Source organism: Pseudophryne corroboree, chromosome 11, assembly GCF_028390025.1.
Source record: "Pseudophryne corroboree isolate aPseCor3 chromosome 11, aPseCor3.hap2, whole genome shotgun sequence".
Lineage (NCBI taxonomy): Eukaryota > Metazoa > Chordata > Amphibia > Anura > Myobatrachidae > Pseudophryne > Pseudophryne corroboree.
The window spans coordinates 108,101,335-108,345,127 of NC_086454.1; the positions used below are offsets into that span (position 1 = coordinate 108,101,335).

A 243,793-nucleotide genomic window follows, 5' to 3' on the forward strand; every position below is an offset into this window, starting at 1 on the left:
AGGTCCACAGCAATTCCACACAGAAGTTCCAGATAAACAAGTCCATACAGCAGAACTATCACTGAGTCCACACAGCAGTAATAGCAGATTAGTCCTTGAAGTAGTAAGTACATATAAGTCCACAAAGCACTGTTGATGCGTTCCACAAGGTACCCTGGCAGAGAATCACCCCTTAGCCAAAGTCCTGCGACTAACATGATGAGCTGACCTGCGCAACCTCTTTTAAAACCTTCCAAATGCCCATCATGCCACGCTCACCTGGGGAGGAGACGCAGGTTCCTGATTGGTGGTATCCCACCTCAGGTATTTCCCTACTCCCTCCCACAGCTGGCCTTCTCCTGCTGACCACATGCTGGGTCAGGCTCCGAGTTGTCTGTGAGAGACCAGGATGGGACAGGGGACAGTAAACAGAAGGAACAATGACAGGGAAATTGGTTTAAGTCCTGATTGTCCCCTGTGGAGGAGAAGCTTCAAAGAGACATTACCTGGTCCTCAAATGTATTTCCTGTGTGACCATATAAGGATCATAGATGGACTCAATAGGCATGGCAATAATAACCTGTAGTAACCTCATGCCAGACTGGCATTCTCCTACAAGAACATAACATGACAGCACTAGGTGCCAGGTCACAGCACACCTGTATTTACCTGGGTAAGATTATAGTACAGAATATATAGGGTAATGGATGAACACACACATGGGGTAATAGTGACACAAGCCAGAGAGACATGGGAACAGAAGAAATAAAAAGTACATTAAACGCTATACAGATTGAAACACCACAAATACAGTATTAGCCTCCCTATATCTTTACATTCCTTCCTCTACTTTTTATTTCTGTTCTTAAGTGTTGAGGAAACATTACCACCCAGGAGCGGTGGGTGCAGGGGAGAGAATATCATGTGTGTGTACCACCTGAGTCCCACAGGGTGATGTCACACCAGACCCATGTGGTAAGAGGCAGTAGTGTTAGACAACCAGCAAGGACAATATTACAATATGACACATTCATTTTCACCAGCAGGGGATTTAGCAATTCAGATGTTGGGTATCCCCACTCCGCAACATTGCAAACTTTTACACTCGGCCCACCTAGTGGGTGTACTAATACCTGTGCCTCTGGCACAACGGGGCAGGGAGTAAAAGTTTGCAATGTTGCGGAGTGGGGATACCCAACATCTGAATTGCTAAATCCCCTGCTGGTGAAAATAAATTTGTCATATTGTAATATTGTCCTTGCTGGTTGTCTAACACTACTGCCTCTTACCACATGGGTCTGGTGTGACATCACCCTGTGGGACTCAGGTGGTACACACACATGATATTCTCTCCCCTGCACCCACCGCTCCTGGGTGGTAATGTTTCCTCAACACTTAAGAACAGAAATAAAAAGTAGAGGAAGGAATGTAAAGATATAGGGGGGCTAATACTGTATTTGTGGTGTTTCAATCTGTATAGCGTTTAATGTACTTTTTATTTCTTCTGTTCCCATGTCTCTCTGGCTTGTGTCACTATTACCCCATTTGTGTGTTCATCCATTACCCTATATATTCTGTACTATAATCTTACCCAGGTAAATACAGGTGTGCTGTGACCTGGCACCTAGTGCTGTCATGTTATGTTCTTGTAGGAGAATGCCAGTCTGGCATGAGGTTACTACAGGTTATTATTGCCATGCCTATTGAGTCCATCTATGATCCTTATATGGTCACACAGGAAATACATTTGAGGACCAGGTAATGTCTCTTTGAAGCTTCTCCTCCACAGGGGACAATCAGGACTTAAACCAATTTCCCTGTCATTGTTCCTTCTGTTTACTGTCCCCTGTCCCATCCTGGTCTCTCACAGACAACTCGGAGCCTGACCCAGCATGTGGTCAGCAGGAGAAGGCCAGCTGTGGGAGGGAGTAGGGAAATACCTGAGGTGGGATACCACCAATCAGGAACCTGCGTCTCCTCCCCAGGTGAGCGTGGCATGATGGGCATTTGGAAGGTTTTAAAAGAGGTTGCGCAGGTCAGCTCATCATGTTAGTCGCAGGACTTTGGCTAAGGGGTGATTCTCTGCCAGGGTACCTTGTCGAACGCATCAACAGTGCTTTGTGGACTTATATGTACTTACTACTTCAAGGACTAATCTGCTATTACTGCTGTGTGGACTCAGTGATAGTTCTGCTGTATGGACTTGTTTATCTGGAACTTCTGTGTGGAATTGCTGTGGACCTAAATCCTCTACTGGGACTTACTATCTGGACTGCAACCTGTATACTGTTTCTGGGCTATATTTACGTCTTTTTCCTGTGAATTATCTATTCCTGTGTGCTGTGAGAAATAAACCATCACTTTGGTTTCATCGGCTCTGTGTCTGAGTGATTAGAAGAACCCCGTATCTTCACATTTCAACGGGGCAGGGAGTACCTTCCACCTCCCCCCCTTGCACAAGGAACAGCTGCCTAAAGGCAGGCCAATGTTGGGGTTCTGCCCCCAGCACTTCCGCAACTCTGTCCAGTCCTTCCTTCCTCAAACCCCAACTAGGGGGCTGGCAAATTTCCGTACAGCACGTGGTCTCAATACCTAGTGCTGAGGATGGACCCTTCATCAGAAACAATTCAGCTGGTGGCTGCAGGGGAGTCACCAGCACAGGCTGGTCCTGTGCCCGCGCTCCCCCCTCAAAAGCCAGTATCTCACCTGCAGCTCCTTCTGCGCACACCTCCTCCTGGATAACCTCCTCCCCCGCCAGTCCTGTGCGCTTGGTAGCTGGTGGGGTACCAGTCAGGGTTTTAACAACTGAAGCTTCCACAATTATCTCCACAACTTGCTCTTGCTCTGCAGATGGAAGGGGTGTGGGTGGCACTGTGCCTTCACCCTGGTAAAGGAGACGAGATAGCAAGCGGCATCTCCCAACCTCCACTTGATCTGTAGTTGCTTGGATCTGGCTTATGGCAGGCACATCCCTCGGCACATAGTTACAGTCCACACTTTCACAGGTATTACGGTGGTGCAACACATCCTTTTCTGGTTCCTGCTCTGATATTATGTTAACAGTCTCTGCTACCAATGTCACTGTTGAATCACAGGGTACGTACCAGTATTCACATCGCAGCTCCTCATTCCCCAAATCGTTAAAATGGAATAATCCTTCATAAACTTCTTGTGGAGTTAGGGTAGCAGGAGATACACAGGGCGTGTTCGCATCAGCCTTCCTCAGTGAAATGAATGGGGCTGCCATGGCCAATCCGTCGCGATGAGCCTCCCCCAGCTGAATAAGCTGGGCATCCTGGAGCAAGAGGCCATCCGTGACTGGTATGTTTGTAGTCGGGGAGTGGAACAATACTCCCCCATCCATGGTGATCTCTTGGGCACAGTCTTCATTGATTCCCTGGCAGCTGGTTACTAGGTCTACATCTTCCACCTCAGCAAAAGGGAAGGTGTAGCACAGCTCCTCCTGGGATGTCTGTATTGTGGGCATAGCCTTCACTTCAGCGCTAGCCTCTCCCAGCATAGTACACCGGGCAACTGCTTCCCTTGGGTGTGGGAGAAGCTGTTGCAGACGGTGCCTTTCTGCATCCACCCTGCAACACTGGTCTAGCCATGCTGGGGTATCCAGGAGCCCCCGATCCATTGCCTCTTCCTCTGCCACAATGAAGCACTCCTCCAGACACTCCAGCTGTTCCCACACACTCATCCCTGGGCCGAGACGAAGGATCCACGTCCGGTAATCGGTGAACGCTTTTGTTGGATCCCGCTGATCCTGGAGAATAAGCTGGAGGATTTCCCTGCGAGTAAAGAATTGGAAAGGGATGCCTCGCAGCTGGCATTCTGCTATCAGCTCCTCCATGCTCATTTCTTCCAATGTGGTTATGGGCCACGCTGACAATGACTTTGCTCCCTTGGTAACAGGCACTTGCAAGGCGGACCCCTCAGTCATCTGCCTGGGTTGCAGTGGCCCCATTTTGGATATTTCCTCTGGCTCTAGCCCAGAAGATAATTGATTCTGGACTTGCCCTTCAGCCTCAGAATATTGACTTCTCTGTATAACTTGGGTCACTGTAGCACTCACTTCCTCTGTGAATTCTACAAACGCTGGCTCTCCCAGCAGATTCCATGAGGCTGCCTCACTTTTACAGTGCAGGAATGCATCCCCCAGGTAACACAACTTGTCCTGTATGCTGGATACTCTCCAGCCACTGATCATCCGCATAGCTTCATTCCAGTACTCCCAAATGTACTGCATCTTTATAGCAATCAATAACAGATCCGGCTTACCAGACTGCCGATACACCGACACACCTCCATCCACGAGCTCCACTGCCCTGGGAGACTTGAGGCGTTCATTTTCTTTCCTCGGAAACATTTTCTTTTGCACAGGACTGACACCTGCTCACTTGTTACCACCTCACTGCAGATCCTCTTGCATTACATATGGCCTGATCCTCTGTTCTCTGCTGGGCCTTCACGCTTCCTGCGGTCGTTGTTTGGTGTCTGAATGATCCCACCGCTGCCGCCAAATGTGAAGATACGGGGTTCTTCTAATCACTCAGACACAGAGCCGATGAAACCAAAGTGATGGTTTATTTCTCACAGCACACAGGAATAGATAATTCACAGGAAAAAGACGTAAATATAGCCCAGAAACAGTATACAGGTTGCAGTCCAGATAGTAAGTCCCAGTAGAGGATTTAGGTCCACAGCAATTCCACACAGAAGTTCCAGATAAACAAGTCCATACAGCAGAACTATCACTGAGTCCACACAGCAGTAATAGCAGATTAGTCCTTGAAGTAGTAAGTACATATAAGTCCACAAAGCACTGTTGATGCGTTCCACAAGGTACCCTGGCAGAGAATCACCCCTTAGCCAAAGTCCTGCGACTAACATGATGAGCTGACCTGCGCAACCTCTTTTAAAACCTTCCAAATGCCCATCATGCCACGCTCACCTGGGGAGGAGACGCAGGTTCCTGATTGGTGGTATCCCACCTCAGGTATTTCCCTACTCCCTCCCACAGCTGGCCTTCTCCTGCTGACCACATGCTGGGTCAGGCTCCGAGTTGTCTGTGAGAGACCAGGATGGGACAGGGGACAGTAAACAGAAGGAACAATGACAGGGAAATTGGTTTAAGTCCTGATTGTCCCCTGTGGAGGAGAAGCTTCAAAGAGACATTACCTGGTCCTCAAATGTATTTCCTGTGTGACCATATAAGGATCATAGATGGACTCAATAGGCATGGCAATAATAACCTGTAGTAACCTCATGCCAGACTGGCATTCTCCTACAAGAACATAACATGACAGCACTAGGTGCCAGGTCACAGCACACCTGTATTTACCTGGGTAAGATTATAGTACAGAATATATAGGGTAATGGATGAACACACACATGGGGTAATAGTGACACAAGCCAGAGAGACATGGGAACAGAAGAAATAAAAAGTACATTAAACGCTATACAGATTGAAACACCACAAATACAGTATTAGCCCCCCTATATCTTTACAATATCCATATAAAGTTCCGGCTCCATCACATGCTGTCCTGCATGCAGAAGAGGTTTCCGGTTTAGATATTTCCCCGGGCACGGAGGGAGCAATGCTCCGGGTTTATGATGGTTTGTTCCCGGCACCTATGGGTGCTCCAAGTTTTTCCGGGCTTCCGGGAGTTATGTGAATGTTTCATATCTGTCCTGAACGCGCTAGTCGTGTTCTTTAATGTTTTGTCTTTGTCTTTATGTCCCCCCCCCCCCCTCTGTTGCCTCCCCAATGTCTTTCCCCCTCCCTATAGTGGTTCCACGTTTTCTCTCCCTGGATACCTTACAAATCAGTTTAAAATGCATGTGTATATGTAATGGCTGAAATTAAGATTGGATCTTTAAACGTGGGGGGCTTTAACTCCCCTGCGAAGCGAAGGAAAATTTTGCTGTACTGTAATAGATTGCATTTAGATAGACATGGTTTTTCTTCAGGAAGCACACTTGGTTCATGCGGAAATGTTGAAATTACAAATGTTGGGGTGGAAGTTATTAGCCAGTGCTTCTTTTAACTCAAAGTCCCGTGGGGTTGCCATTCTGATTAAACGTCACCTTCCATATGAGCTTCTCAAGACGATTCCTGACACGGAAGGCAGATTTGTCATAGCCCACATTACTCTTTACTCCAAACGATACACTCTATGCAATATATATGCCCCGACAGTATACAAAAGACACTTCTTTGTGAAATTGATTACACTACTGACCCCCTATATGGAAGATGGTCTGATGGTATGTGGTGATTTCAACCTCGTCTCTGATGTTTACCTAGACAGATCATCTGCCCCCTCACGCACTTTCTCGCTTCCCAAATACGGTATTCCCCATTTTTCCACACAATTATCCCTAGTGGACATCTGGAGAACCACAAATCCCACTGTCAAAATGTATACCTGTATGTCTGCAGCGTATCACACCCTATCTCGTATAGACTACCTATTGCTGTCCCTGGCCTTGTTCACGAGAGTCTCATCCGTGGAAATTGAGCCGATTTCTGTCTCGGACCTCTCTTTGCAATGGTTCTCTTTACATGTTTCAGACGAACCCCCTAACAAAATCATATGGCGCTTTCCATCCCACCTTTTGACGTCCCTAGAATTTAAATCCATGCTTAGGACTGGTTGGGAGGAATACCACACAAACAACCAGTCCCATGCGATTGACAACCCACCTCTATTCTGGCAAGCAGCTAAGTCGGTCTTGCGGGGACACATTCTGTCATATGTGGCCCGACTAAACAAATCTTATGCCGCCACTTACTTATTATTGCAGAGTCGGTTATCCACAGCTTACTCAGCTTATTGCCAGACCCCCCATGCAACCAATAAACAAGTTTACCTCACTGCTAAGACCCACTTTAACGAATTCCTAAACACTAGAGGGAATAAATCCTTATATGCGGTCAATTACCGCTACCATCGGTTTGGTAACAAGTCTGGTAAACTACTAACTAATATGTTAAACGGCACGAGACCCTCCTCTTTAGTTCACCCACTGCAGTCGTCTGACGGATCCATGACATCCTCTAATACCCAAATAGTCTCGGTCCTCAAAGACTTCTATGCTTCCCTTTACTCACCTGGCCCTGTTCTGTCCCCGGGGAGGGTCCCTCTCGCAGCCTCCTTACCTCCCTCTGAATCTATATCTGACTTTTCCCCTCCTAAACTAGCCGCCCCTCTAGATGCAGATTTGACAGCCCCCATAAGTCCAGCGGAGGTCTCTTATGTGGTTGGGTCCCTAAAGCAAGGGACCGCCCCGGGCCCCGATGGATTTAGTAGTAGCTTCTACAAACTAATGCTTCCGTACATTCAGGACACATTGGTGCTAGTTTTTAATCACATATTGCAGTCGGGACAGGCCCTTTATATTTTAATGCAGCTTATATCAGAGTACTACCCAAACCAGGCCGGGACCTGACCTTACCAGCCTCTTATAGGCCGATTTCCTTGTTAAACTCGGATTATAAGATTCTTACTAAAATCCTATCTGAAAGGCTTAAAAAGATACTACCTTCTATTATTCATCCGGATCAAACCGGGTTTATATCAGGTAGGCACTCGGTCCTGAATGTGCGGAAGGTCATAGCGGCAATACAACACTTACAACACACCTCAAGCTCTTCCCCACCAGGCGTCATCCTGTCACTGGACGCAGAGAAGGCCTTTGACCTGGTTCTGTGGCCACACCTTTTCAATACCATGTCTACTTTTGGGTTCTCCCCCACTTTCATCTCGTATATTAAACTTTTATACTCTAACCCCCTCTCGCAGATACTATGTAACGGCCAGATTTCGGACCGCTTCCCCCTACACAGGGGTACAAGACAGGGGTGCCCTCTTTCCCCTCTCCTCTTTGCAATTGCCATTGAGCCACTTGCCATTCTCCTACGCAACTCAGCTGGGTTTAAAGGAATAACAATCGCCAACTGCACATTAAAAGTTGCCCTTTATGCAGATGACATGCTACTCTTTATCACGGAGCCGCTTACCTCGATTCCACACATTATGACCCTGATTGAAGCCTTCGGATTATTTTCCGGCTACAAAGTTAATGTAGAAAAGTCAGAATTGATGCCGATAGGTTCATATACCTTGGACCTGGCATCTGCCCCAGCTTCCTCCCGATTTCAGATTAGTATGTCTCAAATCAAATATCTTGGGGTTCAAGTCACCAGAAAAGTAGAGGACTTATATAAGGCAAATTTCGCCCATATCATCCAAAAAGTGACTGCTTTGATGCTGTCATGGAGCCATCTTCCTTTATCTCTGTTGGGGAGGGCGACGGCGGTGAAGACGGTTATATTCCCTAAAATAAGAATTTACTTACCGATAATTCTATTTCTCGTAGTCCGTAGTGGATGCTGGGGACTCCGTCAGGACCATGGGGAATAGCGGCTCCGCAGGAGACAGGGCACAAAAATAAAGCTTTAGGATCAGGTGGTGTGCACTGGCTCCTCCCCCTATGACCCTCCTCCAAGCCTCAGTTAGGATACTGTGCCCGGACGAGCGTACACAATAAGGAAGGATCTTGAATCCCGGGTAAGACTCATACCAGCCACACCAATCACACCGTACAACTTGTGATCTGAACCCAGTTAACAGTATGACAAAACGTAGGAGCCTCTGAACAGACGGCTCACAACAATAACAACACGATTTTTTTGTAACAATAACTATGTACAAGTATTGCAGACAATCCGCACTTGGGATGGGCGCCCAGCATCCACTACGGACTACGAGAAATAGAATTATCGGTAAGTAAATTCTTATTTTCTCTAACGTCCTAAGTGGATGCTGGGGACTCCGTCAGGACCATGGGGATTATACCAAAGCTCCCAAACGGGCGGGAGAGTGCGGATGACCCTGCAGCACCGAATGAGAGACTCCATGTCCTCCTCAGCCAGGGTATCAAATTTGTAGAATTTAGCAAACGTGTTTGCCCCTGACCAAGTAAATGCTCAGCAAAGTTGTAAAGCCGAGACCCCTCAGGCAGTCGCCCAAGATGAGCCCACTTCCTTGTGGAATGGTCTTTTTCTGATTTTGTCTGTGGCAAGCCTGCCACAGAATGAGCAAGCTGAATTGTACTACAAATCCAGCGAGCAATCGTCTGTTTAGAAGCAGGAGCACCCATCTTGTTGGGTGCATACAGGCTAAACAGCGAGTCAGATTTTCTGACTCCAGTCGTCCTGGAAACATATATTTTCAGGGCCCTGACAACGTCAAGTAACTTGGAGTCCTCCAAGTCCCTAGTAGCCGCAGGTACCACAATAGGTTGGTTCATGTGAAAAACAGAAAACACCTTAAGGAGAAATTGAGGACGAGTCCTCAATTCTGCCCTGTCAGAATGAAAAATTAAGTAAGGGCTTTTATATGATAAAGCCGCCCATTCTGACACACGCCTGGCTGAAGCCAGGGCTAATAGAATCTTCACCTTCCATGTGAAATATTTTAAGTCCACAGTGGTGAGTGGATCAAACCAATGTGACTTTAGGAAACTCAAAACAACATTGAGATCCCAAGGTGCCACTGGGGGCACAAAAGGAGGCTGTATATGCAGTACCCCTTTTACAAATGTCTGAACTTCAGGCACTGAAGCCAGTTCTTTCTGGAATAAATTTGACAGGGTCGAAATTTGAACCTTAATGGACCCTAATTTTAGGCCCATAGACAGTCCTGTTTTCAGGAAATGTAGGAAACGACCCAGTTGGAATTCCTCTGTAGGGACCTTCTTGGCCTCACACCACGCAACATATTTTCGCCAATTGCAGTGAAAATGTTTTGCGGTTACATCCTTCCTGGCTTCGACCAGGGTAGGGATGACTTCATCTGGAATGCCCTTTCAGGATCCGGCGTTCAACTGCCATGCCGTCAAACGCAGCCGCGGTAAGTCTTGGAACAGACAAGGCCCCTGCTGGAGCAGGTCCTTTCTTAAAGGTAGAGGCCACGGTTCTTCCGTGAGAATCTCTTGAAATTCCGGGTACCAAGTCCTTCTTGACCCATCCGGAACCACGAGTATCGTTCTTACTCATCTCCCTGATTCTCAGTACTTTTGGTATGAGATGCATAGGAGGGAACACATACCATGACTGGTACACCCACAGTGTTACCAGAGCGTCCACCGCTATTGCCTGAGGGTCCCTTGACCTGGCGCAATATCTGTCTAGTTTTTTGTTCAGGCGGGACGCCATCATGTCCACCTTTGGTTTTTCCCAACGGTTTACAATCATGTGGAAGACTTCCCGCTGAAGTCCCCACTCTCCCGGGTGGAGGTTATGCTGAGGAAGTCTGCTTCCCAGTTTTCCACTCCCGGAATTAACACTGCTGAGAGTGTTATCACATGATTTTTCGCCCAGCGAAGAATCCTTGCAGTTTCTGCCATTTCCCTCCTGCTTCTTGTGCCGCCCTGTTTTCGTGGGCGACTGCCGTGATGTTGTCCCACTGGATCAATACCGGCTGACCTTGAAGCAGAGGTCTTGCTAAGCTTAGAGCCTTGTAAATTGGCCTTAGCTCCAGTATATTTATGTGGAGAGAAGTCTCCAGACTTGATCACACTCCCTGGAAATTTTTTCCTTGTGTGACTGCTCCCCAGCCACTCAGGCTGGCATCCGTGGTCACCAGGACCCAGTCCTGAATGCCGAATCTGCGGCCCTTTCATAGATGAGCACTCTGCAGCCACCGCAGAAGAAACACCCTTGTCCTTGGAGACAGGGTTATCCGCTGATGCATCTGAAGATGCGATCCGGACCATTTTCCCAGCAGATCCCACTGAAAGGTTCTTGCGTGAAATCTACCGAATGGGATCGCTTTGTGAGAAACCACCATTTTTCACAGGAGCCTTTGTGCAATGATGCACTGATACTTTTCCTGGTTTTAGGAGGTTCCTGACTAGCTCGGATAACTCCCTGGCTTTCTTCTCCGGGAGACAACATCCTTTTCTGGACTGTGTCCAGAATCATCCCTAGGAACATTAGACGTGTTGTCGGAAAAAGCTGCGATTTTGGAATATTTAGAATCCACTCGTGCTGTCGTAGACTACTTGAGATAGTGCTACTCCGACCGCCAACTGTTCTCTGGACCTTGCCCTTATCAGGAAAGCGTCCATATTTCTTTTAGGAAGAATCATCATTTCGGCCATTACCTTGGTAAAGACCCGGGGTGCCGTGGACAATCCAAACGGCAGCGTCTGAACTGATAGTGACAGTTCTGTACCACGAACCTGAGATACCCTTGGTGAGAAAGGCAAAATTTGGACTTGTATGTAAGCGTCCCTGATATCCAGTGATACCATATCGTCCTGGTTCGCTATCACTGCTCTGAGTGACTCCATCTTGATTTGAACCCTTGTATGTAATTGTTCAAATCTTTTAGATCTCACCGAGCCGTTTGGCTTCAGTACCACAATATAGTGTGGAATAATACCCCTTCCCTTGTTGTAGGAGGGGTACTTTGATTATCACGTGCTGGGAATACAGCCTGTGAATTTTTTTTTTTTTTCCAATACTGCCTCCCTGTCGGAGGGAGACGTTGGTAAAGCAGACTTCAGGAACTTGTGAGGGGAAGACGTCTCGAATTTCCAATGTACACCTGGGATACTACGTGTAGGATCCAGGAGTCCACTTGCGAGTGAGCCCACTGCGTGCTGAAACTCTTGAGATGACCTCCCACCGCACCTGAGTCCGCTTGTATGGCCCCAGCGTCATGCTGCGGACTTGGCAGAAGCTGTGGAGGACTTCTGTTCCTGGGAATGAGCTGCCTGCTGCAGTCTTCTTCCCTTTCCTCTAACCCTGGGCAGATATGACTGGCCTTTTGCCCGCCTGCCTTTATGGGTACGAAAGGACTGAGACTGAAAAGACTGTGTCCTTTTCTGCTGAGATGTGACTTGGGGTAACAAAAGTGGATTTTCCAGCTGTTGCCATGGCCACCAGGTCCGATGGACCGCCCCTTTATACGGCAATACTTCCATGTGCCGTCTGGAATCTGCATCACCTGACCACTGTCGTGTCTATAAACATCGTCTGGCAGATATGGACATCACATCTACTCTTGATGCCAGAATGCAAATATCCCTCTGCGCATCTCGCATATATAGAAATGCATCCTTAAAATGCTCTATAGTCAATAAAATATTGTTCCTGTCAAGGGTATCAATATTTTCAGTCAGGAAATCCGACCAAGCCCCCCCAGCGCTGCACATCCAGGCTGAGGCGATTGCTGGTCGTAGTATAACACCAGTTTGTGTGTATATACTTCTTAGGATATTTTTCAGCTTCTTATCAGCTGGCTCCTTGAGGGCGGCCGTATCTGGAGACGGTAACGCCACTTGTTTTTATAAGCGTGTGAGCGCCTTATCCACCCTAAGGTGTGTTTCCCAACTCGCCCTCACTTCTGGCGGGAAAAGCTATACCTCCAATAATTTTCCATCGGAGGAAACCCACGTATCATCACACACTTTAATTTATCTGATTCAGGAAAAACTACAAGTAGATTATTCCCACCCTACATAATACCCTTATTTGTGGTACTTGTAGTATCAGAAATATGTAACACCTCCTTCATTGCCCTTAACATGTAACGTGTGGCCCTAAAGGAAAATACGTTTGTTTCTTCACCGTCGACACTGAAGTCAGTGTCCGTGTCTGTGTCTGTGTCGACCAACTGAGGTAAATGGGCGTTTTTACAAGCCCCTGACGGTGTCTGAGACGCCTGGACAGGTACTAATTTGTTTGCCGGCCGTCTCATGTCGTCACCCGACCTTGCATCGTGTTGACATTATCACGTAATTCCTAAATAAGCCATCCATTCCGGTGTCGACTCCCTAGAGAGTGACATCCCCATACAGGCAATTTGCTCCGCCTCCTCACCAACATCGTCCTCCTACATGTCGACACACACGTACCGACACACAGCACACACACAGGGAATGCTCTGATAGAGGACAGGACCCCACTAGCCCTTTGGGGAGACAGAGGGAGAGTTTGCCAGCACACACCAAAAGCGCTATAATTATACAGGGACAACCCCTTATACAAGTGTTTTCCCTTATAGCATTTTCACATATGTAATCATATCGCCAAATAAGTGCCCCCCCTCTCTGTTTTAACCCTGTTTCTGTAGTGCAGTGCAGGGGAGAGCCTGGGAGCCTTCCTCTCAGCAGAGCTGAGCAGGAAAATGGCGCCGTGTGCTGAGGAGAATAGGCCCCGCCCCCTAAAACGGCGGGCTCTTCTCCCGGAGTTTGTGAGATCTGGCAGGGGTTAAATACATCCATATAGCCTCAAGGGCTATATGTGATGTATTTTAGCCATAAAAAAGGTATAATACATTGCTGCCCAGAGCGCCCCCCCCAGCGCCCTGCACCCTCAGTGACCGCTGGTATGAAGTGTGCTGACAACAATGGCGCACAGCTGCAGTGCTGTGCGCTACCTTATGAAGACTGAAAGTCTTCTGCCGCCTGTTTCTGGACCTCTGGACCTCTTCAACTTCGGCATCTGCAAGGGGGGTCGGCGGCGCGGCTCCGGGACGAACCCCAGGGTGAGACCTGTGTTCCGACTCCCTCTGGAGCTAATGGTGTCCAGTAGCCTAAGAATCCAATCCATCCTGCACGCAGGTGAGTTGAAATTCTCTCCCCTAAGTCCCTCGATGCAGTGAGCCTGTTGCCAGCAGGACTCACTGAAAATAAAAAACCTAAAAAACTTTTTCTAAGCAGCTCTTTAGGAGAGCCACCTAGATTGCACCCTGCTCGGACGGGCACAAAAACCTAACTGAGGCTTGGAGGAGGGTCATAGGGGGAGGAGCCAGTGCACACCACCTGATCCTAAAGCTTTATTTTTGTGCCCTGTCTCCTGCGGAGCCGCTATTCCCCATGGTCCTGACGGAGTCCCCAGCATCCACTTAGGACGTTAGAGAAAATATTTTATATGATCCAAATGCTCCCTGTGGCTCTCTCCAACAGTGATCTTCTCTCCATCAACTCTGCCATCTCCTCCTTTTTATGGAATGGAAAGCGCCCCCGAATTGCCCTGGCCAAACTTATGCTTCCCAAAAAACTGGGGGGCCTGGGGATTCCTGATTTCAAATCCTATACCACCGCTGTTTTCTTCCGATATGCTGGTGACTGGTTGCTAGGCGACTCCACCTTCACGGACGTAACACTGGATAATGCCATTTTCGCCCCCCTCTCCCCTGCAGCACTATTACACCTCAAGTCCTCAAGCATCCCTCCCTCAGTGTATTCAAATATCATGTTCCACGATACTTACATCAACTGGATAAGCCTTCACAAGAAACTAAAAAGAGATTTTCGATACTCCCCTTATCTTCCCCTATGGGGCATCCCGGACTTCTCCCCTTCCCTGAACAACCCTGCGTTCCGTGTTTGGAGACGCAAGGGTGTGGCTCTCGTGAACAAGGTCTTTGACCCAGGTGGCAATGTTATCCCCTTTGCCGATATCCAGCAACAATTCTCCCTTCCCAGCAGCATGTTTTACCTATACCTCCAGGTCAGACATTATGCTCAATCTCTTCCTCGCCAGATCACCACCTCATCCAATACACACATCATTCTCCAACTCCTACAATCTCGTTCATCCATAGGGTACAGACTTAATTACATCTATCCCCGGCTCATCTCTGCTAAACCAGAGGTCACCCAACTTTCAAATAAAATTCTCTACAGCTGGGTTTCAGACGTACCCTCTCTCAGTACATGCTCTGATCTCATGTTTACAAGATACTTAACATACTCTAAACATCTGCAATCTGCTTACTTACAAGAAACTCACTTTAGATTTATTCATAGGGCCTATATTTCTCCCGCCCAGAGGAAACACATGTCCTGTAATGAACCAGGTGTATGCATGAAATGCTCTATGTCTAATGCAAAAAATTTTCATTGCTTTTGGGGGTGTTCCAAAATCTATAGATTCTGGTGTAAGGTAATAGGATATATCAACGAAATTCTCAATGTCTCTCTCTCACCTTCTCCTGAAGCTTGTTTATTATTTTGGTTTGACGGATGGGGGTTGGGGCCTAGTCTCCATTCATGAATACCCTTCCTGGTCATTATTTTAACTTTGGCAAAAAAGTTAGTTTTACTTCATTGGATTAAGAAAACAGCTCCCACTATACTAGAGTTGACGTCCCGCCTTCTCCAATTGATGTATTTTGACATGAAATCATTGCTACTCAATGAACCATTGTCTCTCGCCACATACCACATTAAATGGGACTCATTTCTAGGTTCGCTGGATGCCCAGTCCAAACGAACTTTCTCGCTTTACTTTGGGAACCAGGACTGGTCCAGAATACAATCCCACTTTGATTGCTGAGTGACGTCAACTTTGCCAACTGGTTGAATACCACCTTAACCTGGACTTCTCCACAGTATTATGGTCTTACATTCTCAATTCATCACCCCTTACCCCTTACAGTTTAAGATTGTATCCATATGCTAATCATTTGCTTACAATACGCGGTACACTGGTATCCCAGGCTTAACCCCTCTCATACTATTCCCTCCCTTTACATTCTAATTCCCCACCTCATACTCCTGACTCAACTTCCTATGTGTTCCTGTCTTGTCGTTTGTCCTGTCTGTTACGTCGTACCAAATTTCCAGTGTTCAGATGAAAAGATATTCCCGCTCAATACGTGAATAACTAACTGTTAAACCGATTGTCTTGTACCAGTTATGAGGAATGTCTACCATGATATTGTTGAATCTGTACAACTGTAAAAATACAATAAAATGTGTTTACAAAAAAAAAAAAACTTTTTCTGCGAGGTACACTGGGCTCCACAAGGCGCCCACCCTGACGCACTTAGCTTCTTTGGGTTGATATGGCATTAGCCGCTGACACTTCTCTTGTTGTGAGAACTTCTCTTGTTGTGAGAGTGTGGTGTATGTGGCTACTAACCGTTGTCGTCTCTTTTCCTGCTACTGCATTGGGCTGGTTAAATAAACTGAGCTCCTGTGCTGGGAGGCGGGGTTATAGAGGAGGCGGCGCTGTGCATTCTGGGAACAGTCAAAGCTTTGAGCCTGTTGGTGCCTCGGATCAAGATCCTACTCTACACCCATTGTCCAGACTTGTGGAGCCCAGTGTACCTCGCAGAAAGAGTTTTAACAAGGGTAAGTTCTTACCATAAAACTCGTTTTATATATATATATATCATACTGTATCCGGAAACCCCCCTTTAGAAATCCTGTGTTTGCCCCTGGCATGTGCAGCCAAGCGGTACAAAAACAGTTTGTGCAGTTTCTAAGTAACTCAGAACTTACTCAGCCCTTGCGATCACTTCAGCCTGTCCGGTCCCTGAAGTGACGTCAGACACCCGCCCTGCAAACGCTTGGACACGCCTGCGTTTTTTCAAACACTCCCAGAAAACGGTCAGTCGACACCCACAAACGCCCTCTTCCTGTCAATCTCCTTGCGATCGGCTGTGCGAATGGATTCTTCATTAAATCCATTGCACAGCAACGATCCGCTTTGTACCCGTACGATGCGCCTGCACATTGCGGTGCATACGCATGCGCAGTAGTGACCTGATCGCTGCGCTGCGAAAAATGTCAGAGTGCGATCAGGTCGGAATGACCCCCATGGTTTTGCCCAACCGCTAACAAGTTTGCAGCTACGATCAGGTCTGAATTACCTCCTTAGTGCATACTTGCCTACTTTTGAAAACTAGTTTCAGGGAGATTGCAAGTCGTAGCAGAATGTGCGGTGTGCCGTTGAGGGGGCGTGTCATGTACCACCCAAAGTGTGTATCAAGCTCCACCAATGGACTGGTGAGGTTACTTAATTTTATTTAAAAATCACCCTTTGCTCCCTCCCGTAATGACCCTGGTAACTTATACACAGTAAATGAGAACTTGCATATACAACTGTACAAATAACATGTATTCATTTTAAGATGGGCCACTGTGAGCTTGGCTTCATTTGTACAGTAACCCAAGACCCAAATGCTGGCAGATGCAAGGGAAGTAAATGGGCGCTGAGTGTCACAGGCATTGCCTGCCCCCAGATAGAGCACTCACTGATAGCCATGGATGACTGTCAGTGAGTGCCCTTTCAGAGTGCAGCTAATGCCTGTGACACTCAGCACCCAGTCTCTTCCCATTCTCCTGCCCAACCACTACGGATCCTATTATGCAGTTCTGGTTTACTTAAGTCCCTTCAATTATAACAGGCCACTGTTGGGGGAGAAGAGGCCACAACTGCAGCTCACACTGCCACCAAGCACACTAGCCTCCGCTTATTCTACACACTAGAAGATATGAAATAATTCCAGGCACACAGCAATATATACTTATATAGCAGCTGCTTCAAAGGGTGCCAGCCCTACTAAATGGTAACAACAAAACAAAGAATTTAAGCAGCGCTGACATTTGCATAAGAACCAAGTAAACAAATTCAGCTCTATTATTATAAGTAGATGTAGCAATTTATTTACACATCAAATAACTTAAATGTATTATTATGTAAACCGCTGGTACCTGAAAAAGATTAATCTATAAAATAAATTGAAAAAGTTACAATGCAACATGTAACATATTCCCATCCATCAAAACAGTTGTATGCTCATAGTTGCCACCAATTAACACATTTGTGACCACTGCAAGTTATACAAATATAGAATGGTCATATATATACAAATAAAGAATCAGGGTCACTTGAATAAAAAAAAGTGTCTTTGAAAGTCCAACCAATAGTCCGGATAAGTAGGACTATATAAGAAAGAGTGCTGTACACAATTAGAGAAGAGAGCTGTGACCCTTATCCAATGAAGAATTCTCCTTAAAAATAGTAATTAGCCAAAAGCACTGCACATTAATTTCATTAGTCTAAAAAGCTGTGGCCGGGTTGGGTACGGGATCCCGCCAGTCATAATCCTGACACATTTTGGTACTGTAACCCTTACCCTGCCCAGCTTGACCCTAACCTCCGTCTCCTACAGCCTAACCCTCCCCATCCACAGCCTAAACCTCCTCCTAATGCCTAACCCTAACTCTTCTCTCCCGCAGCCTAACCCTCACCCTAGTGCCTAATCCTAACTCTTCCCTCCCGCAGCCTAACCCTAACCCTCCTCCTAGTGCCTAACCCTAACTCTTCCCTCCCGCAGCCTAACCCTAACCCTCCTCCTAGTGCCTAACCCTAACTCTTCCCTCCCGCAGCCTAACCCTAACCCTCCTCCTAGTGCCTAACCCTAACTCTTCCCTCCCGCAGCCTAACCCTAACCCTCCTCCTAGTGCCTAACCCTTACTCTTCCCTCCCGCAGCCTAACCCTAACCCTTCTCCTAGTGCCTAACCCTAACTCTTCCCTCCCGCAGCCTAACACTAACCCTCCCGCCCCACACCCTTCCATCCAACTATCCCCCAACTTATCCCCTAACAGCCTAACTTTAACCCCTCCTTCCCACAGCCTGACCCAATTCCACCCCCCCCCCCCCGCCCCCTTCCCTGCAGTCTCACCCTAAACCTAATGCCAACTGGCGGAATGTGTCGGGTTGCCACTGTCAGTATTGTGACCATTGGCATCCTGACTGTTGGGATGCGGACTACATCCCCTCTGGGTTGGTATCGCGTGACCATCGGTGGTTGGGAGACTGCCGATCACCATACCGACCCCGGGATCCCAGCAATCAGATGCCCGACGGGGAAGGGGGGGGAGGGGTGCGAGCGCAACGAAGTCCCTTGTGGGCTCAGTGGCGAGCTTTGCTCACCACAGTTTTATTCCCACTCTATGGGTGCCATGGACACCCACCAGTGGGAATAGTCCCTGTTAGTCAGCATGCCGACTGTTGGGATGAATGTGATAGGGGCGGAACGTAGGTGCCGGTATTGTGATCGATGGGCTGGAGACCAGCGGTCACATAACTACATCCCTCCCTCTAAGGCTAAGAGCGGAGTTAGAGCCTACAATGGCAATGATTTTGGTTTGTGCCTCTCTGAACATGCATTGCTAGGCGGCCACCACTACCCACAACCCCGCGGTGGTCGGCATTTAAGTGACATGAAATCATGTGTCATGATGTCCCCCGTACAGGTCCCGCCTCCGGCATTTCAGGCCTCATGCATGTCCAGTCCAGATTCTCACGGGTGACAGTGAAAAACCGGGAGGACAAGTAAGATTTGCAGGGCAGCGGGAGGCTATATTAAAAACTGGGACCCTCCTTCTGAATGTTGGAGGGAAGGCAAGCCTGGGATAGCAGCAGAGTGCGGAGAGTGCTGGCCCTGCCTACAGGGTCTGTAAATCAAATAAACACTTTCTGGTATGCAGGGCCGTCAACAGAAATTCTGGGGCACGGTACGCTCATATTTCTGGGGGACCCCAACTTGACCCCGCCACTATATATGTGCGTGTGTGTGTGTGTGTGTGTGTGTGTGTGTGTGTGTGTGTGTGTGTGTGTGTGTGTGTGTGTGTGTGATACCCTGTTTGCTGTTGAGGTATTATAAATGTGGTGTTAGCAAATTGATATAAAACTGTTTAAAAAACCCTTAAGTTAATAATTTATTAGTTAATGGGTGCCCCTCCCGGCGGGGTGTATTAAAGCTGTATGTTGCCCTCACAAAGGGAAGTTATAGTTAATTAATAATCTCCGTCACAGAGGTAAAATAAAAGATAAAAATAAATCGACCATTAGAGAGACTTTCTGAGAGGACAGTGAAGCTTGGAGGTGCTGCACTGCCGGTGAGATACAGTCCGGCTATCATACCCTTTAATAGTCCCTAAACTACCGGTAAGTATATTTAAGTACCGAATTCTTCATAAAACCGCCGGTGATCTCCGCTGTCCGTGCAGTGTGGGTCTGGTGACGCTGACTTCTATCTGCAGCTCCGGGAAGGAGGCGGCCTTGGCTGTTACAACGGGGCAGAGACGGACCATCATCCCTTGTGAGGCACTGTGAAACCCAGTTAGAGACGCCACTGGGAAGCAGCTCCGAGTTGAGTGGCAGGAACGGGTGGAGTCTTTAGAACACAGGCCCTCATTCCGAGTTGATCACTCGCTAGCTGCTTTTAGCAGTAATGCAAACGCTAGGCCGCCGCCCTCTGGGAGTGTATCTTAGCTTAACAGAAGTGCGACCGAAAGATTAGCAGAACTGCTCCAAAATATTTTCATGCAGTTTCTGAGTAGCTGCAGACCTACTCCTACCTTGCGATCACTTCAGACTATTTAGTTCCTGTTTTCGGCCCTGCGTTCGGCCAGCCACTCCCCCGTTTCCCCAGGCACGCCTGCGTTTTCATCTGACACGCCTGCGGTTTTTAGCATACTCCCGGAAAACGATCATTCCTGTCAATCACTCACCGATCAGCAGAGCGACTGAAAAGAGTCGCTCGACCTTGTGTGAAACTGCATAGTTTTTTGTGAAAGTACGTCGCGTGTGCGCACTGCGGCCCATACGCATGCACAGAAATGCCGATTTTTAGCCTGATCGCTGCGCTGCGAACAACGGCAGCTAGCGATCAACTCGGAATGACCCCATGTATCAGATCAGCTGACGGGGTAACTGGGGGAGGTGATGGGGTACACTGGCCGGATTGATATATTTATTTCTTTATAGCCTATTGTGCCGTGCTGGACTGGCTGCCGGCGTGGTCGGATTATCACACTGCAGCAATGTTTTGTGCATGCCCCCCTGAACCTCGGGGTCCTTCTTAACTTTGGGGCCTGGGACGGGTGTACCCTTTGTACCCCCCTGTCGCTGGACCTGCCGGTATGTGCTGTGTAAGTTACTTAGTGCCCCATTCATTGTTAGGGATGTCAGACTTCAAGCACACAATTAGGGAGCTGGGTAGATTTCAGACCTAACACATAAGGGGGTATCCAATTAGCCATGTCAATGACCGCAGGTAACTGTATCGCTGGTGGCTATCCTATTAGCCCCAATGCGGCGCGCTCCTCCCCCTGATGCTGGCACTTATCGCTGATTTTCTTCGGATGCCTCAGCCACCTGAAGCAAAATCCGCGATAAGCAGCTGAGCCGTGATAACACATGGGATCGGGTACTTATCCCCGATCCCATGTGTTTTTGCGCGATTGCTGATACTGCGATAATGACCATCCGGTAAACACAGATCACACCTAATTGGATACCTCCCATAGTGTCAATTTAAAGGAAAAATAACAAGCCCATAGTAACAAAATTATGTTGCGTTGTAGGCTTGTCATGCTAATATATTGGTTTGAAGATGGTGAGCACAGAGCGCTCTTACCTGCAGGAGCTCTGTGCTGGATCCTCATAGTTTTTGGGTGGAGGGGAGGAAATCGCGGGCCGCAGGAGGGGCGGCCGCGAGGCCTGTGAGAGGGGCGGAGCCTCGGCTTCCTGCTGCTGCTGTATCAGGAAGAAAATGTTTGCCTGTCTCTGAGGGGAAGAAAGTGATCGCAGGAGGGGGCGGGGCCCAGGTAAAATAAATATATTTCCGTATTTGATGGGGGGCAGGAAGGGGAGACCGAGTCAGGGGGATGGACACGGAAGGGCTTTGAAACTGCTGTTATCCATCACAGCAGCTCCCTGCATTGCTAACCCCCCCACCCCTTCAGGTCTCACACACTGCAGCTCCCGGTCTCTGCCCAAAGCTTCTGCTCTATCCGGCACCTCTGAGGCTGGCTGCAGTGAAGATCCTCCGCTCACACTGCCTCTTCAGGACAGTCAGCCACCGCTACCACCATTGACGTCAGTGGCGTCTCCTGTCCCGTACAGGGGGCCCCCCCCCCAGCATTTTTGGACTCGCACATGCGCAGTCCATATTTTCAGATGGACCTGTAAAATCCGTGAGGCATGGCAAGGTGCGCGGGACAGCGGGAGGGTTAATTAAAAAACGGGAGCCTCCCGCTGAATGCGGGAGGGTAGGCAAGCCTGCTTTAGTGCAAGAGGAATTGCGTACAGAAAGCTTTTTTCTGTAGTCGGATATTGAAATGTTTGACCTTGCAAAGAACAGACGACTTTAGCAAAATTGTATGTATGCCATTGATTTATGAATGAACATGATTTGTGTAAATTGCTATAATGTATGCATGAAGATGCATATCCAGGAAATCAAGAAGACTTAAATATTTCTTGCATACTAATATCTGACTTCATCATTGAAATATCCTGCAACATGTGTAATATAATGACAGTCCTTCACCTCTGAGTTTGACCCGAATCTGGTAAGATTAATGGAATTTATTACGTCTGCATTATAATTTCTCATCTTCCCAGTCTATATAATGTGTCTGTGATTTTCAGTATGTCTTCCCTTTCATTCTCCACTACAGTGGATAATGTCGACTATCTATATACACGACACAGAAAAGTGATGTTTATGTTGAAGTTGGTGAGCGCTATTGGGAGGTCATAGGGAGGCTTCATTCCCTAACCAGGCTGACCACCAAACTTAGTACAGCACCTGCACACTATCATTGTGTCACTGTGTTTGAGCACCACAGTGGTAGACCAACGTCTTTTACTTAATTCCAGGAGAGACCATGCAATTACTGCATTCTCACCGCCACAGAGGCTGCCAAATGCCTCAACAGAGCCTGGTATCAATTGCATCAGCTAACCAGATATAGTGACTTTGTGGTGACCTGTGTACACTACGCACATGTTCCGCTCCATGCTAGAAGCCACTATACGCATGAGTACAGCTGTACCATCGCATTACTACTTCAATAAAACACCCCACTGGTTAAGTAATTGGGCTATTTGCTGTCTTGTGTGCAGGCAGACTGACATTGACTATATTGGCGGGTTAGGGCTCCTAATGTTGGGCTGTGCGGCGTGCCGTGTGTACACACCTTAAAAAAGCCAGTCCAAGTGTTGCTGGCTCTGTCATATCTGGCCTGACATTGTCGCTGTGTGACTCAGTATAATGTCTTTTATGTAAGAGTACACAGGCTTGGTACCTAATATTGCTTTCTACCAATAATAATTACTGCTGCTGACCTTACTCTTTCTGGCCTATAATATGCATCCATGTAGGAATTTGTATATCTATTATTTACTTATTAGGCTACTGTGACTTCAGGATTATATAATAATAGAGAATCTCTCTTACTGAATTACAGTCATACATCTGATATTCTCAGTTCACATGGGATCGCTTTCTTCTAAATTTTTATACCTAATACACGTCTATTTGTTTATTTGTTGTTTTTTAACATTAAACTAAAATAAGTATTTTTTACATAATAAAGGTTACAGTGGCCCTCAGTAACCTGAGAGTACTTTTTTTCTCCTCCTTTTGATTTCTCAATTATACAACTAAAAATCTGTCAGAAGGATGTCAGGAGTCTCTGAGTTCAGTCTATCTATGCCCATATATGGGCAGGAAGCTGGTGCCTGATGTCTGAGGGTCCCTCACACAGCCTATGATCATATATGGTCATCTATCACAGGGGCATGTGACTATGCCCATGTATGGTAATCTATGCTCCCAACATGCCCCTCAGACCTTTAGACATGCCCATCAGTGCTTCCAACATGCCCCTCAAACCTTACGACATGCCCCATCAGAGGTCCCAACATATCCCTCAGACCTTCAGACATGCCCATCAGAGCTCCCAACATGCCCAGACATGCCCATCAGAGCTCCCAACATGCCAGTTACATGCCCTTCTGGCATGCCCATCAGTGCTCTCAACATGCCCAGATATGCCCATCAGAGCTCCCAACATGCTCAGACATGCCCTGGGACTTGCCATTCATTTCATGCCAATATATGGTCATCTATCACATGGTCCTGAGGCTATAAATATCACTCGCCCCCCCCCCCCCCCCCCCCCAGGCAGTTTACTGCCATATCTGTTCAGTGCTCTGAGTGACAGGATGCCAAGAGCAGTTATTTCAGACATAACGCACTGGCCTCAGTACAGGTATATAGCACTGCGCCTAGCTCAGCCAGAGGTATGGCGCACAAAAGAGCCAGCAGCGAGGCTGGTGGGCCTTCAACCAGCTTGGCTGTTTGAGGGCCCTAAGCAAATGGGCCCCAGCCAGGCCAAGCCGTCCGGCCCAAGCCGGCGGGCCCCAGCCCAACCCAGCTGGTGGACCTCAGCCAGGCCCAAGCAGCGGGCCCCTGCCCGGACCAGCTGGTGGACCCCAGCCCAGCCCAAGTGGCTGGCCACAGTCCGGCCCAAGTGGTGGATCCCAGCCAAAGCAAAGGGCAAATCTAAGGCTAGGTTTTGGACAAATTGGTGTTCTATTATGTAATCAAAAACACCAAAAAAATAGACAACTGCAAAAACAAAAATAAAAAACACAAAAATTAAGAAAAAATACACATCTGCAAATACAAAAAAAATACACAAAAACAAAAAAACAAAAATAAACTTCTTGAAAAAAACAACAACCATACACATAAATGTACAAAATCCCCCCAAAAATACACATCTGCATAAACAAAACAAAAAATACACAAAAATAAAAACACAAAAATACATATCTGCAAAAAGAAAAAAAAAAACATCTGCTAACAAATACCGGTGTATGTGATGTTATGCTGTCACTGTCATTGCTGCTGAAAAGAAGAGCCATGAAGAGGAGCAGGCTCTGTGCATCTCGATCACAAGATGAGAGGGGACTGAACAAACAAGTGAGGTGGGGGAGCTGCTGGAGGGACACAGGCGGTGAGCTGCTGGAGTGAAAGAGGCAGAGATGTGTATAAGGAGCACTGCTGTGGGCATTATGTGTATAAACTGCACTACTGTGGTCATTATGTGTAAGGGGCACTACTATTGTGGGCATTCTGTATACAAGTGGCACTACTACTGTGGGCATTTTGTGTATAAGAACTTCTGTGGGCAGTATGTGTATAAGCAGCACTACAAATGTAGGCATTATGTGTAAGAGGCACTACTGTGGGGATGAGTATAAGGGACAGTACTGTGGGCATTGTTTCTAAAAGGCATTACTGTGTGGCATTACATGTATAAAGGGTACCGTTGTGTAGCGCAATGTGAATAAACGGCACTAATGAGTGACGTAACCTGAATAAGGGGCATTACTATGTGGTGTAATATGAATCAAGGACACTACAGGCAGTGTAATGTGAATAAGATTCTGCTACTGTGTGGTGTAATTTAAATTGGGGGCACTATTGTGTGACCACACTGCCTTTTTGTGAGATCAATGTCCCTTTATAAATTATGGGAAGTAGGGCACTAATTTATAGTTGCAGGCGGGTGCCAAAAACACTAGCTGTTGCCCTGGCTCTGCTTAATGTGATGGTAAGGGGGGGGGAGAGGCGTAGTGTTCCATGAGTTCCACCAGGTCCACTTTAAGCCCTGCTCAGGGCATCCACTGGTGTGTACACTCAGTCTGCCATGCCGCTGCCAGTTGTACCACACATTCCAACAGTGCTATTGGTATCTGTAAGGAACTCCAAGAATCTGTCTGTGTGCTACTGGGAATCAGACAGAGATGGTTCTCAACTGAATGGCCTGTATAGTATATCTCCCAATTAAAGGAAGGACCCCAGACGCAGGTGCACCAGGTTGTGCAGATCTAATATAGAATATCTGTAATGGGCATTATTATTTTAAAACAAAGCATAGTTTAGGCTTTTGGCTAAATAAAATATCACATATGGAGGTATTCTACCATTTCACACACTTAAGGTCTGATGCAGATTTGTATGTAAGCCTATTTGCGTAGTATCTTGCATGAATTAACTAGAGATGTGCGGCTGGCACTTTTCCTGTTTTGTGTTTTGGTTTTGGTTCTAATTCCACTTTCATGTTTTGGTTTTGCCAAAACCACCCTTTCGTGTTTTGGTTTTGGATCTGGATGATTTTTGAAAAAAACATAAAAACAGCTAAAATCACAGAATTTGGGGGTAATTTTGCTCCTACGGTATTATTAACCTCAATAACAATCATTTCCACTCATTTCCAGTCTATTCTGAACACCTCATAATGGGGGGTCATTCCGAGTTGTTCGCTCGTTGCCGATTTTCGCAACGAAGCGATTAAGGCTAAAATGCGCATGCGCATGGTACGCAGTGCGCATGCGCTAAGTATTTTAGCTTAAAACTTAGTAGATTTACTCACGTCCAAACGAAGAATTGATCGGAGTGTGATTGACAGGAAGTGGGTGTTTCTGGGCGGAAACTGGCCGTTTTCTGGGAGTGTGCGGAAAAACGCAGGCGTGCCAGGATAAAACACGGGAGTGTCTGGAGAAACGGGGGAGTGGCTGGCCGAACGCAGGGCGTGTTTGTGATGTCAAACCAGGAACGAAACGGGCTGAGCTGATCGCAGTGTAGGAGTAAGTGTCGAGCTACTCAGAAACTGCTAAGAATTTTCTATTCGCAATTCTGCTAATCTTTCGTTCGCTATTCTGCTAAGCTAAGATACACTCCCAGAGGGCGGCGGCCTAGCGTGTGCAAAGCTGCTAAAATCTGCTAGTGAGCGAACAACTCGGAATGACCCCCAATATTGTTTTTAGACCTATGACTAAGCTAAGCGACACAAGTGTGCGGCACAAACACCTGGCCCATCTAGGAGTGGCACTGCAGTTGCAGACAAGATGGCACTATTCCAAAACTAGTTCCCAAACAGCACATTATGCAAAGAAGAAAAAGAGGTGCATTTAGGTAGCTGTATTTCTAAGCTAAGCAACACAAGTGTGTGGCACAAACACCTGGCCCATCTAGGAGTGGCACTGAGGTGGCAGACAGGATGGCAGATTTAAAAAAAAGGCCACAAACAGCACATGATGCAAAGAAGAAAAAGAGGTGCAATGAGATAGCTGGATGGCCAAGCTAAGCGACACAAATGTGCGGCACAAACACCTGGCCCATCTAGGAGTCGCCCTGCAGTTACAGACAGGATGGCACTCAAACAAACTAGTCCCCAAACAGCACATGATGCAAAGAAGAAAAAGAGGTGCAAGATGGAATTGTCCTTGTGCCCTCCCACCCACCCTTATGTTGTATAAACAGGACATGCACACTTTAACAAACCAATCATTTCAGCAACAGGGTCTGCCACACGACTGTGGCTGAAATGACTGATTTGTTTGGGCCCCCACCAAAACAGAAGCAATCAATCTCTCCTTGCACAAACTGGCTCTACAGAGGCAAGATGTCGACCTCATCCTCCGATTCCTCACCCCTTTCACTGTGTACATCCTCCCAGAGCCGGCACTACCATTAGGCAGCTTTAGGCATCTGCCTAGGTCGCCAGCCACTGGAGTGCGGCACTTTGCAGCACAACTAGGAGTGAGCGGCCTCCACTTTCCCCCGCAACCCACAACACTGTTTGTTTGTTTTTTATATATATTTCTGTGGGTTCCGGAGGTGTGGAGGGGATTGAGGACAAGTGTGGGCATTTAATCAAAGGCAGCAGGCGCCTGCCCCTCGACAGAAGCAGCCGCCCACCTCGCGCCATCTGCGGCGCACTATGGACTTGGAGCCGGCGGCAGCACCAGGAACAGTGCCTCCCCGTCAGCAGCAGCCGCCCGCCCCTCACCAGCTGCTGTGCACTATGGAGCCACCGGCAGCAACAGCAGTAGTATCTCCCCGCTAGCAGAAACGCTAACCCGGGCGGCACCGTGAGCCGGAAGATGGTGGCAGCAGCGGAGAACAGTACAGCATCCTGGCCAGCGGTAAGATGTCGCCCCTTTGGTGCGATGGTGGGCACCCGGAGTAGTGGCTGCCTGTGCACTGAAGGGGGGAGGAGGGTTGGATTTATGTACAGTATGTATGGTGACATTATGTATATATAGATGTATGGAGACAGTGTATATATGTGTGTATGTATGGAGGCAGTGGATGTATGTATGTATGGAGACAGTGTATGGCTGTATGTATGTATGGAGGCAGTGTATGTATGTATATATGTATGTACATATGGAGGCAGTGTATGGATGTATGTATGGAGGCTGTCTACATACGGAGGCAGTTTATGAATGTATATATGTACGTACGTATGGAGGCAGTGTACCAATGTATTGTATATATGTGTGTATGTATATATGTATGTGCGTACGTACGTACGGAGGCAGTGTATGGATGTACTGTATATATGTATGGAGGTACGTACGGAGGCAGTGTTTGGATGTACTGTATATATGTATGGAGGTAGTGTATGGCTGTATATATGTGTGTGTGTATGTATGGAGGCAGTGTATGGATGTATGTACGTACGTACGTACGGAGGCAGTGTGTGTATGAATGTATATATGTACGTACGTATGTACGTACGTACATACGGAGGCAGTGTATGAATGTATATATGTATGTACGTATGGAGGCAGTGTATCACTGTATTGTATATATGTGTGTATGTATGTATGTATGTATGGAGGTAGTGTATGGCTGTATATATGTGTGTATGTATGAATGTATATATGTATGTATGTGTATATGGAGGCAGTGTATGAATGTATTGTATATATGTATGGAGGCAGTGTATGGATGGATGTGTGTGTGTGTGTGTGCGCGTGTGTATGTATGGAGGCAGTGTATGGATGTATATATTTGTGTATGTATGGAGGCAGTGTATGGATGTATGTATGTATGGAGGCAGAGTATGGATGTACTGTATATATGTATGGAGGCAGTGTATGGATGTACTGTATATATGTATGGAGGCAGTGTATGGATGTATGTATGTATGGAGGCAGTGTATGGATGTACTGTATATATGTATGGAGGCATTGTATGGATGTACTGTATATATGTATGGAGGCAGTGTATGGACATATTGTATATATGTATGGAGGCAGTGTATGGATGTACTGTATATGTGTATGGATGCAGTGTATGGATGTATATATGTGTGTGTATGTATGTATGGAGGCAGTGTTTGGATGTATATATGTATGTATGTATGTATAGAGGCTGTGTATCGATGTATAGAGGCAGTGTATGTTTATATATGTATGGATGCAGTGTATGGATCCCCCCCCCGCCGGCCATCTGACAGACGGGATCCCGGCGTCAGTATGGTGACCGGTGGTCTCCCAACTGCCGGTCACCCGATATCAACCCTGTGTGTATGTATGGAGGCAGTGTATGTATGTATGTATGAGAGGCAGTGTATTTATTAGAGAGGCAGTGTATGTATGTATGTATGAGAGAGGCAGTGTGTGTGTGTGTGTATGTATGTATGTATGAGAGAGGCAGTGTGTGTATGTATGTATGTATGAGAGAGGCAGTGTATGTATGTATGTATGAGAGAGGCAGTGTATGTATGAGAGAGGAAGTGTATGTATGTATGAGGGGGGCAGTGTATGTATGTATGAATGAGAGAGGCAGTGTATGTATGAGAGTCAGTGAGTATGTATGTATGTATGTATGAGAGGCAGTGTATGAATATATGTATGAGGGAGGCAGTGTATGTATGTATGTGTGTATGAGAGAGTCAGTGTATGTATGAGAGAGTCAGTGTATGTATGAGAGAGGCAGTGTATGTACGTATGAGAGAGGCAGTGTATGTATGTATGTATGAATGAGAGAGGCAGTGTGTATGTATGTATGAGAGAGGCAGTGTATGTATGTATGAGAGAGGCAGTGTATGTATGTATGTATATATGTACAAGATAGAAAGAGAGGTGTGTGTGTGTGTGTGTGTGTGTGGCAGAAATACAGGGAGATAATATATATGTAAAAGAGCAAGAATGAGAAAGACAGAGAAAAAGTAGAGAGTTGGGAAGTTATGAATGTATATATGAGAGATGCAGTGTATGGATATGTATGTATGTATGAATGTATGAGAGATGAATGAAATAGAAAAAGATAGGCAGATGGGTAGGGTGCCAGGATCTGGGAAGGTGGTGCCACTGAGTGTAGCTATCAAATAATTAATGATATATTTGAGAGATAATGCAGTCGGACGGCTGGGAAATGTATAAGATGCCACCTATGAACTTTCACCTTAGTGACTGGGAAAGTGAGTAACTGATGATGTTGGGGGGCAGTAGGCAGACATTTTGCCTAGGGTGCCAAGAAACCTTGCACCGGCCCTGCATCCTCCTCCTCACAGAGTATTAATTCATCACCACTGGAATCCACCATCACAGGTCCGTGTGTACTTTCTGGAGGCAATTGCTGGTAAAGGTCTTCCCGGAGGAATTTATAATTCACTTTGATGAACATCATCTTCTCCACATTTAGTGGAAGAAACCTTCTACGCTGATCGCTGACAAGGTTACCGGCTGCACTAAACACTCTTCGGAGTACAAACTGGAGTGGGGGCAACTTAGGTAAAATAATAAGAATTTACTTACCGATAATTCTATTTCTCATAGTCCGTAGTGGATGCTGGGGACTCCGTAAGGACCATGGGGAATAGCGGCTCCGCAGGAGACTGGGCACATCTAAAGAAAGCTTTAGGACTATCTGGTGTGCACTGGCTCCTCCCCCTATGACCCTCCTCCAAACCTCAGTTAGGATACTGTGCCTGGACGAGCGTACACAATAAGGAAGGATTTTGAATCCCGGGTAAGACTCATACCAGCCACACCAATCACACCGTACAACTTGTGATCTGAACCCAGTTAACAGCATGATAACAGAGGAGCCTCTAGAAAAGATGGCTCACTACAGCAATAACCCGATTTTTTGGTAACAATAACTATGTACCAGTATTGCAGACAATCCGCACTTGGGATGGGCGCCCAGCATCCACTACGGACTATGAGAAATAGAATTATCGGTAAGTAAATTCTTATTTTCTCTAACGTCCTAAGTGGATGCTGGGGACTCCGTAAGGACCATGGGGATTATACCAAAGCTCCCAAACGGGCGGGAGAGTGCGGATGACTCTGCAGCACCAAATGAGAGAACTCCAGGTCCTCCTCAGCCAGGATATCAATTTTGTAGAATTTTACAAACGTATTTGCTCCTGACCAAGTAGCTGCTCGGCAAAGTTGTAAAGCCGAGACCCCTCGGGCAGCCGCCCAAGATGAGCCCACCTTCCTTGTGGAGTGGGCATTTACAGATTTTTGGCTGTGGCAGGCCTGCCACAGAATGTGCAAGCTGAATTTTACTACAAATCCAACGAGCAATAGTCTGCTTAGAAGCAGGAGCACCCAGCTTGTTGGGTGCATACAGGATAAACAGCGAGTCAGATTTCCTGACTCCAGCCGTCCTGGAAACATATATTTTCAGGGCCCTGACAACGTCTAGCAACTTGGAGTCCTCCAAGTCCCTAGTAGCCGCAGGCACCACAAATAGGTTGGTTCAGGTGAAACGCTGAAACCACCTTAGGGAGAAACTGAGGACGAGTCCTCAATTCCGCCCTGTCCGAATGGAAAATCAGATAAGGGCTTTTTCAGGATAAAGCCGCCAATTCTGACACGCGCCTGGCCCAGGCCAGGGCCAACAGCATGACCACTTTCCATGTGAGATATTTTAACTCCACAGATTTAAGTGGTTCAAACCAATGTGACTTTTGGAACCCAAAACTACAGTGAGATCCCAAAGTGCCACTGGAGGCACAAAAGGAGGCTGTATATGCAGTACCCCTTTTACAAACGTCTGAACTTCAGGGACTGAAGCTAGTTCTTTTTGGAAGAAAATTGACAGGGCCGAAATTTGAACCTTAATGGACCCCAATTTCAGGCCCATAGACACTCCTGTTTGCAGGAAATGTAGGAATCGACCCAGTTGAATTTCCTCCGTCGGGCCTTACTGGCCTCGCACCACGCAACATATTTTCGCCAATTGCGGTGATAATGTTTTTGCGGTTACATCCTTCCTGGCTTTGATCAGGATAGGGATGACTTCATCCGGAATGCCTTTTATCCTTCAGGATCCGGCGTTCAACCGCCATGCCGTCAAACGCAGCCTCGGTAAGTCTTGGAGCAGACAGGGTCCTTGCTGGAGCAGGTCCCTTCTTAGAGGTAGAGGCCACGGATCCTCCGTGAGCATCTCTTGAAGTTACGGTTACCAAGTCCTTCTTGGCCAATCCGGAGCCACGAATATAGTGCTTACTCCTCTCCATCTTATCAATCTCAGTACCTTGGGTATGAGAGGTAGAGGAGGGAACACATACCCTGACTGGTACACCCACGGTGTTACCAGAGCGTCTACAGCTATTGCCTGAGGGTCCCTGGACCCGGCGTAAAACCTGTCGAGTTTTTCCCAACGGTTTATAATCATGTGGAAGACTTCTGGGTGAAGTCCCCACTCTCCCGGGTGGAGGTCGTGCTGAGGAAGTCTGCTTCCCAGTTGTCCACTCCCGGAATGAATACTGCCGACAGTGCTATCACATGATTTTCCGCCCAGCGAAGAATCCTTGCAGCTTCTGCCATTGCCCTCCTGCTTCTTGTGCCACCCTGTCTGTTTACGTGGGTGACTGCCGTGATGTTGTCCGACTGGATCAACACCGGCTGACCTTGAAGCAGAGGTCTTGCTAAGCTTAGAGCATTGTAAATGTCCCTTAGCTTCAGGATATTTTTGTGAAGTGATGTCTCCAGGCTTGACCATAAACCCTGGATATTCCTTCCCTGTGTGACTGCTCCCCAGCCTCGCAGGCTGGCATCCGTGGTCACCAGGACCCAGTCCCGAATGCCGAATCTGCGGCCCTCTAGAAGATGAGCACTCTGCAACCACCACAGGAGGGACACCCTTGTCCTTAGTGACAGGGTTATCCGCTGATGCATCTGAAGATGCGACCCGGACCATTTGTCCAGCAGGTCCCACTGGAAAGTTCTTGGTGGAATCTGCCGAATGGGATTGCTTCGTAGGAAGCCACCATTTTACCCAGAACCCTTGTGCATTGATGCACTGAGACTTGGCTCGGTTTTAGGAGGTTCCTGACTAGCTCGGATAACTCCCTGGCTTTTTCCTCCGGGAGAAACACCTTTTTCTGGACTGTGTCCAGGATCATCCCTAGGAACAGAAGACAAGTCGTCGGAACCAGCTGCGATTTTGGAATATTGAGAATCCAATCGTGCTGCCGCAACACTACCTGAGATAGTGCTACACCGACCTCCAACTGTTCCCTGGATCTTACCCTTATCAGGGAATTGTCCAAGTAAGGGATAACTAAAATTCCCTTCCTTCGAAGGAATATCATCATTTCGGCCATTACCTTGGTAAAGACCTGGGGTGCCGTGGACCATCCATACGGCAGCGTCTGAACTGATAGTGACAGTTCTGTACCATAAACCTGAGGTACCCTTGGTGAGAAGGGTAAATTTTGACATGAAGGTAAGCATCCCTGATGTCCCGAGACATCATGTAGTCCCCTTCTTCCAGGTTCGCAATCACTGCTCTGAGTGACTCAATCTTGAATTTGAACCTCTGTATGTAAGTGTTCAAAGATTTTAGATTTAGAATCGGTCTCACCGAGCCGTCCGGCTTCGGTACCACAACAGTGTGGAATAATACCCCGTTCCCTGTTGCAGGAGGGGTATCTTGATTATCACCTGCTGGGAATACAGCTTGTGAATGGCTTCCAAAACTGTCTCCCTGTCAGAAGGAGACATCGGTAAAGCCGACTTTAGGAAACGGAGAGGGGGAGACGTCTCGAATTCTAATTTGTACCCCTGAGATATCACCTGAAGGATCCAGGGGTCTACTTGCGAGTGAGCCCACTGCGCGCTGAAATTCATTGAGACGGGCCCCCCACTGTGCCTGATTCTGCTTGTAAAGCCCCAGCGTATACTGAGGGCTTGGCAGAGGCGGGAGAGGGTTTCTGTTCCTGGGAACTGGCTGATTTCTGCAGCCTTTTTCCTCTCCCTCTGTCACGGGGCAGAAATGAGGAACCTTTTGCCCGCTTGTCCACGAAAAGACTGCGCCTGATAATACGGCGTCTTCTCATGTTGAGAGGCGACCTGGGGTACAAACGTGGATTTCCCAGCTGTTGCCGTGGCCACCAGGTCTGAAAGACCGACCCCAAATAACTCCTCCCCTTAATAAGGCAATACTTCCAAATGCCGTTTGGAATACGCATCACCTGACCACTGACGTGTCCATAACCCTCTACTGGTAGAAATGGACAACGCACTTAGACTTGATGCCAGTCGGCAAATATTCCGCTGTGCATCACGCATATATAGAAATGCATCTTTTAAATGCTCTATAGGCAAAAATATACTGTCCCTATCTAGGGTATCAATATTTTCAGTCAGGGAATCCGACCAAGCCACCCCAGCACTGCACATCCAGGCTGAGGCGATTGCTGGTCGCAGTATAACACCAGTATGTGTGTAAATACATTTTAGGATACCCTCCTGCTTTCTATCAGCAGGATCCTTAAGGGCGGCCATCTCAGGAGAGGGTAGAGCCCTTACAAGCGTGTGAGCGCTTTATCCACCCTAGGGGGTGTTTCCCAACGCACCCTAACCTCTGGCGGGAAAGGATATAATGCCAATAACATTTTAGAAATTATCAGTTGTTATCGGGGGAAACCCACGCATCATCACACACCTCATTTAATTTCTCATATTCAGGAAAACTACAGGTAGTTTTTCCTCACCGAACATAATACCCCTTTTTGGTGGTACTCGTATTATCAGAAATGTGTAAAACATTTTTCATTGCCTCAATCATGTAACGTGTGGCCCTACTGGAAGTCACATTTGTCTCTTCACCGTCGACACTGGAGTCAGTATCTGTGTCGGCGTCTATATCTGCCATCTGAGGTAACGGGCGCTTTAGAGCCCCTGACGGCCTATGAGACGTCTGGACAGGCACAAGCTGAGTAGCCGGCTGTCTCATGTCAACCACTGTCTTTTATACAGAGCTGACACTGTCACGTAATTTCCAACAGTTCATCCACTCAGGTGTCGACCCCCTAGGGGGTGACATCACTATTACAGGCAATCTGCTCCGTCTCCACATCATTTTTCTCCTCATACATGTCGACACAAAAGTACCGACATACAGCACACACACAGGGAATGCTCTGATAGAGGACAGGACCCCACTAGCCCTTTGGGGAGACAGAGGGAGAGTTTGCCAGCACACACCAGAGCGCTATATATATACAGGGATAACCTTATATAAGTGTTTTTCCCCTTATAGCTGCTGTATAGTTAATACTGCGCCTAATTAGTGCCCCCCTCTCTTTTTTAACCCTTTCTGTAGTGTAGTGTAGTGACTGCAGGGGAGAGCCAGGGAGCTTCCCTCCAACGGAGCTGTGAGGGAAAATGGCGCCAGTGTGCTGAGGAGATAGGCTCCGCCCCCTTATCGGCGGCCTTATCTCCCGTTTTTCTATGTATTCTGGCAGGGGTTAAATGCATCCATATAGCCCAGGAGCTATATGTGATGCATTTTTTGCCATCCAAGGTGTTTTTATTGCGTCTCAGGGCGCCCCCCCCCAGCGCCCTGCACCCTCAGTGACCGGAGTGTGAAGTGTGCTGAGAGCAATGGCGCACAGCTGCAGTGCTGTGCGCTACCTTGTTGAAGACAGGACGTCTTCTGCCGCCGATTTTCCGGACCTCTTCTGCCTTCTGGCTCTGTAAGGGGGCCGGCGGCGCGGCTCTGGGACCCATCCAAGCTGGGCCTGAGATCGTCCCTCTGGAGCTAATGTCCAGTAGCCTAAGAAGCCCAATCCACTCTGCACGCAGGTGAGTTCGCTTCTTCTCCCCTTAGTCCCTCGATGCAGTGAGCCTGTTGCCAGCAGGTCTCACTGAAAATAAAAAACCTAAACTAAAGCTTTCACTAAGAAGCTCAGGAGAGCCCCTAGTGTGCACCCTTCTCGTTCGGGCACAGAGATCTAACTGAGGCTTGGAGGAGGGTCATAGGGGGAGGAGCCAGTGCACACCAGATAGTCCTAAAGCTTTCTTTAGATGTGCCCAGTCTCCTGCGGAGCCGCTATTCCCCATTGTCCTTACGGAGTCCCCAGCATCCACTTACGACGTTAGAGAAAAAGCCAGTTTGTGCAGGGGCATCCACATTGCCTCTTTTTCCTGCCAGTATACATACGGACTGTCTGACATGCCTACTTGGATGCTGTCACTCATATAATCCTCCACCATTCTTTCAATGGTGACAGAATCATATGCAGTGACAGTAGACGTGTGGGCTAGGAAATCTTATCCTTTTCCTTGCAGCCCCAGTGGCGGGAGAAATTGAATGGCGAGCTGTTGATGGGTCACGTTCTGCTTGAGTTGACAATTTATAACCAGCAGGTCTTTGCACCTCTGCACACTTGTGTCTGCTGGAAAGAGAGATACAACGTAGGCTTTAAACCTAGGATCGAGCACGGTGGGTTTTACAGGAGTCACGGGGAGTCCCGCCAGTCAGGGAAAGGGGTTCCATGTGTAAACATGGGACCCCTTTCAGTTCGGGTTTCGGGTATTTAGTTTTTTTATTTTAACAAGTACGTGGATTACAACTAGAAAGAAGAGGACCGATCCACACAGGATTGTTTGTAAGTATATATTTTATTTACAGGTACCCCATGGATTCTGTTGGAGAAGAGGAACAGGGGGCTCCGTGTCAACATAGGTAAGTATGTATGTAAGTGTGCATGTATGTACATTAAAGTTTTACTTTCGCAGTGTCTGTGTTTTGTTTTTATTTGGGTATTTTTTTTGTAGTAGAACTACAGGTACCAGCGGGCCCGTTTCCCCCCCGCATGCTGGTACTTGTGGTTCTCCAAGTACCAGCTTGCGGGGGAGGCTTGCTGGGACTTGTAGTTCTGCTACAAAAAAACAATATTCTTAATTTACACAAAAGGTTATCAGCCTCCCATCCACTGCCCACGGATGGTGGGGGACAGCCTCGGGCTGACTAGTTGGGGATGTAATGCCAGGGCTGCAGGGACCAATATAAAAGTATCCCCCGGCTGTGGCATTATGTCCCTGGCTAGTAGAGCCCGGAGCTGGTGTTAAAAATACGGGGGACCCCTACGTATCCCCCCCCCCCCCCCGTATTTTTTGCACCAGGACCAGGCGCAGAGCCCGGTGCTGGTTGTTTAAATATGGGGGATCCCCAGTCATTTTCCCCCGTTTTTATTTCCAACCAGGACCGGTTCAAAGAGCCCGAGGCTGGTTATGCTTAGGAGGGGGGACCCCACACAAATTTGTTTTTCATTTTTTAACTCTTTCTTCACTTTTCATAATATACACAATGAAGCCATACACGGATCTCACAGATCCGGCTGGGATTCATTGTGTTTGTCATGCAGTGTTTTACTAATCACTAATCACTCCCGTAAAACACTGCCCGACATTACGAATGACATCGACATCGGAAAATACGAAAATGCACGTAAAAAAAACAAAAAGTTGCAAATTCTCATTACCGATGTCATTCGTGTTTAATCTCCCACCAAATCCCGACAATTACGAATATTAGTAAATATACCCCCTGGAGTGTTGGAGGAGCTGTGTGCCTGCTGCTGGAAGCAGAGGAAGGCGCCAAGAAGCCACTGGTCTCGCTCTGAAGTAGCTCCGCCCCCTGCAATGGCGTCGGAGCTATACACTTATTTATACTGGCAAATGTCTCCTTATGGTGTAAAACATAATATAAATAACTGTTTTCGCATGCCAGTGTACACAGGGGGCTATAGCGGGTCCCCCCTGGAAGGTCCCGTATGCTGCGCCCGTGTTCTGCCGTACCACAAACCAGAGGACCCCCTAAGCATACCAAATGCCCTAGGCATTTGTCTAGTTTGCCTATGCCTAAGGCCGGCTCTGCGCAAAGGCACAGTGCCCTGCTGTACAACAACCTCTCAGGACGGTGGTCCCGCAGCGGGGAAGTGTCTCTGACACCTCGCAAGGCCGGTGACCACCCCCCCCCCCCCCCTAACTCCCATGGTGCAGGTATGCTGTTGCCTAAACAGCATACTGAAAATAACAAAGATTTAAAAAGAAACTGAAGAAAACTCTGGAGCTTGCAGAGTGTGCATCCTCTCCTGAGGGCACTTTTTTCTAAACTGCCTGCGGGAGGGGGCATAGAGGGGAGGAGCCAGCACACCCAGTTGAAGAAATTTAAAGTGCACCGGCTCCTTTGAACCCCGTCTATACCCCATCGTACTAGATTCCCCCAATATCCTTTATGGATGCGAGAGAAACAATATGGGCCTCATTCCAAGTTGATCGCTCGGGGAAGTGTATTTTCGCTTTGCAAGTGTGCGATCGCATGTGCAGCCGAGCGGTACAAAAACATTTTGTGCAAAACAAGACCAGCCCTGTAGTTACTTCTGTTGATTCTAGCGGTCCCGCAATTAACGTCAGATACCCACCCTGCAAACGCCTGGACACGCCTGCGTTTGCCCAACCACTCCCAGAAAATGGTCAGTTGACACCCATAAACGCCCTCTTCCTGTCAATCTCATTGCGATCGGCTGTGCGAATGGATTTGTCACTAGAAGCAGTGCACAGCAACTATGCTCTGTACCCGTACGACGTGCATGTGCATTGCGGCGCATATGCATGTGCAGTTTGCCCGTTTTTTAACCTGATCGCTGCGCTGCAAAAATCGGCAGCGAGCGATCAACTCGGAATGACCCCCGCTGTGAGGTGTTCAGAATAGACTGGAAATGAGTGGAAATTAATGTTTTTGAGGTTAATAATACTGTAGGATCAAAAGCACCCCACCAATTCTGTTATTAAAAATACAGATTCAAAACCAAAACCCGCAAGGGCGGTTTTGGCAAAACTAATACAGATCCATAACACAAAACCTGAAAAATGGCCCAGCACAAACCCTAGTCATGACTAAAGAACGCCAGTATATTGGACCAGTGCAAAATATAAAGGGTGGCCGGGGACCCTGGGTAATATTGCCACATATAACCAGTTAAGATAGCGTTGGACATAATGCCGTTACATCTGTTTTACTGAGTTGTTTTAAAATCACATAAACTATCCACTGTAAAAATAGGATTTTATTTACCTACTGGTAAATCCTATTCTCGTAGTCCGTAGAGGATGCTGGGGTCCACATTAGTACCATGGGGTATAGACGGGTCCACTAGGAGCCACTGGCACTTTAAGAGTTTGAGAGTGTGGGCTGGCTCCTCCCTCTATGCCCCTCCTACCAGACTCAGTATAGGAACTGTGCCCGAGGAGACGGACAACTTCAAGAGAAGGATTTTACACAGATAGTGCGAGATTCACACCAGCTCACACATAAAAGGCAAACCAAGCTAACCAGTTTGAAAACTCAGCAACGGCTGAACAAGATTACTTAACCAAGTAACAAAACAGTACTTAACTAAGAACTAAGCAGTACTGAACCAAGTAACCACTGCAAGATAACGAAGCGCTGGGCGGGCGCCCAGCATCCTCTACGGGCTACGAGAAAAGGATTTACCGGTAGGTAATTAAAATCCTATTTTCTATTACGTCCTAGAGGATGCTGGGGTCCGCATTAGTACCATGGTTATGTACCAAAGCTCCCAGAACAGGAGGGAGAGCGCGGAGGCTCCTGCAGAACTGATTGACCAAACTTCAGGTCCTCAGAGGCCAAAGTATCGAACTTGTAAAACTTAGCAAACGTGTTCGACCCAGACCAAGTAGCCACTCAGCAAAGCTGTAAAGCCGAGACACCCATGGCAGCCGCTCAGGAAGAACCCACCTTACGAGTAGAGTGGGCCCTAACAGATGTAGGACACGGCAATCTTGCAGTAGAATACGCATGCTGGATAGTGAACCTGATCCAGCGAGAGATAGTCTGCTTAGAAGCAGGACACCCAAGTTTCTTGGAATCATACAGGACAAACAAAGAGTCCGATTTTCTGTGACGAGCAGTCCTCTTCACATAGATTTTCAGAGCCCTTACAACATCCAAGGACTTTGATGAAATTGAGGAGTCAGTAGCAACTGGCACCACAATAGGTTGGTTGATATGAAATGTCGACACAACCTTTGGAAGGAACTGCTGACGTGTCCGGAGCTCAGCTCTATCTTCATGGAAGACTAAGTAGGGGGTCATACAAGACAAAGCCCCCAACTCCAACACACGTCTAGCAGAAGCTAAGGCCAACATAGTGACAGCCTTCCACGTGAGAAACTTGACCTCAAACTCCAGTAGAGGTTCGAACCAATTCAATTGGAGGAACTGTAACACCACGTTAAGATCCCAATGCGCCGTAGGTGGCAAAAAGGGAGGCTGGATGTGCAGAACCCCTTTAAAAAAAGTCTGAACCTCGGGAAGGGAAGCCAACTGTTTCTGGAAGAAAATGGATTTTGCCGAAATCTGGACCTTTACGGATCCCAACCGCAGGCCCACATCTGCTTGCAGGAAGAGGATAAAACGTCCCAGTTGAAACTCCACCGTAGGAAACTTCTTGGAATCACACCAAGACACATACTTTTTCCAAATGCGATGGTAATGTTTAGACTTTACTCCTTTCCTAGCTTGTATCAGGGTAGGAATAACTTTGTTCGGAATGCCCTTCCGAGCTAAGATCTGGCGTTCAACCTCCATGCCGTCAAACATAGCTGTGGTAAGTCTTGACAAGCGAATGGCCCCTGCTGCAGCAGGTCCTCCCGAAGAGGAAGAGGCCTTGGCTCTTCCAGCAGTAGATCCAGAAGATCTGCGTACCAAGCCCTACTTGGCCAGTCTGGAGCAATGAGGATTGCATGAACTCTTGTTCTCCTTATGAGCTTTAGATCTCTTGGAATTAGTGGAAGTGGAGGAAACACGTACACCGACTGGAACACCCATGGAGTTACCAGAGTATCCACCACTGCCTGCAGGTCTCTTGACCTGGAGCAATACCTCCGAAGTTTTTTGTTGAGGCGGGAGGCCATCATGTCTATTTGAGCAACTCCCCAAAGATTTGTCACCTCCATGAATACCTCTGGATGGAGGCCCCACTCTCCTGGATGGAGATCGTGTCTGCTGAGGAAGTCCGCTTCCCAGTTGTCCACTCCCGGAATGAAGATTGCTAACAGCGCCACTGTGTGCTTTTCCGCCCAGAGGATGATTTTTGTTACCCCTGACATTTCAGCTCTGCTCTTCAATCCACCTTGTCGGTTTATGTAGGTCACTGTTGTTACATTGTCCGACTGAACTTGAATTGCCTGGTCTTTCAGAAGATGTGCCGCCTGCAGAAGACCATTGTATACGGCTCTTAGTTCCAGAATGCTTATTGGAAGACTAGATTCCAGGCTTGACCACCTTCCTTGGAAGGTTTACCCTTGAGTGACTGTGCCCCAGCCCTGGAGACTTGCATCCATGGTTAGAAGGATCCAGTCCTGAATCCCGAACCTGTGGCCCTCCAGAAGGTGAGGCATCTGTAGCCACCAGAGGAGTGAAATCCTTGCTTTCGGCGACAGACGTATCCTCAGGTGCATATGTAGATGAGAACCCGACCACTTGTCTAGGAGATCCAATTGGAAGGATCGAGCATGAAACCTTCCGAACTGCAGAGCCTCGTAAGAGGCAACCATCTTCCCCAGAAGACAAACGCACTGATTGTATCATCAACGCCTTCTCCACTGGTAGAAACACCCTCTGCACTTCCGTGTCGAGGATCATCCCCAGGAAAGACAATCTCCTTGTCGGCTCCAAATGTGACTTTGGAAGGTTCAGGATCCAACCATGGACCCTGAGCAGATGAGTCGTGAGAGCAATGGACTGCAACAACTTCTCCTTGGATGACGCCTTTATCAGCAGATCATCCAGGTATGGAATTATGTTCACTCCCTGTCTGCGGAGAACCATCATCTCTGCCATCACCTTGGTGAACACCCTCGGTGCCGTGGAGAGACCGTATGGCAGTGCCTGATAGTGACTGTCTAACAGTGCAAATCTGAGATAAGCCTGGGGCAGAGGCCAAATCAGAATGTAGAGATACGCATCCTTGATATATAAGGATACCAGAAGCTCCCCCTCCTCCAGACCAGAGATCACCGCTTTCAGAGACTCCATTTGAATTTGAACTCCCTTAGATAAGGGTTTAATGATTTTAAGTTCAAAATTGGTCTGACCGAACCATCCGGTTTCGGTACCACAAAAAGGTTTGAATAGTAACCCACGTTGTGCATATGAGGTGGAACTGGGACAATGACCTCTGACTTTTCATATTTCTGGATAGCTTCCAGTAGGACAGTTCTGTCTGTCAGTAAAGCTGGAAAGCCTGATTTGAAGAATTGGTGAGGTGGGGTTTCCTGAAACTCCAGTCTGTACCCCTGGGACACAATATCCTGTACCCAGGGATCCAGGCCAGACGACACCCAGACGTGGCTGAAACGTCTGAGTCTCGCCCCCACCAGCCCGTCCTCCAGGCTGCATGGTCCACCATCATGCTGAGGATTTTGAGGTACCAGAAGCAGGCTTCTGGTCCTGGGAGCCTGCGGGTGCAGGCTTTTTGGATTTTGCCCGCCCACCTCTAAAGAAAGTGGTAGGAGGCTTGGACTTTTTTGTCTTAGCGGTCCGAAAGGACTGCAATGCAGATGAAGAAAAAGGTTTCTTCATAGAAGGCGTAGCTGAGGGAAGAAAGGGTGATTTGAGCGTAGTGTCAATCTTACGATCAACCGGTTCTTTTACCGCGGTAGATCCAGGGACAGGTAAAACCACCTTTTTGGACAGTCTGGAAACAGACCTGTCAACAATGGGTGGGTTTTCCCATTTTTTCCTATCTTCCTCAGGGAAGCGAAAAGCAAGCAGAATTTTTTCTCTGTGTTTTCCCAAGATTTTTCAAATAAAGCGTTTAACTCTTTAGACGCAGGGAAGGTTAGCGAGGCTTTCTTATTGTCTGTGAAGTAAGCCTCCTCAACCTGCCTGGGGCGGCTAACAATCATCACCCTCAGGAGCTCAGTGTCCTGTCAGCGGACATAGTGGCTTGAACCCCTCAGGGCGGACACTAATCCCCCCATTAGTCCCACGAAGCAGGGAGGCTGTTGCCAGCAGCCTCCCCGTGCCTAACTACTCTTAGAAAAAAATAAAATTAAAGAAGCTCCTCCGGGCATATTTTCTAAACTGAGTCTGGTAGGAGGGGCATAGAGGGAGGAGCCAGTCCACACTCTCAAACTCTTAAAGTGCCAGTGGCTCCTAGTGGACCCGTCTATACCCCATGGTACTAATGTGAACCCCAGCATCCTCTAGGATGTAAGAGAAATAGTAAATGAACAAAGCCATAGAGACTCCTGACCACTGTTGCCGTCAAGAGCATGCTGCAGAGAACTGATCTATTGATGCATATTAGCTGATATGCAATTAGGGGGTAATTCCAAGTTGATTGCAGCAGGATTTTTGATAGCAACTGGGCAAAACCATGTGCACTGCAGGGGAGGCAGATATAACATGTGCAGAAAGAGTTAGATTTGGGTGTGGTGTGTTCAATCTGCAATCTAATTTGCAGTGTAAAAATAAAGCAGCCAGTGTTTACCCTGCACAGAAACAATATAACCCACCCAAATCTAACTCTTTCTGCACATGTTATATCTGCCTCCCCTGCAGTGCACATGGTTTTGCCCAGTTGCTATCAAAAATCCTGCTGCGATCAACTTGAAATTACCCCCTTAGCTTGCAGAAAAATGAGCTGCAGAAAAGTTGTAATTAGGCTGTTGGGAGCCGTATGTTAGTGTATAATGTTGATTCCCAGGATTCAGTGCTCATTTCGTGATGATTCAATGAAATTGATGATTATAGTATAATGTTACAGCAGATCATTAAGTAGGATGATGGGAATATCAGATAATTTAATTATATCATATGCAACTAGTGGTGTATTATAAGTATAATGTCATACACGTGCTTCATCTAGAAAGCTACTAATCACAGTGGTAGAAGATAACTGTTTCATAGTTTCAGGAGAGGTGAAAATCCATTGCCGTAATAATTAGAGATGTGCGGCGGGCACTTTCGTGTTTTGGTTTTGGATCTGGATCCTCGCTCGTGTTTTGGATCTGGATTGCTTTTGCCAAAACCACCCTTTCGGGTTTTGGTTTTGGATCTGGATGATTTTTGAAAAAAACATAAAACAGCTAACATCATAGAATTTGGGGGTAATTTTGATCCTACAGTATTATTAACCTCAATAACAATCATTTCCACTCATTTCCAGTCTATTCTGAACACCTCACACTCATAATATTGTTTTTAGTCCAAAAGGTTGCACCAAGGTCGCTGAATGGCTAAGCTAAGCGACCCAAGTGGGCGGCACAAACTCCTGGCCCATCTAGGAGTGGCACTGCAGTGGCAGACAGGATGGCACTTTTAAAAACTAGGCCCCAAAGAGCACATAATGCAAAGAAAAAAAAAAAAGAGGTGCACCGAGGTCGCTGGGTTACTAAGCTAAGCGACACTAGTGGGCGGCACAAACACCTGGCCCATCTAGGTGTGGCACTGCAATGTCAGACAGGATGGCACTTTTAAAACGAATCCCCAAACAGCACATGATGCAAAGAAAAAAATATGAGGCGCAAGATGGAATTGTCCTTGGGCCCTCCCACCCACCCTTATGTTGTATAAACAGGACATGAACACTTTTACAAACCAATCATTTCAGCGACAGGGTCTGCCACACGACTGTGGCTAAAATGATCAGTTTGTTTAGGCTCCCACCAAAAAAGAAGCAATTAATCCCCCACCAAAAAAGAAGCAATTAATCTCTCCTTGCAGAACTGGCTCTACAGAGGCAAGTTGTCGTCCTCATCCTCCGATTCCTCACCGCTTTCAGTGTGTACATTCTCCTCCTCCTCACAGATTATTAATTCGTCCCCACTGGAATCCACCATCACTGGTCCCTGTGTACTTTCTGGAGGCAATTGCTGGTAAATGTCTTCCTGGAGGAAATGGAAATTATAATTATTTTTGATGAACATCATCTTCTCCTCTATTTCTGGAAGTAACCTCCTATGCCGATTACTGACAAGCTGACCGGCTGCACGAAACACTTTTTCGGAGTACACACTGGAGGGGAAGGGGGCATCTTAGGTAATATAAAGCCAGTTTGTGCAAGGGCCTCCAAATTGCCTCTTTTTCCTGCCAGTATACATACGGACTGTCTGACATGCCTACTTGGATGCTGTCACCCATATAATCCTCCACCATTCTTTCAATGGTGACAGAATCATATGCAGTGACAGTAGACATGTCAGTAATCGTTGGCAAGTCCTTCAGTCCGGACCAGATGTCAGCACTTGCTCCTGACTGCCTTGCATCACCGCCAGCGGGTGGGCTCGGAAATGTTATCCTTTTCCTCACAGCCCCAGTTGCAGGAGAAAATTAATGAGCTGTTGACGGGTCACGTTCCACTTGAGTTGACAAGTGTCTCACCAGCAGGTCTTTGAACCTCTGCAAACTTGTGTCTGCCGGAAAGAGAGATACAAAATAGGTTTTAAACCTAGGAGCGAGCACGGTGGCCAAAATGTAGTGCTCTGATTTCAACAGATTGACCACCCTTGAATCCTGGCAAAGCAAATGAAGGGCTCCATCCACAAGTCTCACATACTTAGCAAAATCGCTCCGTCTTAGCTTCTCCTTCAATTTCTCCAGCTACTTCTGCAAAAGCCTGATGAGGAGAATGACCTGACTCAAGCTGGCAGTTTCTGAATTGACTTCACGTGTGATAAGTTTGAAGGGTTGGAGAACCTTGCACAAGACGGAAATCATTCTCCACTGCGCTGAGTCAGGTGCATTTTCCCTCCTTTGCCTATATCGTAGGTGGATGTATAGGCTTGAATGGCCTTTTGCTGCTCCTCCACCCTCTGAAGCATATAGAGGGTTGAATTCCACCTCGTTACCACCTCTTGCTTCAGATGATGGCGGGGCAGGTTCAGGAGTGTTTGCTGGTGCTCCAGTCTTCAGCACGCGGTGGCTGAATGCCGAAAGTGGCCCGCAATTCTTCGGGCCACCGACAGCATCTCTTGCACGCCCCTGTCGTTTTTAAAAAAATTCTGCACCACCAAATTCAATGTATGTGCAAAACATGGGACGTGCTGGAATTTGCCCACATGTAATGCACGCACAATATTGGTGGCGTTGTCCGATGTCACAAATCCCCAGGAGAGTCCAATTGGGGTAAGCCATTCTGCGATGATGTTCCTCAGTTTCCGTAAGAGGTTGTCAGCTGTGTGCCTCTTATGGAAACCGGTGATACACAGCGTAGCCTGCCTAAGAACGAGCTGGCATTTATGAGATGCTGTTAATGGTGTCGCTGCTATTGTTGCTGCGGGAGGCAATACATCTACCCAGTGGGCTGTCACTGTCATGTAGTCCTTAGTTTGCCCTGCTCCACTTGTCCACATGTCCGTGGTTAAGTGGACACTGGGTACAACTGCATTTTTCACACTTTTCTTAATGTGCCTGTACAGTCCGGGAATCGCTTTCCTAGTGAAGTGGAATCTAGACACTACCTCCATCATTTGTCTAAATCTCACTGCACCAATGGCGGATACCGGATGCACGTCTAACACCAACATAGCTGTCAAGGCCTCAGTTATCCGCTTTGCAACAGGATGACTGCGGTCATATTTCATCTTCCTCGCAAAGGACTGTTGGAAAGTCAATTGCTTAGTTGTAGTAGTACAAGTGGTCTTCGGACTTCCCCTCTGGGATGATGATCGACTCCCAGCAGCAACAACAGCAGTGGCAGCAGCAGCAGTAGGCATACCACTCAAGGACCCTCCGGAGGAATCCCGGTTAGGAGAGGACTCGTCAGTCATGTCAGTGATATGGCCTGCAGGACTACTGATGTTCCTGACTGAGGAGGAATTTGACATTAAGGGAGTTGGTGGTGTGGCTTGCAGGAGCTTGGGTACAAGAGGAAGAAGTGATTTAGGTGTGGATTGCTTACGCACTTACCCAAAGTTTCTGAACTTGACAATGACTTCTGATGAATGCGCTGCAGGTGACATATAAGGGAGGATGTTCCTAGGTGGCTAACATCCTTACCCCTACTTATTACAGATTGACAGAGGCAACACACGGCTTGACACCTGTTGTCTGGATTTATGGAGAAATTATTTCACACTGAAGAGGTGGCTTTTTTGGTATTTTGCCCAGGCATGACAATGGGCTTTCTCATCCAATGGACAACAACTGTCTCCCTTGGTGCCTGATTTAAACAAACCACATTACCATCAGAATCCTCCTCATCAACTTCCTCCTCAGTACCAGCAACACCCATATCCTCATCCTGGTGTACTTCAACAGTGACATCTTCAATTTGAATATCAGAAACTGGACTGTGGGTGCTCCTTCCAGCACTTGCAGAGGTCGTGCAAATGGTGGAAGGAGCCACCTCTTCCCATCCAGTGTTGGGAAGGTCAGGCATCGCAACCGCCGACACACTTGGACTCTTCTTGGGGATTTGTGATACCATCTTAGAACCCACAGTTCTTTTACTGTGCTTTTGCCAGCTTAACTCTTATCATATTTCTAGCGGGAGGATGAGGGCTTTCATCATCAGGTGAAGCTGAACCACTACTCATGAACATAGGCCAGGGCCTTAGCCGTTCCTTGCCACTCCGTGTCGTAAATGGCATATTGGCAAGTTTACGTTTCTCCTCAGATCATTTAAATTTATTTTTTTGGGTCATTTTACTGAACTTTGGCTTGACGACATTGATGGCATTTCATCATCTATGTCATGACTAGTGGCAGCAGCTTCAGCACTAGGAGGAAGTGGTTCTTGATCTTTCCCTATTTTATCCTCCAAATTTTTGTTCTCCATTATTGTTCTGGAGTTATATAACAATATGCGGCACAGGAGAGCGTACCTTTACACCACACAGGGCAAACCCTGTGAAAAAAATTTGGATTCAATATTAATAACTCCTTTATTTGCAGTAAATAATATACAGCACAGGACAGCATCACTGAACTTATACAGCAGTATCACTGGACTGGATTTGTACGGCAGTACCACTGGATTTATACGGCATTACCACTGGACATATACGCCAGTATCACTGGAATTATATGGCAGTACCACAGGAATTATACGGCAGTACCACTGGACTGGACTTATACAGCATTACTACTGGATTAATACGGCAGTACCACTGGACTGGATTTATACAGCAGTACCACTGGATTTATACGGCAGTACCACTGGACTTATACGGCAGTATCACTGGAATTATATGGCAGTACCACTGGACTTATATGGCAGTACTACTGGACTTATATGGCAGTACCACTTGTCTGGACTTATATGGCAGTACCACTGGAATTATACGGCAGTACCACTGAACTGTATTTATACAGCAGTACAACTGGACATATACGGCAGTATCACTTGAATTATATGGCAGTACCACTGAACTTATACGGCAGTACCACTGGACTGGATTTATACGGCAGTACCACTGGACATATATACGGCAGTATCACTGGAAATATATGGCAGTACCACTGGACTTATTCAGCAGTACCACTGGACTGGATTTATACAGCAGTACCACTGGATTTATACAGCAGTACCACTGGACATATATACGGCAGTATCACTGGAATTATATGGCAGTACAACTGGACTTATACGGCAGTACCACTGGGCTGGACTTATACAGCAGTACCACTGAAATTATACGACAGTACCACTGGACTGGATTTATATGGCAGTACCACTGGACATATACGGCAGTCAGGGCCGGTTCAAGGCCGCTCTGCGCCCCGGGCAGGAAACGGGGCGTGGCCTAATACAGGGGGCGTGGTCAGTTACGCCCCCTGTACATTACTAGCGCCGCTTGAATGCGTAGCGTCTAGTTCCCTTCGTGGAGAGGACCTTTGCTGTGCGGTGCGCGATGACGTCATCGCGCACCGCTCAGCAAAGGTACTCTCCACGAAGGGAAACTAGACGCGTAGCGTCTAGTTCCCTTCACAGGAGGCGGGGACACAGCGGGCCGGGCAGCGGAGGCGGACGGGGGACACAGCGGGCAGCAGTGGCGGATCTTGCCACGGTGCGGCGCCCTCCGGATGGCGCCAGCGCCCTCCGGAAGGCGGCGCCCCGGGCAAAAGTCCTGCTTGCCCGTGGCAAGATCCGCTACTGACGGTAGTATCACTGGACTGGATTCATTTTATATGGCAGTACAACTATACATATACGGCAGTATCACTGGAATTATACGGCAGTACAACTGGACTTATATGGCAGTACCACTGGACATATACGGCAGTATCAATAGAATTATATGGCAGTACCACTGGACTGAATTTATATGGCAGTACCACTTGATTTTTACGGCAGTACCACTAAACATATATACGACAGTATCACTGGAATTATATGGCAGTACCACTGGACATATACGGCAGTATCACTGGAATAATACGGCAGTACCACTGGACTTATACGGCAGTACAACTGGACTGGATTTATACGGCAGTACCACTGGACATATACGGCAGTATCACTGGAATTATATGGCAGTACCGCTGGACATATACGACAGTACCACTGTACTGGATTTATACAGAACCACTGGATTTATACGGCAGTACCACTGGACATATATGGCAGTATCACTGGAATTATATGGCAGTACCACTGGACTTATATGGCTGTACCACTGGGTTGGACTTATACGGCAGTACCACTGGATTTATACGGCAGTACCACTTGACTGGATTTATACGGCAGTACCACTGAACTTATATGGCAGTATCACTGGAATTATATGGCAGTACCACTGGATTTATACAGCAGTACCACTGGACATAAACAGCAGTATCAATGGAATTATATGGCAGTACCACTGGACATATACGGCAGTATCACTGGAATTATATGGCAGTATCACTGGATTTATACGGCAGTACCACTGGACTGGACTTATATGGCAGTACCACTGGACTTATACAGCAGCACAGGAACACCACCACTGGACTTGATTTATAGGGCAGCACTGGACATATGGCAGCAGAGTACACCACCACTGTGGCTGGACTGATGCAGCACAAGCCACCACCACTGGACTGATGCAGCACAACATTGCACCACTGGACTGGACTTATACAGCAGCACTGGACATATGGCAGCAGAGGACACCAACACTGTGAAGTGACTGATGCAGCACAAGACACTACCACTGTACTGATGTAGGACAACACAGCACCACTGCACTGGACTTATACAGCTACACTGGACATATGGCAGCAGCGGACACCACCACTGTGACTGGACTGATGCAGCGTAAGACACTACACTGGACTGAGCAGCATAAGACAGCACTGGAATCGCCACCCCACTTTCCCACACAGACACTGAGGACGGAGACAGGTCCTCTTGCTACACTCTCCAATTCCGGTGTGGAAATGGCGGCGACACGCGGCTCCTTATAAGGTTCCAAAACCTGTGAGAATCCGACAGCAGGATGATGACGTTTTGCCTCGTTCTGGTTTCTGAGTCAGGCAGGAAAACCTGAGCCGGACTAGGATCCGGGCTCGTGACGTGAGGTTGGGGGGGGGGTTCGGTTCTCTGAGAACCGAACCAGCTCATCTCTAGTAATAATCAGCTTTTCTTCACAGTATGAAGTAAAAATATTTAACCTCTTAACCACTTTCCCGAAAACCCGCTCCGAAATTGTCGGGTTTTTTAATATATATATATATATATATATATATATATATTATATATATATATGTGAACAGTGGTGCATATATCCTTTAGAATGTAAGCTCTCACGAGCAGGGCCCTCTTCCCTCATGTGCTTATCCTTTCTTACTTTAATAATCTTCAACTGCATCAACTCCAGCAGTCTTCTGCACCTGATACTTATTCCAGTGTCATCTGCTGATGTAACTATGTTTATTTACCCTGTATTTGTCCTATACTGTCATCAACTGTAAGTTGCTGTTTTCCTGTTTGATTATTCATGTACTCTGTAATTGGGCCCTGCGGAACCCTTGTGGCGCCATATAAATAAAGGATAATAATAATAATAATATAGCGCTGCTACCAGTAAAACAAGATTAATATAGGTAAGTATGATAATAAATCCCGTTCAAAGTTCAAAAACACATCCCCAGTTCTGGGCTACAGAAAAATGGCGCCGTCCCGCTCTTGCCGGGATGTCTTTCTGTACATCCATTTTTTGTGCTGCTCACACTTCCTGCTATGTACGATTGCGGGATTGCGTACTTCTGCACATGCGCATATGGGCAAGGACGTCAGTCTCCCATCCGGCTCCATTATGCGCATGTGTGAACTTTAACGTGCTGACGCACAAGCATGTTATTACCATCGCACGTGCCATCGCTGACGGCCCATAGGCTCACAGGATCGCGCATGCGCAGCAAACTTTTGCATTCAGGACACTAATTTCTTCTACACATGCGCACTAGAAATGCGGGAAAACCCCCGTTCCCGCACATGCGCAATCTGCTTCCAATCACTGCATACCTGCTGATACTTCTCTATAAATAGTCTAGAAGTGCACTGCATCACTAATACCCCTTGATGAAGTCCTAACAAATCGAAAGAGGACGAAACGCGTTGGTACGACATTCCACTCCTCTGATAGAGGATCTCAGATAAGCCTTTTATTATTCACTCATTGTACGGGTCCATTTGTTATTTGTATTTTTATTGTACTGTTTGTATTAAAAAAACTACTCTAAAAATTACTACACTATGGGCTATCTTTCCCGTATTTGGGAGAATTTACCTTTTTAACAGGAGTCCTTAACTCCATACCACGGGAGAGGAACACCACAAAGGAATATACTATGGCCCTCATTCCGAGTTGTTCGCTCGCTAGCTGCTTTTAGCAGCATTACACACGCTAAGCCGCCGCCCTCTGGGAGTGTATTTTAGCATAGCAGAATTGCGAACGAAAGATTAGCAGAATTGCGAATAGAAAATTCTTAGCAGTTTCTGAGTAGCTCCAGACTTACTCCTACATTGCGATCAGTTCAGTCAGTTTTGTTCCTGGTTTGACGTCACAAACACACCCAGCGTTCGCCCAGATACTCCCAGAAAACGGCCAGTTTCCGCCCAGAAACACCCACTTCCTGTCAATCACACTACGATCACCAGAATAATGAAAAAGCTTTGTTATGCCGTGAGTAAAATACCTAACTTTTGTGTAAAATAACTAAGCGCATGCGCTCTGCGAACCTTGCACATGCGCAGTAAGCGACTAATCGCAGTATAGCGAAAATCGGCAACGAGCGAACAACTCGGAATGACCCCCTATATGCAAGATCTACAAGTCCTGATGGTACTTATTTTTAAACTACCTTAGGTTGTGGATACACTACTGTGTTTATGAAACTGACACTGGGTGAACTACTCTTGCACTATTCATCACATTTGAAAAACGTTCTCTATATTAGCACACCTGTTTTTATGGTCTTACAATATTACACTATTGTGGTTTTTTAAATCTCCTCACGGTCCACCCACGGATTAACCGGGGAAGTAAGAAGATCGCGACCAGGAGAAGTTCCACTCATTCTACAGGCTTGAACACACATGAGATGCGGTACGCATAATATTATTTCAGTTTCACTTGGAAACCACACAACACAGAAGGCGCCGGGTTCTACCACTCTTTCACATATATATATATATATATATATAAAAATATAAATATATATATATATATATATATAATTAATTTTTATTAAACTATCGAAACATCAATCAGAACATTGCGACCATCGGAACATCGCGGCTTTCATTTTGAAAGCCAGGAAAGCCTCCAGGTACACAGGGGGGCTTGGGAGGGGGGGGGTGTCCTGCAGCCGCTGGAGGGGGGGGGGGGGGGGAGTCCTGCCGTGCTGACCAATCAGCAGTGATCGGAAGCACAGCAATCAGTAGGGGAGAGTGCAGGGAGGCAGAGTTTCCCTTCCCTGTCGCTGCTAACACTGTTTATCTGACTGCTCGCATCCTGTGCTACCAGGTCAGATAAAGCACTTGCAGGCATGGTCGCATCTGATGTGACCATGCCAGGCAAGTGGTTAAGGTGACCCGCGAGCTGGTTTTTGGGCAGAGGAGAATCTTGCCTATGGCGTACCCATGGTGGAGCAAGTAGGGAAAGTGCCCTGGGCGCCGATACAAAGGGGGCATGGGGGCACGGATTATTGGTCAGTAAGAGTGGATGGAAAGTGCATCTGCTCTCCCTTCCACTCGGGTGGCATTGTCCGTCTGCGATCAGCATTATCCCTCCATGTTTGGTGCAGGTTGCAAACATACATGGGACGAATCACCACCAGTGAAGTGAGTGGTGATCACACGTTCTGCTGCCAGGAACACAGTGCCTCAGCCAATCGTGACTCCCACAATAGCCATGCACAGCCGGTATGTACTTAGAAATGCAATTAAAATCGCAAATTACAGCTCTCTCAATAACAGCTGTTCTTTGTCGTAGAAGAACTTCCAGGTTTAAGACCCGGGAGTCTTCCTGGGCATAGTAACGCGTGCCATGGGCAGGTGCTGTGAGGGATCCAAAACTAGATTTTCTGAGTTTTGGACGCATTTTCGGCAAAGCCGTAACTATACTTTTTGGTGGCCTGTGCCAAAGAGAGAATTTGCGCCCTCCCCCCCATTTTTCCAATAGGGACATAAGGTGCATGCCTCGCGAGGAAGGGGCATGACACGATTGATTCCAGAGAAAGCCCATGTTGTGATGCCCCTTCCTACATTTTTATAATACAGACACATTTACAGACCACTGCAAGAAAATGGATTTGGACAAAAGTCCTATTTATACCACATTCATGCACTTAACTGGAGGACTCGTTGTTCTTCCGTTACAATACCCTTTATTGAATAACACATTTCAATAGGGAAGTATTTATGTGACCGGCAATCAGGAGACCGACGGTCACATAACATTCCCCCTCACAATCCCAACGGTTGGCAAGCCGATCAATAGAGACTATACCCACTCGCTACCGAGCCCCCAAGGGGCTTGTTGCGCTCATTCCCTCATCTTCCCGCCAGCATACCGCTGCCGGGATCCCAGCGGAGGTATGCTGACCGGAAGTCTCCTGACCACCGGTCACGCATACCACACTTTTTCAATATACTGCTATACCCAGGATTCAAACCTATAACCTGTTGAATTCTAATCAAACACCCAACTCATTGAACTATTTGATCCTGCATAAAAACTATGAACACTATATGAAGCTACTGGTACTTTGTAAAAAAAAAAAATCAGCATTGCTATTGGGCAGATCTATGTAGTGTGCAGCCACACATCCAATCTCTTGCAGCCACACACTACATAGATCTGCCCAGCGGCAATGCTTATCATTTTTTCACAAAGTACAAAGTAAGCTTCAAATAGTTAGAATACTCTAGCTTAGAATTATCTACCTTTCCATGCAAGGGCAGATAGCTCAATGAATAGATTGTCTGACTGCAATGCCACAGGCAATGGGTTCGAATCCTGGGTATATCAGCATCTTCAGATGTAATGAAGGACAGTGTGACTGAATAACAAAGAGATCTCAAGTTAAATTCATGAATGCTGTATATGTATTAGCGACAGAAGGGGTCAGGGTAGGAGACAGGGGCGGTCAGGAGATGCTGGGCTCAGATCAGTCGGAAGCTGCAAGTGAAAGGAATCAAGACAGATAACTTAACCCAGGGGCCCATGTGCACCGCACACATTGCACCCACTATAGATATGCCAGTGACCACTGGTTAAGTAACTGGGCTATTCATCTGCTAGTGTGTGCCTATATAACTGCAATATTAACACTTTCACACATCATTTCCAAAGTTAGGAACTTTTTTTTTTACACCATTTTATCATATATATGTATTGACGACCAACAGTGAGTGATAGCAATTCGCCCAACCATTATTACTTATTACTTGCTGCAAGTTTTTGGGTGGGTACTTTATTCATTAGAGGATGTAGACAGGTGACTGGCGGTCATCAAACCGACGTCGGGAATCGGGCCACCAGGGGGCCCAGGGCTATTCCCGCTTGTGGGTGTCCACGACACCCATAGAGTGGGAATAGAACCTGTGGTGAACGCAGCGAGCCATCGTGCCTGCAAGGGGCTTTGTTGTGCTCACCCCCCTGCCGGCATCCTGGCAGTTGGGATCCCAGCGTTGGTGTACTGACCGCCAGTCACCCGACACTAAATCTTCATTAGACCTAGTTCTTTGCTCTGCTTTCCTAACAAAGTGATATTATTGATAATCTTTTACTCATATTGCTTATCCATTTTGGCAGATTGGTAGTCATTGGACTTTGTTTGATAATATATAAATATTATATATAGATGTTAATAATTAATTATGCAGTACTGGCAAACTTTTTTTTTTTTTCTTGTGATCCTCCTGTGTTGTGGAATATGCTGCAAAAAAAAAATAGCAAAAAGGATATAATTAGAGTGCAATGCTGTGGTGGGTGGTGGAATTAAAGAGGTTATAATTACTGCAGCATGAAATTAAATACTTGATATACACTATGGTTGGAATTATTAAAAGTTTGGTGTAAGAAAAAAGAAGAAAAACAGTCTGCACATTAGACCTGTCAATCATACACAGCACAGTCCGGTACACATACAAACTCAAGCACATAAAGAGTTTGACGCTGCCTTGTTGGAAGAGCTGGATGAGGCCAAGGTACAGTAATGTGCCATTTGTGTGAAATGGTGCTATGCTGACCACAAGAAAGATGCATATTGTACTGTATGTGCTTGTTATAATGCTCAACCTTAGAGATGTGCGGCAGGCACTTTTCGTGTTTTGTGTTTTGGTTCTAATTCCATTTTTGTGTTTTGGTTTTGGCTCAGTGGCGTAACTACTGCCCCCGCAGTCCTCGCGGTGGCTTGGGGGCGAGGGGCTGCGGGGGCGCCACTGATTTAGAACAGATTGACATGCGGACGAGCGTCCGCATGTCAATCTGCGATCTCCTCTCCCTCCCTGCGGTGCCTGCTCCCCCGGCCCCCCCCCTATGTGTTGGAGGGACACGAGCGCATCGCGCGTCTCTCCTGTGTCCCTCCTGGCTCTCCCCCGGCCGGTCTAAGGAAGCAAGTGCCGTTCGTGAGCTCTGATTGGCTCACGAACGGCACTTCCTTTATTAGACCAGCCGGGGGAGAGCCAGGAGGGACACAGGAGAGACGCGCGATGCGCTCGTGTCCCTCCAACACATAGGGGGGGGCCGGGGGAGCAGGCACTGGGGCATATACCCGGCACTGGGGACATATACCTGGCACTGGGGACATATACCTGGCACTGGGGGGGCATATACCCGGCACTGAGGGCATGTACCTGGTACTGGGGGCATATACCTGGCACTGGGGGGGCATATACCCGGCACTGGGGGCATGTACCTGGCACTGGGGGCATATACCCGGCACTGGGGGGGCATATACCTGGCACTGGGGGGGCATATACCCGGCACTGGAGGCATATACCTGGCACTGGGGGGGAAGCGGGGCACTGGGGGGGAATATCTGGCACTGGGGGCATGTACCTGGCACTGGGGGCATATACCCGGCACTGGGGGGGCATATACCCGGCACTGGGGGGGCATATACCCGGCACTGGGGGCATATACCTGGCACTGGGGGGGCATATACCCGGCACTGGGGGCATATACCTGGCTCTGGGGGGGAAGCAGGCACTGGGGGCATATACCTGGCACTGGGGGCATATAACTGGCACTGGGGGGGCATGTACCTGGCACTGGGGGCATATACCTGGCACTGGGGGCATATACCTGGCACTGTGGGAGAATATCTGGCACTGGGGGGGCATATACCTGGCACTGGGGGAATATACCTGGCACTGGGGGGCATATACCCGGCACTGGGGGCATATACCCGGGACTGGGGGGGCATATACCTGGCACTGGGGGGGAAGCAGGCACTGTGGGGGAATATCTGGCACTGGGTGCATATACCTGGCACTGTGGGGGAATATCTGGCACTGGGTGCATATACCTGGCACTGTGGGGGAATATCTGGCACTGGGAGCATATGTGGCACTGGGAGCACGGCCCTAGCAACAAGCACTACCCCCTAGCAACGAGCATGACACCCAGTGCATGAAACCCCTGGCAACGAGCATGACATCCTGGCACCGTGCATGGAACCAAGAGCATGAAACCCCTGGCAACGAGCAGGTAATTTAAAAGTAATTGGAAGCCTTACTGTAGAACTTAATGTGTAATGGGCATTACGGTGTGTGGCATAATGTATCACGGACATTGCGGTGTGTGTCATAATGTAGCTGGCATTACGGTGTGTTGTATACTATGTCACGGGCATTGTGGTATGTGGTATAATGTCTCAGGATCATTGTGGTGTGTGTCATACTGTGTCACAGACATTGTATGTGCTATAATGTATCAGGGGCATTGCAGTGTGTAGCATAATGTATAACGGGCATTGCGATTCCTGTCATAATGTGTCACAGGCATTACGGTGTGTGGCATAATGTGTCGGGGGCATTACGGTGTGTGGCATAATGTGTCGGGGGCATTACGGTGTGTGGCATAATGTGTAGGGGGCATTACGGTGTGTGCATATTGTGTCATGTGCATTATTGTCAGTGATCGCAAAAACGCGATATGGCGCGTATTTTACCCAGAAACAGCCGCCCGGGACTCACATTTAGAAGATGAGCGGGTCCCACAGGACGCGCTCATCTGAATATGTGTTTGCATGTGTTAAGCCTGTCAGCGGAATGCAGGAGGTGACTGGCTGTTTCCTCGGCCAATCACCTCCTGTAGTCTCCATCCAATCACAGCCTGCAGCATCTTCCGCTTTGAATCCTGCTCCCCGCCAGCACATGAATCTGTGCTGCAGGGCTGACAGACTGGCCCCGCTCATCCGCCAGCACCCTCCTCTACGACTGGGAGTACAGCTCCGGATCTGCCCGCCGCCACCCCCCTACCCGGGACCCGTTCAACGCCCCACCGAGACCCGACAACTACCTTCCAGCAGGAGCCGGCCGGGCTGCACAGCTCCCGCTGTAGGTAAGCAGTAGACAGTGCTGCATCGCCCCGCTTCACCTGGAGTAGCTGGTGCAGATGCGGGATGTCCGGGGGCTGCAAGCTCCGTGTGTGCAATGTGAGGCCGCTCAGAGTGTCAGGGCCTCACTGACACCATTTTTCTGACAGCACAGTGCAGTGAGTGCACTGGCACAAGTAGCCAGCCGGCGCCGCAGCATGAAGGAGCTATTTGTGAAATCGCAAGCAGAGGCTGGCAAGAAGGAGCTCCTCCGATCGCTTCCCCTGACGGGCTGGCCACTGTTAAATATACCAGTAATCAGTACAACTGTGCAGTGACACTGACTTTCCCATTGCACCTGGGGCTCCACTACTTTGACACAGTTGGAACTGATTATCGGTATATTTAGCAGTGGCCAGCCCGTCAGGGGAAGCGATTGGACGAGCTCCTTCTTGCCAGAGAACAGCCTCTGCTTGCGATTTCACATAGAGCTCCTCCAGGCTGCGGCTACTACAGGCGCAGGCTGGCTACTTGTGCCAGTGCACTCACTGCACTGTGCTGTCAGAAAAAATGGTGAGTGTCAGTGAGTTGCTGCTGGGGGCGGAGCCACTTGTGTCAAACGGCCCCTTCGTGCAACTGGAGGTGATAAGTGAGTGGTTACTGCAATGTGCCTCAGTGCTCTACCAGGCGCATTGTGTATAATAACGTGCTCTACCAGGTGCATTGTGTATAATAACGTGCTCTACCAGGCGTATTGTGTATAATAACGTGTTCTACCTGGCGCAATGTGTATAATAACGTGTTCTACCTGGCGCAATGTGTATGATAACGTGCTCTACCTGGCGCAATGTGTATGATAACGTGTTCTACCTGGCGCAATGTGTATGATAACGTGTTCTACTTGGCGCAATGTGTATGATAACGTGTTCTACCTGGCGCAATGTGTATGATAACGTGCTCTACCTGGTGCAATGTGTATAATAACGTGCTCTACCAGGCGCAATGTGTATGATAACGTGCTCTACCTAGTGCAATGTGTATAATAACGTGCTCTACCAGGCGCATTGTGTATAATAACGTGTTCTACCTAGTGCAATGTGTATTATAACGTGCTCTACCAGGCGCATTGTGTATAATAACGTGTTCTACCAGGCGCATTGTGTATAATAACGTGCTCTACCAGGCGCATTGTGTATAATAACGTGTTCTACCTGACGCAATGTGTATGATAACTTGCTCTACCTAGCGGCAATGTGTATGATAACTTGCTCTACCTAGCGGCAATGTGTATGATAACATGCTCTACCTGATGCAATGTGTATGATAACGTGCTCTACCTGGTGCAAAGTGTATGACGTGCTCTACCTGGTGCAAAGTGTATGACGTGCTGTACCTGGTGCAAAGTGTATGACGTGCTGTACCTGGTGCAAAGTGTATGACGTGCTGTACCTGGTGCAAAGTGTATGACATGCTGTACCTGGAGCAAAGTGTATGACGTGATCTACCTGGATCAGTGTGCATAGGAGGTTCTACCTGGTGCAATGTGTATAAGCGCCACTACTGTGTGGTGCAATGTGAATTGACACTATTATGTGGTCACGCCCCTTCCCTACGAAGCCACGCCCCTAAAATTTTGCGGCGCGCCTACGACGCGCACTACCTGTTCTTTGTGGTCTAAGTGGTCTAACACCAATTCACTTTCTGCCTAAGGGCACCAAAATGTCTAGTTACAGCTCTGGTGCAGGGTGTCCTGCATGCTACACAGCCCAGCAGCATTGTCACCCCATCCCCCCCATCTTGCAACACTTTTGTAGTGTCCAAACAAGATTAAAATTAATAAGAACCTTCATTCCGATGGGACCCAGAAAAAGACCGGTAGGACCCCAATTTTTAAAAGTGAAGGGTCCCTGGGACCCACTTTTTTTTTGGCTCAGCGCGATCACTGATTGTGTGTGGAACAATGTCTAAGGGCCATTGCAGTATGTGGAATAATGTATACTGGGCATTACTATAAGGAGGAAAAATGACAAATAATGTAAGGGGCATGAATCGGGATTAGTTTTCTTTCCTGTGGTGGCCAACGTCTGGGCGTGCAGGTTGCAAAACTGGGGTATAAGGTAGTCTTTTCCTGCAAAGCCACGCCCTCCACGCAAAGCCACGCCCATTTCGACAAAACCACACCCCTTTTTGCCAGCGCATTTTTCTACCTTTGCTAGTGCCAATTACGGGGTGTAAATGGGGGGGGGGGGGCGCCGAAGGATTTTTTGGCTTGGGGGAGAAAAATTTCTAGTTACGCTACTGTTTTGGCTTGGTTTTGCCCAAATCACCTTTTCGTGTTTTGGTTTTGGATCTGGATGATTTTTTGGGGGGAAAACCCATAAAAACAACTAAAATCACAGAATTTGGGAGTAATTTTGCTCCTACGGTATTATTAACCTCAATGACAATCATTTCCACTCACTTCTAGTCTATTCTGAACACCTCACAATATTGTTTTTAGGCCAAAAGGTTGCACCGAAGCTGCTGGATGACTAAGCTAAGCGACACAAGTGGACAACACAAACACCTGGCCCATCTAGGAGTGGCACTGCAGTGTCAGACAGGAGGGCAGATATATAAAAAAAAAAAAAGGCCCCAAACAGCACATCATGCAAAGAAGAAAAAGAATTGCAATGAGGTAGTTGTATGACTAAGCTAAGCGACACAAACAATTGGCCCATCTAAGCGTGGCACTGCAGTGGCAGACAGGAGGGCAGATATAAAAAAAAGGCCCCAAACAGCACATCATGCAAAGAAGAAAAAAAATTGCAATGAGGTAGTTGTATGACTAAGCCAAGCGACACAAACAATTGGCCCATCTAGGCGTGGCACTGCAGTGGCAGACAGGAGGGCAGATATATAAAAAAAAAGGCCCCAAACAGCACATCATGCAAAGAAGAAAAAGAATTGCAATGATGTAGTTGTACGACTAAGCCAAGCGAAACAAACAATTAGCCCATCTAGGCGTGGCACTGCAGTGGCAGACAGGAGGGCAGATATGCAAAAAAAAGGCCCCAAACAACACACCATGCAAAGAAGAAAAAGAATTGCAATGAGGTAGTTGTATGACTAAACCAAGTGACACAAACAATTGGCCCATCTAGGCATGGCACTGCAGTGACAGACAGGAGGGCAGATATCAAAAGAGGCCCCTAACAGCACATGATGCAAAGAAGAAAAAAGGTGCACCGAGGTTGCTGTAGGCCTAAGCTAAGCGACACAACCACCTGGCCCATCTAGTAGTGTCACGCGATGGCTGAATGTCGAGAGTGGGCCGCAATTGTTCTGTTCACAGACAGCATCTCCAGCACACTCCAGTCACTTTTTAAAAAATTCTGCAATTGGTGGACTGATACGGCAGTACCTCAGGACTAATACAGCAGTACCCCTGGACTCATACGGCAGTGTCACACAGGATGGCACTTTTCAAAAACTAGGCCCCAAACAGCACCTCATGCAAAGATGTCGAAGATGTGCAATGAGGTAGCTGTATGACTAAGCCAAGCGACACAAATAATTCCAACTGGAATTATATGTCCAAATCACTGTAATTAATTGGCAAGATCACTGTAATTAATAATTATAAATCACTGAAATTAATTGGCAAAATCACTGTAATTATACGTCCAAATCACTGGAATTAAATGGCAAAATCTCGCTATCGCCTGCCTAGAGGAGTGGAATCTAGATGGGATTTGGTACCGGGGACACAATACCTCCATCAAATGTCTAAATCCCACTGCACTAATGGCGGATACCAGGCGCACGTCTAACACCAACATAAGTGTCAAGGCCTCAGTTATGAGGGCTTCCATCGTCATGTGAAGCTGAACCACTAGTCATGAACATAGGCCAGGGCCTCAGCTGTTCCTTGCCACTCCGTGTCGAAAATGGCATATTGGCAAGTTTACGTTTCTCCTCAGACCATTTAAATTTATTTTTTTGGGTCTTTTTACTGAACTTTGGCTTTTTGGATTTTACATGCCCTCTACTATCACATTGGGCATCGGCTTTGGCAGACGACGTTGATGGCATTTCATTGTCTATGTCATGGCTAGTGACAGCAGCTTCAGCACTAGGAGGAAGTGGTTCTTGATCTTTCCCTATTTTATTCTCCAAATTTTTGTTCTCCATTATTTTTTTGGATTTATATAACACAATATGCGGCACAGGAATGACTGATGGCTGATGGCCAAGACACTACCACTGGTTTGATGCAGCACAACAGGTTGTTGTTATAATTATTATACTGTAGCAGTGGACATATAGCAGCAGCGTATATCGTCACTGGAATTACTGATGAGACAGGACACTACCACTGGTCTGATGCAGCACAACAGGTTGTTGTTATAATTATTATACTGCAGCAGTGGACATGTAGCAGCAGCGTATATCGTCACTGGAATTACTGATGAGACAGGACACTACCACTGGTCTACACAACACAGCACCACCATATACAGCTACACTGGATATATGGCAGCAGAGAACACCAACACTGTGACTGGCTGGACTGATGCAGTACAATACACTGACTACACTGGACTGGTCTGCACAACACAACACCACTTTATACAGCAACACTCGATATATGGCAGCAGAGAACACCAACACTGTGACTGGCTGGACTGATGCAGCACAATACACTGGGGTAAATTTACTAAGATGGGAGTTCTATGTAAGATGGGATGTTGCCCATAGCAACCAATCAGATTATATGTATTATCTTCTAGAAGGTGCTACATAAATGAGAAGTAGAATCTGATTGGTTGCTATGGGCAACATCCCATCTTAAATAGAACTCCCATCTTAGTAAATTTAACCCACTGACTACACTGGACTGGTCTGCACAACACAGCACCACTTTATATAGCTACACTGGATATATGGCAGCAGAGAACACCAGCACAGTGACTGGCTGGACTGATGCAGCACAATACACTGAATACCCTGAACTGGACTGAGCAGCACAACACTTGCCACCCCACTTTCCCGCCCCCCACACAGACACTGAACATACTGAGGACACGTCCTCTCTATACACTCTCCGAGACTGGAGTGAAAATGGGCGCGACGCGCGGCTCCTTATATGGAATCCAAATCCCGCGAGAATCTGACAGCGGGATGATGACTTTTACCGCGTATGGGTTTCCGAGTCAGGCGGGAAAACCCGACCCTGACTCGGATCTGGGCTCGGAAGGCAAAGTTCGGTAGGGTTCGGTTCTCTGAGAACCGAACCCGCTCATCTCTAGGTAAAATGTAAATGGATGATGATTATGATGATCATTTGCAGCTTCTGATTGGCTGAATTTATCTGAATCTAATTATGCAAATACAATACCTTATTTGGCTACTGCAACCCATTCTCATTATCCCAGTGGTCCACAGCAATAAGGCACATTTACATGTCATTGTTTAACCATTTAACTGACAATTTATTTAGCCAAAAACTGCTCTGAAATTGTCGGGGGGGTTTATGAGTGAATTAGGTGAAGAACATGAATTTAACCCTATCCCAAATGATTTTAGTTAAAAAAAAATATATATACATATATTTCCCCCCCCAAACATCGATCATTTTGAAAGCCGGGACAGCCTCCAGGTATACGGTGGGGGTGGGGGTGGGGGTGGGGACTTGGAGGGTAAATTTACACTCCCCAGCGGCTGCCATTGTCTGCAGCTGCTGGAGGGGGAGGGATCCTGACGTGCTGACCGATCAGCAGTGATCGGCAGCACGGCAATCAGTGGGGGAGAGTGCAGGGAGGCAGAGGGAAGTTTTCCTTCCCTGATGCTGCTAACACTCTCTATCTGACTAGTCGCATCCTGTGCGACCAGGTCAGATAGAGCACTTGCAGGCATGGTCGCATTTGATGCGACCAGGTCAGGCAAGTGGTTAAAGGGTAAGACAATCGATATATGTATTGATTTGAAGTTAATATTTTTATTTTGCATATTGATCTAATTTTCATGATAAATGTGACTTTATTAGTTACTAATAACAGTATCCAGACATGGGCCGCATGTAATGAAGTCTGAGTTGGCCGGATTATTGGATTCCCGGACGATCTCAGATGTTTAGTTAAAGCGGCAATCATGTACAAGGCATAACCATGCCTTGTAAATTATTGCTGCTTTAAAAAAAACATCCGAGTTCAGACAGGAACCCGCACCTCCTGCCAAATCGGACTTCATTACATCCGGCCCAAGGACTTTATTTTAGCACTTGCTGCTACCACTGGGAAGAAACATTTCTGGAGTAAAGCAAAAGAACATGCTACTGTTTTCTTCTAGAGTAAACCAATCACACACAGTCAGGTCCATAAATATTGGGACATCGACACAATTCTCATGTATTGGGCTCTGTCAAAGTCAAAAATATTACATACACACCAAATACAAACTCCAAACAGATGGGTTGCTGTGCGTGCACATACATGCAGCATGCACAGTGAGATATGGTAACATACGCATTCACACAGACAAGCTACAAAGATATATTCAACGCATATTTCATACAACACATATATTAAACATGTCAAGCACCAGACATTATAATGTATTTATATAAGAGAGTTATAACATCAGATATATATGTATTATTGGAACTGAACAAGATAAACATGTCATGCTTGCAGTAGCACACGCAGGGGGGGTTTCTGGGTACCCAGAAACCCGCCCTGATGGACAGGGCCGTCTTTTCGTATGGAATCGATGGACACTTGCCCAGGGCCCCAGTAGTATAAGGGCCCTATGCTGATAGCGGAGGGTCCGCTCTTTCCAGGGGTACCAGATTTTTGAAAATCGGCCCTGGGGAACCAGAGATATCCAACTTCAAAGCACTGGTCCCCATCCGAGCCTGTTAATTGCTCTTTTCCCCCAGATATCTCGGGCTCTGTCTGACTTAGAGTAGTTCTGAGGGTATACTCCAAAAGCTGGGACTCTCCCCTTTCACTGGACACTGGCTGCTTGTCTCTACTATGCCCAGAACCAGAGATATCAGCCTTCCAGCAGCTGGTCCCTGCTCCAGCTCCACATGCCTGGTATGCAGTTTTATAATTTCGTTGGTGGATTACTCTGGCTCCTGATATCTGATCCCCAAGTCCCCAGTACTTCCTGAAAGGTGGGACTCTCTACTTTTATATCCCATTGAAAGCTAAGAAATCTATTTCCAGGAATTTGAGATATCTGCAATCGAGCAAGCTGCCCTCTCACCAGAAAATTATGAATATTAAGCCCACTCCACTATCTACCCTCCCCTGCGTATTAATCACCCCCTACCGCCCTGGAAGTCAAGCACTGGGGCCCTTTCACCACATCTCCCACCATCTGTACGGTAAAGGCGTAATTAGCAGAAATTACTGCTCCAGGTCCTACATGCTGAGTGGAAGATAGAACACCCAATACCGCCCACGGGTCATCAAAGCTGCCACTGATAGCACCCCCCACCCCTACTGCTGGAGGATGGGTAGGGGCCACAGTGCATTGCTGTGCCCAGGGGCCTACACTGCTGTTAAGACGGCCCTGCTGATGGACTGAATTCCTTATTTTAGAAATGGAGACAGCTTTGTCTCCGTTTAAAAAAAAAAGCCAACCGCTGCAGGACTCTATTGTCGGCAAATCACTCTGTCTAGTGAAGTGCAGATACTGGGAGCTGCTGCGCATGCACAGCACAGCAACTCTGTATGTCCCTACAATTCCAGTAGCTGGTAGTGTCTCTCCTCTGCAATCCCGGATACATATGTGTCACTGGCGTTTCTATAATGGGTGCAGTGTGTGCGGTGCACACGGGCCCCTCAGTCCAGAGGGGGCCCCCACCGCACACATTTTTTAAATACTCACCCCTTCGAAGTCAAGCGCCGGCATCCGCAGCGCTATTAGAACTCAGTGAAAATGGCTCAGCGGCCATTTTCACTGAGTTCTGCGCATGCGCAGTAGTGAAATCTCAGGGAAAATGGCGGCAGCGCCATTTTCCCAGAGATCTGCGCATGCGCAGTAGAGTCTGAGCCCTCTAGTGCTCAGACTCTACAGCGCAGAGAGGAGGGGACCCGAATTGATGAGGCTGAAAACGGGCCTCCTCCTCTCTTAAAACGCCCCTGGTATGTGTGCACTGTGCAGTACTATGTACAGTATATGTTTAATTAAATGTACAGTATGTGTGTGGTCAGTGGTGTGTTATGTATGTTTGTGTGCAGTCTGTGTCTGTGTATTTTGTCATACAAGCACACATATATATAAATATATATATATATATATATATATATAATATACACTGCTCAAAAAAATAAAGGGAACACTAAAGCAACACATCCTAGATCTGAATGAATGAAATATTCTTATCTTGGTATAACTTGGAAATACCTACCTCTGGTAATCCTCCTTTCTGAATGTACATACCTTATGCAAATGTTTACTGCTTCCCATGCTCGTTTTTGTTTTTCTTTTTATCTTCCTGTAAATGTGATCTCCTGGTCTTGCTTTACATGCAGTGATTTTAATACCTGAAATGCATCGTACATCAATCTCCTGCTTTGCCTCAATATTGTTAATGTTTCGTGTATGGTATACATGTTTTGTTATATACATGTACAGTTCTCTAATAAAATATTTTGGAGAGGGGGACTTCCGGTGGGCGGACCTGGTGCTGGCCGCATTTTAATAGAGCTCTCCGTCCCCCGCTATTCCCGAGCTGTTTAGTGGGGTGTGCACTGCGACCCGGACACTCAAAGTGTACCGGGGACCAGCGGAGATAGAGGTGGAAAGAGGAGACCGTCTCCCCGGCTCCCCACCGCCTCCTTCCACGGATCTCGAGCGCCAACTGTGGCGTCTGCCGCCCGCGGCCGCCATATTGAAAGTGGCCGGGCGCCCTGATCCCCTCCTCCCCCACCTTGATTATTACAACTTCAGGAGTGGGCGGAGGGTAGGCTGATAATTGGGGGTGATTTTAATTCCACACTACATCCGACCCTGGACAGATCGGACGCATCTAGTGGACGGAGTTATTCCGTACCAGTATCACTACAGTTTCTATCATCCTCACTCAATTTGGTAGACCCCTGGCGACACCAACACCCCGTTGGTCGTGAATACACATTCTATTCACATCCGCACGTCACATCCACTAGGATAGACTATTGGTTGCTCCCTGTTGCGCTGCTCTCTAGGGTGAGCGACTCTAAGGTAGAAAATATAGTCATCTCTGATCAAGCGCCCACGTGGTTTACCCTTGAGCTAAGTTCTCTTAAAACAGAGGTTCTCAAACTCGGTCCTCGGGAGCCCACACAGTGCATGTTTTGCAGGTAACCCAGCAGGTGCACAGGTGTATTAATTACTCACTGACACATTTTAAAAGGTCCACAGGTGGAGCTAATTATTTCACTTGCGATTCTGTGAGGAGACCTGCAAAACATGCACTGTGTGGGCCCCCGAGGACCGAGTTTGAGAACCGCTGTCCTAAAACAACCTCCTTTAACTGGAGGTTTCCTTCCTACTTGTACACATCCCCTGAGTTTAAGGCATACTTGGAGACTAACTTCATACACTATGCCAATGACAATGCACAACACGTGGACGATATAAATCTTTTCTGGTCTGCCTCTAAGCCGGTGTTGAGGGGGTTACATCATTGCATATGTTGCAAATAAGCGTAAAAACCTCAATCAACGGTTTTGTGACCCGGGCCTAGCACTTACTAACTCATATGCGATGTTGCTGTCCTCTCCGACAGACGATAACCGCAGAATCTATACTGAAACGAAGCAACTCTATGACACTCTTTGCACAGAAAGGGCCCAATATACCTTGGACTTTCAAAAACACAAATAATAAGATTTTACTTACCGGTAAATCTATTTCTCGTAGTCCGTAGTGGATGCTGGGGACTCCGTAAGGACCATGGGGAATAGACAGGCTCCGCAGGAGACATGGGCACTTTAAGAAAGAATTTAGATTCTGGTGTGCTCTGGCTCCTCCCTCTATGTCCCTCCTCCAGACCTCAGTTAGAGAAACTGTGCCCGTAAGAGCTGACAATACAAGGAAAGGATTTTGGAAATCCAGGGCAAGAGTCATACCAGCCACACCAATCACACCGTATAACTTGTGATAAACTTACCCAGTCAACAGTATGAACAACAACAGAGCATCAGTTCAACCCTGATGCAACAATAACATAGCCCTTATTGCGGCAATAACTATATACAAGTATTGCAGAAAAAAGTCCGCACTTGGGACGGGCGCCCAGCATCCACTGCGGACTACGAGAAATAGATTTACCGGTAAGTAAAATCTTATTTTCTCTAACGTCCTAGTGGATGCTGGGGACTCCGTAAGGACCATGGGGATTATACCAAAGCTCCCAAACGGGCGGGAGAGTGCGGATGACTCTGCAGCACCGATTGAGCAAACAATAGGTCCTCCTCAGCCAGGGTATCAAACTTGTAGAACTTTGCAAAAGTGTTTGAACCATGACCAAGTAGCAGCTCGGCATAGTTGTAATGCTGAGACCCCACGGGCAGCCGCCCAAGAAGAGCCCACCTTCCTAGTGGAATGGACTTCAACTGATTTTGGCAGCGGCAATCCAGCCGCAGAATGAGCCTGCTGAATCGTGTTACAGATCCAGCGAGCAACAGTTTGCTTTGAAGCAGGAGCACCCAGTTTGTTGGATGCATACAGGATAAACAGTGATTCCGTTTTCCTGACTCTAGCCGTTCTGGCTACATAAACCTTCAAAGCCCTGACCACATCCAGTAACTCGGAATCCTCCAAGTCACGAGTAGTCACAGGCACCACAATAGGTTGGTTCATATGAAAAGATGACACCACTTTTGACAGAACTTGTGGACTGGTCCGCAATTCTGCTCTATCCATATGGAAAACCAGGTAGGGGCTTTTATGTGACAAAGCCGCTAATTCTGACACACGCCTAGCCGAAGCCAAGGCTAATATCACGACCACTTTCCACGTGAGATATTTTAACTCCACCGCTTTAAGTGGTTCAAACCAGTGTGATTTCAGGAAACTTAACATCACGTTAAGATCCCAAGGTGCCACTGGAGGCACAAAAGGAGCCTGAATATGCAGCACTCCCCTTTACCACTGTCTGAACTTCTGGTAGAGAAGCCAACTCTTTTTGAAAGAAAATGCATAGGGCCGAAATCTGGACCTTAATGGAACCCAATTTTAGGCTCAAATTCACTCCTGACTGTAGGAAGTGAAGGAAACGGCCCAGCTGGAATTCCTCTGTAGGAGCATTCCTGGCCTCACACCAAGAAACATATTTTCGCCATATACGGTGATAATGTTTAGCTGTCACGTCCTTCCTAGCCTTTATCCGCGTAGGAATGACCTCGTCCGGAATGCCCTTTTCTCTGACGTCCTAGTGGATGCTGGGAACTCCGTAAGGACCATGGGGAATAGCGGCTCCGCAGGAGACTGGGCACAAAAAGTAAAAGCTTTAGACTAGCTGGTGTGCACTGGCTCCTCCCCCTATGACCCTCCTCCAAGCCTCAGTTAGATTTTTGTGCCCGAACGAGAAGGGTTCAAGCTAGGTGGCTCTCCTGAGCTGCTTAGAAGTAAAAGTTTAAATAGGTTTTTTATTTTCAGTGAGTCCTGCTGGCAACAGGCTCACTGCATCGTGGGACTAAGGGGAGAAGAAGCGAACTCACCTGACTGCAGAGTGGATTGGGCTTCTTGGCTACTGGACATTAGCTCCAGAGGGACGATCACAGGTTCAGCCTGGATGGGTCCCGGAGCCGCGCCGCCGGCCCCCTTACAGAGCCAGAAGAGCGAAGAGGTCCGGAAAAGCGGCGGCAGAAGACGTTCCTGTCTTCAAATAAGGTAGCGCACAGCACTGCAGCTGTGCGCCATTGCTCTCAGCACACTTCACACTCCGGTCACTGAGGGTGCAGGGCGCTGGGGGGGAGCGCCCTGAGACGCAATAAAAACGATATAAAAACCTTATATGGCTAAATAAAATGCATCACATATAGCTCCTGGGCTATATGGATGCATTTATCCCCTGCCAGTTTCCTGAAAAAAGCGGGAGAAAAGGCCGCCGTGAAGGGGGCGGAGCCTTTCTCCTCAGCACACAAGCGCCATTTTCTTTCACAGCTCCGCTGGAAGGACGGCTCCCTGACTCTCCCCTGCAGTCCTGCACTACAGAAACAGGGTAAAACAGAGAGGGGGGCACTATTGGCAGCTAATATATAAATACAGCAGCTATAACAGGGAGTAACACTTATATAAGGTTATCCCTGTATATATATAGCGCTCTGGTGTGTGCTGGCAAACTCTCCCTCTGTCTCCCCAAAGGGCTAGTTGGGTCCTGTCCTCTATCGGAGCATTCCCTGTGTGTGTGCTGGGTGTCGGTACGATTGTGTCGACATGTACGAGGAGGAAAATGATGTGGAAGCAGAGCAATTGCCTGTGTTAGTGATGTCACCCCCTAGGGAGTCGACACCTGACTGGATGGTAGTAATTAAAGAATTACGTGACAATGTCAGCACTTTGCAAAAAACTGTTGACGACATGAGACAGCCGACAAATCAATTAGTGCCTGTTCAGGCGTCTCAGACACCGTCAGGGGCGCTAAAACGCCCGTTACCTCAGATGGTCGACACAGACCCTGACACGGATACTGAATCCAGTGTCGACGGTGACGAGACAAACGTAATGTCCAGTAGGACCACACGTTACATGATCACGGCAATGAAGGAGGCATTGAACATTTCTGACACTACAAGTACCACAAAAAAGGGTATTATGTGGGGTGTGAAAAAACTACCAGTGGTTTTTCCTGAGTCAGATGAATTAAATGAGGTGTGTGATAAAGCGTGGGTTTCCCCCGATAAAAAACTGCTGATTTCTAATAAATTATTGGCACTATACCCTTTCCCGCCAGAGGTTAGGGCACGTTGGGAAACACCCCCTAGGGTAGATAAGGCGCTCACACGCTTATCAAAACAAGTGGCGTTACCGTCTCCTGATACGGCCGCTCTCAAGGAACCAGCTGATAGAAGGCTGGAAAATATCTTAAAAGGTATATACACACATACCGGTGTTATACTGCGACCAGCGATCGCCTCAGCCTGGATGTGCAGCGCTGGAGTGGCTTGGTCGGATTCCCTGACTGAAAATATTGATACCCTGGATAGGGACAGTATATTATTAACTATAGAGCATTTAAAGGATGCATTACTATATATGCGAGATGCACAGAGGGATATTTGCACCCTGGCATCTAGAGTAAGTGCGATGTCCATTTCTGCCAGTAGAACGTTATGGACGCGACAGTGGTCAGGTGATGCGGATTCCAAACGACATATGGAAGTATTGCCGTATAAAGGGGAGGAGTTATTTGGGGTCGGTCTATCGGACCTGGTGGCCACGGCAACGGCTGGAAAATCCACCTTTTTACCCCAGGTCACCTCTCAGCAGAAAAAGACACCGTCTTTCCAAACCCAGTCCTTTCGTCCCTATAAGGGCAAGAGGGAAAAAGGCCGCTCGTTCCTGCCCCGGGGCAGAGGAAGGGGAAAAAGACTGCACCATGCAGCCTCTTCCCAAGAGCAGAAGCCCTCCCCCGCTTCTGCCAAGTCCTCAGCATGACGCTGGGGCTCTGCAAGCAGACTCGGGCACGGTGGGGGGCCGTCTCAAAAATTTCAGCGCGCAGTGGGCTCACTCGCAAGTGGACCCCTGGATCCTGCAGGTAGTATCACAGGGGTACAAATTGGAATTCGAGACGTCTCCCCCTCGCCGGTTCCTGAAGTCTGCTCTACCAACGTCTCCCTCCGACAGGGAGGCAGTATTGGAAGCTATTCACAAGCTGTATTCCCAGCAGGTGATAATCAAGGTACCCCTCCTACAACAGGGAAAGGGGTATTATTCCACGCTGTTTGTGGTACCGAAGCCGGACGGCTCGGTGAGACCAATTTTAAATCTAAAATCTTTGAACACTTACATAAAAAGGTTCAAATTCAAGATGGAGTCACTCAGAGCAGTGATAGCGAACCTGGAAGAAGGGGACTATATGGTATCTCTAGACATCAAGGATGCTTATCTCCATGTCCCAATCTACCCTTCTCACCAAGGGTACCTCAGGTTTGTGATACAAAACTGTCATTATCAGTTTCAGACGCTGCCGTTTGGATTGTCCACGGCACCACGGGTCTTTACCAAGGTAATGGCCGAAATGATGATTCTTCTTCGAAGAAAAGGCGTTTTAATTATCCCTTACTTGGACGATCTCCTGATAAGGGCAAGGTCCTGGGAACAGTTAGAGGTCGGAGTAGCACTATCTCAGGTAGTGCTACGTCAGCACGGGTGGATTCTAAATATCCCAAAATCACAGCTGATTCCAACAACACGTCTACTGTTCCTAGGGATGATTCTGGACATAGTCCAGAAAAAGGTGTTTCTCCCGGAGGAGAAGGCCAGGGAGTTATCCGAGCTAGTCAGGAACCTCCTAAAACCAGGACAAGTGTCAGTGCATCAGTGCACGAGAGTCCTGGGAAAAATGGTGGCTTCTTACGAAGCGATTCCATTCGGAAGATTCCATGCAAGAACTTTTCAGTGGGATCTGCTGGACAAATGGTCCGGATCGCATCTTCAGATGCATCAGCGGATAACCCTATCTCCAAGGACAAGGGTATCTCTCCTGTGGTGGTTACAGAAGGCTCATCTTCTATAGGGCCGCAGATTCGGCATTCAGGATTGGATGCTGGTAACCACGGATGCCAGCCTGAGAGGCTGGGGAGCAGTCACACAGGGAAGAAATTTCCAGGGCTTGTGGTCAAGCATGGAAACGTCTCTTCACATAAATATCCTAGAGCTAAGGGCCATTTACAATGCCCTAAGTCAAGCAAGGCCTCTGCTTCAGGGTCAACCGGTATTGATCCAGTCGGACAACATCACGGCGGTCGCCCACGTAAACAGACAGGGCGGCACAAGAAGCAGGAGGGCAATGGCAGAAGCTGCAAGGATTCTCCGCTGGGCGGAAAATCATGTGATAGCACTGTCAGCAGTGTTCATTCCGGGAGTGGACAACTGGGAAGCAGACTTCCTCAGCAGACACGACCTCCACCCGGGGGAGTGGGGACTTTATCCAGAAGTCTTCCAAGTGATTGTAAACCGTTGGGAAAAACCAAAGGTGGACATGATGGTGTCCCGTCTCAACAAGAAACTGGACAGATATTGCGCCAGGTCAAGGGACCCTCAGGCAATAGCGGTGGACGCTCTGGTGACTCCGTGGGTGTTCCAGTCGGTATATGTGTTCCCTCCTCTGCCTCTCATACCAAAAGTACTGAGAATCATAAGAAGGAGAGGAGTAAGAACGATACTCGTGGCTCCGGATTGGCCAAGAAGAACTTGGTACCCGGAGCTGCAAGAGATGCTCACGGAGGACCCGTGGCCTCTACCTCTAAGGAAGGACCTGCTCCAGCAGGGACCTTGTCTGTTCCAAGACTTACCGCGGCTGCGTTTGACGGCATGGCGGTTGAACGCCGGATCCTGAAGGAAAAAGGCATTCCAGATGAAGTCATCCCTACCCTGATCAAGGCCAGGAATGATGTAACTGCAAAACATTATCATCGCATTTGGCGAAAATATGTTGCGTGGTGTGAGGCCAAGAAGGCCCCTACGGAGGAATTTCAACTGGGTCGTTTCCTACATTTCCTGCAAGCAGGATTGTCTATGGGCCTAAAATTAGGATCCATTAAGGTTCAAATTTCGGCCCTGTCGATCTTCTTCCAAAAAGAACTGGCTTCAGTGCCTGAAGTTCAGACGTTTGTCAAAGGGGTACTGCATATACAGCCTCCTTTTGTGCCTCCAGTGGCACCTTGGGATCTCAATGTAGTTTTAGGGTTCCTAAACTCACATTGGTTTGAACCACTTGCCACAGTGGATTTGAAATATCTCACATGGAAAGTGGTAATGCTGTTGGCCCTGGCTTCAGCCAGGCGCGTATCAGAATTGGCGGCTTTATCCTATAAAAGCCCTTACCTGATATTTCATTCAGATAGGGCGGAATTGAGGACTCGTCCTCAATTTCTCCCTAAGGTGGTTTCAGCGTTTCACATGAATCAACCTATTGTGGTACCTGTGGCTACTAGGGACTTGGAGGACTCCAAGTTGCTGGACGTAGTCAGGGCCCTGAAAATATATGTTTCCAGGACGGCTGGAGTCAGAAAATCTGACTCGCTGTTTATACTGTATGCACCCAACAAGCTGGGTGCTCCTGCTTCTAAGCAGACGATTGCTCGTTGGATTTGTAGTACAATTCAACTTGCACATTCTGTGGCAGGCCTGCCACAGCCAAAATCTGTAAAAGCCCATTCCACAAGGAAGGTGGGCTCATCTTGGGTGGCTGCCCGAGGGGTCTCGGCTTTACAACTTTGCCGAGCAGCTACTTGGTCAGGGGCAAACACGTTTGCTAAATTCTACAAATTTGATACCCTGGCTGAGGAGGACCTGGAGTTCTCTCATTCGGTGCTGCAGAGTCATCCGCACTCTCCCGCCCGTTTGGGAGCTTTGGTATAATCCCCATGGTCCTTACGGAGTTCCCAGCATCCACTAGGACGTCAGAGAAAATAAGAATTTACTTACCGATAATTCTATTTCTCATAGTCCGTAGTGGATGCTGGGCGCCCATCCCAAGTGCGGATTGTCTGCAATACTTGTATATAGTTATTGTTACAAACAAATCGGGTTGTTTATTGTTGGAAGCCATCTTTTCAGAGGCTCCTACGGTTATCATACTGTTAACTGGGTTCAGATCACGAGTTGTACGGTGTGATTGGTGTGGCTGGTATGAGTCTTACCCGGGATTCAAGATCCTTCCTAATTATGTACGCTCGTCCGGGCACAGTATCTTAACTGAGGCTTGGAGGAGGGTCATAGGGGGAGGAGCCAGTGCACACCAGCTAGTCTAAAGCTTTTACTTTTTGTGCCCAGTCTCCTGCGGAGCCGCTATTCCCCATGGTCCTTACGGAGTTCCCAGCATCCACTACGGACTATGAGAAATAGAATTATCGGTAAGTAAATTCTTATTTTCTGCTAGGATCCGGCGTTCAACCGCCATACCGTCAAACGCAGCCGCGGTAAGTCTTGGAACAGACAGGGCCCCTGTTGCAACAGGTCCTGTCTTAGAGGAAGAGGCCACGGGTCCTCTGTGAGCATTTCTTGCAGATCTGGATACCAGGTCCTTCGTGGCCAATCTGGAACAATGAGGATTGTTCTCACTCCTCTTTTTCTTATTATCCTCAGCACCTTGGGTATGAGAGCAAGAGGAGGAAATACATAGACCAACTGGAACACCCACGGTGTCACCAGTGCGTCCACAGCTATCGCCTGAGGGTCTCATGACCTGGCGCAACACCTCTGTAGCTTTTTGTTGAGGCGGGATGCCATCATGTCCACCTGTGGCAGTTCCCACCGACTTGCAATCTGCGTGAAGACTTCTTGATGAAGTCCCCATTCTCCCGGGTGGAGGTCGTGCCTGCTGAGGAAGTCTGCTTCCCAGTTGTCCACTCCCGGGATGAACACTGCTGACAGTGCGCTTACGTGATTCTCCGCCCAGCGAAGAATTCTGGTGGCTTCTGACTGAATCAGAACCGGTTGGTCGCGAAGCAGGGTCTCCGCTTGACGTAGGGCGTTGTATACGGCCCTTAGTTCCAGGATGTTGATGTGAAGGCAAGTCTCCTGACTTGCCCACAGACCTTGGAACTTTTTTCCCTGTGTGACTGCTCCCCACCCTTAGAGGCTTGCATCCGTGGTCACCAGGATCCAGTCCTGAATGCCGAATCTGCGGCCCTCGAGAAGGTGAGCACTCTGCAGCCACCACAGGAGAGACACCCTGGCCCTGGAGGATAGGGTGATTAACTGATGCATATGAAGATGTGATCCGGACCACTTGTCCAGTAAGTCTCATTGAAAGGTCCTCGCATGGAACCTGCCGAAGGGAATGGCCTCGTATGATGCCACCATACTTCCCAGGACTCGAGTGCAGTGATGCACTGACACCTGTTTTGGTTTTAACAGGTTCCTGACCAGTGTCATGAGCTCCTGAGCTCTCTCTATCGGGAGATAAACCCTTTTCTGGTCTGTGTCTAGAAACATGTCTAGGAAAGGCAGATGAGCCGTAGGAACCAACTGCGACTTTGGAATATTTAGAATCCAGCCGTGTTGCCGTTACACTTCCAGAGAAAGTGATACGCTGTTCAGCAACTGCTCTCTTGATCTCGCTTTTATGAGGAGATCGTCCCAGTACAAGATAATTGTGACACCTTGCTTCCGCAGGAGCACCATCATTTCCGCCATTACCTTGGTGAAGATTCTCGGGGCCGTGAAGAGACCAAACGGCAACGTCTGAAATTGGTAATGACAATCCTGTACCGCAAATCTGAGGTACGCCTGATGAGGTGGATAAATGGGGACATGAAGGTATGCCTCCTTTATGTCCAGAGACACCATAAAATCTCCCCCTCTCAGGCTTGCGATGACTGCTCTTAGCGATTCCATCTTGAACTTGAACCCTTTCAGGTATATGTTCAGGGATTTTAAATTCAATATGGGTCTGACCGAACCGTCCGGTTTCGGGACTACAACATGGTCGAATAATAACCCCCTCCTTGTTGAAGGAGGGTAACCTTGACCACCACCTGTTGAAGATACAATTTGTGAATTGCAGTTAACACTATTTCCCTCTCGTGGGGGGAAGCCGACAGGGCCGTCGGTGAGGGGGCATCTCCTCAAAGTCCAGCTAGTATGCCTGAGACACAATATCTATTGCCCAGGGATCCAACAGGGAGTGAACCCACTTGTGGCTGAAATTACGAAGACGTGCCCCCACCGGGCCTAGCTCCGCCTGTGGAGCCCCAGCGACATGCGGTGGATTTTGTAGAGGCTGGGGAGGACTTCTGTTCCTGGGAACTAGCTGTGTTGTGCAGCTTCTTTCCTCTGCCCCTGCCTCTGGCAAGAAAGGACGTACCTCGGACTTTCTTGTTTCTTTGTGATAGAAAGGCTGCATTTGATAATGTCATTCTTTCCTAGGCTGTGCAGGAATATAAGGCAAAAGATCAGAATTACCAGCCATAGCTGTGGAGACCAGGTCCGAGATCCCTTCTCCACAAAATCCTCAGCCTTCCATATGCCTCTTAAGTCGGCATCACCTGTCCATTGCATATCTACAGGATACGTCAAGCAGAAATCGACATAGCGTTGACTCTAGAACCCAGTAGACTAATGCCTCTTTGGGCATGTTTTATATATATATATATATATATATATATATATCTTAACACAGCATCTTTAATATATATATCTATATATATACATATATATATATATACATACTAGGGTCTCAATCTCTGCTGATAAGGTACCTGTCCACGCTCTTGCAGCGCTATAAACCCATGCCGACACAATCGCCGGTCTGAGTAGGGTACCAGAATGTGTACGCTATCCGCAGGATCCCTGAAGATAGCTGTTAAGTCAGGGCTACCTTTTGGGCAAACGTGACACCCTAGGGGAAGATTCCCATTGTATCCTGGCCCTAGTAGGGGAAGGATATTCCCTGAGAACTCTATGTGGGAAACTGCAGTCTCTTGTCTGGAGATTCCCGCTCTTTTTCATCATGAGACGAGGGAAATTTACCTCAGCTTTCTTCCCCTTAAACATGTGTACCCTTGTGTCAGGGACAGATGAGTCATCAGTGATATGCAAATCATCTTTTATTACAATAATCAGATATTGAATACTTTCCTGCCATTTTGGCTGTAACTTTGCATTATCGTAGTCGACACTGGAGTCAGACTCCGTGTCCATATCAGTGTCTATTATTTTGGATAGTGAGCATTGAGAGACTCTGAAGGTCTCTGCGACATAGGGACAGACATGGGTAGATTCCCTGTCTGTTCTCTAATCTTTTGTGCAATAAATTCACCTTAGCACTTAATTACACATATCCAAACAGGTGTCGGCGTTGTCGACGGAGAAACCCCTCACACACATATTTGTTCCATCTCCTCCTTAGGGGAGCCTTTTACCTCAGACATGTCGACACACACGTACCGACACACCACACACTCAGGGAATGCTCATCTGAAGACAATTCCCCCACAAGGCCCTTTGGAGAGACAGAGAGAGAGTATGCCAGCACACACCCCAGCGCTATTAACCCAGGAATAACACAGTAACTTAATGTTAACACAGTAGCTGCTGTTTATAATGATTTTTGCGCCTAATTATGTGCCCCCCCTCTCTTTTTACCCTCTTCTACCGTGTATCTGCAGGGGAGAGGCTGGGGAGCTTCCTCTCAGCGGTGCTATGGAGAAAAAACATGGCGCTGGTGAGTGCTGAGGAAGAAGCCCCGCCCCCTCGACGGCGGGCTTCTGTCCCGCTTAAATATACATTTTCTTGGTGGGGGCTCATACATATGCAGTGCCCAACTGTATATTATGCAAACTTTTGCCAAAGAGGTCCTAATTGCTGCCCAGGGCGCCCCCCCCCCCCCCCCCCGCGCTCTGCTCCCTTACAGTGACCGGAGTATGTGGGGGTGTGTGGGAGCAATGGCGCACAGCTGCAGTGCTGTGCGCTACCTCAGTGAAGAACGGAGTCTTCTGCCGCTGATTTCGAAGTCTTCTTGCTTCTTATGCTCACCCGGCTTCTGTCTTCCGGCTCTGCGAGGGGGACGGCGGCGCGGCTCTGGGATCGGACGACGAGGGTGAGATCCTGTGGAGCTAATGGTGTCCAGTAGCCTAAGAAGCAGGACCTATCTGCAGAGAGTAGGGCTGCTTCTCTCCCCTCAGTCCCACGATGCAGGGAGTCTGTTGCCAGCAGAGCTCCCTGAAAATAAAAAACCTAACAAAATACTTTCTTACAGCAAGCTCAGGAGAGCTCACTGAACAGCACCCAGCTCGTCCGGGCACAGATTCAAACTGAGGTCTGGAGGAGGGACATAGAGGGAGGAGCCAGAGCACACCAGAATCTAAATTCTTTCTTAAAGTGCCCATGTCTCCTGCGGAGCCCGTCTATTCCCCATGGTCCTTACGGAGTCCCCAGCATCCACTAGGACGTTAGAGAAATTTTAAATGGGGTAATAAAGCGGGTAAACTCCTAGCAAATGTGGTTCGCAGCCAACGTCCTACCCCGCACATTTTGTCCCTTCATACTGGCCCTCACCTATCTTCAGACTCGACGGTTATCGCTGATTCCTTTTTAACCTACTACAAGGAGCTGTACACAGCCCCACCAGATGACCCCGTTGGAGGCATGGCCTTCCTTCGCTCGGCCAGGTCCCCTACATTGACAGAGGATGACCGGGATTCCCTTATGGAACCAATTACTGAACTAGAACTATTGACGGTGGTAAAGCAGTTAGCTAATGGTAAATCTCCAGGCCCGGATGAATTAAGTACAGAGTACTATAAATTGTTGCTACCCCATGTCACGCCCCACCTCTTGACCTTATTTAACTCTATTTTATCTGGGAATGCTGCCCCTCCTACTTTTAATCAGGCCTGTGTGATAGTACTGTCGAAACCTTTGAAAGAGCCCACCCTAGTTCAATAGTACCGCCCGATTTCCCTCTTAAATCAGGACTTTAAAATCCTAACTGCTCTTATGGCGAATAGGCTACAAGTAGTGTTACCCACGATACTACACCCATCCCAAACTGGCTTCGTAAAGGGGAGAACATCGGTACATAACATTAGACAACTAATAGCTGCACTGACTGACCATATCGGCCCAATCACCGGGAGGGACGTGTTTGCTGGTGAGCTGCGATGCTGATAAAGCATTTGACCGTGTGTCATGGTCTCGCCTGCTGAGAGTGCTTCACTGGCAAAGATTTGGAGCTGGTTTTGTCAGATTCTTCCGCACCATGGCCCTCATTCCGAGTTGTTCGCTCGGTAAAAATCTTCGCATCGCAGCGATTTTCCGCTTAATGCGCATGCGCAATGTTCGCACTGCGACTGCGCCAAGTAAATTTGCTATGCAGTTAGGAATTTTACTCACGGCTTTTTCATCGTTCTGGCGATCGTAATGTGATTGACAGGAAATGGGTGTTACTGGGCGGAAACAGGCCGTTTTATGGGCGTGTGGGAAAAAACGCTACCGTTTCCGGAAAAAACGCAGGAGTGGCCGGAGAAACGGAGGAGTGTCTGGGCGAACGCTGGGTGTGTTTGTGACGTCAAACCAGGAACGACAAGCACTGAACTGATCGCAGATGCCGAGTAAGTCTGAAGCTACTCAGAAACTGCTACGAGGTGTGTAATCGCAATATTGCGAATACATCGTTCGCAATTTTAAGATGCTAAGATTCACTCCCAGTAGGCGGCGGCTTAGCATGAGCAAATCTGCTAAAATCCGCTTGCGAGCGAACAACTCGGAATGAGGGCCCATATATGCTTCCCCAGCTGCATTCCTCACAGTGAATGGAATGAATACCGGTACCTTCACGCTACACAGAGGCACGAGACAGGGGTGGCCACTCTCCCCACTTCTTTTTGATCTCGCTTTAGACCCGCTCATCAGACATTGTTATTTAAATTCCCCTGGTGTGGGATTAAAGCTGGTAACCATGACCTTAAGTTCACGGCTTATGCTGACGATTTATTACTGTACTTTTCAAACCCTCAGGATGTGTTTCCCAGCTTGTTCCTATTAACAACCTTTGAATCAATCTCTGGGTTCAAGGTCAACAAATCGAAAACTGAGGCTCTGGCCCTGCACCCTCGTGCGACTCACAATTGGAGTAGTCAGTTCCCCTTTCGTTGGGCAAATCAGACAATCACATATTTAGGACTCCAAATACCCATTGACCCGTCCAATTTATATAGATATAACTTCCCACGTGTCATTGCGCACACCCTAGCTGACTTCCAGGCATGGAAACATCTGCCCCTCTCTTACCTGTGAAGATGCCAATTGATCAAAATGATCACCTTCCCGAGATTATTATATCCTATTCAAATGTAACCTTTACTGCTATCTGACACAGACTTGAAGACTCTAAACAGGGCCTTTAGTGAATTCATTTGGGCACACAAAAAAAACAGAATTTCATTATTTAAGTTGTGCCAATCGCAAACATTAGGTGGTGTTAATTTACCTTGCCTTAGAAGCTACATGCTAGCCATGAATTATCGCTACGCTGTTGATTGGTTACATGAGACGGAGATCTTCGCTAATACCGGCTTAGAGCAGGCTTTCTGTCCCGAGACCCCACTTGTTAGCTTACTACATACACGTCCGTCTTCTTTTCCTTCCCAGATTAAAAGCAACATATTACTGACTTCTACTTGCATGGCATGGAGACAGGCACATTCTATGATGGGTATTTCTAGTTACAATACGACTTTCCTCCCCCTAGCCCACAACCCAGATTTCCGTGGGACCACTGTGCGAACCACGTTGGCGGCCCTATCGGTCCAGGGTATCAGATTGTTATACCAGTTGATATGTCGAGACACCTGCCAGGTGCGCACGTATACAAGTCTTTGTGAGGGATTTCCACAAATTACAATTCCATTATTTGTATATTTTAAAATCCGTAGCTGTCTCAATAAATCACCGACCACAATGACTGTAGAAGACAAGTCTAATAGCTTAGATACCATTTTACAATCAACGCCTAGAGTGCACCACTCCACAGCATTCCTTTACACATTTCTTTAAAAAAAACAAGAATTTACTCACCGGTAATTCTATTTCTCGTAGTCCGTAGTGGATGCTGGGAACTCCGTAAGGACCATGGGGAATAGCGGCTCCGCAGGAGACTGGGCACAACTAAGAAAGATTTAGGACTACCTGGTGTGCACTGGCTCCTCCCTCTATGCCCCTCCTCCAGACCTCAGTTAGGAAACTGTGCCCGGAAGAGCTGACACAATAAGGAAAGGATTTGGAATTCCGGGTAAGACTCATACCAGCCACACCAATCACACCGTACAACTCGTGATACTATACCCAGTGAACAGTATAAATAACAACTGAGCCTCTCAAACAGATGGCTCCAAACAATAACCCTTTAGTTAGGCAATAACCATATACAAGTATTGCAGACAATCCGCACTTGGGATGGGCGCCCAGCATCCACTACGGACTACGAGAAATAGAACTACCGGTGAGTAAATTCTTATTTTCTCTGACGTCCTAGTGGATGCTGGGAACTCCGTAAGGACCATGGGGATTATACCAAAGCTCCCAAACGGGCGGGAGAGTGCGGATGACTCTGCAGCACCGAATGAGCAAAAGCAAGGTCCTCCTCAGCCAGGGTATCAAACTTGTAGAACTTAGCAAACGTGTTTGAACCCGACCAAGTAGCAGCTCGGCAAAGTTGTAAAGCCGAGACCCCTCAGGCAGCCGCCCAAGAAGAGCCCACTTTCCTCGTGGAATGGGCTTTTACAGATTTAGGATGCGGCAGTCCAGCCGCAGAATGTGCAAGTTGAATCGTACTACAGATCCAGCGAGCAATAGACTGCTTTGATGCAGGAGCACCCAGCTTGTTGGGCGCATACAGGATAAATAGTGAGTCAGTTTTCCTGACTCCAGCCGTCCTGGAAACATAGATTTTCAGGGCCCTGACTACGTCCAGCAACTTGGAATCCTCCAAGTCCTTAGTAGCCGCAGGCACCACAATAGGTTGGTTCAAATGAAAAGCTGATACCACCTTAGGAAGAAATTGGGGACGAGTCCTCAATTCCGCCCTATCCATATGGAAAATCAGATAAGGGCTTTTACATGACAAAGCCGCCAATTCTGACACACGCCTGGCCGAAGCCAAGGCCAACAGCATGACCACTTTCCACGTGAGATATTTTAGTTCCACGGTTTTAAGTGGCTCAAACCAATGTGACTTAAGGAAATCCAACACCACGTTGAGATCCCAAGGTGCCACTGGAGGCACAAAAGGGGGCTGAATATGCAGCACTCCTTTAACAAACGTCTGAACTTCAGGCAGTGAAGCCAGTTCTTTTTGGAAGAAAATCGACAGAGCCGAAATCTGGACCTTAATGGAACCTAATTTGAGGCCCATAGTCACCCCTGATTGTAGGAAGTGCAGAAATCGACCCAGCTGAAATTCCTCCGTTGGGGCCCTTCTGGCCTCACACCACGCAACAAATTTTTGCCATATGCGGTGATAATGGTTTGCGGTCACCTCCTTCCTAGCTTTAATCAGCGTAGGGATGACTTCCTCCGGAATGCCCTTTTCCTTCAGGATCCGGCGTTCAACTGCCATGCCGTCAAACGCAGTCGCGGTAAGTCTTGGAACAGACAGGGTCCCTGCTGCAGCAGGTCCTGTCTGAGCGGCAGAGGCCATGGGTCCTCTGAGATCATTTCTTGAAGTTCTGGGTACCAAGCTCTTCTTGGCCAATCCGGAACCACAAGTATAGTTTTTACTCCTCTCCTTCTTATTATTCTCAGTACCTTGGGTATGAGAGGCAGAGGAGGGAACACATAAACCGACTGGTACACCCACGGTGTCACTAGAGCGTCCACAGCTATCGCCTGAGGGTCCCTTGACCTGGCGCAATATCTTTTTAGCTTTTTGTTTGGATGAAGTCCCCACTCTCCCGGGTGGAGGTCGTGCCTGCTGAGGAAGTCTGCTTCCCAGTTGTCCACTCCCGGAATGAACACTGCTGACAGTGCTAACACATGATTTTCCGCCCATCGGAGAATCCTTGTGGCTTCTGCCATCGCCATCCTGCTTCTTGTGCCGCCCTGACGGTTTACATGGGCGACCGCCGTGATGTTGTCCGACTGGATCAGCACCGGCTTGTGTTGAAGCAGGGGTCTTGCCTGACTTAGGGCATTGTAAATGGCCCTTAGTTCCAGAATATTTATGTGTAGGGAAGAAGTTTCTTCCCTGTGTGACTGCCCCCCAACCTCGAAGGCTGGCATCCGTGGTCACCAGGATCCAGTCCTGTATGCCGAATCTGCGGCCCTCTAGAAGATGAGCACTCTGCAGCCACCACAGCAGCGACACCCTGACCCTTGGAGACAGGGTTATCAGCCGATGCATCTGAAGATGCGACCCGGACCACTTGTCCAACAGATCCCACTGAAAGATCCTTGCATGGAACCTTCCGAATGGAATTGCTTCGTAAGAAGCCACCATCTTTCCCAGGACTCGCGTGCAGTGGTGCACCGACACCTGTTTTGGTTTTAGGAGGTCTCTGACTAGAGACGACAACTCCTTGGCCTTCTCCTCCGGGAGAAACACTTTTTTCTGTTCTGTGTCCAGAACCATCCCCAGGAACAGTAGAAGCGTTGTAGGAACCAGCTGCGACTTTGGAATATTCAGGATCCAGCCGTGCTGTTGTAGCACTTCCCGAGCTAGTGCTACTCCGATCAACAACTGTTCCCTGGACCTCGCCTTTTTAAGGAGATCGTCCAAGTACGGGATAATTAAAACTCCCTTTTTCCGAAGGAGTATCATCATTTCGGCCATTACCTTGGTAAATACCCTCGGTGCCGTGGACAGACCAAACGGCAACGTCTGGAATTGGTAATGACAGTCCTGTACCACAAATCTGAGGTACTCCTGGTGAGGAGGGTAAATGGGGACATGCAGGTGAGCATCCTTGATGTCCAGTGATACCATGTAATCCTCCTCGTCCAGACTTGCAATCACCGCTCTGAGCGATTCCATCTTGAACTTGAACCTTCTTATATAAGTGTTCAAAGATCTAAAATTTAAAATGGGTCTCACCGAACCGTCCGGTTTCGGTACCACAAACATTGTGGAATAGTAACCCCGTCCTTGTTGAAGGAGGGGTACCTTGATTATCACCTGCTGAGAATACAGCTTGTGAATCGCCTCCAGCACTGCCTCCCTGTCCGGGGGAGCTGTCGGCAAGCCAGATTTGAGGAAACGGCGAGGGGGAGACGTCTCGAATTCCAGCTTGTACCCCTGAGATACTACCTATAGAATCCAGGGATCCACCCGTGAATGAGCCCACTGGTTGCTGAAGTTCTTGAGACGGGCCCCCACCGTACCTGGCTCCACCTGTGGAGCCCCAGCGTCGTGTGGTGGACTTAGAGGAAGCGGGGGAGGACTTTTGTTCCTGGGAACTGGCTGTATGTTGCAGCTTTTTCCCTCTACCTCTGCCTCTGGGCAGAAAGGACGCGCCTCTAACCCGCTTGCCTTTCTGGGGCCGAAAGGACTGTACCTGATAATATGGTGCTTTCTTTGGCTGTGAGGGAACATGGGGTAAAAATGCTGACTTCCCAGCTGTTGCTGTGGAAACGAGGTCCGAGAGACCATCCCCAAACAACTCCTCACCCTTGTAAGGCAAAACTTCCATGTGCCTTTTAGAATCTGCATCTCCTGTCCACTGCCGAGTCCACAATCCTCTCCTGGCAGAAATGGACATTGCGTTTATTTTAGATGCCAGCCGGCAAATATCCCTCTGTGCATCTCTCATGTATAAGACAGCGTCTTTAATATGCTCTACGGTTAGCAATATAGTGTCCCTGTCTAGGGTATCAATGTTTTCCAACAGGGAATCTGACCACGCAGCTGCAGCACTGCACATCCATGCTGAAGCAATAGCCGGTCTCAGTATAATACCTTAGTGTGTATATACAGACTTCAGGATAGCCTCCTGCTTTCTATCTGCAGGCTCCTTTAGGGCGGCCGGAGACGGTAGTGCCACCTTTTTTGACAGACGTGTGAGCGCTTTATCCACCCTAGGGGATGTCTCCCAACGTGACCTGTCCTCTGGCGGGAAAGGGTACGCCATTAGTAACTTTTTAGAAATTACCAGTTTCTTATCGGGGGAAGCCCACGCTTCTTCACACACTTCATTTAATTCATCAGATGGGGGAAAAACCACTGGTAGCTTTTTCTCCCCAAACATAATACCCTTTTTTGTGGTACCTGGGGTAATATCAGAAATGTGCAACACATTTTTCATTGCCGTAATCATATAACGAGTGGCTCTATTGGAATGTACACTAGTCTCATCGTCGTCGACACTGGAGTCAGTATCCGTGTCGACATCTGTGTCTGCCATCTGAGGTAGTGGGCGTTTTAGAGCCCCTGATGGCTTTTGAGACACCTGGGCAGGCACGGGCTGAGAAGCCGGCTGTCCCACATCTGCTATGTCGTCAAACCTTTTATGTAAGGATTTGACACTGTCGCGTAATTCCTTCCACGTGTCCATCCATTCAGGTGTCGACCCCGCAGGGGGTGACATCACATTTATCGGCACCTGCTCCGCCTCCACATAAGCCTCCTCATCAAACATGTCGACACAGCCGTACCGACACACCACACACACACAGGGAATGCTCTGAACGAGGACAGGACCCCACAAAGTCCTTTGGGGAGACAGAGAGAGAGTATGCCAGCACACACCAGAGCGCTATATAATGCAGGGATACACACTACACAAGTGAGTTTTCCCTATAGCAGCTATATATGTATTATATGCGCCTAAATTTAGTGCCCCCCCCTCTCTTTTTTACCCTATGTAGTCTGGAAACTGCAGGGGAGAGCCTTGGGAGCGTCCTTCCAGCGGAGCTGTGAGGGAAAATGGCGCCAGTGTGCTGAGGGAGATAGCCCCGCCCCTTTTCCGGCTGACTTCTCCCGCTTTTTAAATAATATATTTGGCAGGGGTATTTTACACATATGTAGTCTTTATGACTATATTATGTGGTATTTGCCAGCAAGGTACTCTTATTGCAGCCCAGGGCGCCCCCCCCCCCCAGCGCCCTGCACCCATCAGTGACCGGAGTATGTGGTGTGCATGGGGAGCAATGGCGCACAGCTGCAGTGCTGTGCGCTACCTTGATGAAGCCCGAAGTCTTCTGCCGCCGATTTCCAGGAACGTCTTCTTGCTTCTGGCTCTGTAAGGGGGACGGCGGTGCAGCTCCGGGACCGGACGACCGAGGCTGGGCCTGTGTTCGATCCCTCTGGAGCTAATGGTGTCCAGTAGCCTAGAAGCCCAAGCTAGCTGCAAGCAGGTAGGTTCGCTTCTCTCCCCTTAGTCCCACGTAGCAGTGAGTCTGTTGCCAGCAGATCTCACTGAAAATAAAAAACCTAAAATATACTTTCTTTTCTAGGAGCTCAGGAGAGCCCCTAGTGTGCATCCAGCTCGGCCGGGCACAAAATTCTAACTGAGGTCTGGAGGAGGGGCATAGAGGGAGGAGCCAGTGCACACCAGGTAGTCCTAAATCTTTCTTAGCTGTGCCCAGTCTCCTGCGGAGCCGCTATTCCCCATGGTCCTTACGGAGTTCCCAGCATCCACTAGGACGTCAGAGAAACATAGATTGGGAGACCACTCAGACAGGATTGACTAAATGGTCGTCGGACTTCCCAGCTATCACTACCTCTGCCATGCTTGCTGCGTTTAATAGAATCAATAAAACCCTCATATCGGCGTCATACGCTGAGATGAACTATCAAATCTTACATCGTTCCTACATTACACCGAAATTACAGTTCCAAATGGGTACAGCTTCTGATTCCAAATGTTTTAAGTGCTGCGCGATTGATGCAGATATTTACCACTGCTTATGGAGCTGTCCAGAAGTCAGTAAATTCTGGGGCTTAATACAAACTTTTATCAAGGAAAAACTACACATTACCATGGTAGTCTCCCCGGAATGGGCTATCTGGGACATACATTGCACATCTCATACCCCCAAGTTGTCAATTGGCCAGCGCATGCTGTTAACTAAAACAGCGGCTGCTGGTAAAAAAAACTATCCTGTCACAATGGATAGCTACTGATTCTTTGGTTGTTGTTTTTTGCTTTAGTAGTATGACAAGTATCTTTACTAGGAGTGTGCTTATATTGCCACACAACTAGCCCTTAATGCAGCTGAGACCCGCGGTCCTCATGGATTAGCTGTACACACGTTTAATGATATTTAATATGATTATGCATCTACTATGTATTGGGCTATCTACTACATACATCTGTTTTGTCCCCCGATTTGCTGTTTATTTGATCTGTATTCTCCTGCATTGTATTTCTCTGTTTGTTTATGTCACATGATATCTCTGTCTCTAGGCAACCGCTCGAGCCTCCGGGCGCACAGGAAGTGCGAAACGCAGTTTGTTGTCGTCCGTGGACCCGGCGCCCGCAGCGATGGTGTAGATGCACATGGGGTGGTGAGTAGGTATTTAAATGTTGTTGTCTGTACCCTCTGGTTATCCTGATGACGATATTACATTATCGAAACGTCGATCAGACCAAGTTTGTGACCGCTGTGTCCTTCTTTACCTGAATGAAGTCCTGAGAGTGCCACTCTCTTCCAGTGATATATATATATATATATATATATATATATATATTTATTTTTTTCTCTGACGTCCTAAGTGGATGCTGGGACTCCGTAAGGACAATGGGGAATAGCGGCTCCGCAGGAGACTGGGCACAACTATAAAGAAAGCTTTAGGTCTAACTGGTGTGCACTGGCTCCTCCCACCATGACCCTCCTCCAGACTTCAGTTAGAATCCTGTGCCCGGCTGAGCTGGATGCACACTAGGGGCTCTCCTGAGCTCCTAGAAAGTATATTTAGGTTTTTTATTTTACAGTGAGATCTGCTGGCAACAGACTCACTGCAGCGAGGGACTAAGGGGAGAAGAAGCGAACCTACCTAACAGGTGGTAGTTTGGGCTTCTTAGGCTACTGGACACCATTAGCTCCAGAGGGATCGACCGCAGGACCCGACCTTGGTGTTCGTTCCCGGAGCCACGCCGCCGTCCCCCTTACAGAGCCAGAAGCATCCGGAAAATCGGCGGCAGAAGACTTCGGTCTTCACCAAGGTAGCGCACAGCACTGCAGCTGTGCGCCATTGCTCCTCATGTACACCTCACACTCCGGTCACTGATGGGTGCAGGGCGCTGGGGGGGGGGGGGGGGCGCCCTGAGGGCAATATATGACACCTTGGCTGGCAAATCTACATCATATATAGTCCTAGAGGCTATATAGATGTAAAATTACCCCTGCCAGTATTCCAGAAAAAGCGGGAGAAAGTCAGCCGAAAAAGGGGCGGGGCCATCTCCCTCAGCACACTGGCGCCATTTTTCCCTCACAGCTCCGCTGGAAGGAAGCTCCCTGGCTCTCCCCTGCAGTCTGAACACTACAGAAGGGTAAAAAGGAGAGGGGGGGGGCACTAAATTTAGGCGCAGTATAGATATATATATAATGATATATATAAAAAAGCAGCTATAAGGGAAAACACTTATTTATAGTGGGATCCCTGTGTTATATAGCGCTCTGATGTGTGCTGGCATACTCTCTCTCTCTCTGTCTCCCCAAAGGGCTTTGTGGGGTCCTGTCCTCTGTCAGAGCATTCCCTGTCTCTGTCAGAGCATTCCATACACTGCTCAAAAAAATAAAGAGAACACTAAAATAACACATCCTAGATCTGAATGAATTAAATATTCTTATTAAATACTTTGTTCTTTACATAGTTGAATGTGCTGACAACAAAATCACACAAAAATGATCAATGGAAATCAAATTTATTAACCCATGGAGGTCTGGATTTGGAGTCACACTCAAAATTAAAGTGGAAAAACACACTACAGGCTGATCCAACTTTGATGTAATGTCCTTAAAACAAGTCAAAATGAGGCTCAGTAGTGTGTGTGGCCTCCACGTGCCTGTATGACCTCCCTACAACACCTGGGCATGCTCCTGATGAGGTGGCGGATGGTCTCCTGAGGGATCTCCTCCCAGACCTGGACTAAAGCATCCGCCAACTCCTGGACAGTCTGTGGTGCAACGTGGCGTTGGTGGATGGAGCGAGACATGATGTCCCAGATGTGCTCAATTGGATTCAGGTCTGAGGAACGGGCGGGCCAGTCCATAGCATCAATGCCTTTCTCTTGCAGGAACTGCTGACACACTCCAGCCACATGAGGTCTAGCATTGTCTTGCATTAGGAGGAACCCAGGGCCAACCGCACAAGAATATGGTCTCACAAGGGGTCTGAGGATCTCATCTCGGTACCTAATGGCAGTCTGGCTACCTCTGGCGAGCACATGGAGGGCTGTGCGGCCCCCCAAAGAAATGCCACCCCACACCATTACTGACCCACTGCCAAACCGGTCATGCTGGAGGATGTTGCAGGCAGCAGAACGTTCTCCTTGGCATCTCCAGACTCTGTCATGTCTGTCACATGTGCTCAGTGAGAACCTGCTTTCATCTGTGAAGAGCACAGGGCGCGAGTGGCGAATTTGCCAATCTTGGTGTTCTCTGGCAAATGCCAAATGTCCTGCACGGTGTTGGGCTGTAAGCACAACCCCCACCTGTGGACGTCGGGCCCTCATACCACCCTCATGGAGTATGTTTCTGATTGTTTGAGTAGACACATGCCCATTTGTGGCTTGCTGGATGTCATTTTGCAGGGCTCTGGCAGTGCACCTCCTGTTCCTCCTTGCACAAAGGCGGAGGTAGCGGTCCTGCTGCTGGGTTGTTGCCCTCCTACGGCCTCCACCACGTCTCCTGATGTACTGGCCTGTCTCCTGGTAGCGCCTCCATGCTCTGGACACTACGCTGACAGACACAGCAAACCTTCTTGCCACAGCTCGCATTGATGTGCCATCCTGGATGAGCTGCACTACCTGTGCCACTTGTGTGGGCTGTAGACTCCGTCTCATGCTACCACTAGAGTGAAAGCACCGCCAGCTTTCAAAAGTGACCAAAACATCAGCCAGAAAGCATAGGAGCTGAGAAGTGGTCTGTAGTCACCACCTGCAGAACAACTCCTTTATTGGGGGTGTCTTGCTAATTGCCTATAATTTCCACCTGTTGTCTATTCCATTTGCACAACAGCATGTGAAATTGATTGTCAATCAGTGTTGCTTCCTAAGTGGACAGTTTGATTTCACAGAAGTGAAATGACTTGGAGTTACATTGTGTTGTTTAAGTGTTCCCTTTATTTTTTTGAGCAGTGTATATATATATATATATATATATATATATATATATATGTACACACACACACACACACACACACACACACATATGTATAATTACAGATGTGTCCACATATATCTTTGCTATATCCCGCCATGTATGGCACAGTTTTGCATGCTTTAGACTCAGAGATTTAGCCATGTCTTGTGATTTTTCTTAATTTGCTTCATTAATATGTTTCTTAATACATATTCTATTATGGCACAAAAAAAAATTCAAATCCATCCACTCGCTACTCGTGAAAAAAAGCTTACCCGTGTTTTGCATGTTGTGCCAAATTTAGCAAAATAGCAAAGATGTAAGTGGACACATCTTGTATGTATGTGTGTGTGCACTGTATGTGGGTTCATATATATATATATATATATATATATACACTACTCAAAAGAATAAAGGGAACACTTAAACAACACAATGTAACTCCAAGTCAATCACACTTCTGTGAAATCAAACTGTCCACTTAGGAAGCAATACTGATTGACAATCAATTTCACATGCTGTTGTGCAAATGGAATAGACAACAGGTGGAAATTATAGGCAATGTCAAAGTCAAAAATATTACATAGAGAGAACATACAAACCACACACACATTTAAGTCGCTATACTTGCAAATATGCGCAGCGAGCACAGCAATATATGGAAACACACGCATTTGCTCGGACATGGCACGGAGATGGATTCGGCGCTTGTTTCATACAGTACATGGTTATAATAATGTCAAGCACCAGACATCATGGAGATTTAGAATTGGCTGATGAATTGATGTCATGAATATGTATTATCTGAACAGAACCAGATGCGCCCATCATGTTTGGTATTGAAGCAAGCAGAATGATGTGTGGGTTAGTTTGATGCTGGTTGTGAAGTTGTGGGACATTGCAGCGGATAGATATGATTATATGTATAAAAGCTAAGATCACTTTGTTAGATGAACAATGGATGATCAAGCCAACCTTTTACTAAGATTTTCAGGGCTGAACCTGATTAACATATACAAAGGAGAGAGAGAGACCCCTCCCCTAGGAACAGACACACAGGAGGATAGTTCCTGTCTGGGGGGGTTGGGGGTCAGTTTTTTTGTGGTGGCCTCAGAGAACAGATGTAATGAAGCTACACTCAGAACAAAGCTCCCAGAAGCATGGCTGGATCATCACCAGGCACCAAAGGCTAAGTATTGAATTCACATGGCTAGATAAGGAAATATAGGCAGATTGCTTTCTGGTTTAAATAGGATATTGTAACTTGGTTGTGTGATTGTTGGGTGTTTGTGTGATAGATCTGGGAATCTGTGATGGTAGCTGGGACATTAGACAACCTGTAGCATAGCATTTGTGGTATTTGTTTGCCTATGGTGATTTAAAATAGATTGTACTGGTTAGTTATAATATATATCTTGTTAATCATAAATACCACCATGCAGTTGCGTTTGGGCATGTGCTTGTGGCAGTGGCGGGCTGAGATGTGTGGTTACATTGTGATCTGGTCTTGTGATGAATATGCTCTGGTTATTGAGATACTGAAGTTGTTTGGAATGTGAAAGTGAATAAGATGGTTCTAGGAAGTTGGATTGAAATTGTGAAAGGTGATTTAGATGGTTTGGAATTGTAAAATCAGAACATATGCATTGTTCTGAGGCTTGGCCATTTTGGAATAAAATGGAGTCTTGTGTCTTCTGCTATGTGATTGTGGTGTAGTAGAGAGTGCCATGTGTTTGGACCTGCAAATCTAAAATGGCTGCTGCCGGGTATTTTCCCCTCCCCCTTTCAACCATGTGGTGCAGTCTTTGGAATCATGGGAGCTTTAATAAAATGGAGTCTAGCTTCTGTCCCATGCGGTATTGTAGGGTTGTGTATATAGGGACTGCCAGTATGGGTAAGGTCAAGTATTTTCTCCACAAAGATTCTCAGCATTGAATAACTGCGCAGCGATTGTTCCTCACATGTGTAAGCTTCGCTGCAATCATATTGTCTGTATTGTTATGGTGAGCCATTTCTCTCTCTCTCTCTCTTCTCCTCTTTCTCTCTTATTTTTCCCTTAAATAGTAATTGTATTGTATTTCCTGTGTAGTTATCTGGTTAGGTAGTCTATGTTATATTGTAGTGTATGATTTGTATTTGTATTAATTCTTTTGCAAGTATATCATTCATAATATATATATTAGGCGTTGGACCCTGAGCACGGTATCTGTGTATTTCTTATAGTGTTAAGTATTCTCAGAGCGTCGGTGACGCTCGAACAGCTTTTGAGGTAATAAGGTTATACTGTGTTGCATTTACACTCTACCACTACGCAGAGGTTTACAGTATAAGTACATTCCTTAAGGTATAGTTAAGGGAGTACCCTTGCGGTACTTTTTGCGCCAATTGCGTACTGTGTTCTTTAACCTTTAACGTGTTTTTAATAAGATAAATATTTAGCTTTGTTAGATGGGGGCTCTGGTCCGCGATATCACGATCTTAATGATGCACTGTACATTACAAACGCGGCTGTAATTGACCGGCTAATGATGGACATCTCGCAAAATGCTGAAAAAACAAAACAAAAAAAAAACATCCACGTTAATGTATTGTGGTATCAGTAAGACGCTGATAGGAAATTTTAAGGGACAAGGCGTTTCTCATAATATTTAAGATGCTAAAATGTATTTTTATTGTCGCAAAACCAGGTTCAAATGGATCATATCGTGTTTGATTAAGATTAGATTGTTTATCTGTTTAAGTAGGTTTAAAAGTACATTTAAAAGTTACTTTGGGAGCTAGCATGGTGATTTTCTTTATGGCAGGAGAGGCCGCATGGTCTGTCCACCATTTTGTGTGACCCTCATGGAGGTGGAAGGGGGAGGAGCAGCGGCCATTTTGGGAAGGTCAATTTTTTTTTTGTTGAATGGCTGATTTTCAGTTGACTCAGGAAATAATCAGCCATCCACTGTCAAAAAGAAATCACCATTTATGAGTTACCAATGCATTTATTTAACCAGTGTCATAGTCAATTATAAATAGTTCAGATAGGGCTTAATGAAAGTTGTTGTTTTGTTTTTTGTTGTTTTTTTCCTTTTTCCCCTCTCACCTCCAAGATTCTAGGATTCTCTGCTAGTTGTGAGATGGGCCATTGAAATGCAAATGAACTTGTGTGACTGGTTTGTTGTTTTTTTTTCTCTCCCAGCAGTGAAGGAGATTGCCTTCACAGATAGTTTGAAAGCACATTCGTATGCAAATTGGAAGCACTGAATAAGGTATCATATATGTAATAAGTGATTGGTACTTATATGTAAAATCTATATGCGTGTGCTTACATCAATGTATGTTATTAGATTAAATTTAGAATTGCATTTTCATCTGTGTACTTTCACATATCTCACCTTCCTGTTTGCCATTTGCATTGATAACGTGCTGAGAAAATTTGCTGCTATTTAAAAAAAAAAAAAAGTAAGGAGTAATACTTAAGGGAGTAATTGTAAAAACAAGCACACAGCATAGAAGATACTGTGTGGTGTTTGGTAAGCGTTTATATAGTGAAATATCGCTTACATTTATAGTAAGGCGATACAGAAGCCACAAGACAATAGCACACATTTGTTCAGTTTCCAAAATTTAGTTTAAATACCTTACTTTACTGTAACGCCTCTGGGGAGAGCTATCAGACTACGGGAAATGATTTTTTCTGATCAGAAAACTATAAGAATGATAGTGGGTTGAAAACGGTATGAGTGTATTGAATCCCGCTTTGTGGACTTTGTGATCTATGTGATAAAACGGTATTGAATTCCGCTTTGTGGACTTTGTGATCTGTGTGATCTTTAGTGGAACGTGATGAGCACGGTCTGAGTGAAAACGTGCAACAGAGTGTGATAAAGTTTTCGTTGTATTACGCTCTGGCTGTTTTGGAGCACAGTAGGGAGACTCCAATGATCCTACCATTTATGGGCAACAAGTGTCTATAAGGGGTACGATTGGACCGCACGGTTGTAGGTGTGACCAATAACGCAACGTGATACGAGGTAAATTGCCCTCATACGTGTTGTGGGAAGCACATGTAAGCGTGATTTGTGTAAAGAAAAAAAAAAAAGGAAGAGAATTTTCACTGGTAAAATCTCTAGAGATAGGGCCTGCAACGGCTACACGTGTCTGCTAGAAGGCGGACCGGAGATACTCGGAGCAGAAGAAGTTCAGTGGAAGAGCTTTAAGGATTTCCAACGTAGATTTCTGTGTTTGGTGCATTTTAGGAAGTTTTTCTGTGTTAAAGAGGTCCACAATGGCAGCCAAGTGCACAACACAGAGACGTTCAGCAGTCAGGATTCAGACTCCAGAGGCTTGCAGACCCCGAGGGTCTGCTCGGTAAGTAATGTGGGGGAAATATGGTCCCCACACTGAGACCTTTTGTGATGAATGGACACGAATGACTGCGGGGGATAAGGCACCATTTCCCGGGATAGGTAGTTTTAACTCAGAGGTGTTGCATAATTTAAGGCGAAGGATCTGTCTCATAAAATACTGTAAACAACGGGTTAAACATGATGATTGTTTGCAGTTATGGCTACAGGAAAGTGAAATGCAAAGAAATGTAACTTACATACCTAACTTTCATCTTGAGAGGAGAGACATGGCAATGGAGAGGATTATGGTTGCAGAGAAATGGCACAATGTTGTACGATAAAAATGCACTTAGTAACTGTATTAAGAATGAAAGTGTTAAATGTAATAATGTTTATGAAAATGAAAGTGTAAAAATTACAAATGTTAACCTGTGCAAGTCGCACCCCATGTTAAACTTCCCTCAGGATTACCAACAAGAAAGTGAGCCCAGAACGATGTCGGCACCTCTTCCAGAAGCCATCCTACAAGACATCCAGGTGGACGCGACCAAATTGGTAAAGGCAATAATCAAACCCCCTAACGGAGGGTCAGGTGAGGTCGTGTCCACAGGTACGTACAATGTTTTATATCACGCACAAACAAATGTACCCCATATTGTAAGACCAAAACAAGGTGATGTAATTGAGTTTAGTCCTGTCAGGGTGATCACAGTCCCCAATGGGAAGACTGACGATCAGGGAACCATTCCCGTCAAGGACAGTGCAATGCGCCATCCCTGGTCCCGGACAGAATAGAGATCAATCATGTCTGATTACCCAGATCCTAGGAAAGATCTAACTGTATGATCAAAGATTCACAGAAGGTATATCAACTCCCTAGACAACGACATAATCATGGTATCCAAGGAATCAGGTAGGTACAGGGAAAGCGGTTGATGGTGATGAGCATCCAAGCGTTTGAGGAGGCATCAAATCAACCAAAACCCCAGGCCATTGGCACATGGAGGAACTCAAGGATTTGTGATCTTTGCAAAAGAGAAGGGCATTATGCCAGCAACTGTAATAGCCCACATAAAGTCAGACCCCCTAGACCAAGAAATGAGAAAAGTTAGGACACACCAAATTATAATCAGGGATCATATAGGAAGAATTTTGGGCCACACCCATGATATGTGGTCAGGAAAGGTGATCATTAGAACTGATGGTAAGCCTGAGGTAACGGTTAATAAATTGGGAGGTCATTCCCTGAAGACACAGGAATGACCAGGTGAAACATTGTAAATGTATCTGTGAAATGTTTTTTTTTTTCTCTCTCTCTCTATCTCCCCATCTCTGACGATTATTAGTAAGGACTCAAACATTGCATATCCGCTTGGTCTTTGCAGAAGTCTACCAAACCCCAGCATGACCTATCCGCATCAATGTATCCTGGCCAGATACAGAAAGTGGAGTATGGTGCTGGGGGGAGGGACGGCGCAAAGAAACCATTGGACATGTAGATATGACAGCCTGACGATCTGACAATGTTTTAAAATGTTTGAAAAATGTTTTTTTTCTCTTTTCCTATTGATGGCTATTGTTGATTTAAGTAATATACACATGCATATAAATTGTTCTCTCTCTTTTGTTTTTTTTGCTGTTGTTGTTTTCTCTCTCTTCTCACTCATGCTTTCATGTTTTAAAGATGGTATGTCACCCATAAGTTAGACAAATGGTAATGCAAGATTTTTGCTCCTTACAGAAAGATCGCTGGTTTGGAGGGAATATTGCATCACCAGAATGTTCGTTTGGAAGACTGAGAGACAGCACCTTTGAGAAGACAGCAGAACAAGAAGAACAACAAAGACTAGAGAACTTATTATCGTAACAAGTCTCTCTTCCCCCTCAAACTGATTTTCTGTACCCCATTACAAATTTCTTCTTTTCTCCTCCTGTAAGATGGACTTGCCCCAAGAGACTGTGATATGGATTTTCCTGTTGACCATGATGTTGACCAGAGCAGTCTGTTTCGGTGAGAGTATCAGTGAGGTCGAGAAAGGATCCAGAAAGGTCCTGATGATAAAGATGGAGGTGTAAATTTCCAATAACAACCCAATCACCAAGCAAAGGCGAGTACCGGAAACGATCCAGCAGCCATGTTATTTGTAAACATTGTTAGCTGAAAAGAAAACTGTATCTGTAGGCTCTGTAACAATGTAGTTGAGGATGGGTGCATTAAGAAATGCCAATCCAGTTTTAATATCCACATGGACCGGCATCCATTGAGTGACTATCACTCCTTAGTGGGTAGTGTGTTAAATAAGACAGATTGTTGGGTATGCTCTCAAGTACCTCAAGGTCATAGCAAATCAGGGCTAGTACCATTTCCTTTAACGGTAGGGGAGGTACTTGAGCTAAAGGGTGGGAGACCGGTGGACAGGAGGTTTAATATCTCTAGTCCTCCTAGTTTGAAGCTCCACCAATATCATGTGGATAGACCCCTAGTATGTTTTAACATTACCAATCCCCGAAAGCCGGGAAATTGGGAAGTGTCATGGAGTAACCAAACCATGACCTTTTCATATAGAGCAGATAGAATGCCAACAGATACAGAGCTCATACGCCACATAGCCGATAGTGGAAAATATTTCCGATATAGGTATACCCTAGGAAGTAGGATTACGAGAGTTGGAGAGGTATCACTAGGATACAGTGCACAGATCGTACAAACTGATAGGTGTACTAAACAGATGGGAGAATTAGGGTTAGGAGATTTCACATGGAAAATGTGTAACATGGTAATGACATACTCCGTCCCATATGTTCTCCCCGATGATGCATATTTCATATGCGGGAGAAAGGCGTATAAGTGGCTTGCCCCAAACTCTGAAGGATTGTGTTATATTGGAAAAGTACTGCCTGAAGTAATGACTGTACCACATGACAAAATGAAAGACATACACCGTGTTGTCCAAACTCCTTATACTCACACCCATTACGAGCACGTAGTTAAACGGCACCTGATAGAAAGAACAGAGCATCCGGCCTCTGACATGATCCATGAATCCACCGGGATTCAGTTTCTAATCGCGTTAGATATAGTGTTGAATTATAAATACATATCTGCGCTCGCCAATTTGTTAGATAATATCACTGAAATGTATGATGACACGTTTAGGTATACTGGAAGAGAACTTCAGGCTTATAAAACAGAACTGGTACAGCATAGAATGGTTCTTAATTACCTCACAGCAGTGACAGGTGGATATTGTGTCACACTGGCAACACAATACGGCGTGAAATGTTGCACATATATTACGAATAGCACCGAGGACCCGGTCGAGGTCATAGACCAAAAGATGGACGATATTCTCCAACTGAAGTGGGAATTTCGCAGGAGACACAATCTCACTCTTGCTGCTGTAGGTAATGAGCTGACTGGTTGGGTGTCATGGTTGAACCCGCGAAATTGGTTCTCTGGTTTAGGAGACTGGGCTTAAGGAGTCATAATGGATGTTGGGAAGTTTCTCCTATGTATCATAGGTGTTATCATAACGATTGGTTTGATATTTAGATGCGGTCAGGCTTTAATGAGGTGCAATCGTCGTACTAGGGTAATGAGTTTAAGGAGTGAGGAAACTGTAATTCCAATGGACTTGATTTATGACCCAACTGTAGAAACAATGATGTGATGAAAATGCGATTATACGGTCCGTTTCTTTCACCTGTTTTTCCGTTTTCCTCCAAGGTAAAAAGACCCACTTGGACGAGGAATTTGATGAGCCGATATACAGACAACAGATGGATTAAAGAAGAAGTTTTTACAACCTTATACACAGATTTTTGATGAACAATGCCATAGATCCCCAGTTTCCCTAGAAATTTTAAAATTACGCCAGCTCAACACTTTTGTAAATCTATGGACATTGACATAAGCTTTTGCTCGCACCTTATGGGCAAAAGCACAAAGAAGACTGCAACCAACAGACACCGAACAAGACTTCAACCGACAAATGTACATTAACCTGACATAGAATACCACAGCATTTACCATAAGTGTTCTTTATCTTCATTTCTACAACCCTCAGGTAATGACACACATAGTCGATAGGGAATCCAGGCACAGATATCAGCAACCACATACCTCCCCCATTCATGTATCATCAACTAAAATGTGCTCCCCCATTTTGTTGCAACCAAAAGCCGAAACGAGCTCGGTAAAGTTTGACAGCCCATCCACAGACCCTTAGTACGGGATAAGAAGGAATTCAAATGTATACTTCGCAATACCTCGAAGCTTGATTTAAAACACGTACGGCACGATGATACATGACCCCCCAAACATGGATTCATACATACATACTTCTGCTATCTCACTAGGTCATACCTTTTTCCCACCTTCTTCTCTCCTCCCTTACCCAATCATAGAAATGTATTTACATATGACATATATTTTTCTCTTTTTGAAATGTTTTAGGAAGTGGCAGTTATTGGTGACTGCCAAAGGGTGGACTGTCAAAGTCAAAAATATTACATAGAGAGAACATACAAACCACACACACATTTAAGTCGCTATACTTGCAAATATGCGCAGCGAGCACAGCAATATATGGAAACACACGCATTTGCTCGGACATGGCACGGAGATGGATTCGGCGCTTGTTTCATACAGTACATGGTTATAATAATGTCAAGCACCAGACATCATGGAGATTTAGAATTGGCTGATGAATTGATGTCATGAATATGTATTATCTGAACAGAACCAGATGCGCCCATCATGTTTGGTATTGAAGCAAGCAGAATGATGTGTGGGTTAGTTTGATGCTGGTTGTGAAGTTGTGGGACATTGCAGCGGATAGATATGATTATATGTATAAAAGCTAAGATCACTTTGTTAGATGAACAATGGATGATCAAGCCAACCTTTTACTAAAATTTTCAGGGCTGAACCTGATTAACATATACAAAGGAGAGAGAGAGACCCCTCCCCTAGGAGCAGACACACAGGAGGATAGTTCCTGTCTGGGGGGGTTGGGGGTCAGTTTTTTTGCTGGTGGCCTCAGAGAACAGATGTAATGAAGCTACACTCAGAACAAAGCTCCCAGAAGCATGGCTGGATCATCACCAGGCACCAAAGGCTAAGTATTGAATTCACATGGCTAGATAAGGAAATATAGACAGATTGCTTTCTGGTTTAAATAGGATATTGTAACTTGGTTGTGTGATTGTTGGGTGTTTGTGTGATAGATCTGGGAATCTGTGATGGTAGCTGGGACATTAGACAACCTGTAGCATAGCATTTGTGGTATTTGTTTGCCTATGGTGATTTAAAATAGATTGTACTGGTTAGTTATAATATATATCTTGTTAATCATAAATACCACCATGCAGTTGCATTTGGGCATGTGCTTGTAGCAGTGGCGGGCTGAGATGTGTGGTTACATTGTGATCTGGTCTTGTGATGAATATGCTCTGGTTATTGAGATACTGAAGTTGTTTGGAATGTGAAAGTGAATAAGATGGTTCTAGGAAGTTGGATTGAAATTGTGAAAGGTGATTTAGATGGTTTGGAATTGTAAAATCAGAGCATATGCATTGTTCTGAGGCTTGGACATTTTGGAATAAAATGGAGTCTTGTGTCTTCTACTATGTGATTGTGGTGTAGTAGAGAGTGCCATGTGTTTGGACCTGCAAATCTAAAATGGCTGCTGCCGGGTATTTTCCCCTCCCCCTTTCAACCATGTGGTGCAGTCTTTGGAATCATGGGAGCTTTAATAAAATGGAGTCTAGCTTCTGTCCCATGCGGTATTGTAGGGTTGTGTATATAGGGACTGCCAGTATGGGTAAGGTCAAGTATTTTCTCCACAAAGATTCTCAGCATTGAATAACTGCGCAGCGATTGTTCCTCACATGTGTAAGCTTCGCTGCAATCATATTGTCTGTATTGTTATGGTGAGCCATTTCTCTCTCTCTCTCTCTCTCTCTCTTCTCCTCTTTCTCTCTTATTTTTCCCTTAAATAGTAATTGTATTGTATTTCCTGTGTAGTTATCTGGTTAGGTAGTCTATGTTATATTGTAGTGTATGATTTGTATTTGTATTAATTCTTTTGCAAGTATATCATTCATAATATATATATTAGGCGTTGGACCCTGAGCACGGTATCTGTGTATTTCTTATAGTGTTAAGTATTCTCAGAGCGTCGGTGACGCTCGAACAGCTTTTGAGGTAATAAGGTTATACTGTGTTGCATTTACACTCTACCACTACACAGAGGTTTACAGTATAAGTACATTCCTTAAGGTATAGTTAAGGGAGTACCCTTGCGGTACTTTTTGCGCCAATTGCGTACTGTGTTCTTTAACCTTTAACGTGTTTTTAATAAGATAAATATTTAGCTTTGTTAGCAATTAGCAAGACACCCCCAATAAAGGAGTTGTTCTGCAGGTGGTGACCACAGACCACTTCTCAGCTCCTATGCTTTCTGGCTGATGTTTTGGTCACTTTTGAAAGCTGGCGGTGCTTTCACTCTAGTGGTAGCATGAGACGGAGTTTACAACCCACACAAGTGGCTCAGGTAGTGCAGCTCATCCAGGATGGCACATCAATGCGAGCTGTGGCAAGAAGGTTTGCTGTGTCTGTCAGCGTAGTGTCCAGAGCATGGAGGCGCTACCAGGAGACAGCCCAATACATCAGGAGACGTGGAGGAGGCCGTAGGAGGGCAACAACCCAGCAGCAGGACTGCTACCTCCGCCTTTGTGCCAGTAGGAACAGGAGGTGCACTGCCAGAGCCCTGCAAAATGACCTCCAGCAAGCCACAAATGGGCATGTGTCTACTCAAACGATCAGAAACAGACTCCATGAGGGTGGTATGAGGGCCCGACATCCACAGGTGGGGGTTGTGCTTACAGCCCAACACCATGCAGGACATTTGGCATTTGCCAGAGAACACCAAGATTGGCAAATTCGCCACTCGCGCCCTGTGCTCTTCACAGATGAAAGCAGGTTCTCACTGAGCACGTGACAGACGTGACAGAGTCTGGAGATGCCAAGGAGAACGTTCTGCTGCCTGCAACATCCTCCAGCATGACTGGTTTGGCAGTGGGTCAGTAATGGTGTGGGGTGGTATTTCTTTTGGGGGCCGCACAGCCCTCCATGTGCTCGCCAGAGGTAGCCTGACTGCCATTAGGTACCGAGATGAGATCCTCAGACCCCTTGTGAGTCCATATGCTTGTGTGGTTGGCCCTGGGTTCCTCCTAATGCAAGACAATGCTAAACCTCATGTGGCTGGAGTGTGTCAGCAGTTCCTGCAAGACGAAGGCATTGATGCTATGGACTGGCCCACCCGTTCCCCAGACCTAAATCCAATTGAGCACATCTGGGACATCATGTCTCACTCCTCCACCAATGCCACGTTGCTCCACAGACTGTCCAGGAGTTGGCGGATGCTTTAGTCCAGGTCTGGGAGATCCCTCAGGAGACCATCCGCCACCTCATCAGGAGCATGCCCAGGTGTTGTAGGGAGGTCATACAGGCACGTGGAGGCCACACACACTACTGAGCCTCATTTTGACTTGTTTTAAGGACATTACATCAAAGTTGGATCAGCCTGTAGTGTGCTTTTCCACTTTAATTTTGAGTGTGACTCCAAATCCAGACCTCCATGGGTTAATAAATTTGATTTCCATTGATAATTTTTGTGTGATTTTGTTGTCAGCACATTCAACTATGTAAAGAACAAAGTATTTAATAAGAATATTTCATTCATTCATTCAGATCTAGGATGTGTTATTTTAGTGTTCTCTTTATTTTTTTGAGCAGTGTGTGTATATATATATATATATATATATATGTAGAACCCCCCCTGGAAATCCTGTGTTTGCCACTGGCTTGGTGTCAAAATGATCAGGGGAATGAGTGTGTTAATTTGACAGCAATGGTTAGATTGTAGCACATTGCAACGATTAGTTATGATTAAATGTAGGAATATGAAGCCACAATTCTAAAGTGAACAAAGAACTTCTTGGAAGACAGCATGGCTAATCCCTATGATGTCATCTTCAAGGCTGGATGTTGCTTGCATATGAACTGACCAATAACACATCATCAATGAGAGATCACCCTCCCCTGGACCAACAACAGAAGACTCAGTCCCAGACATGTACTTCTCCAAAATATTTTATTAGAGAACTGTACATGTATATAACAAAACATGTATACCATACACAAAATATTAACAATATTGAGGCAAAGCAGGTGATTGATGTAAGATGCATTTCAGGTATTAAAATTCACTGCATGTAAAGCAAGACCAGGAGATCACATTTACAGGAAGATAAAAACAAAAACAAGCATGGGAAGCAGTAAACATTTGCATAAGGGATGTACATTCAGAAAGGAGGATTACCAGAGGTAGGTATTTCCAAGTTATACAAAGATGTTAATGAGACTGCTGTTCTCAATGAATCTTTGATAGGTAGGGGTAAAGAACGAATATAGGGTAACCAGATAGTAAAAAATGTTTCAGCCCGCTTCTCCTTATTGAGAGACATTTCAAGCCAATCCATTGAGAAAAGGTAAGACACCCCATGTAGGAATAGAGATAACGCCAGTGGGTCTGGCGAAATCCATTGAGACAATATAGCTTTTCTTACAGCCGCTGCCAATTTGGCTAGAAACAAACTTTGTCCCAATGTTGGTCTATTCCCAACAGAGGACGTATATATGTCCCATAATGCCCATTCAGGGGTTAGCGTAAGAGTAATACCATAAGTGTCTTTAATATATAGACCTATCGGGTGGTCTTCTGTTTGCCGGCGGTCGGGCTCCCGGCGCTCAGTATACCGGCGCCGGGAGCCCGACAGCCGGCATACCGACACTTATTTTCCCTCGTGGGGGTCCACGACCCCCATAGAGGGAGAATAAAATAGTGTGGCGCGCATAGCGCGCCACCGTGCCCGTAGCGTGGCGAGCGCAGCGAGCCCGCAAGGGGCTCATTTGCGCTCGCCAAGCTGTCGGTAAGCCGGCGGTCGGGCTCCCGGCGCCGGGATGCTGGTCGCCGGGAGCCCGACTGCCGGCCAGCCGTAGTGAACCCGACCTATCAATACCCAAAATTTATGCACCTCCGGGCAGATCCACATGCAGTGATATAAATTTGCATCTGGTGCTGCACATTTGAAGCAGTTAGAATCAGTAGAGGCGCCCATTAATAAACATCTTGTCGGTGTATAATACGCTCGGCGCAGTGATTTGTATTGCATTTCCATGTAAGCTGCAGATACTAAGGTCTTATCAAGATGTGTGAAAGCATTAAGAAGTGTCGCAATGGGAACATCAGGTAGGTCAACGGCCCATTTTTCCATTCCCGTCTGCACACCTTCCAAATTTATACATCGTTTAATATGCATATATAATAGGGAGGTTGAGCACCCTCTAGTAGTAGCATTTCTGACCATAATATCTAACTCATTTGAGGTGTCTTTGTCCGTTAATTTAGAAAGCACACTGCGGGCGAAGCTGCAAAGTTGATAATAGACAAATATTGGTATAGACAAGTCTAGGTATTTATCACGCAGTAGGGTAAGTGGTAGTAACGTCAAACTATTACCTTGTAATGTATGGAAAATTGAACAAAGGCCCTTCCTGTGCCAAGATATCGATAATGGAGAACCCTATATCAAAGGAGTGCCCATAGCATCAGTGGGGTAAAGTGAGCGAAAAATCGTGTTGCAGGTTGAGAGTTTTAAACCAGATCTAGCTAATCGCCAGGCTGTACAAGTAGTGGCAAGTAAAAGATTACCAGATACATTGGGGGGGAGGGGGGGGGGTGATCCGAAGGTCTCATATGTAACTGACTAGGTAAAGCTATATCCGGACAGAAGGCCTGCTCCAGAACAGTGTATGCATAGTTAGTTTGCTGTGTTTTTTGTTGCTGTTGGGACAGATTCAAAGATGGAGCGGACTGTACAATGAGGGACAGGATGAAGTATGCTGTCTGTAGCTGTAATTGATATTTATGTTACTACAACTGCTTCTTGTGTAATTGTAACCATATATATATACTGTACATGTGTTCTATTGTATGCATACCCTTTTAATATCAAATATATACATCTCTGAGCGTTGGACCTCAGCTTACAATGTGTGCGAGTACTTATTTTCTCTTAAGGGATGTAGTGTTTGCGACGTACAGCGCACTTTTATCGTATATGGTAATAAGATGCGCCTTGCGTCCGCAGCATATATTAACGCTGGCATTTTAAATATTTATTAGAAATAATCAGAACTTCTCAGCTCTATACACCACCACAATGGAATTTAAATGAAACAAACAAGATGTGATTTAACTGCAGACTTTCCGCTTTAATTTGAGGGTATTTACATCCAAATCAGGTGAACGGTGTAGGAATTACAACGGTTTCTATATGTGCCTCCCACTTTTTAAGGGACTAAAAGTAATGGGACACACTAAACAATCCTAAATCAAACTTTCACTTTTTAATACTTTGTTGCAAATCCTTTGCAGTCAATTACAGCCTGAAGTCTGGAACGCATAGACATCACCAGACGCTGGGTTTCTTCCCTGGTGATGCTCTGCCAGGGCTCTACTGCAAATGTTTTCAGTTCCTGCTTGTTCTTGGGGCATTTTCCCTTCTATTTTGTCTTCATCAAGTGAAATGCATGCTCAATTGGATTCAGGTTAGGTGATTGACTTGGCCATTGCTTAACACTCCACTTATTTGCCTTAAAAAACTCTTTTGGTTGCTTTCGCAGTATGATTCGGGTCACTGTCCATCTGCACTGTGAAGCCCCGCCCAATGAGTTCTAAAGCATTTGACTGAATATGAGCAGATAATATTGCCCGAAACACTTCAGAATTCATCCTGCTGTATTTGTCATCAGTCACATTATCAATAAATACAAGGAAACCAGTTCCATTGGCAGCCATACATGCCCATGCCATGACACTACCACCACCATGCTTCACTGATGAGGTGGTATGTTTTGGATCATGAGCAGTTCTTTTCCTTCTCCATACTCTTCTCTTCCCATCACTCTGGTACAAGTTGATCTTTGTCTCATCTGTCCATAGGATGTTGCTCCAGAACTGTAAAGGCTTTTTTAGATGTTGTTTGGCAAACTCTATTCTGGACTTCCTGTTTTTGTGGCTCACCAATTATTTACATCTTGTGGTGAACCCTCTATATTCACTCTTGTGAAGTCTTCTCTTGATTGTTGACTTTGACACATATACACCTACCTCCTGGAGAGTGCTCTTGGGGGGTAATTCCAAGTTGATCGCAGCAGGCAATTTTTTAGCAGTTGGGCAAAACCATGTGCACTGCAGGGGAGGCAGATATAACATGTGCAGAGAGAGTTAGATTTGGGTGGGGTGAGTTCAATCTGCAATCTAAATTGCAGTGTAAAAATAAAGCAGCCAGTATTTACCCTGCACAGAAACAAAATAACCCACCCAAATCTAGCTCTCTCTGCAAATGTTATATCTATCCCCCCCCCCCTGCAGTGCACATGGTTTTGCCCAACTGCTAAAAAAATTCCTGCTGCGATCAACTTGGAATTACCCCCTTGATCTGGGCAACTGTTGTGAAGGGGTTTTTCTACACCAGGGAAATAATTCTTCTGTCATCCACCACAGTTGTTTTCCGTGGTCTTCCGGGTCTTTTGGTGTTGCTGAGCTCTCCTGTGCATTCTTTCTTTTTAAGAATGTCCCAAACAGTTGATTTGGCCACACCTAATGTTTTTGCTATCTCTCTGATGGGTTTGTTTTGATTTTTAAGCCTAATGATGGCTTGCTTCACTGATAGTGGCAGCTCTTTGGATCTCATATTGAGAGTTGACAGCAATAGATTCCAAATGCAAATTTCACACCTGGAATCTACTCCAGACCTTTTACCTGCTTAATTGATGATGAAATAGCGAGGTAATAGCCCACTCCTGTCCATGAAATAGCTTTTGAGTCAATTGTCCCATTACTTTTGGTCCCTTAAAAGTGGGAGGCACATATAGAAACCATTGTAATTTCTACACCGTTCACCTGATTTGGATGTAAATACCCTCAAATTAAAGCAGAAAATCTGCAGTTAAAGCACATCTTGTTTGTTTCATTTCAAATCCCTTGTGGTGGTGTATAGAGCCCAAAATATGAGAATTGTGTCGATGTCCCAATATTTATGGACCTGACTTTATCCTCCCGTTCTGTTTTACTCCTAGAATAAACCAGTTTCCTATATTAATGTTCACTCCCAGAGTAAACCAGATGCCTATATTAATGTTCACTCCCAGAGTAAACCAGATGCCTATATTAATGTTCACTCCCAGAGTAAACCAGATGCCTATACTAATGTCCACTTATGGAATAAACCAGAGGCGTATATTAATGTTCACTCTTGGAGTAAACCAGATGCCTATACCAATTTTCATTCCTGGAATAAACCAGGTGCATATGTTATTCTTTCCTCCTCAAGTAAACCATGAGCATGTACTACTATTCTGGCATAAAGCAGGTGTATATACTACTGCAAGGGCATAGCTACCATAGGTGCAGGAAGTGCAGCTGCTATGGGGCCAACCTTTCCAGTCAAAGTTTAATGTGTTATATACATTTTACATCCATTGGGTGGTATATAGTGGCCCTTACAAACGTTTTCTATGGGGCTTTCAAATATCTAGTTATACCCTACTGTTCACTCCTGGTGTAAATCTGGTGCATATACTTTCTTACGTAAAGTCAGGCACATGTATTACTGTTCTCTCCTAGTGTACAGCAGTCAATTCTAAAACTTTCTTTACTTGTGTAAACCAGGTGCATATACTACAATTATCTAGTGGTGTAAAGCAAGCACATACTCTTCTACCATTCTTTCCAGGAGTAAAGCAGAAGCATATGCTGTGCGCATCTTGTATATATAGTCAATCGCTGAAAGCATGGTTGTTGTAATGGTTATTATTACTGCCTCACAGCACTGAGATCTTGGATTTGATTCCATCTACAGTCCTATGTGGAGTTTATATGTTCTCCCAATGCTTGCATTGGTTTTCTCTGACAAAGCCAGGCGGAGCCACGGGGAAATGCGTCAGTTTGATAAGTTAGGAAAACAGCCTGCTTCACAATGCTTAATGGTCTCTGTAGTCCTAGAGCGATCATAGTGATAAACTCCTAAGCCTTTTCCAAACTATAACTCCTGGCAGCACGCAGGTAACTGTACTCCTTCTCCTGGGGCTGCACGGTAGCACTGTGTCAGTGTTGTGTCTGTAAGTGAGGAGTCTAGGAGAGAGCAGCAATGTCTGCATACAGAGGCCAAATCAGCAAAAGCAAAGACCCCTCAAACTGACTGATCTCTGCCATCAGGTAGGTGGTGTGGTGGGTTACTCCAGCTGCCCAAGAAGGTGTCATTCAGCGATTTAGGGGTGCCACAATTAAACTATATCTTGCCCCCACAACCTAAAAACATTCTGACACCTCTGCGTGGAAGGTATAATATCTGGACGTATTTTATGGGATCCATGCATATTGCGGTATTCACTGATTCCTGTGGATCCGAACGCAAAAAAATATTTGCAGAAACTTACTTACTTCTTCATGGGTCCACAATGTGGTTGTCAACTTGGCCCCCAATTTTACTGGCCTGACTGGTAAACATAAAAAATGATGGCAGAAGAATAATGGGAATAGTCTAGACCAGGCCTGGCCAACCTGTGGTTATCCAGCTGTTGTGAAACTACAAGTCCCAGCATGCTCTGCACAGGTTTGCTATTAGGGTATGCTAAAATTGTGGTACAGCATGCTGGGATGTGTAGTTTCACAACAGATGGGGAACTAGAGGTTGGCCAGGCCTGGTCTAGACCAATACTGTTTCCTAGGCGAGGTCATAATCACAATCTACAGGCCTTGGTTTTAAGGGAAGGCCACATAATGGCCTAGTTTGGAAGAAAATTAGATGGGTTATGGTTTCCAATGCCTACAGTAAAGATCTCATGCTGCGGTAAGGGGCTCATATTGGTTAATTGAAAAGTTGCTAGGCAAAGCTATGTGTTTATCACTGTAAATTTCCAAACATAGCTGTGAGAAAAATTTCTTGTTAAGTGCTGGGGTTTGCCACGTGGGGTATTGGCACTAATTGAATAGCTCATGGTAGAACTTTAGCCACGCAGTAAGCTCTGCAGCTACAGTAATTTAATCTGATGCTACATTGTATGTGCATGCCTATGGTTGCAATACAGTTCTGGGCAGGGCTTGACTGGCCATCTGGCACTTCTGGCAAGTGCCAGAAGGGTAGATTGTCTGATGGGCCCGTCCGGCCACACAGAGAGACTGCTTGGTTGTCTGTCCGCCTGGCATACAGAGATGGGTGTGTGCGCAGGGCCAGGCCCCTGTGACTTGTGGCACGCTCCTGTGAGCCATGACCACACACCCTTGCCATGCGCACATGCACAGTAATATACCAGGGCTGATATAAAGCCCCAGCCTGTTCCTGGTTCTGAGGTATGATTTTTGCACAGACAAATTAAGAATGGGGTATTAAAAGAAAGGTTTGGATCTATCTATAAGTCTTTTGATTAGCAACAGGGGCCACTGTGCCACAGACCACAGTACAGATCTCTGTCACACTGTACTCAAGGTTGTTTGTGGTAACCTGCTGTAGACAAGAAAAAGTAGTCATGGACCTACAGTAAAGAGCCCTACACACTTGTCGATGTGTGCGGGCGATATGAACGATCTCGTTCAGTAATGAACGAGAAATCGTTCAAATCGCTCAGTGTGTATGCGCCAACGATGAACAATACGCAGCCCCACAGTCGTTCATCGTTGGTTCTCCGTCGCTTTGCAATGCAAGTCAATTTGGACGATGATCGATCATCATTCAGATCGATCATCGTCATAATTGAATGCATCGGCAAGTGTGTAGGGCGCATTACTATTGCACACCGTGCACTAACAGCGCATATGTATGGAGCATTTTACGGGAAACATGAACCAAACAAAAATATTAAAAGAACCCATCTTCCATTTGAGGGCCATAGTAGGCAGTGTAGGACAACCTGCTAATAACTGGGGTGCACAATTGCTGCTACAGGGAACCACAGGAGGCAAAGCATGCAGCTGCCACTAATGACTGCTCTGTGCTGCTGCAGAAATCCTTTACATTGACAGAGGCAATCACATACAATGGTATTACTGCAACATTACTACTTGGATTGTTATTACAACACAACACAACACACTAGGGCTGCACATTTAGCTCCCACTGACCCTGCTCTCTCCTCCTCCCTCTCTCTCTCCCTCCCCCCCAGGGTCTCCCTGACACCCCTCCTGGAGTCCGGGGAGTTTCTGTGAAGTTTCCCAGATGCAGCACCCACACCACCCTCACACACACACAAACACAATATCATGGTGACCTATTCTCCCCACATACAGTAGTGAGGCAGGGAGGCTCACCCCCCACTCCGGCGGCTCTATATGAGGGGTCTTGGGCAGGAGGGGAGGCACCGGCGGCTATGTATGAGGGAGCTCGGGGTGGCCAGGAGGGGAGGCACCGGCGGCTGTGTGTATGAGGGGGCTCATGGTGGGCAGGAGGGGAGGCACCGGCGGCAGTGTATGAGGGGCTCGGGGTGGGCAGGCACCGGCGGCAGTGTATGAGGGGGCTCGGGGTGGGCACTGCAGGTACCGGCGGCTGTGTGTATGAGGGGGATCGAGGAGGCACCGGCGGCTCTATATGAGAGGTCTTGGGCAGGAGGGGAGGCACCGGGGACTGTGTATGAGGGGGCTCGGGGTGGGTAGGATGGGAGGCACGGAGCAGCAGACACACAGCGCGGGGAGGAGGAGGGGGAGGTCCGGGCTGCCTCCTGTGCTCCCTCCTCCTCCTCCCCCAGCTCTGAGCACTCACACTCAGCTCTGATCCGCTTTGCAGCCCGGATAACGGAACGTGGAGCAGCCGCCATGGGAGTGGAAGGATGCAGCAAATGCATAAAGTACATGCTATTCGTCTTCAATTTCATCTTCTGGGTGAGTGGCCGCGGCATGCAATGGCTGCTGTGAGTGAGGGGGATGTATGTACATACGGTGCAGGCTCATTGTGGGGACGGGGCTCCGGGGCTCGATGTCTTTTCCCTCCCTCCGCTGTGCATTCAGGCGTATGCGGGATATTACGGTACATAACGCCCCATGCAGCCAGCCTGCCTCTATGCGGCTCTCATTGCGAGAGCGATGTGTTATTGTTATCCTCTGCTGCTGTGTGTGCCCGCCTCATTCCCTGGAACCTCAGCGGGCCCCCAGCACCACGTGGTGTAGGGGATTGTGGCGAGGGGGCCCCTCCCTGTAATCATTGCGGGGCCACCGAGCTGCCCGGCCAACAAGTGCTGCTGTGAGGTTATCAATCAATGGTACCTTCGATGGTGACCATCGATGGATAACCCACCGATGGCCATCCTTACTGAGGGGTGATCCCCATAGTAACAGTGCCCAGTGCTGGTACCCAGGTGCACTGCTTAGTGTCTCTGGTAACATATAGGGTCTGATCCTGAGTCGCCTGCATTTAGTGTAGCTTAGCACACTGCGCACTCTTGCATATACAGCTCGGACAGATCTCGGTCTGGTCTCTCAGTGTGTGAAATGGGAGTTTCTGGGGGTATAACTGGGCATTTGCACGGGAGAGAACGGTCTCTTGGGAGTGTCGTGGGCATGTAGCCGAAGTTGCGTCTAATTCTGAAGCGTGCAAGGTGACGCCTATTTCAGACAGATCTCTAGCACCTACCCACCATAGGGTAGGTGGATGAGGTGATATTAGCCATGACGGCAGCACCACATTGCAATGCGTGCACATGAGATGTGCGTATAGTCGCATTAGCACCCAATTAGCAAAATATCTGCATCCTGAGTGCAGCCACAGATGAGCGGTGTGTGACTCCGGATCAGGCCTGTCTGTAACTGGCAAATTTTATATGTAATGTATACAGTGTCATTTTATCCTATTAGAGGGCCATCTAATATGTAAGTATGCAGGCAAGTACTATCGTAAGGTCTTCAGATTACATCACAGCGGAAGTTATGTAGGGTCTGGACGCAGAAAGAGAAACAACATGATTTTCGTGTTTTAGTGAAGTGCTGGGAAGTGAGTGCATTTCACAATGGTTTGGGCTACTATCATTTGTCTGTGTGAATTCCTATCATTATAGTTTAAATCCTGCCCCCGCCTTTGCCCCTGAAACTCTTTAACCTCAACCCTCTAGTGTTCCCAACAGGTCATGTTCATAGCAATTCTCTCTTTGGAAGTAGGTGGAATAATTATGAACCCAACCAAATAGATGGAGGAAATCAATTAGCCGCAGAAAATTGCCAGGGCTAATTGATCCCTATGGGCTAATTCAGTTGGCCCCAATAGCCGTCAGCATTTGACATTTTTCTCTGACGTCCTAGTGGATGCTGGGACTCCGTAAGGACCATGGGGAATAGCGGCTCCGCAGGAGACAGGGCACAAGAATAAAAGCTTTAGGATCAGGTGGTGTGCACTGGCTCCTCCCCCTATGACCCTCCTCCAAGCCTCAGTTAGATTTTTGTGCCCGAACGAGAAGGGTGCAGGCTAGGTGGCTCTCCTGAGCTGCTTAGAATAAAAGTATATTTTAGGTTTTTTATTTTCAGTGAGTCCTGCTGGCAACAGGCTCACTGCATCGTGGGACTAAGGGGAGAAGAAACGGACTCACCTGCGTGCAGAGTGGATCGGGTTTCTTAGGCTACTGGACATTAGCTCCAGAGGGACGATCACAGGTTCAGCCTGGATGGGTCCCGGAGCCGCGCCGCCGGCCCCCTTACAGAGCCAGAAGAGCGAAGAGGTCCGGTGAAATCGGCGGCAGAAGACGATCCTGTCTTCAGACTAAGGTAGCGCACAGCACCGCAGCTGTGCGCCATTGCCCTCAGCACACTTCACACTCCGGTCACTGAGGGTGCAGGGCGCTGGGGGGGAGCGCCCTGAGACGCAATATAACAGATAATACCTTAGGTTGGCTAAAGAATACATCACATATAGCTCTTGGGCTATATGGATGTATTTTAACCCCTGCCATTTTTTACAGAAAAAGCGGGAGATAAGGACGTCGTGAAGGGGCGGAGCCTATCTCCTCAGCACACAAGCGCCATTTTCCCTCACAGCTCCGCTGGAAGGACGGCTCCCTGACTCTCCCCTGCAGACTTGCTACTGAATCAGGGTAAAAAAGAGAAGGGGGGGCACTATTGGCAGCTAAAAACTATATAAACAGCAGCTATAAGGGAATAACACTTATATAAGGTTATCCCTGTATATATATATAGCGCTTGGTGTGTGCTGGCAGACTCTCCCTCTGTCTCTCCAAAGGGCTTGTGGGGTCCTGTCCTCTATCAGAGCATTCCCGGTGTGTGTGCTGTGTGTCGGTACGTGTGTGTCGACATGTATGAGGAGGAAAATGATGTGGAGGCGGAGCAATTGCCTGGGTTAGTGATGTCACCTCCTAGGGAGTCGACACCTGACTGGATGATCGTATTTAAAGAATTAAGTGATAATGTCAGCACTTTGCAAAGAACGGTTGATGACATGAGACAGCCGGCAAATCAATTAGTGCCTGTCCAGGCGTCTCAGACACCGTCAGGGGCCCTAAAACGCCCGTTACCTCAGTGGGTCGACACAGACCCAGACACAGATACTGAGTCTAGTGTCGACGGTGAGGAGACAAACGTAATGTCCAGTAGGGCCACACGTTACATGATCACGGCAATGAAGGAAGCATTGAACATTTCTGACACTACAAGTACCACAAAGAAGGATATTATGTGGGGTGTGAAAAAACTACCAATAGTTTTCCCTGAGTCAGATGAGTTAAATGAGGTGTGTGATAAAGCGTGGGTTTCCCCCGACAAAAAACTGCTAATTTCTAAAAAATTATTGGCACTATATCCTTTCCCGTTAGAGGTTAGGACACGTTGGGAAACACCCCCTAGGGTAGATAAGGCGCTCACACGTTTATCTAAACAAGTAGCGTTACCGTCTCCTGATACGGCCACCCTCAAAGAACCAGCAGATAGAAGGCTGGAAAATATTCTTAAAAGTATATACACACATACTGGTGTTATACTGCGACCAGCAATCGCTTCAGCCTGGATGTGCAGTGCTGGCGTCGTGTGGTCGGATTCCCTGACTGAAAATATTGATACCCTGGATAGGGACAATATACTGTTAACTATAGAGCATTTGAAGGATGCATTACTATATATGCGTGATGCACAGAGGGATATTTGCACCCTGGCATCAAGAGTAAGTGCTATGTCCATTTCTGCCAGAAGAGCGTTATGGACGCGACAGTGGTCAGGCGATGCGGATTCCAAACGACATATGGAAGTATTGCCGTATAAAGGGGAGGAGTTATTTGGGGCTGGTCTATCGGACCTGGTGGCCACGGCAACGGCTGGAAAATCCACCTTTTTACCCCAGGTCACTTCACATCAGCAGAAAAAGACACCGTCTTTTCAAACTCAGTCCTTTCGTTCCCATAAGTACAAGCGAGCTAAAGGCCATTCCTTCCTGCCCCGGGCAGAGGAAGGGGAAAAAGACTGCACCATGCAGCCGCTTCCCAGGAGCAGAAGCCCTCCCCTGCTTCTGCCAAGTCTTCAGCATGACGCTGGGGCTTTACAAGCAGACTCAGACATGGTGGGGGCCCGTCTCAAGAATTTCAACGCGCAGTGGGCTCACTCGCAAGTGGACCCCTGGATTCTACAGGTGGTATCGCAGGGGTACAAACTGGAATTCGAGGCGTTTCCCCCTCGCCGGTTCCTGAAGTCTGCTCTACCAAAGTCTCCCTCCGACAGGGAGGCAGTTTTGGAAGCCATTCACAAGCTGTATTCCCAGCAGGTGATAATCAAGGTACCCCTCCTACAACAGGGAAAGGGGTATTATTCCACGCTGTTTGTGGTACCGAAGCCGGACGGCTCGGTGAGACCAATTTTAAATCTAAAATCCCTGAACACTTACATAAAGAGGTTCAAATTCAAGATGGAATCACTCAGAGCGGTGATAGCAAACCTGGAAGAAGGGGACTATATGGTGTCTCTGGACATCAAGGATGCTTATCTCCACGTCCCAATCTACCCGTCTCACCAAGGGTACCTCAGGTTTGTAGTACAAAACTGTCATTATCAGTTTCAGACGCTGCCGTTTGGGTTGTCCACGGCACCTCGGGTCTTTACCAAGGTAATGGCCGAAATGATGATTCTTCTTCGAAGAAAAGGCGTCTTAATTATCCCTTACTTGGACGATCTCCTGATAAGGGCAAGGTCCAGGGAACAGTTAGAAGTCGGAGTAGCACTATCTCAGGTAGTGTTACGTCAGCACGGGTGGATCCTAAATATTCCAAAATCGCAGCTGATTCCAACGACACGTCTACTGTTCCTAGGAATGATTCTGGACACAGTTTAGAAAAAGGTGTTTCTCCCGGAGGAGAAGGCCAGGGAGTTATCAGAGCTAGTCAGGAACCTCCTAAAACCAGGCCAGGTGTCAGTGCATCAGTGCACGAGGGTCCGGGGAAAAATGGTGGCTTCTTACGAAGCAATTCCATTCGGAAGATTCCATGCAAGAACGTTTCAGTGGGATCTACTGGACAAATGGTCCGGATCGCATCTTCAGATGCATCAGCGGATAACCCTGTCGACAAGGACAAGGGTGTCTCTTCTGTGGTGGCTGCAGAGTGCTCATCTACTAGAGGGCCGCAGATTTGGCATTCAGGATTGGGTCCTGGTGACCACGGACGCCAGCCTGAGAGGCTGGGGGGCAGTCACACAGGGAAAAAATGTCCAGGGCTTGTGGTCAAGCATGGAAACATCTCTTCATATAAACATTCTGGAACTAAGGGCCATTTACAATGCCCTAAGTCAAGCGAAACCCCTGCTTCAGGGTCAGGCGGTATTGATCCAATCGGACAACATCACGTCAGTCGCCCACGTAAACAGACAGGGCGGCACGAGAAGCAGGAGGGCAATGGCAGAAGCTGCAAGGATTCTTCGCTGGGCGGAAAATCATGTGATAGCTCTGTCAGCAGTGTTCATTCCGGGAGTGGACAACTGGGAAGCAGACTTCCTCAGCAGACACGACCTTCACCCGGGAGAGTGGGGACTTCACCCAGAAGTCTTCCACCTGATTGTAAACCGTTGGGAAAAACCAAAGGTGGACATGATGGCGTCACGTCTAAACAAAAAACTAGACAGATATTGCGCCAGGTCAAGGGACCCTCAGGCAATAGCGGTGGACGCTCTGGTGACACCGTGGGTGTACCAGTCAGTGTATGTGTTCCCTCCTCTGCCTCTCATACCAAAAGTACTGAGAATCATAAGAAGGAGAGGAGTAAGAACGATACTCGTGGTCCCGGATTGGCCAAGAAGGACTTGGTACCCGGAACTTCAAGAGATGCTCACGGAAGACCCGTGGCCTCTATTTCTAAGAAAGGACCTGCTCCAGCAGGGGCCTTGTCTGTTCCAAGACTTACCGCGGCTGCGTTTGACGGCATGGCGGTTGAACGCCGGATCCTGAAGGAAAAAGGCATTCCAGATGAAGTCATCCCTACCCTGGTCAAAGCCAGGAAGGATGTAACCGCAAAACATTATCACCGCATTTGGCGAAAATATGTTGCGTGGTGTGAGGCCAAGAAGGCCCCTACAGAGGAATTTCAACTGGGTCGTTTCCTCCATTTCCTGCAAACAGGACTGTCTATGGGCCTAAAATTAGGGTCCATTAAGGTTCAAATTTCGGCCCTGTCGATTTTCTTCCAGAAAGAACTGGCTTCAGTACCTGAAGTTCAGACATTTGTAAAAGGGGTACTGCATATACAACCTCCTTTTGTGCCTCCAGTGGCACCTTGGGATCTCAATGTTGTTTTGAGGTTCCTTAAGTCACATTGGTTTGAACCACTCACCACTGTGGACTTAAAATATCTCACATGGAAGGTAACGATGCTGTTAGCCCTGGCTTCAGCCAGGCGTGTGTCAGAATTGGCGGCTTTATCATATAAAAGCCCTTACTTAATTTTTCATTCTGACAGGGCAGAATTAAGGACTCGTCCTCAATTTCTCCCTAAGGTGGTTTCTGCTTTTCACATGAACCAACCTATTGTGGTGCCTGCGGCTACTAGGGACTTGGAGGACTCCAAGTTACTTGACGTTGTCAGGGCCCTGAAAATATGTTTCCAGGACGGCTGGAGTCAGAAAGTCTGACTCGCTGTTTATCCTGTATGCACCCAACAAGCTGGGTGCTCCTGCTTCTAAGCAGACTATTGCTCATTGGATTTGTAGTACAATTCAGCTTGCACATTCTGTGGCAGGCCTGCCACAGCCAAAATCTGTAAAAGCCCATTCCACAAGGAAAGTGGGCTCATCTTGGGCGGCTGCCCGAGGGGTCTCGGCTTTACAACTTTGCCGAGCAGCTACTTGGTCAGGGGCAAACACGTTTGCTAAATTCTACAAATTTGATACCCTGGCTGAGGAGGATCTGGAGTTCTCTCATTCGGTGCTGCAGAGTCATCCGCACTCTCCCGCCCGTTTGGGAGCTTTGGTATAATCCCCATGGTCCTTACGGAGTCCCAGCATCCACTAGGACGTCAGAGAAAATAAGATTTTACTTACCGATAAATCTATTTCTCGTAGTCCGTAGTGGATGCTGGGCGCCCATCCCAAGTGCGGATTGTCTGCAATACTTGTACATAGTTATTGTTAACTAAATCGGGTTATTGTTGTTGTGAGCCATCTTTTCAGAGGCTCCTTCGTTGTTATCATACTGTTAACTGGGTTCAGATCACAAGTTGTACGGTGTGATTGGTGTGGCTGGTATGAGTCTTACCCGGGATTCAATATCCTTCCTGATTATGTACGCTCGTCCGGGCACAGTATCCTAACTGAGGCTTGGAGGAGGGTCATAGGGGGAGGAGCCAGTGCACACCACCTGATCCTAAAGCTTTTATTCTTGTGCCCTGTCTCCTGCGGAGCCGCTATTCCCCATGGTCCTTACGGAGTCCCAGCATCCACTACGGACTACGAGAAATAGATTTATCGGTAAGTAAAATCTTATTTTTTTTTTCCCCCACCTGCTGGAGGCAAGAAAAAAAATACTGATAACTGACCAGTTTTCGTGGCCATGGATCCTGTGGTTTTTTTTTGGTTTGTTTTTTGTGCGAAAATGAGACTGCACACCTGCAAAAAAAAACCCAACAAAACAGGGCCGTAATTGAATTGCTTGATAATACCATCAGTCCATTATTTTTTGCGGGAGATTTTTCCCCATTCATTTGAATTCTATGAAGGCTGGGTATACACTGACCCGACCTGTCTGCAGTCCACCATAGGCGTAGCGTTCCGGTAAGCATACACACTTACCGATGGGTTGCTCAGTGTGTCTGCGCTGAAATCACAACTGGGTGGGCATTTCAATTTGCTCACCCAGTTGAGATGTCAGTCATCGGTATTCCCTGCGGAAAGTGTATGGCAGTGACGTGCGGTGAGGTAAATGGCTGAGGAGGCACTGGCTAGTACCAGTGCCAGATTTACACACCGTAGATGAGCCCAAGGGTTCATGTGGGCATTATACACTGCTGGAAATTCTCTGAGTTGTGCGGAAAAGGTAGGTTCACCTGTCAGACTTTTTACTCCAGAGTTTTGATCGTGGCTCCGTCTGTGCCAGGGTGCGCCTATCGCAGCATCTGGGACGTGCGTGCGAGATGCACACGCTCCCCATTTACTGCAATGGGAGCGTCTCTGTGCACTCCCGTAGCGCGGTTAGGCGCCGGATCATGATAGAGCCGCACTCATCTGATGTGGCTCCATCTGTATATAAATATTTAGAATAATACATAAAAGATATTTATATGTTCTTTTTGTTCATATATTTTATATATAGTCAAAACTCTGATGTATACTATAGTATGGCAGGAATGGCTCTGCCTCACCTCACTGCACATACTGATGTATGGGTGGTTGGAGGGTCTCCCGTACCCACAGCCAGCTGTGCTGATATATCTGTAGATATATTGGCCATCGTCTGTGCTACAGGGCCGGCGCGATATGTTTGCTGATACGCAGACGATATATCTTCCACTCGATGGAACTGATGATAAATTGTCCAGTGTGTACCCAGCATAACTTGCCTGTGCATGATTAAAGAAATTCACATGACCTGTTGATGGTACTTGAGGACTGAAGTTAAGAACCCCTGCTCTAAATATGTGTAATTTGTTTGTTTGTTTCACTTGGTCAAGCACTGACTGCTATATTGCAAGAATATCTTAAGATTGCTTACCTAAAGCAATCCAAAGATCTTCTCAATATACAGTACTCTACTGTGTTAAGGTGCATACACATGGAGAGATTGTAACTATTTTAGCAGATTTTGCTAACTTTTCCAGCGATTTTGACTAAGTGTGCAAGCGATTTTGGCTAACTCATTTAAGCAAGGGGATGCTTTTTCTTTTCCAGCGATCTAGCCAAAATTGACTTGCCTGCACAGTCTATTTTTAGCAGCGATAGCGATCTGGCGGGGACGCGCATCGCTATCGCTGGCTGTGTACACATGGAGAGATATGCACTAACTTTCTGAGCGATTTTGACTATATAGTCAAATCGCTCAGCTATATCGCTCCGTATGTATGGACCTTTAGAGCAGGCATGTCCAAACTGCGTCCCTCCAGCTGTTGAGAAACTACACATACCAGCATGCTCTGACACAGCTTTTGCATTCTCTGACAGCAAAACTGTGCCAGGGCATGCTGGGATATGTAGTTTCACAACAGCTGGAGGGCCGCAGTTTGGACATGTTTGCTTTAGAGTATAGAATGATCTGAATAACATTGTCATACTGTGGCATTTCCCAATGATGGGGCTGTTTATCACTACTAGAGATGAGTAAATATGTTGTATTCTGGGAAATATTCACCTGCATTTGACCATATAACAACATACATGTTGCCGAATTTTCCTTTATTATTGTTGATGTGTAATAAATAGGTCACTGCTCTGCAGACCCCTGTAAAATGTGGAAATCAAAGCATGCATAAATCTGTATACAGATACTCAACCTGTATATAAGGCTGCAAAGTAAATGCACAGATGAAAGTAATTAGGGGGGGCTGCTTCATATGGGCCTCAAGTCTTTGCATTTCTCCCCAAGCAAAGCACACAGCAGAACCGTGGTCTCCCCAGCTCTATTCATACACTGTAAATGCCACAAAATGCACATTTACAAATAAACTGCAGAGCAGTGACGCAAATACATAAACCCCGAAGACTATCACTGGAGTGTCGCACTACTGCGAAATAGCGCGTTCTGCTGCAAAACTGTATTCAGCATCATTCTCCGCTTAGTAGTGCAGGATGTGTATATTTACTGGGGGGGGGGGGGGGGGTATATGTGTAATGGGTGTGTGAGAAAGTTTATACAAGTGATGAACAGCATTTCCTGCAACCATCCTAAGGAAACTTCTATACTAAAAATATTTTGCATTAAGCCTGAAACATATACAAGGTGACCCATATGTGTGGAAAATCTCTTTACAAATAGGTAATCGGCCTCTAAGACAACGAGTGTGAATTATTTTAGGTCTTGTTTTAACGGGCTTTGGGGCAGATTTATTAAGCTCGGTGAAGTGATAAAGTGGAAGGTGATAAAGGACCAGCCAATCATATCCTAACTACCATGTCACATGCTGGGTTTGAAAAATGACAGGAGCTGACTGGCTGGTCCTCCTTCAAATGTATCACTTCACTGAGCTTAATAAATCTGCCCCTGTATTACAAAATTGTAGTATGTGATATGATACTAATTCAACACATCAGTCCTCTTTTAGACAGAGAAAACTGGGGTGTAAGTAATGTTACTGGTTTAATATGTGTTCTGCAGCAGGCATCAAAAGCGTGTTGGTATTGGGAGACTGATGGCCGGGATCCCGACCATCAGTATTATATTGTATTATAAGGTACAGAAAGCCATCTCGCAGCGAGAAAAGTGCAGTATATATAAAGAGAGACTTCGCAAAACATTGTAATTCTCAATGAGGCTGTGCATTAAAAGCAGTAACATTGTTCACTGAAGTGAATGCATCATTGGCCCTTGTCATAGTGATCAATACAGCATAGTGGACGCAACTGTAGTGTTGATTTATTCATTGTGTACATAGATTTAAACATTTATATCTTAACGGAGCAGACCAGGTTGTTTTTGCCTTGTAAATGATTGCTGCTTTGAAAAAACTGACAGACTCGCACAAAATTCCCGCACCTCCGGAACTCTGAGGCTATTACATTTAGCTGCATATGTCCGTCCATTTTGTTTCTCTCTCTCTCCAAGGGCTAAATGTACACTGGGGGTAATTCTGAGTTGATCGCAGCAGGAACTTTGTTAGCAGTTGGGCAAAACCATGTGCACTGCAGGGGGGCAGATATAACGTGCAGAGAGAGTTAGATTTGGGTGGGGTGCAGTGGCAAACGCAGGATTTGCATGGGGGGGTTTCCAGAACTGGGCGGAGCCAATCACGAGGGGTGGGGACTAAGGGGACCCAGTATATGCTGGGTCAGTAAAACTAGTGTGTCTGTGTGTGTGTATATAATAAGATTTTACTTACCGATAAATCTATTTCTCGTAGTCCGTAGTGGATGCTGGGACTCCGTAAGGACCATGGGGAATAGCGGCTCCGCAGGAGACAGGGCACAATAATAAAAGCTTAAGGATCAGGTGGTGTGCACTGGCTCCTCCCCCTATGACCCTCCTCCAAGCCTCAGTTAGGATACTGTGCCCGGACGAGCGTACATAATAAGGAAGGATATTGAATCCCGGGTAAGACTCATACCAGCCACACCAATCACACCGTACAACTCGTGATCTGAACCCAGTTAACAGTATGATAAACGCAAAGGAGCCTCTGAAAAGATGGCTCACAACAATAATAACCCGAATTTTTGTAACAATAACTATATACAAGTATTGCAGACAATCCGCACTTGGGATGGGCGCCCAGCATCCACTACGGACTACGAGAAATAGATTTATCGGTAAGTAAAATCTTATTTTCTCTGACGTCCTAGTGGATGCTGGGACTCCGTAAGGACCATGGGGATTATACCAAAGCTCCCAAACGGGCGGGAGAGTGCGGATGACTCTGCAGCACCGAATGAGAGAACTCCAGGTCCTCCTCAGCCAGGGTATCAAATTTGTAGAATTTAGCAAACGTGTTTGCCCCTGACCAAGTAGCTGCTCGGCAAAGTTGTAAAGCCGAGACCCCTCGGGCAGCCGCCAAAGATGAGCCCACTTTCCTTGTGGAATGGGCTTTTACTGATTTTGGCTGTGGCAATCCTGCCACAGAATGTGCAAGCTGAATTGTACTACAATCCAACGAGCAATAGTCTGCATAGAAGCAGGAGCACCCAGCTTGTTGGGTGCATACAGGATAAACAGCGAGTCAGATTTTCTGACTCCAGCCGTCCTGGAAACATATATTTTCAAGGCCCTGACAACGTCAAGCAACTTAGAGTCCTCTAAGTCCCTAGTAGCCGCAGGTACCACAATAGGTTGGTTCATGTGAAATGCAGAAACCACCTTAGGTAGAAATTGAGGACGAGTCCTCAATTCCGCCCTGTCAGAATGAAAAATTAAGTAAGGGCTTTTATATGATAAAGCCGCCAATTCTGACACACGCCTGGCTGAAGCCAAGGCTAACAGCATCGACACCTTCCATGTGAGATATTTTAAGTCCACAGTGGAAAGTGGTTCAAACCAATGTGACTTTAGAAAACTCAACACAACATTGAGATCCCAAGGTGCCACTGGAGGCACAAAAGGAGGCTGTATGTGCAGCACCCCTTTTACAAATGTCTGAACTTCAGGTACTGAAGCCAGTTCTTTCTGGAAGAAAATCGACAGGGCCGAAATTTGAACCTTAATGGATCCTAATTTTAGGCCCATAGACAGTCCTGTTTGCAGGAAATGAAGGAAACGACCCAGTTGAAATTCCTCTGTAGGGGCCTTCTTGGCCTCACACCACGCAACATATTTACGCCAAATGCGGTGATAAAGTTTTGCGGTTACGTCCTTCCTGGCTTTGACCAGAGTAGGGATGACTTCTTCTGGAATGCCTTTTTCCTTCAGGATCCGGCGTTCAACCGCCATGCCGTCAAACGCAGCCGCGGTAAGTCTTGGAACAGACAAGGCCCCTGCAGTAGCAGGTCCTTTCTTAGAGGTAGAGGCCACGGTTCGTCCGTGAGCATCTCTTGAAGTTCCGGGTACCAAGTCCTTCTTGGCCAATCCGGAACCACGAGTATAGTTCTTACTCCTCTCCTTCTTATGATTCTCAGTACTTTTGGTATGAGAGGCAGAGGAGGGAACACATACACTGACTGGTACACCCACGGCGTTACCAGAGCGTCCACCGCTATTGCCTGAGGGTCCCTTGACCTGGCGCAATATCTGTCCAGTTTTTTGTTTAGACGTGACGCCATCATGTCCACCTTTGGTTTTTCCCAACGGTTTACAATCAGGTGGAAGACTTCTGGGTGAAGTCCCCACTCTCCCGGGTGAAGGTCGTGTCTGCTGAGGAAGTCTGCTTCCCAGTTGTCCACTCCCGGAATGAACACTGCTGACAGTGCTATCACATGATTTTCCGCCCAGCGAAGAATCCTTGCAGCTTCTGCCATTGCCCTCCTGCTTCTCGTGCCGCCCTGTCTGTTTACGTGGGCGACTGACGTGATGTTGTCCGATTGGATCAACACCGCCTGACCCTGAAGCAGAGGTTTTGCTTGACTTAGGGCATTGTAAATGGCCCTTAGTTCCAGAATGTTTATATGAAGAGATGTTTCCATGCTTGACCACAAGCCCTGGAAATTCCTTCCCTGTGTGACTGCTCCCCAGCCTCTCAGGCTGGCATCCGTGGTTACCAGGATCCAATCCTGAACGCCAAATCTGCGGCCCTCCTAGTAGATGAGCACTCTGCAGCCACCACAGGAGAAACACCCTTGTCCTTGGCGACAGGGTTATCCGCTGATGCATCTGAAGATGCGATCCGGACCATTTGTCCAGTAGATCCCACTGAAACGTTCTTGCATGGAATCTTCCGAATGGAATCGCTTCGTAAGAAGCCACCATTTTTCCCAGGACCCTCGTGCACTGATGCACTGAGACCTGGCCCGGTTTTAGGAGGTTCCTGACTAGCTCGGATAACTCCCTGGCCTTCTCCTCCGGGAGAAACACCTTCTTCTGGACTGTGTCCAGAATCATTCCTAGGAACAGTAGACGTGTCGTTGGAATCAGCTGCGATTTTGGAATATTTAGAATCCACCCGTGCTGACGTAACACTACCTGAGATAGAAGTCGGAGTGGCACTAACTGTTCCCTGGACCTTGCCCTTATCAGGAGATCGTCCAAGTAAGGGATAATTAAGATGCCTTTTCTTCGTAGAAGAATCATCATTTCGGCCATTACCTTGGTAAAGACCCGAGGTGCCGTGGACAATCCAAACGGCAGCGTCTGAAACTGATAATGACAGTTTTGTACTTAAGCATCTTTGATGTCCAGAGACACCATATAGTCCCCTTCTTCCAGGTTCGCTATCACTGCTCTGAGTGACTCCATCTTGAATTTGAACCTTTTTATGTAAGTGTTCAAGGATTTCAGATTTAAAATTGGTCTCACCGAGCCGTCCGGCTTCGGTACCACAAACAGCGTGGAATAATACCCCTTTCCCTGTTGTAGGAGGGGTACCTTGATTATCACCTGCTGGGAATACAGCTTGTGAATGGCTTCCAAAACTGCCTCCCTGTCGGAGGGAGACTTTGGTAAAGCAGACTTCAGGAACCGACGAGGGGGAAACGCCTCGAATTCCAGTTTGTACCCCTGCGATACTACCTGTAGAATCCAGGGATCCACTTGCGAGTGAGCCCACTGCGCGTTGAAATTCTTGAGACGGGCCCCCACCATGTCTGAGTCTGCTTGTAAAGCCCCAGCGTCATGCTGAAGACTTGGCAGAAGCAGGGGAGGGCTTCTGCTCCTGGGAAGCGGCTGCATGGTGCAGTCTTTTTCCTCTTCCTCTGCCCCGGGGCAGAAAAGAGTGGCCTTTTGCTCGCTTGTACTTATGGGAACGAAAGGACTGAGTTTGAAAAGACGGTGTCTTTTTCTGCTGATGTGAAGTGACCTGGGGTAAAAAGGTGGATTTTCCAGCCGTTGCCGTGGCACCAGGTCCGATAGACCAGCCCCAAATAACTCCTCCCCTTTATACGGCAATACTTCCATGTGCCGTTTGGAATCCGCATCCCCTGACCACTGTCGCGTCCATAATGCTCTTCTGGCAGAGATGGACATAGCACTTACTTTTGATGCCAGGGTGCAAATATCCCTCTGTGCATCACGCATATATAGCAATGCATCCTTTAAATGTTCTATAGTTAACAAAATATTGTCCCTATCCAGGGTATCAATATTCTCAGTCAGGGAATCCGACCATGCGACTCCAGCACTGCACATCCAGGCTGAGGCGATTGCTGGTCGCAGTATAACACCAGTATGTGTGTATATACTTTTTAGGATATTTTCCAGCCTTCTATCAGCTGGTTCTTTGAGGGTGGCCGTATCAGGAGACGGTAACGCTACTTGTTTAGATAAACGTGTGAGCGCCTTATCTACCCTAGGGGGTGTTTCCCAACGCGCCCTAACCTCTGGCGGGAAAGGATATAGTGCTAATAATTTATTAGAAATTAGCAGTTTTTTATCGGGGGAATCCCACGCTTTATCACACACCTCATTTAATTCATCTGACTCAGTAAAAACTATTGGTAGTTTTTTCACACCCCACATAATACCCTTTTTTGTGGTACTTGTAGTGTCAGAAATGTTCAATGCCTCCTTCATTGCCGTGATCATGTAACGTGTGGCCCTACTGGACATTACGTTTGTCTCGTCACCGTCGACACTAGACTCAGTATCTGTGTCTGGGTCTGTGTCGACCCACTGAGGTAACGGGCGTTTTAGGGCCCCTGACGGTGTCTGAGACGCCTGGACAGGCACTAATTGATTTGCCGGCTGTCTCATGTCGTCAACAGTTTTTTGCAAAGTGCTGACATTATCACTTAATTGTTTAAATACAATCATCCAGTCAGGTGTCGACTCCCTAGGAGGTGACATCACTAACACAGGCAACTGCTCCGCCTCCACATCATTTTCCTCCTCATACATGTCGACACACGCGTACCGACACACAGCACACACACCGGGAATGCTCTGATAGAGGACAGGACCCCACTTAGCCCTTTGGAGAGACAGAGGGAGAGTCTGCCAGCACACACCCAGCGCTATATATATATATACAGGGATAACCTTATATAAGTGTTACTCCCTTATAGCTGCTGTTTATATCGTTATTTGCTGCCAAAAGTGCCCCCCCTTCTCTTTTTTACCCTGATTCTGAAGCAGGACTGCAGGGGAGAGTCAGGGAGCCGTCCTTCCAGCGGAGCTGTGAGGGAAAATGGCGCTTGTGTGCTGAGGAGATAGGCTCCGCCCCTTCACGACGTCCTTATCTCCCGCTTTTTTGTGTAAAAATGGCAGGGGTTAAAATACATCCATATAGCCCAGGAGCTATATGTGATGTATTCTTTTTGCCACCTAAGGTATATTCTGTTATATTGCGTCTCTGGGCGCTCCCCCCCCCAGCGCCCTGCACCCTCAGTGACCGGAGTGTGAAGTGTGCTGAGAGCAATGGCGCACAGCTGCGGTGCTGTGCGCTACCTTAGTCTGAAGACAGGATGTCTTCTGCCGCCGATTTCACCGGACCTCTTCGTCTTTTCTGGCTCTGTAAGGGGGACGGCGGCGCGGCTCCGGTGACCCATCCAGGCTGTACCTGTGATCGTCCCTCTGGAGCTAATGTCCAGTAGCCTAAGAAGCCCAATCCACTCTGCACGCAGGTGAGTTCGCTTCTTCTCCCCTTAGTCCCACGATGCAGTGAGCCTGTTGCCAGCAGGACTCACTGAAAATAAAAAACCTAAACTAAACTTTTATTCTAAGCAGCTCAGGAGAGCCACCTAGATTGCACCCTTCTCGGCCGGGCACAAAAATCTAACTGAGGCTTGGAGGAGGGTCATAGGGGGAGGAGCCAGTGCACACCACCTGATCCTTAAGCTTTTATTATTGTGCCCTGTCTCCTGCGGAGCCGCTATTCCCCATGGTCCTTACGGAGTCCCAGCATCCACTAGGACGTCAGAGAAATATATATATATATATATATATATATATATATATATATGTATATATATTACATACAGGTTGAGTATCCCTTATCCAAAATGCTTGGGACCAGAGGTATTTTGGATATCGGATTTTTCCGTATTTTGGAATAATTGCATACCATAATGATATATCATGGCGATGGGACCCAAGACTAAGCACAGAATGCATTTATGTTACATATACACCTTATACACACAGCCTGAAGGTTATTTTAGCCAATATTTTTTATAACTTTGTGCATTAAACAAAGTGTGTGTACATTCACACAATTCATTTATGTTTCATATACACCTTATACACACAGCCTGAAGGTCATTTAATACAATATTTTTAATAACTTTGTGTATTAAACAAAGTTTGAGTACATTGAGCCACAGAAAACAAAGATTTCACTATCTCACTCTCACTCAAAAAAGTCCGTATTTCGGAATAATCCGTATTTCGGAATATTTGGATATGGGATACTCAACCTGTGTATGTATATATATATATATATATATATATATATATATATATCTACACACACACACATATATATATATATATATATATATATATATATATATATATATACATATACATACACACATACATATACACGGGTGGTCTTCAGTATGCCAGCGGTCGGGCTCCCGGCGACCAGCATACCGGCGCCGGGCGCCTGACCGCCGGCATACCGACACTTATTCTCCCTCGTGGGGGTCCACGACTCCCCTGGAGGGAGAATAGAATAGTGTGGCGCGCGTAGCGAGCCCGCAAGGGGCTCATTTGCGCTCGCCACACTGTTGGTAAGCCGGCGGCCGGCCTCCCAGCGCCGGTATGCTGGTCGCCGGGAGGCCGGCCGCCGGGAGATCGTAGTGAACCCATATACACATATACATAGCATATTAAACATGCATACATATATATATATATATATATATATATATATATATATATATATATATATATATATATATATACACACACATACAGTACACATATATATACACATGTGTATATATATATCATATGTGTGTGTGTTTATATGTATGTATGTATATACATGTGTATATATGTAGGCACATGGATATATATGTATTATAATTAAAATAAAGTAAACTTTTATTGCACTTGCACTTGCAAGTGCCACCAGGAAGACAGCAGGCTGCAGAGGACGCTAGACAGTCATTAATAATACTCATGCAGCTAAAAAAAAAAAAATTTTTTTTTTTTTTTTAGTGGAGGGGGGTTTCTGGGTACTCGGAAACCCCCCCCTGGGTGCGCCACTGGGGTGAGTTCAATCTGCAATCTAAATTGCAGTGTAAAAATAAAGCAGCCAGTATTTACCCTGCACAGAAACAAAATAACCCACCCAAATCTAACTCTCTCTGCACATGTTATATCTGGCCCCCCTGCACTGCACATGGTTTTGCCCAACTGCTAAAAAATTTCCTGCTGCGATCAACTTGGAATTACCCCCACTATGTAGACAAAAGTGATTGGACACCTTGCCCCCGAAAGGAGCTGAGTTTGAAAAGTGAATCATCGTAGGCTGCGTGATGTCATGTTTCCAGGGTGATGCTGGATTGGTATACAGGAAATCCGGTAACCCGGGCGGACTGGTGGACATCTCTAGTAATCCCTGCACGTGGTGGACCTACAAAGTACTGACATCAATAAAACATGTTGATCTATTTGCTGTCAGTGTCCAATCACTTTTGTCTACTTAGTGTAAAAGCCTCTGAGACTTTGTGTTAGTCTGCCTGGTTTTTTTTTCTTTTACAAGCTGCAATCATTTACAAGGCAAAACCAACCTGTCTCCGGCAACTCGGAGGCTATTACAGTCTATGTAATAAGACCCCTAAGATTCTAAATGGCATTTCTCTAACGTCCTAGAGGATGCTGGGGACTCCAAAAGGATGCCAGCAACAAGCTGCAACAAACCAGTACACAACCCGTGTATAAACTAAATTAACCAGCAAGAAAAAACACTGCAAGTAATAGTCCGCACAGGGACGGGCGCCCAGCATCCTCTACGGACTAGGAGAAAAGGATTTATCGGTAAGTACCAAAATCCTATTTTCTCTAACGTCCTAGAGGATGCTGGGGACTCCAAAAGGACCATGGAGTATAGACGGGATCCGCAGGAGCTTGGGCACACTAAAAAGACTTAATCTGGGTGTGAACTGGCTCCTCCCTCTATGCCCCTCCTCCAGACCCCAGTTACACTTAGTGCCCAGGAGTGACTGAATGCACACTAGGGGAGCTCTACTGAGTTTCTCTAGAAAAGACTTTTGTTAGGTTTTCTATTTTCAGGGAGACCTGCTGGCTACAGGCTTCCTGCAGCGTGGGAGTGAGGGGAGAGAAGCAGACCTACTTCTGTGAGTTTTAATGCTCTGCTTCTAGGCTACTGGACACCATTAGCTCCAGAGGGTAAGATCACTTGGTGCGCCTAGCTGCTTGTTCCCGTAGCCACGCCGTCACCCTCTCACAGAAGCCAGAAGTCGGGTGAGTATGAGAAGATCAGAAGACTTCAGGACGGCAGAAGACTTCAGTAACGGAAGGTAAAGCACAGTGGTAACGCTGTGCTCCATGCTCCCACACACATCACCAACGGTAGTCACTGGGTGCAGGGCGCTGGGGGGCGCCCTGGGAGGCATGTTACTGGAGTTCAGGGCGGCATATTATGGTAGTGGGTGCCTAGGCACCCTTTACAGACCCCCGCCGGCATTTTTAGTTAGTTTGAATTTGGCGGACCGTGGCCGCCGGGAAGGGGGCGGAGCTTTGGTCCGCTGCTCAAACGCGCCATTTTCTCCCTACACGCGGCTGAGGGAGAGACGCTGCCGGGACCTCCGCGATTCACAACAAGTAACGGGGGCATCTCCAGAGGGGAGCCGCAGTGGGGTGCTGGTTTTTTTTTTTATCAAACAGGCAGCGCTGGGTACATATATCGTTATACCGATATATGGGCGCTGGGGTGTGAGCTGGCATACTCCCTCTGTCTCCTCTTTCTGGGCTGCAGTGTGGGCCTGTCACCTTGCTGGGACGTTCTGTGTGTTGTATGTGTCGGTACTAAGTGTCGACATGTCTGAGGCTGAATGTTATTCACCAGAGGAGGTTATGGGAGGTGTGGATGCGGGGCTAGAATTGGCACTGTCGACGCAGCCGACACCTGACTTACTAGCACTTCTTAATATGATCAATTCCAATGTAGTTTCTTTATCGAAGAGGTTAGATAAGTCTGAGTCACAGACGCAGGTGTGGAAAAAGTCCATGGAGGAGGCTTTGTCTCAGGTACAGACCCCATCCGGGTCCCATAAGAGGCCATTTACTCAGGTGGGGGATACTGATACCGACACGGACTCTGATTCCGAGGTCGGTTTCACTGAGGCTGCGTTACATCCACGTTTAGTTAAGAGTATTCAGTACATGATTGTGGCTATAAAAGATGTTTTACACATTTCTGATGAACCTGCGGTACAGGAAACAAGGATTTGCTTGTTCAAGGGAAAAAAACCTGAGGTAATGTTTCCCCCCTCTCATGAAATGAATACTCTTTGTGAAAAGGCTTGGGAGTCGCCGGATAAGAAATGGCAGATTCCCAAGAGGATTTATATGGCGTATCCTTTCTCCTCTGATGACAGGAAAAAATGGGAGACCTCTCCAACCGTTGATAAAGCTCTATCCCGTTTGTCTAAGAAGGTGGCGCTTCCGTCTCCTGACACGGCAGCTCTCAAGGATCCGGCGGATCGCAAGTTGGAGACGTGTCTGAAGTCCATTTTCGCTAATTCGGGAGCTCTGCTCAGACCGGTGTGGCGTCGGTATGGGTGAGTAGTGCTATTGCTAAATGGGCTGAGAATTTAGCTAGTGACATGGATACTCTTGATAAAGATAATGTACTTTTAACTCTCGGTTATATTAAGGACGCTGCAGATTACCTAAAGGACGCCGCGAGGGACGTCTGTCTCTTGGGTTCAAGGACCAATGCCATGTCGATATCTGCTAGGAGGGCCCTGTGGATCCATCAATGGAATGCTGATGCCGACTCCAAGAGGTCTATGGAAGCACTACCCTTCAAAGGTACGATCTTGTTTGGGGACGGCTTGGCGGACCTAGTCTCGACCGCGACTGCGGGTAAGTCCTCTTTTCTTCCTTATGTTCCCACACAACAGAAAAAGGCACCACATCAACAAATGCAGTCCATTCGTCACAACAAATACAGGCGTGGGAAAGGTTAATCTTTCCTCGCCTCAAAGGGTAGAGGACGGGGAAAGAAACTTCCTGCAGCCTCAGGCGCACAGGACCAAAAGTCCTCCCCTGCTGCTACCAAGTCCACCGCATGACGCTGGGGCTTCCCTGGGGGAGTCCGGACCGGTGGGGGGCCGTCTTCGGATATTCAGTCAGGTCTGGATTCAATCAGACCTGGATCCTTGGGTGTTAGAGATCGTATCTCAAGGATACAAACTGGAGTTTCGCGAGATGCCCCCTCACCGGTTCTTCATTTCGACATTACCTGTAGTTCTTCCGGACAGGGAGGTGGTCCGGGCAGCGATTCAAAAATTGTGTCTGCAGAGGGTCATTCTTCCCGTCCCCCCGTCCCAGCGGGGGAAGGGGTTCTACTCGAGCCTCTTTGTGGTGCCGAAACCGGACGGTTCGGTCAGACCAATTCTAAATCTAAAATCCCTCAATCCATACTTGAAAGTGTTCAAGTTCAAGATGGAATCCCTTCGAGCGGTGATTGCCAGCCTGGAGGGGATGGGGGGATTTTATGGCGTCAGTCATATGTGCCGATATATCTTCCGCATCAGGCTTTCCTCAGGTTTGCGATACAGGATTCTCATTACCAATTTCAGACGTTGCCGTTTGGGCTTTCCACGGCTCCGAGGATTTTCACCAAAGTCATGGCGGAAATGATGGTTCTTCTCAAACAAGGGGTTTCAATTATCCCGTACTTGGACGATCTCCTGATAAAGGCGAGGTCCAAGGAACGGTTGCTGAGAAGTGTAGAGTTGTCACTGTCGGTTCTGCGACAGCACGGTTGGGTGCTCAATTTGCCGAAATCCCAGTTGATTCCGACCACTCGGCTTCCTTTTCTGGGCATTATTCTGGACACTGGTTTACAAAAGGTATTTCTTCCAGAAGAAAAGGCTCGGGAACTGCAGACGATGGTCAGGGACCTTCTGAAGCCGACGAGTGTGTCGATCCATCATTGTACTCTGGTTCTGGGGAAGATGGTTGCGGCGTACGAAGCCATACCATTTGGCAGATTTCACGCTCGGGTGTTTCAGTGGGACTTGCTGAGCAAATGGTCCGGGTCTCACCTACACATTCATCGGAAGATAAGTCTATCTCCCAGAGCCAGAATTTCTCTCCTGTGGTGGCTACAGGGTCATCACCTCCTAGGGGGACGTCGATTCGGTATCCAGGATTGGGTACTTCTGAGAACAGATGCAAGTCTCCGGGGCTGGGGCGCAGTCACCCAAGGAAGAAACTTCCAGGGAAAATGGTCGCTCCAGGAAGCCTGTCTCCACATAAATATTCTCGAGTTAAGAGCCATTTACAACGGCCTGCTACAAGCAAGAAGCCTTCTTCAGGGTCAACCAGTTCTGGTACAGTCAGACAACATCACAGCGGTGGCGCATATAAACCGGCAAGGCGGAACGAAGAGCAGAGCGGCAATGGCGGAGGCCACAAAGATCCTTCGCTGGGCGGAACAACACGTGAGCGCACTGTCAGCAGTTTTCCTGCCGGGCGTGGACAACTGGGAAGCAGATTTCCTCAGCAGACACGATCTCCATCCGGGAGAGTGGGCTCTTCACCAAGAGGTTTTGGCAGAGGTGACAAGACGCTGGGGAATTCCGTTGATAGACATGATGGCGTCTCTGCTCAACAAGAAGCTCCCGAGGTATTGTTTCAGGTCAAGGGACCCACAAGCCACTGCAGTGGACGCCCTGGTGTCTCCGTGGGTGTTCCAGTCGGTGTATGTGTTCCCTCCACTTCCTCTCATTCCAAAGGTGCTGGGGATCATTCGACGAGCAAGGGTTCAGGCGATTCTCGTCGTTCCAGACTGGCCAAGAAGGGCCTGGTACCCGGATCTTCAGGACTTACTGGTGGAAGATTCGTGGCCGCTTCCTCTAAGAGAGGATCTGTTGTTGCAGGGTCCATGCGTGTTTCCAGACTTACCGCGGCTGCGTTTGATGGCATGGAGGTTGAGCGCCAGATCTTAGCTCGTAAGGGTATCCCCAGGGAGGTCATTCCAACTCTCATTAAGGCTAGGAAGGAGGTTACGGCGAAACACTATCACCGTATTTGGAGGAAGTATGTTTCCTTGTGTGAGGCTAAAAGGGCTCCTGCGGAGGTTTTTCACTTGGGTCGTTTTCTCCACTTTTTACAGGCGGGCGTAGATGCAGGCCTGAAATTGGGTTCCATCAAAGTGCAGATTTCGGCTTTATCTATTTTCTTTCAAAAATAATTAGCTGCCCTCCCGGAGGTTCAGACCTTTGTGAAAGGAGTATTGCATATCAATCCTCCGTTTGTACCTCCTGTAGCTCCATGGGACCTTGATGTCGTCTTACGGTTTCTCAAGTCTTCCTGGTTTGAACCTTTGCGTAAGGTTGAGTTGAAGTTTCTCACCTGGAAGGTGGTTATGTTTTCGTCCGCACTCTCCCGCCCGTTCTGGAGCTTTGGTATAATCCCCATGGTCCTTTTGGAGTCCCCAGCATCCTCTAGGACGTTAGAGAAAATAGGATTTTGGTACTTACCGATAAATCCTTTTCTCCTAGTCCGTAGAGGATGCTGGGCGCCCGTCCCTGTGCGGACTATTACTTGCAGTGTTTTTTCTTGCTGGTTAATTTAGTTTATACACGGGTTGTGTACTGGTTTGTTGCAGCTTGTTGCTGGCATTAATGCATACTGTTATCTGGTTTGAGGTTATTCCGGTTGTACGGTATGTTTATGGTGTGGGCTGGTAGTTTGGTAGCCCTTAGTTAAAACAAAAATCTTTCCTTGAAATGTCCGTCTCCTGGGCACAGTTCCTATAACTGGGGTCTGGAGGAGGGGCATAGAGGGAGGAGCCAGTTCACACCCAGATTAAGTCTTTTTAGTGTGCCCAAGCTCCTGCGGATCCCGTCTATACCCCATGGTCCTTTTGGAGTCCCCAGCATCCTCTACGGACTAGGAGAAAAGGATTTATCGGTAAGTACCAAAATCCTATTTTCTAATTTTTCAAAAATATAACTTGTTTCAGTCTCATTTAGTTCCAAGCACTTTCCATAAAAGGCACCGTCACAAAAATAGGCTATCGACTGAGAAGGGAAGTTTTTTTTCTTGTTCATGAATTATGAGTTGAAAAAGATTTCTCTAGAGGGTACAGAGTTGACCATACCCCCTTTTTCTTACCAACTAGACATATGCAAGTATGGACAACGCAGAGGCATACACCTTACCACTTGTGACTAAATAGGCATTACCAGGGCCATCTTAACAGCAGTGTAGGCCCCTGGGCACAGCAATGCACTGGGCCCCCTACCAATCCTCCATTGGTAGGGGTGGGGATGCTATCAATGGCAGGTTTGATGTCCCATGGGCAGAAGGTGTTGTTCTATCTTCCGCTCAGCATGTAGGACCTGGAGCAGTAATTTCTGCTAATTACTCCTTTACTGTACAGATGGGGCTAAACTGTAGAAGGGGCATTTGGCTGAATAAAGAAGCCCTGGTACATGACTTCCAGGGTGGTAGGTGGTGTTTAATACGTAGGGGAGGGGTGGATAGTGGAGTGGGTTTAATATTTATCATTTTCTGGTAGGAGGGCAGCTTGCTTGACTGCCGATATCTCAAGTTCCTGAAAATATATATTTTAGCTTTGAATGGGATAAAAAAAACTAGAGAGTCCCACCTTTCAGGAGGGACTGGGGACTTGGGGATCAGAGTTCAGGAGCCAGAGCAATTCACCAATGAAAATCTAAAACTGCATATTAGGCGTGTAGAGCTGGAGCAGAGAGCAGCTGCTTGAAGGCGGTTATCTCTGGTTCTGGGCATAGTAGAGACAAGCTGCCAGTGTTCACCAAAAGAGGAGAGTCCCAGCTTTTGGATTATACCCTCATAATAATTCTAAGTATGACAGAACCTGAGATATCTGGCTGGGAAGAGCAATTAACAGCCTCGGATGGGGACCACAGCTTTCAAGTCGGATAGCTCTGGTTCCCCAGGGCCGATTTTCAAAAATCTGGTACCCCTGGAAAGAGGGGACCCTCAGCTATCAGCCTAGGGCCCTTATACTCCTGGGGCCCTTGGGCAAGAGCCCATTGAGCCCATACGAAAAGACGGCCCTGGCCATTACTGGGCTATATGTAGGGGTCGGCCTGTAGGCAAAATTCAGCATCTTGACAGAATTGCGGGGGAGAGTTGGACTAGTACCGTACAGATGGTGCGGAGGTAGCATTTAGTTCTGTGCTTAACCCCCAAATCTTAAGCAGTGTCGTAAAGCCTCATGACGACCATACATCTACAGCCCAATACCCCATTCTTCCAATCCAATCCGCGAATGGCAAGAAACTGCATATTTAAAATCCCTGACTTGACATTCCCTATCTTTTTTTTTTTTTTTTTAAGAAGAATTTTATTGGCCGATTCACAGTAATACACATAAACGGTGTGTTTCATAAGCATAGACAAACATTTCAGTGCGAAAATGTACACAACTAGGAAATAACAGTAATCAAGTGAGTAAATCAGTTTTTTTTTTTTTTTTTTTTTAATGAGACAACAGAAATAGTGCGAAAAAGGAAAGAGTCCACTAGGTCCGTGGTGTGGCCAACCAGCCCAGGGGAGTGAGAGAGAGGGAAGAATAGAGACAGGAAAAGGCAGAAACAAGATTGTGGGTAAAAGGGAAGGTAGAAAGAAGAGAAGGGGAGGTCCGAGTGGCGGGATCTGGGCAGCCAACATAAAAATAAGGGTGCGTAGCTTAATCGGTTACCGAATGGGGAGGGGGCATTTTGAGAAGTGAGCCAGGGTGCCCAGATTTTATCGAACGCCCTGGCAGATTGTCTAATAAGAGTGGTCATATATTCCATCTTATAAACGTACCAAATGTGAGTGACAACGGATTGTAGGGACGGTGGGGAGGGCGACCTCCAGGCCTTTGCTATTTGACATGTCGTGGCAGTAGCCACATGACGTAATAACTTGTTCTGATGTGTAGTCAAAGTCGGAAGGCCCAGAGGCAGTAGAAAGTGTTTAGGGTCCAGGGGGATTGGGGTGGAGAATAGGGATGAAAGAAGTCGGACAACTTCCTTCCATAAAGGTACTAGTTTCGGGCAGGTCCACCAAATATGCATATATGTCCCCTCAGAAGCACAGCCCCTCCAACAGCTGTCCGTAACATCAGGGAACATCGCCTTCAATCGCGAAGGTACATAGTACCAACGATATACCAGTTTATATACATTTTCCCTTATCCTGACACAGAGCTAGAGGATGCATTACTCCAAATTTCACCCCATTCCTCCTCATCCAAAGTGATACCCAAGTCTCTCTCCCAGGCCAACTCTCTATGATCTCTGGGAGTAGCAGAGCCCTGCAATAGCAAAGTATAGAGATCTGATATAAGACCTTTCGTAGAAGAGCGTCGCCAACCTATATTTTCAAGAGTGGTGAGAGGCCTAGAAGAGAGAGTGGTATGTACCCCGGAGTGAAAGTGTCTAACTTGGAGGTAGCGAAAAAATTCACTATGAGGGAGAGAGTATTGTGTCTGAATCTGGGCAAACGAGGGAAAGGGTGTAGTAGAGGCAATGTCGTTAAGAAAGCCAACGTTTCCCTGTTTCCAGAGTGAGAAAGCAGATTTAACCATTCCAGGAGGGAAGGCAGGGTTGTGGAACAGAGGTATGAGGGGGGATGGGTTAGGGGCCAATTGATGTTTCCTCACCACAAAATCCCAAATTAATAAAGAACGGGCCACCACTGGATGAGATGAGGTAGCACGAGGGCGGGCGGTTCTCGGGAGCCACAAGAGGGAAGAGAGCGTGGAGAGTCCCAGCTCGCCGGCTTCGATAGCTATCCACACCTTGTCCGCCCCCGAGCCACACCACTGAACACAGGATGCCATCTGGGCTGCGTGGTAATAGTATTTGAAATTGGGTATGCTTAAACCTCCGCCCCAGGAAGGCCGTTGTAGCAGCGAAAGTTTAATTCTAGGATGTTTATTGGCCCAAATAAAACGGGAAGTTTGATACTGCAAGAATTTAAAAACGTAGGGGGGGATATAGATCGGGAGCGTTTGAAAAAGATAAGGGAGTCTGGGAAGAACATTCTTCTCTACAGAATTGGCACGTCCAATCCATGAAATGAAATAGGAGGACCAAGTTTGGAGGTCAGAACGAATTTGGTCCAAAAGACGTGGGAAATTCGCCTGAAAGAGTTGATGATGTCTGTGGGTTAGATAAATACCTAGATATTTGAGTTTTCGATTCCAGGAGAATGGAAATGTTGATTCAAGTTGCGACCTAGACGCAGGGGTAATGTAAAAATCAAGAACTTCTGTCGATTTATGCCAGGAGAATGGAAATGTTGATTCAAGTTGCGACCTAGACGCAGGGTTGATGTAAAAATCAAGAACTTCTGTTTTAGTAGCGTTAATCTTATAACCCGAGTATTGCGAATAGAGGTCAATCTCGGAGAGGAGAGAGTGACGATGTTGGATTTGAAAGAGAAACCAGTACATCGTCAGCATAAAGTGCAATTTTGTGTTCCATGCGGCCGATTCGAATCCCTGTAATATCCGGATTGAGACGAACCCTGGCCGCTAAAGGCTCCATGACGAGGGCAAAAATCAAAGGCGAGAGTGGACATCCCTGTCTGGTACCGTTAGATATCTCAAAGCATGAAGAAGTGACCCCGTTGACAGAGACCCACGCTGAGGAGTTGCGATATAGTGCTGAGACACCATCCTAAAACTTACCAGAAAAGCCCATGCGTTGGAGGACCGAGAAGGCGAAGGGTCACGAAATGCGATCAAACGCCTTCTCCGCATCCAGGGCTAGCAACAGGGAAGAGGACTTTTGTTGGTGGATAGAATGGATAGTATCAATAGCCCTTCTGGTGTTATCGGAGGCCTGTCGGCCTGGAATAAATCCAACCTGATCGGGATGTACCAGTGCAGGGAGTAGGGGGGCCAATCTCAAAGCTAGGATTTTTGCATACATTTTCAAATCAACATTGAGCAATGAGATGGGCCTATAATTACCGCACTGAGTGGGGTCTGTCAGGCTTAGGGATCACGACTATATCAGCTTGAGTAGTCGCCGGAGCAAAAGATGCGCCCCCCAATATCTGATTGAAGAGGGCGGTAAGGTGAGGAGCCAATATTTTAGCAAAGTGTTTATAGTAGTGTGCTGTGAAACCGTCAGGGCCAGGAGCGGCTGAGGACCGCATGGATTTCACAGCTGTTAACGTCTCCTCTACTGAGATGTCTTGGTTTAGTGTGTCTAATTGAGCCGTGGATATGCCCGGCAGAGGGGTTGAGGACAGGTAGGAACGTAACCTCTCCGGGTTGATGGAAGGAGAATGTGTTGGGGTCGTCAAGTTATAAAGAGAGCTATAGTAATCCCTAAACTCATCAACTATTTGTTTAGGATCGTAAGTAGGCCCACCCAGAGTTCGGGAATACAATTTGTCAATTGCGCCAGTCGCCTGTTTGTGTCGCAATTTATTCGCCAGCAGGGAATCTAACTTGTCCGCCTTGTCGAAGAATTTCTGATTTAATTTCCGCAGAATAAGAGCCGCACGACGGGACAAAAGCGCGTTCAGTTGGCCTTGTAGGTTAGTGATTTGTGCAAGTAAAGTGGGACAGGAAGTTAGTTTATGTTGGGCGGTTAAGGTGGCTATTTGAGATTCTAACAAATGTATCTCCTGCGTCGCTTTCTTGCGCAGCGAGGAGGTCCGTGCCATAAGGAGACCTCTCAAGGTGGCCTTATGAGCCTCCCAAATCATACCAGAAGAGACATCAGGCGTGGTATTCTCAGTGAAATATTGTTCTATCGCCATTCGTATTTCCGAGGAGACTGACGAGTTAAGCAACAGGGATTCATCGAATCGCCATTTGCGAACAGTGTGTGCGGAGTGATACAGATCCAAGAGAACATAAACGCCGGAGAGGTCAGTCCAAGTAAAAGGGGTTATCCCTGCGTCGGTAATTCTAGAAGCGATGGAGGACGAAATATGTAACATATCAATCCGGGTGTAGTGTTGATGCGGAGCTGAATAGTGGGTATAGTCTCTGGCTCCAGAGTGGCAGAGACGCCACGAGTCCCGCAAGTCGTGAAACTTAAGGGAGGCTGCAAGCGTGCGTGAAGCTCTAGAGGCAAGGGGGGAACCAGTCCTATCTAAGCTGGGGTCAAGAATGGTGTTAAAACCCCCACCCAACACAATGTGGCCCTGTGCAACCTTGCTAATGTGACGGAAAAAAGAGTGGAAAAACTGAGGCTGATCCTGGTTAGGAGCGTATACAGAAATAAGTGTCAAGACTTCAGAGCGGAGGGTACCAATAACCATCAAGTACCGACCGTTTGGATCCGCCCCAGTTTTGCTGTGTAAAAATGGAACGTGGTGATTAATTAAAATTGCAACCCCACGTTTCTTACAATCTGCTGAGGCAAAAAAAAGTCTGCGTAAATTGCCTACAGCGGAGTTGCGTATGGGAGCCCGCAAGGTGAGTCTCCTGAAGAAAAACTACATCAGCATTCTCACGTCTACAGGCGCCCAGGAGCACCATCCGTTTTTTGGGGAAGTTGAGGCCATTGACATTAACGGATAATATCTTTAGGGGCATAGTGGCCTGAGTAACAACATCTCATTGAGAGCCATAAAAAAGGGGGCACGAAAACAAAGACTTCCCAGGATCCAACAACCCATAAAGGAATAAAAACAAGTAGAATGGGTACCCAGATCCCACCACAAGAACAAGGGGAGAAAAGGGAAATGAGAGAAAAGAAGGCCACAGAAGAAGAGTAAAGAAGAGCAAGAAGAAAGGAGAAAAAGCCCATCCGGGCAAAAACCCTGTAGCAATGGGGCCCGTAACAGGACCGCCAAACTAAAGAAAAACATAGTAAAAAAAGCAGTCAAGGCAGGGAGCATGGGGTAGTGGCACGAACCACCATATCAGGCGGTGCGGACAGAACAGAATGGCCGAGGCCAAAAAAAACACCTGTAACATACGAAGATAAAACCTGTGTCAGGAGAGGAAGGAAGAGGAGGGAGGGAAAAGGGAGGGAGGGGGGGGGGAAGTTGAGAACCGGGAAGGAAGGAGGGTATCAAGGAGAATAGTATGGCAACAACATGTGATCCACATGGAAGGGTAGGCATCGTAGAACCGAACCTCCAAAACTACCGGTCATCCTGTGAACATGAACCTGGAAGCAAAATGTACAATAGCAAACATAACAGGCGAAACGTTTAAAGAACCATCATGTATAGTGCCTCAGATAAACTAGGGGGGTCCATGAAGCAGGGACCAGGTCAACCCGCTCCGTGGAGGGCCCCCAGTACAAAAAAAACAGACAAACAACCAATATCATTGGAAAAAGAACATTAAGGGCAAAACATCCAGCAATGTATAGAAAAAAACAAAGGAGGTCCAAAGAACTGGGGTTGGTTAGTCCAGTCCAAGGGGAACCTCCAGCAAACTGGAACAATGGCATAATGAAACCAATAGTAGAAAAGAGGGCAGGCAATCAAGGGGGAGTATCATCTTCACCTCTATGACGAGATACTCTCGTCCAGTCTGGCTGAGGCGGACGGGGTCGCTGTGAGGCGGACGGGGTCGCTGTGATTTCGGTGAGGCAGATGGGTCGAGAGAAGAGGACAACGATTCTGGGAGGAAATCAAGCTTGCGAAGCTGTTCCTGCCCTTGTGCCAGAGTCTTAAGTGTATAGTTGATGCCATTAAAAGAAAACTGCAACTGAAAGGGGAATCCCCAGCGATATCGAATTTGGTGTTGGCGTAGAAGCTTAGTAATCGGTTGGAGGTCCCGCCTTTTCTGGATGGTCGAGGGTGCCAAGTCCTGATAAATCTGCAGTTGCATGCCCCGGAAGGCTATATCAGAGGAATCCCGGACTGAAGCAATTATTTTCTCCTTTGAGCGGTAATAATGGAGACGGGCTATAATGTCCCGCGGGGGTTGTGATGTTGAAGGTTTGGCCCGCAGGGCCCTGTGTGCCCTATCAAAGAGGCAATCCTCATCAGATAAGTCCGGGACTAAATGCTGGAAGAGGTCTTTCAAGAAGGAGGGCAACGTAGAGCTCTGGACTGATTCCGCTACATTACGTATGCCCAAGTTATTGCGACGGGATCGATTCTCTTGGTCCTCTTGGCGCTCCTTCAGGGTCTCAACCTCAGCATGGAGCCTCGAGAGTTCGTGGTCTAGACGCTGTTGCGAGCGACATAAGTCGTCAGTCTTCGTCTCCAAGGCATCCGTACGATTTCCCAGCGAGGCAATCTCCGTTTTGAAGTCCAAGACAGCTTTGGATAGTTCCTGCTTAAAGGCTGTTTGCACGCCTTCCAGGAGGCCAGACATCACTGCTTGTATCTGAGGGTCGATACCCGACTCTGAAGAGTGTGGTGACGAAGGGGACTCCGGGGAGGGCGCCATAGTCTGGGGACCCTTAGCCTTGCTGCCGAAGAAGTTTGCGGAGACCTGGGGAGCTTTCTTGTTCCTTTGTGACATAATGGATGCCAGCCGGGGAAAGAGCTATCTTGTCTAGTAAAGTTGCAATAGAGAGGGGAGGAAGGAACGGTGGGGTGGAGAATAGGAATTGACACAGGTGTGTTATGAGGCGATCAGGCCGACTATGGGGTGTTATTCATCCAGAGACCATTGCAGCCGCGAGGAATACCAGGGCCAGACTGTATAGGCAAGAGCGGCAATATCGTAGCCGTGGGTAACAGCGACCACTGGGGGGGGTCAGTGTATCAAAAATGGGTCAGCAGAATCCAAGCGGGGGCAGTATATCAGGGTACGCTGTAACCTTCAGCCCTATGGGGGCCCCAGAGATGGTCAGGAGGCGGCAGCAGGAGGAGGCAGACAGCCAGAGGCCCCGTGGATCGCCCCCGCCACTTCCGGAAGTCCGGCCAGGGTCCGCCCACAAATCTTGTCCCCGGCTTCAGGGAGCGTGTAGGCCGCGGCCGGCCGAAGCGTCCAGGATCGGGGCAGAGGAGAGGTATGCGGGGGGGGGGGGGGGGAGCCCTGAGCACCAGGGAGCACTGAAGGCGGGCGATGATCCCCGCAGCCGCCGCTGAATTCGGCCGAGCTCCGCGCCGGCCACACAGCGCCTCCGGGAGTGGCCCGCCACTGGAGGCCGCGGCTTCACTGACAGAGGTAGGCCCCGGTCCGCGGGCTGCCGCCAGCGGGTCCCACCGCTCCCCAGGCAACAGACAAATCGACAGGGGGTTCTCCGGTGGGTGGGTGAGAGAACTGGGAGGGTGAGTGCGCAGGGAGAGGTGTAATAAGAGCCACCTCAGCAGGAGCTCAGTGTAGCACGGACCTTCATGCAGGCTGTTTATTATGCACTACGCACACTGTGTTCCATGGAGCCGCGCCGCCGTGAGGAGAAACAAGATGTCCGCCGCCACGGGCTACTCACAGTCAGGCAGCCGTCTGCTGCTGGCAGCGCCGCGTACAGCCGCCAGAAGAAGGACCGAGCAGCAAACAGGAGCAGGACAGCAAGCTCCGACGAGTGGTCCGGCGGGGAGAGCAGTCACGGGCCTCCTCCAGTGTCCGTCTCGGAGCCGCTCTAAACCACAGGTCCCGGTCTCAGCTCTGCAGGAGGGCCGCAATCCGCAGAAGCTGCCTCCCGACTCCGTAGCTCACTCCAGCTCACTCCAACAGGTACAGAGGCACAGGGCAAAAGGCTGGGGTGCTCAAGCAGGTTAGTAAGATGGCCCAAAATGTGGGTAAAACGGTCTTTTAGCAGCAGGCAGGGTGCAGCCCACTCAGATGCCAGCCAGGCCACGCCCCCTCCCTATAATTTTTTTTATCAGAATCCGTGAATCAAGGATTTCCAACATGTTGGATTTCCCTGATTGCCCGACCCAGGCATCGGTAGAATGGAGAGTTGCATGATACCTGCCTGATGTATGGGCCCATAAGTTTGATCGGAGCTATGAGAACTGGAGCGAGCTCAGCAGGAACTTGGAGCAGCAGCCAGGTCTCCAGCTAAACTATGGAGATGGTTAATAACATGTATTTAGTAGATAGTACTGCAGCTATGACATCATTTTGACAACTGTGATAAAGAAGCTTTTTGGTTCATCTTTTCCCTATGTGCAACACTGGACAGCTGCTTTTGCAATAAGCAACCTCTTGACATTACTGGAGGGTGGTACAGCCTGTTGTCTTTCATTCTAATCCAAGCCATGCAGCTGTATGAAGCATATGACAAGTGTATTTTCATGAATTCCTCACCAGCCTTTGTTCCTTCATATGGCTTTTTTTTATTTTTTTTTATTTTAACGGTTTCAAATCCATTTTTTTCAACTCCACAAGTGATTGTCTCTTGTTCTTGCAATTCTGTTGCCATCTTCACGTACAGACTTTAGCTACAATGAGCCAGCCACTTGTTCTATGTAAGGAACATGATAAAAAGAAAAAAAAAATATTTAGAAAACAATAACTGCTTTGTTTGGCTCTAACTGCTTAGCAAAGCAATCTGCTACCATGTCTGATACATCTCTTGGGTATAAGTTATTGTTTGGAATCTCCCAAGTAAGCATTTTGTAATTTTTGAATTACTTAGCCATTAAGGAAAACTATTCAGCTTTCTAGGTTAATACTTTTAAAGCTGCACTATCACTGTGACTAGATGGGCTTACTTCAAAAGCCAGTACACATTGGTCTGTGCTCCTGAGACCATAGGGGGTAATTTAGACCTGATTGCTAGGGTGCGTTTTCTGCATCCCTGCGATCAGGTAGTCACTGCCTACAGGGGGAGGGTGAATTCGCTGTGCAGGTGTGCAATCGCATGTGCAGGAGAGCTGCAAAAACAGCAGTTTATGCAGTCTCTGCACAGCCCAGGACATCCTCAGCCGCTGCAATGATCAGGGCCGGAGCTGACCTCACGAATCCTCCCATAAAACGCTGGGTCCCTCCTGCGTTTTTCCGGACACACCCTGGAAACGGTCAGTTGCCACCCACAAACGCCCTTTTCCTGTCAATCTTCTTGCGATCGCTGGTGCGATTGCATTTTTCGCACCATCCCGGCGCTGCAGATTGTCGCATCTGTGCATTGCGGTGCATACGAAAACACACAGCAGTGATCAGGTCTGAATTAGCCCCATAGTCTGCTTACTTCACTACTCCCGCGGTATAATGATTCCCTTTCTATAAGTGACCGCCTGTTACTTCCTCCTCCTATGTAATAAGAGGTTTAGTTGCTGTCCCCACCAGGCGGGAACCACTTTTGGGTGTGGGTGTGTGATCTGCACCTGCTGAATGGTGACAGCTACTTTCCCATTGGCCACTTACTGAGCATATTTACATACAAACTGGAGGAAGGGTTTAGGAATTACAGCTGTTTAATATATAGCCCACTCTTTTCCAAAGGGCCAAAGGTAATTGGAAATTTAACTCAATAGCTGTTTCATGGACAGATACGGGCTATCTATTTATCAATTAAGCATGCAAAAAGTCTGTAGTTGATTTCAAGTGTGGCATTTGCATTTGGAAACTGTTTCTGTGAACCTTCAACATGCGTTTGAAGAAGCTCTCAATGCAAGTGAAAGAGTCGATTCTAAGGCTGCAAAAAAATAAAATCCATCAGAGAGATAACGGGAACCTTAGGAATGGCCAAACTAAAAGTTTTTTGCATTCTGAGAAGAAGAAAAAAAATGCATTGGTGAGCTTGGCAGCACAAAAAGGCATGGACATTCATGGATGACAACAGTGGTTGATGATTGCAGGATCCTTGCCATTATAAAGAAAAAACCTCTTTTCGATATCCAGCCAAGTGAAGAGCAGTAAGATTTGATTTTCCCTCCTTGAGTTAAAGCTGAAAGTCTGTACTTCAATTGCATCTCCATTGGTTAATTTCAAATCCATTGTGGTGGCGTACAGAGACACAATTGTGAAAATTTTGTCAGTGTCCAAATATATATGGACCTGTCTGTGTGTGTGTGTGTGTCTCTATAATATATATATATATATATATATATATATATATATATATATATATATATATATATATATATATATATATGAGAGAGTAAATCTCTGAAGACATTGCATTTATTTTATCCATTTGGCCAGAGAGGAGGAAACTGCTTGCTCAGTGGACTCTTTGGCTGCCAGAGTCCATGTTCTAAGCAGCTTTCACATGCTGACACTATTAACAAGTCCTAATGCTTTAATCTGTCTGCGGGATGTTACTTACCACTTGCACTGGGATGCAGTCAGTTTACCTCCAATCAAAATCCCGACATTCAAAATCCCAATACCAATTGACCGATGGCCAACATCCCGACAAGGTCATAATCCTGACATGGACAAAATACCAACATTAAAAATACAGACAAGGTCAAAATACCGACATGTAAAATGCCGACAGGTCAAAATACCGACATGATTTTTTCATGGTTTTTTTTTTTCATTAAAACCGACTTGTTCATACTTTACCATCCCAGTGGACCTGGAAGGGGAATATAATAGTGTGCCGAGCGCAGCGAGGCACCGTGCCCGAAGCATGGCGAGCGCAGCGGTACACTTTATATGGTGTCCTTGTTGACTTATGTCGACCTACACACAAAAACACAACAAAAACAGCATGTCGGTATTTTGACCTGTCGGCATTTTACATGTCTGTATTTTGACCTTGTCGGGATTTTGACCATCGGTCAATTGGTGTCGTGATTTTGAACGTCAGTATTTTGATTGGAGGTATTTCATACCGATCCCCTTGCACTGGCTCTTGCCCCTAGCAAGCCAGCTACAAGGCAGAGTTATAGTGGTGGAGACATTGGTTCCCCAGCTGCTGCCAATTTCCTGGGCCCACATCACTGATTCCCTCTCCATCTTGTTGTTTAATACAGGATTCAGATCAAGAAAAAGCCCTAAAGCAAGAACAGATATATTCAATATACAGGCACTGGGGGTCATTTACCAAAATGGGCACAACAAATAGGGCAGAGAAACTTTATTTTTTGGGGATCTCCTTCCCTGCTCAACATTTCCGAAAATTTAACTTTTATTTTGTTAAGGGTTCCTGCACTTGTCATACAAACTGTAAAGGCCAGTACTCACTGGCCGATGTCAGAGAGATGTGTGCTGAGCGAACCGCTCAGCACACATCTCTCCCGGCGCTCAGCACAGCGCGATCTGTGCTGAGCGTGCGGGGGGAGACGGGGGGGCCGCTCACTTCACCCAGCGGGTGAAGTGAGCGACCCGCTAGATTGGCCTGCATGCAGGCCAATCTAGCAGCAGCGATGCGCGGGGCTGCGCATCGCTATCGCTGAGGGGGCTACACACGGAGCGATCGTGCTTAAAATCTAAGCAATCTAGTCAGATTGCTTAGATTTTAAGCAGCGATCGCTCCATGAGTACCCTTAAGATCCACACCTTATTTGGGTCTAGGAAATGTTTTATTTCTCTAACGTCCTAGTGGATGCTGGGAACTCCGTAAGGACCATGGGGAATAGCGGGCTCCGAAGGAGGCTGGGCACTCTAGAAAGATTTATGACTACCTGGTGTGCACTGGCTCCTCCCACTATGACCCTCCTCCAAGCCTCAGTTAGATCTTGTGCCCGGCCGAGGTTGGATGCACACTAGGGGCTCTCCTGAGCCCTTAGAAAGAAAGTATAGATTTAGGTTTTTTATTTTCAGTGAGACCTGCTGGCAACAGGCTCACTGCAGCGAGGGACTAAGGGGAGAAGAAGCGAACTCGCCTGCTTGCAGCCGGATTGGGCTTCTTAGGCTACTGGACACCATTAGCTCCAGAGGGATCGACCGCAGGCCCAGTCCTTGGTGTTCGGTCCCGGAGCCGCGCCGCCGTCCCCCTTACAGAGCCAGAAGCAAGAAGAGGTCCGGAAAATCGGCGGCAGAAGACATCAGTCTTCACCAAGGTAGCGCACAGCACTGCAGCTGTGCGCCATTGCTCCTCATACACACTTCACACTCCGGTCACTGAGGGTTCAGGGCGCTGGTGGGGGGGGGGGCGCCCTGAGAAGCAATAATAACACCTTGGCTGGCAAAAATACCACAATATATAGCCCCAGAGGCTATATATGTGGAAAATACCCCTGCCAGAATCCAGAAAAAAGCGGGAGAATAGTCCGCGGAAAAGGGGCGGAGCTATCTCCTGCAGCACACTGGCGCCATTTCTCCTTCACAGATCCGATGGAAGGAAGCTCCCTGGCTCTCCCCTGCAGTCTACACTACAAAACAGGGTTAAAACAGAGAGGGGGGGCACTAAATATAGGCGCAGTATAAATTTTATATAAAAGCAGCTATAGGGGACATAACTCAGTTAGTCCCTGCATTATATAGCGCTCTGGTGTGTGCTGGCATACTCTCACTCTATCCCCCCAAAGGGCTTTTGTGGGTCCTGTCCTCATTGGAGCATTCCTTGTGTGTGTGCGGTGTGTCGGTACGGCTGTGTCGACATGTTTGATGAGGAGACTTATGTGGAGGCGGAGCAGATGCCGATAAATGAGATGTCGTCCCTGTGGGCCGACACCAGAGTGGATGGATAGGTGGAAGGTATTAACCGACAGTGTCAACTCCTTACATAAAAGGCTGGATGACGTAACAGCTACGGGACAGCCGGCTTCTCAGCCTGCGCCTGCCCAGGCGTCTCAAAGGCCATCAACGCTCCCTCAGATGTCAGACACAGGTGTCGACACGGAGTCTGACTCCAGTGTCGACGAGGTTGAGACATGTACACAATCCACTAGGAACATCCGTTACATGATCCCGGCAATATAAAATGTGTTACACATTTCTGACATTAACCCAAGTACCACTAAAAACAAAGGGTTTTATGTGTGGGGAGAAAAAGCAGGCAGTGTTTTGTTCCCCCATCAAATGAGTGAATGAAGTGTGAAAAAGCGTGGGTTTCCCCGATAAGAAACTGGTAATTTCTAACAAGTTACTGATGGCGTACCCTTTCCCGCCAGAGGATAAGTTACGCTGGGAGATATCCCCTAGGGTGGATAAGGCGTTCACACGTTTGTCAAGGTGGCACTGCCGTCTTAGGATACGGCCACTTTGAAGGTACCTGCTGATAAATAGCAGGAGGCTATCCTGAAGTCTGTATTTACACACTCAGGTACTAGACTGAGACCTGCAGTCTGCTGCAGCGTGGTCTGTACCCCTTTCAAACAGGGATACTATTTTGCGAACATAAGACGTCGTCTTATATATGAGGGATGCACAGAGGAATATTTTGCCGGCTGGCATCCTGAATTATTGCAATGTCCATTCTGTCAGGAGGGTATTGGAGACCCGACACTGGACAGGTGATGCTGACTTTGAAAGGCACATAGAGCCTTATAAGGGTGAGGAATTGGTTGGGGATGGTCTCTGGGACCTCGTATCCACAGCTACAGCTGGGATGAAAATATTTTACCTCAGGTTTCCTCACAGCCTAAAGGTGGCTATCCACTACTCAGACTTGTCTGAACTGCAGATAGCATCAGATTTCTCTTGAACTCTCCCGGGAGCTTCCCGGGAATTGGATCAGACCCTGGCTTTAATTTTAATTACATTCACTTCAGATATATCTGATGCAATATATCATGTGCCAGATCGCATCAGATATATCTGATGCACACATGCTACATGCGATTGATCTGATGCTGCTGCTGCCGCTGTTCCCCCTCTTGGTGGGTGGGAGTGGCCAGGGAGATGCCAGTCAAGTGACGCTTCAGATGAATCTGATCAGATACATCTGAAGTAAAAGAAACAATCCGATGTGCACCTGTTTTCTTCAGATTCAGATAAATAGTTGGGGCAGCCTCAGAGATCTGTAGTTCAGATATATCTGACACGGGAGTGCGCATCGGATCGGAAGAGCCATCCAATGTGACACTTTTCTTCAGATATGACGGTCAGATGTGTCGAAATCTGAAGAAAACTGCCCAAATCGGACTAGTGGATGGGGGCCTTAAGAAAAGCACTGTATTATCAGGTACAGTCCTTTCGGCTTCAAAAAAGCAGGCGGGTCAAACGAGGGAAGAGGAAAAAAGCTGCACCAGCAGCCAGTTCCCAGAATCAAAATTCTTCCCCTGCTTCCTCTGAGTACACCGCATGACGCGGGGGCTCCACAGGCGTAGCCAGGTACGGTGGGGGGCCGCCTCAAAAATTTCAGCGATCAGTGGGCTCGCTCACAGGTGGATCCCTGGATCCTTCAAGTAATATCTCAGGGGTACAAGCTGGAAGTCGAGGCGTCTCCCCCCCGCCGTTTACTCAAATCTGCCTTGCCGACAACTCCCTCAGGCAGGGAGGCTGTGCTAGAGGCAATTCACAAGCTGTATTCCCAGCAGGTGATAGTCAAGGTGCCCCTACTTCAACAAGGACGGGGTTACTATTCCACACTGTTTGTGGTACCGAAACCAGCCGGTTCGGTGAGACCCATTTTAAAATGGAAATCCTTGAAGACTTACATAACAAAGTTCAAGATGGAATCGCTCAGGGCGGTTATTGCAAGCCTGGACGAGGGGGATTACATGGTATCCCTGGACATCAAGGATGCTTACCTGCATGTCCCTATTTACCTTCCTCACCAGGAGTACCTCAGATTGTGGTACAGGATTGCCATTACCAATTCCAGACACTACCGTTTGGACTGTCCACGGCACCGAGGGTGTTTACCAAGGTAATGGCAGAAATAATGATACTCCTTCATAAAAAGGGAGTTTTTATTTATCCCATACTTGGACGATCTCCTTATAAAGACAAGGTCCAGGGAGCAGTTACTGGTCGGAGTAGCACTATCTCAGGAGGTGCTACAACAGCATGGCTGGATTCTGAACATTCCTAAGTCACAGCTGGTTCCTTCCACTCGCTTACTGTTCCTGGGGATGATTTTGGACACAGATCAGAAAAAAGTGTTTCTCCCGCAGGAGAAAGCCAAGGAGCTGTCATCTCTAGTCAGAGACCTCCTAAAACCAAAAAGGGTATCGGTGCATCGTTGCACACGAGTCCTGGGAAAAATGGTGGCTTCATACGAAGCAATTCCATTCGGCAGGTTCCATGCGAGGACTTTCCAGTGGGACCTCTTGGATAAGTGGTCGGGATCGCATCTTCAAATGCATCAAATGATAACCCTGTCTCCAAGGACCAGGGTGTCTCTACTGTGGTGGCTGCAGGGTGCTCATCTTCTAGAGGGCCGCAGTTTCGGCATACAGGACTGGGTCCTGGTGACCACGGATGCCAGCCTTCGAGGCTGGGGAGCAGTCACACAGGGAAGAAACTTCCAGGGCCTATGGTCAAGTCAGGAGACTTCCCTACATATAAATTCTGGAACTGAGGGACATTTACAATGCCCTAAGTCAGGCAAGGCCCCTGCTTCAAAATCAGCCGGTACTGATACAGTCAGACAACCTCGCGGCAGTCGCCCATGTGAACCGACAGGGCGGCACAAGAAGCAGGATGGCAATGGCAGAAGCCACAAGGATTCTCCGATGGGCGGAAAATCACGTACTAGCACTGTCAGCAGTGTTCATTCCGGGAGTGGACAACTGGGAAGCAGACTTCCTCAGCAGACACGACCTACACCCGGGAGAGTGGGGACTTCATCCAGAAGTCTTCCTGCTGTTGGTAAACCGTTGGGAAAGGCCACAGGTGGACATGATGGCGTCCCGCCTCAACAAAAAGCTAAAGAGATATTGCGCCAGGTCAAGGGACCCTCAGGCGATAGCTGTGGACGCTCTAGTGACACCGTGGGTGTACTAGTCGGTTTATGTGTTCCCTCCTCTGCCTCTCATACCAAAGGTACTGAGAATAATAAGATGGCGAGGAGTAAGAACGATACTCGTGGTTCCGGATTGGCCAAGAAGGGCTTGGTACCTGGAACTTCAGAAAATGATATCAGAGGACCCATGGCCTCTGCCGCTCAGACAGGACCTGCGTCAGCAGGGGCCCTGTCTGTTCCAAGACTTACCGCGGCTGCGTTTGACGGCATGACGATTGAACGCCGGATCCTGAAGGAAAAGGGTGTTCCGGAAGAAGTCATTCCTACGCTTATTAAAGCCAGGAAAGATGTTACAGCAAAGCATTATCACCGCGATGGCGGAAATATGTTGCATGGTGCGAGGCCAAAAAGGCCCCAACAGAGGAATTTCAACTAGGTCGATTTCTGCATTTCCTGCAAGCAGGAGTGAATATGGGCCTAAAACTAGGCTCCATTAAAGTACAGATCTCGGCTCTGTCGATTTTCTTTCAAAAAGAACTAGCTTCAGTACCTGAAGTTCAGACATTGTGAAAGGAGTGCTGCATATTCAGCCCCCGTTTGTGCCTCCTGTGGCACCTTGGGATCTCAACGTGATGTTGAGTTTCTTAAAATCACATTGGTTTGAGCCACTAAAAACCGTGGATCTGAAATATCTCACGTGGAAAGTGGTCATGTTATTGGCCTTGGCTTCAGCCAGGCGAGTGTCAGAATTGGCGGCTTTATCATGTAAAAGCCCTTATCTGATTTTCCATATGGATAGGGCAGAATTGAGGACTCGTCCCCAATTTCTCCCTAAGGTGGTGTCAGCGTTTCACCTGAACCAGCCTATTGTGGTGCCGGCGGCTACTAGTGAATTGGAGGACTCCAAGTTGCTAGACGTTGTCAGGGCCCTGAAAATATGTTTCCAGGACAGCTGGAGTCAGAAAATCTGACTCGCTGTTTATCCTGTATGCACCCAACAAGCTGGGTGCTCCTGCTTCTAAGCAGTCTATTGCTCGCTGGATTTGTAGTACAATTCAGCTTGCACATTCTGTGGCAGGCCTACCACAGCCACAATCTGTAAATGCCCATTCCACAAGGAAGGTGGGCTCATCTTGGGCGGCTGCCCGAGGGGTCTCGGCTTTACAACTTTGCCGAGCAGCTACTTGGTCAGGGGCAAACACGTTTGCAAAATTCTACAAATTTGATACCCTGGCTGAGGAGGACCTGGAGTTCTCTCATTCGGTGCTACAGAGTCATCCGCACTCTCCCGCCCGTTTGGGAGCTTTGGTATAATCCCCATGGTCCTTACGGAGTTCCCAGCATCCACTAGGACGTTAGAGAAAATAAGAATTTACTCACCGGTAATTCTATTTCTCGTAGTCCGTAGTGGATGCTGGGCGCCCATCCCAAGTGCGGATTGTCTGCAATACTTGTAAATAGTTATTGTTAACTAAAGGGTTATTGTTGAGCCATCTGTTGAGAGGCTCAGTTGTTTTCATACTGTCAAACTGGATATAGTATCACGAGTTGTACGGTGTGATTGGTGTGGCTGGTAAGAGTCTTACCCGGGATTCTAAATCCTTCCTTATTATGTCAGCTCGTCCGGGCACAGTGTCCTAACTGAGGCTTGGAGGAGGGTCATAGTGGGAGGAGCCAGTGCACACCAGGTAGTCATAAATCTTTCTAGAGTGCCCAGCCTCCTTCGGAGCCCGCTATTCCCCATGGTCCTTACGGAGTTCCCAGCATCCACTACGGACTACGAGAAATAGAATTACCGGTGAGTAAATTCTTATTTTTTTATTGTATTACAAGCATGTGCACGGAGAAGTCATGCCCAAGCAGTGCCCCCATTTTAAGCAAAAGATTTGAAAAAAAGAAATTCTCAGAAACTCTTCACCTTCAATGCTTTGTGTGTTGCATGTGCGCAGTCACCTGGCAATGGAACATTAATGCCACCCACCATCCTCTTAAGAGGGGTACACACGGAGAGATTCCGTGCTTATTTTCTAAGCAATCTGACTAGATTGCTTAGAAGTTAAGCACGGATCTCTCCTTGTGTATGCCCCACAGCGATAGCGATGTGTGGCGCTATCGCCGGTACTAGATTGGCCTGCATGCAGACACTATCTAGCACATTGCATCGCGCTGTACTGAGCTGGGGAGAAATGTGTGCAGAGCGGTCTGTGCTAGATAGCTCAGCACACATCTCTCCCGTGTGTATGGGGCTTTAGTGTAAAAGTTGTATTGTGGTTTTTCAGAGAAAATACACCTAAATATTTTTATTTAAGTGTAAAACATTCTAGGGATATAATGCAAAGTATCTGTGGTGGTTTAACTTGTTTACAAAAACATATATCCCACAACACAGTAGCATTGTTGACGTATTTCCAAGTCCTAGTGGATACAGAGGTCTTGTACTTTAGTACCATGGGGTGTAGATCGGGTCCACTGGAGCCTGGCACTTTAAAACTATTAGTGTGTATATGTGTGTGATGGCACCTCCCCTCTATGCCCCTCCTACCAGACTCAGTTTAGAAAAATGTGCCCAAGGAGCCGGGTGCACTTCTCTGGAGCTCCAGAGATTTTTCTTTTTCATTTTAATGTAGTTTATTATTTTCATGTAGCTCTGCTTGGCAGACAGACTACCTGCTTTAGTGGGACTTAGAGCGGGGACCGAACCAACCTCCTGAGGGTTAATGGTTCGTAATTCCAAATTGTAAAGCGCAACGGAATTTGCTGCGCTATATAAGAAACTGTTAATAAATAATAAATAAATAATAAATCTCAGCTGACAGGACACTGAGCTCCTGAGGTGCTGATCACTCATCCCGAGTATGTGTGCCCACACCAGCAACTAGCTGCCACCCTCTAACAGATGCCGAAGACCAGGTGCGGTGAGTGTTACACCGGGGTCCCGGTTAGTGGGTCCCCGGTGCAGTTTGGCGGCATGTCACGCAGCGGTCACGGGCCCGGAGCTGTGGTGCCTACCGTGGACGGAACTGGCCTAGGGTTGTTGCCCAGCAGTGCTTACTGTCATCTGAGGCTTTGTGTGGACTGTACATGTTATACACTTGTGGCCAGTATAATCTTGTCAGGGGCCGCGCACCATTGCAGGGGGCGGGGCTTCCCGGAGTGGGGCCAGTGGCGGGAAAGCGCCATTTTCCTGCTGCTGCGGATCACCAAGGCTGCATGCACACTGCTCCTCCAGGACCCACGCTGTTACAGACTGTCTGAACTGGTACCAGGGGGTCATAGACAGGGGGGAGCACGCCAGTGATAACACCACTGCACTGATTTTACATACACTTATTTTCACACATTATGCTGCTGTGTTGTGTGTGCTGGGTCCGCTCCTCAGTGTCACTCGAAAGTGCTCTCTAGGGTCTGTGTGGGGTGTTGGGCAACAGGCTGCGCTGTTGTTTTCTGTATAATGTCTGAAGACTTGGTTATGTGTGCTGCTTGTAATTCTACCCCGTCTTCAGCGGGGCCTCTCGTGTGAGCATTGTTCCTTGTCTCCTCAAGGGCCCAGCTCACAGGCACCTGACTGGTTGGACAGCCTTAAGAGCATGATTCAAAATGTCAATTCTGAACTAGCTGTATCTAAAAGGGAGAGACAGGTGTTAAAATACTCGATTGTGTAGCTAAGGCAGAAGATTCCAGGAAGGCTTCGCAGCCCCCTCTAGTGGCTTCACACAAACACTCACTGCCACAGGTTTTACAGTCTGATTCTGATCAGCCAGATGTGGCTGATGATGACATGGACGAGGACAGCTCTCTGTCCCCTGGGGTGGAGGCCCTCATTTTTGCCATAAGAGAGCTCCTTCACATACCAGACGCGAAACCAGATGAGGAGTTATACTTTAATGTAAGACCCAAGAGTTCAGCTACCTTTCGGGTGTCTGAGGAGTTAAACTCCCTGGCCGAGGAGGCTTGGTTAAACCCTGATAAAAACCTCTGAGAAATTAGAATTTTTTTTTATCTACCTTTCCCCTTCCAGCTGAGGATAGGAAGGTCTGGGAAAAACCCCCGTCGGTCGATACATCTGTATCCAGACTGTCAAAAAAAATTGATACTGCCTGTCCCTGGGGCTGTATCCCCGAAGAAGCCTGCTGACCGTAAAATTGAGACAACGCTCAAAGCAGCACAGCGCCCCACAATAGTTTGAGGGTGGATCTCCAGGGCTGTGGTAAAGTGGTCTGATAATGTTATTGATGGTTTAGACCAGTGATTTTCAACCTTTTTTTTTTACTCGCGGCACACCGAACAATATTTTAAAATTGCCAAGGCACACCATCAGTTCCCCCACAGAAAACAAAACAAAACACACATTGGCCTTCCACAGTAAAAAAAAATCCACACATACATTGGCCTACCCAGAAAAAACAATCACATTGATCCCCACATAAATCACGTTGCTCCCTACATAAATCCTATTGCTCCCCACATAAATCAATCACATCACTCCCCACATAAATCATGTTGCTCACACATAAATCAATTACATTTCTCCCCCCATAAATCCTATTGCTCCCCACATGAATTATTCAAATTGTTCCCCCCATAAATCCTTATTCTACCCACATAAATCCTATTGTTCCCCACATGAGAAATAAAATAACAAATATTAGCCCCTACCGGTCAGCTGTCCTCCTCCCTGTCCCTCAGTGGCGGGGGTTATTCATAGTGGAGTGCTGCTAATACTGAGCAGCGGGTGGGTGGGCAAGGAAAGCTGTGTATGCAGGCAGGAACTGGAAGATATGTATGCAGGCGGGTGGGCTGGCTGGGTGGTGAGACGTGGCGGCCGTGACTTATGATATCACACAGTCGCGTCTTCAAGGCATAGGTCACGGCCAGAGCACGACTGAGCCTCTAAGAAGAGCCTGGGTCAACAGTTCACTCTGAAGGTGCGCAAAGCGGCTCTGGCTCCGCGGCTCACCTTGCAACTGGTCGCGGCACACTAGTGTGCCACGGCACACTGGTTGAAAAAGCCTGGTTTAGACGCTCTGCCCCGGGATGAGGTTGTTACCCTGCTGCAACATATACAGGATGCTGCAAATTTTATGGGCTAGGCTATAAAGTAGTTGTGTAAGATTAATGGCCGCCCTACTGCTATGGCGGTCTCAGCGCGCAGAGCTCTGTGGTTATGTCGATGGGCGTCGGACGCCGATTCCAAAAAGGGTGTAGAAAATCTTCCCTTTACAGGTGATGCCTTGTTTGGAGACGAATTGAATAAGTTTATCTCCCAAGCAATGGCGGGTAAGTCTACTTATCTGCCGTCGGCTGCGCCACCTGCTAGACGTTCTTACACCGGACCCTCCTTGTAGTCCTTTCGTGTGGCAAGGTTCAGAGGCAGGGACCGAGGGGTCTCCACCACCTCCAGAGGATCTCGTGGTAAGTCCCGTAAACCTGAACCTGCTGTCTCCCTGGACCAGACCACCGGATCCCTTGCCGCTAAACCCTCCGCGTGACGGTTTGCCCCAGCGACAAGGTGACTTTCAGGTAGGTGCTCGCCTTGAACACTTCACCCATGTGTGGGTGGAGTCCTGCCGGGATCCTTGGGTGAGGGACCTCATTTCCCACGGATACCGGCTGGAATTCCAAACACAACCTCACAGGTTTTTCAAGTCTGGCTTACCAGTTTTACCCGCAGCAAAAGTTACCTTGCAAGAGGCTATTCAAAAGCTATTGCAGACGGGGGTAGTAGTTCCTGTGGCTCCTCCGTTACGCAACAGGGGTTTTTACTCCAGTCTTTTTGTCGTTTCCAAACCAGACTGTTCGTGTGCTCCATCTTGAACATGAAGTCTCTCAACCCGTATCTGCGGGTGTCAAAATTCAAGATGGAGTCCCTGAGGGCGGTGGTGTCTGCTCTGGAGCAGGGAGAGTTCCTGGTGTCTCTGGATGTCAAGGATGCTTACCTTCACATTCCCATGTGGCCTCCTCATCAGGCTTACCTCAGGTTCGCCATATTGGACGACCATTTCCAGTTTCAGGTCCTGGCAGAGATGATGCTGCAACTGCACACGATGGGAGTAAACACAGTTCTCTACTTGGACGATCTCCTATAAAGGCTGTTTCCAGGGAACGTCTGCTACTCTGCATCGATCTGACTACTCGCCTGCTCACGGATCATGGGTGGATCCTAAATTTCCAGAAATCTCACCTTGAACCGACCCAGGGCCTAATTCAGAGTTGATCGCAGCAGCAAATTTGTAAGCAATTGGGCAAAACCATGTGCACTGCAGGGGTGGCAGGTATAACTTGTGCTGAGCTGCTACTTGGTCTGGTTCGAACACTTTTGTGGAATTCTATAGGTTTGATACCTTTGGCCAAGGATGACCTTCAGTTTGGTCAGGCGGTTTTACAGGGGTCCTCGGCACTCTCCCACCTGTTTGGGAGCTTTGGGACTTCCCAATGGTACTAAAGTACAATACCCCAGTATCCACTAGGACGTAGGAGAAAATAGGAATTTAATACCTACCAGTAATTCCTTTTCTCCTAGTCCGTAGTGAATACTGGGCGCCCGCCTCAGTGCTTCGTTCCTGCTTACCTGTGTATGTATTTGGTTGGACCAACGTTGCGGTCCTATTATGTGGTTGGGATAGCCGTACTATCCAGGTTAGGTTGGGGTTGCTATCCTCTGTTCTGGTTAGCGCCCTCCTTTTGTTTATGGTTGTGTGTTGGCTTATTGCCTCACCGCTGTTGTATTGTTCTTCTCTCATATTATGTCTGTCTCCTCGGGCACAGTTTTCCTAGACTGAGTCTGGTAGGAGGGGCATAGAGGGGAGGAGCCAGCACACATATATATATACACACACTAAAAGTTTAAAAGTGCCAGGCTCCATTGGACCCGATCTATACACCATGGTACTAAAGTACAGTGCCCCAGTATCTACTACGGACTAGGAGAAAAGGAATTACCGGTAGGTATTAAATTCCTATTTTTTTGTGTTTGCATGAATTTTCAATGCATAAAAAATGTAATCCTGCTTATTATATTAATACAGTGCAACATTGCTATATATTAGAAACCTTGATCAACCATGTTTTAATGCTTTTTAGTATTAACAATCCAAAGTTATTCCGCTTTGATATGATTTATTTTTTCTTTCAAGAAAGCAATGTTTTACTGCTTATTCTTCCTATTACATCAGACTATGGGGCTAATTCAGTAAGGATAGCAAATTCTGCTAATAAGAAGAATTTACTATCCTTTGGATCGTATGCTGGGGGCCGCCCAGCATGCTGACCGGAGCCTCCCCCAGTTGAACAAACAGAAATTGCGGAGCGTTCGCAATTTCTGCTTCTTAGCAGAAACTGTGGGAGCCTCCTGCCGGCGCAGCTTAGCTGCGGCCGCAGGAGACTCGCCGCCAGTTTCCTGGTCTCAGCGACTGCGTGTGACGTCACGCAGTCGACGCAATCACGCCCCCGTTTGCTCGCCCAACGCTCGCGTCGCCCCGCAATGCTCAGTCTCCTCCCTGGAAATGGAGCGTTGACGGCGCCCCACGACCGCCTCTGATTGACAGGCAGAGGCGATCGCTTTTTCTGCTGCCCCCTTGCAGAAAGTGCGGGCGCATGCGCAGGATGGGTGCTGCGCATACGCCCGCAGGGCCATTGTAAAAATTCCGGTTGGATCGCGATTTGCAATCCAACCTGAATTAGCCCCTATGTGTAGATAGACTAAACATAATAAAACATGCAATGTACACACAGAGACCTCTCCATAGGACTGAAGGTTTTGAATTGAAATAAACATGAAGGAGATTAAACCATGAGGTGTTTCTCTGTGCATTGCCTCTTTAGTGTGTTTAGCCTTTAAGATGGAGAATGTTATTTGTGTTATAGGATTGTCAACGGAGGAGTTTGTGGGTTCTTAAACTGATGCTAGGCAGATTAAGGGGCCCATTTATCAACAAGTGATAAAACTTGTTGCCTGTGATAAATGGTGCTCCAGCCAATAAGCTCCCAACAGTAATTTTTCAAACACATGACAAGTAGGAGCTGATTGGCTGGAGCACCATTTTTTTCTATGCAACAAGTTTGATCATACACAGCAAGTTTTATCACTTGTTGATAAACAAGTACCTTAAGCCCTGTACACATGGGGAGGTGTGTGCTGAGCAATCTAGCACGGACCGCTCAGCACACAGCGCAGCGAGGGGGGCTGCTTACTTCACACAGCAGTGAAGTGAGCGAACTTCTAGATTTGGCATGCATGCCAAATCTAGAGTCAGCGATAGCGTCGCGCTTCACTATGGTCATACACATGGAGAGATCCATGCTTAATTTCTAAGCAATCTAGTCAGATTGCTTAGAATTTAAGCACGGATCTCTGTGTGTGTGTGTGTGTGTGTGTGTGTGTGTGTGTGTGTGTGTGTGTGTGTGTGTGTGTGTGTGTGTGTGTGTGTGTGTCCCTTTAGTACCTCTGATCTGGTTCACCCTCCCTATATCTCTTTTTTGTTTTTGTGAATTTACTGGTCTGGTTCAGCTCACTCAAATGAAGACCACAAGCAGCAAGGTTGAATAATACAAGGGGGATTCCCTTTATAATAGGCTTTATAATTTCTCTATCGTCCTAAGTGGATGCTGGGGTTCCTGAAAGGACCATGGGGAATAGCGGCTCCGCAGGAGACAGGGCACAAAAGTAAAGCTTTTACAGGTCAGGTGGTGTGTACTGGCTCCTCCCCCTATGACCCTCCTCCAGACTCCAGTTAGATTTTTGTGCCCGGCCGAGAAGGGTGCAATTCTAGGTGGCTCTCATAAAGAGCTGCTTAGAGAGTTTAGCTTAGGTTTTTTATTTTACAGTGATTCCTGCTGGCAACAGGATCACTGCAACGAGGGACAGAGGGGAGAAGAAGTGAACTCACCTGCGTGCAGGATGGATTGGCTTCTTGGCTACTGGACATGAAGCTCCAGAGGGACGATCACAGGTACAGCCTGGATGGTCACCGGAGCCACGCCGCCGGCCCCCTCACAGATGCTGAAGCAAGAAGAGGTCCAGAATCGGCGGCTGAAGACTCCTGCAGTCTTCTTAAGGTAGCGCACAGCACTGCAGCTGTGCGCCATTTTCCTCTCAGCACACTTCACACGGCAGTCACTGAGGGTGCAGGGCGCTGGGAGGGGGGCGCCCTGGGAGGCAAATGAAAACCTTTAAAAAGGCTAAAAATACCTCACATATAGCCCCAGAGGCTATATGGAGATATTTACCCCTGCCTAAATGTACTAAATAGCGGGAGACGAGCCCGCCGGAAAAGGGGCGGGGCCTATCTCCTCAGCACACGGCGCCATTTTCTGTCACAGCTCCGCTGGTCAGGAAGGCTCCCAGGTCTCTCCCCTGCACTGCACTACAGAAACAGGGTATAACAGAGAGGGGGGGCAAAATAAATGGCAATATATCAATATAAAAGCAGCTATAAGGGAGCACTTAATCATAAGGCTATCCCTGTCATATATAGCGCTTTTTGGTGTGTGCTGGCAGACTCTCCCTCTGTCTCCCCAAAGGGCTAGTGGGTCCTGTCTTCGTATAGAGCATTCCCTGTGTGTCTGCTGTGTGTCGGTACGTGTGTGTCGACATGTATGAGGACGTTATTGGTGTGGAGGCGGAGCAATTGCCAAATATGAGGATGTCACCTCCTAGGGGGTCGACACCAGAATGGATGCCTTTATTTGTGGAATTACGGGATAGCGTCAACTCGCTTAAGCAGTCGTTTGCCGACATGAGGCGGCCGGACACTCAATTAGTGCCTGTCCAGGCGCCTCAAACACCGTCAGGGGCTGTAAAACGCCCCTTGCCTCAGTCGGTCGACACAGACCCAGACACAGGCACTGATTCCGGTGGTGAAGGTGACGAATCAACCGTATTTTCCAGTAGGGCCACACGTTATATGATTTTGGCAATAAAGGAGATGTTACATTTAGCTGATACTACAGGTACCACTAAACAGGGTATTATGTGGGGTGTGAAAAAACTACCAGTAGTTTTTACCGAATCAGAAGAATTAAATGACGTGTGTGATGAAGCGTGGGGTGCCCCGATAAAAAACTGCTAATTTCAAAGAAGTTATTGGCTTTATACCCTTTCCCGCCAGAGGTTAGGGAGCGCTGGGAAACACCTCCTAGGGTGGACAAAGCGCTAACACGCTTATCAAAACAAGTGGCGTTACCCTCTCCTGAGACGGCCGCACTTAAAGATCCATCAGATAGGAGGATGGAAAATATCCAAAAAGGTATATACACACATGCAGGTGTTATACTACGACCAGCTATTGCGACTGCCTGGATGTGCAGTGCTGGGGTAGTTTGGTCAGAGTCCCTGATCGAAAATATTGATACCCTGGACGGGGACAATATTTTACTGTCGTTAGAACAAATAAAGGATGCATTTCTTTATATGCGTGATGCACAGAGAGATATCTGCACACTGGCATCACGGGTAAGTGCTATGTCCATTTCGGCCAGAAGAGCTTTATGGACACGACAGTGGACAGGCGATGCGTAGAGGAGTTATTTGGGGTCGGTCTATCGGATTTGGTGGCCACGGCTACGGCCGGGAAATCCACCTTTCTACCTCAAGTCACTCCCCAACAGAAAAAAGGCACCGACTTTTCAACCGCAGCCTTTTCGTTCCTTTAAAAATAAGAGAGCAAAGGGCTATTCATATCTGCCACGAGGCAGAGGACGAGGGAAGAGACAGCAACAGGCAGCTCCTTCCCAGGAACAGAAGCCCTCCCCGGCTTCTACAAAAGCCTCAGCATGACGCTGGGGCTTCGCAAGCTGACTTGGGGGCGGTAGGCGGTCGTCTCAAAAATTACAGCGCGCAGTGGGCTCACTCGCAGGTAAATCCCTGGATCCTGCAGATAATATCTCAGGGGTACAGGTTGAAATTAGAGACAGAGCCACCTCGCCGTTTCCTGAAGTCGGCTTTACCAACATCCCCCTCAGAAAGGGAGACGGTTTTGGAAGCCATTCACAAGCTGTATTCTCAGCAGGTGATAGTCAAGGTACCTCTTCTACAACAAGGGAAGGGGTATTATTCCACTCTTTTTGTGGTACCGAAGCCGGATGGCTCGGTAAGGCCTATTCTAAATCTGAAGTCCTTGAACCTGTACATAAAGAAGTTCAAGTTCAAGATGGAGTCACTCAGAGCAGTGATAGCGAACCTGGAAGAAGGGGACTTTATGGTATCCTTGGACATCAAGGATGCGTATCTCCACGTTCCAATTACCCCTCACACCAGGGGTACCTCAGGTTCGTTGTACAAAACTGTCACTATCAGTTTCAGACGCTGCCGTTTGGTTTGTCCACGGCACCTCGGGTCTTTACAAAGGTAATGGCCTAGATAATATTTCTTCTTCGAAGAAAAGGCGTATTAATTATCCCATACTTGGACGATCTCCTAATAAGGACAAGGTCCAGAGAACAGCTAGAGATGGGTTTAGCACTATCTCAAGAGGTGCTAAAGCAGCACGGATGGATTCTGAATATTCCAAAATCCCAATTAATGCCGACAACTCGTCTGCTGTTCCTGGGGATGAGTCTGGACACAGTTCAGAAAAAGGTTTTTCTTCCCGAAGAAAAAGCCAAGGAGTTATCTGACCTGGTCAGGAACCTCCTAAAACCAGGAAAGGTGTCTGTACATCAATGCACAAGAGTCCTGGGAAAAAATGGTAGCTTCTTACGAAGCAATCCCTTTCGGCAGATTCCATGCAAAGGGATCTGTTGGACAAATGGTCAGGGTCGCATCTTCAGATGCACCTGCGGATAACCCTGTCGCCGAGGACAAGGGTATCCCTTCTGTGGTGGTTGCAGGAGGCTCATCTATTGGAGGGCCGCAGATTCGGCATGCAGGATTGGATCCTGGTGACCACGGATGCCAGCCTGAGAGGCTGGGGAGCAGTCACACAGGGAAGAAATTTCCAGGGAGTGTGGTCGAGCCTGAAAAAGTCTCTTCACATAAGCATTCTGGAACTAAGAGCAATCTACAATGCTCTAAGCCAGGCGGAACCTCTGCTTCAAGGAAGACCGGTGTTGATCCAGTCGGACAACATCACGGCAGTCGCCCATGTAAACAGACAGGGCGGCACAAGAAACAGAATGGCAGAAGCTGCCAGGATCCTTCGCTGGGCGGAGAATCACGTGATAGCACTGTCAGCAGTATTCATCCCGGGCGTGGACAACTGGGAAGCAGACTTCCTCAGCAGACACGACCTTCACCCGGGAGAGTGGGTACTTCATCCGGAAGTTTTCCACATGCTATTAAACCGTTGGGTAAAACCAATGGTGGACATGATGGCGTCTCGCCTCAACAAGACACTGGACAGTTATTGCGCCAGGTCAAGAGATCCGCAGGCAATAGCTGTGGACGCGTTGGTAACACCTTGGGTGTACCAGTCCGTATATGTGTTTCCTCCTCTGCCTCTCATACCAAAGGTATTGAGGATTATACGGCAAAGAGGAGTAAGACTAGTGTCTCCGGATTGGCCAAGAAGGACTTGGTACCCGGAACTTCAAGAGATGGTCACGGACGATCCGTGGCCTCTACTTCTGAGAAGGGACCTGCTTCAGCAGGGTCCTTGTCTTTTTCAAGACTTACCGCGGCTGCGTTTGACGGCATGGCGTTTGAATGCCAGATCCTAAAAGGAAAAGGCATTCCAGAAGAAGTCATTCCTACCTTGATAAAGGCAAGGAAGGAAGTCACCGCGAAGCATTATCGCCGTATTTGGCGAAAATATGTTGCGTGGTGCGAGCAGCGGAGTGCTCCGATGGAGGAATTTCAACTGGGTCGTTTTCCTACATTTCCTGCAATCAGGATTGTCTATGGGTCTCAAATTGGGATCTATTAAGGTTCAAATTTCGGCCCTATCAATATTCTTCCAAAAAGAATTGGCCTCAGTCCCTGAGGTCCAGATTTTTATCAAAGGAGTACTGCTTATACAGCCTCCTGGGGTGCCTAAGGTGGCACCGTGGGATCTAAATGTAGTTTTAGATTTCCTCAAATCCAATTGGTTTGAACCACTAAAGAATGTGGATTTGAAATATCTCACATGGAAAGTGACTATGTTACTGGCCCTGGCTTCGGCCGGGAGAGTATCTGAACTGGCGGCTTTGTTTTATAAAAGCCCTTATTTAATTTTCCATTCGACATAGGGCAGAGCTGCGGACGCGTCCGCATTTTCTCCCTAAGGTGGTATCAGCGTTTCACTTGAACCAGCCTATTGTAGTGCCTGCGGCTACAGACGACTTGAAGGACTCCAAGTTGTTGGACGTTGTCAGAGCCTTAAAAATATACATTTAAAGGACGGCTGGAGTCAGAAAATCTGACTCGCTGTTTATACTGTATGCACCCAACAAGTTGGGTGCACCTGCTTCTAAGCAGTCGATTGCTCGTTGGATTTGTAACAAAATTCAACTTGTACATTCTGTAGCAGGCCTGCCACAGCCTAAATCTGTTAAGGCCCATTCCGCAAGGAAGGTGGGCTCATCTTGGGCGGCTGCCCGAGGGGTCTCGGCATTACAACTCTGCCGAGCAGCTACGTGGTCAGGGGAGAACACGTTTGTAAATTTTTACAAATTTGATACCCTGGCAAAGGAGGACCTGGAGTTCTCTCATTCGGTGCTGCAGAGTCATCCGCACTCTCCCGCCCGTTTGGGAGCTTTGGTATAATCCCCATGGTCCTTTCAGGAACCCCAGCATCCACTTAGGACGATAGAGAAAATAAGAATTTACTTACCGATAATTCTATTTCTCGGAGTCCGTAGTGGATGCTGGGCGCCCATCCCAAGTGCGGATTATCTGCAATACTTGTACATAGTTATTGTTAACTAATTCGGGTTATTGTTTAGGAAGCCATCTTTCAGAGGCTCCTCTGTTATCATACTGTTAACTGGGTTTAGATCACAAGTTGTACGGTGTGATTGGTGTGGCTGGTATGAGTCTTACCCGGGATTCAAAATCCTCCCTTATTGTGTACGCTCGTCCGGGCACGGTACCTAACTGGAGTCTGGAGGAGGGTCATAGGGGGAGGAGCCAGTACACACCACCTGACCTGTAAAAGCTTTACTTTTGTGCCCTGTCTCCTGCGGAGCCGCTATTCCCCATGGTCCTTTCAGGAACCCCAGCATCCACTACGGACTCCGAGAAATAGAATTATCGGTAAGTAAATTCTTATTTTTTAATGAAGACACAGTGTCGTGCCTGTAGTCACAGCATAATAAAAAAAAAAAAAAAATTGCCATAAACTATGGCTTGAACCAAGTTGGTTTAAACCCTCCAACCATGGTATTTCCTGACACCTTTCCTGTGTCCTGTGATATTGCTTCCGGAGCTATGCAAACCGTGCCATTCTCAGGATGTGCTTGGAACTTACATTAGGCTTTAGAGGGCCATAGCAGAGTTGAACGTACACCTGTTTGCGCGGCTTATCCTATGTTTTTGTGTTGTGTATGCTTGGGTACCAAGTGTAAGAAAGTATAAGCAACACAGAGTGGAATCTGGGCTTTAACTGGGGGTCTAATTCAGACCTGATTGCTAGGCTGCGTTTTAGCACAGCCTGCGATCAGGTCTGAACTGCGCATGCGTATGCATCGCAATGTGCAGGCGTGTTGGTCTGCAGCGACGGGGGATCGGCGGGCAACGACTGGATGGGAGATAAAAAGCGATCGCAAGGTGACTGACAGGAAGAGGCCGTTCGTGGGTGGCAACTGACCGTTTTTAAGGAGTGTCCAGAGAAATGCAGGAGGGACCAGGTGTTTGAAGGGAGGGCTTCTGACGTCCGCTCCAGCCCCGATCATCGCACTGGAAGAGTAAGTCCTGGGCTGTGCAGAGACTGCACAAACTTCTGTTTGTACAGCTCTCCTGCACATGTGATCGCACCCCTGCACAGCAATCTCTTCCTCCCCTGTAGGCGGCGACTACCTGATCGCAGGGATGCAAAAAACGCTCCTTAGCAATCAGGTCTGAATTAGGCCCTGGATGTTCTCATACATGCAGTGACCAGTGATGCAGTGTGGACACAGAGTTATGCGTACACGTAAATAGACCTGTTTTCTTTTGCACCAAGGATAGTGCATGTGCAAGGGCACACTCATGTTGATTATCAAACTAAGCATAAGGATAGAGGCACCCCAGTCACAAAAATGCATACAATGCCACAAACTGGCAAATATTTGCATGTAATGTGGGTACATTTACGCCCAAGACGCGTTCAGCTGCATCAGTCCCTATGTTTTTACCTATATTCTACTTAGATTTTTTTCATCTAAAACCTATGTTAACATTTGGGGGGCTGTATCATAGCAAAGGGTGACTGGTACACTCTTGTACAGTATATTTACATAAATACTTAATGTAGTTTACATCTCCGTTTTTATCAAATTAATTTTACTGTTTCCTTTTTTCTTTTTTTTTTCTCTCCTGTTTTTAGCACTGAATATATTCTTTGTTGCGTGTAAATTTAAATCACGTGGTCTTGCAATTTGTAAGTAAGCTTTATAGTAAATGGAATACAGATAATTGAATACTTTCTTTTGTCCTAATGCATTCCCAAGATTGCGTTCCGAGTCTGATGCACTGCCTATGTCGGACACGGTGGAGTGATTCTTTTCTCTTCTGCACGTGCATCTAAGCCTAGCATCCGTGTGCACAGAGTTACAGCTGCTGTGTATGCATCTAAGCAGCAACAGGCATGTGCCTAGAGTCCGTGCGCACAGAGTTGCAGATGGTGTGTGTCCATATAAGCAGCAACAGGCATGCACCTAGAGTCCGTGCGCACAGCGTTGCAGTTGGTGTGTGTCCATATAAGCAGCAACAGGCATGCACCTAGAGTCTGTGTGCACAGAGTTACAGCTGCTGTGTATGCATCTAAGCAGCAACAGGCATGTGCCTACAGTCCGTGCGCACAGAGTTGCAGTTGGTGTGTGTCCATATAAGCAGCAACAGGCATGCACCTAGAGTCCGTGCGCACAGCGTTGCAGTTGGTGTGTGTGCGTATAAGTAGCAACGGGCATGCGCCTAGAGTCCGTGCGCACAGAGTTGCAGTTGGTGTGTGTCCATATAAGCAGCAACAGGCATGCACCTAGAGTCTGTGTGCACAGAGTTACAGCTGCTGTGTATGCATCTAAGCAGCAACAGGCATGTGCCTACAGTCCGTGCGCACAGAGTTGCAGTTGGTGTGTGTCCATATAAGCAGCAACAGGCATGCACCTAGAGTCCGTGCGCACAGCGTTGCAGTTGGTGTGTGTGCGTATAAGTAGCAACGGGCATGCGCCTAGAGTCCGTGCGCACAGAGTTGCAGTTGGTGTGTGTCCATATAAGCAGCAACAGGCATGCACCTAGAGTCTGTGTGCACAGAGTTACAGCTGCTGTGTATGCATCTAAGCAGCAACAGGCATGTGCCTACAGTCCGTGCGCACAGAGTTGCAGTTGGTGTGTGTCCATATAAGCAGCAACAGGCATGCACCTAGAGTCCGTGCGCACAGCGTTGCAGTTGGTGTGTGTGCGTATAAGTAGCAACGGGCATGCGCCTAGAGTCCGTGCGCACAGAGTTGCAGTTGGTGTGTGTCCATATAAGCAGCAACAGGCATGCACCTAGAGTCTGTGTGCACAGAGTTACAGCTGCTGTGTATGCATCTAAGCAGCAACAGGCATGTGCCTACAGTCCGTGCGCACAGAGTTGCAGTTGGTGTGTGTCCATATAAGCAGCAACAGGCATGCACCTAGAGTCCGTGCGCACAGCGTTGCAGTTGGTGTGTGTGCGTATAAGTAGCAACGGGCATGCGCCTAGAGTCCGTGCGCACAGAGTTGCAGTTGGTGTGTGTCCATATAAGCAGCAACAGGCATGCACCTAGAGTCTGTGTGCACAGAGTTACAGCTGCTGTGTATGCATCTAAGCAGCAACAGGCATGTGCCTACAGTCCGTGCGCACAGAGTTGCAGTTGGTGTGTGTCCATATAAGCAGCAACAGGCATGCACCTAGAGTCCGTGCGCACAGCGTTGCAGTTGGTGTGTGTGCGTATAAGTAGCAACGGGCATGCGCCTAGAGTCCGTGCGCACAGAGTTGCAGTTGGTGTGTGTCCATATAAGCAGCAACAGGCATGCACCTAGAGTCTGTGTGCACAGAGTTACAGCTGCTGTGTATGCATCTAAGCAGCAACAGGCATGTGCCTACAGTCCGTGCGCACAGAGTTGCAGTTGGTGTGTGTCCATATAAGCAGCAACAGGCATGCACCTAGAGTCCGTGCGCACAGCGTTGCAGTTGGTGTGTGTGCGTATAAGTAGCAACGGGCATGCGCCTACAGTCCGTGCGCACAGAGTTGCAGTTGGTGTGTGTGCATATAAGTAGCAACGGGCATGCGCCTAGAGTCCGTGCGCACAGAGTTGCAGTTGGTGTGTGTGCATATAAGTAGCAACAGGCATGCACCTAGAGTCTGTGCACGGAGACGTACAGTCTCAGAAATGTTTTGATAATGTATTAGGTGGTAAAAGATTAAGCTTGATGCATAGAGTGTCGCTGATAGTGGCAGTGCACAGAGACACAGAAACGCTCACAGGAGAGGCCATATTGGCAGTGGCGGATTTAAGGGGCAGTAGTCGTCCCTCCCCTCCTTCAGCTTCTCCAGTTTCAGCTCCTCAGTGTGTTTAGAGCCCCCGCATATCACATGCTGCAGCCCCAGTCACTTATCTTCTCTGGCTGCTGCAACATTCAGAGCAGTGTTGCGGTGTCACGTCATGTTGTTACGCTTGCTGCAATAAACAAAGAAAACTATTACGCCACAGTGCTGCTCTGAAGGCACAGGAACCGGTATCGGACAACAAAGCAACAGCGGCTGCCGGCTCCCCAGACACTGTACATGCCTGCTCCCTGCTGAACACTGCAGCGCACAGGCAATAGTTAAGATGTATTTAGGTGGTGGCCCTAGGCACTGTCTCATGTGCCTAGCGGGAAATCTGCCTCTGCATATTGGGGCGACTGATGGTTGCGTCTGAAGACGCATTGAGTAGTATTATAGTTTCTAAGGACACACAAATTAGGAATCGTAGGCTCTGCAGATACATCTACGGCAAAATACGCTAAAGCGGTTGCAGCAGCATGTAACGCAGAATTGTCCCCTCTCTGCCTATGCAGATTTCCGTTTATACTTTTTGTGTCTATTGGGGGCCGCACCCTTCCGTTTGCAGCTGTGAGAGTCTCTGTCAAAGACATTCTTTCTGTCGCTCAGTCTTTTTATAGACACAGGGAAGACGCCTGGGTTAGTAAGTCTCTGCTGTTGGCTGAGTGGTGCTTGCCGTTGGCAGGAAGGAGATGCAGATGACTGCAGCTAGGAGAACCTGCATAACAGTACTACTGTAGCATCTGTAGTAAAGCCTTGGCAGTGGCTTCAGCAGATTGAATTCAGCAACACTGTGCCCATAAACAGATTTGTTTTACTCCGGTTTATTTGCATCATTTGGACTTATTCTGAACTGTAAGGATGGCGCAGACTAAACATCAAGCAGTGTTCTGGTGGTGCTAAATGATGTGTGATCACTTATAAGGTGTCTCCATATCTTCTGATCCATATTCTGCATTCTGATCTGTGTCAGCTCTTATCCCACTGCTCCAGCTGTTCTGCATTATTTCCCAGATTCCTCTCTCGCACTGCAAATACTGTTCAAGGTTTCACCACCCATTGGCCAAGATACTGGGGGATATCCAATTAGCCCTGGCAATTTACCGGGGCTAATTGTCCTGTGGGGGGCTATCTAATTAGCCCCGATAAGCCGGTGCGTGCCGCAGCTTATCGGGGATTTTGTTTAACCTGCCTCCGGCAGGCGAAGCAGAATCCCCGGAAACAGCCCCGTTTTCATCCGAAAACGGGGCTGTTTCACACGAAAACACACAGGTTTCACTGAACCTGTGTGTTTTCGGGATAAAGGTTTTTTGTTTTGTTTTTACAGGCGATCAATCTGGATAGGCTGTAAAAAATAAAAAATCTGTGAAACATCGGAAAAAAGTCAAAAAAAATGACGTTTTTCGGACCCGATGTTTTACCAGGGATTATTGGATATTCCCCCACTGCCTGTAATGCCCTGCACGCAGTGGATAATAGTCACCACCAGCCCCACTACTCACTGTGCCACCCGTCCCCACTGTACACTATAATCTAACATGTTTTTGTACCTCACTGCTCACTCTCCCCTCATTCCCGAAACATAACCGTTTTATCATAATGTTGCTGTATCCGATTGTACATAGTTAATCTTACTGCTCAGTCTGGCCTTTATCCGTCAACACTGGTAATAAATAGAGATGTAGCAATGCTTTGAGAGATAAAGTACCAACCAATCAGATCCTGTCATTTTTCAAACACATCCTGTAACTAGAGGTAGAAGCTGATTCATTAATACTTTCTCTCTCCACGCTTTGTTAAATCTCCCACTTATATTTTTAATATCCCTAAATCTCATGTCTCAGTCTGACCCATATTGTTCCTTCCTGAGGTCATTGTAATAACCTTGTAATAACATTGCTCAACCTGTAATAACCAAAGGCATTTAGTATAATCCTGGACAGGGCTATGAGCTTACCCACCGCGCCAAGGTAGCCTCTCATTGGGTAAGTCCTTAACAATAATTATAGGGGTTCAGGTCCGGGGGGCAGGACACCCCAGAGCCACCCAGCCAGACAACCCCAGGGCAGCGCAAGAGTGAACAAATAAAGGGTTAAAAGGTATCACTCTTGCGGTGCCGTGGGGTTGTCTAGCTGGGTGGCTCTGGGGTGTCCTGCCCCCCGGACCTGAACCCCTATAATTAGTGTTAGGGACTTACCCAATGAGAGGCTACCTTGGCACGGTGGGTAAGTTCAAAGCCCTGGCCAGGATTATGCTAAATGTCTTTGGTTTTTACAGGTTGAGCTAGTGTGAGATGGTGCACCTGCACCTCTTTCCCCTTGTGTACTTTATCAAGTCTAAAGCAGAGTAGCACCTCACTACCTAATTATTGTGTGCAAACTAGGGCCCCCCTCCCATCGTCATAAACCCATAAGTCAGTACTTACCTGCCAGGAGAGCTCTACAGCTATCTCAGCGGGTATGTATTCATGCATGCTGAGATTAAGGTGAGGATTGGCAAATTCAGTTCAACAACAAAATTTAGAACCTATGCGTGACGTATTTGTGCTATCAGATCATATTAAGGGCGATCCAACCGCAAATATTGAGAAAAAGATGTGGGCGCATGCGCGTCGCCCGTCCTGCGCATGCGCCTGCATTTTCTGCGGGTGGGGGGGGCACAGAATATGCAATCGCCACTGCCTGTCTTATCAGGCAGAGGTGGGGTTAGGCGGGCAACATTACGTTTCCAGAGAGCAGGAGCATTGCGAGGGCAGTGCAGGGCGAACTGGGGGCGGAGGAGGCCAAACGGGCGTGTCGGGGGCGTGATCACGGCGGCTGCGTGATGTCACCGCGAACAGGAAGATGGCGGCTGGCCTCCTGCAGGCGCAGCTAAGCTGGGCCAGCTGGAGGCATCCTCAGTTTCTGCTAACAAGCAGAAATTGCGATGCATTTGCAATTTCTGCTTGTTGAACTGGGGGAGGCGCCAGGCAGTATGCTGGGGGGCCTTGCCCAGCGATGGGCGGCCCCCAGCATGCGATCCAAAGGATTGCAAATTCTGCTAATTAGCAGAATTATCAATCCTTACTGAATTAGGCCCTAAATGCATTGATAGGACTGTTTAATGTTCCCCCTCTATAAGTGGCAGGTAGAGCAGGGGACGTCTCTTGTTCTCATCCACCATGCTACTGTTTGGCATCACTGATTGGCTATGAGCAGATTCCCCTGGTGACATCACTGCATATCTGCAGAGGGGATGCAATCAATTTGCCGGCTGTCGGGATCCCGGCGGTCAGCATACTGATGCCAGAATCCCGACTGTTGACAACGACGCACAGGGGATATTCCCACTTGTGGGTGTCCACGACACCCATAGAGTGGGAATAGAACCTGTGGCGAACCACCGAGCCCGCAGCGCTGCGAGCCTTGCAATCCCAGAAGGGGACTCTTAGCGCTCGCTCCGCTGCCAGCATTCTGGCGGGCGGGATGCCCACCGGTAAATAGTATGTATTCCCTGCAGAGCCTGTCACTGATGTAGCATAGCTGGTGTGTAATCCTTAGAGACAATACAGATTTATCCTAACTGCAGGGATTGTATCTGTTTCAATGATTAATTACAGGAGAGGACTGTGGGGGAGAAATCAATTCCAGGGAAAGGGCTGGTGGTGGAGAAGAATTACATTTTATGGGAGAGTGGCTGGAAGTGAATAGCTACAGAGGGGAGGCTGGTGGAGTAGAAATGTAATTACAAGGTAGGGCTTCAGATGCTGGTGGGGTATAAAGTACAGGGAAGGGAGGGGGAATTTGAATTAAAGTGTGTATGGAATGGCTACAGAAAAACATTTTAGGCAGAAACTCATTTCAAAGCAATGTGCTGCAGAGCATCACTTTAAAGATCTACTGCATCAGCCACATACAGTACTTCTGACATTACATGTTTTCCTGAAAACTTGTGACGTGCTGTTGCAGAATGACATATCGCGGTAAATTTACTAAGAAAGGAGTTCTATTTAAGATGAGATGTTGCGTATACCAACCAATCAGATTCTACTTATCATTTAGCTAGCACCTTCTAAAATATAATACCTGGAAACTGATTGGTTGCTATAGTCAACATCCCATCTTAAATAGAACTCCCATCTTAGTAAATTTACCCCATCGTGTCCATCGTGCTGAATTGACTTCCACGCTTAAGATAATTATTCCCCATTATAATTGCCTATCTTCCCAATTATGTGCAGCGGCAGATAATGGGGGAAAAAAGATAAATGTAAACATGAAAACGGAAAAGTCCCAATTGTAAAGCGCGACAGAATATGCTGCGCTATATAAAAAACTTAAATATTAATAAAGGTAGGGAGGGCCCATGAGAGTTCAGAATCTATTGGGATAAGAGCAGCACTGAGTCTAGAAAAACAAGTTGACTCAGATTAGTGATTGGCCTGGGACAATTGTGATGGTGCATTAGTGTGGGTAGTATAGGTGGGAGTAATGTATGTATGAGGGGGCATAGTGTGGGTAGTATAGGTGGGAATAAGGTAGATGTGAGTAGTATATGTGAGAATAATGTAGGTGTGATGGGGCATTAGTGTGGGTAGTATAGGTGAGAATAATGTAGGTGTGATGGGGCATAGTGTGGGTAGTATAGGTGGGAGTAAGGTAGGTATGAGGGGGCATAGTGTGGGTAGTATAGGTGGGAATAAGGTAGATGTGAATAGTATAGGTGAGAGTAATGTAGGTGTGATGGGGCATAGTGTGGGTGGTATAGGTGGGAGTAAGGTAGGTATGAGGGGGCATAGTGTGGGTAGTATAGGTGGGAGGGTAGTATAGGTGGGAATAAGGTAGATGTGAGTAGTATAGGTGAGAATAATGTAGGTGTGATGGGGTATAGTGTGGGTAGTATAGGTGGGAATAAGGTAGATGTGAGTAGTATATGTGAGAATAATGTAGGTGTGATGGGGCATTAGTGTGGGTAGTATAGGTGTGAGTAGTATAGGTGAGAATAATGTAGGTGTGATGGGGCATAGTGTGGGTAGTATAGGTGGGAGTAAGGTAGGTATGAGGGGGCATAGTGTGGGTAGTATAGGTGAGAATAAGGTAGATGTGAGTAGTATAGGTGAGAGTAATGTAGGTGTGATGGGGCATAGTGTGGGTGGTATAGGTGGGAGTAAGGTAGGTATGAGGGGGCATAGTATGGGTAGTATAGGTGGGAATAAGGTAGATGTGAGTAGTATAGGTGAGAGTATTGTAGGTGTGATGGGGCATAGTGTGGGTGGTATAGGTGGGAGTAAGGTAGGTATGAGGGGGCATAGTATGGGTAGTATAGGTGGGAATAAGGTAGATGTGAGTAGTATAGGTGAGAGTATTGTAGGTGTGATGGGGCATAGTGTGGGTAGTATAGGTGGGAGTAAGGTAGGTATGAGGGGGCATAGTGTTGGTAGTATAGGTGGGAATAAGGTAGATGTGAGTAGTATAGGTGAGAATAATGTAGGTGTGATGGGGCATAGTGTGGGTAGTATAGGTGGGAGTAAGGTAGGTATGAGGGGGCATAGTGTTGGTAGTATAGGTGGGAATAAGGTAGATGTGAGTAGTATAGGTGAGAATAATGTAGGTGTGATGGGGTATAGGTGGGAGTAAGGTAGGTGTGATGGTGCATTAGTGTGGGTAGTATAGGTGGGAGTGAGGTAGATGCGAGTAGTATAGGTGAGAATAATGTAGGTGTGGTATAGTGTGGGTAGTATAGGTGAGTATAGGTGAGAGAGGACCTCGGGCCTTATTCAGCTTCAGTTGCAGACTTGCTAATATAGCAAAACTGCAACTGCTGTCACTCGCATGCTGGGGGTTGCCCAGCACAGGGCAAGGCCGCCCAGCAGGCCAGTGGCAGGCAGTGATGCAATTGAATTGTGATCGCATTGCTGAATAAGGGAAGCCCCCCTGCCTCCGCAGCCTGGCTACGAGGCAGTCGGGCCGCCGCCATTTTTCCATTCGCAGGCCACGCAGAACCAGCTTTCAACACCACACCCCCGCAACACTGACTGGCCGACCCCACTTGCCCCACGAATGCCTCTGCCTGTCAATCAGGCAAAGGCGTTTGCATCAATGCAACGGCATTAGGCGGCCCATGCACTCGCAGATCGGAACATGTGCGTGCGCACTGGGCCTGAACACGGCACTATGCGATCGCATTGCTGATGTGTTGCATACTGTATAAGGCCCATAGTGTGGATAGTACAAGTGGAAGGGTAGTGGAGGAGGCATTAGAGTGACATGTATTGATATTACAGTCGGGGAGGTGTGAGAAAGCATTAATGTGGGTTGAATAGGTTGTAGTAGAGTAGGCGTGAAGAAATATTAGTGGGGTTAGAGTAGGTGTAAGGATGCATTAGTATGGGTAGTACAGGTGGGAGTAGGGTACTTATGAATACACATTTGTACAGGTGTGAGTAAGATAGGTGTGAGGGGGCATAGTGTGGGTAGTATAGGTGAAAACAGAGTTTAGGCATTCGAGACACCAACTTTTCTAAAGTTTCATAAGTTATACCTTTCCATGTGTTTAGAATTTGTTGGATACATTACACAAACTTTTCTGTCTAATTTATCCCAGAGTTTCTCAATTGGATTAAGATCAGGTGACTGAGAAGGCCATGCCATAACTTGTAGAACTAAGAATAATTGATACACAGTTTAGATGTTTGCTTAAATTCGTTATCTTGTTGCATGATGAACTCCTTCACAATATTTTGAGTTCTACTTGGTACAGCGTGATGTACTAAAATACTGTGGTATCATTTCATATCCATAGTTGATGTTATTTGAACTAAATCTCCAACCTTTCCTCCACCAAAACGACTCCAAATCATGACATGATCACCACTATGTTTAACTGTATGACTTACACAATTATCTAACACACGTTCTCCAAACATTCTTCGAACATACGGACTTCTTTTGGTTCCGGAAAGTTCAAATTTGGACTTGTCGGTCCAAAATACTTTTCTCTGACGTCCTAGTGGATGCTGGGAACTCCGTAAGGACCATGGGGGATAGCGGCTCCGCAGGAGACTGGGCACAAATAGAAAGCTTTAGTACTACCTGGTGTGCACTGGCTCCTCCCCCTATGACCCTCCTCCAAGCCTCAGTTAGATTTTTGTGCCCGAACGAGAAGGGTGCACACTAGGGGCTCTCCTGAGCTTCTTAGTGAAAGTTTTAGTTTAGGTTTTTTTTATTTTCAGTGAGACCTGCTGGCAACAGGCTCACTGCATCGAGGGACTAAGGGGAGAAGAAGCGAACTCACCTGCGTGCAGAGTGGATTGGGCTTCTTGGCTACTGGACACCATTAGCTCCAGAGGGACAGCTCACAGGCCCAGCTCTGGAGCTCGGTCCCGGAGCCGCGCCGCCGGCCCCCTTACAGAGCCAGAAGCAAGAAGAGTCCGGCAAATCGGCGGCAGAAGACATCCTGTCTTCCACAAGGTAGTGCACAGCACTGCAGCTGTGCGCCATTGCTTCTCAGCACACTTCACACTCTGGTCACTGAGGGTGCAGGGCGCTAGGGGGGGGCGCCCTGAGCAGCAATAGAAACACCTTGGCTGGCTAAAAATACATCACATATAGCTCCTGGGCTATATGGATGAATTTTAACCCCTGCCAGATTTTCACAAAAAAGCGGGAGAAAGGCCGCCGAGAAGGGGGCGGAGCCTATCTCCTCAGCACACAGGCGCCATTTTCGCTCACAGCTCCGCTGGAAGGACGTCTCCCTGACTCTCCCCTGCAGTCCTGCACTACAGAAACAGGGTAAAAAAGAGAGGGGGGCACCGATTGGCGGGTGATAAACAATACAGCAGCTATAAGGGAGAAACACTTATATAAGGTTGTCCCTATATCTATATATAGCGCTCTGGTGTGTGCTGGCATACTCTCCCTCTGTCTCCCCAAAGGGCTAGTGGGGTCCTGTCCTCTATCAGAGCATTCCCTGTGCGTGTGCTGTGTGTCGGTACGTTTGTGTCGACATGTATGAGGAGGAAAATGATGTGGAGGCGGGGCAATTGCCTATAATAGAGATGTCACCCCCTAAGGAGTCGACACCTGAGTGGATGGCTTTATGGAAGGATTTACGTGACAGTGTCAGCTCCTTACAAAAGACGGTTGATGACATGAGACAGCCGACTAATCAGCTGGTCCCTGTCCAGGCGTCTCAAAAACCATCAGGGTCTCTAAAAAGGCCGTTACCTCAGATGGTGGATACTGACGACACGGATACTGACTCCAGTGTCGACGGTGAGGAGACAAACGTGACTTCCAGTAGGGCCACACGTTACATGATCACGGCAATGAGAGAGGTGTTAAACATTTCTGATACTGCAAGTACCACTAAAAAGGGTATTATGTGGGGTGTGAAAAAACTACCTGTAGTTTTTCCTGAATCAGACGAATTAAATGAGGTGTGTGATGAAGCGTGGGTTTCCCCCGATAAAAAACTGATAATTTCTAAAAGGTTATTGGCATTATACCCTTTCCCGCCAGAGGTTAGGGCGCGTTGGGAAACACCCCCTAGAGTGGATAAAGCACTCACACGCTTATCAAAACAAGTGGCGTTACCGTCTCCGGATACGGCCGCCCTCAAGGAACCAGGTGACAGAAAACTGGAGAATATCCTTAAAAGTATATACACACATACTGGTGTTATACTGCGACCAGCAATCGCCTCAGCCTGGATGTGCAGCGCTGGGGTGGCTTGGTCGGATTCCCTGACTGAAAATATTGATACCCTGGATAGGGACAGTATATTGTTGACTATAGAGCATTTAAAAGATGCATTTCTATATATGCGAGATGCACAGAGGGATATTTCCACGCTGGCATCATGAGTGAGTGCGCTGTCCATTTCTGCCAGAAGAGGATTATGGACGCGACAGTGGTCAGGTGATGCGGACTCTAAACGGCATATGGAAATATTGCCTTATAAAGGGGAGGAGTTATTTGGGGTCGGTCTATCGGACCTGGTGGCCACGGCAACTGCTGGGAAATCCACATTTCTCTAACGTCCTAGTGGATGCTGGGGACTCCGAAAGGACCATGGGGAATAGCGGCTCCGCAGGAGACTGGGCACAAAAGTAAAAGCTTTAGAACTACCTGGTGTGCACTGGCTCCTCCCCCTATGACCCTCCTCCAAGCCTCAGTTAGATTTTTGTGCCCGAACGAGAAGGGTGCATACTAAGGGGCTCTCCTGAGTTGCTTAGAGTAAAAGTTTAAAGTAGGTTTTTTATTTTCAGTGAGACCTGCTGGCAACAGGCTCACTGCACCGAGGGACTAAGGGGAGAAGAAGCGAACTCACCTGCGTGCAGAGTGGATTGGGCTTCTTAGGCTACTGGACATTAGCTCCAGAGGGACGATCACAGGCCCAGCCATGGATGGGTCCCAGAGCCGCACCGCCGGCCCCCTTACAGAGCCAGAAGACTGAAGAGGTCCGGAAAATCGGCGGCAGAAGACGTCCTGTCTTCAATAAGGTAGCGCACAGCACCGCAGCTGTGCGCCATTGCTCTCAGCACACTTCACACTCCGGTCACTGAGGGTGCAGGGCGCTGGGGGGGGCGCCCTGAGACGCAATAAAAATACCTTTTTTGGCAAAAAATACATCACATATAGCTCCTGGGCTATATGGATGCATTTAACCCCTGCCAATTTTTCCATAAAAAAGCGGGAGAAAGGCCGCCGAGAAGGGGGCGGAGCCTATCTCCTCAGCACACTGGCGCCATTTTTTCCTCACAGCTCCGTTGGAGGAAGGCTCCCTGACTCTCCCCTGCAGTCCTGCACTACAGAAACAGGGTAAAACAAGAGAGGGGGGGCACTAATTTGGCAGATAAATATATACAGCAGCTATATCAGGGAAAAACACTTATATAAGGTTATCCCTATATATATATAGCGCTCTGGTGTGTGCTGGCAAACTCTCCCTCTGTCTCCCCAAAGGGCTAGTGGGGTCCTGTCCTCTATCAGAGCATTCCCTGTGTGTGTGCTGTGTGTCGGTACGTTGTGTCGACATGTATGAGGAGGAAAATGGTGTGGAGGCGGAGCAATTGCCTGTGTTAGTGATGTCACCCCCTAGGGAGTCGACACCTGACTGGATGGTCTTATGGAAAGAATTACGTGATAGTGTCAGCACTTTACAAAAGACTGTTGACGACATGAGACAGCCGGCAAATCAGTTAATACCTGTACAGGCGTCTCAAACACCGTCAGGGGCTATAAAACGCCCGTTACCTCAGGTCGATACTGACACGGACACTGACTCCAGTGTCGACGGTGAGGAAACAAACGTATTTTCCAGTAGGGCCACACGTTACATGATCACGGCAATGAAGGAGGTTTTGAACATTTCTGATACTACAAGTACCACAAAAAAGGGTATTATGTGGGGTGTGAAAAAACTACCCGTAGTTTTTCCTGAATCAGATGAATTAAATGAGGTGTGTGATGAAGCGTGGGTTTCCCCCGATAAAAAACTGATAATTCCTAAAAAGTTATTGGCATCATACCCTTTCCCGCCAGAGGATAGGGCACGTTGGGAAACACCCCCTAGGGTGGATAAAGCGCTCACACGCTTGTCAAAACAAGTGGCACTACCGTCTCCTGATACGGCCGCCCTTAAGGAACCTGCTGACAGAAAGCAGGAGAATATCCTAAAATGTATATACACACATACTGGTGTTATACTGCGACCAGCAATCGCCTCAGCCTGGATGTGCAGTGCTGGGGTGGCTTGGTCGGATTCCCTGACTGAAAATATTGATACCCTGGACAGGGACAATATATTATTGACTATAGAGTATTTAAAGGATGCATTTCTATATATGCGTGATGCACAGAGGGATATTTGCACTCTGGCATCAAGAGTAAGTGCGATGTCCATTTCTGCCAGAAGAGGGTTATGGACGCGACAGTGGTCAGGTGATGCGGATTCCAAACGGCATATGGAAGTATTGCCGTATAAAGGGGAGGAATTATTTGGGGTCGGTCTATCGGACCTGGTGGCCACGGCAACGGCTGGGAAATCCACCTTTTTACCCCAGGTCACCTCTCAGCAGAAAAAGATACCGTCTTTTCAGGCTCAGTCCTTTCGTCCCCATAAGGGCAAGCGGGCAAAAGGCCACTCATATCTGCCCCGGGGCAGAGGAAGGGGAAAAAGACTGCAGCAGACAGCCTCTTCCCACGAACAGAAGCCCTCCCCCGCTTCTGCCAAGTCCTCAGCATGACGCTGGGGCCTTACAAGCGGACTCAGGCACGGTGGGGGCCCGTCTCAAGAATTTCAGCGTGCAGTGGGCTCACTCGCAAGTGGACCCCTGGATCCTGCAGGTAGTATCTCAGGGGTACAAATTGGAATTCGAGACGTCTCCCCCTCGCCGGTTCCTGAAGTCTGCTTTACCAACGTCTCCCCCCGACAGGGAGGCGGTATTGGAAGCCATTCACAAGCTGTATTCCCAGCAGGTGATAATCAAGGTACCCCTCCTACAACAGGGAAAGGGGTATTATTCCACGCTGTTTGTGGTACCGAAGCCGGACCGCTCGGTGAGACCCATTTTAAATCTGAAATCCTTGAACACTTACATAAAAAGGTTCAAGTTCAAGATGGAGTCACTCAGAGCAGTGATAGCGAACCTGGAAGAAGGGGACTATATGGTGTCTCTGGACATCAAGGATGCTTACCTCCATGTCCCAATTTGCCCTTCTCACCAAGGGTACCTCAGGTTTGTGGTACAGAACTGTCACTATCCGTTTCAGACGCTGCCGTTTGGATTGTCCACGGCACCCCGGGTCTTTACCAAGGTAATGGCCGAAATGATGATTCTTCTTCGAAGAAAAGGCGTCTTAATTATCCCTTACTTGGACGATCTCCTGATAAGGGCAAGGTCCAGAGAACAGTTAGAGGTCGGAGTAGCACTATCTCAAGTAGTACTACGACAGCACGGATGGATTCTAAATATTCCAAAATCGCAGCTGATTCCGACGACACGTCTGCTGTTCCTAGGGATGATTCTGGACACAGTACAGAAAAAGGTGTTTCTCCCGGAGGAGAAAGCCAGGGAGTTATCCGACCTAGTCAGGAACCTCCTAAAACCAGGCCAAGTGTCAGTGCATCAATGCACAAGGGTCCTGGGAAAAATGGTGGCTTCTTACGAAGCGATTCCATTCGGCAGATTCCACGCAAGAACTTTTCAGTGGGATCTGCTGGACAAATGGTCCGGATCGCATCTTCAAATGCATCAGCGGATAACCCTGTCTCCAAGGACAAGGGTGTCTCTCCTGTGGTGGTTACAGAGTGCTCATCTTCTAGAGGGCCGCAGATTCGGCATTCAGGACTGGGTCCTGGTGACCACGGATGCCAGCCTGAGAGGCTGGGGAGCAGTCACACAGGGAAGAAATTTCCAGGGCTTGTGGTCAAGCATGGAAACGTCACTTCACATAAATATCCTGGAACTAAGGGCCATTTACAATGCCCTAAGTCAGGCAAGGCCTCTGCTTCAGGGTCAGCCAGTGTTGATCCAGTCGGACAACATCACGGCAGTCGCCCACGTAAACAGACAGGGAGGCACAAGAAGCAGGAGGGCAATGACGGAAGTTGCAAGGATTCTTCGCTGGGCGGAAAATCATGTGATAGCACTGTCAGCAGTGTTCATTCCGGGAGTAGACAACTGGGAAGCAGACTTCCTCAGCAGACACGACCTCCACCCGGGGGAGTGGGGACTTCACCCAGAAGTCTTCCACATGATTGTGAACCGTTGGGAAAAACCAAAGGTGGACATGATGGCGTCCCGCCTCAACAAAAAACTGGACAGATATTGCGCCAGGTCAAGGGACCCTCAGGCAATAGCTGTGGACGCTCTGGTAACACCGTGGGTGTACCAGTCAGTGTATGTGTTCCCTCCTCTGCCTCTCATACCCAAGGTACTGAGAATCATAAGAAGGAGAGGAGTAAGGACTATACTCGTAGCTCCGGATTGGCCAAGAAGGACTTGGTACCCGGAACTTCAAGAGATGCTCACGGAAGACCCGTGGCCTCTACCTCTAAGAAAGGACCTGCTCCAGCAAGGACCATGTCTGTTCCAAGACTTACCGCGGCTGCGTTTGACGGCATGGCAGTTGAACGCCGGATCCTGAAGGAAAAAGGCATTCCGGATGAAGTCATCCCTACCCTGATCAAAGCCAGGAAGGATGTAACCGTGCAGCATTATCACCGTATTTGGCGTAAATATGTTGCGTGGTGCGAGGCCAGGAAGGCCCCTACAGAGGAATTTCAACTGGGTCGTTTCCTGCATTTCCTGCAAACAGGACTGTCTATGGGCCTAAAATTAGGGTCCATTAAGGTTCAAATTTCGGCCCTGTCAATATTCTTCCAAAAAGAATTAGCTTCAGTTCCTGAAGTTCAGACGTTTGTCAAAGGGGTGCTGCATATACAGCCTCCTTTTGTGCCTCCAGTGGCACCTTGGGATCTCAATGTGGTTTTGGGGTTCCTAAAATCACATTGGTTTGAACCACTCACCACTGTGGACTTAAAGTATCTCACATGGAAAGTGGTAATGCTGTTAGCCCTGGCTTCAGCCAGGCGTGTGTCAGAATTGGCGGCTTTATCCTATAAAAGCCCTTACCTAATTTTTCATACGGACAGGGCGGAATTGAGGACTCGTCCTCAATTTCTCCCTAAGGTGGTTTCAGCGTTTCACCTGAACCAGCCTATTGTGATGCCTGCGGCTACTAGGGACTTGGAGGACTCCAAGTTACTGGACGTAGTCAGGGCCCTGAAAATATACGTTTCCAGGACGGCTGGAGTCAGAAAATCTGACTCGCTGTTTATCCTGTTGATAGGGTAATAAATCTATTCAGGTCGGATTATGAACTCTCTTCAGTCATCAGTCAGAATGCTGTTCTCCTTTAGCAACCGGTTGGAGGTCAATGAATGATAAGATGACACAAATTTATGCGTAATCGAAGCAAATCATAAGTGACCCGCTCGAGGGCCGTCATGGCTTTATTATTTATAGCTTGAACACAAAGGGTTTATGCTTGCCAATATATTTAGCCAATCAGAATACACCATGTATGTCTTGAAAATACATCGATTGTCATACAATGTTAGAAGTGGCAACTAGGACAGCCTTGAAAATGGTTATTGTTTCGTTTATCAGTCTTTCGGACATAAACTCAAAAGATTTCTTTCTTTATTCTTCTCAATTAGCCTTGGATATATCTGGTGTTGCTTTGTCCGTCCTAGATACATTTCCAATACATTTAATGTTGCATTTGTCTTGTACAAGTCATGCCTTAAAACAAGATTATTCAGCAAATACAACATTCTGACCAGCTCTGCACATTTTTCTTAAGGACATATCAACTCATTTTGTGATTAACAGTAAATATCTTAATAAATGCGAAAAACGTGAATCAATATATATATATATACTAAACTGCGGAAGCTCCTACACTATCATTTCCCCTCTTTTTGATTCCACTTTTTCTCCCTATTCTACCTACACTATCTAGGCCTGAAACATTCTCTTTCAGTAAACCAGTCCCCTGGACTTATAGTCCAAACCTTGGGGATTACCCCTAACAACAATCAAAGGATAAGCAACTTCATTCTTCTGGCTGGAGAGTCACTGTCAACTTCTTCAAGTGGGATGCACGTAGTCAAGTATCACGACCTTTCATCTTAATTTAAGGTAGACATGGTTAGCAGCACTTGATATGGACCATCATATCTTGGTTCAAAGGTCTTTCTCACATGTCTCTTTAAATAGACCCAATCTCCTGGATTTAGCTTATGCGTAGCTGATCCTTCTGGGTCTGGAATGGAAGAAAACACTCGGCCATGGAGGTTAGTCAATGTTTTACAGACCTCCTGTACATAACCTGTAAAAATCATCATGATTATGTTGTAATTGTTGTGGATAATAACAACCTGTTTTTAGAGCTGACCCAAACAATATTTCATATGGAGTCAGTTTACTAGGTTTCATGGGTGTGGTCCTAATATTAAACAAGACTATAGGTAGGCATTCTGGACAAGTTCTTTTGGTTTCTGTCATTTTCTGTAGTTTTAGCTTAAGGTCAAAGTTCAGATGTTCCCCCTCCCACTCGCCTGGGGCTGGTAAGGCACATGGAAGGCCTGCTGTACCCCCAAATCTTTCATTATATGCTGCATGACTTCTCTTGTGAAATGTGTACCTCTATCTGATTCTATAACCTCAGGTATCCCAAATCTACATACTACTTCTGCTATCAGTTTCTTTGCAGTGGTTTTTGCTTACTGGCCAGGCTTCGGCCCAGTGACTAAACATGTCCGTTGCTACTAGTACATATTCATATGGACTGCTTCGTCGCCACTGTATATAGTCAATTGGTAGTCTTTCAAATGGGTAAGAGGCTTTGGGTATAGTTCCTAGAGGTGTCTTGGTTCTTTGTCGTGGATTGCTGATTCCACAGATCCAGCATCCTGCTACAAAGTTTGTTGCAGCTTTATTGAAGCCTGGAGCTATCCAATGCTCTTGTACTCTATTCACCATGGCTTCCTTTGAATGGTGTACTTGTCCATGAGCTACTTGTAACATGGGTGGAAATAGAGCTGCTGGTAGACAGTACTTCAATTCTCTTTATTTCCAAAGTCCATGTTCATCTTCTTCTGCCCCCAAATCATCTCCATTTCTCCTTTTCTCCTTGTGATGTTTGTTGTTGAATTTTGATCAACTCCTCTCACTGGGCATTTGCTTCACGTCTTGAGCTACTAAGACTTGCTCAAGTTCTTTTGATTGTAAGGCAATTCTCTTGGCTTCTGCATCTGCAAATGCATTTCCTTTAGCTTCCATGGTTTGGCTCTTAGTATGTGCTTGTACCTTGATTATTCCAATTCTTTTAGGTAGTTCCAATGCTCTGAAGAGTTCCATAATCAAACTGGCATGTTTGATGGGTTTTCCGTTTGCACTTTTGAAGTCCCTACTTTTCCATATAACAGCGTAATCCTGGGACTAGATGTTAGCTGTCATGTTTTCAGCATGTATGCAGGCTTTGGTCATTGCTATGAGTTCTGCTTCTTGTGCTGACATGCTTGGTAGCAATGCTCCAGAGTCTATGACTTCAGTTTCAGTTGTTACTGCATATCCTGTCTTTAGGGATCCATTATCATAATATCTTGATCCATCGACGAACAGGTTCATGTCTGTATTGTCCAATGGTGTATCTTGGACATTAGGAATAGGTAAAAGTCTCTAATTCCATGAAGGCTAGGCAATCACTTCATATTTGGTAAGTCTGGCTGCAGAAAGATGCTTGCTATTTTCTTGACTTAATATTTCTGTTACAGCGTGCGGTACTTGTATACACAGTGGATGATCAAACACAATGATGTCTGTCACCTTTTCCTTCATTATTGCTGCTGCTGCCACTGCTCGGACACAGGATGGTGCTCCTCTGATAATCGAATCCAGCTGGGCTGAATAGTATGCCACTGGTCTTTGTTTTGGTCCGTATTTCTGGGTGAGCACCCCTAAAGAATGCCCTCTGTTTTCATGGCAGAATAGGTTAAAAGGCTTTTTGTAATCAGGCAATCCCAATGCTGGGGCTGTGATTATGGCTTGCTTTAGTTGTCTTACTGCTTCTTCAATGGTGTCCCTGTTTTCTGCTGACGCCTCCTTTTTTATTAATTCATATAGGGGCTGCATCAGTAATGAGGCCGAGGGAATCCATTCTCTGCAATAACCAATAAGGCCCAGAAAAGCTCTGATTTCATTTAATGTTCTTGGGGTCTTTGCTTGAGTTATTGCCTTTGTTCTTTCATCAGTAAGATGCCTTGTTCCTTGAGATATGCAGTGTCCTAAGAAGACAACTTTTTTCTGTACTAGCTGAAGCTTGTCTTTTGACACTCTGCAATCTTCTTCTGCCAAAAAGATGAGTAGTGATACTGTTTCCTTTTTTGCACTTCTCTTCTGTCTGTGCAGCAATAAGCAGATCATCGACATATTGAACTAACTGGGTGTCTGTAAAGTGTGGTCTCCATTTCTGTAGGATTAATGCCATTGCCTCTGAGAAATCTGATGGACTGGTGGCTCCCCCTTGGGGTAATCGTCCCTCCTTTTGAATCTTGAGATTCAACACCTTTATTGATTAATGTTGGAAAAGGGTTGCTGCGTTGAGGGTAATACATCTTCTGATGGTTACTTGTCGCATTTTGGCAGTGCTACTTCATACATGGTCAGCATTGCCACTGACAGGTGTTTGGTTCTTGCTTGTTGAAGCTTCTCTGTACCTGCATGTGGACCCTGGATGATAAGTTCATGATTCAGCACTATGCCTGTGCTCTTGTCCTCTTCTAGGACTTCTGATTCATCACGGTGTCTGTGCTCTTATACTCTTCTAGGGCTGTTGCTGCTATCACTGCTCTGATGCCGGTAGGTGCTCTTTGATTACCGCTGTCAAGTTTGCTTAAGTTGTAGGTCACTGGTCTTCACCTCAGTCCATGATTTTGCATAAGGACTTCTATGTATGGCCTCCTTCTTTAATAGTCAGGTAGTTCTAGGGCTTGAGATGAGGCAACTGCTGTTTCCAACTGTTCAATAGCCTAATTCATCTGTTGCTGTATGTAGGATGCGGACCCTCCTCCCTTTCAGTGTTGTCATACAATGCTTGCATGTAGACTGGTGCTAGAGGTATCCGTGTTCTGTAGTGTCCTACTAGGCCCAGGAATGATCATCTGACTTGCTTGACACTAGTTGGCATCTTAGCTTGCAGTCTGAATCTTTTCCTTTTCACTTTTGTTAGATGTCTGGTACCTTGAGTGTCCTAGGAAGATTAACTCTTGCTTGACTAGCTGCAATTTCTCCTTCTGAGGCTCTGCAGTCTTGTTCTTCCAGAAACTTCACTAAGGACACTGCCCCTTCTTGGTGCTTCTTTTAGTAGTGGTGGCAATCAGCAGTTCATTCACATCCTGTATTTAGCTGTGTGTTTTGTGGATATATCACTTGGTGATATAGCCCCTCCACAGGGCTATTCTGGTCCAGTAGTATTGCTTCCTTTCTTCTACAACTGGTACTGCGGGAATGAGCCAATACTGAACTTCTGTTTTAACTTGCTTCTAAATGGCTTTTTGTTCTTTCCTTTGATAAGTTGCTGGAAAGTTAAACTTCTGCTGATGTGTACTGTATTCTCCTTGGATAAGCTTTAGTACATTGTGCTTCAGCAAAGTCACTGGACATGTACTCCAAGGTCAAGAATTGGGCTGGTATTGGTGACTGCATTTCTCTCATCTCCTGTCCCTTTAAGAATTTCTGATATCACCAGTTCTTGTGGTATCTCCCTCTGCTGTCTTCTGCGTGTGCTGGCTCCAGTATTCATTAGGCACAGACGTATTTCTCCAGTGGGCAAGGTGACTGTAATCATACCTTCTGCTGTTTCCTCTGGAGATATTATGTTCACTGGGGAGTACCTGAAGGAGCTTGTACTTCATATTGGCAGAAGAAGCATCATTCATTTGTTTTCTGGAACTTTTTCTGTCTTGTTCCTTATTATTTGCTTTAAACCCCGGAGCTTCTGTTGCTTTAAATCATGGCATTATCTCTGTAATCTTGCCAGGTAGTACTGACCACTTGTCAGATGTCTTTCTTTGTCCTTCTTAAAGCAGACTTCCTTTAGTCTCCAAACTTTCATGCAACCTTCATATTGTTTCTCAACTTTTCTTTTTCCAATCACCTCTCTTTATGATTCCTTCATTATTCTTCATACTTTGTCCTTTCTTCACTTGCATATTCTTTCTCACTGCTGCTGGCATGTCATTTTCTTAGTCCAAGTCCACCCAGGCTGGTGTTTAACATAATGATGTTTATGCTGGGAGTTGTTGTTCCTCTTTGTCTTACTTTTCCTGTGAGAGATAGTCTTGTATAGCAGCTTGTATTTCAGGTTACATCTTTGCTTTCTTGCAAGGGTAGGGCTTAACCTCCCAATCCAGTCGTTGCAATGGCTTGATCTGTAAGTAAACGTAGAGGAATCTGGTTGTGCATAAAAACAGCTCTTGAAACCCTTGGGTCTCCTGTGGGTAAAGTCACTTTTATCGAACTGCCAGTGGTGACTGAGTACACTGTTGCCGACACAGGAGTTGCACACTTTCATATTCTATCATCTTGTGTGTCGTATAGTGACTTTATCATAGTAAGTTCTGATGGACTCAGTCTTTTCCTGTTTCAAATCTGGGGCTGCTGGTGCCCTGAGTGTCTGTGCATGACACCATCTCTTAAGTCTTGTCATGTACATCTTTCCACTTTCAAACGTTGTTCTATTTTTCTCTGTCGGAACGTCCGTTATGGCTGGGCAATCATCTACTGCATCTGCTTTTAACATGGTGCTTACTGAGCTGGTCCTAGTATAGCTTCACACAACTGGTGGTAGTCGACCCATGCCGGTGTCCATATGGTTTGAATTCTTTCCATATAGGCATAAACTGCTATTGGGTTTTATCTAGGATCTGGGGACTCTGCAACTATATTTGCGAGGTCATTGCCATACCATGGTTTGTGGTGTTGGCTCTGTACGATGTATGGTTCGTTCGTCCTGGCTGCATTATCTGGGTTGCGTATTCCCTGTACTTGTGCTGGATACAGAGAAACAGGCAATGATGACCGTCTTTCAGTATTTCTAGTCGCATAGATATCTTGGAATGGTGGTTCATGGTGTGAAATCCAGTTTCCACAATTTGGGCAATGTTCATATCCTTCTGGAACGCAAAACTGACATACCGGACACAATCTTTCTGGAAAATATGTCAGTTTATTCTGTACATTATGCACCTGGGCATGAAAAGCTGTAGAGGCTGTGTCTTGACCCCTTGCTTCTCCTCTTCACCTGATTTGCACCCTTTCGCCTATAGTTCCTGATTGTGGACAATTGTTTACTGGACTCAGCTTGATTGCAGGTGTCTACCACTCGTTTAAACATGAGGGAAGCATTAGGTAGAAAATTTCTTTGCTTTAACCTTGTTGGGGTTTCTTGTGATGAAGTATCAGGACACTGGGGCATACTCTGTACACATAGCTCAGGTAAATCATTCGGATTTTCAACCACAGATCCTTCTAAGATAGGGCTGATTATTCGTCACTCTTTTAACCTTGCTCGTATCTTTTTAATTTCACTTTTAGTGAGCTTGTAGGTAATTGCATTCTGTTCATACTAGGGGTACCTTGGTGTGCATGCATGTCTGGGTATAGGGGTGGGGTATAGTGTGCAGGTGCTGTTGCTGCAATTACAGGCAGTGAGTTTAACGCTGGTTGTGGTGCTATTGAGTACTCTGGTACAATGGGGAAATCATTTTCCTCATCTCTTCTTCTATTCTCTGCTCCTAATTCTTTTGCTACAGTGATCCAGATGGATGCTTGATCTCTACTATTATGCTTAATTATCCAACTCTTGTTACAGGAGGCAAATTTTTCCCATTTCTCTAAGTCTGGTGTCCCTTCTGACGGAAAACCTGCTCTTTTAAAAATTTTACTTATTCCTTTCAAAGCTTTCCTCCCCTCCCTGTTACTAACAATATCCACGGGTTTGTCGGGCCCTGACATCTTTACAGACCGCGCTCCCATGCCTGGGTGAACGTGCGCGGAACCCCTCCTGATGTGGTATTTTAGTAACTCCTTATGAGGGACTTAAAATCTCCTTTTAAAGCTTTGCTTCCCTCCTTGTTATTAACAATATCCACGGGTTTGAACCCATCCTGATGTGGTATTTTAATAACTCCTTATGAGGGAATTAAAATCTCCTGTTAAAGAATCTCCAAAAGAGCTTCTTCAATCCGTCTGTGGACAAATGACTGGGGTTGTAGTGTTGCCCCTTCCTCCCTGTGTTGGTGGAGAATTTGTTAGTACTGCTCCCCAAGTGAGACCTGCATAATAGATTATTTCTTCTGGATCACTGAGATGCGTCCCTAATATTATTGTTAAGTTACTCCAAGGGTCTATCCCCCTGCCTATATGGACTCCTGCTTGTATCAGTATCCCTGTTGTAGTTTAATGCTTGTTTCTCTTCAGAAAGTAACAGCTAACACCGGGAATGCTTGGATGTGAGAAATACCTATCAGTGTGTGTAGGAGAATCTAGTTTCATTATTCAGCAGACAACCCGACTCCCCCCCACCTTTTCAAAAGCATATTGACAGAGTACATATAACAGTGCAAGGATACAAAAACAAAGATGACAGTAAATCCTATATCTGTTATCTGCGTGCACGGCAGCTGTTTGAGACTGCACGGCACATGGGTCTTAGACCTGGAATTATGTGGTTCCTAGGCCAATAGGTTATGATGTTAAATCAATCATTCTTAATGTTCCAACAATTCTCTTTTTAAAATGACAACCTTTTGTACAATAAAATTCATCATCATTTTCCACATAACCAAATGAGACTTCAGTGCCTGTAATTGCCAGCAATCTTGGTGCTACAGACCCTTTATATTTTCTTAACACAACAACACAGGTACAAGATTTGCATACACCTCTTTGGTTATTTATCAATTCAAACTGGTTATCAGCATTAGAACATATCTTGGCCATGCGCCACTTTTATAAAACGGCTCTATTTTCTCAACAAACACACATCAGTATTTGCACAATTTAAAAGTTTTCTGCATACTTGATTAATTCCCCCTGTGCACTTGTGACAAATTATCTGAAATTATTTACCCACAATTCAACAATATAACATAATTCAACAATATAACACAATTCAACAATATAACATACATGTATGGTACCTTAAAAAAAATTTCTTCTGACTGACGCTGGGCTCTTTAAGATATTCTCTGACCTTCTCGACTGGACTTCCCCTTGATTTACACAAGAAGCGCTGAGTTCAAGTGAGCAGGTAGAAATCTACACAGTAAATCTCACTTACCGGTTTTGTTTGTTATCAGCGGTTCCTGAAAGATCAGAGGATTTATTGCCAGTGGAGGAGATGCTGGAATATCCCGGACGAGCCCCCAAAATGATAGGGTAATAAATCTATTCAGGTCGGATTATGAACTCTCTTCAGTCATCAGTCAGAATGCTGTTCTCCTTTAGCAACCGGTTGGAGGTCAATGAATGATAAGATGACACAAATTTATGCGTAATCGAAGCAAATCATAAGTGACCCGCTCGAGGGCCGTCATGGCTTTATTATTTATAGCTTGAACACAAAGGGTTTATGCTTGCCAATATATTTAGCCAATCAGAATACACCATGTATGTCTTGAAAATACATCGATTGTCATACAATGTTAGAAGTGGCAACTAGGACAGCCTTGAAAATGGTTATTGTTTCGTTTATCAGTCTTTCGGACATAAACTCAAAAGATTTCTTTCTTTATTCTTCTCAATTAGCCTTGGATATATCTGGTGTTGCTTTGTCCGTCCTAGATACATTTCCAATACATTTAATGTTGCATTTGTCTTGTACAAGTCATGCCTTAAAACAAGATTATTCAGCAAATACAACATTCTGACCAGCTCTGCACATTTTTCTTAAGGACATATCAACTCATTTTGTGATTAACAGTAAATATCTTAATAAATGCGAAAAACGTGAATCAATATATATATATATATATATATATATATACTAAACTGCGGAAGCTCCTACACTATCACTGTATGCACCCAACAAGCTGGGTGCTCCTGCTTCTAAGCAGACTATTGCTCGTTGGATTTGTAATACAATTCAGCTTGCACATTCTGTGGCAGGCCTGCCACAGCCTAAATCTGTAAAAGCCCATTCCACACGGAAAGTGGGCTCATCTTGGGCGGCCGCCCGAGGGGTCTCGGCTTTACAACTTTGCCGAGCAGCTACTTGGTCAGGGGCAAACACGTTTGCTAAATTCTACAAATTTGATACCCTGGCTGAGGAGGACCTGGAGTTCTCTCATTCGGTGCTGCAGAGTCATCCGCACTCTCCCGCCCGTTTGGGAGCTTTGGTATAATCCCCATGGTCCTTACGGAGTTCCCAGCATCCACTAGGACGTCAGAGAAAATAAGAATTTACTTACCGATAATTCTATTTCTCATAGTCCGTAGTGGATGCTTGGGCGCCCATCCCAAGTGCGGATTGTCTGCAATACTTGTACATAGTTATTGTTAACTAAATCGGGTTATTGTTGTAGTGAGCCATCTTTTCTAGAGGCTCCTCTGTTTATCATACTGTTAACTGAGGTTCAGATCACAAGTTGTACGGTGTGATTGGTGTGGCTGGTATGAGTCTTACCCGGGATTCAAAATCCTTCCTTATTGTGTACGCTCGTCCGGGCACAGTATCCTAACTGAGGCTTGGAGGAGGGTCATAGGGGGAGGAGCCAGTGCACACCAGGTAGTACTAAAGCTTTCTATTTGTGCCCAGTCTCCTGCGGAGCCGCTATCCCCCATGGTCCTTACGGAGTTCCCAGCATCCACTACGGACTATGAGAAATAGAATTATCGGTAAGTAAATTCTTATTTTTTTCCACTGATCCAGTGTCCAATACCAGTGGTCTTTGGCCCATCAAAGGCATTTTACTTTATTTACAGACGTCAACAATTGTTTTTCTGCACCCTATGCGACCATTTAGACCTACATTGCGCAGACATCTTTTAACTGTATCAACTGATACTGGAGTTTGTCTAATTTTTATTGTGTTCTTCTTTAATCGCTGGGTGTCTTTGGTTTTGCTTACTCATTACGATAATGTATTTATCGTCCCTTCTTGGTGTACACCTGGGTCGTCCAGGAAACGTTTTTTAGTCACGATTGCACCTGTTTCTTTGTATCTAGCTAATGTATATGTTATATTAGATTTGGAATTTTTTAGCAATTTGTTGATGAGTATAGCCTTCAGAAAAAGTTTGAATGTTGCCACGCAATTCAAGTGAATATTTGCATCTTTATTTTCAAAAAGTTATGGTTATTGATTTTAACACTGTAAAAAAGGAAATTTTAAATTTAAAAAAATATTAAATTAATAATAAAAATATATTTTATATAAAGGAATATTATTGAATAAAATGAATCAACATACATACCAGATTTATTAATGACCAGCTCTCAATACATTCTTGGGACTGCAATGAAAATTAAACATGCTTGTGTTTACAAATATGGTAAATTAATTATAGTACATTTGAAGTAAAGTCCTAAAGTCTCTTTTCTAATCATGATAATGATTTAAGGGAGCAGTTAAAGTTGATATTCATTAGAATAGAGCAATATAAGTAAACATATAAGCTTTGGCCAAAGACTTTTGCATGCTGTATAGGAAGGGGTGATGTTGGATGCCCTGTAAGTCAGAGGGAATGAGTTGAATTGCATTCTGGAGGATGTGGGAAATCTTCAGGTTACTCCAATCAGTAAGCAATATAGAGGCACTCAGTTCAGCAGTTTAAATAGTTTTTTAGTTCACCTTCAAATAGTGAGGAGAAAGTAAATCAGGCTGATGTTTCGGTTTGCACAGAGACATATTCAAGACCACATCATGGATCAGCAGCAGAGAAGGGCTGATTCAATATCACCACCACAAACTCATTTTAAACCAACGTGATGAGGGGTGGTCTTCAGTTTGCCGGCGGCCGGGCTCCTGACGACCAGTATACCTGCGCCGGAATCCCGACCACCTGCATACCGGCAGCTTTTTTCCCTCTTGGGGTCCACGACCCCCCTGGAGGGAGAATAGAAAGCGTGGCGCGCCACCGTGCCCGCAGCGTGGCAAGCGCTGTGAGCCTGCAAGGGGCTCATTTGCGCTCGCCCAGCTGTCGGTATGCCGGCAGTTGGGATTCCGGCGCCGGGAGCCCGAACGCCGGCATAACATACTACACCTGTGATGAGAACATGATTACCCTGCTGTAACTGATATATCATTAATTCCTATTAGACAATGGAGGGGGCCTAATACTTGGTGGAAAATATGAATGACTAGAGTTGGATGCCTTTGTGTCAAGGTTGGGTATGATATGTCAGCGGTTGGGTGAGAATTCCAACCAGGGGCTAGGTAAGTATACTTACCTTTCCCCAATGCCCCCCTAACTCTCCCTTTCTGCTGTCTAAACTTAACTTTTTTCGCCCCACAGCCTAACCCTCCCCGGGGGTGCCTACACCTTTTCAAGCATTTTATGCTGTACATACTCGAGACTGTCCATCACCAAACTAACGATAATGAATGGCCTTTTAGTGAAATAAATAAATCGCTATGTTTGGATGTAGGCGATTAATAAATCCATAGAAAACCTCTAAAATAATAAGGAAAAAAACTATAGCTGGCACATTCTTGCTGAGCTCCATCATGTTTGACAGGGCTGAGATACTTGTCACTAAGGGGCCTATTTTTTAACATAATTTTTACTAAAATAATGTGAAAAGGGTATTTTCACACCCTTTTCACATTATTTAAGTATCACTCAAATATATTAAAGGGCATTTGGAGCAGTTTTCATGAAAAACTGCTCCAAACCCTTTAATTGTCATTTCTGCAGCGGGGTACACTGTGTTCCCCAGGGAATACATCGGGGTGTAGAGATGGATCTTGATCCAGAGGCACCAACAGGCTAAAGCTATAGACTGTCCCAGAATGCATTGTGGGGCTTCCTCTGTAACCCCGCCTCCAGGCACTGTGAGCTCAGTTTTAGAGTTGGTGCCTGCATGAAGCAGGTCACTTAACGGGGCTGCGCTAGGCAGCCCTAAAAAAGCTTTTTAGAAGACTTTATATGTCAGTGTGACATACTGTGCTGCGGCTCCATCACCTCCCCAGCGGCGTTGCATACTCCCGCTGGCTCTGTTCCCAGGTACTTGTGGCGGAGGTGCTCCGATACCTAGGCATACCACCGCAGGCGCTCTCCTGGATCGCGTGGCTGCTACTAAGGAAGGAGGTAAGAGGGTCCACCAGGCGGGACCCACCATTAAATCGTGTTCCGGTCGCGGTTTAAGGAGACGGACTGCGATGCTGGCGTGGACACTGTGACAGAGCAGGGACCCCACTTTACCCATCAGGGCATGGGAGCACAGGTTGGATAGTAAAATATCCACTTTAATAAGGCTCCATAGTACCCGGTGGAGAGGACCAGCATAGGGGTAAAGGCGCTTGACCTGTAGCCCCTCCCCCAGCTCCGGGTGCTATCTACTGCTGGTGTTCCCACCTTGGAGCTGCCTCACACTCACCCTCACTCCCTGACTGAGATGCTGCTACTGGTCTCCGGGACTGCAGGGCAAGGTCTCCTCTGTAAATCCATCTGTACATCAGCGCCGTGGTTTTACAGACACTTAAGTATTCTACATGTCAATGATAAGACAGCGTTAGTTAAGAACAAGCCAGAATATATTGTACGAGTATTCTGATATATACATCCGGTCTTGGGCCGCGCATTGTTTTATTTATATATATATATATATATATATAATAATTATACTAGTCCAGTGCAGTTTTATTGTCTGACTAAAATAATTATCTGCATTGTCACTGTGACTGTGTGTGCCTGCATCTGCTGTGTGGATTTCACTTTCAGTGTATTCCAGTTATAGCTATCACTGTATTCTGTGCCCTAGGATTAAGTTCTTCAGGGTCTCCTATATAGTGCTGCACAGTATTTACTGTTAAGTGTATTCTACTGTGTACTCAGTCACATCATACCGGATTTATTCGCTGGTATTGTGTACTGTGTACGCAGTCACATAGTACCGGATTTAGATGCTGGTGTTGTGTACTGTGTACGCAGTCACATAGTACCGGATTTAGACACTGGTGTTGTGTACTGTGTACGCAGTCGCATAGTACCGGATTTAGACACTGGTGTTGTGTACTGTGTACGCTGTCACATGCTAGGGGATTTATGCGCTGGTATTGTACTCTGTCTGGCTGTATCGTACTCATACGCTCTGCGGTTGCATTCACTAAAATGTCTAACACAAAGGGCGGGAAATCCACAGACGCTCCTGTATCATGCAGCACATTCGCCAGGGGTTTGCCGAGGGGGAATCTTTGAATGATGGTCTGTGTAATATGTGCCTTACATCTCCCAGTCAGTCCGCAGCTCCTGTAACCAATCAGGAGCCACCTTGGGCGGCGTTCTCAACTATGCTCAATACGCTTGTGACACGCCTTACGCCCCCTATGGAACCTCCTGTGCCATTGCAGCCACATATTATCCCTGTGGTAAATCCACCCTGGGCGGATAATCTGTCTACCCAGATACAACAATTGAATCAATCCTTGGTTAGACAAAAGCCTACCCCACATCCCTCTGGGGTCAAGGGGTCATCTAAGCGGGCTGCTTCCTCCTCTCAATCCACTAATATCTCAGATGATACTTCTGATGAAGATGGGGAGTATACTGATCCGTCAGACACTGATAGAGTTGCTTCTGATGAGGAACCTACAACTCAGGTTGATGTCCCTGACCTAGTGGAGGCTATTAAGCTGCTTCTACAAATTGATGATGATGTAGATCCCACTACTGCGTCTAAGAAACCTGATAAGTTTAAACGTCAGAAGGTAGCTAAAGTAGTCTTACCGCATTCTGACTATTTAGTAGACAAACGTCAGGAACCCTGGTCTTCTCCAGGAAAGAAATTCTCCCTGTCTAAAAAGATGCTAGCTCGTTATCCTCTCCCTGCTGAGTTGTGTAACAAGTGGGTAAATTCACCACCGGTGGATTCCAATGTCACCCGTCTTCCGGTGTTATCTACTCTACCTGTCACTACTGTCACCTCACTAAAGGAACCAACAGATAAGCGTGTGGAGGGATGCCTGAAGTGTATTTACTCCCTTACAGGTGCTGTACATAGACCCACTATAGCAGCCTCCTGGGCCGCAAAAGGAATTGAAGCATGGGTTCAGGCAATAGAGGAAGAGCTGCCTCAGGATATATCTGACATTGCCAGACAATATCTGTCTCATATTACCACGCCTCCCAATATATTCAGGAGGCGTCCTCTGAGGCAGGTGTGATGGTGGCCAAGCGTCGACTACGTCCATCCTGGCTCGACGAATTCTGTGGTTGATGTCATGGAAGGTGGACCTGGCCTCCATAAAGACTTTGTCGGTACTCCCTTTTAAGGGAGACATCCTATTTGGGGAAGATCTGAATAAGATTGTGACTGACTTAGCGGCTGCTAAGACTGCTCTTCTCCTAAATACTAATACTTCTACACAGAAGTCAAAGAGTACCACTTTTCGTTCCTTTCGACCTCAAGGAAAAGCAAAAAAAACAGGCATACCCGAGACAAGCTTGTGCTCCCAAAACCACTAAGCCCAAAGCAAAACAATCCTGGGCTGCCCGTCAGCCTGCTTCCAAATAAGACAAGCCTGCTGCATGACGTGGCGGGCCTCCCCCTGGGGGATCCCAGGGTGGGAGGCCGACTTCTGCAGTTCACCCAGGTCTGTTAAAGACCACTTCAGACACATGGGTGCGAGAAGTCTTTCACGGGTACGCAGTCTCTTTCAAGAGACGTCCCCCTCTCCAGTTGTGCACGACTGTTATTCCTTCGGACCCGTTGAAAGCTCAAGCTCTACAGTTGGTTGTGCATTCCCTCCTGGATACAGGAGTGGTAGTTCCGTTACCTCTGTCCCAGAGAGGTGGAGGATACTATTCGACTCTGTTTCTAGTCCCGAAACCCAATGGGTCTTTCCAGCCTATACTCAACCTAAAATCACTGAACAAATTTGTGAGTGTCCAAGTTCCTTATGGAAACGCTGCGCTTGATTGTACTGGCCATGGCACCCGGAGATTATATGGTATCCCTAGATATACAAGATGCTTATCTGCATATACCTATTGCCATATCATATCAGCAATATGGTTCCGGTATGAATGGTCGACCATGTTATGGTCGACAGTCATTAGGTCGACCACTATTGGTCGATATTGACATGGACACATGGTCGACTCATGAAAATGTCGACACATGAAATGTCGACACATGAAAAGGTCAACATGAGTTTTTTAACCTTTTTTGGTGTCGTTTTTGCGTAAAGTGACGGGGAATCCCAATTAGTGCACCGCGTCCCCTCGCATGGCTCGCTTCGCTCGCCATGCTTCGGACATGGTGCCTTCGCTTCGCTCGGCACAGATTACCGTTCCAATCGTAGTCCACGTGGATCGTAAAGTATGGAAAAGTTCCCCAATAGTGGTCAACCTAATGACTGTCGACCATAACATGGTCGACCATCTGAACGGATACCCAGCAATATATGCGGTTTGCTATTGGCAACCTTCACTATCCGTTCCAGGCTCAACCGTTTGGACTGGCCACGGCTCCTCGGATCTTCACCAAGGTTATGGCCGTGATGACGGCTCATCTCCGTCGTCAGGGAATCAGGATCCTGCCATATCTGGACGACTCGCTGATCCTGGTGAACTCCCAAGATGTCCTCCTCAGTCATCTGCAACTGACGGTACGCTTCCTTCAAGCCCACAGGTGGCTCGTCAACTGTAAGAAGTCCTCGCTGGTCCCTGCTCGGAGCATGGTGCACCTGGGGGCACTGCTGGACACACACAGCCAAAGACTGTTTCTGTCTCCAGAGAAAGTCCTGAAAATTCAGGAAAGGATCAGATACTTCCTCTCTCGCCCAAGAGTGTCGATACAAGTACTAGGCCTCATGGTGTCTGCTTTCGACATGGTAGAGTACCCTCAATTTCATTCCCACCCTCCACAGTAGTTAATCCTTTCCAAGTGGGATGGCCTGCCTCATCGGATCAGGTCTCAAATGATCTCCTTGACTCCGGAGGTTCGTCTGTCACTGAGCTGGTGGCTAGAGGACCAGCAGTTGAGCAGGGGCCGTCCCTTCTGGATCCCCAACTGGGTCCTACTGACTATAGACACCAGTCTGAGGGGTTGGGGCGCGGTGCTGGAGCAACACTCTCTCCAGGGTCGGTGGACCAAGGAGGAATCTCTCCTCCCGGTAAACATTCTGATACAGAACAGGCCTGTTCAAGTACAATCCGACAACGCCACCACGGTGGCATACATAAACCATCAAGGCGGAACGCCATCTGCCAGCAATATCGGCAGTGTTCATTCCGGGAGTCCTCAACTGGGAAGCGGATTTCCTCAGTCGTCAGAACGTACACACTGGAGAGTGGAGTCTTCATCAGGAAGTCTTTCAACTCCTAGTGGACAGGTGGGATCTACCAGATGTAGACCTGATGGCGTCTCGACACAATCACAAATTTCAGGTCTTCGGATCAAGAACAAGGGATCCTCAAGCAGCGTTTGTGGATGCACTGGCAGTTCCGTGGAACTTTCGGCTGCCCTACGTGTTCCCTCCAGTGACACTTCTGCCCAGGGTACTACGGAAGTTCAAGCCAGAATGAGGAATACTACTTCTAGTCGCTCCAGCGTGGCCCAGACGGCATTGGTTCTCAGACTTGCAGGGTCTGTCGATAGAGCGTCCTCTCTTACTTCCTCAACGCCCAGACCTCCTCGTTCAGGACCCTTGTGTCTACCCGGACCTGGCCAGACTTGCTTTGACGGCGTGGCTCTTGAAGCTTCACTCCTGAGGGCCAGAGTATTCTCCGAGGCGGTTATCCAAACTATGCTAAAGGCCCGCAAGCTGGCCTCTGCACGGATTTATTATAGGATCTGGAATTCTTACTTCACCTGGTGTGCTGCTAAGAATTACGATGCTAACAAGTTTAGTACTTCCAGACTTCTGGCTTTTTTGGAACGAGGCCTGGATTTAGGACTTTGTCTGGCCTCCCTCAAGGTTTACATATCTGCCTTGTCGGTGTGGTTTCAGAGAAAAATTGCCTCTATACCCGACGTTCATACATTCACTCAGGGTGTACTGCAGATTCAGCCTCCCTATGTCCCTCCTGTGGCTCCATGGGATTTGTCTGTTGTCCTGAATGCCCTGCAAGAGTCTCCATTTGAACCTCTTGAGTCAGTGGACAAATGGCTTATGGCTCATTGGCTATTGCCTCTGCCAGAAGGGTATCGGACTTAGGCGCTTTATCCTGTCGTCCACCCTTTTTGATATTTAATCGTGACCGGGCAGTTCTCTGAACTCACCCCGGTTAGTTACCTAAGGTGGTGTCATCTTTTCACCTTCACCTTAACCAAAAGATTGTGGTTCCAGCATTTGTCTCTTCTGGTTTGTCCTCCAAAGAGCGGTCTTTGGATGTGGTAAGAGCTCTCCGTATATATGTGGAGAGGACTGCCTCTATTAGGAGGTCAGATGCCCTTTTCATTCTAATTGATTTCCACAAACGTGGCTGGCCTGCGAATAAGCGAACTTTGGCCAGATGGATTAGAATGGTGATTGCACCAGCTTATGCGCAGGCTGGGCTTCCGGCTCCTGCTGCTCTTAAGGCCCATTCTGCTCGGTCTGTTGGACCTTCTTGGGCGGCCCGTCATGGTGCGTCCGCAGAACAATTGTGCAAGGCGGCTACGTGGTCCTCCGTGAACACGTTCATTAGGTTCTATGCCTTTGATACTCCCGCCTCCCATGATGCTTCCTTTGGACTCTGGGTTCTTGTGCCCGCTAAGGTGCATCACCTCCCATGAGGAACTGCTTTAGGACATCCCCGATGTATTCCCTGTGTAACATAGTGTACCCCACTGCAGAAAAGGTTACCATGGTTAAATCTCTTTCTGCATGGTACACTGGGTTCCACAGGGCGCCCACCCTTACGCACTTAGCTTCTTTGGGTTGGTATGGCATTAGCAGCTAGTCCCTTCTCCTGGTTCTATGTGACTAACATCTGCCTTCTCTTTTACCTGCTTCTGCGTTGGACTGGTTAACAAACTGAGCTCACAGTGCCTGGAGGCGGGGTTATAGAGGAGGCCCGGCAATGCATTCTGGGACAGTCTAAAGCTTTAGCCTGTTGGTGCCTCTGGATCAAGATCCATCTCTATACCCCAGTGTCCCTCGCAGAAAGAGATTTAACCATGGTAAGTCTACCATAAATCTCCTTCCTTTTTTCTTTTTTTTTTAAGTGAGCCACATTGCATTCCCCATACTTATAATGGGAAATGCGATGTGGCCGAATTTACTAATTAAAAAAAAAAAAAAAAGTGAAAAAATACAGCAGCGAGTCCTGTGATCATTTTGCCATCTCAAGCTGGCGAATTAACAGGGTAGCACTGCGATATCCTGCCTTTGCCCAGCTTTCTCTGCCCCATAACAGAGAAAGCTGTGCGGGGACCGGGCTCCAGTGATTAGCTATGTGTGTCCGATGGACACACAAGCTGAACACAGTGTAAAAAACCCATACTTACCAGTCCAGGGAGCCAGTGTCTGCTGCTCTGGTGAGCGCTGCCGGGCGCCGGGTCCCCCATATGCTGCACTGCAATAAAAGTGCACTTTACAGCACCGGGGGTCACAGCACAGAAGAAGGACTCGGCGCGCGGTAACCTCCTGAAGCAGCGGACACTGGCTCCTGGACTGGTAAGTATAAAATCCAGGGGGAGGGTGGTTGCGGCGCGGTGGTAGTAGCGATGTGGGGGATCCCGGCGGCAGCGGTAGTTACGGGAGGTGGCGCATGCAAAGCAGGGCATCGGGGTATTTTTTATGGAAAAATACCCCGATAATGCTGCTGAGAAGCATCGCAGGAACAAGCTATGTCCCTGCATGCGATAATTGATACATCCATGTGAGTCTGGTCAAGTTTAGCACCTTCATCCGCATCATCAGATGCGGATGGTGATAAATAGACCTCTAAGGGCCTAATTTTGACCTGATCGCAGCAGCAAAATTTTTCTCTAATGGGCAAAACCATGTGCACTGCAGGTGGGGCAGATATAACGTGCAGAGAGAGTTAGATTTGGGTGGGGTGTGTTCAAACTGAAATCTAAATTGCAGTGTAATAATAAAGCAGCCAATATATATAAATATATTATACACTTTATTTTATTTTTTTAAATGGTAAAACACAGATGCCTAGCCTCTGTTCATATGTGTCCTTTATTGACACGTGCCCATCTGCACACAAAGATTACAAAGCACACAGGAAGAGGCTGGACAGTTAGGTTGAAGCAGGACATATTTATAGTTAATAGCTGCATTTATGGAAAACAAAAAGAAGAAATATACTCCGCGCTTTATGTACACTGTATCAAATTATATCAAACTATAGTGTGCAGTCTGTCATGTAGAATAATTGACTCAATTACACGTCAAAGATATGTATAAATCAATTTATATTCAATAATCTTTAAAAATGACAAAATTTAAACGAACAAGCAGCATGTAGTTTGCAACAAATTGCTATTAAGTATTAACCACAATCGGTATAGCACACAATATATTAAAGCTATTTAGTTATATTTAATACATAAAATTAACACACACTGGCGTCCCAGTGATTATTAAAATGTCCCGCAAGGAATAATCACAGCCTTATAATGAAGAGCTTCTACAGATATTGATGTATAATTACACATGTGCTGGTTCCTGAGATGTTAAGTAGACAGGGTCCGTTTTTATAGCTGTGGACATATATGGGTATAGTATACTTTTTGGGATGATTATAGCTGAATCAAGGACTGCCTTATAATTACCACAGCACTGTTCCGAGCAAATGGTGATCTTTAATAGCCTGTACGTGGATCTCCAAAGGACACACTCCTCGTCACGGGTGTTAGACCTCGCAGCGGAGGCCAGCAGCAGTCACTCAGTGAGGGCAAACTGAGTCCTGGGCTTCAGTAGTACAGCACGGAGATCGAGAGCAGTGCTCCAGCTGAGAGCCGCCGGCTGATGCGCCCGGCGTGTATCAGGCCGTGGTAAGTTGAAGCTGTGGAGAGCCGTGTGCGGGCTCAATTAGCGGGTTGATTTCAAAAGACTGAACGTGTGTCCTTTGGAGATCCACGTACAGGCTATTAAAGATCACCATTTGCTCGGAACAGTGCTGTGGTAATTATAAGGCAGTCCTTGATTCAGCTATAATCATCCAAAAAAGTATACTATACCCATATATGTGCACAGCTATAAAAACGGACCCTGTCTACTTAACATCTCAGGAACCAGCACATGGGTAATTATACATCAATATCTGTAGAAGCTCTTCATTATAAGGCTGTGATTATTCCTTGCGGGACATTTTAATAATCACTGGGACGCCAGTGTGTGTTAATTTTATGTATTAAATATAAATAAATAGCTTTAATATATTGTGTGCTATACCGATTGTGGTTAATACTTAATAGCAATTTGTTGCAAACTACATGCTGCTTGTTCGTTTAAATTTTGTCATTTTTAAAGATTATTGAATATAAATTGATTTATACATATCTTTGACGTGTAACTGAGTCAATTATTCTACATGACAGACTGCACACTATAGTTTGATATAATTTGATACAGTGTACATAAAGCGCGGAGTATATTTCTTCTTTTTGTTTTCCATATTGTTGGCAAGCTAGTTGTCTTACTCAGCTGCTTTTGTTTCACTATTAACATACTAATTATTATCAGCGCCGGAAGATAAACAGTTAGGGACATTTGTCCTGTTCTGTTTTTTCTTACAATAGCTGCATTTATGCCTATAATAGCAGAAAACACGTAAATCCAAAACATCAGTTTTGTTGGCAAAAAAACAAAACAGAATACCTGTTTTTGTACATTGTAAATTTTGGTTACATGTCCTGAGGGAATGCAGTCAGGATCCCGCCAGTCAGACCATCAGCGGGATCCAAACCGTCAGAATCCCAATGGATCCTGGTGGTAAGTATTGGGGTTAGGCACAATGGAAGCCATAGAGTTAGGCTGCGCTGGGGGGGCAGTTAGGGTTAGGCTGCGGGAGGGGGAGATTACAGTTAGGATTAGGAGTAGGGTAAAAATACTTAATGCAATCAGTTTGGATTCTGCCATTTGGATTCCGCTGTCAGTGTTCTCTCTCTTCGGATCCCGACTGCTGGGATTTCATACCCAACCTGTCCTGAGCAGCAATGTGGTGTAAATACTAAAAAATCAATTGCCTGACACAGTGATACACAACTCTTCTGTACTCTTAAATATCCAAAATAATAAATAATATTTTGTTTTGAACTGTCCAGTGTACCTGCTCAGTTCATCATGTCATGTGACTGTGGTTGCCATGGTATTCTTCATGGTACATAGCATACTGTAAATAACAACATAAATTAAATCCTAAAGGAAAAATGTTTCCAGGTTGATTTATGTAAAAAACAAACACACATTTTCAGAGCAGATTGCAGATTAAGTAATTGACATTTGAAAATAAAAAATAAATAAATGTCATTTTCCGATTTACGTCATCACATAATTCATTTAACCACTTACCCGATGATTCCCCCCCCCCCCCCCCCCCCCCACCCCCACAAAAAAATGCTTGGAAATTGTCAGGTTTTCTTTGAGAGTGAATTAGGTGAAGAACATGAATTTAACCCTATCCAAAATGATTTTAGTTATAATAAAGAATTTCCTAAAAAACATTGGAACATCGATTGGGAACATAGCGACCATCGGAACATCAGTAACATTGCGACCATCGCAACTTTAGTTTTTAGAGCCCGGACAGCTGCCAGGTACACAGGGGGGACTTTGGGGCGATGATTTACACTTACCAACGGCTATTATTGTCTGCAGCTGCTGGGGGTAGTGGATCCTGCCGTGCTGACCGATCAGCAGTGATCAGCAGCACGGCAACACTGGGGGAGGGTGCAGTGTTTCTCCTCTCTACCGCTGCTAACACTGTTTATCTGACTGGTCGCATCCCGTGCGTCCACGTCAGATGAAGCACTTGCAGGCAATGTCGCGACCATGCCAGGCAAGTGGTTAATAAAATATATATACACTACTATAACATGCAGCTATATTTGATTTCATAAAGCAATATGTGTAATCCGAATCACCCTATTTCACAGGTTCTCAAACTCTGACCTCAGGACCCCACACAGTGCATGTTTTCCAGGTCTCCTCACAGGGGTCACTAGTGAACATTGGCGTATCTATAATGGGTGCAGTGTGTGCGAGGCACACGGGTCCCCAGGGTCCAGGGGGGGCCCACCCCGCACCCATTTGTTTAATACTTACCTCTCTGGAGTCCCCCGTCGGAGCCATCCCTTCTCAGCAGCGTAATAGAGTTTGAACACTAGGGGGAACAAACTCTATTGCGCTTGCTGAAAACTCCGGAAAGATGGCACGGCGGCCATTTTTCCGGAGTTTCGCGCATGCACATTAGCAAAATCTTCGGGAAAATGGCCGCTGCGCCGTGTTCCCGAGGTTTGCGCATGCGCAATAGAGTCTGTTCTCAGACTCTATTGCGCTGCGGAGAGGGATGGCACCGCCGGGGGACCCAGGAGAGGAAAGTATTAAAATACCTGTGCATCAGTCAGAGAGGAGGGGGCCCCTGAAGCAGAAGGCTGCACACGGGCCTCCTCCTCTCTTAAAATGCCCCTGCTAATTAAATAATTAGCTCCACCTGTGGATTTATTTGAAGTGGGCCAGTGTGTAATGAATACACCTGTGCACCTGCTAGGTGACCTAGAAAACATGAACTGTTTGGGGTCCTGAAGACCGAGTTTGAGAACCACTGCCCTAGATGAACATGGGAAACCCGTCATCCAGTACTAGATCATCTACTCCCTTGTTGCTGATTTTACTTGATAAAATGACAATAGCTGGAAGCCTAAAATAACCTAGTTAAACAAAACAAGGTACATTTCGGAAGCTGTTATTTGCTTCAATGTAATAGAGCCAACAAAAACTGTGGACCTTATTCAGAGATGGACACAGATCACTGCATATGCAGCCATATCTACGTCCATCTCCTCACATGCTGGGGGCTGCCCAGTATGTGTGATGGGCCGCCTCCCAATGCGTCCGCAATTACATTGCAGATGCATCAAATTAAGGTTGACCCCTGCTGCACTGTCATGCAGTCTACCCCCATTTTTTTTTATTTGGAGCAGCTGCGTAAGATGTCACACGGCCGCCCCAAAAACACTCCCGGCCCGCCCCAGTTCGGCCCACCACGCCACATTGCCGCCCCGTGAACGCCTGCTGCTGTCAATCACACTGCAACGGATACGGCCGCAATGTGTAAGGTCGCGCACTGCGGCATGTGCGCAGACCACCAGAATACAGCCGCTGCATATAGACGCGCGGCTGAGTTCGGATCTGAATGACCCCCTGTGTCTTGTAAGTAATTTCTCTTTCAGGTGGCCACGCAAGCACTGATTTGGTCAACTAATGTGTCAAATTTATATCAAATGACAACATTTTGGGGGATATTTGTCTATAAGAGATCCTCAAGACCACTTGAAATCCTTTTGGATGTCAAATAGTCCTGGATGAAATTCAGCAGCTGCCTACTGCTGCTATGTGTGTCCGGGCACCACTTGCAGCCCTCAGGCCAAACTGGATATAGGGCCTGATTCAGCCCAGGACACATGGGGTTTCAGCTGCAATTGACCAATGTTTTATTTTACAGTGCATGCACCAAAGCCATGGTGTTGCGGCTCTGGTCGCAGTCCAGTTAGCTGCAGACTAACTGACAGGCTGCAGGCATTTGGGTGCAATGATTTGTTGTGTCGCCTCCATTTATGTGGGCATACCGAAGCCAGCGACTGCATCTTAGGGTTGCTATGGTGCCCAATGGTACCAGCCATCCAGCTCCTAACTGCCATGTTACAGGCTGTGTTTGAAACTTGACAGTTAGAAGCTGATTGGTTGGCACTTTATATTTGTCCACTTTATCTCTCTCCAAAGCTTAGTACATAGACGCCCAGATGCTAGAGCCATACCCAGCCATATTAAAACCAAGCCCAAGCTACTGGAAAAAAAATAGCTATTAACAGTTGATAAGAGACAAGTCATAGATAATCTTTAAATTGTCATGAAATAGGGATTCATTTCTCAAGTAAAATTAATAACGTCACTTATTTATCCAGTAGATAAATCTGAGTTCCAGGTCAGTTAGTACACAGTGTGCATGACAACCAGCCCTTACAGGAAGATCAGCTTAGACTGCAACAGTCAAAAGGCGATGGAGATGGAAGCTTAAAATCTTCATCACTCTAATGCTGGCAAAAAACTAGAGCAATTTACAGCGCATCCGGAAAAGTATTCACAGCGCTTCACTTTTTTTCCACATTTTGTTATGTTACAGCCTTATTCCAAACTGGCATAAATTCATTTTCCCTCAAAATTCTACACACAATAAATACTCCAATGTGACAACATGAAAAAGTTTTTTTTTTTTTTTTTTAGATATTTGCAACTTTATTAAAAATAAAAAAACTAAGAAATCACATGTACATAAGTATTCACAGCCTTTGCCATGAAGCTCAAACTTGAGCTCAGGTGCATCCTGTTTCCACTGATCATCCTTGACCAACTGCCACCCCAAACACAGCCGGATGGGACTCACTGGCAGTTGCTGTGGCTCCCCTATTTGCGCCACCACTGCATAAATATTTAATTGGTTGAAGACACCAAATAAGTAGAAAGGAATGGAATAGCCACTACACTAGAAAATATGAGGGCTACATAAGATATTACTGTCATAATGGGAACACTAATATGTTTCATTAGGAAGAGGACACAAAAAGTAGTTACTATTTGGGTGCATCTTTCTTAGTAATAAAGAGACAGTAAATTTGCATTCATTTTCACAATGTAGCAAAAAAAAAATTCACATAATTAAAAATGCAGATAGGTATAGGAATTCAAGTGCCCGCCCAGCTGAAGATCAAGACCGACATAGCGAGTGGCCGATCGATAAGTGTATATGGTTACCAGAATCAGCCGCTCTGTCGGCGCAATGGCGGGTCTGCCGGAAAGTCGGCTAGGTGTGTACCCAGCTTAAGTCTCTTCTGACTGACAGCTGACTGAACAATTGAGTAGCAATGGAGCATTTGTAAGTAGGATAATCTTCCTGGGGATGTGTAGACCTATTTTGAGTCTGGCTTTGTAGCATTTTCAGATTTTTTGCACCAAACATGGAGGACTGTAGGTGTAAGCACCATTACAAGTGATGACTGCTTCTCTGGTGGCTGGATGCCCAGGGGGTGCTGTGGTCACGTAGCTGCAGCTGACTCAGAATACACACATATTCAGATAGCGTATCCGGTCGAAGGGTGGTCTTCAGTATGCTGAATGTCAGGATCCCGGTGCACAGTATACCGGCGCCGGGATCCCGACACCCAGCATACCGACAGATATTCTCCCTCGTGGGGGTCCACGACCCCCCAGGAGGGAGAATAAATAGTGTGGCGCGCCACCGTGCCCGCAGCGTGGCGAGTGCAGCGAGCCCGCAAGGGGCTCCTTTGCGCTCGCCACACTGTCGGTATGCCGGCGGTCGGGCTCCCGGCGCCGGTATGCTGGTCGCCGGGAGCCCGGCCGCCGGTATACCATACCACACCCCGGTCGAAGGGTCAACAGTAATCACATTTATGTTCCTAAGGCCTACATAAGAATGTCAGCATGGTTCAAACTGTTGACCGTTACCAGTTGAACATCCTCAAACTGTCAACAGGTTCGCAATGTCGACATCTGAAATGACTCAAAGTGAAATGTCGACTGGATGCTGTCGGGCTAGGCTGCAGGCAGGAGCGGGGTGGTTAGGCACTAGGCAGAGGGATGTGGGGGATAAATAATCACTGGAATGCTGCAGCATCAGATGACTGCATCAGAAGTGACCATCATATGGCTGCAGGGACCCAAAAGAAGACTCTGGAGTCGCTGCTGCGGTAAAGAGATAAGAAGCCAGAGATTTTCAACCTTTTACAACTCGCGGCACACTCAACAAGCTTTAAATATATGATAAACTGGTAGCTGATAAACTTCCCCACCATGTCTGTTAATTGGATTCCAGGGCGATCTGCTGGCAGATGGTATGCAGCTTCCAACATCTCTTGATAGTATTGTTAGTAAGCAAAATTAGTAATTGTGGGCTCTACTAGCCATTATACAAGATAAAATGTTCTCATATTATTATTATTATTCTCATTAATTTATAAAGTGCCAAGATATTATGCAGCGTTGTACAATGGATCATCATATATGTAGCGCCCAATCAGCCCCATAAAACCGGTGACGCCACACCTAGAGGGCGGAGCCACCAGCTATGGGACGCAAATACAAGGTCTGCCTTGTGCAACCCTTGGGATCTTAGGGCGACTCTGCAGTAGTGCCACTGGCTGCAGGGTGCCATTCCAGTCACCTTGTAAGCCACATGCCCTGCACCATGTGCGATGGACCCTCTCGCACCTCCCTAGTTCCAGACGTGCACACAATGATTAAAAAAAAAAAAAAAAACAGAAGGTAAAGATGGCCCTTCTGAAACAACCAAAAATCTCAGAGGTGTGGGACCATATGATACATAAGGTAGTAGAATAATACATTGTAGTTGGTAGTAGGGCTAGTGTGCCACTGGCGACTGGCATTTTCACAGCAGCCGTGATGTAATCTGACTGGAATGAGGTGAGACAGTGAAGGTGGACACATTAAAGAATTAGCAGTCATTGCTGAAATGGTAAGCAGGACCCGATTAAGGCCTGATTCCCCCCCCCCCCCCCCCCCCACCCCCGCCCATGTGCGCAACCATTGCAATAAAAAATTTAAATCCACATATTCTCACACACGCGCGTTACCATGGAGTAGCAGGGCTGGGGCCGCACACCAGAACTTTTGAGTAGGTGTCTCATGGGATTTCATTTCACTAGCCAATGACTGTTATTGAACAGCTGAGCCGCTGGAGGAGGGCTGTTTCGGTTTAAATAGCAGTGTGTGGGGGCTTTGGGGCGACTGCCCTATCGCCTCTCCTTTAATCCGGCCCTGATGCTAAGGCAGCTGCTGGCAACTCTGCTGTCCTCACTGTTCATACTCACCAAACAGTCTCTTGTTTTTGTTCTGCAGACGCCTGTCTCTTTTATGTGTAATGGGCAATGGATTTACGGGTCTGATTAATGGCATCAAAGCCAGGAACTGTTGCCTCTTGGAGTCAGATGTGTGAGACTGTACTACACTGATATTATTAGAGTGTGCCTGCCCGGCTTCCAGCCTCATCTTGGGATTATCCACCAGTTTAGAGTAACTGACAGGGGTTTCCTTTGGCACTCTGCTCACTGCTGGGCACAGAGGCAGATTGCCAGGGCACTTGTTACTATGGCTGACATATATGTGTGATGCCACTCCTTGGCACCACCGGGTACTTTCCCATTGCCTTTACAGATTGTTAGCTGTCCTGTATTTGTCAGATGAATGGTATGCAGGAGGCAGGCATAAAGCTGATCTAGAACTCATTAGCAGTTAATACAAATGTGAGCCTGTCCTCTCCCCATCTCAGTCTCGGACACTTTTCCTGTTTTCTCAAGTTGCTTCCTGTTTTTTTTTTCACACATACTCAAGTGTTCAGCCTGGCGCTGAGACATGTCACCGCTGGTGTGAGGATCCTGATTACACATGTTACCAATATATAGAGAGCGTGATGCATTATTACTGTTCCCTGACAGCAAGCGGCCACGTTCAGTTCGGTAACGCTTCCCATATTTGATTGCAAGCTTCTTTACACCTATTGAATGCACATTGCAGTGATACAAGCACATATCCCTACTTAATTTGTGGCAGATGTATTAACCTGAAGAAGGAATAAAGAAGTTATAAGTAGAGATGAGCGCCTGAAATTTTTCGGGTTTTGTGTTTTGGTTTTGGGTTCGGTTCCGCGGCCGTGTTTTGGGTTCGAACGCGTTTTGGCAAAACCTCACCGAATTATTTTTGTCGGATTCGGGTGTGTTTTGGATTCGGGTGTTTTTTTCCAAAAACACTAAAAAACAGCTTAAATCATAGAATTTGGGGGTCATTTTGATCCCAAAGTATTATTAACCTCAAAAACCATAATTTACACTCATTTTCAGTCTATTCTGAATACCTCACACCTCACAATATTATTTTTAGTCCTAAAATTTGCACCGAGGTCGCTGTGTGAGTAAGATAAGCGACCCTAGTGGCCGACACAAACACCGGGCCCATCTAGGAGTGGCACTGCAGTGTCACGCAGGATGTCCCTTCCAAAAAACCCTCCCCAAACAGCACATGACGCAAAGAAAAAAAGAGGCGCAATGAGGTAGCTGTGTGAGTAAGATTAGCGACCCTAGTGGCCGACACAAACACCGGGCCCATCTAGGAGTGGCACTGCAGTGTCACGCAGGATGGCCCTTCCAAAAAACCCTCCCCAAACAGCACATGACGCAAAGAAAAAAAGAGGCGCAATGAGGTAGCTGTGTGAGTAAGATTAGCGACCCTAGTGGCCGACACAAACACCGGGCCCATCTAGGAGTGGCACTGCAGTGTCACGCAGGATGGCCCTTCCAAAAAACCCTCCCCAAACAGCACATGACGCAAAGAAAAAAAGAGGCGCAATGAGGTAGCTGACTGTGTGAGTAAGATTAGCGACCCTAGTGGCCGACACAAACACCGGGCCCATCTAGGAGTGGCACTGCAGTGTCACGCAGGATGTCCCTTCCAAAAAACCCTCCCCAAACAGCACATGACGCAAAGAAAAAAAGAGGCGCAATGAGGTAGCTGTGTGAGTAAGATTAGCGACCCTAGTGGCCGACACAAACACCGGGCCCATCTAGGAGTGGCACTGCAGTGTCACGCAGGATGTCCCTTCCAAAAAACCCTCCCCAATCAGCACATGATGCAAAGAAAAAGAAAAGAAAAAAGAGGTGCAAGATGGAATTATCCTTGGGCCCTCCCACCCACCCTTATGTTGTATAAACAAAACAGGACATGCACACTTTAACCAACCCATCATTTCAGTGACAGGGTCTGCCACACGACTGTGACTGATATGACGGGTTGGTTTGGACCCCCCCCAAAAAAGAAGCAATTAATCTCTCCTTGCACAAACTGGCTCTACAGAGGCAAGATGTCCACCTCATCTTCACCCTCCGATATATCACCGTGTACATCCCCCTCCTCACAGATTATCAATTCGTCCCCACTGGAATCCACCATCTCAGCTCCCTGTGTACTTTGTGGAGGCAATTGCTGCTGGTCAATGTCTCCGCGGAGGAATTGATTATAATTCATTTTAATGAACATCATCTTCTCCACATTTTCTGGATGTAACCTCGTACGCCGATTGCTGACAAGGTGAGCGGCGGCACTAAACACTCTTTCGGAGTACACACTTGTGGGAGGGCAACTTAGGTAGAATAAAGCCAGTTTGTGCAAGGGCCTCCAAATTGCCTCTTTTTCCTGCCAGTATAAGTACGGACTGTGTGACGTGCCTACTTGGATGCGGTCACTCATATAATCCTCCACCATTCTATCAATGTTGAGAGAATCATATGCAGTGACAGTAGACGACATGTCCGTAATCGTTGTCAGGTCCTTCAGTCCGGACCAGATGTCAGCATCAGCAGTCGCTCCAGACTGCCCTGCATCACCGCCAGCGGGTGGGCTCGGAATTCTGAGCCTTTTCCTCGCACCCCCAGTTGCGGGAGAATGTGAAGGAGGAGATGTTGACAGGTCGCGTTCCGCTTGACTTGACAATTTTGTCACCAGCAGGTCTTTCAACCCCAGCAGACCTGTGTCTGCCGGAAAGAGAGATCCAAGGTAGGCTTTAAATCTAGGATCGAGCACGGTGGCCAAAATGTAGTGCTCTGATTTCAACAGATTGACCACCCGTGAATCCTTGTTAAGCGAATTAAGGGCTGCATCCACAAGTCCCACATGCCTAGCGGAATCGCTCCGTGTTAGCTCCTTCTTCAATGCCTCCAGCTTCTTCTGCAAAAGCCTGATGAGGGGAATGACCTGACTCAGGCTGGCAGTGTCTGAACTGACTTCACGTGTGGCAAGTTCAAAGGGCATCAGAACCTTGCACAACGTTGAAATCATTCTCCACTGCACTTGAGACAGGTGCATTCCATCTCCTATATCGTGCTCAATTGTATAGGCTTGAATGGCCTTTTGCTGCTCCTCCAACCTCTGAAGCATATAGAGGGTTGAATTCCACCTCGTTACCACTTCTTGCTTCAGATGATGGCAGGGCAGGTTCAGTAGTTTTTGGTGGTGCTCCAGTCTTCTGTACGTGGTGCCTGTACGCCGAAAGTGTCCCGCAATTTTTCTGGCCACCGACAGCATCTCTTGCACGCCCCTGTCGTTTTTTAAAAAATTCTGCACCACCAAATTCAAGGTATGTGCAAAACATGGGACGTGCTGGAATTTGCCCATATTTAATGCACACACAATATTGCTGGCGTTGTCCGATGCCACAAATCCACAGGAGAGTCCAATTGGGGTAAGCCATTCCGCGATGATCTTCCTCAGTTGCCGTAAGAGGTTTTCAGCTGTGTGCGTATTCTGGAAAGCGGTGATACAAAGCGTAGCCTGCCTAGGAAAGAGTTGGCGTTTGCGAGATGCTGCTACTGGTGCCGCCGCTGCTGTTCTTGCGGCGGGAGTCCATACATCTACCCAGTGGGCTGTCACAGTCATATAGTCCTGACCCTGCCCTGCTCCACTTGTCCACATGTCCGTGGTTAAGTGGACATTGGGTACAGCTGCATTTTTTAGGACACTGGTGACTCTTTTTCTGAGGTCTGTGTACATTTTCGGTATCGCCTGCCTAGAGAAATGGAACCTAGATGGTATTTGGTACCGGGGACACAGTACCTCCAACAAGTCTCTAGTTGGCTCTGCAGTAATGATGGATACCGGAACCACGTTTCTCACCACCCAGGATGCCAAGGCCTCAGTTATCCGCTTTGCAGTAGGATGACTGCTGTGATATTTCATCTTCCTCGCAAAGGACTGTTGAACAGTCAATTGCTTACTGGAAGTAGTACAAGTGGGCTTACGACTTCCCCTCTGGGATGACCATCGACTCCCAGCGGCAACAACAGCAGCGCCAGCAGCAGTAGGCGTTACACGCAAGGATGCATCGGAGGAATCCCAGGCAGGAGAGGACTCGTCAGACTTGCCAGTGACATGGCCTGCAGGACTATTGGCATTCCTGGGGAAGGAGGAAATTGACACTGAGGGAGTTGGTGGGGTGGTTTGCGTGAGCTTGGTTACAAGAGGAAGGGATTTACTGGTCAGTGGACTGCTTCCGCTGTCACCCAAAGTTTTTGAACTTGTCACTGACTTATTATGAATGCGCTGCAGGTGACGTATAAGGGAGGATGTTCCGAGGTGGTTAACGTCCTTACCCCTACTTATTACAGCTTGACAAAGGGAACACACGGCTTGACACCTGTTGTCCGCATTTCTGGTGAAATACCTCCACACCGAAGAGCTGATTTTTTTGGTATTTTCACCTGGCATGTCAACGGCCATATTCCTCCCACGGACAACAGGTGTCTCCCCGGGTGCCTGACTTAAACAAACCACCTCACCATCAGAATCCTTCTGGTCAATTTCCTCCCCAGCGCCAGCAACACCCATATCCTCCTCATCCTGGTGTACTTCAACACTGACATCTTCAATCTGACTATCAGGAACTGGACTGCGGGTGCTCCTTCCAGCACTTGCAGGGGGCATGCAAATAGTGGAAGGCGCATGCTCTTCACGTCCAGTGTTGGGAAGGTCAGGCATCGCAACCGACACAATTGGACTCTCCTTGTGGATTTGGGATTTCAAAGAACGCACAGTTCTTTGCGGTGCTTTTGCCAGCTTGAGTCTTTTCAGTTTTCTAGCGAGAGGCTGAGTGCTTCCATCCTCATGTGAAGCTGAACCACTAGCCATGAACATAGGCCAGGGCCTCAGCCGTTCCTTGCCACTCCGTGTGGTAAATGGCATATTGGCAAGTTTACGCTTCTCCTCCGACAATTTTATTTTAGGTTTTGGAGTCCTTTTTTTTCTGATATTTGGTGTTTTGGATTTGACATGCTCTGTACTATGACATTGGGCATCGGCCTTGGCAGACGACGTTGCTGGCATTTCATCGTCTCGGCCATGACTAGTGGCAGCAGCTTCAGCACGAGGTGGAAGTGGATCTTGATCTTTCCCTAATTTTGGAACCTCAACTTTTTTGTTCTCCATATTTTATAGGCAGAACTAAAAGGCACCTCAGGTAAACAATGGAGATGGATGGATTGGATACTAGTATACAATTATGGACGGACTGCCACGGTTAGGTGGTATAAAAAAACCACGGTTAGGTGGTATATATTGTAATACAATTATGGATGGACGGACTGCCTGCCGAGTGCCGACACAGAGGTAGCCACAGCCGTGAACTACCGCACTGTACACTGGTTGATAAAGAGATAGTAGTATACTCGTAACAACTAGTATGACTGACTATGACGGTATAAAGAATGAAAAAAAAAACCACGGTTAGGTGGTATATATTGTAATACAATTATGGATGGACGGACTGCCTGCCGAGTTCCGACACAGAGGTAGCCACAGCCGTGAACTACCGCACTGTACACTGGTTGATAAAGAGATAGTAGTATACTCGTAACAACTAGTATGACTGACTATGACGGTATAAAGAATGAAAAAAAAACCACGGTTAGGTGGTATATATTATAATACAATTATGGATGGACGGACTGCCTGCCGACTGCCGACACAGAGGTAGCCACAGCCGTGAACTACCGCACTGTACACTGGTTGATAAAGAGATAGTAGTATACTCGTAACAACTAGTATGACACTATGACGGTATAAAGAATGAAAAAAAAACCACGGTTAGGTGGTATATATTATAATAATACAATTATGGATGGACGGACTGCCTGCCGAGTTCCGACACAGAGGTAGCCACAGCCGTGAACTACCGCACTGTACACTGGTTGATAAAGAGATAGTAGTATACTCGTAACAACTAGTATGACTGACTATGACGGTATAAAGAATGAAAAAAAAACCACGGTTAGGTGGTATATATTGTAATACAATTATGGATGGACGGACTGCCTGCCGAGTTCCGACACAGAGGTAGCCACAGCCGTGAACTACCGCACTGTACACTGGTTGATAAAGAGATAGTAGTATACTCGTAACAACTAGTATGACTGACTATGACGGTATAAAGAATGAAAAAAAAACCACGGTTAGGTGGTATATATTGTAATACAATTATGGATGGACGGACTGCCTGCCGAGTTCCGACACAGAGGTAGCCACAGCCGTGAACTACCGCACTGTACACTGGTTGATAAAGAGATAGTAGTATACTCGTAACAACTAGTATGACTGACTATGACGGTATAAAGAATGAAAAAAAAACCACGGTTAGGTGGTATATATTATAATACAATTATGGATGGACGGACTGCCTGCCGACTGCCGACACAGAGGTAGCCACAGCCGTGAACTACCGCACTGTACACTGGTTGATAAAGAGATAGTAGTATACTCGTAACAACTAGTATGACACTATGACGGTATAAAGAATGAAAAAAAAACCACGGTTAGGTGGTATATATTATAATACAATTATGGATGGACGGACTGCCTGCCGACTGCCGACACAGAGGTAGCCACAGCCGTGAACTACCGCACTGTACACTGGTTGATAAAGAGATAGTAGTATACTCGTAACAACTAGTATGACACTATGACGGTATAAAGAATGAAAAAAAAACCACGGTTAGGTGGTATATATTATAATACAATTATGGATGGACGGACTGCCTGCCGAGTGCCGACACAGAGGTAGCCACAGCCGTGAACTACCGCACTGTACACTGGTTGATAAAGAGATAGTAGTATACTCGTAACAACTAGTATGACTGACTATGACGGTATAAAGAATGAAAAAAAAACCACGGTTAGGTGGTATATATTATAATACAATTATGGATGGACGGACTGCCTGCCGACTGCCGACACAGAGGTAGCCACAGCCGTGAACTACCGCACTGTACACTGGTTGATAAAGAGATAGTAGTATACTCGTAACAACTAGTATGACACTATGACGGTATAAAGAATGGAAAAAAAAACCACGGTTAGGTGGTATATATTATAATACAATTATGGATGGACGGACTGCCTGCCGACTGCCGACACAGAGGTAGCCACAGCCGTGAACTACCGCACTGTACACTGGTTGATAAAGAGATAGTAGTATACTCGTAACAACTAGTATGACACTATGACGGTATAAAGAATGAAAAAAAAACCACGGTTAGGTGGTATATATTATAATAATACAATTATGGATGGACGGACTGCCTGCCGACTGCCGACACAGAGGTAGCCACAGCCGTGAACTACCGCACTGTACACTGGTTGATAAAGAGATAGTAGTATACTCGTAACAACTAGTATGACTATGACGACGGTATAAAGAAAGAAAAAAAAATACCACGGTTAGGTGGTATATAATTATACAATTATGGATGGACGGACTGCCTGCCGAGTGCCGACTGCCGACACAGAGGTAGCCACAGCCGTGAACTACCGCACTGTACTGTGTCTGCTGCTAATATAGACTGGTTGATAAAGAGATAGTATACAACAATATACTACTATACTGGTGGTCAGGCACTGGTCACCACTAGTCACACTGGCAGTGGCACTCCTGCAGCAAAAGTGTGCACTGTTTAATTTTAAATTAATATAATATTATGTACTCCTGGCTCCTGCTATAACAACCTGCAGTGCTCCCCAGTCTCCCCCACAATTATTATAAGCTTTTATACATTGATGTGCAGCACACTGGGCTGAGCTGAGTGCACACAGACTGAGTCACACTGTGTGACTGCTGTGTATCGTTTTTTTCAGGCAGAGAACGGATATAGCAGAGAACGGATATATTAAATAAAAGTTAACTTAACAACAACTGCACTGGTCACTGTGGTAAACTCTGTCTGCACAATCTCTCTCTCTCTCTCTCTCTCTTCTAATCTATTCTAATGGAGAGGACGCCAGCCACGTCCTCTCCCTATCAATCTCAATGCACGTGTGAAAATGGCGGCGACGCGCGGCTCCTTATATAGAATCAGAGTCTCGCGAGAATCCGACAGCGTCATGATGACGTTCGGGCGCGCTCGGGTTAACCGAGCAAGGCGGGAAGATCCGAGTCGCTCGGACCCGTGAAAAAAAAAGTGAAGTTCGTGCGGGTTCGGATTCAAAGAAACCGAACCCGCTCATCTCTAGTTATAAGTGCAAGGTGATAATGCACCAGCCAATCCGCTCCTAACTATCAATTTACATATTGGAGTTTATTGGCTGGTGCATTATCACCTTGCACTTATCACTTCTTTATCCCTTCTCCAGTCTTAATACATCTGCCCCATTGTTAGTAGTGCTCATTGGGGGTGATTCCGAGTTGTTCGCTCGCAAGCTGCTTTTAGCAGCATTGCACACGCTAAGCCGCCGCCTACTGGGAGTGAATCTTAGCTTATCAAATTTGCGAACGAAAGGTTCTCAAAATTGCGAATAGAAATTTCTTTGCAGTTTCTGAGTAGCTCGAGACTTACTCTTCCAGTGCGATCAGTTCAGTGCTTGTCGTTCCTGGTTTGACGTCACAAACACACCCAGCGTTCGCCCAGACACTCCTCCGTTTCTCCAGCCACTCCCGCATTTTTCCCAGAAACGGTAGCGTTTTTTCACACACTCCCATAAAACGGCCAGTTTCCGCCCAGAAACACCCACTTCCTGTCAATCACATTACGATCACCAGAACGAAGAAAAAACCTCGTAATGCCGTGAGTAAAATTCCTAACTGCATAGCAAATTTACTTGGCGCAGTCGCAGTGCGAACATTGCGCATGCGCAATTAGCGGAAAATCGCTGCGATGCGAAGAAAATTACCGAGCGAACAACTCGGAATGACCACCATTGTGTTTCTATATTCTTGTAGTTATACATAAAAAAAAACAGTCTTGATTGCTTGATTAGCTGATGATGATCAATTTAACATTTCGGTCCCTGCACGGAACAAAATAGCATTGTATGGAATAAAATATATATTTATGTTCTAAATATGGGTAATACTTGTCCCGGAGATTTACAGTTCACAGCTTCCTGCTATCAGCGTCACTTCCTGTCTCACCCTGTGACCCCCACTCCCTGTACTGCAAGACAGGACCCTGCATTTCTTGAAAACAAATCCAAACAGAAGTTTCCTTCCCAAGGAAGAGGATCTGAGTCAGTGCGCCTCAGCTCTGCCCCGGCTGACCTTGTGCATTAAGTGGTTGCTGCCACATAATAAACTCCCACAACATCCATTACTTTCCTGACACCTCCCATAATAAACCTTTTTCCAAGATAGCAATCTAATTCAAAAACGACAAACGTACAGTATTGTTAATATTATATTTGTGGAGTAGTGATGTCACATTATAGCACAGGTTATGCAAGCAAATTTTCATTTTAAAGGTGTATAGTATAAGGAACTAGCTGAAAACCCATACTTCGCTACGGAATTATAGTTGTTCGTTAATTTATGTTGGTTGGAGATCTAGTATATAGGCATATCTTGCTTCCCTGACCCACTTTGTGTAGTGGCCGGACCCCTTTTTGTTTCCCCAAGGTACCCTGCTGTTCCCACTTTACAACTCTGTGGCTTCTTGCTGCCTCCAAATTAACGGTTTATTTACAGTTTCTTATGTAGCGCAGCACATTATGCATCTCCTGATATACTCTGTGCTTCTGGGGGAGCCTGCTACTTCCACTATATAACTCTGTGGGTTCGTGTTACCTCCATTCCCCTCCTCACATCATTTCACTGCCTCTGCCACATGCAACCCTGTCCTGCCTGACATATTATGCATCTCTTAATATACTGTGTGCTGCTGGGGACCCTGCTCCTCCCACTATACAACTGTCAGTGTGTGGCTTCCTGCTACCTCCATTCCCCTCCTCACATCATGTTACTACCACTGTCAAATGCAGCCCTGTCATCACTGACATATCATCCATGTCCTGATATAGTATGTGCTGCTGGGCCACCGCTAGGGGTGTGTTACCCCCACAGTGTTTGTTCCCAGATTGTAAGTCATCTGTGTACCAAGTTTGGTGTAAATTGCTCCAGGCATTCCAGAGTTATGCTGTCTTCTGAAATACTCAGTGGTTCTGCCTCACCCCTAGGGGTGTCTTACCCCCACAGTGTTTGTTCCCATATTGTAAGTCATATGTGTACCAATTTTTGTGTACATTGCTCCAGCCATTCCGGAGTTATGCTGTCTCCTGATATACTCTGTGCTGCTGTATGCTGCATAATAGTTTTAATCTTCTGTTTTCATTGCTTATTCTGTACGGCGCTGCGGCAGTTGACAGCATTATATAAATAATGCATAATACTCCCTACTGTAAAATATAAAGCATGTTAGACACACGAGGGCGCATTGTTACCCCACTGTTAGCGGAGACCCACTTTCTCAATACAGTACATAGTATTTCATGCAATGTAAAGAACATCACCCTGTCCTAAAGAGCATGCAATCTAATTCTATCAATGAAAATACAAATCTGTCACAGCAGATAGAATAAATGCTTTTGGGTGTGATTTAGATTCGGAAGTAAATCCATAAATATTAATTTGGATATAGCGTCAATCACATCTTCTACTTGCACTCAGAAGTGTGGGTCAGGGGCATCCGTGTATAAGTCTAGTACAGTACAGCTGTGTAGGCGCAAGGCAGAGGTGCGTCTCATTTTGAGCTGAATATATCTGTTTTATGCCAGTTGCACGCGTCTCAGTTTGTGTGATGGACACATTTATGTGCAGTGTGTAGCTATATTCTGGATATAAAGTGGCCGATTTCTTAGGATCCAAGTAAGCTCACAATATTGCGCCGTTTAATCTGCTGAAAACATTTCTGGCATTGCAGACAACATGACATAGCACAATTGTCAGGTAGCTAAACGTGTTAGATGTTATTAGCAGCTCTGCAGTGTTTTGCAAAGCTTTATATAGGCACAATGATCTCACCGTCATTCAACCTACTTGTCTTTCTGTGTTTTCTCCAACACTCTTCTAATCATTTTCACATTCTCTCTTTAGCTGGCAGGAGGTGTCATTCTTGGAGTTGCCCTGTGGCTCCGACATGAGCCAAAAACATCCAACCTTTTGATCCAGCAGATTGGGGACAAGCAGGTACCAGCGACCTTTTACATCGGTGAGTGATGTCTGCTGTTATAGCTTTGTTAACACTTTCTCCGCTATGTACTTATCGCATGTCTTATGGCCCGTACACACTGGACGATATATCGGCCGCTATATTGAACGGACGATACATTGCGGGTCCGCCGGCCAGTGTGTATGAGCGATATGTCTGTAAACTCTGTCGTTCACAGATATATATCACGTCAGCCCTGCAGCACAGCCGACGGCCAATATATCTACCGATATATTGGCGCATCGCTATGTGTGTACGGGCGTACACATACTGCGGCAGCCGGCGGTGATGGACAGCTGAACTGGGCGGGCGTATGTACACGCCCGCCCAGTTCATGACGTCAGTCCCCAACAGATCGGGCAGTGTGTATGCACAGCACACTGCCCGATCCGTCCATAGATATATCTGCAAATCAATTGATCTGCAGATATATATATATATATATATATCAGTGTGTACCCACCATAACAGTAGTTACTACTTTTACGTCATCACATTGACCATGTGTCACCATAGTAACCTGGTCGCCTAGTCTTCAAAACCTGTTTCTAGGATTACCATCCTTGTATTACATATTACCATATATACTCGAGTATAAGCCGACTTTTTCTGCACTTTTTTTTGTGCTGAAAAAGCCACCTCGGCTTATACTCGAGTCAGCTTTAGGAGGGACACGGAGAGCGCAGCGCGCGGCTCTCCTGTGTCCCTCCTGCATCTCCGGCGGCAGCGGCGTCTGTGTGGTAAAGGAAGTGCACGAACCGGCACTTCCTTTAACACACGCTGCTGCCGCCGGAGACGCAGGAGGGACACAGGAGAGCCGCGCGCTGCGCTCTCCGTGTCCCTCCTTCAGAAGACAGCGCGGAGCGATGGAGGGTAAGTATCTAGCACTGTGGGGCATATCTGGCACACCTGGCACTGTGGGGCATATCTGGCACACCTGGCACTGTGGGGCATATCTGGCACACCTGGCACTGTGGGGCACATCTGGCACTGTGGGGCATATCTGGCACATCTGGCACTGTGGGGCATATCTGGCACTGAGGCATATCTGGCACACCTGGCACTGTGGGGCACATCTGGCACTGTGGGGCATATCTGGCACACCTGGCACTGTGGGGCATATCTGGCACTGTGGGGCATATCTGGCACTGAGGCATATCTGGCACTGTGTGGCATATCTGGCACTGTGTGGCATATCTGGCACTGTGTGGCATATCTGGCACTGTGTGGCATATCTGGCACTATGAGGTCTGTGTACGGGTAGAGCTGCATTTCCCACCCTAGGCTTATACTCGAGTCAATAAGTTTCCCCAGGTTTTTGTGGTAAAATTAGGTGCCTCGGCTTATATTCTGGTCGACTTATACTCGAGTATATACGGTATATAACATTGTAATGGCAGCTTATGCTATGTGAGTAAATAGTGGTTGTGGTTAAGTTAACGGCATGATAAACTGTGGTTTTTGTAGAATCCACACTATATGGTTTTCTTATGTATATTTTACTAACTGAATCAGTACCACACATTACAGAGGAGGAAATGCTCTTGTGAAAGCAGATAATGGACAACAATAAAAAAAATAGTTTTTTGTTTATCAAGAAAACAGATGACATTGAACCCCTTCAGTGGTATGTGCAGCGTGATGGCGCCCGGGAATCAGCATAGCCATTATGAGTTAAGCCTACCCCCAGGACTCCTATTGGCCGGGGGGCATGCTTAACAGTGTAATGGCTTATGCTGATTCCCGGGCGCCGCTATGCGGCTGGGAATCAGCGCTGACACGGGCAATCCCCGCCTGCTCACCCTCCCTTGCACTTGCTCACCCCCCTTTGCACTTCTAACCCCGGCACTTCCATGTATTTAAAAACAGACCATAGGAGGTGTGTATTTTATAAATAAGGAATTTTAGGTGGTTCCCTCCTGCACTCCCAACCCCCCCCCCCCCCCCGCACTACATGATTTTGAAAACACACCATGGGAGGTGTGTATTTTCAAAATAAAAAAAACAGTACTGAAGGGGATAAAGGAATATAAAATGCATATAATTATAATAACTATTGATGATTGGTAAGGCACCACAGTACCATACAGCAATGGCCAGTGGAGAACACAGGGAATACTTTTAAGAGGATAGGAACGATAGACAAAATAAATGCAGACATGGACACAGATGTTGGGGAGTGACCTCATGAGAGAGCTCACATTCTAAAGGAAAAGGGCACACAGCTGCAATAAATGGAGTGAGTGTGGTTCGGGGTGGAAATTGGACAGTTGTGAGTGTGCATTGGTGTGGGTAGCGTAGGTGGGCGTAGGGTAAGCACTAATAGAGTGATGAGTTTTCAGAAATTGCTAAAAGATTTGACTGTGTGGGAGAGTCTGATCGGGCGTAGTAGGGAATTCCGTAAGTGAGGAGCAGCGCAGGAAAAGTCTTGTATGCAATAGTGAGGGTAATATCAGAAGCAAGGCTCAGGTCAGTGGTGGATATGAGGGGGTGGTGGGAGAATGCTTTATAGAGATTTGAGCTGTATTAATGGGTGTTGTTGTTGAGGACTTTGTAGGTGAGTCATTTGATTTGGATTCTGGAGGACACTGAGGGCCTGATTCAGATGTGGTTGGAGTTGCTATCGCTGCTGCTTACATAGAAGCAGCAGGAGGTGCCCCGACTCTCTGCCAACTTAGGAATGTAACTCTGTGGAAACATAATGCAAACAAATAATATTGGGGAGCAGGGAGAAGAAGCGGTTAGTACTATGTAGCAGTGGCATAACAGCAGCTGCAGACAACCAGAGGGTGAGAAGCAATAGGCAGTCACCAGGAAAAGAAACTGCACATGTGCAATGTAAGGGCTGCATAGCCACAGTAGGGATGTGGGCAGGGGTAGAATGGACAGAGAGCAGGGTGGACCAAGGACAGTAGCACTCCTAGATAGTATGGACATTTCTGAGTTTAGATAATCCCTGTTTAAGATTGCACAATAGTCCTATGAGGCTTGACACCTGCCAACTTGTTTCTTTAACACTATGCTCTTTATTTTAACCCATAAGGGACTGCTCTATCTATTGTACCCTGGGCCTCCCAAAGCCTTAATCCAGCTCTGGGTGTAACCCTTAGCAACCAGATTCCTGCTTTTAGTGAACTATTGAAGTCAAACTAAGGAATACAGATCTCTGAATGTCACTACAGCAATTATTTAAATGCTTTGTACCAGAATATGAGGTTGTGCATTGAGATTTGTTAGCTGTCAGCTGTGCTACCATTTACCATAACCATCCAATGTAATTTTGTTCCAGGCATCTATATAATCATTGCTGTTGGTGCTGTCATGATGTTTGTGGGATTCTTGGGATGTTATGGAGCCATTCAGGAATCCCAGTGTCTCCTGGGAACGGTAAGTAACACCACCCATTCTCTTTCTCCTTGCCACCAGAATAGCTATATAAAGAAGTCAATCTGCTCTGCATTAGATGTGTTCTGGCAGTGTTGCTGGGAAGAAGGATAGACTTGCTTAAAGCCTGTATTGGCATTGCAGCGTCTGCATTAGTTCTGTTTTCCAGACTCTGCAGACCACTGATTGCCAGCACGCCAGGTTATAAAGGTGATAATCCCGTGAAGACACAAAAACATACTGAGCAGGTTTTATTTTTAACAAAAAACAAACTGGCTAAGATTAAACAAGCATCTTCAGTATTGCAGTACTCTGCATAGCTTTATAACGTCGGATGGGGTGTTATTTTGGAGTGGAAGTTTACACTACAAAAATGGAGACAGTTGGGAGAACTTTGGGGGACATTTACTAAGCAGTGATAAGAGCGGAGAAGTGCCCATGGCAACCAATCAGCATTGAAGTAACATCTATAATTTGCATACTATAAAATTATGCAAAGCTGCTGATTGGTTGATGTGGAAATGTCTCCACTGTCTCACTTCTCCGCTTTTATCACTGCTTAGTAAATGTCCCCTTATGTTCTAAGCAGTGGAAAGTGAGCCAAGGGAGAAGTTGCCTATGGCAACCAATCAGCATTGAAGTAACATTTATAATTTGCATACTATAAAATTATACAGAGCAACTGATTGGTTGCCATGGGCAACTTCTCCACTCTTTTCACTACTTAGTACATCTCCCCCCTATGAGTGTGTGTACAGATGTGACTATCATTGTGGAGCAGTACAAAAACAATGCTGCTTAGCCCAAACACCGAAAATGAGATAGAGGAGCAAGAGATTTCATGTGTCGCAGCGATCCTTGCTGTGCGGAATGGTATTCACACATTTCTATTTCACAAAAGCACGTGATTTTTGCACCAGCTCCCAGATGGCAGCGATTGGGTGCTTCATGTTTAATGAGATGCATTATGCACACTTCAGTTGCACTTTGTGAAAATGAACTTCAAACACAAAAGTGCCGCTTATAATAAAGGCATCTCTCATGTCTCCTCATTCTCATCATTTAATCCACAAATGAGAAAACCTTCTAGTATGGAGACGTCTCCAGCAAGTGGGTAGTCGGTGTGCATCGTCATATGCACAAGGCAACCTAGTCTAATTGCGCCAATATAAAACACAAACCAGGGTGTCGAAAATGAGTGCCACAACGACATCTATTGCATGGAGACACAAAGGATGATTCCCGGTCGCCGGCTCTCCCTCTACCCTTACTGTGGTGATTAATTGTGCAAGTTAATATTTTTAGGAGGACATAAATCTCTACATCAATTAAAGTAGACAATTATGTTTCAGTTTCATTATTTAACAATCCATGGGGCAAATGTATTAACCCAGAGAAGGCATAAGGAAATGATAAACCAGTGATACGTGCAAGGTAATAAAGGCAGCAGCCAATCAGCTCCAATATGTAAATTAACAGTTAGGAGCTGATTGGCTGCTGCCTTTATCACCTTGCACATATCACTGGTTTATCACTTCCTTATGCCTTCTCCAGGTTAATACATCTGCCCCCATGTATCATGCTATCCCTTTGCAGCAAAAATGCTTCAGTGATGTAAGAGAACCCTTCTTATACCCCTTTTCGTTCTCCTGCAGTTCCTCAATTCTACTGTACTTTATATCTCTGCAGTTCTTCGCCTGCTTAGTGATCCTGTTTGCATGTGAAGTGGCCGCCGGTATCTGGGGATTCGTAAATAGGGAACAGGTAAGAGAGCTATACAGTGCAAAAGTGATGTCAGATTGCCTGTGACATATTATACGGATGGTTTTATTTGTGAGACATATTATTCAGCATTCATGAGATGTCAGCCCTTCAATCCACTAGGATGTAGGGCAGGGGCGTTTTAAGAGATGAGGGGACCTGTGTGTAGTCTCCAGGAGGGCCCCTTCCTCTCATCGGCACACTAGGCTCCGGCATTGAGCCGAAGTCTACTCCGCATACGCAGGTCTCCGGAAACATGGCACCTGCCATGGTCCTGAGACCAGTTACCAACTGCGCATGCGCGGCAGCTATTCTGGCAGTGATCTTTGCTGCGCCCGCAGCGCCTGTCGATGGACTCCGGAAGATAAGTATTAAAACAACATGGCTGCAATTTATGCGTTGTGTGGGCCCCCCTGGACTCAGGGGCCCATGTGCACCCATGATAGAAATGCCAATGATCTAGGGACATGGATGAATTCTCATAGATGTTGGATAATGGCTTCCTCTCCTTTGTGCAGGTAACAGGTGTGCTTTGATAGACTCGGTGTGGGATGAGTCATTAGGTCCTATTTTCAGTATTTAACAAACAGCAGTAAGCTTAGTTTACCGGTTTGTCACTTTATATCACTTCTGCCTGAGGTTCTCAAACGTGGACACCCCAATGGTCCAATTCTTAAGTTTATCCATGCTTTGTCACAGGTGAGTTAAATAGCACCTTTGTCAATTGATTTAACCATCTGTGCTGAGCCATGGATATACCTAAAACCTGGAGCATTCGGGTGCCTTGAGAACCTCTGGCTTATGCCATCTATAGATGGTGATAGTGATATGGTCCCCATTGTCGGCAGTGGGGATCCTGAACAACCTTACCGGCTTTAGTGAAGTCTTCCGGGCATTGCTGAGTACCTGCCGGGTGACAGTGTAATGCACAGACTGGCCATTGCGCCTTGCAGGATGCAACAGCCCATCACTGACAGCGATAGGCTGCCAGCAACAGTGTGAAGGTCGCCCCCAAGGAGAGGGATGACGCTGGACCTCGATGGAGGGGTAACAACTGGGCATATACAATTATCTATCAGATAATCTGCCAGATCTGGATGGTTGGAATAAAAATCTGGTAATGGCTGAGAGCAAATGACAATCAACCATCTGTTACCAAACACTGGAAAATTAACAAAACCTGTCCATGATTTTTGTCCATTTTACACTGTTTGGGAGCAAATGGTCGATTGGCATTTGTGCTCATCCATTACCAGATTTTAATTCCAAAAGCCAGATCTGGCAGATTATCTGTCAGATAATTGTATCGTGTATGCCCATCTTAAGTAATGTTAAATATCAATAGGGCCAATAGTATAGATTGTAATTCTGACTTTTCCCATTCATAGTAGAATTCTGTAAGCTCTTCACTGATGAGGCATTTTTTTTATCCATGTGCCGAGCTCAGTTTTAACATTTTGGAAAGGTTTTGGGGGAGGGGGGGGGGGGGGGGGTCATCATAATGCACACTTGATAAAATATTATGTAATTATCAATATTATATATATTATCAGACATTTTTCTGTGCCGCATTCACATGAATCATTCTTCAGTAACTGCTATTGGTTTCTCTAGAAACCATGGACAGAATGCGGAGTGCTTTCTGGAAAACGGTGAGATAGTGGAAAGTAATAACAGTTTTCTTAAAACCATAAATGAATGTTAGGCAAATAGGGGACAATAAATTAGTGTAATGCTTTTCTCAAAGCTGAAATTTCCTGATAAATATGGTACTTACTCGCAGGGATTGACTTAGCAGCCTCATGAGATCTCTTATGCAGCCCAGAGCCGGCGGCCAGGTAATATTGGTGTGAATGGGGCAACTGCAGTTGTCTGAACAGTCAGTGCCAAGAATGACAGGGGTGCACAGCGCCCCCGGCATTTGTTTGTAATCATTGTTTTCTTACATGGTGGAGAAGGGATATCAGTGTACATAACGTGCGCTTATACCACTTCTCCCCCATAACTCCTATTCATACATCTCCCTCTATATTCCTACATAGAGTCTTCTAGTGCTGTTGAATGTTTTTTACCTTTTGCTTTGTAATGTCAGCAGTACGGATGGTGTAATGGTTAGCATTACTGCCTCACAGCACTGAGGTCATGGGTTCAATTCCCACCTAACTGTGCGGAGTTTGTATATTCTCCCCATACTTGCGTGGGTTTCCTTCAGGTACTCCGGTTTCCTCCCACAATCCAAAAATATACTGGTAGGTTAATTGGCTTCCAACAAAAATTAACCCTAACGTGAATGTGTCTCTGTGTGTGTGTACATGTGATAGGGTATATAGACTGTAAGCTCCACTGGGGCAGGGACTAATGTGAATGGGCAAATCCAGCGCTGCGGAATATGTGCACGCTATATACATAACTGGTAATAAATAATAAATAACGTCAGTAATGAGTTTTGTGTAAGAATTAAGGTAGAGAGAATTTTTTTAATTATTTTTTTATCGATGGAAATCATTCTAACTCGAGGACTATAACACACGTACTAACAGACTAACATAATTTTTAAATGTTAGTACATGTTTGTTGTAGCCCTAGAAGTACAACATCGATTTAGGTCGATTTTAGTGTGATAAAAATCAATGAAAATCAACCTTTAGTTAATATGCCCCCTAGTGTCAGAAGAAATGTTCAGAAGAGAACATATAAACTCGACACATAATTGTCCTTTGTTGGGAATTTAACTCATAATCTCAGTGCTGTCAGGCAGTAATGCTAACCACTACACCACCATGCTATTTATTGTTTGCACTGAAAATAGGGCGAGTATATTGGAAAAGGTCACAAAACCTCAAAGCAAGGTTGGCTTAAACATTTAGGAAATTAGACCACCTACCATGTCAAACCAGGGGTCAGTTAGATTTCAAGCCCACAATAGAAGTTAGTTGTGTTTAGAAGCAGATCTGCGTTCAGTGCTTGTTATTAAAGAAAAGATTTGAAACAAGACAGAACAGCCAGTTGATAACAAGTGATCCACAGGAATTGATAAGCATACTGGGGGTCATTCCGAGTTGTTCGCTCGCAAGCTGCTTTTAGCAGCTTTGCACACGCTAAGCCGCCGCCTACTGGGAGTGAATCTTAGCTTATCAAAATTGTGAACGAAAGATTAGCAAAATTGCGAATAGACACTTCTTAGCAGTTTCTGAGTAGCTCCACACTTACTCGGCATCAGTTCAGTCAGTTTCGTTCCTGGTTTGACGTCGCAAACACACCCAGCGTTCGGCCAGACACTCCTCCGTTTCTCCAGCCACTCCCGCGTTTTTCCCAGAAACTGTAGCGTTTTTTCGCGCACACCCATAAAACGGCCAGTTTCCGCCCAGAAACACCCACTTCCTGTCAATCACATTACGATCTCCAGAACGAAGAAAAAACCTCGTAATGCCGTGAGTAAAATACCTAACTGCATAGCAAATTTACTTGGCGCAGTCGCACTGCGGACATTGCGCATGCGCATTAGCGACTAATCGCTCCGTTGCGACAAAAAAATAACGAGCGAACAACTCGGAATGACCCCCACTATTCCCTTTTTTGTGTACATGTAGTTCTCACCATTTAAGGTCTAAAATGCACACTAGATTCCAGAAGGTGGCGCCATAGCAGAATGTTTGTAATTTAATTAGTTAATAAAAGATGGGCAAACATTTGAAAAAAAAAAAAAAATAGGCGTAATGACTTCCTGAATAACTGCTGATCTCCTGACAAGGATGGTACGTTATTTGTATGGGGTAACCTAAAGTGAAGGGGTACTAGGAATATATATATGCACCTAACACCTGTTATTTTACGTAACAAGACCAAGAGAAGTCCCGTGCCTGTGTTTTAGAAATAAAGGTGCGGAGGGACGCACATTTTGTTTCTATATTGTCTCCACCCCACTTTCTTTTATTTGTGGGGCATTTAGTTTGGTAATTCTGATCATCAAAAATGATAAAGGAATATTTTTTTTCACACAAGAGGCCAGATCCTTTTTTCTTTACTTAAACAATGGGGGGGGGGGGGGGGATTCTGACTTTTTTTTCTATTTAATCATGCATTTTTTATAATTTATAAAAAAAATGGATTTAAACAAAATAGCGATCACGGAGCGATCGCTGCTTAAAATCTAAGCAATCTGACCAGATTGCTTAGATTTTAAGCATGATCGGCTAGTGTGTAGCCCCTACAGCGATAGCGCTATCGCTGGTGCTAGACTGGCCTGCATTCTAGCCCCCCCGTCTCACCCCCCCCCCCGTCTCACCCCGCACGCTCAGCACACATCTCTCCCACATCGGCCAGTGAGTACCGTCCTTTAGGGGTCTATTTACTAAACCTTGGATGGAGATGAAGTCAACAGAGATAAAGTTCCAGCCAATCAGCTCCTGACTGTCATTTTTCAAACACAGCCTGTGGCATGGCAGTTAGTAGCAGATTGGCTGGTACTTTATCTCTGTTGACTTTAACTCCATCCAAGGATTAGTAAATAAACCCGTAAGTCCCAATCACCCATAGCAGTTGCGGGTTAAAGAAATTCATTTCTGTTCTTGCCTAAAATGCAGAGATGTGATGAGGTTATTTCCTGCCCCCTAATCATTAAAGACACTCTAACCTCAGTTCTTTAGTGGTCTTTAATCGTTTCAGCTGCAAGTGCTAAAGATAATCTTCTGTTGTTCCTGTGATACACCCTATGTCAGGGTTATATTTTAAGATTGCCCATACTTAGCTCGACTTCCTCCACATTGTAAGTGCTTTACCCCTGTGGATGTCATACAGTGCTTACAGTAACATAATACTCATGCACACTATTAGTAGTGGGCCACGCCCACAGCTGTTGTATCTTGTGCAGCACATCATATAAAAAAGATGGACTTGAGGGCTTTCAGACCAAGTAAATGTGACAGAGACACTGACATTGGCACCCTACTGTCAGAACGAGATCAGTACTAAATCCCGCTGGACGGGATCCCGGCGGTCGAAATACTGACACCGGAATCCCGACCACACAATCCCGACAGGGGTGGCGAGTAGAACGCAACCCCTTTATTTCCACGGAGGGAGAATATGTCGGGATTGTGGCGGTCGGGATTCCGGCGTCAGTATTTCGACCGACGGGATCTTGACCGCATCCCGTCAGAACTAATAACATAAGGGAGGCACACACAATACGGTAACAATGATATGATACATTAGATGCATACAAAGGGTATATAATCCAAGTAGAGTGTATGACCTTTGGATCATATAGAAGTGAATTTGATACCACAATCTTCTTGCTTTAGTATGGCTGGAGCCTGATTATATACCTGCTGCTCCTTACACTAACTCACGCTTTGTATGCGGCTTCTGGCGTGTATCCACTTTCCTAATCACATAAATACTATGGTCCTAATTCAAACCTGATCGCTGTGCTGCAAATTACACTGTCCTGCGTTCAGAAAGTCGCCGCCCAGGGGGAGTAAAAATTTTCCCCGTGCAAGTGTGCGATTGCATATGCACGCTGTGCGAAAATACCCCTCAGTCAGCGGACAGCTGCAAAACCGTTCGCATCACACTCACCATCAGATGTTTTTCCCATTCTGTGCAGTCTGTGCATAGCTCAATACTTACTCCTCCAGTGCGAAGAAATCAGGCTGTTACCACCCACAAACGTTCGCTTCCTGTCAGTCAGCTTGCGAACACCCGTGGGATCGAAATTTTCGCACCATCCCGTCGCTGCGGTACATATGCATGCACAGTAGGTCTGAATCGGGCCCTATGCCCTGTAACATGTCATACTGCCATCACTGACCTCATCAAGGGAACAGGTCTCTGCTTCCACAAGATGAAGAAACGTCTCTCATGAAATGTTTTGTGCTGGTGGGAACATTCTGATCTAATTCACTATAGTGTGAAAATTCTGATTATCTAATTGCTAATACAATAACGTGTTTTGTGTATGGCATGAATACTAAATTGGGCTAAATATGTGTGCCCTTGATCATCTCGGGAGAACCACTCTTAAAATGGGTACAAATTAATATCTTGTTTCTTATCAGGTGTCGAAAGAGATAAAACAGTTTTATGATGAAGCTTATGAGCAAGCCAAAAATGGAAAGCAGGAGGAGAAAGAGAAGGCTAAACCTGTGATCAAAGTTTTTCATGAGACCGTAAGTCATATACTGTATTTCCTTTATACTGTACTGATTTATACTGTATTCCAAAATATAGGAATCGGAGAGGATTTATTGTTGCTCAAGATGTGTCAGTAGTGATGGCACTTGTTTGATACAGCTTTGCGTGTTTACATCTTACTAGAATACAAGTTTTACTGTAGGGGCATATGTGATAGGGTCCACGTTTGCCAGAGGATCTCGAATGGATTTTTTTAAAGTGGCAAACATTTACATGGCATGGTTTTACCTTGTAAATGATTGCCGCTTTAAAAAAACCTCAGAGATCATCGAGCATCCCGTACCACCTGCAAACTTGGATTATTACATATGACCTGTAGTGTTTCTATTTTTACTAATGGTTTTATTAATTTTGTGAGACTTTTACTAATAAACTTTTTTTTCACATTTTGTTCCTTATAGCTGCAGTGCTGTAAAGAGGAATCCAAATTGTTGTTTATCTCAGGAGATAACCTTTGTCCGGCTGGAATAAAAGATGTGGTTAGTACATGGAGCAGTACAATGGTGACAATGCTTGTTAGGGATGGCCATCGACGGGTTAACTATTGATGGTCACCATCGATGGCTAACCTCAATGGTGTAAAGTTATCTGCAAGGGAACCTTTGATGGTTTTACCCACTGATGGCGAGCCCTGCTTTTTCTGTTCACTGGGCTGTGGGCCAATCAGAATTTGGGGATGGGGCAACATGAGTGCATCGGGAGTGGAGCTAGGCTCCATGTTCCAGTGCCATGTAGAAAAGAAAAAAAACCCATTGGTTCTGTATCATCGATGGCGAGAAAACATCTGGTTCTCCCCCATTGTTGGTAAATGTATTCAAAATCGGGCATAGACCATCAATGATTTTGAATCGACGATGGTCGATGGAAAATCCTAATGCCTGTAGTCTTGGTGTGCAGATTAGAGTGTTTTATTCACAGAAAAGAAACTATAATCTGTTCCTTCACTCCGATTTTATTGTAGGATTGCCATGAGAGAATTGACGCTCTATTCCAATCTAAACTGCATTTGGTGGGCATTGCAGCTGCTGTGGTGGCTGTTATTATGGTAAGACCAGCGAACATATCGTCTTATCTTTATTTTACTACTTAGCTGACATTATTTGTATAATAACATATTTATCTGCCTCTGATCGGGATCATGCTTTATTGGAGCGTTTACTTTAGTCTTTAAATCTGCTTTCACTATTTCTGGCTGCTGCTTTACACTCCAGTGATTTACATTTCAAAGGAGTAAAACACCTCCATTTGCAAAAATTTGTGTTGACCTTAACCACTGTCTACCTTTTACCTGTCGACCTTTTTTAACCATGTCGACCGTATGGGATCGACCTAGTGACTGTCCGTGTAGATACCACACCCGCAGAAAGCACTGCTCTAATAAAACAAAACAAACCACATTCAGTACGCACAGCCTTCTGGGACATTTACTAGATGTCCATGTTGGTGGTCGGAGCTGAAGCTCATTACACAGCCCTTTCAGTTCTAGCACTAGGCTTGATTCTGAGATGTAAGTAAACCCAATGATTTATGTACAGTACATCTCCGATATTTGCAAGCCCTATTTGATCGCATGCAGTGACCCCAAGCCTCAGCATGACTGACATGCTGCAGCCGTTTGGGGGCCATGATGGGGTGCGCTGCCTGTGTTTCGGTCACGGTTTTCTGAGAGTGACCAGACCGGTATCTTTGTGTTCCTCCGCAGGTTTCCTGCCCCATGGCAGAGGAGTTCCGGCAGTCATCCTGAGTAAGCTTAGGCTAACCCAGATGGCCCGATGGTGAGATGATGATTACATCCTGCGTCTTTGGACTCAGGCATCAGATCTGATATGCCAGCAGTGGGCGTCTTTTTCCTTCAGGCGCCTCGTGCGGCCATCAGCAGATTTTTTTGCGCAACAGCTGCTGTACCTCTGAATCAGGCCGACTGTTTGATTTAACACCCCCTTTACGTAGCATGCCTGCACAGGAACTGCTCAACCAAGTTTTAAAAAATGTGACTTCCATAGTTACTGGCATTCTGGGTAAATGTATAACACATGTCAGTATTTGTAGTGATAAATGCCAGACATCTAGCGCTTTCATTCATGATGTTACTCTGTCACACTGCCTGGGGGAGGACATTTTTACTTTATACAGGTTTGTCTTGGGGATCCTCTTACTGTCAGTTGACTGCCATTATTGGCCACTTGTACTGGTTTTACTGGTTATACTCAACTGCCAGACACTCAGTGACTGTAAATATCAACTTGGTGACCATGGCGACCCCGGTTGTAGGAGCATAGAGCCTGATTTTAAGTTGGGAATAAAGCAAGAAAGTGCAAGCAACTCTGCACCTGGACAAAGCATGTAGCACTGCAGGTAACGTGTAACATGCAATGTGCAGAGAGATTTAGATGGGAGAGAGGTGTGACCAAACTGAAATCAAACTTACAGTGTAATAATAACGCCTCCCAGTGTTTGTGGTCTACATGCAAAAGCAGCCAGTATTTACCCTGCGTGCAAAAAAACAAACCAATGTATGTATTTGCTCCCCTTGCAGTGCAACATGGTTTCTCAGGGTGCACAGTTATGTGCTTTTTCTTGCTTTATTCCCAGAATCCGGCCGGATTCCTTCCCTAACACCTGGAATCTCTTACCTGTGGGTGCTGTGTGCATCTGCTTCACCTCCTGGCTTGTGCCGCCTTACCGCTTACTTTGGATCAATATTACGTATAGGTTACAGGAATTCAACAGGCACAGAGAACAGGGCCGGATTAAGGCTAATGCAGGACCCGGGGCAATGAAGGTGTGGGAGACCCTGCCAATAAAATTGACTCTGCTCAATAGTATTAGATGAGGGGAGTGTGAGAGAGACAAAGTGGGAGCTAGGGAGGGAGAGAGGGGGGAGATCGAGAGATGGTATCAGGGAGAAAGTGAGCGGAGCGAGAGAGAGCGTGTCGTAGAGAGAGGGTGTTGGGGGGGGGGGGGTTGTCAGGGAGAGACAAAGAGAGGGACAGATAGGGAGGGAGAGAGAGAGGATGTCTGAAAGAGACTGGACTGCTAGTCTCAGGGGGAGAAGACATCCTTTCTGGCTGTGATTAGCAGGAAGTGCTTCCAGTGGGAAGTCACTGCCACTGCTAGGCAGTCACACTTAGGCTGCATAAGTTTTCTTCCATTAGAAAAGACAACATCTGCAGCATCACAGTAACTGTCATCTTGCAGCACTTATAGGTAAATGTATTATAGTGGCACGCATCGTACCGCTATAACACTTCCTGCTTCACCTCATTACCGAGGCGGAGCAGGAAGGGACATTGACAAGATGTATTAACATCTTGTCTGCTGAAGCGGCCCCCCCTCCAGCAATGTCCCCCTGAGCTCACAGCACGTCAGCTCAGTGCTGTGTATCCCTCCCCAATGCAGGAACAAGTCTGTCCCTGCTGTGGACTATGGGCATCGCCACCTGCAGCTGTCGGAACGGAACGATGCTGACCGTTCATACATTGCCCTCACATTTCTCTGACGTCCTAGTGGATGCTGGGAACTCCGTAAGGACCATGGGGAATAGCGGCTCCGCAGGAGACAGGGCACATCTAAAGAAAGCTTTAGGATCACCTGGTGTGCACTGGCTCCTCCCCCTATGACCCTCCTCCAAGCCTCAGTTAGATTTTCTGTGCCCGACGAGAAGGGTGCACACTAGGGGCTCTCCTGAGCTCTTTGTGAAAGTTTTAGTTTAGGTTTATTATTTTCAGTGAGACCTGCTGGCAACAGGCTCACTGCATCGAGGGACTAAGGGGAGAAGAAGCGAACTCACCTGCGTGCAGAGTGGATTGGGCTTCTTAGGCTACTGGACATTAGCTCCAGAGGGACGATCACAGGTTCAGCCTGGATGGGTCACCGGAGCCGCGCCGCCGGCCCCCTTACAGAGCCAGAAGAGCGAAGAGGTCCGGAAAAATCGGCGGCAGAAGACTTTCCTGTCTTCAGATAAAGGTAGGCGCACAGCACCGCAGCTGTGCGCCATTGCTCTCAGCACACTTCACACTCCGGTCACTGAGGGTGCAGGGCGCTGGGGGGGCAGCGCCCTGAGACGCAATAAATCGATAGAAAACCTTTTATGGCTAAAATAAATGCATCACATATAACTCCTGGGCTATATGGATGCATTTAACCCCTGCCAAAACATACAAGAAAACGGATGATAAGGACGCCGAGAAAGGGGCGGAGCCTATCTCCTCAGCACACTGGCGCCATTTTCCCTCACAGCTCAGTTGGAGGGAAGCTCCCTGGCTCTCCCCTGCAGTCACTACACTACAGAAAGGGGTTAAAAAAGAGAGGGGGGCACAAATTAGGCGCAGTATAAACAATACAGCAGCTATAAAGGGAAAAACACTTATATAAGGTTATCCCTGTATATATATAGCGCTCTGGTGTGTGCTGGCAAACTCTCCCTCTGTCTCCCCAAAGGGCTAGTGGGGTCCTGTCCTCTATCAGAGCATTCCCTGTGTGTGTGCTGTGTGTCGGTACGTTTGTGTCGACATGTATGAGGAGAAAAATGATGAGGAGACGGAGTAGAGTGTCTGTAATAGTGTTGTCACCCCCTGGGGGGTCGACACCTGAGTGGATGTACTGTTGAAATTGCGTGACAGTGTCAGCTTTGTATAAAAGACAGTGGTTGACATGAGACAGCCGGCTACTCAGCTTGTGCATGTCCAGACGTCTCATACAGGGGCTCTAAAGCGCCCGTTACCTCAGATACAGACGCCGACACGGATACGGACTCCTGTGTCGACGGTGAAGAGACAACCGCGATTTCCAATAGGGCCACACATTGCATGATTGAGGCAATGGAAAAAGTTTACACTCTTCTGATAATATAAATACCACCAAAAAAAAGGGGTATTATGTTTGGTGAGGAAAAACTTCCTGCAGTTTTCCTGAATCTGAGAAATAAAATGAGGTGTGTGATGATGCGTGGGTTTCCCCCCGATAACAATTGATAATTTCTAAAAAGTTATTGGCAGTATACCTTTTCCCGCCAGAGGTTAGGGTGCGTTGGGAAACACCCCCTAGGGGGGATAAGGCGCTCACACGCTTGTAAGAACAAGGGCTCTACCCTCTCTGGAGATGGCCGCCCTTAGGGATCCTACTGATAGAAAGCAGGAGGGTATCCTAAAATGTATTTACACACATACTGGTGTTATACTGCGACCAGCAATCGCCTCAGCCTGGATGTGCAGTGCTGGGTTGGCGTGGTCGGATTCCCTGACTGGAAATTTGATATCCTAGATAAGGACAGTATATTATTGCCTATAGAGCAATTAAAAGATGCATTTCTATATATGCATGATGCACAGCGGAATATTTGCCGACTGGCATCAAGTATAAGTGCGTTGTCCAATTATACCAGTAAAGTGGTCAGGTGATGCGGATTCCAAACGACATTTGGAAGTATTGCCTTAACAAAAAAGGGGATGTACCCCAGGTCGCCTCTCAAAATAAGACGCCGTATTATCAGGCGCAGTCCTGGTTGGCAAGCGGACAAAAGGGTTCCTCTTTTCTGCTCGTGACAGAGGGAGAGGAAAATGGCTGCAGAGATCAGCCAGTTCCAAGGAACAGAAACTCTTTTCCGCCTCTGCCAAGCCCTCAGTATGACGCTAGGGCTTTACAAGTTCAGGCACGGTGGGGTCCCGTTCTCAATGAATTTCAGTGCGCAGTGGGCTCACTCGCAAGTAGACCCCTGGATCCTTCAGGTAATATTTCAGGGGTACAAATTGGAATTCGAGACGTATCCCCCTCGCCGTTTCCAAAGGTCTGTTTTACCGACGTCTCCCGCTGACAGGGAGGCAGTTTTGGAAACCATTCACAAGCTGTATTCCCAGCAGGTGATAATCAAGATACCCCTCCTGCAACAGGGAACGGGGTATTATTCCACACTATTGTGGTACCGAAGCCAGACGGCTCGGTGAGACCGATTTTAAAATCTAAAATCTAAAATCTTTGAACACTTGCATACAGAGGTTCAAATTCAAAATTGAGTCACTCAGAGCAGTGATTGCAAACCTGGAAGAAGGGGACTACATGATGTCTCGGGACATCAAGGATGCTTACCTTCATGTCAAAATTTACCCTTCTCACCAAGGGTATTTCAGGTTATGGTACAGAACTGTCACTATCAGTTCGGACGCTGCCGTAGGGATGGTCCACGGCACCCCGGGTCTTTACCAAGGTAATGGCCGAAATGATATCCCTTCGAAGGAAGGAAATTTTAGTTATCCCTTACTTGGACGATTCCCTGATAAGGGTAAGATCCAGGGAACACTTGGAAGTCGGTGTAGCACTATCTCAGGTAGTGTTGCGGCAGCACGATTGGATTCTCAATATTCCAAAATCGCAGCTGGTTCCGACGACTTGTCTTCTGTTCCTAGGGATGATCCTGGACACAGTCCAGAAAGAAGGTGTTTCTCCCGGAGGAGAAAGCCAGGGAGTTATCCGAGCTAGTCAGGAACCTCCTAAAACCGAACCAAGTCTCAGTGCATCAATGCACAAGGGTTCTGGGTAAAAATGGTGGCTTCCTACGAAGCAATCCCATTCGGCAGATTCCACGCAAGACTTTCCAGTGGAACCTACTGGACAAATGGTCCGGGTCGCATCTTCAGATGCTTCAGCGGATAACCCTGTCACCGGGGACAAGGGTATCCCTCCTGTGGTGGTTGCAGAGTGCTCATCTTCTAGAGGGCCGCAGATTCGGCATTCAGGACTGGGTCCTGGTGGCCACGGATGCCAGCCTGCGAGGCTGGGGAGCAGTCACACAGGGAAGGAATTTCCAGGGCTTATGGTCAAGCCTGGAGACATCTCTTCATATAAACATTCTGGAACTAAGGGCCATTTACAATGCCCTAAGTCAAGCGAAACCCCTGCTTCAGGGTCAGGCGGTATTGATCCAATCGGACAACATCACGTCAGTCGCCCACGTAAACAGACAGGGCGGCACGGGAAGCAGGGGGGCAATGGCAGAAGCTGCAAGGATTCTTCGCTGGGCGGAAGATCATGTGATAGCACTGTCAGCGGTGTTCATTCCGGGAGTGGACAACTGGGAAGCAGACTTCCTCAGCAGACACGATCTACACCCGGGAGAGTGGGGACTTCATCCAGAAGTCTTCCAACTGATTGTGAACCGTTGGGAAAAACCAAAGGTGGATATGATGGCGTTCCGCCTCAACAAAAAACTGGACAGGTATTGCGCCAGGTCAAGAGACCCTCAGGCAATAGCTGTGGACGCTCTGGTAACACCGTGGGTGTTCCAGTCAGTGTATGTGTTCCCTCCTCTGCCTCTCATACCAAAAGTACTGAGAATTATACGGCAAAGGGGAGTAAGAACGATACTCGTGGCTCCGGATTGGCCAAGAAGAACTTGGTATCCGGAACTTCAAGAGATGCTCACGGACGAACCGTGGCCTCTACCTCTAAGAAAGGACCTGCTCCAGCAGGGGCCTTGTTTGTTCCAAGACTTACCGCGGCTGCGTTTGACGGCTTGGTGGTTGAACGCCGGATCCTGAGGGAAAAAGGCATTCCAGATGAAGTCATCTCTACCCTGGTCAAGGCCAGGAAGGACGTAACCGCAAAACATTATCACCGCATTTGGCGAAAATATGTTGCGTGGTGGGAGGCCAAGAAGGCCCCTACAGAGGAATTTCAACTGGGTCGTTTCCTCCATTTCCTGCAAACAGGACTGTCTATGGGCCTAAAATTAGGGTCCATTAAGGTTCAATTTTCGGCCCTGTCGATTTTCTTCCAAAAGGAACTGGCTTCAGTGCCTGAAGTTCAGACATTTGTAAAAGGGGTACTGCATATACAGCCTCCTTTTGTGCCTCCAGTGGCACCTTGGGATCTCAATGTTGTGTTGAGTTTCCTAAAGTCACATTGGTTTGAACCACTCACCACTGTGGACTTAAAATATCTCACATGGAAGGTGACGATGCTGTTAGCCCTGGCTTCAGCCAGGCGTGTGTCAGAATTGGCGGCTTTATCATATAAAGCCCTTATTTAATATTTCATTCTGACAGGGCAGAATTGAGGACTTGTCCTCAATTTCTACCTAAGGTGGTTTCTGCATTTCACATGAAGCAACCTATTGTGGTACCTGCGGCTACTAAGGTCTTGGAGGATTCCAAGTTGCTTGACGTGGTCAGGGCCCTGTAAATATGTTTCCAGGACGGCTGGAGTCAGAAAATCTGACTCGCTGTTTATCCTGTATGCACCCAACAAACTGGGTGCTCCTGCTTCTAAGCAGACGATTGCTCGTTGGATTTGTAGTACAATTCAGCTTGCACATTCTGTGGCAGGCCTGCCACAGCCAAAAATCTTAAAATGCCCACTCCACAAGGAAGGTGGGCTCATCTTGGGCAGCTGCCCGAGGGGTCTCGGCTATACAACTTTGCCGAGCAGTTACTTGGTCAGGAGCAAATACGTTTGTAAAATTCTACAAATTTGATACCCTGGCTGAGGAGGACCTGGAGTTCTCTCATTCGGTGCTGCAGAGTCATCCGCACTCTCCCGCCCGTTTGGGAGCTTTGGTATAATCCCCATGGTCCTTACGGAGTTCCCAGCATCCACTAGGACGTCAGAGAAAATAAGAATTTACTTACCGATAATTCTATTTCTCGTAGTCCGTAGTGGATGCTGGGCGCCCATCCCAAGTGCGGATTGTCTGCAATACTGGTACATAATTATTGTTACCAAAAAAATTCGGGTTATTGTTGTAGTGAGCCATCTTTTATAGAGGCTTCTCTATTATCATGCTGTTAACTGGGTTCAGATCACAAGTTGTACAGTGTGATTGGTGTGGCTGGTATGAGTCTTACCCGGGATTCAAAATCCTTCCTTATTGTGTACGTTCGTCCGGGCACAGTATCCTAACTGAGGCTTGGAGGAGGGTCATAGGGGGAGGAGCCAGTGCACACCAGGTGATCCTAAAGCTTTCTTTAGATGTGCCCTGTCTCCTGCGGAGCCGCTATTCCCCATGGTCCTTACGGAGTTCCCAGCATCCACTACGGACTACGAGAAATAGAATTATCGGTAAGTAAATTCTTATTATTGGCCTGCTATCTTTTAGATAGCGCCAATATGGACAGGGGTGCAGCCATCATACATGGAGAAGCGTAAAGTGCACATAACGTGCGCTGATACTGCTTCTCCCCCATAACGCCACTTCATACATTTACCCCTATGAGGGAGATGTGCTAAGCAGTCATAAAAGTGGAGAAGTGAGCCAGTGGAGAAGTTGCCAATCGGCATCGATGTAACATTTATAATTTGCATACTATAAGAGTATACAAAGCAGCTGATTGATTGCCATGGGCACTTCTCCACTGGCTCACTTCTTCTTTTATCACTGCTTAGTACATCTCCCCCTAAGGTCTGATCCAGTGGCGCATGGAAAGCACCCACACCGTCAGACGCATTGCATGCTTGCGCATAGCTGCGGACTTTTGCCTGTACTTGCAGCTTGCCACACCTGAGCAGTAGCACCACCCCTATACATACGCTTGTGAGGGCAGCCGCTATGGTGATCAGCGTAACTCTGCACTAGCCCTATCCGGGGTGCAAAGGGCAGTCTTAAATCACCAGATCTGTGTGTACGTTCACCTCCAAGTCGCCCGCAATTCTTTTTTGCCTATGGCAAGCTTTTTCTAATTGAATGCGCCCCATTGCCGGCCCGCTATATCCATTTTGGCACAGCAGGAGATCCTGCTGTAACTTCGCTGGAGCAAATGTTTGGCTCAACAACTTCAGACCATTCTCGGCACAACAAATCTCCGCTGCAGCTGTTTTATGTGCGTCACTGATTGGCCCTAAATCGGTGCATAATGACCTGCTCCGTAACCGGCCAACACTACATTGCTTTAGGTAGATTGATAAATCATGTAATATGCTACTGCAATATGCACGATACACTGGTTATGTCACTTGCATTCATTTTATGTATTCATTTATTTCTCCCCTCTCTATTTTTTAGATCATCGAGATGATATTTAGTATGGTTCTGTGCTGTGGCATTCGGATCTATTCTGTGTACTGAGGACCCTGCGGCTTCCCCTGTGTAAATAACATCACATCTTCTACTCTTCTCCTCCCTCCCCTGTCTGTGTCTTTTTATTAACACTTGTTACCCGCTGTTATGGAGCCTGTGCAGAGGTTCAGAAAACCCAGAAGAGAGGCTGAAGTTACTTACAGAAGGGGATCTCTTTCCTCTATGCTGTCCTGGCCCGGAGGTACTCAGGAGTTGGGGTCCTAGAGAATGTACTTGGTTTTAGGGCTCTCACTCCTAGCACTGCCTTTGCGTGATGACCTGTCTACTGCCGCGAAATAGGGCCCTGCTGAGTTGACTTACCTTTCATATGGAGTGGATGGTCATTCTGTACAGTAGAGTACTTCATCTCCATTACCCTTTTTCTCTTGATCTCTGCCCGCTCCTGTGTAAAATATGTTGTATTAGTACTGTTGGGCGAAGGACCAATCCCAACAAACTCCCTTTCCCTGCACGACCCCTCCATGCAGTCTGTCATCAAATAAAACAATGAATATATATATATATAAACATGTATAAATATTCTCATTAAAGTACTTTATGGGGCCTTTTTCCCCCCAACACCAGTTTGCTGTATCTGTTCTTTCATGTGTTTCGGAAAGCCTGACACCTGTAGGCAGGCAGAGGGATTACACGGGCATCAGCCACTTTTGTGCTAAGCTGCTAGTGCATAGTAGTATTCTTACGGGTAGATAGATGTACTACAGCTTCTAAAACAGACAGTTGGGGGTTTTGCCCATTGCATCCAATCCTTTTCAAGAAGGCAATAGTGAAATGATAGCTAGAATCTGATTGGTTAACATGTGAAATCCCTCAACTTTTCATTTTAAGAAGCTTTAGTATATCTACCCCTTAGACTGGAGTCTGCCCCAGTCATTCACTGTGCGTGGGGTTTTGTTAAAATTAGTTTTGTGAGTTATTTATCATTTATATTCACAATATTCTACTCTAGGTGGGAGAAAAATCTTAAAGAAGATGTGCAAACTATGTTTTGCAGACATTTTTTTCTCTGTCCACCGATAACAGGATACACAACTGTTCATGCACCTATAGGTGGGTAGAGTATGAAATCCTGACAGTGAGAATCCTGATGGTCAGGATACTGACAGTCAAAATCGTGACAAATCCTGGTAAGTATTTAAACCCTACTCCTAACCCACCCCTCCCACAACCCAACTCTAACCATCCCTTGTACCCTCCAGCCTAACCCTAATCTCCCTCAACCCCTATTACTCAGCCCTAAGCTTGTGCTTCTCAAACTCAAGGCAAACTAACAGTCCAGGTTTTAAGGATGAGCACAGGGGACTTAATTTGCAAGTTTATCTGATTTAAGCATCTGGCCATGGATATCCTTAAAACCTGGACTGTTTAGTGCCTTGAGGACTGAGTTTGAGAAGCACAATAATGCCATCTATAGTTTGGGAAGTTAGCCACATACTAGTGATTGACACTCATCTGTTGGCACACTGGTTTATGCCGTTGACCAGGTTGTCCTGATCCCATTCAGACTATGTCACGCCATACGTGCATGCCTGCATTCATTCATACATACAGGTTAATAGCGGTCATCTACCAACAAAATTAGGTATGGTTGCACTTTCTCAAGAGTATTACATGATGTAATGTATTTCCAAAAATATGAGTAA

The 243,793-nt window shown here is 46.9% G+C and overlaps 1 protein-coding gene across 1 annotated transcript; it reads left to right on the plus strand.

The window, feature by feature from the left end:
• Positions 1-110,801: 110,801 nt before the first annotated feature.
• CD81 (CD81 molecule) lies at positions 110,802-242,713 on the plus strand. The gene is made up of 8 exons (XM_063944726.1): positions 110,802-111,011; positions 220,630-220,744; positions 224,034-224,131; positions 225,818-225,892; positions 231,949-232,059; positions 232,486-232,563; positions 233,046-233,129; positions 242,076-242,713. The coding sequence occupies exons 1-8, from the start codon at positions 110,946-110,948 to the stop codon at positions 242,136-242,138; spliced, it is 690 nt and encodes a 229-aa protein (XP_063800796.1). The 5' UTR covers positions 110,802-110,945; the 3' UTR covers positions 242,139-242,713.
• The last annotated feature ends 1,080 nt before the right edge of the window (positions 242,714-243,793 follow it).

Coding starts and splice junctions, on each gene's coding strand:
- CD81 (XM_063944726.1), top strand. CDS start 110,946: ATGGGAGTGGAAGGATGCAGCAAATGCATAAAGTACATGCTATTCGTC. Junction 111,012..220,629: donor TCTTCAATTTCATCTTCTGG/GTGAGTGGCCGC, acceptor TTCTCTCTTTAG/CTGGCAGGAGGTGTCATTCT. Junction 224,132..225,817: donor CCCAGTGTCTCCTGGGAACG/GTAAGTAACACC, acceptor ATATCTCTGCAG/TTCTTCGCCTGCTTAGTGAT.